General features: G+C 38.2%; 3 protein-coding genes across 8 annotated transcripts; 2 read left to right on the top strand and 1 right to left on the bottom strand.

Annotated features, from left to right (window-relative positions):
• The first annotated feature begins 10,714 nt into the window (after nt 1-10,714).
• On the top strand, nt 10,715-39,087 carry FGL1 (fibrinogen like 1). The gene is made up of 8 exons (XM_019738010.2): nt 10,715-10,812; nt 19,297-19,375; nt 21,495-21,675; nt 31,173-31,332; nt 31,596-31,693; nt 34,843-34,931; nt 35,100-35,287; nt 38,733-39,087. The coding sequence occupies exons 2-8, from the start codon at nt 19,304-19,306 to the stop codon at nt 38,890-38,892; spliced, it is 948 nt and encodes a 315-aa protein (XP_019593569.2). The 5' UTR covers nt 10,715-10,812; nt 19,297-19,303; the 3' UTR covers nt 38,893-39,087.
• A 40,967-nt stretch (nt 39,088-80,054) lies between these two features.
• Nucleotides 80,055-220,569, top strand: MTUS1 (microtubule associated scaffold protein 1). Of its 6 annotated transcripts, XM_019737995.2 has the most exons (16): nt 80,064-80,312; nt 84,687-84,799; nt 120,660-122,897; nt 126,970-127,165; nt 147,499-147,648; nt 156,703-156,837; nt 159,187-159,225; nt 186,408-186,622; nt 194,570-194,636; nt 209,780-209,994; nt 210,771-210,876; nt 211,938-212,011; nt 212,163-212,258; nt 215,042-215,158; nt 217,660-217,757; nt 218,308-220,569. In XM_019737995.2, exons 3-16 carry the CDS (start codon nt 120,798-120,800, stop codon nt 218,519-218,521), a joined length of 3,822 nt encoding a protein of 1,273 aa, XP_019593554.2. In that variant the 5' UTR covers nt 80,064-80,312; nt 84,687-84,799; nt 120,660-120,797; the 3' UTR covers nt 218,522-220,569. The 6 variants fall into 6 exon arrangements, with proteins under 6 accessions (XP_019593556.2, XP_019593554.2, XP_074185831.1 ...); XM_019737997.2 differs by lacking the exon at nt 147,499-147,648 and having other exon boundaries at nt 80,055-80,312; XM_074329730.1 differs by lacking the exon at nt 156,703-156,837 and having other exon boundaries at nt 80,128-80,312.
• Nucleotides 220,570-221,202: 633 nt separating this feature from the next.
• On the bottom strand, nt 221,203-276,771 carry PDGFRL (platelet derived growth factor receptor like). Its single transcript, XM_019738001.2, has 6 exons — nt 276,590-276,771; nt 266,312-266,609; nt 231,790-231,941; nt 227,367-227,660; nt 223,202-223,341; nt 221,203-221,708 (listed from the first exon to the last, which is right to left on the bottom strand). Exons 1-6 carry the CDS (start codon nt 276,642-276,644, stop codon nt 221,520-221,522), a joined length of 1,128 nt encoding a protein of 375 aa, XP_019593560.2. The 5' UTR covers nt 276,645-276,771; the 3' UTR covers nt 221,203-221,519.
• Nucleotides 276,772-288,358: the final 11,587 nt, after the last annotated feature.

Below are 288,358 nucleotides of genomic sequence, written 5' to 3'. Positions count from 1 at the left end.
ATATTTGCATGAGCTCTGGGGCTATCATTATCCTCTGTAGCAGTGATTCTATTATCTTCTGCTCTCAGAAGCGTCTCATGGAGTGTGTGTGTGTGCATGTGTGTGTTGGGTAGGGGAATTGCAGGGCACTGGGAAGATGTGAAGACAAGGATTCTCCTTATAATGTTATGCTCCAGGTTTAGGTTGCCCTCAGCCACCACTGGCTTGGGCTTCCACTTTTTGCCTCTGATTAGCATACATCCCTGCACAGGCTGTAATCATGTTCTAAGGTTGGGCGACCTCACTGCCTCCGTTTGCAGCTAGTGACGCACTAGAGCAAGTGGATAAGAGCATGCTTGTAGAGCCAGCATACTTCTAGTCAAATTCTGGCATATGTGACCTTGAGCAAGTTGCTTGCTTTGTCTCAGTTATCTCATTGGTAAAGTAGGGATTAAAAATAATATATATATATATATATATATATATATAATCAAAGGACTGCTACATGGATTAAATGAATTAATATAAGGAAAGTGTTCCGATAGTACCTGGTTCACAGTATATGACATATGTGTGTTTATACTTACTAAGCTTACAAAGAAAGCTCTGTGATAATACTGACTTGGGCTGCCAAGTTTTCAGGATCCATTCCCGCACTCACATTTTAGCATAGATTTCAAAGCATCCACACCATGCCAGGATGGCTGGGTTATGATGGCTTAACTGCAGGGACTACATGATTACCTCTGAATACTGACACAGGCCAAATCACCAGATGAAAGAAATTGGACTTTATCTTGTTGATTATGGAGGGTCACCAAGCCTTTTTAAGTAGAGGAGTAATGTCACATTTGTTTTTATAAAGACAAAGTTTTTGTTGTTTTTACTGCCTACGAGATGGTCTGCATGGGAAAGAAACCGGAAGTAGATTGATCTACTAAGAGGTACTAACACATTATGCTAAGGTGGTGAGGACATAAATAAAAGTGGCAGTGGCATTGAGGTTGTATCAATGGCACTGATAATGAGTGTCAGGTGGTCTGGACACGTGAACATTTTTTCCTAAGTCCTTCAGAGGGTTAGCTATATCTATATCTACATCTACATCTACATATCCAGGCATTTATGCTCAACAGAAAAGTTCAAAGGGTTAAGTCCTCAGGCCAGTTCAAGTAACCTAAAATCTATTCCTCATGCTTTAGCCTATTTGGCCTGAACCAGGTTCGTCAGCTTGACTACACAGACTCCATTTTAAGTCAGCTTAGCTATACTGACTTTATCCTGTTTTCCTCAGTCATTCCTCAGATGAGAAACCTCTGGAGAGCAGAATAGTGACTAAGTAATCCATTTTGTCTTAACTGTGTGCAAGGGAGGATGCAGGTTTTGTGGGATCTGAAGCAATACATTTTGGGGGATCTGTCTTGTGTCTCTCAATATTATATTTTACATGCTTCATGGAGCCTGCCGAGTTGGGAAATGGTCCAGACTGAGCAAAAAAATAGTGGACTCTGGCAGGGAGACCTCCAAAAAACAACAGTGCATTTGAAAAATTCCTTCTCAGGCATTTGGCTTTCCTGTTTGGCTCCTGTTTGTAAGAGAGTTCAATCAGAGATGCAGAGCCTCTAGGATATATAAAGGATGGTCTTACGTGTATGCAATTGTGGGAGCTGGTTAAGCAGTCTTTGAAAGGCTCTTTTCTTCACATATGACGCTGGAGCTCCAAGTATGCAAGGCAGGTAAGTGAGAAGGGTAGATGACTGTGAGGGAAGTAGGAGCTGGAGACCATGAAGACGGACTGAAACCCGAGGCAGTTCTTGTTGCCACTGACCTTGGTGATGTGGAGGTCCTGTAGGAGCAGAACTCCTTGTCATGTGCCGAGAAAGATCCAGGGAAGACTGGGCAGTTGCAGGCCTGATCAACCAATATAGGCGAACTAGATGAGTCAACAGATAAGCAACAGCATGTGAGAGCTACAAAGGTTGCCTCTTCATTTCTGCCCTCCAAATGTCCCATAAGAATCCCAACTGTGGTTAATCTGGAAACAAAGGAAGGGGGATTCTGGGAAATGTAGTTTAGCCTAGCCAAATTGCCACATGACAAAACACCCCACTTTTTCTTGATTCCTTTTCCTTATCTTCACCCTTATTTTTTTTTAGATCATATTGTCAGACTCTCAGAAAGGCTAGGTGAAGGTAAATTTCTTTGTTGTTCTTGCATGTCTGAAATGTTTTTATTCTATTTTCATACATAATTGCTAGCTTGGCTATGTAGAGTCCTGATTTGTAAAATGTAAATTCCCTCAGAATTTAAGGCATTCTTTCTGTGGAGAAACATGACACCATTCTGAGCCTTGGTACTTTTTATGTGATTTCACTCCTTCTGAAAGCTTTTTGCATATTTTCACTATCACTGTTCAAAATTTCATGATAATACGCCCGAGGGTGAGTGTTTTTTAGTTTTGTTTTGTTTTTGAAAGTAATTGTGCTGGGCCCTAAATAGGTTCTTTCAGCTTCATCTAGTTCAGTTCTAGGAATTATTTTCCTATTGTTTCTTTGATAATTTGCTCTCCATTGTTTCCTGAGTCTTTTTGGCAAGTTCTATTAGGTGCATGCTTCACTTACTAAAATTAAACCTCTAATTTTCTTATCTTTTCTCTCTTATTTTTCATAACTTGCTTTTAATTCTATTTTCTAGGTGGTTTTCTTGAATATACCTTCTAATCCATTTAGTGAAGTCTTATTTTTAAAATAATTTTGACTAATTTATTTGAGTTCTTTCTTCTTTGGGCTAATGTTCCTTTTTAAAAAGAAATAACATAATTCTATTATTGTTTCTTATTTCTCTGATAATACTGAAAATATTTTAGGGGGAGTTTTCTTTTGCAAATGTCTCCCATCTTAAAACAACAACAATAACAACAAAATCTTTTCTTTACTTCCCCTCATAGCAATACTATCCCTATTTCTCAGTCCTTCTTTTCAGCTGTTTCCAATTTCTCCCTTTCCATTCTCTCTTAAATTCACTTGGACTAGGCTTTCACCCTCACTATACCACTGAAACTGACCTCTTCACAGTTTCCAGTGAACTCCATATTGTTTAATTCAAGGATCAGTTCTAGTACCTTATCTCCTAGACACATAAACTAATTCCTTCTTGAAATATCTTCTCACCTGGTTTCTAGGACATCATTGACTCCTGGGTTTCTGCCTACCTTACTGACCACTCATTTCTACTTTCCTTGACTCTTTTTTCTCATCCCCCCAACTTCTTAACATTGAATTACCCCAGGGCTCAATTTTTGTACTCCTTCCCTTCTGAATCTGTACTACTGCCTTGGGGTCTTCATCTATCTTATGACTTTATTTTATTTTTTTATCAGTTTCATGTGTACAAAACAGCATAGTAATTAGACATTTGCATACCTCACTAAGTAATAACCCCAATAAGTCTATTACCCATCTGACACTTTACATATTCATCACAATATTATTGACTATATTCCCTATGCTGTTCTTTATATCCCCGTGACTTTTTAAAAATTATAGTTGACATGCAATATTATTTTATACTAGTTTCAGTTGTATAGCATAGTGGTTAGACATTTAAATAATTTATGAAGGATCCCCCCAATACGTCCAGTACCCATCTGATACTATACATAGTTTTTACAATATAATTGACTATATTCCCCATACTGTATTTTACATCCCCATGACTATTTTGTAACTACCAGTTTGTACTTATTAATCCCTTCATCTTTCTCACGCAGCCCTCAAATCCCCTGCCATCTAGGAACCATCAATTTGTTCTCCGTATCTATGAGTCTGTTTCTGTTTTGTTTGTTCATTTATTTTGTTCTTCAGATTCCACATATAAGTGAGATCATATGATTTTTGTCTTTCTCAGACTGACTTACTTCACTTAGCATAGTATCCTCTAGGTCCGTCCATGTGGTTTCAAATGGTAAGATTTCATCCTGTTTTATGACAGAGTACTATTCCATTGTATTTACATACCACCTCTTCTTATCTAACATCTGTTGATGGGCATTTCAGTTGTTTCCATATCTTGGCTACTGTAAATACCATTGCAGTGAACATAGGGGTGCATGTGTCTTTTTGAATTAGTGTTTTGGATTTCTTTGAATAAATTCCAGCAGTGGAATTGCTGGGTGATAGGGTAGTTCTATTTTTAATTTTTTCACGAATCTCCATACTGTTTTCCATAGTGGCTGCACCAAATTGCAATCCCACCAACAGTGCACATGGGTTTCCTTTTCTCCACATCCTCGCCAACACTTGATGTTTGTTGATTTATTAATGATAGCCATTTTGACAGTTGTGAGGTGATATCTTAGTATCGTGGTTTTTATTTTCATTTATCTATAATCAGTGATGTTGAGAGTCTTTTCATATGTCTATTGGCCACCTGTATGTCCTCTTTGGAGAAATGTCTATTCAGTCCCTCCACCCATTTACTAATTGAATTGTTTGGTTTTTCTGGTGTTGAGACATATGAGTTCTTTATAAATTTTGGATATTAACCCCTTATTGGATATATCGTTGGTGAATATCTTCTCCCATTCAGCAGGATGTCTTTTCATTTTGTTGATGGTTTTCTTTGCTGTACAAAAACTTTTTAGTTTGATGTAGTCCCATTTGTTTATGTTTTTATTTTGCTTCCATTGCCTGAGGAGATGTATCAATAAAAATATTAATAAGGGTAATATTTGAGAGTTTACTGCCTATGTTTCCTTCCAGTAGTTTTAGGGCTTCAAGTCTTACATGTAAGTCTTTAATTCGTTTTGAGTTTATTCTTGTATATGGAATAAGATGGTGTCCAGTTTCATTTTTTTGCATGTATCTGTCCAGTTTTCCCAGCACCATTTATTACATAGACTGTATTTACCCTAGTGTATATTCTTGTTTCTTTTGTCATAGTTTATATGACCATATAGGTATGGATTTATCTCTGAGCTCTCTATTCTTCTCCACTGATGTATGTGTCTGTTTTGATTATTTGTAGTATAGTTTGATATCTATCAGGTAGTGTGATATCTCCAGCTTTGTTCTCCTTTCTCAAGATAGAACAAATGTGTCTATTCAGAGTCTTATGGTTCCATATAAATTTTAGGATTATTTGTTCTAGTTCTGTGAAAAATGCCCTTGGTATTTTGATAGGGATTGCATTGAGTCTATAGATTCCTTTGGGTAGTACGGACATTTTAATTATATTAATTCTTTCTATCCATGAGGAGGGTATATGCTTACATTTATTTAATTATTCTTTAATTTCTCTTTTCAATGTCTGATAATTTTCTGAGTACAGGTCTTTTACTTTTAAATTTATTCTTAGGCATTTTTTAATGCAATTGTAAATAGGATTGTTTTCTTAATTTCTCTTTCTGACAGTTCACTATTTGTGTATAAAAATGCAACTGATTTCAGAATATTAATTTTGTATCCTGCTACTTTACTGAGTTCATTTATCAGTTCTGATAGTTTTTGTGGAATCTTTGGGATTCTCTATATATAGTATTATGTCATCTGCAAATAATGAGTTTTACTTCTTTGCAATTTGGATGCCTTTTATTTCTTTTTCTTGTCTAATTGGTGTAGCTAGGACTTGTAGTACTATGTTGAATAAAAGTGATGAAAGTGGGCATCCTTGTCTTGTTCCTGATCTTAAGGAGATTGCTTTTAGTTTTTTCCCTGTTGAGTGTGATGTTAGCTGTGGGTTTGTCATATATGACAAAGAGAGATATGTTCTCTTATTCCCACTTTGCTGAGATTTTTTATCATAAGTGGATGCTGGGTTTTGTCAAATAATGTTTTTTGCATCTATTGATATGAGCACATGATTTTTATTTAGGTCATTTTGGTTATGTTGTATATCACATTGATCGATTTGTGGATGTTGAACCAATCATACCAGGAATAAATTCTACTTGATAATGGTGTATGAAATTTTTAATGTGTTGCTGAATTCAATTTGGTAAATAAATATTTTGCTGAGAAATGTTGGCATCTGTGTTCATCAGAGATATCAGTCTATAGTTTTCTTTTTTTTTGTTATGTGTTTGTCTCGCTTTGGAATCAGCGTAATTGTGGCCTTAAAGAATGACCTTGGGAGCCTGCCCTCCTCTTCAATTTTTTTGAATAGTTTGAAAAGAATATGTGTTAATTCTTTTTTGAATGTTTGGTAAAATTCACCTGTGAAGCCATCTGACCCAGGACTTTTGTTTGTTGGAAGCTTGTTGATTATTGTTCCGATTGCATTAATGGTAATTATTCAGTTTAGATTTTCTGTTTCTTCTTAATTCAGTCTTGGAAGATTGTAAGCTTCTAGGAATTTATCCATTTCTTCCAGATTGTCCAATTAGTTATAGTTAGTGTGTAATTACTTGTAGTATTTTATTAACATTTTTTTGTATTTCTGTAGTGTTGGTTGTCACTTCTCTCTCTCTCTTTATATATATATATATATATATATATATATATATATATATATATATATATGTATATACATACATATATATTTTTTTAATATTATTGGGGAATATTGGGGAACAGTATGTTTTTCCAGGGCCCATCAGCCCCAAGTCATTGTCCTTCAATCTAGTTGTGGAGGGCGCAGCTCAGCTCCAAGTCCAGTCACCATTTTCCATCTTTAGTTGCAGGGGGTGCAGCCCACCATCCCATGTGGGAATTGAACCGGCAACCTTGTTGTTGAGAGCGCATGTTCTAACCAACTGAGCCACCCGGCCGCCCCATCACTTCTCTCTTATTTCTGATTTTGTTTGTTTGGGTTCTCTCTCTCTCTCTTTTTCTTGTGGATTGATGAGCTTCAATATGATTAAGTGGTGAGCTGGCATATCTGTGGAGGAACCACTATATTTCAGTATCATTACATTTTTTTCTATGGGGCCATTCCATTTCTTCCAAAGAGAATCCTTGTCTCCTGCTAGGAAATATAAGCCTGCCTGACAGCAATCTGGTTGGAAGAAGTGTCTGTTTTACTCTTTCTGTGCATATTTTCACTTAATTTCTCTGTTTGTGACTCCTACCTTCCAATATTCCTGATATCCTTAAATGAAAATACTTTCCAGATCAAATTCTCTTAGGAATAAAAGATGGGCAAGGGATAGGTGGTATATGAACAAGGAGAGTGGGAGTTACATAAGGTGGGGAAGGGGCTATACGGTACAACTGCACTTTATATATTATTTCACCATTCCCCCTATTTTCAGCCTTGACAGTCACCCTTGAATTTTGTGGTTTCTGCAGCAAGTTTTCCAATAAGTTGTTGTTATCTTTTATCTCTTTATGTGTCATTACTGTTTGTTTGACATTGTAGGCTTATGTCTTTTTATTTATTTGCTGTCATATGAAAGGGATTGGGGGAGGAAGTACAGATAAAAATGTGTGGTCAATCTACCATATTTAATAAGAAGATTTTAGTAACAATTTTCTGTTTAGGGGCAGAACCAAATTTATCTTTGGGAAAAACTTTCCTTTTTCTTGGTGGGTGACACTTTCATGAGCTTTTATGATGCAGAAGTTCAGCCTAGATTATATTCTAAAATGGAAACTTTGTGGTAATAAAAAGCAAAATTTCTCTGCATAATCCTATAAATGGTTCTCTGTATTGTGCCAATAGCTATATCACTAGTGCTTATTACTTTACCGACTGGGGAGCTACAAATGTCTTTTCCTTGTGAAGAAAGATAGGAAATAGGGGTAAGACATGACCAAGGATTTTTTTTTCAGGACTTTGCCGGAGATGATATCCAAACCAACACTTCAGGAAGGAGTTTTATTACCTCTACCGAAGAAGGCTCTGTTGCCTGAAATGAAGATTATTCTTAATTACCTCTTTCTTGAGAATTACAATATGCTTCATTCTAAATATTTTAATAAAAGGCACATTTTAAGTTTAAAATATCATTGTATTCACAGTATGGGATTTTATAAGTCTCGTAATTGGGAGTCAGGGTACGTAAATGTAACCATCAGAAATATATGCTGGTAGAATACACTATAGGATGTAAGATCAGTCGTCTGAGTCTAGTTCGCGATAGGGTTGAGAACAGACATGATCACTGATGCAGGCGTGAGTGTACTGGAGATGGAGAGACCTGGAATTAAACCTTCCCACTGGGACTGAGTCTGGTATCAGGTAATGGGCAGGTGTTCAATCCACCAGACACAATACAGAGTCCAGAGGGTTTGGATGACAATTGTGCTATAACTGATGTATTAATTGAGAGAGTCCTATGAATAAGGTCTCCCAAAAGAGGAAGAAAAGAACTTGTCAGTGCTCATCTAATCCTGTCCAGGAGCCAGAATGACCCGATCTTGGTACAACTGAACCTGTTGTCCAATGGAAATATTCCAGGCCCAGAGAATAGTATATTTAATTACTTTACTTTGAAAAAAAACCTCTAAGACTATCCAATACCCTTTATGCATGTTCTTTGTTCACCAAAACTCCTTTCACTTGATTTACTCTCCAGGCTGATTTTACCCCCTATGAGGAAGTCTTCTGGCAAATAACTAAATGGGTTATCTTACCAAGTACGTCTCTTTTTCTAAATTAATGTGTTAGCTTTTCTGTTTTATATATCCCTTGAGAAACTATTAAGTGTAAGTTAGTTCCCCAGAAACTAATCACTCATAGGGTAAATGCATAAAATCCAACTTCTAGACAAGCTAATCTAAGATGTAAGCCTTAATAAGTTCACTATTCTGGTCAAGGTGTGCCTTAAATTATGCATCCCAAGTCTTCTGTTTCTAGTCCATTTCCTCAAACACTGGATCCAACCTGCTCCTCTTATATCAGTCTTTTCTCATACGAGTACTTCTTTCAGCCCGTGATCTCAGATCTCATTCTCATTTCATAGCTTCAGTACAATCGTACAAGGTCACAAATTTGGATGACAGTTCTTCCTTCCACCATGTTCTGACAGTCCATGGACTAAAGGAAGAATATTCTTCCCAGCAAGTTCAGTTTCTGGCATGCCTTCCCAGAACATTGACCTTGATTCTGTCCTTTGTCTGATCAGCTTTCTCCAGGTTTCTTAGAAGGTAGTGATCCTGGCTAAGTCCTTGACAGACTGCATTGTCTATCTTTAATGGTGGAGAGCACAGATTCTGAGCTAGTCTGCCTTTGAATCCTGACCACCTCTTTCTTGCTAGCTGTGTGACCTTGGGAAAGCTACTTAAACCTCTGTGCCTCAGTTTCCTCATTTGGGAAATGGAGATAGTAGCGAGAACTTCTCGTAGGGCTGTTGTGGTTGAGTCACTTAATATATTTATCATTCGTGGCACATAATACGTGTGTGACATGTGCTAGCTACTGTTATTGTTATTATTGTCTCTCCTCTGAAGAAGTGAGCACAGCACTCATTAAATGCTTGAAAAGGGAGAAGATGAAAGGGATACAAGGAGGAAAAAATAGATTTCTATTTCAAAATATTTCATTTTACCACAGAAGTAGTTATCAAATCAACCAAATAATCTGTACCTTTGCTTTTGAAGTTTAATGTCAGCAGCTTTGAATTCACTACAATTATGAATGTATAATCTCCACCTCTCCTGTAGATGTAAATCACTTCAACCTAACTGACGTTTTCTTTCCAGTAAATCATCAGGATTACTTTTTCCTCAATAAACTTCAAAAATTCTGAGTGAATGACAGAAAAATGTTTAACGGGAAGGCCAAACACCGGCAATACTTGAGTCCAGAAAACAACAAAGAACAGAAAGAAAACAGCGTCAGTGTTTTACCGGAATATGAGTTAAGAAATAGGGATCACAGAACAAACAGCAAACAACAGCTTGAGTTACATCAGAATGAAAAACGAAATGATGAACCTGTATTTGCAGTCAGAAACCGTTATGCAATATGATGAACAGAGCTAACAAGATGTTTCTTACACATTAGGAAATCCTCTAAAGTTTAAAACAAAAGGAACAATTCATTCTGGGGATAATTGATGCTTACAGTTACATTTCACAATTTTGCACCTCAGGGAGTCCTTTTGCTTTTCTTAAAGATCAAATAAACTGTTTTATCTGGACAATTTATTAACTGGTCCTATGTTTTATAACTAGAAAAATTTGGCTTGTCTCTTTGTTGTAGTTGAAATAACATCTTAATTCATATCTTTATAGGTAAAGTTTTATTATCATTAGTTCTATAAAACAAAGCTTCAACTGAACTTTGGTTTTCTTTAATTTTTAAGTGATGATGACTGAAGTTAATCAAAGTACAAAAATTCTCTGAATGAGCACAATAATAAGAGGTTAAAAAATCAGAGATGTATTTTTGTAAAGATATACAGAGGGTGCCAAAAAATGTATACATATTTTAAGAAAGGAACAAACTGTATTAAAATTGTAATAATATATACTGATAACAAAAGATGAATACAAGTCATGTTTGACTTCTGCAATTACAAGAGGTGCTCAAAGTAATTACCATCAGTGTAATTTTAATAGTTTTTTTCCTTTCTAAAAAAGTGTATGCGTTTTTTGGGCACTCCCTGTATTATTGGATCTGTCATAAAAGTTCATACAAATAGGAGGAAAAAAGAAAATATCAGAGTATTGGGATTTGTCCTTGAATCTCTCTTTTAGTGTTCCTTCCAGTTAAACTGATTTCCTCACATATTTATTTCTGGGTTAAAGCCAGAATCAATATTGTCCCTACTTCTAATCAAATAATGGAGAAACAATTACTAACTCTGAGTGCAGTTAGTGGATCCTGGCAAGCCGAGTCGCTGGACGTGACCTGAGCTCTGTCTCCGACTCGTTTCTAGCTTTAGTCAAGGTATTTAACATCTCTGCACATTTGACATAATTGTAATAATGCTAATTTATCTCATAGGTATGATATTCAGCAGAACTCAAGAAACCATAATCAGCTATTGAGAGAGGTCATGTTGAGACCTCTGCTTCTGCTTCTGCCGCTTGGAAAAGAGAGTTAGAATTATATCTCCTTTCCATTACCAGTACATTTTAAGTGAATTGGGTGGAAATTTGATGTAAATAATAGGATTTGCAGTTTCATTACACAAAATGGAAAATAAGTGAATGCTTCAGAAATATTTTTATTTCTATCTTTGGGAATCAAACTCATTTAGCTTTTCCAGGCTTTCCTTGAGTATAAATTCTTAAGATAAATAAGAAAGATATTGTTATTTTCCATTTTCAGAAAAAGAAAAAAGGCTGGTAAAGAATAGCATAGAAAGAGTCTTTAACTCTGTGTTCCTGGGTAAATTTTTAACTAACTGTCCTCCATTAAGGATGTAGTCCATTTGTGAGTGCTATCTTATTAAACATGCTTTCTTCAATAACTTTTTCTTCCTTTTTTATGTCTTTTATATTCTTTCATAATTGCCCACTTAAAACACAGTTTTGAGATTTTGCATGCCACTAATGTACTTTTGTTTTGTAATTGTGTTTTTAAAACTTACCTATCAGCTGTGTAATTTTTTAAGTTCCAAACTTAATATTTTTGACTTTAAATTTACTTCACTATAATCATTTAACCTAAAAAAAAAAATTTAGGGGGGAAGCAATTAGACTTTGTAGACTTAGAATAATTTATATTAAATAATATGGGAAATCAAAGAATAGCCATTGGAATGCTATTTTAATTTATAATAACTAAAAGTTTTGAAACAGCCCAAAGCAAAAATATTATAAAAGAAATACAAATAGTTACATAGTGAGGAACTAAATCATCTGATATAACTTTACCACAAGCCAGATTTGCAGAATAATACTTGTTTACTCTGGTGAATGATGGAGACTAGATTTTCAAAGCAAATTTCTTAAAACCTAAACATTTCTTCAGTACTGCAGAAGATGATTAGAATTACAAAGGAGGGCACTGGGGAATTTTAGAGGACTTAAGATATTTTTAGGAATTATTTTAAATTTGATCAAATTAATATAATGATTTTTAAAATATATATAATGGCATTTTGAAATGCTTTATTGTTTAAATATCTGCCAAACTAGAGGCTGCTTTCTTTACCTGGGAATGATCAGATTTGATTATTTTAATGACAATGAGATGGAAATTTCAGGACACCTAGAGACAGACTTGTAAAAACATTTATTTGGCCCTTTATTTTATATCAAATCTAACATAGAGCAATATGTATATATATTATATAATTTCCCAGCATCTCCCAGAGCACTTTTTAAAAGTAGCTTTTCTAATTTTTCAATTATAGTTGACATACAATATTATATTAGATTCAGGTGTGAAACATAGTGATTAGACATTTATATAATGTGATTATATATATATATATTTTAGACATATATATAATTACAAAGTGATCACAACGATAAATCTAGTACCCATCTGACACTATACATAGTTATTTCAATATTAATGACTGTATTCCTTATGCTATACTTCCTCATGAATATTTTGTAACTATCAATTTGTACTTCTTAATCCCTTCCCCTTTTTCACTCATGCCCCCAACCCCCCTCCGATCTGACAACCATCAAAATGCTCTCTATATCTATGAGTTTGTTTCTGTTTTGTTTGTTCATTTATCTTGTTCTTTAGATTCCACATATAAATGAAATCATATGGCATTTGTCTTTCTCTGTCCGACTTATTCCATTCAGCACAGTACCCTCTAGGTTCATCCATGTTTTTGCAGATGGCAAGATTTCATTCTTTTTTATGGCTGAGTAATATTCCATTGTATATATGTACCACATCTTCTTTATCCATTCATCCATGATGGACACCCAGGTTGCCTCCATGCATATCTTGACTATTGTAAGTAACACTGCAATGAGCATGAGGATACACATTGTCCCTTTGAAGTAATGTTTTGGGTTTCTTTGAGTAAATACCCAGAAGTACTATTACTGGGTCCTTCTTTGTCTCTTGTTATAGCCTTTGTTTTAAAGTCAATTTTGAGTCTGGTATAAATATTGCTACTCCAGATTTTCTTGTTCGTTTGTTTTCATTTTCATGGACTATCTTTTTTCATGTCTTTACATTCCATATGTGTGTGTCTTTCGATCTGAAGTGAGTTTCTTGTAGGCAACTATGTACCGGTCTTGTTTTCTTATCCATTCAGCTACCCTGTGTCTTTTGATTGGAGTATTTAATCCATTTACATTTAAAATAATTATTGATAGGTACCTAATTATTGCCATTTTATTATTCACATTTTTTTAAATCTTCTCTTGTTTGTTTGTTTGTTTGTTTGTTCTTCTTAAAGAAGTCCTTCTAACATTTCTTGTAATACTGGCGTGGTGGTAATGAATTCCTTTAGCTTTTTCTTGTCTGGGAAGCTCTTTATCTCTCCTTCCATTCTAAATGATAGCCTTGCTGGGTAGAGTAGTCTTGGTTGTAGGTCCTTACTTTTCATTACTTCGAATATTTCCTGCCACTCCCTTCTTGGCTACAAAATTTCTGTTGGGAAATAAGCTGACAGTCTTATGAGAGCTCCCTTGTAGGTAACTAACTGCTTTTCTTTTGCTGCTTTTAATATTCTCTCTTTGTCTTTAATCTTTGGCAATTTAATTATAATATGTCTTGGTATAGGCCTCTTCAGTTTCATCTTGTTTGGTATTCTCTGTATTTCCTGAGCTTGTACATCTATTTTCTTTGCCAGGTTAGGGAAGTTTTCAGTTGTTATTTCTTCAAATAGGTTTTCAATTCCTTGCTCTCTCTCATCTTCTTCTGGTACGCTTGTGATATGAATGTTGGTATGACTGATGTCCCCTGATGCCATAGAGACCCCTTAAACTATCCTCTTTTTTAAAAAAATTATTTTTGCTGTTCTGATTGGGTGTTTTCTGCTACCTTAATATCCAAATCATTGATTAATCCTCTGCTTCATGTAATCTGTTGATTCCCTTTAACGTATGCTTTATTTCAGTTATTGCATTCTTTTCTGACTGGTTCTTTTTTATGTTTTCTAGCTTCACTTTTATGCTTTCTATCTCTTTGTTGAAGTTCTCTCTGAGATCATCAAGCATCTTTATAATCAGTGTTTTGAACTTTGCATCTGGTAGATTGTTGTCTCCATTTTGTTTAGTTATTTTTCTGCAGCTTTGTTCTGTTCTTTTATTTGGGACATGTTTCTTTGTCTTCCCATTTTGTTTGCTTCCCTGTGTTTGTGTCTATGTATTAGGTAGGGCTGCTATGTTTCCCAGTCTTAGTAGAGTTGCCTTATGTACTAGGAGTGCTGTGGGGCCCAGTGGCACAGTCTCTCTGATCACTCGAGTCAGGTGCTCCAGGTGTGTCCCTTCTGTGAGTTGTGTGTGCCCTCCTGTTGTAGTTGATCCTTGGTTGCTGTTTGCACATCAGTGGGAGGGATTGACTCTCAGGCTGATTTGTTGTGAGCACTGGCTGTGACTACAGTGGAGGAGTTGTTGTGCAGGGGCTGACCCCATGGAGCAGGATTCCCTTTAGCAGGGCTCTGGTGCCAGCCCAGTCTGCCCTTTGTGTGTGTCATTTGTGGAGGTTATTGGGTGGTGCTCTGGTATGGTCTGAGGCTGGCCACTGGGTGTGCTGGTTCTACGGCCTCTTGGGAGGGGTTGTGTTTCAGGCCAAGGTCAGCTGCTGCCTGTGCCCTACCCAGGGAAACTTGGTGTAAGCTGCAAAGTGATCTGCAAATGGTTGCCACATGTCCTGGGCTTGGAGGTGCCTCCCAGCGCACTTTCAACACACACTGTCACTTATGCAAGAACCAATATCAGACAGAGACATAAAGACATAATTTTTAAAAAGCTCTATAAGTTTAAAAAGCTCTATAAGCTAATTTATTCATTTCTATAAGAAAGTACTTGACCCCACAAATAAATAAGGGAACTTGATGAACCAAACAAAAATATATTAATTTCAACAGACAACATTAACGCAAAATCTGGAACACACAAAATTTCATGACTTTAAATTCTTGACTCCAGAATATTTTAGCTGATACCTGGAAGTGGATTAAAATTATAAAGATCTGGTTGTTATCACATTAGAAAAATGAGACATTATTTTTACTACTAGGAAGAAAAAGGAGAAATCCTGATCAATTACACATTAAAATATATTAGTTATTTTTAGTTAGAAGAACAATTTGAATCAGTCACAAATAAATAGTATTTTATCAAAATTTTATACTAATCTCCCAGATTAGTGTGTATGTACTTAGTGAAAATCTATTTTATTTCTTAGGCAAATTATTTTCCCTCTCTGAGCTTTGTTTACACAAATGTTGACTATATTTGGATAATCTCATTTCCTTTAGTTATATTTTGACCCAGGTTCTATCCTCATGGGATAACACTTTCTACTTCTAAAAATCTCTTCTTACATTTTTAAAAAGCATCTTGTATTTTCCATCCATTTTTATTTTCTTTTGCTTGCTTATAATAAAACAATTATTCTTATTTTCTGTAAGATTAAAACACTTTATCTTTATGACTATGTAATTGATTACATTTTAGGAAATCTCCATTATCTCGAGGAGTGTTTCTTTTTTACTTTTTACTACTTGAATTCTATGATGAATTTTAAAATTAAACAATAAATGACCATAACAGTACATTGGGGTGTGTGAGAGCTTATAATGGTTTTAAAGAGATATTTGGACTTATAAATTCCCAAAAGAAAATAAATAACTGAAGAGTTGGATCAGTAGCAGACAATAAACACATATATAATATTTCATTAAATTTTATATATTTTATTTATATATAACACATTCATAATTAATCCATTATAAAAGCGATATGGAATGTATGGGGGTGGGGGAGATGGTTGTTATTTTATATATGGTAGCCAGGGACAGTGTCTCTGGGAAGGTGCTATTTGAACAGACCTGAGTAATATAAGGGAGCAAACCATGGAGATTTTCAAAAGAAGAACATTCCAGGTAGGGGGAGCAGCAAGTACAATTGCCCTGAGAAGTAAGTGCATTTTGTTGTGTTCAAGGAATACTGAAGAGGCCAATGTGGCCAGAGCAAGGAAAACTGGGGATAATAAAGGGAAAGGAGATGTGAGGCAGTAGTATTTTGAAGATTATGTAAAGCCTTATAGGTAGGTGACCATATATCCCAATTTGCCCAGGTAAGGCTCAGTTTGGACTGTTGTCCTGGTGTCATTCTCAAAAAATGTTCTGGTTTGGATCACTGAAATCTTTCAGTGGTGACTTGGACCAGATGGTAGCAACAGAGGTAGTTCAGAGGTGGTTGGATAGTGCATAAATTTTGAATGTAGAGTATTTCCATGGAAAATTACTTTGCTTTTCTACTTTTTCCTTTAGTTAAAAGTGAATATTGTGATTTCTCTTTTAAAGACATCCTGAGGATTGGCTTGTGACAGAACCACGAGATTCCACATGTTGATCATGTGTTAGCAATTTTTGTTTACATATTTTAATTGTCATATTAAATTGGTGTATTAACATGGAGGCAGCATTCATATACAAATAGGTTGTTACTAAATTGTTTTCTTTCATTAAATAAGTTACAAATATTTTATTTTAAAACTATCTCTTGGCACTCATTTAAATATAAAACATGGGTGTGTCATTTGTGGAGGCGACACATGATTTCATGATGACAATGATTTCAAGTGTGTTCTTTCCATCTAACCAATATGTATTAATTTGAATCATATGAAATTGACAATTTTGTAGATCAAAAATATTCAAACATATGCCATTTGTTATATTTCAACTTAATATATTAAGAAAGGAACAACTAGACACTAAGGAAAGAAGCTCAGGAGACCTAAGGGGGCTCTGGAGTGGGGTTTTGTGAGAAAAAAAAATCATGTGTTTAATCCAATCAAAAATCTCTAATTCTTTCTTAACACTTTCAAAAATGCACTTAGTCCATTGTTTTCCCCTTGACCAGAATAAGCATTGAGGAGGAAATATGTCACTATAAACAGACTGTGGTTTTAAGGGAGGGAAATCACATTTTCCCCCTCTGAGAAAGATTTTCCCTCTTGGGGAATATTTTCTGCAGAGGCAACAAATAAACATTTATCAGAGTCACCATAGTAAGTTAGATGTTGGGGATACAACAATTAGCAATTAGCAAGGTGTGGCTTTTGCCTTTAAAAATTTTATTCAAAGCAAAACAACATCGATAAAGGGAAACAGTTGGAGAAAGACATGCAAAAGACTGACTAAACGATAATTCCATCACCTGGCACAGTGCCTAGAACATAGCAGGGAAGCACACAGTTTATTAAGTGAATAAATGCTGCATTGGTCTATAAATATAGCACGGGATCACAGTGCAGGAAGTAATTAATTTTGTCTTTAAGGGTGGTCTGGGAGAGTTTAGTTTTTATATTTAATTACACATGATGTCATATATACTGAATTTACATTGTCTTTCATTTCCATTTTAATACTTATTTTCATTTCTTCCTCAAAACATTGCCTTGCTGAGGCAGCCGTGTTTTATTCTCTCACGGCATTTAGCATAGTCCTGACTAAGTAGCTGATGATCGATAAACTTGTGCTGATGCTATCATTCCCTAGGATTGCTTCTGCTTTAATGCAGCTGTCTCCTCTCCTCAAGTTAACTTAATGTTCATTTGGAGAAGCATGTGTCTCAAGAATAAATCACAGCATGTTCAGGAGTGAGTGATGTTCAGTGGAGAAGGCCAAGTAGATGGCAGGGATACAGGTATGTAGAAAAGAAGACCATGTAGAGTACACCCTGGGGCATGAGCCTTCAAGGTGGAAAGCTCAAGTGTTTGGTCTTCCATACACCATTTGTGTGATCTTAGGAAGTTACTTAACCTCTCTGATCTAGTATTCATTTGTATGATGAGGATAATAATACTTGCCTTGTACAGTTATTTGAGGAAGAAATAAGATGCTTATAAAATGCATAACACAGTTCTAGGTATGTAGTTATATAAAAATGTCAGCCAGAGGTAAAAATGTGTGAAGTGAAAATTACACAGTTATATCTAGCAGACTATTATGATCTGTAATGCACAAATTTCACATATTCTAAAAATTCACATTATATTTTACAATGCTTCCCAATGTGGCCATGCATGCTATTTGTCACTGAATTTAAGTAATGCCTCTGCCATTCTGTAACTGGTTTGTTGGACTCAGAAAGACTGAGGACTACTTACTTTATTAACAAAGACTAAAAAACTTTTGTCTATTAAGTCCTTAAATCAATTATTGCTTCTCAGTTTTTGCTGAACATTAGAATCAGCTGGGAGTCTTTAAAAAAAATTCCAAAGCCCAATGGCCGCCTTTAGACATTTGATTCAATCCCTGGGCATGGAGATTTTTTTAAAAGCTTCCCAAGAGATCCTAATAGACAGCAAAGTTTAGGAATCATTTCGCTAATTATATAAAAATTGATAAAGAGACACATTAAAAGGACCTAGTGGTCATAGATTCTATAAGAATAAAAATAGACAAGCAAATAACAATTCAGTTGATTCCAGTTTTTTATGTTTTAGCAGAAACCATAGGTAAAATGTGTTTAAAGATTATGCAGATATTTCTGTCCTTCTAGGCTCCTTTACTTCAACAATTAATGAAAATTCACCACTGGCAGCACACAGAAGTTATTTTGAGGATGAGGGAAGTTTTTCATCAAGACTAATGACTTCAAGATTGTTTTTAAAATAATCTTGAGAAGTGGTAAAGTGAAATTTCCTCCATTACTTTAAATAGGACTTAAAGTTTTTATATCTTGATAGCTTGCCTATAGAGACATTAAGTAAAACAATTTATATCAGCTATTTGTTGTAACCTTTTTCTTCTTTTAAAAATAAAAGCTGTCTTCCATATACAAAATGAGTTACTATTTATTTAACACTTATTATATGCCAGCAATCTAAAAATATTACATCAAAATTGCCACAGTCCTATAAGGTAGGAATTAGTTCCATTTTACAGATCAGGAGCATTTTAGTAAGTTGCATGTGGCCAAACAACACTGAAAGCGGCCCAGCCAAAATAGGAACCCAGGTCTTCAAGTTTACAGAGCCTGTGCCTTTTCCACACTTTCATACAAGCAGCACATTAGGACCACCCAGAGATCCAGAATCTCTCCTCTATTTTTGCAATTGAACAGGCTCAATTCTATTGAAGGTAAAAGTGGGCATGATTCTGTGTGGGGGAAGCCTGGGAAAGTCCAGGAGAATATCCTGGGGGCATGACTCTCACGTTGATGGCCTGGAACTGCATCGGACCTCCTTGATTGCCTTGAGCCTTAACCTAACTGAACTCATGAAAAATTCACAGTAAATAACTGTATGAAATTCTTTTTGTTCTTGCAGTTCTTCAATGGGAAAAATGGCAAAGATATTTAGTTTTATCCTTGTCACCACTACTCTGGTAATAAACAGGGAAAGCTGGGTAAGTTCATTACAAAAACTGTTGAATTTATAATGCTTGCTTTGACCTGAATTTTCATTTATTTTGCAGAAAACCTATAGTAAGTTTTCACTGAAAAAAATCTAAGGGGTGGGGAGAAATAAAAGAGTTTGTGGAAGTACCTCACACATAATAGGCACTTATCAAATACTTTAAAAAAATTTTTAAGTAAAAATCAATATTCACAACAAATAAGTAAAATCTTTTTTAATTTATTGGGGTTATTTGGGCAGTTACATAATATAAGAAATTTAAAACTGTCCATTAAAATTGACCTTGGGCTTTCCAATATCGGACACTATTAGTGTAAACTAAACAGATTGTTTGAAAGTAATTACAATGAATGTGTGCCCTCTTTCATTCACGAGTAAAAAAGTGAAAATACTCATTTGCTCCAAGTTCTGGGAGAAAGAAAATTCTTAAGTTTTAAATAAGCTTATTAACACTGTATATCCAGTCACATAAAGATTGAACATATTTGCTCTGTAATCCCTTCAGTTATTTTTAAAATGCCTAGTCTACTATTTTTAACAATATCACTACCAGTTTCCCACTATCAGAAAGCAAGACAGGATTCCAGACATCATAAAATGTGTTTGCTGTTCATTCAATAGACATTTATGACTCGGGGGCCTGAGCAAATAACTCATTCAAAGAGGCTAAATCAAAGAGTGAGGAGGAGAGAACACTAAGAGCAATAAAAAATAGTCCTAGAGAAATACCTGGGAGAGATTCAGTGACTTGGACGAGGAGATGGGAGAGAGGAGGCCTCTTACCTCTCCATTCTCTTGTTATATGACTTCCAGTTTCGAGGCTAAGTTGCTATGTTTATATTCTAGTCCTTTGCAGGAAAGCAGTGTACCTCTTTCCTTTGTCCCAAATTGGATATCTAATTGTGCTGTTCTGACTGCCTAGCAGAGTACCTGGAATACAGTACATCCTCGTATTTATGGAATGAGTACAAGGTAGCACATAAAGATAGGAACAGGAAGGTACGCACATATAAATTGGGAAATATATCTGACTATAACCAAATGCCTATTTTAGGAAGTAATGTATATAAAAGCAGTATGATGCACTTACACATTAAAAGTCATAGTTTCTCAGAAGTGAACATTTATACTTATCACAGGAGATCATGAGATGGGCTGCAAATAGAGATGTCAAGGTAAAAACTGAAAAATGGCTAAAATTTGTCTTTTGTCCTTATTTTTTTAAACTACCCCTATTACCTCTCCCAACATTGAGCATTCGAGAGCCTTTATTAAAGTTTCTTGGCTTTAGCACCTCTTCCCAGGAGACTCACCTCTGCAACTGTCCTTCCCAGTTCACCTCCCCATTTGCTTTATCTTTGGAGGTCTCTGCCACATTATCTTTGGAGTGGCTCAGATGCCACTTTAGAAAGGAGCTGATAAACTCTCTCACCGTGCAATATTCTTGGGTTATTTGCCTTTTTAGAGAAAACAAATGACTTAACAGGAAGACTGAGTCTCCTCCCATCTCTTTTTAAAGTGATTGAGGAAAAAACAATAAATAATCAAAAAGTTAAAGTGGCTCCAGTAGAATTTTCAGCAACAAGGAAATGGGTAAGATATTCAGGCCTAAATAGCGTCCCTAATGAAGGTGGCCATATGTTATCAGATTATAAGCATTCAATTATATTTGAAAACATTAACACCAAAAGATCATTCAAAAGCCTCATTGATTTTACTCCTAAGAAAGCACTTACACAGCGTCATGCAGAAATTGAGAACAGAAATCTTGAACTTGATATAAATTCTGACTCCTCCTACCTACTGGTGATTCTTGAGTCCATTCCTACCTTATGGAATCATTATGAGACTCAAATGTGACCACAATTCCAATGCTTTTAGCATAGTCATTCAGATTATTTTATTATATAATTTTTTAGTTCTAGCACTTCAATATAAGCCATAATTTCTTATTCTTCAAATAACAAATAGTATTAGAATTTTCAAACTATTTTCTTGTTGGAAAAATAGTCTGAAATGGGCGTTGGGGACAAAATTGAATCATTAATTTATCCAACTTACTTGGAGCATTTATTTTCCATGGGAACAAGATGCATGTTACTTTGCAGGCTCTTGAGAACTGTCTCCAGGAGCAGGCACGTCTTAGAGCCCAGGTGCGCCTGCTTGAGACCCGGGTCAAACAGCAACAAGTCAAGATCACACAGCTTTTGCATGAGAAGGAAATCCAGTTCCTGGAAAACGGAGAGGAGAGTAGTGTCATTGACCTTGGCGGCAAGAGGCAATATGCAGGTCAGAATCTATTTTTCTTAAGTGTTTCAATAACTTATGTCATATACCCATGTGCAATGATGGTGCTAGTTATTCGATCACATCAGGTTTTGCTAAAGAGCTTTTCCTATTCCAGTTACAAGCAACATAAAGCATTACACCAAATTTGAATGTCTTCAACCATTTTTTATCCTTTTTTTGTCTATTATCTCAGCAGGGGACATTTAACATCAATGCTCAATATTTGAGGATTTCTATAGTTTAATAAGAGACCAAAACAATAGATTGTTTAAATATCAGTGTGCAAGTGACAGATTATATTTGTGAAATTTTACAGTTGAGCTTTGTTTTTATTTGTGTATCGTTTCTTGTTACATTTATACAGTTTTTCCTTCTGAAACTCTGGTGTGACTTAGGGTAATAAATAAGGTAATTGAATAAAAGATTAGAAAAGGAAAAAGAATGAGAATTATTTAGGAAATAAAAGAATTGTTTTTAAGTGTGTATTTTTATGGTTTGGCAATTTTCCTTTTGATGAGGCCAGTATTTTCCCCCAGAGACTAAATGATCTTCAACTGTCAACACATGTGCACATCACTGCACATGTCATTATTCCCTATAGAAAACTATTCACCTGACTTCCTGCAGGCATCTTTTAAAGTAGACAACCAGTAGTTGTCAGAAACAACAAGAAACAACTAGAGCACTTTGTTGATATGTCTATTCCAGCTACTGCTATGATGTCTTATAATTTCTCTGTTTATGAATTTATCTTTGTCAATTAGCTGGGCACTTTTAAGGTCTGGGATGATGTTTAATGCACTTCCCTCTCTATTGCCTATTCGAGTGCCTGGAACATAGTAGCTCTTCATACTTATGAATGAAAGCAAGGTAATACCTAGAGATAGGAATAGCAAGACAGTCAAATATAAATTGGAAAATACATTGGACTATAATTGAAAAGCTGTAGAGGCTAAAAAGATGCCAAGCTGATGAAAATGACACCATCTTTATTTTGTGTTTTCAAATATATTCACCAGTGATGGATATGAGTGGTGAGGATCTTAGAACGTATGCTTCAATAAAATGCTCCCTTTTTCTCTCTTTACCAAGATCCTAATCTCTTTTTGCTCAGACCCTCTGTTGTTTAGCAACTTGATCCTTTATCCTAAATCCTTGGAGTAAAATTGCTCTTCCCTGTTAAGGAAGAGAAGGAGGCCAGAGTCACTGGGAATGAGATATACAGTGAAGATGGCCTGTGCCTCTGGAGCATGGAACAAAGAGGAAACAAAAACAGTTTGGTAAAAACAGACTTGGAAAACAAAGGGACTGCCTTAGTGAGTCACAGGGCAAAGAATCAGGAACTGGAACCTAAGAAGAGAACTAGTACAATGATTAGGCAAGACTGTGAAAGAAAGCTCTGGAAAGCCGTTAAACCAGAAGCAGAATCTATAGCAATTCCTTGAAGACAATGATTCTCAGCCATTAGAATCACCTGGTGACATTTTAAAATGCTCCTAAAGTACTGTGAGGGGTCTGAGATTTTACTCTATTTGCAAACTAACAAGTTAACTTGCCATGGTTTCAGGGACTCTGGCAAAAGACAAGCGACTCCTAGGTCAGAAACACGTCCTTCATGTTTTCACCAGTGTTCCTTGCCTGCAAATCCTAAGGAAGCAGTGTGGAGTAATTCGGATGGAAAATGTGCAGGCAGTGGGCTATGTCACAGCTGAGGCACCCTGAGCTTAGGAAACATCAATCTTTTCTAATGGGTGACAAACAATCCTGCCCAACCTTTGCCCCAGAGGGAGATGTTATCTTTATGAGTGGACAGCAAACAAACCTGCCATCTCCTCTAGAGGAAGATACTACCCTTATCTTCCAAGGCTGTTCACTATACAAACATCCCTGAAAACACTATTTTAGAACATATGCTCTGCTTGCAAAATACGCAGAAATGCAAGTGACCCATAAGAAACTGTCCACAAATAGTGCCCAGGTTCCACTCCAGACCAATTAAATGAGACTCCTTACAGGGGTGAAAAGGATTTGTGCTTTCACTGTTGGCTGTGGTTGAGATTGTTCAAGGTCAGAACCAGGTCATGCTTCTCACCAAATTTCTTCCCACAGGCTAAGAGGGCCAAGGTTTCCTGGGGTCACCTAGTAGAAAGCTTCACTTCTTTTCAGGAAGGAGGTGGGGTCTTATGGCAGTTTGGTACCCTTTTCAGTGCGTGAAATTTGGGGCCTGGCTGTAATATAATCAGCTATCCACTCAGCAGGCTTCAGGTCCCTATCCAGAGACTGGGGGACATAGCAAAAGACACAGGCTGGAGGGTAAGCTCTCACTCAGTTGATTGGGTCAGTCATTGTGGGTGACAGAAATGAGTCACTGAGAAGGGGTGATCAGAACGGTCAGGAGGCCATTTGATTGATGGCCCCGCCTTATGGGCTGAATTCACCGCCCCCCATTTCATACACTAAAGCCCTAACAAACCTGCTGACGCCTTAATTTTTAGACTTTCATGCTCCAGAACTGAGAAAACGAATTTCTGTTGTTTAAGGCAGCCCATCTATGGTATTTTATCATGGCAGCCCTAGCAAACTAATACACCTTGCATTGCCTTAGATATCAGCTTCTGGCCCAGGAAGGTGGTACTTTTATAAAGAAATGTAACTAGAAGTACCCTTCATTCAGGGCTCTCCAGGGCTCAGGGAGTGTGAAACCAGACAGCCAGCCCATAAAATTGGCATAACCAACTCCAATGATGAAAGTCTAGAAGGCTCTTTGTTGCCAGTGAACTTTCCTAAGGGAACAGCACAGGCTCTGATAGTGACAGTGAGGAGAGTGCACATGAGCTCTGGGCTCCAACACAAGGGCCTGGATCCACCCTCTCTGTATGGCCCTGCTCTTTGATGCCCAAACACATATTAGCAGTCTATTTTTAAACCAAGGTTGTCTTACTTATTGTTTAGAGAATGGACTGCAGCACTACTAGCAATGTTTCCTCAAATGAGGTATCATCTCTATGCCTCAATTTTCTCAGCTGAAAAAAGCAGATAATAATGGTAGATAGTTTATAGGATTGTTGTAAGGATTAAATGAATGAATACATGTAAAGCATTTAGAACTGTGCCTGGCATATAGTATGTGCTCATAAGTATCGCTATCATTTTTTTAATGTTTCAAAGATAAATTGTGTTACGCAAGAAACTAGATATAAAACTAGGAAGGGATCCTAACAAAAATCAACAGATTTCTCTATCGTATCTATTTCTCTCCCACTCCAATTTCCTTGGGGAAAATGGATATAAAATTTTTGCCATTTAAGTTTGACACAACCTCCCACATGACCATGATTTGTTGCTGTCACCCTCAGCCCCATCTTGTTCTCTCTCTAGCCACCTAGGTCAGAAAGGGGGTCAGGCCTGAGGGAGGAGAGATCAGAGGAAGCAGAGATGGAAACCCCCAAGTGCATGATCAAAGCTAGAGAAAAGAGGAAAGTGCAGTGGTACAAGAAGAAGAGAGAGGAGAGTCTTTGATTCCAAGGGTGGCCCCTCTGCTAGACCACAAGGACTCAAAGTGGCACCGTGAGATATTGAAGGTGTGTTTGGTGATGGAGGCAATTGCTCTGGCAGAGCGATTGCTAGTATTATGAGTGTGTTGGTTTTGTGGAAGCAGCATAGATATGGTGTCAGAAGTGTGTGGTGGAACCAGAATTTGGACATTATCTGTTGGAATGTGTCTCTTTTGCATGTTACATTCCAGTTACACTAAACGTATTTCACTTTCTCAGCAGCACCCTGCTCTCCTGAGCCTTTGGAACTTTGCATTAGCCGTTTTCTCTATCTAGAACTCAATCCCTTCCCCCTGGGCTGATTCGTACTATTCATTCTTCCGATCCCAGTTTAGCTCTTCAAGAAACATTTCCTGACCCTGAAGTCTGGATCGAGTACCACTTCTATGCACTCCAAAAGCATCCTCTATTTTTCTGTCTTAGTACTAATCCTAGGGTATTGTCACTGCATACTTAATACTTTCAGCACCTACCATGGTGATTGGCATATAGTAAAAGTTCCACACATACAGAGGGTGCCAAAAAATGTATACATATTTTTAAAAAGGAAAACTATATTAACATTGTAATACTCGATATATACTGATAACAAAAGATGACTGCAAGTCATGTTTGACTTCTGCAATTGCAAGAGGTGCTCAAAGTGGTTACCATCAGCATTCAGACATTTCTGATTATGGTGAACTACTGCTTGAACAACGTTGACCGAAGTGTCCATACATTTTTTTTGGCACCCCCAGTATTTTTAAAATTTAATTGGTGGAACAGATCAGGTGAAAGAAAGTGAGGTCAAATACTTCAAACTGACCCCTAGAGTAGAACAAGCTAGGTATTTGAATAACTGCTTGAGAGGAAGGCAACACGTTGGATATTCAAGGGACGAGCATACAGCTATGTGAATGCAAAGCTAGGTACAAAACTGACCCCAAGGACAATGAACTGGTGGATGCAGGAGAGGTACCATTATTCCAAATTCTAAACCAAGGTCCTGATTCAGGGTATCTATTTAGACACAACCTGAGCATGTTATCAACAAATTCTAATGTCTGATAATGACCAGAGGCAGGCAAGTGCATGTTTGGTCCTAGGATTGTGACACCTGCCATGAGAAGACTGAAGTTTAAGAGCTAAGAATCTGATCCCTGGGTTGAGAGTGCTGGGAATAGACCTTAGGAAACAAGAGGTCACCAAGGAGTAAGACAAGAAATCAGTTACTAAGAAATTAAACTGTCAAGGTCAGAGCAGGACTGACTGCATAAGCAGGAATTGGATAGAAGAGTCATATGGACAGGACCCAGGCAAACCATTATTGTGTGTGTGTGAGCGTGTGTGTGTGTGTGTGTGTGTGTGTGTGTGTGTGTGTGTGTTTCTTATAACATAACACTTAGAATAGTGGAAGATAGACATTCTAGATGACTGTTTCTGGATGTAACAGCTAAAAAGAAATCCAGAAGTCAGTAGATCCATGTTTAATATTCATCATATGTGGTGAAAGCATGAAGGAGAAGAAGGAGGAATAAACTGTGAAATATAAATACAGTTCAATTGTGCTTTATTTTTCAGCATATAGGCAATAGTACTGGAGAGCCTACCAAAGGCAAACACTCGATAAATAAAATATATCACACATAAATTCTAATAAAACATATATTATATCATATATGTTATATATTTAATATGTATTATATAAAACATATAAGGACTTGCTCACACCAAAATTTATGGTTTTGGTGTCCTTAAATTTAAACACATTAAGTATCCATGTATGTGATCTACAGAAACACAAATGTTTTTGTTCTTATTTACAAACTACTATATTATTACTAAATTAGTTATTTTCCGAATTCTAGTTTATCTCATGGGAGACAACACCTAATTACATACAACCTAGCAATTTATGCAAACAATGCACAAATCACATGATTTCTATATAACATAATTAAATACATCTTTTTTTTAAGCTTTTGGGTGCTACTGAATTAGGTACCTAAATTAAAAGATTATAGTATCAAATTTGCATTCATCAGTGACAATCACAACAGCCTATGGCATCACATCTGTTTAGCCAACAAAAGCACTAGCTTAACCCTGTCCCATTCCGCAGGAGCTGCAAACTTTGTGAAACAGTCTCTCGAGGCCATCTGTGATGTGGTTAAAGTATAGACTCTGAAGCCTGATTTCAAAGTCCAGCTGCCCATCGTGCTAGCTGTGGCCTTTTGGAAAATTACTTTACCTCTATGTGCTTCATTCCTCATCTGTATAATAGGAATGATAATAATACCTGTTTCTTTGTTGAAAAGATTAAATGAGTTAATGTACATATACATGATTACAAAAGCATTTAGCTCAATAAATGTCAGCTAACTATCTATGTTATTAGAGGATTCCCCGCTTATCCACAGGAAATACGTTCCAAGATCTTCAGTATGCCTGAAACCCCAATGCCAGACCCCATATAGACTATGTTTTTCCTATACATACATACTTTTTCACCCTAAGGAACCAGTTTATGGCTTGTCTTTGGCAAGTCCGAATGGCCAGCATCACTTCTCTTGTGCTTTGGGGCCATTATGAAGTAAAACGAGGGTGACTTGAACACAAGCACTGCTATACTCAGACAGTCAAACTGGTCACTGAGAAAGCTGCTAAGTAACCAGCGGGCAGGGGGGCACCTGCAACGTGCAGATGCTGGACAAAGGGATGATTCACGACCAGGAAGGACAGACGGACTGGGATTTGTGAGATTTCATCACACTACGCAGAATGGAGCACGATTTCAGACTTAGGAATTATTTCTGAAATTTTTCATTTAATATTTTTGGACTGCAGTTAACCACAGCTAACTAAAACAGTATAAAGCAAAACCATGGGTAGCTGGGGGGATTACTGTATATGTCTCTCCCTGGTTTTCAGAGGAGGGAGCCCACTCAGCCCACCCTACAAGAATACTGTACCCTCCAAGGAACCAACTTCCTTTCTCCTCTTACGTTTCCTTCTTATGTCTCCTGGGAGTTGAGAATGATGGTGGCAGGGCCAGTTCTGGCGTTTCCCAACATGCCCTACAGAAAGAAGAAGCTGGCCTCCACTGAGTTTACAATGTGGAATGCTTAGTGCCTTTAGTTCTTAGCTTTGAGCTCAGCCACCATTCTGGGACAAGAGGAAAAAGCCCATTTGGCAGATTATCCCGTCACTTTATGAAGTTTAAGCATTTAGCCTTCCAACATAGCTTGTTTTCTGCATGATCAGAGAAAGTACTGACCGCACCCAGTTTAACACAATGATTGTCAAACCCGGCAGGAAGCCCTTGATTCACTCCAGTATTATGTAAGTATTCAAAAATCCTTTTCTTCTTTTTTTTAACTCCCACGAACACAGAGCTCTTTAGCCCATCCCCTCTCCTGCCTATTCTCCAGGGGGTTGAGTGGGTCAAAACATTTTGAAAATTATTGTCTTAGAAGGCAGCTATGCTCACCACTATACCACAAACACCACACTTAAGTCGAGAACCATATGATTTCACTCATATGTGGGATATAAAACTGAAAGGTAAAAACAAACAAGGGAAACAAACAAAAACCCATAGACACAGACAACAGTTTAGTGGTTCTGAGAGAGTAAGGGGGGAGGAGAGGGTGGTAGAAGAGGGTAAAGGGGGTCAAATATATGGTGATAAGGGGAACCGACTCTGGGTGGTGAACACACAATGCAATATATAGCAGATGTATTATAGAACTGTACGTTTGAAGCCTATATAATTTTACTAACCAATGTCACCCCAATAAATTTAATAAAAATTTTTTTGAAAGCAAGTGAACAATCAAAAACTCATAGACACAAAGCAGTATGGTGGTTACCAGAGGGAAAGGAGGGCAGCGTAAGGTAGAAAAGGGTAAACACGGTCAAATGCATGGTGATGGAAAGAGATGTGACTTTTGGTGGTGAACACACAATATAACATAGAGATGATGTATTGTGGAATTGTACATTTGAAACCTATATAATTTTATTAGCCAATGTCACCCCAATAAATTTAATAAAATTTTAAAAATTATTGTTTTAAATATCTAGCTAATGTTTAAAACTCTACATTGTTTCAACTTTATACTATCACAGTGTCAGTCACATTTCCCCAAGGTGGGCTTCTTAATCTATCTGCTATAAGCAATTTTGCTACAGGCACTTATTTGATTTCTATTTATTTGTTGGTTGGTTGGTTTTTCTTTTTTTTCAGTTGAAATCTTTCATCTGGATCTTAAGTTATATTTGACATTTTCCTCTGGGAAGAAGGAAAGTTTTTTAAAAACACAAACTCACATTTGGCATAAAATAAAAACAAATATAAAATGCTGGCTGAAAACTCCATATTCACAAAGTTTTCCAGAGGCAAACGTTATAGCTAGTTATTTCCATATTTTCCTGGAAAATAGTCTGAACCTTATGAGCCTTTACTATTCAGCACTTTGGTAGGAGGTTGAATATAAGTGAAGAGCTCCTTTCCTAACAAGGAAAGTTAAAATATGTCTACTGTAATGAAAAGTGGTGTGCAATATACTTGACTATAAGATGGAAACTTTTGAACAACATTGAACTTAGGTGATCGTTTTCCCATTGTTTTTCTTCATGTTTAATTGCCAGAATAGGATCTTTTTTAATACTTCAGCACGTATAAAGAACACATGGGTTTCTGAATCTCAAAAATAAATATGTGAATAAAGCTTAAATATGACAAAGATGACATCTCACTAAAACAGTAGTGTATGATTGGTCTCCACGTGGGGAGGACTTTAGAAAGTGACTAAAGCTCTTTATTTTCTTTTGTCTTCTGATTCCTATTGCCTATTTAGTCTATTTAATGTGGAATATATTTTGTTCATAACAAAATAGAATTGTAGACAATTTGGCATCAAAACGATGGAAATGATGAAAGAACTTAAAAATATGCTAGAAGAATGGAGTTATTCAACCAGGAAGAGACAACTTAACAAGAGGAAATTAACAAAATGATAAGCGTAAAATTAGAAAGTTAGTGATGCCATGTTATAGTATTCTTATTCAAAAGTCTGTGACTGGGTAGCCTTGAAAATATCTCTGTATAGTGGCCACTATTTCAACTACCCTAAAACACAGCTTCCTGGGCATCTAAAAATAGCAATGTCCATTCTTGCCATATTCTCTAAGTCTGTAAAGATCAACCTAGCTGAGACCCAATAATACTAATTTATGTCACTCTCAAGTGGTTTAAGGAACAGATATTGATTTTTGGTGACAAATTGGTAGCTATATTTGCTTCAATGGTGAAAGAAATCCAGTAGCAAAGAAGAATGCTGGGATAAAAGGAACAGCAGGCACTTGCAGTCTTTAGCAAAATATCTAAGAATACATGGACTGTTAGAAATTTCAGTGGGTTAGTAAAAACTCTGGTAAGACTGGGTGGTTGTAAGACTCTAACAAGAAGAGTACTATTTTGAGTTCATTTCCAAATGTTCTGAATGATTTATAATGCTCTAAGTCAAGGTAACCCATATTAAATTATTTGTTTGGTGTTATAGTTATACTTTCATTTTAGCTTCATAAGAGAGAGAATTTCCAGTATTGTCTGATAAAGCTATAAGTTCCACTTATATATGCTGTAATTAACTAAACACATATAATTTTTAAAATTGTTTTCCACAAAAATTATAAATGACAAACCAGATCCCTATTTTACTCCTGTTTGTCCATGACCATATTAAGGAGTCAGATGATAATTAAATACTAGGAAAAGAAATAAGACTTTCCTAATATCCTCTGGAAGATGCACAAGAGGCAATTTTAAAAAGCTGATTGTCTACATCATGTGTTTATCTGTCCCCATTAGTATTCAGTAAGCTCATTGAGAGGCTCCATTTATTAATTTAAAAAAAGACACATAACAAATGTTACATTACCTTGTTTTGTAAACAGATTGTTCAGAGATTTTCAATGATGGACATAAACACAGTGGATTTTACAAAATCAAACCTCTCCAGAGCCCAGCAGAATTCTCTGTTTATTGTGACATGTCTGATGGAGGAGGATGGACTATAATTCAGAGACGATCTGATGGCAGTGAGAACTTTAGCAGGTATGCTAATTATGAAATAAGGATTTTTTTGGAGATTTATAATGAGTGAGACTTATAATAAGTAAATCTTTTTGCACTATCCTGAAGTCTTTTAATTAGACAGACTTTCACTCTCTAAATAAGAATACTGAAAGTATATTAACTAATCAAGAAAACATTGGGGTTGGGAGCAGGGAATACCAGTGGGAGTTTGTGACCACCTTGGGTACTGCATAGGTCTATTTGGATTTCGCTAAAATCAGCTTTCACTTTAAATTTTGTAGAGGCTGGGAAGACTATGAAAATGGCTTTGGAAATTTTGTCAAAAAAAATGGTGAATATTGGCTGGGTAATAAAAATCTTCACTTATTAACCATGCAAGGTAAGATTTGCCTAATGTCAAATTCATTTGGAATACAATAAAACAACACTAAAATGTTTTTCACTAAATCATAGACAATAGAAATAATTCAGTAACTACCATGATTTGCAGATGACGATGATCCCTTTGGGGCAATAATCCCCTTTGCAAAATGTGACTGCTTAAAACTAAGAATCGAGGAAAAGAAACTAGACCTGGGCAGGGGGTGGGGAATTTCTCATATATGTGTTTTCTATTTCTGGGAAAGAAATGTAATGTCATAGTCATTCTTTTTTTAATGTCCTGAGTGCCTCAAAATAAGTATGGTATACAGTTATCTGTTGCCACAAGAATACTGTATAACAAGCCACTTCAAAAATTTAGCAGCTTAAAACCACAACCATTTATTATGTCTCACAGACCTACAAGTTGGCTAGGTGGCTCTACTGATCTTAGCTGGGCTTGCTCATGGGTCTGTGATCAACGTCTGGTCAGCTGGAGGCTGGCTCTTTTAGGTTGGCCTCAGATGAAATAATTCAGCTCTGCTCCACATGGTCATTCATCTTCCAGCGAGCTAGCCTGGACTTGGACTTGTAACACAGGCAGAATTCTGAGAGAGAGTGGAAGCACATAAGTCTCTTGAGTCCTCGAACTGGCACACAATCATTTTCACTGCTTTGTTTGGTGAAAGGACCATCTCAGATGTACAGTGAAAGAAAATCTACTTAATAAGAGACGTTACAAAGTGGAATTGCTAAGGGGAAGGTGAAAAATTGAGGGATTTGGGGCTGTTTTTGCCATCAAAACCATACTATATTAAATGTACTTGTTTCCATCCCCCTTCCAATTTTATTTTGAAAATTTCAAAGATACAGCAAAACTGAAAGACATTTCAACCTGCCACTTAAATTCTACAGTAACATTTTATGATGCTTGTTTTTATCCCGTATCTATCCATCTATCTGTCCATCGATTCATTTTATTTTTTTGACACATTTCAAAGTAAATTGAAGACATCCGTAAAATTCTCCCTATATATTTTTGCATGGATACCTTTAACTAGAGTTCAATATTTATCTAAAATATCATTAGTTTGATAACAATTTTCCACACTTCTGTTTTCCATGTTCTTTTGCTGCAATCCACTGTCTTCCATGCCTCATTTACAATCTGAGATTGTAGTCAGTTCCACTCAGGTCTGATTCTGAATGTTTTATAAAAGGCAATTGTATTGCTCAAGAAAGCATGCAAAATCACACTGGCAATGCATTAAATGTAAGAGCAAGGGTTGTTTCATCCAAGTAAAGGGAAGTGGTTGGTATTTTTATATTCATAACTGTCAGTAGGATTATAATTACAGGGATTTTTGAAACTCCAGAATAACACTTTAGGATGGCTAATCCTAGAAGCCTAATACTTTCTTTGTCCTTGTGTCCAATACTCTCTAATTTTTAACATACTTATTATCCTACTTTTAAGTATTTTATGATAGATACATAATATTTATCATAGCAGCTCCTGTTTCTTTCATTTGTTAATATGTATATGGTTTCTTACTGAAATTATGAAAACCTCAAAAAAGTCACCCTTTGCTCCTTCTAAATACCTAAAATTCTTACTGTTTTTCAAATTATTATTAAATGCTTATTCGCCCGGATGCACTTTGCCAACACATTTGCTTCCCCTTCATGTTTTGATTAGTGTTCAGTCTGGCTACTCTCATGGTAGAAAAAAAATGTATTTATCAGTTCAAGGCTTTGCAACCACATATCACATCATCCCAAGGAAAACCAGTGCCTTTGTCCCTGCATTCTTTAATTATGAGAATACTCAAGGCTAAGCAGTTGCCTCTGAAAATAGCTTTATCCTCATTGCAGAATTTCTACTGGAGGGGTTTGCAATAAGGTTCATTTAGAAATGGTCTGTAATTGTATTTTTATTTACTTTAATGACCAAAGAGATGGCTACCTGAAGAATTGAGACTGATTTTTTATTTCTTCTATGATGCAAAGTAGTTTTTAGGAGAATTAACAGCCCACATTACTGCTCCCATCCACTTCATAGTCTTGGTTCATATACCTTTTACTGCCTTTTGATCAGGTTAGAGGGGGCTCTTCCTTGGAACCCCATTCTAGAGAGCTCCATGGGACAAGGAATTTGTGAGGCCAAAGTGCCAAGGCCAACAGACGCCCACATCCCTCCTAGACTCACTCCAGTAATGGAGAATCCAGCGTCCCAAACACCCATGAGCTTGTCTCCAGGATCCATTCATGCCTCTCTGTCTGTCCTGTGGGAAGGTGGGCTGCTGGGGTGTGTGCCCCTAAGCCTGAGGGGAGGTGAAGGAACAGCTTGTATTGTAGGTATAAACAAAGCTTGGATGTTCAATCTGGAAAGTCTACAAGTGTGGACAAGGCCCCTTGCTGTGTGTGATGGAGACAGTGCTGGGAAGAGAAGGGAGGCAGCCCACAGACCAGGCCTGAGTGATGGGGCTCAGGGCCTCTCTCTCCTGGGCCTCCATGTTCTGGCCTGAAACCCTCAGTACTCTAAGACTCTAAATTCAAACTTGGTCTTACAGGTCATTGCGAAATGTTATTTATCTAAGTAGGAGGATAGAACATACATTATTTAACATTTAGTTTGATTTATAACTTCCTATGTTCCAGACGGTAGTTGTGTTTCTGAAAAATAGTCTGTTATTTGCAAATGATGGGAGAATGAAGAAAAGATGATTACTTGAAGACACCAACTATTTAGTCATTATTTATGTTTAAGATCAACATTCTTATGGAAATTAAGGAAAAAAGGATAAACATTTACACTTCTAAAAACTGCTTATTTTTCACTGTTAGATTTCTAATTTATTAACTAAATGATGACATTTTCTGTTGTTCTTTGCCAACTAAATTGCACTAGCTTTCACCTATGATAGATCTAGAAGAAATTTTCTACCTTTAATATTGTATGCTTAATTTTTTTTCAAGTAAAACACACAATAAAACGTTCGTGTTGTAAATACAAGTCACTGTTTAGTCTTTGAAAAACTGACTCATGGAAGAGGGAAATAGTCTAAGTAAAATAGAGCCATCAATTGTGGTTAAGTCTCAGTAAATCAGTGTCATCTCACACATTAAAAAAAATTACCATTTCTTGTTGTTTTTTTTCTTATCCAGGAGATTACACTTTAAAAATCGACCTTGAAGATTTTGAAAAAAATAGTTGTTACGCCCAATATAAAAATTTCAAAGTTGGAGATGAAAAGGTACAAAATTTTCAAATAAGTACCACAAATTATGCTTAAAACATGCAAGATAATCCCTGAAGTCAGTGGAAACAAAAATACAGAATAGAACCTATGCTTTTATTTACTAAATAAGCCTATTTTAAAAATAGTGATAACTGGTAGTAGAATTTGCCTCTGTTCCTTTAGAATTCCTATGAGTTGAATATCGGGGAATATTCAGGAACAGCTGGAGACGCGCTTGCCATCAATTTTCATCCTGAGATGCAATGGTGGGGTAGTCACCAAAGCATGAAATTCAGCACATGGGACAGAGATAATGACAACTATGAAGGGAACTGTGCAGAAGAAGACCAGTCTGGCTGGTGGTTTAACAGGTTTGACATTGTATAAGCATAGCTGTAATGGCGTTGATGGCATCTCTCTGGTGGGCATTAATTATAATACCTGTGTGAGGTAATGTTGATCTTCCTTGTCATGCCGGTATTATTAAGTAATCGTCTTTATTAGAATTCTTCAGTGATGAAGTATTTTGAGGATTTGTTCATCGTGTACATTAGTAAAGACTTGAAAGGTATGTGATGGAAATAAATGACTACTTTTACAAAGACTATTTGCAAGCTGAATTATGGGTAAGTTATCATCATGAGTAGGCCACAGATTGCATGAAGAAATAGAGCGCGTCTACATATAGAAAAGATATTTTCAGCATTCTAATACTCAAGTAGCTGTTCACCTTTTCCTATCATACAAAACGGTCATGTTATTGTCGTAAATTTTCCTATGTAATACTGCTTTTCAATTACTGTGACTTTCATTAAATCAATCCAAGTTCCTCCCAGGGCAGAAATTTCCTCTACAATATTCCTGAAGCCTAATTCCACCTTCTGATTGAATACTTCAGTGTTACTTTATCAACAAGCTCATTCCGTTGTTGACTGTACTTCTTTCTTTTATTAACCTGAAATTTGTCACCTGTACTTCACCAATTTTTCCCCCAGTAGCTACAGGGTAATTTTAATTTCTTTTCAAGATAAGTTTTCGGGCATTGGATGAGAAGATATTTATTGTATTTCTCAATATTTTCTCTTCTCAAGGCCAGATATTCCTGATTCCTTTAAGTCATCTCCACCCGAGATGGTTTCCAGACAGCTCCCTTTGTCGTAATCGCAAGTTTAAAGTAGGAATGGAAGCTTTGTACAGTCTTCCTTAAAAATAACCTAAGGGGCCTGCTGTATCTGCAAAGCAGATGTGCTCAAACTGTTAGGCAGTGCATGAGTTTTGAACATCTTTTCTCTTTAGAAGACAGGGGCCACCTCAAAATATCTGGACATGGAAACTTTCCATTACAGAATTTTCAGTAAGTGAGCCTGAAATGCCAGGTTTTCTATGTAATCGAGAACTATCCAGTTAAATTCCACAATCCAAATGTTGATATTTATGTTATATAAGCACTTTTAAAGCATTTAAGAGTCCTTTATCTTAGTAAGTGGAGGTATGCCAGACACATATTAATTTTCCCTAAAATCAAGTGAGTTCTCATTATGAACATCAGTTATTGTGAGGTGCTGATTTAGAGTTGTAGCTTCTATGGAGATACAGCCAGCTGTAGGTAGTATCAAGTTGAATATAAGTAGTTGTAAAAACAGTGCTTTCTCTGGATTTTGCTTTTCTAAAAGTTTGAGTCCATTTAAGTTTTGGTCTTTTGTAAGGGAACTGGAGCACATACAACAGTGAGAGAGGACAGAGAAACTAAGTTATCTTTCCTATTTAGCAAATCAAAGGTAAATGACAGTCTTTTCGCCAGTGTTTTTTGTTATTGTTGTTGTTCTTTTAGAAACCATCTTTGTCACCTTCTCTTTCTTCTCATTTTTCTTCCCCTGTCCTACTAAGTTAGTATTATGTAAAAATGATCAGCATTATGTAAAACTTCCTATAATTCACAACGTCTCAAGCATCCCTTAATGTTTGATTTCGAACAGAATTCCATATGCAGAAATAACAATCATATCAGTTAATATTACCATGAGATCAAAACTTTTCAGTTGATTAGCTTGTATCATGCCTGAATGACAACTGGCACACATATTAACCTGGGAAAATAAATGATTTACTTGACTTTAAAGATAGGGGTTCAGGGAAGACAAAGGCAGTTCAGTAGCTGGAGCCCCTCAGGGAGACGGCATTATCTTTGGAGTCGAAGGAGATGATGATAAGGCTGTGCAGGTGGAAAATCAGAAAAGCTGGAGAAAAAGTCACTTGTTCCAGAAGCTTGGTGTAGCTTCTACCATGCTTGCTATTATTGTAGGTTAACTTTATCATCCTCTTTCTTCTTATTATTTTTTTCTGCCCCATAGTTTTTCTAATTTACATGAAATGTTGGCACTTCATAATTATCACCCACCTACACGGTGTTCTTTCTCCACATAGCAACCCAGTCACTGGATGTTGGTGTCTTCTCTGCCTTGCTGGTGTAGCACAACGTCTCATGTGGGCGCTCACAGCTACTGCTTTGCCAAGGGAGCCCCAACCATCTCCCAATCTAGTTCCAAGTCCAGGCTGTTCTAGAACCTGAAAGACGCTGGAAAATTAGTCTCAAAATAGCTAAGGTTTCCTCTGTTGACCATAGTCATTTCCTAATGGAGACTCAAATCACAGACAAAATGAAAAAGCGTATGTAGTAGATGTCTCTAGGAAGACAGAGACACACCAAGATATATATCCTGGAGGCTCAATTTAGAGTATTTTCTTTTTTGATGTTACTTTCCATGCAGTTTTAAAAACACAGTAGCACACTCTTGACACTTGCGGATTTGGTATACATGGTTTCAATAGTTACATCTGTTTCAATTAGGAGGATGGTCAGGATGGTCAGCAGGAGTTAATCTCTAAGCTAGTAGGTGATCCAACCCAAGCGCTCCTCACTTATGGGTAAATTATATGGTGTCTTGATTCAATAATGTGGGTGCTTTCCATAGATTTTTTAGAACTATCCTTTGTGAGTGTTCCCCTTACATTCTATTGCCTGACATCTTTTCATTGGTTAGATCAATAAAGAAATATGTAGCAATTCATTTCATAATAGTACACAGAAATTATCACATCCTCTTAATTGATCCATATCAGGGAAAATTTCACATATTTGAAAGGAGGAAGGGAGACATTTTAAAATTTATGATAACCTAACCAACTTATCTATATTGGAGCAATATGTATATTAGAGTAAAAAATTAACTTAGCAACTCAGACAAGTGATTATTGGTTGATGTCTGGTAAAACTTTAAATGGTAGGTTTAAGCTTTGTTTTATTACCCTTGAGGTTAAAATAATTCATATGCTAGCGATTTTAAAAAGGGGAGGAAGAAAGTTTGAATTATGAAATCTAAGTTTTGGCAGCAGATGGATGAAAGTGTAAGTGCAAATTATCCTTGAAATCTGGCAGTAGAGCATTGTGCTTTGTTAACCCAAACCACTCTTGCTAAGGCTGAGGGTTACAAGGTTATATTTTTGTTTGCTTGGTTTTATTGTTTGTTTGTTTGTTTGTTTTAAGGCTATTAAGAATGGAGATGCTTCTTTATCAGTACACTACAAGGGTCTTGCCTTGTATTCTTGGATTTGTTATGGCACTAAAATCCACTAGTTTAAAAAATCCCATTTTTTGTAGAAATATCTTGGCTTCTGAAAACTGATCAATATTTTCTTGTCTGAAAATGGCAGAATTCATTGTTAAAATGTTTTTGATCATTTGCTAGTAAAATAAAAGGGTATGAGAAGGATATTTTTCTAGTCTGATCGTTCCGTGTTTATTTTTTCTCCCACTAGGTGTCACTCTGCAAACCTGAATGGTTTATACTACCCAGGCCCCTACCGTGCTGAAACCGACAACGGGGTTGTCTGGCACACTTGGCGTGGATGGTGGTATTCTTTGAAATCCGTGGTTATGAAAATTAGGCCAAATGATTTTATTCCAAATATTGTTTAATTGTCCCCTGTGGGCTTTCATTTCTGCAATTCATCTTGGTTTAAAGGGATGTGAAAAATAGCAATTCTGAACATACAGATATACAATGGTGATAATTGTGATGTGTGCTACTTTTCATTCTTAACTTGCTTGTATTACTGCAGTTTCAGTACAGCAAATATGTGATGTGCACCAAATAAATGTATATTATGTTAATATTGATTGCATTCCTGTGTACAGAGGGCTATGATAAGAGCTTATGTTGAATAAAAGATTAAAAGCATAGAACATATGCCACAACTTGGGATATGACTCAAGCATAAATGCACAACAAGTTAAGTATGAATGCAGTTGGAAAAAAAACCTGAAAAAAAAAAATCCAGCAAATAACGGATTGCCAAATCAACTGCATGGACAATAAAAATTGTGAGTAGGGATTTGAACTCAGGTCTCTGATTACAGAGCTGGAACTCTTATAAACACAACCCAGGATCTTAATCACTCACTATAAAGTACTATCTCGTATTTTTAGAATGTTTATCCAGGCTATACTTTCTTTCACTTATACCAGTTCTATGAAGTATTATTATCCCCATTTAACAGAGCTGAGAATTTATGGATCTGAGATTTTTGTGACTGCTCAAAATTACAAAGCTAATAAATATGGGGGCAAGGACTCAAATCCAAGTCTTCTGATGCTAAATGAAATGTTTTGCTACCCTGCTACAGGTTATTCTACATAGAACTTGGATAGGTGAAGTGGAGACAGAACCTTTCAAGAGAGAGTAAAAGCGTGACTAATGGCAAGATATTACCCCAAAACATTTGAGTATCAAAAAGTATCAGGCACAGAGGCCACAGTTGAAGCCCACAAACTCAGGGTCTTTTTAAATAAAGACATACACTAATCATGTAATCACAAAAATAGAAATAATTTTAAAAGTTGATAAGTATGAAGGAAAAATATGTACCTGGAGACTGTATAGCAGAGGACCTGACCTGGCTTGTGGGGAGAGGATCAGAAAAGCTTCCTGGAAGAAACTTTTTGAGCTGAGATCTTTTAATTAGGTGTATGTGGGAAATCATTGCAGGCACAAAGTACACAAAGCATAAAAGTGAATGGAAACAAAAAAAGTTTGAGAGGCAATATCACTTAGTGATCCTTATGTCCTAAACCACTTATGTCCTAAACCAGGATTCTGCCACTTAATAGCTGTGTGACCTTGAGTAGACTACTTAACTTCTCTGAACCTCAGCTAGCTCATCTGTAAGATGAAGATTATAATAGTACCTGCCTCATAGGGTTAAGTGAGAATTACACAAGTAAAGTACTTAGAATAACACCCTGCACAAAGTTAGCAGTCAGTAAGAACTAGTAGCTGTGATTATTAGCGAAGCAGGCATTAAGTGACAATAATAATAGATGTCTTGAAATAATGGGTCACATAAAGATGTTAGGATTAGTTGTACTTTATCCTCTAACCAGTGTTTTCTGAAGTGGTGCTTCTCCACCTTTAACATCATACAAATCACCTGGGGATCTTGTTAAACTGTAGATTATGATTCTGGGCAGGGTGGCCTTAAGATTCTGGTTTTTTAACAAATTTCCAGATGATGCAGATGTTGCTGCTGTAGGAATCACACTTTGAAAAGCTAAGGTGTGGGATAGTACTAGTTAACACAGGAAGAAAAGCGCTCCTCAAACAAATGAGTTTAGGAGATGATATAGTGAACAAAATTCCATGGATTTCTTTTCTTATTGCTCAGTTGCTTTAATATTCTAATGTGCATTCTGAAGTTCCAAGAGGGACATATAGTATGTTGAATTTTTATATCTACTTAGAAGTGTATTCAGCTGCAAGGTCACCTGATTTTGGAAATCCAAACAAATAGGGATTTGTTCATCTTACGTAACAAGGACTCGCGAGATAGAAGGTTGCTGGCCCAGGCTCAGTGCACTGCAGTGTGGAAGCTGATATGTCTGCAATTCACTTTGTCCTTCCTTCAAAATCACAAGCTGTCTACTGCAGTTCCTGCTTCCAGTCCATGTTTAAAAGCATGAAGAAGAGTGAAGGGTCAACAGACTTCAGTTTCTGCCTTATTGGCAAGAATTATGTCATCTGGTCACTCCATCTGGCAGTAAGATCACGAAAGAGAATATTTAGTCTTACCGTCTCCAGAATGTGCAAGGCAAGAGAAGTGTTTGCCATGGTTCCTGAACATTTGTTTCTTAGTGCAGTCTTGTGGGAACAGTGTTCCACAGATCACACTTTGGGAAGGTATAAATAACGGGGCACCAGTGACAATTTTAAATACAGGTACAAGTAGTATTTGCTCAAGTACTAGCCTGAAGAACTCATAAAATTAGGAAATCAAAAGAAGAAAAGCTTTTAAAGGTGAAAAATATGTGATTCCACCCAAAAGTAGGAGGAGAGTTAGATAAGTATAGTATTACATAAATCTCAGTGTAATAGTTTTTCAACGCAGAAGGAATTATTGAAAAAAAAAACCACAAAAATCTTTAATGCCATAAAAAGATGGAAGAGAAAGCGTTCTAATGAAAGACCATTGGATTTAATGATAATCTTATTTGTGTCCTTAAGTCCATTTCCTGGACTAGTGGTGAGAACAGTCAGAGGCCAGGAAATAAAAAGCAGACAGAATAGATAGTTCATTTGAGGAGTTTAGGTGTGAAAGAGGGAAATAATTGCTTTATGTGAAGCCAAAATATCAGGAAGATCCCAGTCTAAAATAAATTCCTCTGAAATTTCCTCATTAGAGAGTTACTTATACTTATGAGACTTTATTATTTTTTAAATTGCAAATACACTTTTAATTTATATAAGCTGATTACACATTAGGACCGACAAATTCATGAATTTTTTTTTGTTTGTTTGTTTTTTGTTTAATAGAGCAAGGCATAGAAAAAATGTAAGAATTCTGATTGTCTGACATGGACAGAAGGTGTTTCCACGGAGATATAAAAAGTATTTTTAGGAAAAGGGGAGGTGTTCCTGAAAATACAAACTTCACAAATTTGTCCAAGAGGTACAGCTTCAGAAAGGCTGTGAATCATGAAATCAATATATATCCATACAGTTCATCATCTATTGTTTGGCCAACACAAAATTAGGGAGAAAGGCAAGTCAACATACTATTACCCATGATTACAGTCACTCTGTTTGGGGTTTAAATTTTATCCTTGCCATTTTTTAGGTGACATATCTCTAGGCTGAACGTTCTCATCTCAAAAATAAGAATAATAACACAGCTAACCCACAGTAGTGTCATGAGGATTAAGTGAGAAAATATGGTGTTTGGCCCATACTAAATGTTCCGTAAATATTTACTGTGGTGATGATGAGGAGGAGAAGGAGGAGGAAGATAAAAAAGGAATGTGGTAACAATGAATTGTAGTGCTATGCGACTTTCATCAAGAGTTGAAGGTGAAGAGAGATATTCAGAGGTTTTCCAGACAAGGAAGCATATAAAATGAATTATGACTCTGGGTAAATTATATCTTCTTTAAGAGCTCAGTAGTTCAGGTTCTTAATATTAGTGAAATTTAAACTACTTAAAAATTAGTAGTTAAAATCTGGTTTAGAGATTACCAGTGGTCCAATGGTCTCTAAATTCGGCTCCGGGGAGCCTTCCATTCTGACAGCATGCCTTAGGGTCTGTGGGGACAGAGGCCCAGAGAGCAGTTTCCAGGCTCTCGGCCTCACGTGGAAAGGTTCTGGCTCGGGTAGTAGATGGTCATCAGCTGTAATCAGATGTCCATCTGCTGTGACTGGGTGGCCATCAGCTGTTACCGGTTAACCATTAGCCACTAACATAACTGCTGTGGCTACGCTAGGGGGTTGGTTGGTTGGTAGAGAAGAGGACAGCAAGTGCAGTTAGCAAGCGGATTACATTGTGGATCATGTGGATCCTACTTCCTGTGTCTCACCTGGCTGCCAGCGAGACTGGGGTGCAGGAAGACCCCTTGCTGGGGTGCTGACGGATGTTTGCTTTGTTTCTCGACCAGCCGCCATTGAGAATATAGTGGTATGACTCCCCTATCTATGTCTCCATTGGTGTTCCTTTTTGGCCTCACCGTATCTTACATTCTTATGTGGGAAGCGGGAGCTGAGACCCTGCATGACACAGACACTGCTGGGAACAGGAAGATCTTCCCCTTTCTCCTTTCATTCCACATAGCTCAGTTTTTATTTACTTTCTGTATTTAGATTCCACATAAAACTTTGATTTTTTTGTTTGTTTGTTTGTTTCTTTGGGGGAAAAAGGAAGCTTTTCTTCTCTTAGAGAAGGTTTAGACCCTTCCCTTCATTTTATAGATCAAGAAATTTTCTGTATTTTCCAAATCACAGGTATTTCTAGGGAAGGACTTACTCCCTTGACTCCGATGAATTAATAAGCCTCATAAACCCAAGACTGTACCCTGTGTCCTAATGAATGTCGCCACTTCATTTAGAATACTGCCTTAAAGTGTATACACCAGTAAAACTATGCTTCGTGGTGGGCAAATCCAAGACAAGCTACAACCTTTCAAAGAAGATAAAAGAGGGAATTAAGTATTCAGTTATAACCAGCCGACTTCTTCTCAGGGAGCAAACGACACAGGGTATTGTTTCTTAACTCGTGGGGTGTTGGCACTATTTGCAGTCTCTTGGCCTTCCTAATTATAGATGTGCTGTGTAACATTGCCTCCACCTGCACCTATAACAATAACAATATTCAGCACTTAACATTATCAAAGACTTTTCTAGCTTGAACTAATTAATTCATACAATTCCAACCATCTGGGACAGATAGTATTATTATCCAGGTTTTATAGACGGAGAAAACTTCAAAAGAGTTTTCTCCAAGGTCATATAGCAACTGGAATGAGGCCAAGAGTATATCTTAGACATGCTAGATTTTTAAGTTCATAAGAAGATGACAAGCTTACACAGTTTTGATTTAGAGGTCATTTGATTTTTTTTTCTTCAGGGTGCTAAACAGATACCCCTTTGTTGGATAGAGCTGACGTTTTGGTTTCTGCTGTGGCTTCTCTCCCAGAAGGAATGATTATACCCTCCGGAATTATCACGCATGCCATAATTCTTTGGAATACCAGGTAGTTTAGGAGCTCTTAAAAGTGGCTAACATATGCCAGCTGTTTCATCTCTTTTATTCTCCACCTTTAGTACACCTACAGTGTCTCTTTTCAGTTGAATGATATTGGAACACAGGGCTCTTGAAATGTAAAATGAAACCTCAGAAAAGTCAGTTAGTTATAAAGGCTTCTCTGTCCCTTTCTAGTGACCAACTAACTAAGATTCTTAGGAATCACATATGCCTCAAAGAAGGGCCTGTAGAGATAATACCAGCTTTTCACCATTAGTTTTTTTTTAAAGATTAAAAATAGCCCATGTTCCCCTAGTTAGGAGAAAGTTAAATTTGAAACAACACTAAGTAGCTCATTGGTGGAAAATCACCATCCCCCCTGCAACTTTTGTCCTGTTCTAATAGTTGTGATTTGAAAGAGCATTATATCCTTGTGTATTTACTCATGCTGATGAGGCAGAAAATCGTATACTATTTTTTTAAATGATATCTATCTAAAAGTCAAAAGCTGATAGACTTTTATATACACAATGATTATGCAAAACAAAGCAATGTCAAATTAAAATGCAATCTTAACAAGAATTCCATGTTGACCCAGACACCAGTGGGACCAGAGAAAGCATAATTCTGAAAATTTTCAGAATATGTAAGGAATTTGGGGACTATGATTAAGAAGAACTTTTTCTAAATAGGGATCTTTTGAAACCTAGGTTCAGAGAGCATCTGCATATAATTTGCATGTGAGTCAGCATGTAGTAGAATGTGTAACTCCGACAAGCTCGGAGTTTGGAAGGAGAGCATGTTTTCCTCTCAAGGCTGTTTTTAATATCATGTTGTAAACCTGGGCCACTTAAACTTTAACAAGTTCCATAAGTACATATGATTCACCCCAAAGTTTAAAGATCCTTGGTGTCATTCCTTAACACTTATCTCATTCAGGGAAGTTGAGCAGTTTGACATATTCGTTCAAGGACAATCTTCCAGGATGAACCTAACTGTGACCAAAGCCTACGTGGTAAGTTTCGATCTATATTCTCACACAGTTTTCTGAACCAGAGCAAGAAAAAAGCAATTCAGTGATGACTACAGCATGCAGATGGCTATCAGGTGTGCCCCCCCGCCCCAATTCTTCAGGGGATCAAATGCCCGAGCCAGGATGCTTAGACAGCTTGTGATCTCTCCACACTCATTCCTTCAGTCAGCAAGCCTGGATCAGAATACCTGCCAAGGGGGCATGAATGCCAGCTGTCCTTCTCCTTGTTTCATAATTTAGTAAAAGACTGGTTTCTGGAGCTCACTGATCACTTTAGATTTTCATAGGACAATATTAATCAGAGCTGAAGTTAGGGTGACTAACTCTCTTCATACCATCTTCACCATCATCCAAAACTTCCTGAAGGAGTCTATTTAGAGATTAAAACTTTTCCATGCTGGCAGCAGGCCCAGAGCAAAAAAAAAAACACACAACAAAAAAAACTGTGTAATAACGTGTAGGGCAGACTACTTGGCCATTTTCAGTTACTCCTTTTTTCCTATAAGCATAAATAAAAGCTGCCAAAAGAGTCTTTCACTCTAATCTTCAAAAAAGAATATTTTCTGTGCTAGAGAGTGCTTTAAAATATAAATATTTACATATTTTAAAATAAATATTTGTGTATTTTACCTGAAAAATATTTTGTTCAAGTTTCCTAAAGTGGGAAAGAAAAAAAAGCATGAGAAGCCTTCTTCTGCGTTAGGAAGGGATTTTGTGGTTGATGGAAAAATGTTCCAGCAGTGGCAGGATACGAAGACACTCTTGTTAGCTTTTCCTAGCACTGGTGTTGATGAGTTTAGCAGGAAAGTATGTACCAGACCTGAGGCCCTTCATGAGGGGCTGTGACCTGGCTTCTGCCACCTCGGTGAGACACTGTGACCACTGTTGGCAGAATCGGCTGCAGTTTGGGCCTTGTCTGTCTCCCTGCCTGCACAGTGTGGTTCTGACAGAGAAACTGCCTTGTCTTGTTGCTCACAGGCAGCTTTGTGTGCCTGCTCCTGCTGCTTCCCAGGTGGGAGTATGGTGTGAATTCGTAACAGAGCTCTGCTTACCCTACAAAGTCACAGAGGCAAAGGACGCCACCCACAGACAACTTCCTTCATGGATCAAATCCTAAGTGAATCCAGCTTTTTCCTCTTCCCTTTTTAGTCCTTCCTCCCTGAGGTGCCAGCCCAGAGGCATGCCTCACTACTGCTTGGCATTCTCTGCCTCAGTCTGCTCAGGGTCTTTTTGACTTTCAAAGACTCCATGTCTGGGCCTGGGGGCAAGTTCAGTCCCTGAGAACTGATTGTCAGGGACTTAGTCCCTCACATAGAATCTCTCTTGTACCATCTCAGGTGTTGATTCACCAACGCCTAGAATGTCTTCCTTTTCTTCTCAGGTAATGGAAATTCCCTTCAGTAATCAAGCAATAAGCTCTATTTATTTTGATTCTAACTTTACTGATGGGAATTTCTGGACTGAAATGAAGGGAGCTGTGACTGGATGCACCCTGTAAACCACATCAAAGACATGAACCCTATTTTTTCAGTGTTTCAAATCTCCTCAGTGCCACAGGAACTCATTGTCAGGAGAACTTGTTTCAACATTTTTAAAAATTCATTCTGACTTGAAAGTATTGCTAAGCTGGAAATTGAATATCAAGATTGCAAAATCCAGTAGAATTTGGAATTTGAGGTCTTAAAGTAGCTGTTCCTCTGTTCAATATAGCAGCCGTTACCAAAGAATGTTTGTTAACAAAAAGCAATTAAGAATGGATATACGGCACAAATAAAAACACAGACATGGAACCATAATTTTCTAGGTCCCTAGTGTTTAAGGTAAGATTTATTGCAATCTCCCGAAAGCCATGCTTATTCTCTAAGTTTTCTTGGTCCAGACTGTGGGAGGATGTAGCTGCCAAGGCAGCAGAATTCACTGAAAGATTCCAGCATCAGGTTTCTTTGGAACAGGTTTCTACATGTTCAGCCTTCTGAATCTGATTACTTTGCCATGCTGGGTGCTAAATCTGCACCGTAATCCATACTGTCACATATTATTTCCAATGGTTGTACAGTCGGAGGCACACATAGGGTATATGCTTGACTAAGCTATTAGATTGTATAATCCCTTTTCCTGATGTTCATAAGACTCAAGTTATACAACTCTTCAGCTAAATGGTTTGGCATAAGCAGACCTCTAGGAAAGGAGATGGGCTTATGAGTTTCTGTGGGCCTCTTCTATCAAAATTTTCATGTGACATTATGGTACAGTGATATTTTTTAACTAGTTACAAATATAGTGCTTTAAAAAGCACTATAAAGGAATTAATTCAACATTATTTGACAAACATTTCGAGTAACAGATAAGTTATTCCACTAAAATAAAATAATAGAAAACACCTATGCAGAGTTCATAGTCAAATGCAAGAGCAGAATAAAATAATTTGAATAAATTAAAATTAAAACAATAAAATAATTAGAATACCTTTACACGTTGTCATACAATAGGACTCTGTACAAAATGCTATGGAAGTTCCAAAGAGTGAGCTATTAATAGATCTGAATTGGGATAGTCATTTGGTCAGAATTAATACAATACTGTTCATTCACAAAGATGATGTAGCTACCAAAAACAAGCTAATATGATCTTGAAGTTTATTAATGCAAGCATAGTATCTAGAATCTAGAATAATATAGGTAGCAACAACTTTGGACTTATCTAACTACATATGGAATATTGGGTTCAATGTCAGACCAAAATGAAAAGGATATTAATAAAGCATAAGCTCATTCGGAAGAGACCATCCACAATCACAAAGATGAGCCATCTTTAGCTCAGATGGGATAGCCAGAGAGAACTCCGGGAGAAACAAGCTAGTAATCAGCAAATATCTGAAGGGTCTCTATGGGAGGATATATTTATTCCACAAGACCTTAAGAATAACTTAATAAATCAATTAAAGTACATGATGGATGGAAACTGCAGGTATGCTACTTTTGACTAAAATTAGAAAGAACTTCCCAAGAATCATAGCTACGTACCTAAAAGATAAAGGAAGCTGCCTCTTGAGTCCCTAAGATGATCGTCATGGGGTTTAGTTAATTGAAGCTGGACTTTTTGCAGAGAATATTGCAAAGATACACTGGGAAGCTAAGTGACCTTTTTGGTCTCTCTCAGACCTTACACTTTATGATTTGGAGTTGTGGCTTTAGTATTACACATTATTTCCAAAACACAACAAAGTAGATGAGTTAGTTTTTTAATCTGTGCCTTTTGACCAACCAAAGCATGACAATTGTGGTTAATAAATGAATCACTTAGCTAGTGACAGTCTTAACATATTTTACCAAAGTCTTGGTAGTCAATAAAGGTCATTCTCTGAAAAAAAAAAAAAAAAAAAAAAGGTCATTCTCTATCATGCAGAGACTCTTATGATTCAATATTGTTGGCAAAAATGTACACCAAGAAACAAACAATGATGTCAGCATGTTGATGTAGAGGGAAGGAAATGCAAGAGAATACAATGCTCAGTCCTTTCTCTGGATCTTAGGTATTTCTCTCCCCCTGATTTGGTACAGTTAGGACCGAGAGAAACAGTGACAGGAAGAGGCAAATTGTGGGGCAAAAGGTACAAGAGAATCCCTCAGCAAGAACAGGAATACAGCTGACACTTAATGTGGTATTTACCAAGTGCCAAATGCTATTCTTGGTCCTTGTCACTGCTTACTCATCAATCCTGCCAACAATCCTATGAGCTAGGTTTTATAATAATTGTCCCCTTTCGGTGAATGAAGAAACATAGGCACAGAGAAGTTATGTAACAATGCCCAAGATCACATTGCCAGGATGTAATGAGTTGGCCTTTGAATCTAAGTATCCTGGCTCTAGAATTCACACACTTAACACCTGTGTAAAGTGTCTCTAAACTCAGGAGAAAGAAGTAAGGGACAGTGTAAAGAAAACCAAGGTTACAACTCACTGAAGGCTCAGATGATGGTTAGCATTTTTTTTAGCAATAAAGTATTTCTTAATTAAAAAATTAAAAGAAAACCACTGAGGAAAAATGAGCTAGCAATTGCAATTTCTCTAAATTCCACTTTTAAAAAGAAAGGTAAATAACTATTAAACACATGTTTTATTTGAAGTCGGGGTAAATGGAAAGATGTTCTTAATACAATTCTAATTCTTCTCTGTTAGAATAACTTTAACAAATTCACTTTTGGATGTCATTTAGCCACTTGGTATTTGTGCCTCATGAATCTGACCACACAGCCCAAAGATAAAAGCCTTAAAAGATTCTTTTGCAACCATCTACAAGGACAAAGGTAAGGAAGCACCTCTTTCAATCATTGTCTCTGTATTGAAGTCCAAACTCAGTCAGTATGAATGAGGATTCAGGCACTCTCGGTCTCAGAGCAGTTAGAAAAGATTATGTTTTTCACGTGGCTGACGGCGTTGAGCTGGAGGAATAGTCACAATGTCTAAATGATGTGCCACCAAATAAGCATCCAAAATCATACGATGCTCAGTCCTTCGTCTGGATCCTAGGTATTTCTCTCCCCCTGAGTTGGTACAGTCCGTGTTGAGTGGGGTAAGAGCTCACAAGTATTCTTTACTGTTTTTAATGTGCTGGCCTTGCAGAACCTCTCAGCCATGCTGCCATGCAGAAATTCCAGCTTGTCCCTTTCACCTACCAGGCAGGATGTATCCTTGCACCTGAGGGTAGGAGCTAACTGTATTCTGCCTTTACCAGTTGTGTTTAGTATGTTCCAGGTCAGTTTTACAAAATGCAGCACATAATACACCAACATGTTGTTAACCTTCACAGAGACATCCAAAAAAATTTTATTCTGGTGGATGTGACCTTTCAAACAATTTCTTAAAGTTTGTTCATTGAAATCCTCTGGACTGTACCCTAATAAAACCTCACCTAAAGCCACTGCAACAATAGGCCCATGAAAGTCCAAAGTAAAAGTCTAATTGCTGCCTGCTAATTCAAGTCCTAATGCTCGATCTGTGTTACATTATGAATGAAGGGGGCTGAGAGTGGTTGGGCGGGGAGCAGTAGAGAACTGGCCCCCAGGGACCTCCAGGACACATCTAAAGGCATCTGCGGGCCTTAGCCATGTGTCATTTATTTATATAACTTGTGTTTTAGAACGTGGAAAACCATAAAATCTGACAGAAAACCCCTAATAAGCGTCAAAGCCAAGAATTTGTGGTCAGTAGGGGCGCCGTAGGGGAGGAGGGAATGGTTCCACTCCCTCCTCCTCCAGAGTCTGACTTACACATTTAAAGTACCAGAGGCAAGCATTACTCAACAGAAAGCGTATTCACTGTGTATTAGTTATTCAATATTCTCCCCCAAATGTTCCACTGATGCATTGCACATAATGCGATGGGTAAAGTGTAATTTTACCATGTCAATTCCGTATTTAGCAGTCACCTGTGGATCCGCCTGACTCAGTTAATATTCAATAATTTTTCAGTCTTTTCGGCTTTCCACAGAAATTATTTAGCATGGAAATATATAGTTCATAATATTAATGAGAGAGATTGGCTTTTTCTTTCTTATTGAGATGTAGCATGTATACTTTAAAAAGCACAAATCTTAACTGTACAGCTTGATGGATTTTCATACGTATTCACCTGTATAACAACCACCTAAATCAAAATATAGACCCTCCAACATTCAAGCACAATCACTATTCTCACTTCTATCACCATAGTTTTTCCTGTTCTTGAATTTCATATATATGAACTTTTTATAAATGCATGTGTGTGTGTTTGTGTGTGTATAAACATACACATACATATACATAGAGAAAACAGTAAAGTAGATACTTTTGTGCCTGGCTTCTTTTACTAAACATTTTGTCAGAGAGATTCACCCATTGTGTTTCAGGCCATGGTAGTTCATTCCTTTTTATTGCTTGTAGTATATTCCATTGTGTGAGAATATCACAACTTGCTTATTTATTCTACTGTTGAGCATTTTGTGGTGCTTTCAGTTTGGGTTTATCATGAATTTAGCTGCTATACATATTCCTGGGACATTGTTGAGTATGCCTTTTGGGGGCCAAACACATTAATTTTTCTGATGTATGTACCTGATTCACAGGGTAGGCTTGTTTCTCTTTAGTAAATTTTGCCAAGCAGTTTTTCAAAGTGGTATTCCAATTTAAATCTCCAATGTATGAGAGTTCTAGTTGCTCTACACCATCACCAACAGTTGGAGTTGTTAGATGTTTTGTTTTGTTTGTTTTTACATGTAACCATGCTGATGGGTATGTAGGGTATCTGTGTGGTTTTATAGCCATTTTCCTGATGACTAAGAGGCTGATCACCTTTTCATATACTTATGTCATTATGATCAGTTGGATATCTTGTTTTAGATAGTACCTATTCAAGTCGTTTTCCCATTTTTCAATTCAGATGTTTATCTTTTTCCTAAGGATTTGTTTATATATTCTAGATATAAGATTTTTGCTACATATAAGTTCTGAAAATCTTTTCTCCCAGTTTGTGACTTGCCTCTTAGTGGTATTTTTTGATGAATAGTTCTTAATTTTAATGAGACATAATTATCACTCTTGTTTCTGTCATTAGTGTTTTTTTGTGTGACCAGTTTAAGAAATCGTAGTCTATGCCCAGAAAAGGATGAATTTCTGATCAAGTACAAGATTATGAAGGCTCATCCTATCATTCTGAATTTATAGTGTTTGATAGATTGGTTAGTGGTTGTGTTCCAAAATAACAATTTCTATGGAGACATAAATGAGCTAATGAAGTACTTCCTTCAGTGTTTGTCTGACATTCTTGATAATTAGTTCCATATCTATATTTGGCGAATACTCCTATTTAGATGAAAACATTTCTTCCTCCTTATGTATTACTTGCGTAATAAAATATAAAAATTTACTAGGAACTAGAGAAGAGTATAATAATTAATGAATATTCACTAGATGTTGTCTGAATTTAACAGTCTTCTATGCCCTGGTCTTCAAATGCATACTAACTACGTTGTACACACACACACACACACACACACACACACACAAACACACAGTCACATATGTATATGTGTTTTCCATGCATTTATAAGAACTTATAAAGAATATATCGGGACAATATATTTGTCATGCGGGAGACCCTGCTCGCTGCGCCATTTGTCGTGCAGGGTGTTGTGCAGAGTCTCTGCTCCCGCTCCCCACAAGAGAAGGCAGGACATGGTGAGGCCAAAAAGGAACACCCACGGAGCCATAGATGGGGGAGTCATACCACTATATTCTCTCTGGCAGCACTATAGTCTCACTGGAGGCTGAATCCACACTGTCCGCAACCCACCATCCTAACTGCAATCCGTGCTTGCCAGCCCAGCCACCATCTTCTTGCCAGCCCCCATTTTCTTCTCTTTCTGCTAGCGTAGCCACAGCAGTTATATTAGTGGCCAATGGCTCACTGGTTACAGCTGACAGCCAACTAGCCACAGCTGATGGCCATCCACTCACATTGATGGCCATTTACTACCTGAGCCAGCACCTGTCTATGTGAGGCCGAGAGCCTGGAAACTACTTTCTGGAGCTCTGCCCCCACAATATTAAAATAATAAAAGAACAGGAGGTAATTATATGTCCTACTGTCGCGTCCCACGCGAGGAGAGTTGTGGGGAGCGAGGAGGGTGGTGCAGGATTAAGAAAAGACACTAGTCAATAATAGATTATAAGCAGGGCCAAGGGACCCCCAGTCTCAAGGACTGGACACCCTGAATCGGGCCTACGCTTTAGCTTTTATTAGTTAGGTAGGGAAATAGAGGAGATAAAGCTTGTCAATCTCAAGATCTGTGAATCCCAAACATCATAATAGGAAAGCGATTCAAGCCAATCACCCTTGCCTGCAGGCAGCTGGGCCGTAAGTCACAGGGTGTATGTACTTCCCCAAGGGACAAAACCTTTATGCATATGAATATATGGGGAGCACACCATTGAATCACTTCCCTTGCAGGTTGTGGGAAGGAATGCAGCCACAGAGGTAGAGGCTTTCCTTAGCCTGGGGAAGATGGGGGGCTGTGCCCACCTCTATGAATCCCATGGGTTCTCCTGTTGGTCCTCACTCGACTGTGCCTGGCTTGAGTTGTCTCCCCCCACCCCGTGGGGAATCTTACTCGTCATTGGCTGACCAGCCATCTTTTTGGGGCCAAACAGGGAGACATGAGGTGCAAACACAAAGGTGAAGCAAAGTCCCTGAAAGGATCTGTCTCACAGACTCTCCTTTCTTCAGGGGCAGGTACGAGGGACAGACGGGTAGGCTGCTGCGTGGCCACATCCTACTAAGGGTAGGTAAGAAAGATTTACCTTCACCTCCAACTGCCGGTATAACATGGCAATTACCAGAAAAGCACAGGTATTCAAATCCTGACTGTATTGCTTACTGACTGACTAACCTGGAAAAGCTTCTTAATCTCTCTAGGCTTCTGTTTACTCACCTGGAAATGGGAATGGTAATAGTACGCATCTCATAGGGTTGTTGTGGAAAATAAATGAATGAATGCATATTATATATTAGTAAGTGCTCAATGTCTAGTACATAGTAAGTGTTCAATACATATTAAATGTAATTATTACCATCGTGGACCAACAAACTTGGGGTATGTATGATTTTAGATGAAAAAACAGTATGAGAGAAGTTAAGCTTATATGACCTTAGCTGTAACCGTTTCCTTAAATGCACATCTGTGTTTCATGGGCTTTCGATTTACCATGAAAAAACTGTAAATTATTCACTGAGCATGACAGATCTAAATTTGGGTAGACATTCATGAGTAATAAATACAAGGGACGCTAAAACTTATAAAACTCCTTGAGTTATACTTCCTATGTAACTTAGTGTTAGGACAAACATTTAAATCAATCAACAAAAAGGGACTCTCATTTGTTTAAATTAGACCCAAAGCTTCTTGATAGCAGAGCAGGCTCTTAGATGTATGTACTACTCTTAACACATAGCTGAGTGCGTGGCACGGTGTTGATGTATGGATCACTGAGAAGACCTTAGAAAAGCTATTTGCCTGGAAAGGTTATCTGCAGGCCCTGTTACATTTTAAACCTATAAGATTTTGCTTATGTTTTCCATAGTCTAACTCATCATACATTTTTATTTCTGCTTTGGGGTGTGAAGAGAAGTTTTACAGTACCGGTGATTTATTACTGATGTGACGGCTAGGACCATGGTTCTCAAAATATGGTCCCCAAACCAGCAGCAGCATCGCCCAGGAAGTTGTTTGGCCCCATCCCAGGTCTTGTGCATCAGAAATTCTTCAGGGTAAGACCAACCTGTATTTCCAACAAGCCGCGGGTGATTCCGATACATGCGAAAGTTTGGGATGAATGTGCTGGAGAGGGATTACTATCTTACCCTCCTGACAGCATGACGTAAACTGCTTACTTATTAATACAATCAACATCAACTCTCCAGAAACCATGTCAAAGATTACTTTTTTTTTTTTTTTTTTGCCATCATTTGATTTATTTGTCTGTCTGATTATTGGACTACATAACTAACATGAATCAAATTAAAGAAAAATACGAAAGGGCGTACAAAGCAATTTCTCCCATTTACTCCTGTGTCCTAGAGGCAAACCAAAATTAACAGTTTGTTTTATATCCTTCCAGGTTTATTTTATACGTACACTGGCAAATAGGTGTCTTCTTCTTCACCTTTTCTACACAAGTGTAGCATGCTTTACACACTATTAACATGCAGCCATTTTAATAGTATTCAAATGTACATGGTTTCAACGTTAAGTTTTATGGTTTTTCTTATGTTTTGCAAAAAGAGGTATGCTTTATAGAAACTTCTTAAAATAGGGATTTCTTTTGCATTTACATGCTTCCATTAAATACATTCTAATGCTTTATAGTAACAATGTCTTTTAACTTGATTTTCAAATATACCATTTAAATCATCAAATATATAGAATTATCATTATCACCAGGTGCTGTTTCCCTTACATCATGCCCCAAAATCTCAGCCTTCTACAGATGTCAAGATCTCATCACATAGAACTGATTTTATTTTTAGATTAATATTTGAACCATGTGTTATGCATTCAATAATGCTGGAATTTATTCCAAATTATGGGGAGTCCACTTGCTTTTAGCCTCCTATCAAGAGTTAGATTGAAACTCCTTTTTAAATTTACTTCTATTCTGTTCTCACACATCTGGCATAGTGCCAATTCAGTTTTTAATAAAAAAATGCAGCCATATTGTCCTTTATTCTTTTAGCAATATTATGATTCTGACATTTGATCTCTGCAAGCAATTATCTGGTTTCTTCAATTCTCCTTTCAATATTCTTTAAAGGAGCTGAAATATTTAAAATAGCCCTTTGGTCTGTGCCAAAACGTTCCCAGCTGTCTCAAAATATGAACCAAATTATACAAAGGGGCTTATCTTAAAAAAAATAAAGTCCACAGGAGTGATTCTAAATCCCTTAACTTAGAATTCAAGGCCTGCAATATTTTGCTTTTTTCAGAAATCTCTCTCATAATTGAGCTTTCAGCTCAATAAAGATTATGTTATTTTTAGTTTCCTGTATCTTCGTGGTGTATTTCTCTTTCCATGACTTCATGAAGGCCATTCCCCATGCTAGCCTGTCAACTGGTTTGCGACCCATATGTCAGGTTTCCACCATGCAGCTGAGATGCTCCTGCTCTCTTAATAAAACTACTTCTTATTTGTAAGTGCACATATTTTATCTTACTGGATTTTAAAACCACCCTCTGAGATAAAAGGTGTGACTATTGTTACCCCATGTTACAAATGTGGAAATTGAGGCTTAGAGGCCTTAATTCTTCTTCTGAACTCTTCTGTATTGACAAGCTGCTTTACTCATTTGGTACTCACTCTATACTATCTCATAACATCTTTTTACGTTTGTGTGACTTGTCATCACAGTTCAATCTCCTTAAGGGCACAGAGTTTATCTGATTGTTCCTTGTATTCTCCCCCATGGCTTGAACAGGAAAGGAACTCAGTAAATATTAGTTGTTAGACTTGTTAGAATCAAAGAATCTAACTAAAACTTTGAGCAAAAAGGGAGCCATATAGATCACTTAATGAATATTTGTGTTTCTCAAAAGGGTTGAGGTTTGTATAGCCATGGGGATAATTTGTACAATGCTATTCGTTTTTACAAGACGATTTGAGGGAAAATTGCTTTCATTTTAAGTAAATGCTGATATATAATGGTATGGAATGTAAAATTTAAACAAGTTTTAAGATGAAACAAGTTTTTAAGATGAAACATGAAACTTCAAAGAAATTCCAGAGAAATGTCAGAATGGTAATTGGCTGCTTCAGGCTACCCCAGACTTCTAGGGGGTAAAAGTTTTTCTCTCCTCTGCAGTTGGTGTTATTTCTATTGAAAAGTTGAGAAGCATGAAGTGCAACACTAATCGAGGCCTGGAGAGGTTAAGTAATGTGCCCCAAATCACGTTATTTCAGCCAATATTGACTCAGCGTCTGCTACTAACTGTACAAACACCAGCGCTAAAATGACCTGGAAAATAGACAAGGACATGACCTTAAAAAGTCTGAATGCAAGTCAGGGTGAGGAGAGAGAGTCATTAAATTAATATTCAATGTGTGTAACCCATAGAAGCCAGCCACTCTCTTGGTTTGTACAGCAGAACGTATTAAATGAAAGCAACTCAAACTTTTATTATAGCCTCTCCAAAAACACCCCAGGGGAGTCTGTTCTTACTGCACAACAAAAGATCTTTAACATCGTTTCCTGTTCCTTACATTCTCCATATGGCTCTCAGCAGCTAGCCATTGAGAAAAATGGATTTTCCCCAAGATCTTCTTGCCCCTCATCCTGAAGAGCTCCTAGCAATTTGGCTTCCCATCCTCTCCTTTTTCATTCTGTCCATCTATTTTATCCTCAATATAAATAAAGTTAGCTTCTGGCAAGTGATTTCTTTAGTGGTTGTGGTGATGGAAAAAACATCATTTTTTCTTATTTTTTCTGTCATTTTTTTTCTTTTTTATTCACACAGTATGGTAAATGTAAAAGTGCAGAGTACCTGACCTAGCCTGGGAGATTATGGCAGATTTCTCTAAGAAGGGGATCTATTAAGCTGAGCTCAGACTCTTAAATAAGTAACAATCAAGGAAAGGGTTAAGAACATTCTAGGCTTAAGGATCATAATCAATGAGATCGCAGGTAGGAAGAAGCGTGGAAATGATAAAAGGCCATTGTAGCTAGAACACAAGGTAAGAGGGTAAGGGGAAAAAGCTTGATAGGGAGGCAGGGGTCCAATTATGCAGGGCCGTATGGACCATGTTTAAGATTTGATCTCCTTCTCAGAGAGCATGGAGAAGTTATCAAAAGGAAGCTGAGCAGTGGTGGGATCAGATTTGCATTCTGAATCAATGAACTTGTAGGGACTAAGAAATTTGGGGAATTTAAGGAGAACATCTGAGCAGACTTCTGTTGAATTGAGATAATGCCAGAGGAGATGGAAAGAAAAATAAAAATTCAGAAGCTCTTTGGGAAGAAATGTCAGGACTTAGTGCACGATTGCATATGGCTGCTGAAGGAGATTCATGTCAAGGACAACTCCCACGCTTCCATCTTGAGCAACTGGGTAGGTGGTAATAATGATAGACCTGGACACAGGGAATTGTAAAAGACCAGATTTTGTGGAGTAATTTTGGAGGTCAAATGGCTTAAAAATGAGACAGAAAAAAAAAATAGTGATTTTATTCTAGCAGGTCATGAAGCTTCAAAATTATTTATTTATTCTTGTTTGAATTATTTCCTTTTATCTTTTTATCTCATCAACAACCACTTAAGTACATACAAAGCACTTTGAGTTTACTTGGATTTTTTTTTCATTGATTTCACAGAATTACATGTATATAGTATCATTTAGCTTAGTAAAATTGGTAAGAAGCAGGTTTCCTTTTACATTTCATCATTGGTGATGATCATTTTGATCATATGGTTAGGATGATGTATAGAAGCTTTCTCTACTGTCAAGTTCCTATTTTTTTCCCTCTTAAATGAATGATATTGTGGGGAAAAATTGTAAATATCCTTTCCTCATGAAACTTCCAGTCATTGCATGATGTATTTCTAATTCCATTCCCTCAATATTTATTAGTTGGCACTGTAGAAAGCATTTCCCTTTTCTCTTTCTTTCATTTATATTATGATGGACTCATCAATTCTAACTTTATTTAATAGGTTATAATCCATTACTATCACTATATTAATGCTCCGTTTGTCCCAGTTTTGGTGAGTCAGAGCCACTTAATGCCAACTTCTATATCTTTTGATTTGTGCTCATCATATTTTGAGCATATCCTTCCAGCTCCAATAAGATGTTCCTGAGTCATCTTACACTTCTCTTGCCCCAGTTTTAGAATCAGCATTTCTCTAAGGAAGTCAGGTTCCATTTAATGGAGAAAAGGTATTTAGAAACAATGATCTGGATAACAATTGTGTTCTGTGCTAGGGGCACTTCTAAGGCCTTTGAGAGGACAAATCTAGGAAATCATACACAAACTTAAACATACTTAACACTTACATAAACCATACAAATATACACACATCTAGATTTATTTCCCTATCTATAACTATCACTGCCTGTATCTATGTCTTAGCCAGTTTGGGCTGCAATGTTAAATCACCACCTTGCACTGGGAGGCTCAAACAGCAAATCTTTATTTCTCACTGCTCTGGAGGCTGGGAATCTAAGATCATGGTGCCAGCATTGTCAGGTTCTTGGTGAGTATCCTCTTTTAGGTTTACAGACAGTCATCTTCTTGCGGTGACCTCACACGGTGGAAAGAGGGCTAGCTCTCTGGCCTCTGCTTATGAAGGCACTGATCCCACTCATGACAGCTCCACCCTCGTGACCTCATCACATCCCAAAAGCCCCACCTCCAAATACCATCACATTGGGATTAGGGTTTTCTTATATGAATTTGGAGAGGGGTGGACACAAACATTCAGTCTGTTACCATCTATAAATCTACATCTAGATATTAAAAGCCATGTGTTAATATTTATACCTTCAATTCCAAGCCATTCCCACAGGATACAGTTTATTCTTCCCCCTTTCAATATTTCTAACTCCCTTCACCAATAATGAAAAACCTGGCTTTCATTAGCCTCAATATATTTATACATTTGCTCAAGTCTAGAATGCACAGAGAGTTGTCTTGGAATTGCTAACCCACTGAGAAAAGAAAACCTACTAGAGTTAAGTATTTGTTTTGGGTTCTTTTGTCTTCAGGGTAAAATTTAAATACCATGAAATGCACAAATCTTAAATATATTGTCTTAGGGTTGCTATGACAAAGTACCATAGCCTGAGTGTCTTATAAACACCAAACTTATTTCTCATACTTTGGAGACTAGAAATCTAAGATCATTGAGTGTTTGCATGGTCACGTATGGTAAGAGCCCTCCTGTAGCTTGCAGATGGCTGACTTCTCATTGTATACCATGGCAGAAAGAGGGTGAGTGAGCTCTCTGGGGTCTCTTTTATAAGGGCATGAATTCCATTCATGAGACTTCCACTCACATGACCTAATCACTTCCCAAACGCTCCATCTAATAACATCACCTTGGGGGTTAGAATTTCAACATGTGAATTTGCGGGGAACACACACAATCCATCCATAACGTATACAGTTTGATAAGTTTTGACAAATGCATACTTCCATATAACCCACACCTCTATCAAAATTTAGAACATTTCCTTCACTCCATAAAGTTCCTTATGCCTCTTCCCATTTTCACCACCCCAGAGACAAATGGTCTTCTAGTTTTTCTTCATCTTTGATTTATTTTTTACACCACAGATTTTCAGCACAGATTGTTCCACCTATTCAAGAAATTCATGTAAGTGGAATCACATAGTGTGTACTCTTTGTGCCTAGCTTCTTTCTTTCACACAGCATAATTTCTGAAATTCATTTATGGTTTTGGGTGTATTAGTAGTTCTTTCCTTCTGGATAGTTTTCTACTATTTGAATATACAACAATTTGCTTATCCATTCACCTGTTAATGAGCATTTGGGTTGTTTTCAGTTTTTGGTGGCTATGAAAATTCTTGTTCATGCCTTTTCTGGATGTATGTTTTCATTCCTCTTTGGTAAGTATTTAGGAATATAATCTCTGAGTCATAGGATAATTTGTATGTTTAACTTTATAATAAGTCATCAAATCTTTTCTGAAAATGGCTGTACCATTTTGGATCTTATTAGCAATATGTGGGAATGCTACTTCCTGCACATCTTGGTCAATATTTGATACTTTCAGTATTTTTAATTTTAGCCATTGTAACTGGATATGAAGTAGTATCTCGCAGCTTTTATTTACATTTCCCTGATTACTAATAATTTTGAGCACTTCATTTTGTGCTTATTTGACATTTTTAAAGCTTTCTTTGTTTTGTTTCTCATAACAATTTTTTATCCACTTTTTTTCTTGGATTGCTGTCTTTTAATTATTGAGTTGTAGTAATTATCTTTTTATTCTGGATACAAGTCCTTGGTCAGATATGTATTTTACATACATCTTGCAGTCTGTCACTTCTTTTCATTTTCTTGTGCTTTTTAATGAGAAGTTTTTAATTTTGAGGAAGTTTAATTTAACAATTTTTTTTATTTTATGTTTTTTTTCTTTTCCTGTCTTATTTCAGAAGTCTTTGCCTTTCCCCAGGTTTTAACGATATATTTATGTTTTCCCTTTAGAATCTTTATAGTTTTGTCCTTTACATTTACCTCTATGATTTATCTTGAATTAATGAGGTACAGGTTACAGTTCTTTTGTTTCCATGCAGATATTCAATTTTCCAGCATAATTTATTGAAGATTTTCCTTTTCTTCACTGAATCGCTTTGATACCTTTGTCCAAAATGAAATAACCATATAGGTATTGGACTATTTCTGCTCTTTATTCTGTTCCATTGATCTATGAGTTTATTGCTAACATTAAAATTTTTGATTGCCATAACTGTATATTAAGTTTTGAAATTAAGCAGTATTTATCCTTTTATTTCATTATGCTCTAGCTATTCTAGATTCTTTGTATTTCCACATAATGTTTAGAACATTGTCACTTTTACAAAAATGTCTGCTGGGATAATGTTTAGAATTACATTAGATCTCTAGATCGGTTTGGGAAAAATTGGCATTTTCACAATGTTGAGTCTTCCAAAACATGAATATATTGTACCTCTATAGTTATTTAAGTGTTATGTAATTGCTCTTAACAGTATTTATCATTTTTAGCATTGGGATTTTGCATGTATTTTGTTAAATTTGTCCCTAATTATTTTATGCTTTTAATAGTATTGTTAATAGATATATTCTTATTTATTTATTTATTTATTTATTTATTTATTTATTTATTTATTTGGGACTTTTGGGGAACAGTGTGTTTCTCCAGGGCCCATCAGCTCCAAGTTGTTGTCCTTCAGTCTGGTGGTTGGGGGTGCAGCTCAGCTCCAAGCCCAGTCACCGTTTTTCAATCTTTAATTGCAGGGGTCATAGCCCACCATCCATGTTGGAATTGAACCAGCAACCTTGTTGTTGAGAGCTCGCGCTTCAACCAACTGAGCCATCCAGCTGCCCCAATAGATTTTTTCTTTAATTTGATTCTCAGACTTGTTTACTGTATGTCGAAAACAAATGGTTCTTGATATTGACTTTATATCCTGAAATCTTGCTAAAATACGTATTAGTTCCAGTAATTTTTTGAAGATTTCTTAAGATGTTTCATACAAACAACTATGTTACCGGCAAATAGGAATCATTTTCCTTCTTCTAATTGTTTTATCTTTTGTTCAAACTGGTCAGACTACCAATAGAATAGAGGCAAAGGGGGAGTGGACATTTTTGCCTTTTCTCCAACCTTAGGAGAAAAGCAATCTTTCACAGGTGAAGGGGTACAAAATGTGCCATTTTGGCATGAGGATTATTTTGAGCTGAAGATAACCGAGAATCAACAAATGCAGGAAAAGTCTTCATCCCTCCCCTTATCTACCTAAATGCAGGGCATTCCTTTCCCTTTGTGAAGGTGTCATTGACAGAAATGACACCTCTCGTCTCCCCCTGAGTCTTGTACCAGGAAGAGGAGAGAAACCTGTAACACCAGAGATGGAGGGCCAGTACCAAGATGAGGCTGCATAAACAAACCTTACTAAAATAACCCTTATCTCACATTAGTTTCTCCCATATATTTCCTGGTTACTTTCCTCCAATTTACCCCAGAAGCCCAAACTCCCTTTCCTAGAAGTCTAGTTACTTCTTCACAATGTATCGCCCTTTGTTAAGATGGTATATACACACCCAAGTCTAAACACTCCTTTGGATCATCACTTCTTTTCTGTGATGTTCCCATGCATACAAAAATATTAACATCAATAACACGGGTGTTCTTTTCACCTGTTAATCTGTCTTTTGTCAGTTTAATTTGCAGGCCCCAGACACTAGCCACTGAAACTAAGATGGTAAAGAGAAAGTTTATTTTCCTCCCCTACACCATCAAGTATGATGTTAGCTAAAGTGTTTTCATATATACCCTTTATCAGGTTGAGGAAGTTCCCTTTTATTTCTAGCGTGTTGAGGGTTTTCTCATGATTGCATCTACTTTATCACATACCCCAAATTCTGTCCATTTACTCTTCGAGCCATTAAGACTGTATTTTTCTGCCTGTGTTTTAGCTATTCTTCATCACAGGGCAGTATCTTCAATTAAAAAGTCATATATGGTTCTCTTCTTACAAGACTTGACTCTCCTCTAGTTTCTGCCTGCTTTTGGTCACTCTGCAATGCCTTCCAATAGACATTATTTATATTTTTTTCATAGAGTATAATTGTTTCCTGCAGAAGGTCTAGTCTGATACAAGCTGCTCTGCCATTACCAAAATCGAAAATACAGATGACCACTTTAAAAAATAATCTTTTATGTTCAGTGCATTTGATAAATTCCTGAACACCATGGCTTGTTTCATTGCTCATAGATAACTGGATTCCTAATCACTGGCACTGCCCGGAGCAGCGAAGGAGGAGGGCTTAGAACCTAGAACCTGAGGTAACTGCACTTGAAATGATTTAGCTTTCAAGTTCTTTGATGAATACTACTATGGTGACAGTTCCTGAATGACTGGTTTAGTAAAATGTACATTAAGGACAATGCTCGTCATAAAAATAATTATTGAAATTCTTAAGGGAATTTTGGTGATAGAGGAAAATGAAGGATATTTCACAGGTTACTTGCAATTTCGGATCACATCCAGAGTAAGAAAATGGGTATACGGAGCCTAAATAATAAAGTAATCCATTAAGAGGATAAAGAAATGGAAGAAAATGCTTTACATGAATTCCAAATTATTATTATATCTATTAGCTCATTTAGGACAAGAACTACATTTCATCCTTTGCTTTATACTTTGTACAGTGGATCTTTTAGAGTAGTAGCAGCAAATGATAAAGCACATAGAGAACATGGTATCTATTTAATAAACATTTTTGGATTAGCTATAATAAAAAGAAAGTGACACATACACCTTAAACTTATACAATGTTATATGTTCATTATCTCTCTGTAAAGCTGGAAAACAAAGAAAGTTACTATTACATGTATCTATGTATTTTTTTCCATGATAATAATTGGCCTCTCTTAAATATTTGCTACATCAAATATGTAATTAACATATTTGAGATTGTAGAGGGCACTATTTCATATAAATCTACTTTATGGAAGAAAAGACATATACATTCAAGCCAAATGGGTCTCACAAGAACTTGGATACATCTGTGAAAACTGTCCTGTAAAAAGGTACTGAGGCTGTTTGGGAAGATTCTATAAATCACAAGCTCAGGTTTAAACCAGTTGTAAGTAAATCTTGATAAAGGGTCTTCTCAGCTAAATAAAACTATTTAGTTCATTCCCAAAGAAGGCAAAAATATACCTGAAGCCCTAAGCTTCAGGGCTCCCTGAAGGCTCCATTCTTCATTGGTTGCATAACTTCTTTTTAAAACAATTAAAATCATGCCTGGTAAAAGCATGCAATATAGTCCTGTTTCCTATTTTAATATTCTTGTAAATAGATAGAGTTCAGTTACAGTTCAGTATAATTTCAGGTCTTCATTAATAATGAGAGTGTAGACTAGATGAGAAAAATAAGGATCTAACATTCTATGTTTGAACTAAGAAGAAAAATATAGTTGCCAGTCATGTGGTAAACCTAAGTATCATTCAAAACCAATTAACCTACTGAAAGCTTTTCCCAAGGACAACCCAGGAATCAATATAAAACAGTAAAGTGACTGCTTTGTTTGCCTTCCAAAAAGCACTGTAGAAAATGAATATTTAATGATAGACAAACCAATATGCTGAATGTAAGGAATAATAGCTTGGGAAAGCAGATAGAAGGATTTTGTTACATTGAAGGATCAAGTTAATTACAATTAGTCTAATGATGAAACCTTTTAAGTCTTTGCTTTATGGCTGTTGTCGTGAAATACTAGCCATGGGTTTATTATAAATCCTATTTTCATGGGCGACAGAGCTCCAGCACATGCATGCAGATAATATGTACTCATAATTATCCACAATGGGTCCATGAACCTGAGATTGAATTTAACTTTATTTCTTTTCCTTGGTTTATCATTTTTACCTGGGGTACAAAACAGAAGACATGTCAACAGTATATGATGTTTTTAAAAAGCGGTTTCAAAGATCTCCCAGTTTCCAGTTCACCTTGTTCTCTGAATGTAAGATAAGGAATAATTCAATCAAGCAGCAACAAAGAAGTCTGACAGGTCAGGCTTACCTGGGGACAGTCAACCTACACAAGGTTTGGAATCAATCGAATTGGGAAAATTTCCCCATTTAAAAGCAGTGGATTTCCCCCTTATCCCCACCCATCTAGCAACCCTCAGTTTTTCCTCTATGTCTCCAAAACTGTTTCTGATTAGTTCATTCACTTATTCTTTTCTTTAGATTCCACATATAAGTGAGATCATATGGTATCTGTCTTTCTCTGTCTGACTTATTTCACTTAACATAATGTTCTCTAGGTCTATCCATGTAGGTGAGGCGATTAGAAAACAGTCGGTAACCACAAGATGGCCACGGGGTTTTGAAAATTAATTTGGGGAATGTAATCAATAATGTTGTAAAGATTTTGTAGGGTATCCGACGGACACTTGTTCCATTTGGGAGACCACCTCAGGGATGATGTAGATGCCTGATCACTGCACTGTACACCTGAAACTGAAGCTGAAGCTGAACAATAATGAATGCCAACTATAATTTTATGTATATATATGTATGTATATACATATATACATATGTACAGCATTAGGAATAGAGACAGTGGAAATGTAATGGCTGTGTGCAATGTCAGAGGGATAGTGGATGGGGGTAGGGGGGTTCACACAGTGTGAGGGATATAAATGATAAGCGTCTAAGTATTACTTTGTCTTGTGTACCTGAAACGAATAAAAAAAAAAAAAAGCAGTGGATTTCTTAGTCCATTTTCTGAGCATTGAAATGGCCAGTCCTTTTATCCTTTAGTTCCATATTTCATGAGGACTTTTTTGAGGAGTTCTAACCTTTTTCTGAGGGCACTGCTTGATTTTCTCAAAACCTTGGGATTTGGGGGGCCAGTGGGTATATATGTGCGCAATTTGTTGAATCAGGGGATGAAGAGGGAGATGGTTCTGTGTGTGTGTGTGTGTGTGTGTGTGTGTGTGTGTGTGTGTCTGTGTGTCTCTGTGTGTCTGTAGTGGAGAGGTGGCTGTGGAAAAGACTCTCTTCTGAATACCAGAATATCTTTACTATCTCATTATTATATTGATCTTCCTAAATAAACTTTTTATGGATATAGTTCTTCTTTCTCCTTTCAAATTCTGTATTCAATAATTCATTGTTTTGACTTCTTGGAATGCTTTTGAGATTTTCAGTTCCTACTTTTCTTTTTTCACTCTAGAGGAATGAATAGGAATATTAACAAGAGATGTAAGTCCCAGAGTTTGGGGGGAAGTTAAAGCAACCAGCTAATAGAATCATCTAAGTTATTCTGAAGACACTGTCACTTTGGAACAGTTAAGCTAAACAGTGTAACCTGGAGTAATTTATTTGACTATTCTCAATTTCTTCATCCATAAAATGGAGCTTAAAAATAGTATCCAGTACATAGGATTGTTGCAAAGATAAAAAATTTAATATATGTACAAACACAAACAGAACAATGCCTGGCACATAGCAAATGTTCTATAAATGTTGTACATCATTATTGTAATTGTTTGCATTTTCTTTAAAAAAAAGGTAAAGGAATTTAATGAACAGTGTCACGTCCTTTCTATTAATCAAAATCCTTTCCTGATCTGGATCAGATATTTCTATATAATTTTGCAATATTATCATGGGTTCGAATTGTTTTATTTTACTTTAGCTCATAGAAACATATCCACGTATTACATCCTCCACTTGTCATTTTAATTTGTATATGGTAATATACCATGGTTTACTGAACATTTAAATATTTTGGGGCATTTGAACTGATGCAAATTTTCCCATTATAGGTAATACTGCACCGCAAATTACTACATAAGTTAGTTTCCTTCCTCAGACAGAAGAAATGGGTGATAGATCACAGAGCATGTTATAGATTACCCTCCAGAAAAATATAACCATTTATAGTTCTATCACTAATGTATAAAGTATATCTTCTCCCTCTCCCCAAAGACTTAAGATTCAGTTTTACAATTTTTAAAATTTCTTCCAGTTTAATATGTCTCTAAGGAAGATGTTAAGTTTGTTGGGTTTGCCTTTTTCTTTTTCTTTTTTAATACAACTGTGATTTTTTTTTTTAAGAAAAACATGATTTAGTCTATATTTTCTTGACCTTGCACTTTGGGACCATTCATGCAGTAGCACGTGGTTATTGACTTACATAATCATTTATTTCCTCACATATTTTGGAGGGACTCTATTATCAGGTTATATTTGTAACATATCTAGTCTACATTAGAAATTTTCCTTTTACATTTTGTTGCATGAAAATAAGAAGATTAAAAGTATATCCAATTAATCTACCTTATTCTTGGTAACAACCTTCATTTCTCCAGTGATTGTTCTCTCCACATATGGGATAAATAAGGTACTCTTCAGTTTATTTTTAAAGGCTTTTCCTCTTTGGTATAGTTGGAATTTATTGCAGTATTTGAGCCTCATGTGTTTATCTATCTAAGTTTATTCTTTCTAATTTGTTAGGTAACTATTTGGAACAGTGTATGAAGCAGTTATCCCTTGACCTCTGTCTGTTTTGTCTCTATTATGGATCAGGTTCATATTTCAAACTATGATGACTTAACATTGCATGATTTTGATTGTTGTTGCACTATATTCATGTTTCCAAATCTGTTAGGCTGAATCCACCCTTATTACCTTCGAAAATATTTGACATTATTAGCCATTTATTTTTCACTAATAGTTCTCTCAACAATTTTAGTTGTGCTTCAATAAATCTATATGTTAGAATGCAAAATACTGATGTCTATTTAATCTCTCTAAAAAAACATAGCACAGTTCTTTAGTTATGTTTTTTAATTTTATTTTTCCATTAGGATTTAATCATTAAGAAAAAGCTGTTTCAAATTAAATTTATGCATTGTATTTAAAGCATTTGTTCATATGGTGATTTCTGTTTTCTAGCTGTGTATAATAACTGTTTTTGTTTGATTCTGTTGAAATTTTAAATATACAAATTTAGATTTATTTTCATTCCCTATTTAGTGACAGTGGTGACAGGAGTACCTCCTTATGTTTCTGGTTTTTTTACGTAAATTGATTCAAGTGAGACCTGACTAGTGTTTCTTTGTTAAGAGGTCTTTAAAAAAAAAAACACCTGTAAAATTACTCTGATCCTTTTCATTTAAAAATGACCCTTACTTTTATAGCTGTGTATTATATTTTGAGCTATACATCTGGGGTAGGAGCACAAAAGTAAATCTAAAACAAACTATGAAGAATTATAAAGACACAGTTTGGTGCTTGGAAGTCAGACTGACCTGGGTTTCCATCCTAATCTTGTTATTCATTAGCTCTGTGACTCTGGGCATATTTATAACCAGACTGAATTTCAATTTTATCATTTATAAGATGAGTATAAAAATACTTACTCAATAAGGTTGTCATGAGTAATTAACAATTAACCTATGTCAAGTGTAAAATGCCTACAATAGTGCGTGGTATACAATCAAGGTTTGGTATTGTTGTTTTTATCATCATCATAATTAATCTGAACAACGCAGAATTTTAACCAAGGAATTCTTGAATCCATGCTACCTATGAAGCTACTGTTTACTGTTGTTTAAATTAATAACTTCTCAAGGGTTTGTTTCTATATCATCTGAATTCTCTGCTTTTATAGTAGTATCTTTATTATCAAATACACTCCTTTTACATTTTAGTAAATATATGTTTTCTATGCTTTTTCTTTTTACCTGTATCATTCTTTGCATTTTAATGATTTTTCATGATCTTACTTCAAGGATCTAACCGAACAACAAAGTTTTGACAAAAGCAAGAGGAGTTAACAGGGTTCTCTAATGCTGAAGGGACTATTTCCACTCAGTTGCACTGTAATCAATTCCTTTTCCTTCACAGGAATTAAATTTCTCACAATCCCAAGTGAAGTGAGCATAGAGTTTACAAACCCCTGGATCTAAATTCTACTTCAGAAGGTTGTGGTGATTATTAGATTAAATTGAATAAAATAATGTACGTGGAAACTACCACCAACATATCTGGCACACACACACACATACACACACACACACGGAAAAAGAAAAGAAAAAATATATATCTGGCACATATTACACTGCAAATAAAAGCTGGTTGCCTTCGGCTCTTTTCCCTTTTTTCTCTCTGGCATCCTTTTAGCGTCCACTGGGGGCCTCCGCCAACCTATCTGAACATTTCATTCTCTGTTCTGTCAAGAAGTGCCCACTAAATAGGGTCTGTGGCTACTAAGCGCTTCCATTTGATTGTCACATGTGTCTGGAAGATGGGAGGTCATCCATTTTTGAATTTTTCCAATCCCTGCATAAAATCAGCGGGTCACAGATAGCAAAATCAAAACCCATGGACAGCATCTATAACAAAACATGTATCTGCATGAACCCCAAAATACGAGTAATTAAGGAAGACTACAAGAGCTGGGTGCTATCAGCAGCACATCGTAGAAAGCAGAGGGAAGCAGTGAAGCATTGATAGGTCTGAGAATCTCACACTAGCCAACAAGTGCTCACTGGAAAGCTCGAGGTTCAACCTGAGAATGACAGCTGAAACTGGAAAAAGTTTGGACACTCCAATGGCTGGGGAGTACAAAGTACCTGGAGGGGTACAGGAATGTTTAAAACTAACCAGCCAAATTTCCACTCCAGGACCAGCACTGCACAGAGGACAAATTTCTGGGAACATAATGCTAATTGAGTAGAACAGGGACAATGGACACAAAGGAAAGAGAGGGTCCACATAAAAGTGAGGAAGAAAAGAGCCAAAAGATCTCAGAAAGTAAGCTGCTATATTTTTAAACACTACACAAAAACAACAAAAAGAGAGCAATAGAGCTGTGAAATTAGAAAAGCTTTTACAAATCCTGCCCCTTTCCAAAAATTCAGGAAAACTATTTCACATAAAAACGAACAAAAAGTTATCGAGGTTAAATCCCATTGAAAATTACTATATGGAAAAAAGAGAATAAGAAATTGAATAACAACCCTACAATGACAAAAATGTCAGAAAGGCACACCCACAAAACAGGTGAAGATCATTACCTACTATTTCAGTATGAGCTAAAAGACATTAAAGAAATCACACAAGAATAAAACCAAAGCAATGGACAAAATCATTACAAAAACAAAAAAACAACACATAATCAAGGACTTTTTTTTGAAATTAAAAAATCTATATATTTGAAGCTACATATGAAAAGTTATACTACATACCTGTAGTATAGTTGATCCAGAACTAGCAACATAAATATATGCTATGGTATAAGTACTAGATTTTAAATAAAATAATTATTTGGGGTCATCTAGGCAAAAAGTCCACTTATAGAAGAAAAAAATCAGACTTGTCATTAAACTTTTGACAGCAATGACTTAGAACAAAATGGAATAACATTTAATATATTCAAAGAGATAAAATGTGAATTGAGGGCTTTCAAAGATAAAGTCTGCATATAAAATGTTATTACTGCAAAAAGTCAAGGAGTACGAGTTTTTCCCATGAGCACTTTCTGAGGAATCCACTTCATAACAAGCTTAGACAGCCACAATGATGAGAGAGATTGACATGAGGATGGGGGGTAAGCATTAAACAGATATACACACATATTAAACAGATATACATGCACATTAAACAGATATACACGCACATATAGGTATACATGCACATATATACATATGTGTGTCTGATGCACAATAAGACTAATAAGGATATGTGAGCGTACAATCTGTAACGGCAATACACTTGACAGTATAGATAACATACAACTTAAAAACATGGAAAGATAATGGGGGAAGCAAATACAAAACATTTTCAGTTTTCAGTCATCTTGCTGGAGTTAGTATTAATGGTATGATATTCTGGGACCATCAAGGGTGTATACTGTGTGATTAACAAATAATCATGTGATATGTTAATTCTATCATCTCTTTTGTCCTTGTAAACTAAGCTTCTCAGTGTGGAAAACTTATGTATAGTCTAGGTATTGATGGAGACAATAGATAACGGATGTAGAATACTGCCTAGCTCTGCCTAGAAACATTGACAAACCAAGTATGAATAAACTTCCTTAGCACCTAGATCGTGGTCTAGGAACACACCTTACCACTAAAAGAAACTAGCCTCTAAGAGAAATGGCTGATTCCAAGTCTGGGCCAGGAAATATACAAGCTAATCCTGGAAAATATTGTGATATCAGATAGCAGGAAAGTTCTCAAAGGTTACTAATCTCATGTGACAAAACTTCAGGAGCCAACTTAAAAAGGCTCCCAAAGGCCAAAGATGAAAAATTTGATAATAACTGTAATGAATTGAAATACATGAGTTCATAATTAAAACAAAAACAGAGAACTATTGGTTACCTTTGCAGGATTCCAGGGAAACAACTCATCGACTTATTAAAATTGGGAAATATAGGGTATCAAGTATTTTTCCTATCTTTCCTATATGAACCATTTCATTGGGTAAGTAAATAGTAGAGGAGGGTATGCTTTCTACAGAAATATTCCATCTATTAAGTGAAGAAGAAATGGTTGAATTATAATACCATTCTTTTGCAACCCCTATTGAAGTAATGGATGCAGGCATTAAGCATCACTGGCTGCTAACATCATGAGAAGTGAGTCAACCAGACATTTTCCACCTCCTGGTGAAAGAACACAATATCATCAATGAAGTATTCTTCCCCCACCCAAATCAAACTTGAATTTGATAAAGCTTGTAGACCCAACAACCAACGAACTGAAGATAGAACAAACATGGGGGTACAATCATCAAAATCCAGAAAATGGGCTGAGCCATGGATGGGAATGGGTTCTTGTCATCTGCAGCAGCATGGATGGACCTGGAGGGTATTGTGCTGAGTGGAGTGTAAGACAGAAAGACAGATGCAGTGCAATTTCATTTATATGTGGAATCTAAAGAACAAAATAAACAAAACAGAAACAAACTCATAAATAGATATAGAGAACATTTTGATGGTTGCCAGTTGGGAGGGGGATTGGAGGTAAGTGAAAAAGGGGAAGGGATTAAGATGTACAAATTGATTGTTACAAAGTAGTTATGGGGATGTAAATTATAACATAAGGAATATGATCAATAATATTGTAATAAGTATGCATGGTGTCAGATGGGTACTGGAGTTATCGGGGTGATAGATGTTGGGGTGTTGGGGGCAGGGTGAAAAAGATGAAGGGATTAAAAAATACAAATTGGTAGTCACAAAATATTCACGGGGATGTAAAGTAGAGCATAGAGATTATAGTCAAAAATATGGCAATAACTATGCATAGTGCCAGATGGGTACTAGACTAGTTAGGGAGATCATTTCTTAAATTATATAAATTTCTAACCATTATGCTGTACACCTGAAATTAATATAAAATAATATTGAATGTCAAAATAAATGAAGTGTTTTAAAAAATCCCGACAGTGGAAAACTCCACAGGTCAAATGATCCCATTTCTTCAACAAATCCAATCCAGAGACTTGGTGGCTGGGCTGGGGGAGGCAGGGAGGGAGAGAGAGGGAGAAAGAGAGGGAAAGAGAACGGGTAGACTAAAATAAGTATTAAAAGTAGGCAAAACTAAACTACAGAGTTTAGGGATGGATACAAGAATAATAAAACTACAAAAAAAGCAAGAAGGTGATTATCATAAACGTCAGAATGTGTTTATTATCAGGGTTGAAGGAGGGGTCATGATAAGGAGGGGTGCTTGGCAACATTCTATTTCCTTTTTTTTAAATTTTTATTCTATTTCTTTCTTGACCGAAGTAGTTAGTGGTTTAAAGGATGTGTACTCTATATATTTACTAAGTTATACATTTATTTCATGCTGCTTTGTGTCTGTTATATTTTACAAGTAAAGATGTGGTTTTATAAGAAATATATTTGGTCTTTGATCCCAATTCCTGGCACAACGCTCCTAAAACTCTTGGAATTTCCTGAGTGATAGGAATATCTTTTTGTCATTCACAAGAAGCCCCTTTTGAGCACACTAGAGTTTATGCAAATGAGGTACCTTAAAATGGGGCCCCTAGATGGGGCTGGTCACTAGAAGGACCAAGTGATTAGAGGTTTTGAGCTTTCACTCTCTGGAGCAAACTGATCCAACCCAAGGAGGAAGTCATGGGAACCTCCACTTTACAGCTGGTCATCAGCAGCAGCACAGGTAAGAACCTGGACTTGCATTTGGCATCTGAAGTGGGAGCAGTCTTGTGAGACTCAGTCCTTAACCTATGGGATCTGATGCTATTTAAGAAGTGAGTTACATTTATAGGCTGCTCAGTCAGTGTTCGCTGAGAATTGACTTGCTTGTGTTGGAAAAAATACATCGAAGAAGGTTAAAAAAATTCATTTGTTAAAGAAGAAAAATTTAACCAAGTAAATTTAAAGATCTAATTGACTTTATTGAATGATTCATGAATCAGGCAGCATCCCATAGTAAATAGAAAGGTGCTCTGAAGAACTGTACAAAATGGAAAGCGTTTATAGGTAGAAATGGGGGCAGGACACAAAAATTTTAAAAGTGGATTATTTCAGGCAAGGTCACCTTCCCTTGGGGAAAGATAGGAGGTCTTATCAGGCAGATTACCTCGCTAATGCTGATCAAGAACTTCCAGACTGATTGGTATAAAATTCCACTCCTGGGAGAGGCTGAAACTGTTAGGCGGTTAGGTTAGGTATTAAATTGTGGCGGGCTTAGCACAAGTGACTCCATTTTGGACCTATTGTCTCTTTTTCACACAACTATATTTTTCTGGATGCAAAGTTTGATCTTGTTAAATTAATATTTAAAGGGTGGCTTCCAGGTACATGCATTTTAATGAAAGCCTGTTGAAGGATGCCAAACTTTTAAACTAGGTAGCTCTAGGTATTTACACCAAAAATGGTATTTATTTTTGCCCTTTAACTTCACCAATGAAAAATTCTTCTACAATAAATACCATTAAGAGAAATGGGACCAGAACGTATCTGGTGGGGTATGGGAAGAAAATATGAGAACTTTCTTCTAGCTATCTGTTTATCTATTTATTTTTAAATCTTACCCTTTTCTATTTTTATATACTCATATGGTTTATTGTGTACATAATATATCAGTACTCTAGTGCTTAATTTATAAGTAAAGAAATAGTGGACATGCGTACTCAATTTGTTTTATAGATAGGGAAGTAGAAGCAAAATGGATTAGAGGCTATTAGTCTACTCGCTTGAATAGTTCAGGCGTGAACTAAAAGGCTGAAATGGGGAGAGTCGGCAGGCATTGGTAGACTGGAGAGAATTATGTTTTCGGGAAGACAAGTTTTTCTGTAGCCTCAAGTTCATAGGCCAATGGGAAGAGAAATGAGTGATATCAGTAATTCCAAACATGAGCTCATACACAAATCATAAATACATAAATAATATATTTTATGCTCACAACCCCATGATATATAAAGAACTAATTTTATAAAAGAGAAACGGAGATCCAGAGAGGTCAAATCAATTAAAACAAATCTCAATGTCAAAACTAAATCTTCTAACTTCAATTTGTGCCCTCAGTTTTGGAGTGATAATGATATTTTTGGTGTTCATAGTAGATTTATTCCCCTGTTTACGGTATGCAGACAATAAATTTTTCCCCCTGGGGGAAACAACAAATAACAATTAGCTAGAGCAGATAATTGGATTGTAAATTAGTGGGGATTAATTGTAATTTTGTAGGTATTCAAGAAACTATCAGAAATATACTTATCCAAAATAGATAACTATTTGGTGGTGTTAAATTACTGTCCTGGATTAGCAACCTGACTTCTCAGTGTTCCAGATATGCAAAGGTAAGATTGTCTTACTGTCTGGTAACTAATCAGGCACTGACTTGCAATGTTGGCACACTGCAATGTGATTTAGGCAAATATAGTGTTAGTCCTACTCGCTACATGGAGAAAATAATGACAATAATATTTTCAATGGCTTTAAATTGCCAGCCTATGTTTAAGAGAGTGATTGAATTTTGAAGAATGCTTATTTAACAGCATGAAGGCTAATTGCTGTTGTTCATTTAGTTTACAGCTTTTCCTACATCATTATGATTTGTAAACATTTGTTACAGCTTAGAGCACCAGGCCCACTTTACTGCATACATTTTGCAGGGGGTGGAGGATCTCAGAGTCAAGTATGAATCAGGAACTATGAATCAAGACCAAAAGTTGCAAAAGGAATGAAACAAAAGTCAATCAGTAGACCAGGCCTGGATACTGGGTACCAGTCACAATGCAGCAACACTGAACCCATTAGGTTTCATGGGTTTCCACTCCTTGCACTCTTTTTAGGTGCTCTCTCATCACTTAGCAGGGCCCAAGGGGTATGGGAGCAAGTTGGAAAGCTACCCCGGCTCTCTGTGGGTTTAGACTTGGCCAAGAGAACAAGACCACAGGCATAAATTAAAAGCAAATTCAAAAAGTCTAAGTAGATTGTGACCGTCTCAAAGGTATGAGACTGGAAAGCCACAGACTTATTATTGTATTTTTTCATAAAGCAATAAATACTTTGAAATTGAAAATACATCCTTCCTTTAAGGAAGGACTCCTTCTGATTGGAGCAAAGACTAACCAATTCCCATTGTGACACAGTTATGATTCATTGTCAGGAGTGGATTACGCAGACCAGTAGTTACTTTATTCATGACATTTTCAGCACTCAAAGTAAACACTTTTAAAGTGGTTGCATAACAAACTGATGGTGCTATATTTTTCTTAATTTCTTCCTAATATGAAGAGGTCAAAAAAAGAACTACAGAACAACTTGTTTGTGTATGAGCTAAAATAATTTTGGCATCATGCTATAAGAATGGTTCGTTCTACAGAGTCTATAAATGGACTAGAAAGATTGTTGAAGATGCCTTCCCCCGTGTGGGAGGAATTTCTCAGATGCTCTCAGGTCATCTTGATAAGAGGAAGCTGCATTTACTTGTTATTGCTACTACCCTGAACTTGCAACAAGGAACTCTTTCTTTCTGGAGCTGCTTTATTTATAAATCTGTAGACTTCTACACAAGAACATCCCTACTCTGACAGTTCCCCTCCAGGAACATTGAGAGGAGAGTCTCCAAGTCCAGTTGAGTCTCCAAGTCCACTAGGAGGAAGAATAGATTAGGAACCCACGAGTTATGTATAAATAAATCTGGATTGGTGACTGCTTTCATGCTGTTTTCTGGCTAGTCAGTCATTGCTACAGATAATCAGTTCTATACTTGACCATGGATGTCTCAGCACCTTGGGATACAAAAATTAAAAGTCATGTGGATATTTGTAATATATGTTTTCTTTCAACAGAAATAGGAAAAAAGTCATCAGCAGTATCACAAAATTCCAGCATTCTGAGTCTTCGTCACTTCTAACAATTCTTCAGCACCTACAAATGGCTGGCTGACTAGAAAATTTCTGGAATGCTGTACAAAGCAACTGTGTCTCTGAGGCAAGGGATTTGTGAACATGTTAGAATTTTACCATAACCACATTTGACTTTCAAAAGCATATACCAAGGAACTGCTTATTCACACACACACACACACACACACACACACACACACACACCTCTATTTACAGGCAATCCTTGATTCCACTATGCTGTTACAAGGCTTGGCCTGGTTCAGGAACTACCCTCATCAAGCTGAGTTTTATTATAATACTTTCGGTTTACATTCTAAGCCACTATGAAAAATAACCATATGAAGTTTCTTAAAGTATTATCAATACTATATTGTTTTCCATTCCATAGTCTTGATCTGAAACATGAGTGAAAAAAATTTCTCTTTGAATCCAGTGCTAGGAAAGTTTTGCTTCCCTTGAAGATCTATTAGCCTCTTTTGAAAAAGGCAATTATGTAACTGGTTGGGGCACTTGGCCAACAGGAAACTCAGTGGTTTAATTTGTTACTCAATGGTATGTTTTCTCTTACCTGTATGTTTTTTCCTTGGATCCTATTTTAATACTTCTAAATGTTTATTTTTAAAATTCGCTGTGCCTGTAGTTAGAATTGTTCAGATACCTCATTCATTTAAATGGTGGTATAAGTAAATATAAATAACAAATAAAAAAGGGGATCAAGTTTAGTAATAAAATAAAACGACTCCATGGAATTACTTCCTTACTACTCAGGTCAACATACTGGAGTTTCCCCTTAGGAATTAAATAAGCCTGGAATTCTTTTTTCATTTCTGATTGAATGTGACTGGGAAAATTAACTGGAAGCTCTATCCTAGGAGATGTCAATGTTAATAAAATTCTAAGGAATTTGCTAAACTCATCATTTTAACCCAAATCACAGCATGTTAGAGTTTTATGTACTACGGTCTTCCTTTTTAGAGAAACTAGAAAAGAAATATTTTGAAAGATTTTTTTAGCATTTTGCTTTCCTCCCCATTAATGCATGAGAAATTTGATCATTTATTTTACCTATAGGTCAAATTAGTAGGGAGAGAATCTGAGTCATTCCTGATGGAAAAACTTCAAGTGTTGAAAAATTTTTAAATATTGGAATGTGTACTAGTATTTACATTGTTCAAAATTCAAAAAACACTAAATTACATTTAGTGAGAAGTTTCTCTTCAAACCCTGCCCTCGATCTGTCCAGGTCCCTTCCCAAGATACTACCAATCTTACCAATTTCTGATTTGTCTTCTCAGAGCTATTTTACCCATATACAAACCAATACATGTAATATACATACAGTTGTATGTATATTTTCCTCCTTTTCAGTAGAAAGTATAGCATACTTGTTTTGCATTTCAAAAAGTTGTGTACATGTCTCTTGAAGATCATTTCATAAAAGTGCAAAGAGCTTTCTCATTTTTTAACGCCTTCATAGGATGTAATGTTATGGCTATTTCACAATTTACCGGTCCTTTATTAAAGAACATTTATACATTTTTTTCAATCTTATTATAAATGATGCTGATATGGACTTGCCATTTCTCATGTGTGTTGTAAGATAAATTCTTATATGTAGACTTACTGGCTCACAGGATATATGCATTTATAATTTTGTTAGGTATTGTGAAGGGCCCTCAATGGAAGTCATTTTAATCTACATATACATCTGCTTTGTGACTACCCATTCCTCCACACGTTTGCGAGTGGTTATGAAACTTTCTAATCTTTGCCAATCTGATAAGTAAAAAACTAGTTTCTCAATGTAGCTTTAATTTGCAATTTTCTAATGGAGAAATAAAAATTATGAGAACCTTTTTTTAGGGCAAAGGGCCACAAAGTTTTGTGGAGTTATTATCGGACCCTTAATATTGTTTATGAAGTCTGTAACAGGTCACCATTAAAGTTCAGAGATCAAGAACATGGCAACATGCCCAGAACCAAGATGGAAAGAAAAGCCAGCAGGCTCCATTCAAGCATACTTGCCTGGACAGAGTCCCTAATGATGTCCCTAAAAGGTAACTTCTGTTTTTATTTGGATGCACTTAGAAGCTAATTTTCAGATTATCCAATGGCCACAAAAGTTGCTTCGGATTACTTAGAGAAGGGTGTGTTTGTTTGTTGTTTTGTTTTTCTTTAATCTATTTCATGGAAAAATGAAGTAAAACAGGTTCCATATTTATAGATATAACTAAACCACGCAGTAGAACTGTGTGTGTGGTGGGGGAGTTGGTCCAAATCATCTGGGTCACCTGAGGGTTACGCAGATTAAATGGTATGTTTAACACTTGGAGTATTCTCCTTAAGGAGGAGGGATGTTACTGATTAGCATAACTGCCTGATGACTTGCAGAAACAATGTCAGTGATTTGTTTTTGTTTTGTTTTTTGGTGCTTTTGCATAAGGGAGAATCATTCAATGGTGTTTAATGCTGTATCTCTAAAAATAATCACATGCCTTTTCCTAGAATCATACTTATGCTAGTTAGGAGTCTGTCTTTACAGCAGGAACTTCAAAAGCACGTGAGTGGTGTCATCATGTAATGGGATAAAAAGAGATTAGGAGTTAGGCCTGTTGGGTTTACTCTTGCCCTTCACTAGCTGTGTGACCTTGGGAAAGTCTTGGCCTTTCTGTGCTTCCATTTCCTCAGCTGAAAAATGGAGATAATAATCTGACCATATACCCCTGGGTCTTGTCGAGGAAATAATGGAACACCGGACACGTGAAAAGGCTTTACAACTGTAAATGGCAATACAGCTGTTAGTTGATCTAATGTTGATAGTATAGAAACTGTCAAATACAGTATCCTCAGATTAATTCTCAGAAAAAAGCTTACTTCTCTTAAAAAAGCTTTTAGCAAATCCAAAACAGGTAATTATTATTATTTTTTAAATTTTGGACTCAGGTTGTCTGACTTAATGATTCAGTAATGTTACAGCTCTTGTAAGTGGAAGAGCATCTGTGGAAAAGCTCTGAATTAAAAAATATGCCTAAAAACGGGCCTAATAAGAATGAAATTTGCTGGGTTTAGAAAAGAGGAAGGACTTGATTTGTTTATTGACAAATGGGTTGGGCCTAGCTTCTCCCTCTGTATTCTCCTTCACACTTTTTATTTGAAGTTCTAACAGCTGGAGCTCATTTCTTTAGTGAATAAAATAGACCCGGAGTGTGATACTCTGAAGCAACAATCCACGCTGGTTTCTTGCAAACCTTCGCCCCGAGAATTCTGCAACCTTCCCACGCCCTACTCCACAGCCCGACTTCCCTCGCTGCAATGCCCCTCGGCTAGCGCGAAGCCTGAGAGCTCGCACCGGGAACACAGGTGCCAGGAGGGCGGTAGGGGGCAGATCCTCTCCGCAGCCCGGCCTGGGGCCCCCAGCACTGGGAGCAGCATAGTTCCAGTAGCCCGCGGGGACCTGCGTGGTGTGGGATGTGAGGTTCAGCCAGGTGCGCAGGCGGCAGCCCCGGGGCGCAGCGTCGCACGTGGCAACAGGTGCAGCGAGTCCTGGGCGGACGCCGGGGGCACGGGGCGCGTCCGCATTTAGCCCGGGAGCGCGCGGGCGTCGGGACTGGGACCCAGGAGCGCGAGGAGAGAGGCAGCGGGCGAGCTGAGCGCTGCGGGAGCCCCCGGAGTTGGCGAGCCGAGGTACAGCCTCGCGCGTCTTTGAAGTTTTTCGGGGCGCAGCCCCCTCGGACGCCGCCTGGCCTTTGTCTCCAGCTGCGCAGGCTGGGGCCGCCTGGAAGGAGCCGCAGCGGGTGAAGCGGGCAGAGGCGGCGGAGCCTGTGTATTTACAAGTTTCCCGAACTCCCCGCCCTTGCTCCACCCCCAGGCAGCCCGAGAGGCGGGGGCCTGGGGCGCCCCGGACTCCCGGATCCCGCTGGGCAGAAACCGCCGCCGGCGTGCGGGTGGGGGTGGGGACAAGCCGCGTGTCCTCAGGTGCAGACGCTGCCCGGCGGGCACAGATTGCACCGCGGGCCTCCAGGGTGGGCCTGAAGAGCCTCCGCCGAGGGTCCAAAGGGCGCTTGGGCTCGGAGTGCTGGTCTCCCCGCACTGCTGGTTCCCTGGATACGAGGAGCTGCGGGTAAGTGTGGAGTTGAGTCGATTCCTGCTGCCCAGCCTGTCTGTGGTGGGGATCGCGGGTGAGGGTGCAGAGAGGACTTGGTGAACACGACCGTCACAGGGTGACGGGACTAGCTTTCGGGGAGGGGGCGGGTAATCTAGCAGCTTGGGTGCCAAAGTTGGGGAAGTGGGGAGTCAGCCACAGCGGAGCGGAGGTTGTAGAGAGCAGGTCTCACGTGGGCACAGCGAAGCTCGTGCGGAAGAGACGGATGCGGATCTCGTAGCTGTCACCTTGAAAGTGACCGAAGGGGTTTGCTGTCGACTCAGTTACGCAGACTGCAGACTGACAGGCTGCTACCTTCAGCCGGAAGCCGCCCACCAGATGCTTGACCCGCCAGGGCCCAGCAGCCCCAGCCCTCTTGCTGGGCGGTTCGCTTAGGTCCGTTCTCAGCATAAGTAATCAGGGCTGAATATGGCTTTAATGGGGTTGCTGCAATTCCCAATGGCCTCTTGTCCCTTCCCTTATTGCTTCCTGCGGTTCACTTGTGTTTCTCTAGCTCTCTAGAAAAATACACCCCTAAGGTCACCTGGTTGATCACTTTATAGTAACCAGTGGATTTATGTTTACTTAAATCTTTTTGTCCTCTTCTTTTTAAGACATATGCTTTTCTACCAAGTTATTTGTTGATTTTGACTCGGATTAATTGACTTTGGAGTAGGTATGGAGAGATTAATTATTCATTTAGCTTGCATAAAGTTTCGCATGCTCTGTTAATATTGTTTATTTTAAGTAGTCAGCATACTAAGAAAGGAAATTCAGTGTGTTTTGTTTGTTTGAATAAAATCAAAGTTTTAGGCAGAACACGGGGGCGGGGGCGGGGGGAAAGATGAAGGCGTTCTTGTTTCATCAAGTGATGGTGTTCAATTAATCATCACGCTAAGTCGTCAGGCCTGGGATGGAGGGTGGGTGTGGAGGTGTTAAGAGGAGGGGAAAGGAGGAGGGAGAGGGGAAAACCCGAAGTGAAAGTCGCTGCTTCTTGGGAACCTAGGACTTTCTTGAGGAGTCTAGATACACCCAGATAACAGTGTTTGGTAAAACTACAAGGGCAGGAAATGATGGCCAATTTAAATTGAAACAATGATGCTCTTTTTGTGTAGTGCTTTACAATGTATAAAGTGTTTATCGATTTTTTTCTCAAGTGCAATATTCCATAAGGGAAGTTATATGAAGAAATGATTAGAGCTGCTTATCCTAAAAACAAAACCAAACCAAAAACCTGAGGAGTGGAATTTAGTTTAAAACAATGTATTGTTACTTATGTCACTTGCACCAACTTCTCCACCTATTTTTTTTTTTTAATCAGCATTACGTGGAGCAAATAGTGCTTGTAGAAGACTTCACCTTTTAATTATGTTATCAGTAATTGGTTACAATTTTGGAGTATTTTATAGGTTTATAAAATTCTAGCTAGATTTCTTTTGGTATATCTTAGAAATGAAACTGCCTTAAGCATTTAAAAAGCATGTCACTTAATAGTCCTGTTCTGTTGGCCTTGTTTGTTACAATTTCAAAACTAAGGCATGCTTGCTGTATAAAAATTGGTAGATTGAGAAAAAGTGTAAGAGTTCAATCATCCCACATCCAAAGATAATCACAATTAATACTTTTTTATACTTGTTAATGTCTAACACAAAATATTTATTTTTTACAATTATGTAATTTATGCAAATATACTGTTGCATATGATTTTTTTGTTTAACATGTTATGAAAAAATTTCTGTGCTGTTATAGTTTTTCAAGAATCTTATTTTAGTGGCTACATAATATTACATTATCTAGATGTAACAATATATGTAACAATGTATTTAGCCATTTCCTTATAGCTAAACTTTTAACTTATTTCCAATTATTGTTATTAAATATATACTGGAGCAACAAATATCCTTTATAAAATTTTATCTACAGTACATAGTTCCTTAGATGGAGTCCTTGAAATACAGTTGATGGTTCAAAGATCTCTTGATACAGGTTGACTATTTGCTTTCAAAAATATGTTATACCCAAGTATGCTCCCACCAGCACTCTGAGAGTACCTGTGTTACTATATTCTTGTTAATATGGGAAAGTATCCTTAAAAGGAAAAATAATTATTGCCAACTTTACAGGTGAACAGTGTTATCTCAATATTTAAATTTCCATTTCTTTGATTACAAATGATGTTGAACACCAAAAATCTGGTTATTGTCCATTTTTCTTCCCTTTTAATTGAATGTAGTGCCAAATTTTTCTCCTGGGATATTAGTATTTTTCTATTCATAAGAGTTTTTTATGGATTGATAGTAAACTTTTGCCTTTCATACTACAGGTATTTTTTCCCATTTTGTTTTTGCCTTATAAAGACAAACACAAAGCCTGTGTTAATAGTGGTTTTGACTTATAGACATTGTATACTTTAATGTTGACTTTCTCAAAAACAAAATTTTACTGCTCCTGAATCATAGCTTAAGAACTATATAGGACAGTGGCAGAAGATGACTTGAAAGAATCTTTACCCCCCAAATTCTGAATCAGATTCTTTTCAAATGCATTGTAAGAACTCATTGCCCTGGAGTAGAAACTGTTGCAAAACAGATTGTGTTTGTGGATGAGAAATAGTTGTGTATGGTATAGACCATCAGGAACAATATTCTTGGAAATCAAAGCAGAAAGTTTTAAATTCCGGGGAATGAAAGTCTTTCAGAGCTGTTATTCTGTGGTTATATAAATTAGGCGCACAATCCATTTATTTTTCCATTGTTCATAGGTAGTATTATTTTGCTAGAATTTTTTTTATATTCATTATTGTAGTTTCATCCTAAATTTTCTTTCCTGATGTGTGGTTGGATGTATATATAGTTACAAATCTTCCCAAGTTGATTTTCTAACACTATTTAAAAATTAAACTGTTTATTTGAAGAGGGGAAAATAAGCCTGACTGATTCCCCAAACTTGAGTTATCTTTCCATGCTACGGACGCTTACGTATACCCTGAAGACTTGTAGAGGCCTCGCTGAGAGTGCTCTCCTTCAGCGCCTGAGTCCCTTTGCTTTCACTCTCCATCTTTCAGAGCCTAAGAATAAGCCAGGGGACCGACCATACCTGAATGGGGAGGATGAGGGTGTGCGGTGTGTGGGGGCACTAGGTAACAGGCCCAGACTTTCTATTGAAGCAATGGAGGAGACCCCACCTGACCTCAGCTGCCAGGTGCTTGGGCAGTTGTGTCTTTTGGCCCTCAGAGGAGTGACTGAGGATGAGTGACTCCACCCTATATATATTTTTTTCTGTTTGGAAAAAAAAAGAAAGAAAAGAAAAAGGCATTAGATGATATATTATGGCTTTAGCCAACCTGAAATTTGGTTTAATAAAGCCAGCTTTGACGAGGGTTCCCCATCCTTGGCTTGTGGCAGTCCAGTATAACTAGGAACTGAGTCTGATTCTCAGCTACTGCTTCTAAAACTGTATTTCTGAATCAAGTTTTATGAAAGGTTGCCCTGATGATAGTTATTTTTTTAAATGACCTCAATATTCTTTGAAATCAGTGGTTATTACTCCTTTCTGTGGGCGGTAATTCATGATGTTAATGCATGACATTTTCTTGTTCATTTGGCTGAAGATAAAAAAGATTTCTTTCCCCCACTTTGAGGATGAGAGATTTGGATGCTAATCTTCACTATGCAGATAGATACATAACCATAAAATTTCATTTTCATACACTCTCAGTTAATTTGCAACTTGTGATTGCTCGGATGGCTGTTACACAATCAAGTAAGAAAGGGTTTGTTCAGCAAATTTGGAGTGTAAACAAGCTTGAATCTAGAGGTGTTCTACTAAAGTAAATAGCTTTCAAGCACTTCAGAAGTACATATTTATTTGCGTATAAATCTTTGATTCTAAAACCTTATTTTTGTTCGTTAAAGCTAATAGATTTTCCTTAACCTTCAGTTTAGCCCCATGTTGAAGAGAAATGAAAATGTATTTATTTACTTAAAGATAAACTGTATTTAACTCTTGCTAAGAGGCCCAGATCTAAATCAATGAATGTTTTTATGCGCACATTACTTTGGTGAGTAAAAGTAAGAAAAGTCACACATCCTAATTTCATTCTAACCTAGGAGTTTTATTTCGTTTTGAAGCTATAAAACGAAGAGCGTTTCAGTCACTTAAAGTTTCCCTTGAGGAAATATGTTTACTTCTTGAGTAGGGGTGAATATCTATATTGTTTTGGGCCAGTGAAAGATGAAGTGCAAGTACAGGTTGTAAGTTTCTCAGACTAGCAGGAAAGGGCAAAGGAGTGGCAAGGAAATGACTTCCAGGTAGTGTAATTTTGTCTGAAATTGTACTGATTTCATGTTTCAGTAAGAATTGTGCTGAGCGGCAGGGCAGGCCTGGCCAGTCTCCATTGTGTGCACACAGCGAGAGGAAGAGCGAAGACGGGGAACAAAGCTGGGAACAACACGTCAGTCTTCCAGGTAAGGTGCCATGAGAAGATGGTTGTAAAGCCATTACATTACCTTATGATTATTCTTTTAAATACTTTTACATATTTGTACCTTGTCAGTTTATAGTTAAGCTCACTGCAAAGAAAAGAAAATGAGTGTTTAGGCTTGAAGGCCAATCAATCGTAATTACCCTGATCTACAATTAACTAAAACATTTTAAGACATTTTGTATCCTCTGTTGTCGTTGAGAAAGGATTTCCTCTGGGAGAGAGTCACACTTATCAGGAGAGCAGGAAGGAGAGGTGTAAATATATATTCTTGGGTAAATAAGCGTATAGCTTAAAATATAGTTTATGGCAGTGTTCATTGAGTCTTGACTTAATGTTAGCTTGCTTCTATACTTTTTCTGCATTGGAAACTTGGTAAAATTTAACTCTGGCATTATTTACATATATACCAGTTTGGAAAGAAAAGTCAATATTTCTTGACCTCATTTCAGATAAGGAGTTCTGAACATAGGTGTTTAACAGTGGTCAGTGACAAATAAGTTCTCGCTTATGTTTATCTCGTAGTTTTGATGATTGTTAACAATGAATGATATCAAGTTGAAACTGCCCTTTTAACACATAGCTCACTTGGCTAGCTTCATGGAATAGAAGCCAGTATAGGTAGAAGCAGTCTAAGATGCCATTCAAACGTGGGCTCAACCCCTTCCCCCAGCCTCTGTGTGTCACGTTCAGCTATAAAAAGTCTATATTTTATTATACAGTAAACTATTATTCCCCAGTCATCTCATTCTTAGGTAAATTACAGAACTGAACCATGTTTGCACATTTCTACTAACCTACCCCAATAGAAGGTCATTCAAGGGAGGATTGTGGAAGTCCTACTAGTTAATGAGAGAGAAAGATTGGAGAAATGGGAAATAGGTTACAAAGGGTAAGATAAAATTTTCCACTAAGAAAAATGTACTTGTTTTATTAGATCCTCAATCTAGACCCTGTAAGTAGAACCAAGTCATATATACAATAATGTATAGTTAGGATTATATTTTCATGTTGAGTGGTCAGTAAAAGACATGAGTAAAAATCCTTGCTGTTAGAATCTTAAGTTGGATTTTCATCAGCCTCAAACCATGTATTGAGCGTTTTCCATGGGCCAAACACCGTGCAAATAGACATGGTTCTCAGGGCAGTCAGTCAGAAGAGCCTCAGCCATTGTGAAAAGTACAGTTTTGGACATGTTTAAGTTGCTAGAAATAGTCTCCCACGTCGTTAACGTTGTGCCATACGTCAGGGAGTCTGTCACTGCCTCGACCAAATTTTGTAAACCTGAGGCTGTTTGGACATTTTTGGTTATGTACTCCTGATCCTTGATCACCTTTCTCTTTCCCTTCTCACCAAAAGAGTTGACAGGCAAGATACTTAGCACTACTGTCTGTGGTTTCACTTACTTTCTCTGGATAATCTTTTAAGTGACCTTTTCCAATAGCTTTTGGTTACATCTTGTTTCTTGAGAATAGGGTCTAAACCTTGTGATGCTGGGTGCATTTGCACTTTTAGAATTATTTGTACCAGATGTAGCCTGGAATAAATCAAGAGCTCTGATGGCATGGGAGTTTGAAATTCCTTTTTCAATTAGTCACAGCTACTAGAAGGTCTTTTAAGCCAGAGCTGTTAGTTTCCTTATTGCTTTTCTCGATTTTCCCTCCTTGTCCTCTCCTTGTGCCCAGCCCCCTCATCCACTGTGAAATCCGCAGCAAGCAGAAGAGAGGGAGGCTGCTCAGTGTGGCCTTGTGTCTCTGAAAGACTGCTGTTAGGAGTTCGGCGAACACAGAGCTGGAAGGTGTACAATTCTTATTCCTTCTCAGTTATAATTCTGTGTTTTAATAAAGTGCCATTCTCCAGACACCTGGCATATGCCCATGTGCCAATACTTGTACAGAATTAATTCCACTTGTGAGAATTGGTGACCTTCTCCATTTGTGCAGACAGTCACAAGTTGACAATTTCTTATCAGTAGGGAGACTTGGGCTGTTCCTTGTTTAGAGAAACACGTATTTACATTTTAAAGAGGAATTGAGATGAATTTTCAGTCTGGGATTGTTCTTTCTCTTATTATATTAATAAGATTTGTGTTTCAGAGTAGTTTTGCATTTCTGGGAAACTTTTTGGTGGTTCACTAGAATTGCTGATTATTGGATTTGATTTAATACTCTTAAGTATTACATTTTTTGTTTAATACTTAAAAATTTCTGATGGTGCTTTATGGAGATATTCATGACAACTATGCAGAGGGATTTACTAATTCATTTTAATTCCCAGATAAGAAGAGTGAGTCTAATCAATGAAAAAGGAATGGAGCTATGAAAAGCCTGCATTTCTCTTGTTATGAAAAACTTGAAATGATTTTATATCGCAGATATGACTATTTTGGTAGAAAAATCTTGGTTACATCATGTGCTAAATATGTAACATTTATAACCTTATAGGTACCTAATCAAATGAAAATTACTTTCTACTTATATGGTATAAGTAGAAGCCTACAGGGCAGGGTATTGCTTTTTTCCTCTCTTTCCTCCTGTTTTTATTAAAATTGGAGTAATAAAATGGAGACATGTCAACATTTTGCTAGATTTTTCTCACCCTGACGTCACTGATGAAACTTTGGAGACATACTTTGTTATAGAATTGCAAAAAATGTTACTGGAATCCAGAACGTTGGGTACAGGAATTCAGGAGAGTGCACAGACTTCAGTTAGACCAAAGTTAGACGTGGCCACCTACGTTAGGCCGCGTGATTTTGGGTAAGTTACATCCTTGCCTTCGTACCCATCATCTCATGAGAACCGTGCAGATAACACCTCTCTCCTGGGGTTATTCTACCACAATGTCAGGTATATAGTAGTGAATAAGTGCTAATAACCTTCCTTTGTTTCTTGTTTTAACCCTTTTCCGATTCATGGACAGGAAATTTCATTTCATTTCTTCCACTCACCTTTGTCAGAGTTGTTGCTTGGATCTGTTGGTGCTCTCTGTTGGGAATTAAATTCCAGGCGCAAGAGCCCAGTATCATACTGGGAGTGGGGAATGGTTATCCCAGTATGATAACTTTCCTTCTTCCTTAGATAGAATTGGTTGGTACCAGTAGCAGTTGATATTATATTATAGTGGGTCTTATGTTAATTTTTGCTCCAGAAGACGCATTAGAGCTGATGGTCTGGCTAGGTCTTATTTTCGGGGGAAACACAGTATATGAAGAAACTGAGGACTGGACCTGGTTGGGTAGGTGTTTTATATTACGGTGAGTTAAGTTATGGAACCAGGACAAGGACTCAAGTCTTCTTCCCTCTTGCTCCATTCCCCACTCCCAGTGTGATACTGTTACTTTACTTTTAATTCTATAAGAAGTAATAAATTGCTGTTGCTAGGATTTTCTTCACATTAGTGCTGAAATGAGATCAAAGACATGCAGTAGTTTGGATACGTAACATTTCAGATAACGTAGCTTAGAATTATGAGTTGTTATTCTATTTTCTAACCACAGAACGTAAAACAGAATGTTAAATCTTGTAAGCCATTAAATTAGTAGACGAATGGAAAATTGAGAGTTACATATCATTACAACGATATAGTACATTTCTATGAGATTTTATAGTTTTCAGACTTCTTTCAAGAAGAATCAAACAAAATCCATCAGAACAATCATTTGAATCATTGGATTGTACAATAATAAAACACTGTAAAATTCATCCATTTTACAGATAGCGATCCAAGGTTATGTATGTTGAATAGGGATGACTGTTTTTTCTGAACATTTTCTTTTCTATAGAAATTTTGAATCCCATTACATTACTTAAAGCTGCATGGGTAAATGGAGCTAATCCCAGTAGAAATTTAACTAGGAGATGAGGGCTGGTATCAATCAGAGCTGGGAAGAGAATGTCCCATAAAACCGGTTACATCCTGGGTATCAGTCGTGGTTTCTAGCCCTGAAGTCAACAGTTCTGTATTACCAAAGAGACTTCTAAGGAATGGACAGTGTTAGGACTTGAAAAGTGCCTTTACTTAGATTAGCTCTTCCTTTGGGCTGCTTCTGTGAGTTAGGTGTGAACATACATTGACCTTTGTTAAGGAACTTTTATTTGCCAGTGGAAAACCTAACGTAGGTAATCATTTTCAAGTAAAGGGCATAGGAAGTTGATGTTTAGTGAAGGTTGGGAGGTACAGTGTGAGGTGCCAACTTGCGTAACTACACACACACACACACACACACACACACACACACAACATGGCATTTTTCAATTGGTCTTGGCATCGCTCTAATGGAAAATTATTTCCTTTTAGCCAAGTGAACTTTGAAGAGATAAGGCAACTGGCTAAAAGATTATAAACGGAGTTGTTCATGGTCATTTAACGCTTTCAGGAAAAGATTTTATTTTAGTTTTAAACTCTGCCCTGCATATTCAGTCTACCCACATTTCTCCCAAACAGCCTGTGCTGCCCTTTGGGTAATTTCTTTAACTAGCTGTACATAATTTAGAAACAAACAGAATGCAGAATCTTTACATCAAATTATTTTATTAGCTTAGCTATACAGTCTTAGGTGGTGGTCCTTGATAAGCACTGCATGTAAATGGTGGTTTGGTTTTATTTCTTTACTTTTATAGGGACAGTCTGTCCTGTGTTGGCTCAGTGCTATCCTGGGATTTAGTCGTATTGCTCTGATCTTACACTTTTTACTGATTTTCATGAAAAAGCTTACCTTTTGATGGAATTCTGAAAATTATCTACAATACGAGGTAATAGCCACAGGAGTAAGAATTTAATTTTGTTTACCTATATCAGGAATCCATAGAATATTACATCCTTTATACTTAGTTGCTCAAAAAATGTTGAAGGAATGCTGACTTAGACTGAGAGATAATATTTTACATTTTCAGGTATCTATTGGTTTGGGATTATAGACATCTGGTGTGTGGTCCTGACCTACTTTACAAGGTGATTGTTTAGGTCTGTGGGTATAATACCCTACAAGGTCAAGGCCAGAGACCAACTCCTTTAGGGGGCTCTAGGTGACTATATCGGGGTTGCCAAAAAATGTACACATTTTAAGAGACGTTATCTATGTATTACTTTTCGAAGTTGAATTGAATTACAGTAGCAATGTGTAGTGTAATGTTTGTTCAAAAGATGGCGTTAATAAAATGAATGCTAGCGTCGTTCATTGTATTATAATTTTTATACATTTTTTTTCCTTTGTTAAAATGTATATACATTTTTTTGGCACCTTCTGTATTCTAGAGGTAACAGTAAAACATAAAATTCTGCATAAGTAGGGCATGTTTGATGTCTGTGAGATTAGACAAAAATTGTGGTTAGTAGGTATAGTCAACATTCTACGTTTTTATATTGGGTGGGAAGGAATTAGTTGGAAGGTGGATTACAGAACAAGAGCCAAGTAAAACATCTATAGATTCCAATGTGTATTAATGGATGATTCTGGAATATATACTGCTGTTTACTGACCACAGGATCTATAAAAAAAAAATTAGATACAATTAAGTACCATGAAATGCACCTAGCTTGAGTGTACAATTATGAGTTTTGACAAATACACATCCATATAACCAACATACCAGTCAAGATATAGTACATGTCCATCACCCCAGAAATTTCCCTTGACCCTATGAAGAAGTTGCTGAGCTTTGGTCATTAAGTAAAGTGAGGATAATAATAAAGCTTGTTTCACGAAGTTGTTGCTATTAGCAACTAATAATTGTGAGTTAAAGAGTTTCCAAAATTTCTTTCACCCCCCTCCTTCTTCAACTCCCCCCCCCCCCCACACTCCGGTTCAAGCCGTGGTTTCTCAGTCTAGTTGTGTAGGACACAGCTCCCTGGCCCATGCTGGTATTAGGAGCCTTGTGGTCTCCCTGCAACCCTGGCTGAGGCAGTCGGTTGCCAGTCGTTGGTCGGCTGCTCATAGCAGCGACCTTGGCCTTAGGAGCACAGCGCTCTAACCACCTGAGCCACCGGGCTGGCCCACTTTTAATTCTTAAAACAACCCTATGAGATGGATTGTTGTTATATCAGTTTTTGCAGATGAGGAAATGGCATCTAAGATTACTTTTGGCTTGCCCAACGTAGGTAACCCAGTAGCTGAGTAACTGGGAGCTCTCCACAAATAACACATGCCCTCATGTCTATGCAGCTGTGGGTCTATCGCTATATAGAGCTACCCCAAATTAGTTTCTTTTATTCCTGTGGGAAGGAGGATGAAAAGGAGGTCAAGATCACACATGAATTGGATTTAATGTCCATTGCTATTTGTTTACTCTATTTCTTGGACAAGGTGCTGAATTTCTGGACACATCAAGTCGGACATCTCTAAAAGGGGAGGCATGATAGGAGGAAGTGATTGTCATGGGACCTGTCTGTCCCATTGGCTGTCAGGTGGGAGGATGACTTCAGTGAGAACACTTTCATGGACTTTGAAGTGCTGTGTGCTGACTTTGTTATCTTTATCCATGGAAGACGTAGCTGCCTGCTGCCCCATCCTGGCCTCACACTCTAACTGTGGCTGGACAAGTAGGGGTTGACAATGTGTCAGAGAGGGACAGTCCCCACTTGTCAGTCCCTTGATGCACTGAACATTGTTGACACACCTTTTTTCTCTCACTAGTCCTTCTGACATTCAGAAGCCTCAGATAGTTGTACAGCATTAGGTCAGCCTCCCTCCACAATACTTGTCAACTTTATCAGGAAAGTAATATCGTAAAAAAAAAAAAAAAAAAAAAAATTCTATTTTAATTTGCTTTCTGAAATATATGTGAAACAGTATGAGTTGGTGTGAGGTGGGTGAGCTCTTAAGTAATCCAGAGAACTGTGATGATGTGTTCTGGCCTGGGCTGAATTATTTTGTGCGTGCCTCCTGTATTCCTGAAGATGAGCTAATTCCACAGTGTGTTTAAGTGCTGGTTATTAAACAGATGACCTAACTTCAGGATTTAAATTTGGTCAATTCAAACTTCCTAGCCAGGGCTGCTCTCTCCTCTTAAGGGTTGTTTTCCTCCCTTTGCTGCACGCCCACATCTGAGTTGGAACCAGGGTCCTGGAGGAGCTTTATAGCACCATAGTTTCAGGCAGTGGGTGAGGGTTGTCTGGTCCAGGTGATGCCTTCCAGATGTCTTGGCCTCTGCTGAGGCAGCTCCTCAAGATGGGTCTTTAGATGGCTCTGTCTACGTGTGTGCTGGTTTCTGTGGTCTCTCTTGTGGCTTCCAGTGGCCGGATCAGTATACACTGTCTCTTCTTTGATCTGTTCCAGGCCTTTTCTGGTCCACTGGCCCTCTCAGCACTTCCTTTTGTGTGTGTCTTTCTCTCTGGTCCTCGTCTTTGATCTTCCCGGAGAGCTGGGAAACTGCCCTCCATGTCCCATCTAGCACCTCCCTTCTCTGGCTTCGCTTTCTCTGTCCCTGGCTATCCTTTTCCCCTAGCTCAGAGATTCCAAATGGGGATCTATGAACCAGGGGGGCTTGGTGACAAAATGTTTACCATCACACAGGGAAATGGAAAAAACAAAATAAAAAAACAACCGTACTAACATGTCATCAGGCTAAATATATAATCTAAACTGAAAGAATGTTCTTTATTCTGCAGTTTTGTACTCCCTTTTTGTGTTAAAAAATGTCCTTTTATAACGCACTGGCAATAGTAAAAATGTATTTTGTGTGAAGTGTTCTTTGTGGAAAATTAAAAGCTGGCTTTCCCATGTTTTGTCTCCAGTTTTTTGCAGGGGACATGTTATTAGTCCCTAAAATCTAAACGGCTGAGAAGTACCCACTGCCTGTTCCCTATATGCTGCTCAAGCTTCATCCTTTTCAGGGAGCTACATTTAACCGTTCTCTTCATATCCTCAGGAGTGGAATGCATCCTCTTAGTCCCTTAGGCTCTGGTTGCTTCTACTTTTACAGTTTTTGTAATTATTTACTTTCTTGTTTTCTTCACTGCACTGTATGCTCTTTGAAGGTTCCTTGATGACAGGGGCTGTCTTCTGTCCCTAGCAGAATAGCTGGCACATGGTAGGCGGCTCATGAATGTTTGTTGAGTGAATGCAAGCTCTTGTAGTAAAAGGTCCCTTTATAGCAGGGATAAGTGACCTAGTGGGGTGGTGCATGAAGTAACCAGCTCCAGTTCTGCAGCCACTTAGCTTCTGTGGGACTAAAGCTATTGTGTGAGTTCCTCCTTTTGTATCTAATTGGAGGCTCTGAATATAATAAAAATCAATATAAGGATTCTTTTTTTTTTTTTTAAAGTTTCTAATATTAAGAGAATAGTTGTGAGAAAATTGGTAAGGTTTTTATTGCTAACTAAAATGTCTTCTGTTTGTGTAATGACAGGGAATAGCATTATTCTCAACTGTAAATATGGATTACATTAAAGCACACTAGCATCATGCATTTACTAGGAATGTCTAAACTAGGAAGTTAGTATTCAAGAAGAGAGATGCTATTTCCTTTAACTTATGATTAAAATACTTTTTACAGGGGTTGAAATCATTTGGAGAAAGGCATGAGGGGGATGCTGGAATTATTCATTTTAAATAGTGGCGCTATTGAATTCTACAAATATTAACTGAGTGAGCATGAGTAGAATATTTCTCTCTCATTTTTAAGGTCATGTCTTCATTGCGTCCATCTCTGCCTGAAAGCCCTGAGTCAGCCTGTCATGCCATCAGGGTCCACAGATCTGTGAGAATGGGAGCCATGGTCCTGGCCTCAGTCAGCGTGGAATTTGTTGGCCAGAACTAAGCTGCAGATTGCTGTTAAGGGTGGAGCCAACAAATTACTGAATTGTTTCTATTGAGAATTTATCGCTGAGGGTAATTATTTAGAGTTTTCTGTTGTGATTGATTTTCATATACCAATGAGTTTAAAGGCTCTCTCGGGCCTTCAAACAATTAGGAGCCAGACTTGGACCATTTTCATGGAGCTAAAGACTTTGCATTAAATATGTTTACCTTAGAAATATAAAGCTAAACAAAGCCGAACTTGTGAATTTCCAGATTCTTCTACATAGCACAACAATATGCATATTAAATGTCTTTTTTCTCTCGCTAAAAAAAAAATGCACCATCCATTTCTCTAAGTCTATTGAGGACAGATTCTAAGATCTCATAGGCTCCCTCTTCCTACACTCACATCTGAGAAGTACAAAAAGTAGCCAGTTTTGGAGCAATGAGATTTTGTTCTGCTTATGAGAGTAAGGGAGGGGACTTTGTTGGATTTCTTGCTTCCTGAGGTCCATGTTGTGTTCTTTTGTTCTCTTGGCACACTCCTGCATTTAGCCATCCTTGAACTCTGGAGTAGATGGAGGGGAGGATACCTGACAGGTAGAGGTGTACTCACCTTCAGGGCCGGAGACTCCCAATAAACAGATGCTCACTGCCACAGCCAGGACCAGTGAGTGAATGTTCAGTATTCCTTGACCTACAGTTCTGAGTCGAGCCAGACTGTCTTCTAAATACTAGGGCCAATGTGTTGTCCTTAACATTTTCATGAGGTCTTCATTTACTGTTATTAGTAATAAACTGGATAGCAAGTATTTTTGACTCTATAAACTTGTGGGCTCAGACAAGATATAATTTTGATATGTCATGATGTCCTTGAAGGAAAGGCATGGATGAAATAGTATAAATGTATTTTTCCCTCTATTTTTTGGATGTGCTCTCCCATAAAATTTCAGTTGTTAAAATATTCAAACCTCGTTTGAGGTTCTTACGCTTCGTTGTAGTGAGATGGAAAAATCAACCAAACGTTTAAGTTGAAACTCATGTTACTATAGTTGTCTTTTACTGAGGTGTAGTAGTAAATGGTGTAGAGTTTTAACATCTGATATATTTAGGGTTTCTGGTAGGTTTGTTCCAATTACAGATGTTGTAGTTTATGGTTATATTTATAAATAGCACAAGGGGATAGTTAACTTACTACATTTCTTGGGATGCTCTTCTTTTTTTTGAAAGGTGACTAAAATTTTCTTTGAATATTTTTATCAATATCTACCTCTTCCCAAGGCTGTCACACAAATCTTAAATCTCAGTGTTCCTCCTGAGCATAACATTTCAGGAAAGAAAATCTTGTCACTGAGTTGTTTCATATTTTCTGGTACATGGGTTAAAATTCTCATAAGATTGGGAAATCTCTTTCATCTTTGATATTGTTTTTTCCTTTTCTTTTTTAACCTGATTAAATTACAGGCAGTATGGGTTGACACATTGCAATGGGAGCCCAGCCTTGGGCTGCTCCAAACTGAGGGCAGTGGGTGGTTTGGGCTATGAAGGTCATGACCCCACTATCCTTGGAGGGCATTCTTCTCTACAGCCCTCAGGGGCTTCTCACTGGGTTAGCAGTGTTGCTAATCCTACTGGGTCTTGCCTGACTTCGGAAGGGTTTCTTTCTAAAAATTGACTCATGATAATCTAGGGCCAAGTTAGAAATCAGAGTGGCCGAAGGCCTAAAAATCGTCCCCGTTTAGGAGGAGGGCCTAAATAGCACAGAGCCCTGTTGCCTTCCTGCTGCCTGATGAGGATCCCTTAAGGAGGCAGTCCTGTGGAGAGGCAGGTGTGAAAAGAGTAGGGCATAGTGTTTTCTTCCTGCCTTGTGTAGGAGGAGGTAAAAAGTTTTAGTGATTGACTTAAAAAACAAAAACAAAAAAATGCTAGAAACTTTTAGTAAAGTAAACATTGGAGGTTATTCTTTTGTTTCTTTTGTTTTTTTAAAGATTTTATTGGGGGAGGGGAACAGGACTTTATTGGGGAACAGTGTGTGCTTCCAGGACTTTTTTTTTTTTTTTTTTCCCAAGTCAAGTTGTTGTCCTTTCAATCTCAGTCATGGAGGATGCTGTTCAGCCTCAAGTTGTTGTCCTTTCAATCTTAGTTGTGGAGGGTGCAGCCCAGCTCCAGGTCCAGTCACCATTGCTAGTTGCAGGGGGCACAGACCACCATCCCTTGCAGGAGTCGAACCAGCAACCTTGTGGTTGAGAGGACACCCTCCAACCAACTGAGCCATCTGGGAGGCAGCTCAGCTCAAGGTGCCGTGTTCAATCTTAGTTGCAGGGGGCAGAGCCCACCATCCCCCGTGGGACTCCAGGAATTGAACTGGCAACCTTGTGGTCGAAAGCCCACTGGACCATGTGGGAATTGAAGCGGCAGCCCTTGGAGTCAGGAGCACGGAGCTCCAACCGCCTGAGCCACCGGGCCGGCCCAGAGGTTATTCTTTTTATGAGGCTAGATTTAGTGGACTATATTTCTAGATGTTTCTAATTTGCAAGAAAATATTTTGTATTTAATGTTAGTCCCAGTGTGTTTGAGGAATGGAAACAGTAGCATACCTTGTTTCCTATACTGCCTGGGAAACACAAAGTGAAGCATTGTTTGAAAACTTGCAGACAACAGGTCATTTAAACAAAGACCTATACATTTAAAGTTGAAATTTCTGCGGGGAATTATGTAACACACTTACTAATGACTCTTTGGATACATATGGTGCATCTTTTATGTTGAAGACATATGAGCTAGAAGAAACTTCAGTCTGAAATTGAGATACAAAATAATCTCAGAATGGTAGTTGTTTTTTGATTGGGTATAACACAGTCAAACTTAATATTTGTTTAGAGACTTATTTTTTTCTATTTAAGGTGAAACCAGATTACTTTTGTTTGAACACTCATTTATTTAGGAATGGGTGGTTATCGATTTTCAGAGATTCTCCCTCTGCCTCTCAGAGTTGACTTTGAGGTTTAAGTAATATCATCTGATTTGGGGATGGCAGGGAGGACTCCCTTGCCTTTGAACATATTTCTTGTCACCGTAGCACAAAGGCTAATCTGTTGCCAATTGTTCCAGGCCACTGAGTATATTTTTTTATGTTACCGTGTGATGAGAGACCATAGGCGGCTTTGAGAGGAGATTTGCATGAGTTACAATTCAGAAGGATCATTCTGGTTGCAATGTGAAGAATGTACTGTAAGGAGGAAAGGGGCTAATGGTGGCTTTGAGTTGAAATGATAGTGAAGGTGGGAAATGGTTGCATTTGGAATGTATTTTGAAGCAGCAGCACCTATTGGAGTTACTATTGGGGTGACAGGAAAAGGGGAATCAAGGCTGATTTCTTTTTTTTTTTTTTTTTTGCATGATCAACTTGGATGCATAGTGGTATCTTTCACTGAGAGTAAGGCGCGCTGGAGCAAGGAGGAAGCTGGTGGGGGTCTGCAAGCCTGCAGTTCTCTTTTAGACAGGTGAAATTTAAGATGCCTGTTAGATAGGCAAGACAAATGAAGATGTTGAATTGACAGTTGGGTATTCAAATCTGGAGCTTTAGGGAAGCGTCAGGGCTAGAGTTATCCTTGTGGGAGTTGTTACCAAACAGAATGTATTTAAAATAAGATATGAGTGTAGGAAAAGAAGGGTTTAAAGGCTGAGCCCGAGCCCTGCCTTGCTTACCCTCAACATTTAGAGGCTGCTCAGAGAAGACTCAGCAAAAGCATTTGAGAAGGAGCAGCTTGTGAGTTAAGGAGGATAAGGAGAGAGTAGTGCTTGCATTCTCATGATAAAAGGTTAACTCACGAGGAGTTGCTTCTTGTGGATGAGCAAAGAAAGTGGTTTCTTGAGATGAAGTCTACTCCTAATTAAGATGCTGTGAAGATTGTTGAAATGACAGCAAAGGATTTCTAATATTACATAAACTTGGTTTGAGATGATTGGCTCCAGTTTTGAAAGAAGTTCTACTGTGGGTAAAAAGCTATCAAACAGCATCCTATGTCACACACAAATCGTTCCTGAAAGGAAGAGTCAATTGTAGAGGCAGATTTGATTGTTGTCTTATTTTAAGAAACTGCCACAGCCACTCCAGCTTTCAGCAGCCACCACCCCCATCAGTCAATAGCCGTCAACATTGAGGCAAGTCCCTCCACCAGCAAAAAGATTATGACTTGCTGAAGGCTCAGATGACGGTTTGCATGTTTTAGCTATAAAGTATTTTAAAATTGAGGTACGTACATTTTTTGGATATAATGCTATTGCACACTTAATAGGCGATAGTAAAATGTAAGCAGAACTTTTATATGCACTGGGAAACAAAAAAAATCATGTGACTCACTTTATTGCGGTGGTCTGGAACCAAACCTGTAGTATCTCTGAGCTGCGCCTGTGGAGTGAAGACTTTTGTTTACCAAACAGGAACACTTAAGTTCACTTTTTGATAAGTAAGTGTGTGTGTGTGTGTGTGTGTGTATGTACACACATGTGTGTGACCCTTTAGAATCTCTGAGAAGCTTGTGGAAACCTTGGTAAATTCAGCCAAAAGTAAAAAGAAGTATAATAAATTGCTTTGAAATACCAGAACATTTAGTGGCCCTCAGGCAACCTCATTTCAGGGAAATGCATACCTTCTGTTAATCATTTTTGAAGTATTGGGAATGGTTATAGGAACAGTAATACTCTTTGAGGTTCCCTAAAGTTCAAAATACTTCTTTACATCTTCTGGCCACTGTCCATACTGCTGTTTTAAGACCTTCATTTGCGTGGATGCCTACTTGGGAGGTCCCATTCCACAGTATATCAGAATACTAAAATATTACCACACTTCATCTATTTAAACAGTTGGGTTACTATTGACTGTTGATAAAATATTACACTTAAAACCTTTCCGTTCTTTGCTTCTTAATCTGCTACTTATTCAAGTTTTAGCTAAACACATGACTTGCTAGTAACCCCTCTACTCCCATGATGGCAATCAGAGTGCCACCCTGTTCTTCACTGACTACAATTGGTGTTTGCATAGTTGTGTTATTCTTTGTGTATTTTGTGCACTCCACGTTCACACCTCACACCGTGTTTGGCATCTGCTGGGTACCTGATACATGGGATGACTGAATGTCACCCAGTGTTTGAAAACACGTCTTAGCAGTGCCTCCTCCTAGCTTTGGATTGTTTTCCAAACTTGGTGTCTTCTTTGTTATTTTTATTTTATTTTTTATGTTTTGAAAGAAAAGCAGGTTTATTTAAAATGCTGGCATTCTGGGAGGATGGTGGACTCCTGTCCAACGGCCATCCTCTTCCTTGTCTTTAATTTTAAATCAGGTTTATTGTGGTGGAATTTGCACATAGTAACATTTTTCCTATTTTAGGTGGACAGTTCATTGAATTTTGGCAAACACAGTTGTATAACACCAGCTACAATTATAAATAAACAAAACTTTTCATCATCTCGAAAAGTTTCCTTGTGCCATCTTCAGTCCTCTGCCTCCACTCCAGGCAAACACTGTTCTGAGTCCTGTCCTCCTCGTTTTGCCTTTCCGGATAGTATGTAGGTGGAATTATGTGTCTTTTGTGTCTGGCGTCTTTCACTCAGCATATGTGTTCAAGATGCCTCGCTATTGTTGTGTCGGTGGCCTACCTTTTCATTGCTGAGTGGTATTTCTTTAAATGGATGAACTGCAATTTTTTTATTCATCTACCAGTGATGGACATTTGTGTTATTTCTCATTTTGGGCAATTGTTACATTTTTCTTCCTGGTTTTAATTAATAGCACCAACAGGATGAACACAGCATCAATCACCCACAGCCCTATACCCCCATGTAGGTCTACTGTTTTCCTTTTCTTATGTCCTTTTTCTTTGTATTTTATGTCGTTGTAATGATGAAACACACAGACATTTTTCCTAATTGAATTTTGGCAAACACAGTTGTATAACCACCACAGTTGTATAACCACAGTTGTGTAAACGGCACAGTTTTTAAATGGTTGTATTTCATTGAGTTACTCTATTGCAATTTTTAAACTCAGTCCCATATTAATATTTAGGTTGTTGCTCAGTCATCATAGGTGTAAAAAGTAAGCTAAAAAACCTCTAAAGTCTTTCCTATGATAAATCCTTGGCAAAAGTTTACTTACGACTTTTAATTGAAAGTAATAGATAACCCAGCTAACTGGGGCAAAAAAAAATGGGTAACTATTATAAGAGTGTGGAATATTTCTTAGAACTCAATGTCAAGGAAGTTACCAGAAACCAAGTCAGGTCAGTCAGTCCCCTCATTGTTTTCCATTTCTGCTTCTGTTGGAACATTGGTAGCATATGTCTCCCTGTAGACACTTACTTCCTGTGCTTCTGGATGCTTGGAGGCAGGAGGCTAGCTCCACAGGGGCTTGGATTTATGTTTTTCAGTTCCAGGGAGTTCCATGATCACAGTGTGCCTGACTAGCTGTTGTAAATCCAAACGCTGGGGAGAGAAAATCTGACCCCATCTGAGGTAGGTGTCTTCACCAGGGCTAGCTCATGTAGTGTGGGGCCCACTTCTGGGAGTAAAAGGGGCTGTTCTCAGAGAAAGGGCGTTGTTGTGAACTGAGCCCACACTCAGCGTTTTCCATTTAAAGTAAGAGTACATGAAATGTGTTTTTATGACTTGACACTGCTTTCCAAAAGACAGTTACTCTTAAAAGAGAAGGGTGTCAGGGGAGTATTACACATACCTATTTTTTATATTTATCTGTTTTGTTTTTTTCTTTTACTTTTTTATATTTGTGTTTAGATATTACAAATGGTTGTTTACCATTTATTAATTTTGATTCATCCTCTGTAAGCGATGTTTAATGGATAGCTAAAAAATTCTGATTGGCAGCCAATGTTTATTGAACGCTTACTTTATTGAATGCTTACATAACGTAAAAGTTTATGCCTGAGACTTCTGTAAATACTACGAGGAAGTTTATTAGACAGCTCTTATTCTTGGAACCACGCAATCAAGTCGAAATTTAACCCTGGAGAAGGGGTTTCTTATTACATGGGCCTTGAGAGGGAGTGTTCTATGTAGAGGTAGTTGATAATGTTTCTGGAAATAATATCAACACTGGCTCTGAGTGGTTTTGTGGGGCACCAATAGGAGCTTAAGCACTTGAAGTGAACTGTGAAACGCCTGCCTGGAAGCCTTTTCCTAAGATGTGTGATTCAGTTGGGTTGTGCATTTTGTGCTCACTTTGCATTTTGGGCCCCAGCTGGAGTAGGCTGGCCAGGCTGCTTCACCTGGAGTCTACACCTGGGCTCTCCTGGGACTTGTCCTGTGTCTGTTGGCCATGGATGAGGCTGTTCGTCTCAGTGCGGCCTTCTTAATCTTAAATTGCCTTGTCTAAAAATCTTTGTCAGCAAATGTGTCCTGGTTACTATCATAAGTTGACTCTTCTGTGATACCATTTATTTGTTTTATGACTCTTATATTGATAGAGTGAGATTTTAAATGAAGATTTTAGCAACAAAACTTCCACACTTAAGGTATGTGTTCATATGTACAAGTGGGTTTTTTCTGTGTGACTGTCTGGCTCAGAAGAGCTTCTGCCTGGCCGCTGTGGAGTTCCACAATGGTCAGCAATGAGTGCTATAGTGTAGACCCTTTCCATCTGTGGATTTAGCATCTGAGATCTCAGATATTCATGAGGCAGCTCGAAGTTCTAAGATACGTAGTACAGGATTTTGCTCCTGTAAATTGGGAAATTTGAGGTAGCAATGTAGTTAAACCATTAGCTCTAGCTCATTTAGTTTGTAGTCATACCTTTTTTTTTCTCCTGTGATAAAATATGCATAACACAAAATTGCCATTTTTAACCATTTTTGAGTATACAATTCAGCGGCATTAAGTACATTCACAGTGTTGTGTAGTCATTACCACTATCTAGTTCCAGAATTTTTCATCATCTCAAACAGAAACTTTAAATGCTTTAAAGAATAATTTCCCATTCAGCTTTCCCACTAGTTCCTGGTAAACTCCATTCTAGTTTATATCGCTATGAATTTACCTGTACTTGGTACCTCATATAGGAGGCATCATACCATATGTGTCCTTTTGTGTCTGGTTTATTTCATTTAGCATGTTTTCAAGGTTCATCTATTTGTAGCATTTATCAGACTATCATTTCTTTTTATGGCTGAATAATATTCCATTGTATCTGTTGGTAGCCAGAGTCAAGTAGAAAAAGTAACTTCTTCGATTCTCTTTTTTCTGACTTGGAGTGCATTTTTTCCCCATTGAAATAATACCCTAACTCATGTTCAGCTTCTTGGTCTTCATACATATGTTAATAGATTGGTAGGTCTTCCTGAACATAGTAGTGTTTGCCTTATGGACTAAATGGGTTTCTGTTTGGGGGCCAGCCTGGCAACCTAATCATCATTCATAGCATTGCTCTAAGAATATTAGTTTTGCCTTAAAATAAATTTCCAAATGAACTTTGGAAGATAACCTGCTTGTAAGTAGGGGCTTGCCTGTACCAGCAGTGTAACTGAAGGTTGTGTAATTAGGAGCATGGAGGTGGAGGAGGAGGAGGGTGTGTGCAGGGGCTGCAGAGTGGGTAACGACATAGGCTTTGAATGTGCAGCTTTGCATCTGAGACCCACGTATCTATTGTGTGCTTTGAGCTTGCATTTCCACCTTGGAAATGCTAGCTGTTGATACATGTGTGTGTAGGTGTGATGTCTGCATGCTGGTTGACAAAAGCAGAAGTGATGAGGGATATGTGAGAGAAGTCTTCCTGGGAAGTCCCTTCCGGGTTTTGGTGCTACATCAAAGTGCAGCATCTTACCCTAAGTTTGTCTTGGTGCCTGAGGACCACTGATGCAAACATGGGGCTTTCTCAGTTGCTTCCAGCAGCCCCAGAGCACCTCCAGGCAGCCTCTAGTGACTGTGGCTAATATTAGACTTTTTCAGACTCTTCTCTCACTGCTGCACTTGGATTTGGTGATCTGAGGCAGCACAAACTGTTTTAAAAGTTTGGTTCAGAGACATGAATTTCCAGAGGTATTTATTATTGTTTTTTTTGGAGGGGCTCTGATTCCTATTCTTTCTGTTTTACTGTATGCTTTTGTCTCTTGCATCCTCACTGGTGTCTCAGTGCATAAAGAGAAATAATTTCTCAGCCTCAGTTAACTTTTCAAACCACCAGGTGAAAGGAGAATAAAGTTGTGTGTGCATGCTTGTTGCACATGCGTGGAAAGCTGGAAGGATGATTCAGTTCATAGCAGGTGGTCTGTCTTTGTATGAACATGTCTGGGGAGATTTAATCTCTTCGATTCTCTTACATGGATTGATTAGTCTTGTTATATAATCTTCATGAAGTTTTTATGCCACTACTCTTTCAAAGACCTGTGTCCATTTTGTTTCTCCTTACCTCTCATTCCTCTGTTTTTGTTGTTGTTTGTTTGTTTGTTTCAGAACTTGGAAGAGCTTCTCTGCTTATTTACTAAGTAGTGACCAGAAATGTTTTTATGTAGTGCCTTCCATATCACTGAGTGATACTGGGTTACAAAAAACGTTGGACATAATGGCATTAACTTTTGGCCTAGTTTCTCTTTGTAGAAAAATTGAATATGTTTTGAGAGCCTGTAGACAACTGAATGTACTGGTTTCTTATCTTAACTGGCATCAGTGATTGTAGCTGGAAGTGATTCCGTGGTATGACATCAATACGAACGAAGCTGGTCCCTTCTACTAGGAAACAGGACCAGATAATTTTGTTTTAGCAAATGCACATGACCGTTGTGATTATGAATCCCTGCATTTGTCTCCTTTGTGGTGTAGTCAGTGGGAGGTAGAGAGCAATAGGGATTCAGATTTGGGTACTACAAGTGAAATATTTACTCTTGTTCTCACCTATAGCGTTGGGACACAGACTGTTGATTGAGTGTTACATTGGTGTAGGACATCTTTATATTTTCTTAAAGTTGTTTTGTTCTGTAGGCTTGTCTCTAGTTTCTGCAGGCTTTCCTTTCAGTGTAGTTGATGTTCTTAATGCAGGATTAGTCTGTGGTAGTCATATCGTTCATGAGGGGTCAAATGCATATCGTGAAAGAGGATAAACATTTGGATTTTTATCTTAAGTTCACCTTTACTGTTTGAATCCCTCCCCGACCGCCCTGCCATGTTTTTATGAAGCCACATGGTGCTAAGCCAAAGGGGCTGGGGATGAGTTTCTAATCCTGGTTCTGTTTCTAAATAGTTGCATGAACTTGGAGTCATCAGGGCTGCTACATTGCACAACTGTAGGGGCCCCATTACCATCTTGCATGTAAATGGTACCCCTGGGATTTCTTTTCCATAGAATATAGTGTGACGGTGACTCCTAGAGTTGTACAGTACAGGTGGTGATTGAAATCAATTTATACTCTCTAGACCACAGTTTTTTCACATATAGAATAAGAAGGTTGAATTCAATGAACTCTGGATACTTCAAGCACTGGAAGATGAATCAGTCACCAGTGTTGTCAGTCCCTCTTCTGTGAATGGGCCCTCTTAACAGAAAAATAGTAAAATTATCTTTGAGTCGTGCTTTATTTCAGGAGAAGTGTATGACTTCATGTGTAGACTGCCTGCAGGCAAAACTTTTTGGCATGGATTTCAGGTGTCTGACTTGGACAAACTGTTGTGGGAATTTGAAAGTCCCATGCATTTAGGGCCTACATTGACTATTTTGAGCAGATAGCAGGCACAAGATTCTGAATAAATGATTTCCAGATCTTTCAATTTCAGTTTCAAGGAAAGAAATGTTGATCAAAAAAGTACAGTCCATGAAGAATGTGTCTTATTTCATTGGAGCATAAAGTATTTTTAATATTTTGGTATTTAAATAAGATTCCAAAAGTAATTATAAATATTTAAATAACAGTAGAAATGTAGGAAGCAAATTTATAATGTGAGAGATCCTTTGTACCCCACTTCCACCTGAGGGGGTGGGGGTGAATCATTGTAATGGTTCTTACCTTTCTAGAACTTTCTCTTACACATATATTACTTATTAATTTGTGAATTTCTGAGTACTTATGACTTCCTAAATTTAAAGGATATAAAACTCCTAAGAATTTATTAGTATAGGAAATGAAGTAAAATTGTAGATAGATTAATAAAGATTATATCTTAAATCTGAGTTCCAATTATGATGTAGATGAATACTTAACATGTTTCCTTTGAAACCATTTAAAAAATTTTTTATTATTGAAATCACTGGAATATTCTGGTTTCTTTAATCCAGAAGCAGTTCCCTAGTAACAGTGAATGCTGATTTAATCAGAGGAACAGAAGTCCCTCCTGTTTTCAGAGATGGTCTGGATAGACCAGTAAGTTGCTTACTTTACAGAACTCTTCACTTTGTTTTGTTTTGAGTTTTACTGTAAGTGATGTACAGTATAACCAAGAAACATCTGCATATGAGTTTTCTGCCTCATAAGCCTCAGAAAACTCTGATGTTTTGTTGGCAGAGAGACCAAGGAAAATTCCTTAGTTTGGAGAAAAAAGTCATTACACTCAGCTGTATTACTGCTGCAAGGCGGAGCTGGTCTTTGAATAACTGTGGTCTCCTGAGAGGATTCATTTTATGGTCTAGTGTTCTGATTTCTTTCAGTCTGGTAGTTTCTGCATTGCTGTATGAAAAGACAGTCTCTCAGGCACAACCAAAAGCAATTTTTTTTTTGACTTGATAACTTGAATAACTTGAATACTACTTCTCTTGCTTATTTTTACAGCTGTTGATTTTGATATTCTGAGGAATGTAAGTTACCTTGACATAATTGATTTGAGATGTTTAAATTCAGCAAAAACACTTAACAGAGTCGATTGAAGTTTTAGAAGTGATACTTTTGAAATAAGCTGCTTTTAAAATCTTATCTACTTTTCACCACTTTACATTTTGTGATATTTATAATATTGAAGTACCCCTACTTCTAGATAAATTCTAGAATGCGTGAAATTGCAAAGATTATTAAGAACAAATGTAAATGCACTTTTACCTACTTTTTGGAGAGGAAGAGAGTTAAATGTGGTGCTTCGTTTTGAGCTTAACTTGTCAAATACAAAATCTCATTAGGCAATGGGTGAAAATTTAAGATATTGTTACAACTGAGCATGGTCACTTTATGGTTACATCTGCAATAGCGTGGAGTGTATAGGAAATTACTCGATATGAACTTTATGTGTCATCTGAAGTTTCTAGGTCCTTGTTATATTATTTTATTTTATTTTTTGGTTATAGCTCTGCCTGCACATATGTGTATGTATGCATGTGCTTGTATGTGAGAGAGAGAGAAGAAAGAGTAAGTGAATGAGGCAGATTGGGAAGGAGGGTTGGAAGAAAACGAACTATTTGCATATTCATGATTTAAAATGCTCTGGGCATCTTTAACCTGGCAATTTGGTAATTTAGTTAAGCAACAAAAAATGAGGATTGGGTAAACACAGCTTTATTTCTGCTGTTTTATTGTATATTTAAAGAATGTAGGATGTACTGAAACACAGTTGTAAAATGTTAACATTTTAGTAAAATTACTAAGCTTTCAGGAATGAAGTTTTAAGAGTTTGTGAATGTGTAGGGCCTTTCATATGCTGGTTTTGAGGTTTTAGGAAATTCTTAAGGCAGAAAATCTTTGGAGTAAAGTCCAGGAATCAGAATTCTTGAACCTCAGTAGGTCAAATTAATTGGCTTTGTGTTGAATCTTATAGCCGACTTTAGCTGGGAACTTTTCTTCAGTGGTGTTGCCCTTATAATTATCTAGGGCCCAACTCTATCTGCCTGAAAGATTTTAATTGCATACTGTGAATTACCTGAGACTGACTGACCATACTGTATTATTAACTGATTAAGTTAGTTTTCAGATGCCAATTCTCACTAAAATGAAACCTGAGGCTTATCAAACTTTACTTACTCATGAGGTTTAAACAGAATGTCGGCTAATTGTTTAATCTTTACTTATTAGTGCAAAAATATTTTCCCTTGGATTATTCTTTCATTTTTCTAGCGTGTTTTATATCAGTTTTGAGTACATTCTCTGTTATCTGCTGATGGTCTTGTAATAGTTTTTTTTTTTTTTTTTTTGAGATGGGGCATCTATATACTTTTAGGAAACTTGGGGATACTTGATTATTCCTATAACAATATTCTAATTAATGAAACGCAAGGTTTTAAAAATATTTCAAATACAAACCTTATGTGATTGTAGGCTTGAATGGGGGAAGGGGTGATAATACCAGGCGTGCCAAAAAAATGTATACTCGTGACTTGTATTTATCTTTTGTTATCGGTATATATTGAGTATTACAATTTTAATAACAGTTTTTTACTTTCTTAAAATGTGTGCATTTTTTTTTGGCACACTCTGTATATTTGTTGAGCTAGTTTCAATTGTTTTGCCTTGGTCTAAACAAAGTTTCTCTGATAGTGTTCATTGTTGAGTAGTATTTTCACATAAAAACTAAGTTTCTATGTTTTTAGAAAGAAGTGAATTACTTTTCCTTGGATGATAAAACTAAATAGTATCTGTCTCTATGCTTAATACATTATTCATTTTAACCTAGATCTCTTATTCGTTCTTCGAATATCTCCTTTATTTGTTGTTTGGAATAGGTAAAAATCTCTTAGCACCTAGTGCACTCAGAATTAGTATCCTAAACTCATGTATTAGTTTATTAAAAAAAAAGAAAATATAAAACTCTTACAATTGATACTAAAAGCTTAAGTTCTTTTTTAATAACCTAGTATGTGACTATTTATGCAGCGTTCTTATAACTATCTGCTGTAGCTTTCTTCTGAAAATCTTAATATAAGTGAAATAGTCTTTGAAAATAAAATTTAATTCAACAGTTTTGTATTGGGCATTCACTGTGTGCCAAAGTCAGTGCACATGACACAGAGGTGATCCTTCTAAGCTTCGTCTGGCTTTTCGTCTCCCATCTCACCACTGTTGTGCTAGTTCAGATCCATCCCTGCAATTTCCTGCCACTGGTCTTTCCTCATTGGGACATCTTCCATACTTCAGTCAAACCTAAGTGTTATAACAGTTTTGGCAGATTCACATTGTTCCCAGAATAGAATCCAAACTCTTGAGCTACCCAACTGCTGGCCTTTATCCCATTCCCACTCATGGCCACTTGGAGATTCTTACACTCTCCAACCATTCCTGTCCCTTCACACTTCAGAGCCATGGTGATTCCTTCTGATTGCATTTCCTGTCCTTCCATTTTATTTGATGTTTTCCCCTGGCTTCCTTAAGCAAGCTTAAATTTTCTCTCTGTTGTGGTCTGTTCATTACTTTTGTTGTACGAGTACATCGGTCTTTTCTCTAGTCAGGCACTTACCTCATTGTTATGTCTCACTTCCTACACAAGTGCTTCTAATCTAGAACCTAACTGTGCCCAGTACAGCACATACATGTAGACAGCACATACGTGTTTCAAATCTCATCTCTAATTGTATTTGTTTTGTGATTTTACCAGTCTACAATTTTGGATTGAATACAGATTTTAGTCTAAGATCTAAAATCTTGGTTATTGCAACTGCCAATAATCACACTTTAACAAGGGAACCATTCAAGGACTTGTATTCATTGAAAAGCAAAACCAGACTGACAGTATGACAGTAAGCTTGATGGACCATCTTTATGAAAGGAAACTAAATTTTTCTGTTACACCAGAATGCTTCAAAGTGATCCAGAGCTTTCCACAGGGTGTACAAGCCCACTGCCATAGTTGTCATAACTAGGACATCTATGTCAAAACTATAAAAGGACCATAGCTCTAAGTCGAGCAAGGTACCTTTAGACTCAACTTGAGTTTAAAGCATCGTGGTTTCTAGGAAACTTCTATTGAGATGTAATAGATAACCATGGAAGCCTAAGTCTAAACCTAGTCTCTTAGTATTAGTGAAGAGCACTTCTCTGTAGAGTAAGGGATTAGGTCTGTGGTATAACTGGCAGAGGTGGCTATTTGTCCCTCAGTCTCCATTTTTTTCCCCTTTTATGGTTGCAGAATTTTTAGCTGGGTACAGGTAGCCGGTATTGGTCTCCACTTTGCAGCCTGCTTGTAGGCAGGTGTGGCTATGGGCGTGAGTATGATGTTATGTTGAATGAAACACAGATAGTACTATTTGGGCCATAGGTTGAAGACATGCACATTAGAGGAATGAGAAAGGGGGTGCCTGGGTCCCTGACATTTGGGTCCCTTAATCTTGTACAACCTATGTGGACTTTTGCACGAGACAGAAATGAAGTTTTGTCCTTTTTTTTTGCTACCTGTTTTCTGTCTCCTGTAGGTAGACATTGAATCTCCAATACTATCATATGCTTTATGACTTTGGACAGGGAATGTCTAGACAGGAGTAGGAACTGCCTAGAACCAAGATACGTTCTCTGGAGATTGCAGAGATCTGGTTGATTATAGGCTAAGAGGATTTAAATGTCAGATTAGTGTTAAGATTCTACAGATCATTTTATTTATTTATTTATTTATTTATTTATATTTATTTATTTATTTTTCTACAGATCATTTTTAAGGTCTCCTAACCCTGAGAGTCAATGAGTTAGAAGTGTTGAGATTGGTTTTAATAAATTGCTGTATTTCATCATTTCTAAGACAAACATTTTCACATTTTAATGTTTCTGATATTAGGATATGTTTTATAAGACCACCTCTTTGCTGTGACATATAATTAGAGTAGAATTTGACATTTGACCTTGGTGGCCCAGAGGTATCCCCCGAAGTGGCTAGAGTTAACAGCAGAAAAATGCTGAGGCATGAATACTGGCTTAAAATGAGCAGGTTCCAGTAGCCAATCAGGATAAATAGTATAGAGCAGTAGCTGAATAAATCACTAGGTTTAGGTTCAGAAAAAGGCCACTTGCAGATCAAGTTTGCCAGTTTCTTCATGGAGCCCTGTGTGTAGTCTCACTGAGCTTTTTCTGAAGCTCAGAGATGAGCTAAGGTATTCAGGGTTTAAAAAGGAACTGAGAGAGCAGCCTCATTTGGTAAGATGATTCTTAGTGGAAGGAAAAAACAGGATGGATAGTAAACTTTCAAAATAATGCTTTTACATAATTGCTTAATTCTTACTGTATGATCAGAGTTTATGAAGACAAGTAAGTAATGCTAATAAAAGATTATAACAAAAGAACAGCCCACTCTGTCTGCTCTGTGGCAATCACGTTTCCTCTCTCTTCACTCTTTCTTTTGTTTACTTCCATATTTAAAACAAATGTGACTGAATATTGTCTCTGTGACCCAAGTGGTGTACTATGGTGATGTTTCCTTTCTTGTACAACTGTTTGTATTTTTCCATTTACTTTGTTTTCTTTGAATATCTGACAGAAAACAGCTCACATTCTCCACAAACACCCTTAGATTTCTCTCAGTTCAATTTTTCAGTTGGTTAAAACTTTCCAATGTTTATTAGTTCTGTGTTTTTCCTGGAGACATCCTTATTGGATCTCTGACTCTGCTGCCATATAGGCTGCTTGCCATCTAGGTGTAGGACACAGAGCTTACTTAGAATAGCTTTTTGTGCATAAGTCATATGAGGTCGGACAATTAAGTTTGCAAACTAATTGCAATGATGTTGCTAACTTTTTTTGGATATCACAGGGATTGTTCATTATGAATTTGTACCAACTGGACAGTTAACCAGGTTTATTATTTGGAAATGCTGAAAAGCCTGTGTGAAAAAGTTAGACGACTGGAACTTTTTGCCAACAATTCATGTACCAGACCATGTGGCTGTTTGTGAAGGAGTTTTTAGCCAGTAAACAAATAACTGTCTTGGAACACCCTACCCTCCCTACTCACCTGATCTGGCCCCAAATGACTTCTTTCTTTACCTGAAGATAAAGGAAATATTGAAAGGAAGACATTTTGATGACATTCAGGACATCAAGGGTAATACGACGACAGCTCTGATGGCTATTCCAGAAAGAGTTCCAAAATTACTTTGAAGGGTGGACTAGGCGCTGGCGTCGGTGCATAGCTTCCAAAGGGGAGTACTTCGAAGGTGACTGTAGTGATATTTAGCAATGAGGTATGTAGCACTTTTTCTAGAATGAGCTCGTGAACTTAATTGTCTGACCATATGTTGGCTGTTATTAGTTATATAATCTAGCTATTCTAAAATGTCACAGTGACATGCAGCAGTCATATCTTTTTCATTTATTGTGTAAGAGCAGCAGGAGGACATCTTACGGAGGAATAGGATTTGTACGTGGTCTTTGGGGTGGGTGGGATTGATACAGTTTCCCATTTTTTCAGTGGCTAATCAAGGATGGTGATAACTTATATACTGCATATGGCACTCTGTGGATATTTAATTATCCGTTAGTTTCCAAGGTTCTGATCTTGTCCTTAAAATTGCTCTGATATTGATTAGATTTGTTTTTACTAATAGAATGTACTTTCAGTTTTATGGGGGGAAAAGAAAAAAAAAATGGGTTTGGTGACCAGCCAGCCTGTGCCACAGTTCTGGTCGTTAAAACCACCTTCCGTTTTGAGACCAGTTAGATATTGGTGATAGACAGAAACCGTCACTTATTTCTCATCCTTTTTTTTTTTTTTTTTTAACCTTCCCTGAAATCTGAATCACTGATAGATGTTCTCGGCTGAAATGGTATCATTTGGGCAGAGGAACTATAGTGTCACTCACATGAGAGTTTAGTGAAGGTCCTAATTTGGTGTGATGTACCCTATACTGGATGTTGACACGATTAATTCATGATGGAAAGCAATTCTTCCCTTACTACCTTAATGCTTTGCACACTTATTTCCAGTTTTCTCCCTTCTGGGCAAGTGGTAAGATTGTACTTCCCAGCTTTCTTGAGGTTGAGTGTTGTGCTATCGCCTGCTTTGGTGAGATGTGAGCAGGAGGGATGTGCATCACTTGTAGGCAGGAGCTCTTCAGAGTGACGGGAAGCTTTGCTGTGGTCCTTTCCCAGTGTCTGTGACTGGGGAAGTTTTTGTGGAGATGACGCTTCAGTCAAGAGTCCCAGATTGACCAGAGATAGGAGCAGAGCTCCTGGGCAACACCCTTGGCCATTGTGTTAAGCCACTGAGGTTTGGAGTTGTTCACTGCAGCAACACTGAGCCTGTGATGAGCAAGTGCTTATGCTCCAAGGTCTTGATCTCTTCAGTGTTTAAGGTTCCAAACAAGCATCATGTTAATGATAAAAAGATAAACATCTCTTTCCATTGCTTCCAATATTCCTAAGCATTTGTTACTAACAGTTCAGCTTCTCCTGAGGTAAAGATACTTTTGGATTTATACTAAGCTCTTCACCTCAAATAATTTTCTTCCGTTGTGGCTCCTCCTTGAAATGAAGGACTATTTTAACTCTTGCTGCCTCTGCAAGTAGGGAGAGAGAAATCTGGAGGCAATTCAATCTTTTCTGTCACTGCCTGCACACCTGGGCTGCAGGTGTGGGTGAGAGGAGCAAGGATAGAGACGCCCTGCCATCTGGGCAACACAGAGCAAGAAACCACTTTTTTTGAGTAATTACTGTCTCCACGTTGCCCACTAGAGAGAGGAGAAAAGATTTATTTTTGTAGAGGCTGTAGTTCTATCAAAGGAAACGTGTTTCTGACATTCAGGGCCCCCTGTGCAATGCTGGTTATATTTCACATAATTCTGGGGGAAATAACAGTACTATTGGGCAACAGTTATACTCCATTGTTGGTTAAAATGTCATCTATAGGCTGTCTGGGAACCTAAAAATTGTTTATGTGTATTTTTTAAATAATGGAAACAGTGTTCTGAATGCTAAACAACCATTCCATAAAAGGAAATAGTGCACTAATTTTCTATAACATGAGTTATTTAATAGTCCCCCTTTATGTGCAGTTTTGGTTTCTGTGGTGTCAGTTACCCACAGTCAACCATGGTCTGAAGATATTAAATGGTAAATCCCAGAAATAAACAATTCATAACTTTTAAGTTGTATGCCATTCTGAGTATCGTGATGAAATTTCTCACCATCCTGCTCTGTCCCACTGCCCCACGTGGGACTGATTCATCACTTTGTGAAGTGTCGCAGTGCTGTAGGTGGTCTCGTCCTTTAGTCACTTAGTAGCCATCTCAGTTATTAGAGAGAAAGATCAGTCAGTCAACTTTTATTACAGTATATTGTTATAATTGTTCTATTTTATTAGTTCCTATTAATCTTTCTGTGCCTAATTTACAAATTAAACTTTATTAAAGGTAGGTACATAAAGGAAAAAAACATAGAGTACGTATATAGGGATTGGTACTATCTGTGGCTTCGGACATCCACTGGGTGGTCTTGGAATGTATCCCGCCATGGATGCGAGGGGACTACTGTAATTACTGCAAAGCCTCAGAAGTTGTGTTAGTTCAGCACTTGGTGTGAGAAGAAGACACAGATGATCACAGAACTGCCTCCTCCCCTCTCCCCATCCACTAACCACTGCATTTTGAAAATGAGCCAGTCCCCTAACCCTGAAATAGTAATGCAGGGAAAAATGATATTCTTAGAACCTAGTTTCTAGAAGTTTTCAGTGTTTCCAAAGACCATCATGCTGTCCAGGGAGGGGGTGGTGGAGAGAAAGCCCTGCCTAGGGACACACCTGCTCTCTGATGAGCAGGCATTTTCATGTTTGTACAGCAAGAGATGCTTCTACTGTCTCTTGCTCTGGAATTACTTAAGTTTAAAAAGCCTGTCTCCTGGGGAAGATTTATCCCTAATATTTAATTATACAAACAAATACTAATTGGAAACACTGTTTTGTGTGTGTGTGTGTGTGTGTGTGTGTGTGTAGGTGTTGTGACTCTGGAGAGTGGAATAACCACATGGATTCCAGCCTACCTCATCCACTATTTCCTCCTTGCTTCTAATGCAGGATGGAATTTGGGGTAACTCACTTAGCATTGCCTACCAGACCTATTATTAACAATTCAAAGCTAGAGACTCTCTAATTTTCTGTAGGGCACACAGAAGCCTTCTGCTTTGTCTTTTTAAAGCAATAAATACTATGTTGACCACCGATGTGTCGAAAGGACCTGAAAAGACTCTCTTCCCTATGGCTGTAGTTGCATCTCACTGGTGCCTACTACTAGCTTTGCTGTTTTGCTGGTGTCATCTGAGGCCTCTGCTGCCCGGGTGCAACTGCCAGGGGTAGTTCATGATCTGGCTGTATGGCCTGCACAGGGAGGCTGCCTGCTAAAAGCCAGTCCTGTGCCAAGCCCCACATGGCTTTGTTTCAGATGTGCAGTCCAGGCCTTGTTTTTAAAAAGTTATATGTGCAGTTCTCCTTCCATGGAAATGACCACTTACCTAGGGACAAAGCTGCCACGAACTGGAGTTTCCCACTCAAGTTAAAAGAATGTATGATTTTAGGCTTAAAGTCTCTTCTGCAGTCTGTGTTATTTAAAACCAACGTTTCACCTGAAAAAGTGAGGTGGATTGCAGGATAGAGGCTGCAAGTTACCAATGAGAACAATGTCTTTGGGCTGATTCCTTGAATCAAAGCTCCACTTACCTTGTCCATGACAGAAGCCCTAATCTCCTCACATATGTGTTTTGCTCCTGCAAACTTCTTGTTTTTTTTTCTCATGGTTTGTTTCTTAGGTAACAGATACACAGTTTTGAGCAGGCCCAATAAATAATACCCCCTTTTCAAGACTGCCATTCAGGGTGGCTGAGCTGGTTGTTGAAATACAGACATTCTCCTGCAGCGGTGTGTGAATAGCCACTGCCCAAAGGCCCATGTGCTTCCTTGGGTTGCTACAGCCACTGCAGCCCTTTCTGGGTAATTCCTTGGATGTCCTCCACGATCCAACAACTGAAGGGTAAATGCCTGGCTCAGCAGGGGCCTGATCTCTGGGACTCTGCTCCAGCTGCTGTGGCCAGCACACATTCAAGATTGGAGTTAACTCTTCTGAATATTATTCCTACCTTCTTCCTCTCTCTGGTTATGATCCATTTGAGAAATAAGAAAAAGAGTAAGGTGGATGGACGGTCATACAAGTAGATGAAATTGTAGATGAATTATAATTACAGATTCTGTAATTGTAGGACTTCATGTATAATTACAGATACCAGAGCTATGTTTGAGAGACTCAGTATTCCCCCCTCCCCCCTCCCCTCCCCCTCCCCCCCTTCCCCCCCAAGTCACTGCAGTACAGAAACAGGGCTGGCCTCACCCGCGCCACCACCCCTCCCACCTCAGGGACAGGGCTTGCTCCCCGGGGGACCAATGGAACTTGTGCTGTGTTTCCGCAGGCTATGGGGCTGGGACTAGGGGGAGGTGAGTGAGACACTCGCTTCAAGTTGGGAATTTAAGGGGTGCTCCCCAAAACCTGAGTGATCAGGATAAATAATACAGAGGGTGCCAAAAACATGTAGACACATTTTAAGAAAGGAAAAAATATTCAAATTGTGATACTCAATATATACCTATAACAAAAGATGAATGCAAATCATGTTTGATTTCTGCAACTACAGGAGGTGCTCAAAGAGGTTACCCTCAGTGTAATTTTAATACAGTTTCTTTTTCCTTAAAATGTGTACTTTTTTTGGCACCCTCTGTATTTAATGAATTATTTTTAAAAATCAAAATTCATGTAGAAAGTCCATGACGAACATGATATCCAAATTTTAAAATAAAGGCAGGGTCAGTATTTCTGACTTTTCCCTTTGCCTCAGGTTTCAGTGTGGCTCAATGGGGCACCGTTACTGACCCTGTCTTACATTTAGTGCCTGGGGCAAATGCCACCCTCGCCTCACCTGAGGCCTTGCCCAGCTTGTTCTTCCTCCCTTTACAGAATCCATTAAGTCACTTTATTTCTCCTGGGTGAAGTGAGGCCAAGGACAGGAAAATAGCAGAAATGTTAATACTAACTGAACTTCCTCCACATGGAAGGCATAACCTCAAGAGGGAATTAGAGGCACTATTCTCCATGACGAAAAATTTCCAGTGATTGTCTATCAAGGAAGTATTCTCAAAAGTATAAATTAAGGGTTTAAAGTTAAGAAAAGTCTACTCCTAGTTAGAGGGAGCAATTGTATAGTGGAATGGTATAGTGAACTGGCTCTGACAGTCCACTCGTTTGATTGATCTGGTTGGTGAGACAGGTTGCGTTCTCCAAGCTCTCTGCTGCATCCTGGCAACTCCCAGGGCAATCCGTCCATGGACCAAGAGCGTCAGCTTCACCAGGGAGATGGATAGAAATGCAGAATCTCGGGCCCAACCCCAGACCTCCTAAGTCAATCTGCATGATTTTTTCACAGGAGACCTAGTTGATTTGTACTTGTTTTCTAAATAAAGTCCCACTCTGCTGTGGCTTGTCCATAGTCTTCCTTTTGAAATCTGCTAAATAAACCCGCCCCAGCTTCGCTCCTGCTGAAAGAGCTTCCCTGGAATTCATTGTGCTTTTAGGAAACTGACTGCTTATTAGATACTCTTGTGCTTGGTCCCTCAGGGTAAGATGTGTTTTACTAAATGACATGATGGAGGAGGTTGAATTTGTCAACAGGTAGGTTGTAGGAGTTAGTTTAAGAATTTAAGCCTGAACTGTGAAAAATAGTAATATAATGAGGCTTAGGGGTAAAACTGTTAGCTACCTTGAATGGTTTTAACGGGAGATAGGGATTTATGAGTATAATAACAGCACATGCTGATGACTTTTTGTTCAAGTGCTTTATTTCCTTTAGAATAAAATGAACATTGTAGCTTAGATATTACACATATGTCGTATGTCTTCTTTTTCGTTTTGGTGTCGAAGATCAGGTAATAGGTCGGGTTTTAAAGCCTAGAGAGATGAACTACTGTTGTGATTTGTGAATTCTTAAAAACTTTTAAGAAGACTGACATGATTTTATGACTTGAAAGCTATAAATTATAATGGTATTTGTGTTCAAATCTTAAAAGACTGGTATGCTATATGCTGACATAAATAAGGAGTAAAATTGAAGTCCTCTATGGCTATAAAGTAATGAAACTAGGTTTCACCGGTGACTTGTAGGAACAAATTCTTTATTTCATAATTACTCTATGGGGGAGCAAGTTTATCTGGATTAAGGTCAAACTATTGAGCTAGGCATGTCGGTAACTGGAGGACGTAGATGGTACTGAAGTATTAGCCCCTACTGCGTTTATAGTTCAGCTGGCAAAGAAGGCACACCGGTATCATGTAATCTAATAGTGGTCTGCGCCTAGCCTCTCATTTAGCCAATACATGCAGTTCATTTCTTCGAGGTGGTTTCCTCATTTGTAAAATGAGGAAGTTTGAATTGGATCTCTAAAAGGTCTTCTAGTATTATTATAATGGTAATAAATCAATTACACAATAATAATTTAATATAATGATTCAACTTTTCAGGTGTATCTATTCTCTGTAAGAAACAGGAATTTTTATCTTTGGGTAATAAACAATCACTTTGCTTAAGCTAAGATTTAGACAGTAACCTTATTTTTTCCCAAGGTGTTGAAATAGTTCAAATCTTATACTAGTAGTTCTTTTCACCATTTCTTTTAGTACATATTTATCAATTTTTTTAACCTTACACATCATTAGAGAAATACGTATTTTGGTAAATCTTTTTATTCAAGAGAAGCTACCCTATCATATCCTCAAATCTTAATAAGTAGGGAATTTGTTCTTTCTTGTCTAAAATAGTCTCTGAAAGAAGCATTTTCCCTAATGGCTCTCTTAAAAAGGCACTTGCTCATTCCTTTCTTTTGATAGGCAATGCTACCAAAGACAATTTGAGAAATTAACCCTTTGGATGAGAATGATTTACTCCAACCTTTTCTCTTTATTTTTTCTTTCTTAAACTTTTTGATTCTGCTTTAATAAATTCCCAAGTTAGTAACTTTGAAGGCTTTCCAAATTGTATTGCAATTACAGAAATACAAAGATATTCCTTGATGAGTCCAGTGAGATTAAGTCAAAGAATGTGAGTCTAGCATGTGGTAGAAACTTGGCTGCTATTCTTAAAGTAGGAGAGGAATGAAATTGGCCATAAGACAAAATGGCTAACTTTTTAAACTTTTCGACACAATCCCTGAAGTCAGGCTGGTCAACCCTTTGCTGTTCATGTCTTTATCTTCGATAGTGATGATGACTTGAAGCTATGGTTTTCTTTAGTGAATGGTGAAGTTGACCTTTCATCTCATCCTGGAGCTGATAAGCTGAACTTCAGAATATTTTTGGTATTTAAATCTCTGTACCACTTACTCTTTGCTCTTATCTACAAAGGTAGAAATGATTTCAGTAAATTGATTTCATATCAAAACCTGTCTTAAGTAGTTCTTCTCAATACATTTTTGGTGGTCTTTTCTAGATAGTGTTGCTCACCAAATTTAGAATCGATTTGTTTTTGTGACCTAAAAAAATCATAAACCCAAGTGTACTAAACAGTTATATGAAAGTTGAATGGTTGATATTTATTTTTTATTACTCTGTAAACTACTGTCTTGTAAATCTAGAATATTTAGATTTTAGTGAAATTTCACAACCATTGGACATGTTTTATATTACGATGACATAGGAAAATGCTTGGGAGACAATGCTGAACAAAATGTATAAGCTTTAAAAGCAATACTTAGTACATATATCTATTATATACATATATTAATATATACATTACAAATAATCCTGCCTTTTTTTAAATTTAACAATTTGGCAAACTATATCAAGAGCCTTAAAAATCGTATCACTGATGCTTTTATTTGCAGAAAGTTTTCCAAAGGAAATAACCAGAAGTAGTCAATGATTACAAAGGTGTCTAATGTAGTATGTTATTTATAAAGGAGAAAAACTAAAAACCTAAACAGAATGACGTGGAACTGGTGGCATAATTTATCCTATTATACATTTATTTAAAAAATAACTTGAAATGCTTTGCCATATGAACCATTTACTTTATTCAGTTTTTATCAGGTGGTTTTTACAAAAATCATCTTTTATGTACTTTGGAGGAGGGAGCTCAGGTAGTAAAAGCTCCATCGATTGAATTTAATAAATCTGGTTAGGAAGACAGATAACTTCTATAATTTTTGTTAGACGTTTCTGTTTGCAATACTCACACTTGCTTATACCAGAATCTTTTAAATGAATATTGTCCTTCATAGAAACAAAAAGGTGCAGCATATTTAGTGCTTTTTGAACTTATACCCCACACACAGAATTCTAAAAAATGATTGAATGTACTTCTTGATCTAAACATTTAACTTGAACATATTTCATACCCAATGATTAAAAATCTTCATTGGTTTTACAAAAAGTTTCATTGAGGTCCTAGCCAAAAAACTACTACTTCAGTGATTTATTAACTAGAGAACTATGATGGGAAAAATGACTAATTTACATTTTTCATCAGTAAGTAAATCATACAGGCCTTATTTTAGGATTCAGAATCTCTCTTTGAGTGTGTGTGTGACTCTGCATACGTGCTTGTGTGCACATGCATGAGTACAGTTGAGATAAACATTGCAGCCTTTCTTCTTTCCCCCTGTTCAGACTGGTTTCAGGATACATGGCCAGAAACACACAGAGCACTGTCAGTGAAGATACTGATCCTTGCAGTTCTTCCATCGTTTCTATTCTCCTAGTGGTATTTAGGTCACTGAAGTTTGAATACAGAGGAAAGATTGCAAAATAGAAAAATGAGATCTACTCTTAATTCACAAGTTTATAGGTCCCAGAATGTCACTGTTTTTTTCTCATGGAAATTTTATTTCTTCAGAAAAGAGCTGTGACATCCATTTGATCGCTGGTAACTATCAGGATTAGATCAGCTTGCCTGCCTTATTATTTGCAGTCCTAGCTTAAACATTTGGGCCTTTCTTAAGCACTTCTGTTTGACTACGAGCATAAAAAAAATGTAGTTATTTGCAGAAATCCTTGGATTTGAAAGCTTTCCTGGGTTGTTTTAAATGATATTGTGTTAGTGTACAATTCGATAGTTTTCAGCATTGTGCAACCGTCCTCATAATCTTTAGAATGTTTTCATTACCCTCAGATGCAACACCATCCCGTTCAGCAATCATTCCTCATTCCCTTTCCTCCTTCCCCCTTTTCAGCTTTAGAGAACCACTAATCAGCTTTTTGTCTCTCTAGGTTGACCTATTCTGGACATTTCATGTTAAATAGTATCACATAATATATAGCCTTTTGTGACTGGCTTCTTTTACATTGTATAATATATATTTTTTAAGTTGTAGCATCCTATCCATGTTTTCGTATGTATCAATACTCCATGCCTTTCTGTTGCTGAAGAATATATTCCATTGTGTGCATGTATATTGTGTTACCTGTTTACCAGTTAATGGACATTTGGGTTGCTTCCACTTTTGGCTATTATGAATAATCTGTGAATAATCATGTACATTTGTGTACAAGTTTTTGTGTGGGCATTTGTTTTCATTTCTTTTTAGTAGATACTTAGGAGTAGAATTGCTGTGTCATACAGTAACTCTTAACATTTTTAGGAACTGCCAATAGAGTTCCACTTTATTAAGACTCAACAACTTTGAAAATGGAATGTGTTTGAGATGGGGAATGAAAGCAGGGAAAAGAGAAATGCAAATGCCCCAAATCCTCATTGATCTTTAGCTCATTTGTTGTGTCTGCCAGGTCTGTTTGGTAATCACTCTCCATGGAAACAATAGGGGACCCTTCTGAAAATGAAAAGGGCATTGTTACTAATTATCTCCGGACAATAGGCATAAATTGGAACCATCCTAGGCAAGTTAGGACCAGTGGTCACTCTGTCAACCACCAAGAAGGAAAGACTGTTGTCAGATTTAGCCTCCTCCTCTCTGACAAGTGAGACTTATTGGAAGTAGGGAGAAGGCATCTCAGATACGAAGTCAGACACAGGGAATTTTATCAGTGTCTTTGTTTTCCATTTTGCCTGATGCCCTGTAATGAAAAAGTATCTTTGAAAGGGGGTGATACTTTAGGTAATATCGTAATTACCCATATCCATAGTTGTAGGTTCTAAATGTAAAAAATAAGGTGATTGAAATTAGTCAAGGGGTCACATTAATTTTTCTAATATTTACTTGAGTCAATCATTTTATTTCTTCTAGGGAACAAGTCATTTCAACTTCAGATCGTCTTAGCTTTCAACTGTGCTGAAAAACTTTGGAGACAGTTTTTCCTTCCTTCTCATTTGAAAGAATTTAAAGAAGAAATAAAATGGCAGAGGTTTAAAGTTAATTTTCAGGATGAATGATGATAATTCAGATGACAAGACAGAAGATAAGCTGCAGTCCTTATTTATCAGTGATAAAAATGGAAACACACAGGCATACAACAAGAAATCACCACCTACACAAAACTCTGCAACTGACAGTGTGAATTGGAATTCTGCCAACCCAGAAGACGACATGGTAGTTGATTATGAAACCAACTCTGCTGTGGACTTTGGTGAAAATGTTTCTTTGAATCCTGAGTGTATTGAAGTACGTGATCACCAGAAGTCTTCAAGTGGTTTCATTAGTAAGGAGGTATTACATATGCAACATTCCACATGTCAGTCTTCTGCACAAGTTGTGAATACGGAACAGCCTGAGTATCTGCATTACAATTATCATTCCCTAGAATCATTTCAGGACCAGAGTGTTGAGACATCTCTGCCTTTTGTGTGGAAACCTAAGGATGATGATTTGAACTGTACCTACCTAGCTGCCTTGGAGCTAAACCAAACATTTGACATGAAAGTGGATAATGTTAACTGCACCTTTATGACACGTGATGCCATTGGAAAAAGTCAGTCTTTGAATACCACTGGAAATCTGCAGCCTACTGGCACGAAAAGTGGAAATAAACCTTTATCCTGTTCCATTCCTACATCTTCCCATTCTGATAAGATACAGGTGAGAGGAATGAGTTATGATACAGTTAGCTTTGAAGACTCTCAAGCTGCAGGATCAGAGGCCCAAGACACAACGTACACGGCATTTTCTGATGTGGTGATGCAGACTGATGTTTTTGTTCCAGATATTGGAAATCAGTGGCAGCATTCTTCAGGAAATGTCACCAGTGAGTACACAGATGGGCCACAGCAAACACTAGTTGGAGATAAAGAGATACAACCTCTAACACCAGTTTCTGATGGCATGGATGTTCCCAATGGGTCTGTGTTACAAGAGTTCTTTTGTTTGTCTAAAGATGAACCAAATAATGAGACACATTCAGAGAGCTCATACGGGCAAAAGGAAATGGGCCAAAATCTAGGAGAAACAGTCTCTGATTGTCTTATAGATGGTGAATGCCCTTTACTGGTGTCGGCTTTTGATAAATGTAAAGCCCAAGTGCTGAACCCAGAACATAAAGTCACTGTGGCTGACGACACACAAATTGTCTCCAGTGAAAAAGATTTGGGAACCCCAAATTGTACGGTAGAATTGATACCAAGTAGCCCACCAGGACAGAAGGTGGTGGCTGCTTCATTGGAACTGACTTGGGATGCTAATGATATGGTCATTAACACAGATAATACAATTTGCATGTCAACGCCAGTCCTAGAACCCATGAGAGCAACCTTTTCTATGTCACCTATTGAAGCCACAGAGAAATGTAGTCAAGTGGAGAAGAGTAATCGAGAGCTTAGAAATTTACCAAACTTGAAGGGGGCACCTATGAACATATCTAAACCTAATCTAGCAAAATCAACAACCAAGACGAATACCCCTATAGGCAACAAAGTTAGGAAAACCGAAATCATAAGTTACCCAAGACCAAACTTCAAGAATGTCAAGGCAAAAGTTATGTCGAGACCAGCATTGCAGTCCAAAGACCCAGCTTTATCAAAGGTCACACCCAGACCTCCTCCGGTAAGCAGTGCCTCATCACCCTCATCGCTGTCTTCCTCGAGACACTCGACAGTTTTGAGCAAAACACCACAGTCTGACCTGAATGCAGGCACAAAAGCAGAAATCCTAATTAACAAGACACATAAGCAGCAATTTAATAAACTCATCACTAGCCAGGCTGTGCATGTTGCAACTCATTCTAAAAATGCTTCCCACAAGGTTCCAAGAACAACATCTGCCGTGAAATCAAATCAGGAAGATGTTGACAGAGCAAGTTCTTCTAATTCAGCGTGTAAGACTGGGTCTGTGGCTACGTTTTTTCAGAAGATCAAAGGCATATTCCCTGTTAAAATGGAAAGCCCAAAATGTTTGGAAATGACATATGCTTCCAACATCGATAGGATTAGCCCTGAAAAGAAGGGCGAAAATGAAAATGGGATGCCTATGGAAAAACAAGAGCTAAAAAAGGAGCTTATGCATGAGACCTTTGAATATGGTTCTCTGTTTCTGGTAAGTGCAATTTTTGCCTGCTTCAGGGAACGGTGGAGGAACCTGAGAGATGTGTTAGCAATTGGTTATTCCCTAATAGTCAATAATGTTGCAGAATTAGGTGTGCAAATCTGTTTTTAGGTGTTAATATATTATTCAGTAATTCTTTCTCTTGGCAGTACATTGTAGAGTGTTAATTGGAAACCTGCATCCTGGGAAGAAAAAAACTTTGATGTTCATTATTTTGTATTGAGTATTAATGTTGCTTTTGCTGTAATAGTAAGCTAAAAGAACAAGTTATTTTAATATTTTAGTGTAGTCATTTGAAGTTAAACACCTGATTATAGTTTATGAGAAAAAACGGTTTGTTTATGAACTTTTAAAATGTATTGGGCTACATTTAAGAAATGGCTCTGGAGTGCTGGTAAACAGTATCAACATAAAAATAACTCCGGATCTCTTGTTGAGGAAGCAGCTCTGGGAAGTGGCGTCCTCTCCTGTGAACAGGAGTATTCTGGATTCTGCCTCTGATCAGCTAATGTGACTTTGGGCCAGTAATCTTTTGAGACCCAAAGGTGACATCTGATGTCTCTTGCAGTTTTCATGGGTTGATTCCTGCTCCATAAAATAAATAAAACCTGTTTTATTCTCATAGATAGTGAAAGAGCAATATGTTTTCTATAGCACCTGTCAGATATTTGGGGAAACTAGAGAGTTCCACTTAAAAAAGAATTCACGTGAAGTTCAAAGATTATTTTTCTTTAAACATACATATAGTTTTAACAAGAGCGTGAAGAAACTAGTTTTCTGAGTTTTAAAAACATTTGGCAGGCCACTCTGGGGTTGTGTGTACTCGTCCTCAGCCCTGTTTTTGGCAGTGGGAACTTAGTGTATTTTCAGTCCACACAGGCTTTTCTTGGGCTTGTGTCCTCTGCGCCAGGAATGGAGGTAGGTGTCAGGGCAGGAAGGCAGACGGGAGACATTTGTGTGGAGGACTCGTGTCGAGAAGAACGGAGCATGAAGTGTGGTCAAGTGTTCAAGAGCTGTTTAGAAGTGTTTTCAGGGTGCATAGGGGATTGTTAGGTCCTTTTGCAAGGAAGGTTAGGAAAGACTTGATGATACTCTTGAGCTAGATCAGTTTAGAGATGTTCTGGCTCTTACCATCTTTTTTAGGAGGAATGATACACCACAATTATGTCTGAAGTAATGGGATTGCCCATTATTTCAAAACTCAGATTTTAAGATCTTTTGAAGTCAAACATAGAACTAATTTTATATCAGTTGTAATTTGATACTTTGCTGAATTACATTATAACGTCTGGTAATTCAGTATTCTTAGTTTGGTGTTTACAGATAGACACAAAAACAATACATGTATTTCTCCTTGATTTATGGGAGAGCTTTATTGTGTATCTATTGCCAACTGCCAGAAGAACTAACATAAAGTTTCTTTAAGTAGTATTTACCTTGAATATAAATTGGCTATATAATTTTGAAATTAGAAGTTTTTGTGATGTGTGCATTGAGTAAAGCTGAGCTTTATATTCCCTATGCAGAAGGAGAGCCTGTTTTTCAGGCTCAAGACGTGATACTGAAAAGGTGATAGAATCACAAGATTAAAATGGATGGCAATACAACTTGGAGAAGAAGCACTTTTCGTCTTAGGAATCTTGCAGTAGGGGTTCCCATATTTTCAGCACTAACACCTTTTTACTTATCAATTGGTATTTTAAAAAAACAACGCAACACCAAACTCAGTCTTTTCCCATGATAATGTCTTAAGCACAATTTCCTCTAATGTCACTATTTTACTTCTTACACATTTCCGTGTATCAGGGGGATGAGGCAGGGCAAACCATTGCAGGCCACAGGCTTGGTGCTGAAGGAGTGAACATTTGTTTCATGTTTTATTCAGACGCCTATGTTTCTTGGTCACTTCAGCAGGACACAAAGGTTTGAAATCTGCCCTGGATCTGGGATGAGACAGTCCTAGAAGGATTTTCAGTGTGCTCGGTTGGTGTTGGGCTAAATTGAGCCTTGAATGGACTGAATCCTTAGGTGGCCTACAGTGTCACAGATGTTTGGTCAGTGTTTGTCTGAAACTAAAGACAAGTTCTTATTTGGAAGAAGGAGTTTGATTTTAATCTGGTGCAGGTTGAGCATAGCTACTGATGACAGGTTATGTTTTGGTGATCATGTACTGGATAAAGGGAGTGGTGAATGTTCTACAAGGAAAGAAATTGATATTTTTTTCAATGCCCGTTCTGGACCAAACTCTTTGCTCAGGTATCTTACATATTTTGTGTCCCTTACTTTTTCCAGTGATGTTTAGGTGCTTTATATATTATCATTTACTCTTTCCAGTAACAGCAGGGCAGTTGTTAGCCACATTTGGAAGCTTCAGAGAGGTTACTTTGAAACACAGCTACTGAGTCATAAAATTGACTTTCAATCTCAGGTCCCCTGACTTGAATCCTGGTCATTTCTGCGTTATGCACCACAGGGTTTCAAAATCTTATGGAATGTTGGCCCTGAAAGGCAGAGTAAGTCTGATTTGTTAAAGATTCACTTTTGTAAGTTGGTTAAAAGTTTGCTTTACTTTCTTTCAAAAAGTTTTCTCTGAGGGGTTGCCTTACCTGGTTTTACAGTAGAGGTGGAAGATCTTTGAGTTCGTGTACAAGTGCCTGCTTTTCTTGGCCAATTTTATGTTGCTTTCCAATGGTTTCTTTGGATATTAACCAAGTAAGTTAGTTTTTAACTCACTTAGTGTATGAATTCAACTGCCATCAGCTTGGGGGTTAACCTATCTCTATTGGAAATTATTTATGACTTATTAAACAAAGAAAGAAGGGTACTAGTGGGCGATATGCAGCTTAGATGTTAAGAGCATGGATTCTGGAGTTAAATGTGGTTTCAAATTGTAGCTCTAAGTGACCATTCATTCACTAGCTAAGTGACCTCAGGCAAGTAACTTACTTAAGTATGAAGTATGAAGTAACTCCACGAGGCTCAATTTTTCTTTATGTAAAGGGAGAATACAAATTATAGTTTGCGGCACTGGAATTTCTTCTTTGAGTAAGGCTCAGGCTCTCATTTCCGATATGTAGAACGGGAACATTGACTGGGTACCTACTGTGTGCGACATATAATGGTGACTATTGGGATATAGAGAAGAAAGCCCCTGACTAATCCTGGTGCCCAGAGCAGTGGGTCCTTTAAGAGAGTAAACCAAAACGGGATGTTAAGGATTAAGTTGGGGCTTTATATAGGCTGCTGTGCTGCAGGAGGTGGAATGGAGTGGTGGCAGTGGGGACGGTTAACAGGAAGGCTCCTAGGGGAGATACCATGTTAGTCACTAGCTGGAACTAAAAGGGCAAGTATGAATTGGAAGGGTATTGCGAGTGGAGGGAATAACGTGTCCAAAGATGAAAAAACAGGATATTCTCATGAAGGGGACTCCAGGTAGTAAGTAGGTCGGGGCCAGGAGTGCAGAGCCATGAAGAGTAAGGAATCTGCTGAAGAGGATGGCAGGGGCTGCCCCATCCAGAAGGGGTTGGCGTATCTTATGAAGAAGAGTTGACTTTATCTGGAAGACAGAGGGAAGATACCTAACTTAGTTTGGACTTTAGAGGGATTACCTTAGCCGTAGAGCAGAAGAGGAATTGGAGGCTGGTGAGACCAGAAAGATCCTGAGGACATAGGTCCATAATCTTGGCAAGAAATGATGCAGGCCTGTCCCGAGGTGGATGGAGAAAGGCGAGAATGCCATCAAGAGGGGGTTAAGAAGGAAGAAAGGAAGCACCTAGAAACAGCTTTCATTGTTTAAGTTGGGTGCCGGGGTATGTTGTGGTGAATTTGGAAAGAGGTCAATTTTGAGATGGGTGGCTAAAATCAAGTTTTAGACACTGCTTCATGTTGACAAGTTGAGCAAACTATGAAGAGTTTGACTTTCTCCACAGTAAAAATGAAAATTAAATATTCATCTGGCATACCTGGGCTGAAACAGAGATTGTTTTTCACATAGCTAATACCACAGGGAAATGTTATGGGGAAGGTGTGATTGGGACTAAAACCTTAACGACTTTCTTTACAGGGTTCTACTTCAAAAACTGCAAACCCGTCAGGCAGGAATGTACCCAAGCCTGGCTCCTCCAGTTTGAGGAAGACACCAGGTCCAAAAGCTAAAGTGGGGCCTTCTGTCTCCTGTTTGAGGCGGAATATCGACAGCAGAAATCTCAATTCCGATCGAGCTTTATCTTCTCAGAGGATCAGGCGTGTGTCCAGTTCTGGTAAGAATAAAATAATTCAGTTTTGCCTTATAGTAGCTTATGAATTATTCCGATGTAAAATTAGGCATGTCAGAAAGCAGAAAGATGGGTTTTGGTTTTAGAATTAAAACATTTTGTCATTAAAGCATTTAACCTTTTGTAGATTCACCTCTTACCCAGGGAAGGTAGAAAAAAGTAGAAGACACAGCCCTTATCTTTGAGCCATGTAAAGGCTAGTTGGGAGAGATATGTGTATGTAAACCAACTTAATAAGCTATTCAGAAGCATGCATGTATAAATATACAACTGGGTACCTGTTATGGACGAATAATTTCATTTTTAAATTTTTTACAAATAGGTAAGTGCTCCATAACATGTGTTATAAGCTAAATTTATAATGTGCCGTAACCACATGTGAAGAGGTTAGTTTTCTCTTGAATTTTGCTGGAAGATGTATTATAAATCTTTAGGGATATAAGGGTGACTAAAAAGTTAAACTTTTCTAATGTGAACTTGATGTTAGTTGTATTTTAGAAATAGTTTTAAAATCATACTAGGTTTATGAAATTTGAGAACTTCAAGAATAGCGGTTAAGTGTCTTACTAAATTTGGCAGGTGTACAGCTTTTTCTGTGTGACAAATCAGAACAGGAAATGGAAAAATCAGCCTATTTCGTAGGGACTAAGACAAAAAGCCTGCTAACCATTCCAGCTGACTGAGAATACTCTGCAGGGAACACCCCTTATTTTAACAGGTACAATCTTGAGCAAATTAAAGGCATGTCAGAAAGATTTAGAAGTAAGTTCTCTTGTAAAAATAGTGACTACTACTGAAGGTCTAAAAAAAAAAAAGTGCCTCTAACATTGTGTGCCCTCACATGTGAGAACGCTGTACAGAAACTAACAAAACCAACCAAAGCTCAGAGGATCTCTTTACCTCTCCACGCCTTGGTATTTTTAGGCTTTATTTTCCAATCCTATTATGAAGCCTACTGTTGTGAGAAGCCTGTAATGTGCAGAAATGTTTTAAAGGTGATTTATTTTGACTTAGGCCTGACATGAAGGTCCTGAGGTTCTGAGGCACAGACCCAGGAAGAAGTATGGGTGGAGGAAGAGGGATTAGCAATATGTTTCCATTACCGTTTCCATCAGTCAGCTTGAGGAATTCATCCTTGGGGAGAAACACGGAAGAGAAGCTAAAGACACTGGGCGAAGCAGTGATCCTTATTTCCAGTGTTGCTACCGTGGGGGAGTTGAGGCATTAGGGGGAGTTGGTTCTTACTGTTGTGTTGCCAGATGATAGGAAGTTCCTTTCCTGCTTGGATGCGAGGAGCACGTGTGGTTTGGTGGCACAGAGAGCCATGGCCTCTGGCAGCCTGGTCTGTAGTTAGGAGCCCTGTGTCCTAGCATCGCTCTGGAACCCAGGAGCTGCCTGAGCAAGCAAATCATTTACCCTCCCTGGCTAAAGCCTTTGCATCTGTGGAGTGTGAGGGTTTGAGAATGTCAGGCCCTGTCACCTTTTGCAGTCCTTACCATTCTAGGGGCAATTTAGAGCTCCTATAAATTTCTGGGTGGTGGCTCCTACTGGTGTGATTCTCTGGACCACATGATGCTCAGATCTCAGAAAACCTGAAGTGCACCAACTTTTCAGAAATTAAGCTGAGATCCAGGGTATATTTTAAAAGATGGGATTCTTTTATGTAGGGAACAGTTCCACCAAAGAATGAAGCATTAAGTCCCCTTACTGTATACTACCTTTAAGGCAATTTGATGGCTTAAAGAGAGAAAAGTAGTCATAATGAAAAGATTGGGAAATTTATTAAGCTTTTATTAACCTGTATAAATACGCTTTATAATTAAGTTATACATCCAGAGTTTTGAATCTGTGTTAAAAACTGTATTTTACCTGATGGTTTTCCATATATAAACAGAAAAAAAATAATAATGTAACCAGACGCTTTATGGATTTGCATTTGGGTTTTATATTTTAACTGTTGAAAGACTGACTTGATTTTGTTATTTATATTTTTTTCAAAAAATGAACAGCCACAAACTTGTTTGGATGTTCACAATAAATTGAGAGGTGTTTGTTGTGGGGGACAGGAAACTTAATCACCAGAGTTAAAAGTAGAACAGAAAATAGAGGAGCAAAAACAATGTGCCCTTAGATCATTGAGAGCATGTTGCCATTTACTGTACAATGAAGTGTTTGTGTATTAGAAAATTGAAACCAAATGGATATCCTCTGTACTCATACAAAGTTACTGCACTGAAAGGTAAGCAGCGGGAATGTTCCAGCCAACCTGGGGTTTTCAATAAATCCTTTCAGAGAACCTAAGCAGAAAACCAGAGCTGGAGTTCAAATGGACATTTTCGTGACGCTTTAAAATGAGTGTGAAAAAGAATTGTAATTAAACCCAGTGGGGCTGTTCCATTTGTCACAACCTGGACATATATATGAAACCAGATTATAAGTGGTGATAACCAACCAACTCCAAAGTATATCTTTGCTTTTTTGGAGTATCTCATCAAATAAGATGAGATAGTGAGGAAAACTCTTTCTAATAATTATAATGCCAATGATAGCAGGTCACACTTATTCAGTGTTTTCCAAGTTCTAGGCCCCTGTGTAAATCATTTCACCAATAAATTCATTTAATCCTCACCATAGTTTTATGAGGCTTAGCCCCATTTTTACAGATGAGGAAACCATCACAGAGAAGTTAAATAGTTCGTCAAGGTTATCAGCTAGAAAGTTGCAGAGGTGGGATTGGGTTCTAGAGTCCATGCTCTTTTTTTTTTTTTTTAATTTTGTTGAGGAATATTGGGGAACAGTGTGTTTCTCCAGGGCCCATCAGTTCCAAGTCGTCGTCCTGCAGTCTAGTTGTGGGGGGGCACAGCTCAGCTCCAAGTCTAGTGCTGTTTTCAATCTTCAGTTGCAGAGGGCACAGCCCACCATCCCAAGCGGGATTGAACTAGCAACCTTGTTGTTGAGAGCTCGCGCTCTAACCAGCTGAGCCACCAGGCCACCCTAAAGTCCATGCACTTAAGCTTCACATTATTAGTTTAAAGACACACTAGTAGTGTGTGACCGTGAGTTTTAAAAAATTAAAATTTTTATGCTCAGCGAATGGCTTAGGAATTGAGGCATTTCTTTTTTGAGGCCCTTGGCTTGAAATTCTGAATCAGTTTACCATGATATAGGTGATTTTACAGGGGTATTGAAAATTAATTTTGCTGAATGCATGACAGCTTAGTAAATTACTTCATGATCCATTCAAGCATCTTCAGAGACCTGCCTGCCACCTCTTTCAGAGGCAATACCAGTTCTTACCAGGTTTTAGATTATAAATGTGTGTGTGCCTTCACATAGACATGTAATTGCCCTTCCAGTGACCAGCCTGAGCCAGGCAGGATTACGGAAATAGTGCAAAATACACTCCCTGTCCTGTGGCTCCTTTAGCCTACCCTGGGAGGGCACATGCATGTTTATGCAGCAGTCACAGAGCAGCACAAAGGGCTGTATGTGTAAAGGGTGTGGAAAAGATATGGAAAAAGCTCCCATGTGCTTTAAGACTTCGGAGAAAAAAATGTTCTGGGGCTTGTCTGATTTTACCAGAGCCTAATCTAAAGAAAGGCTTCATGAAAGAGATAGTCTTTAGTTTTCTTTTCGAAAAAGAGAAATAACATTTCAAAAGGGTACACCTTTCTTTTAATCCAGTTTATTGTGGGTTAATAAAATAAATTCCTCTCCAACCAGGAGTACATCCCCAACTTGTAAAGACTTGCCTATCCTGTAGATCTCTTCTTTTTTGCTAAGTTGTTTCCTTCTTAGTTGCTTTCGTAAACTGATTTTTTGTTTAGTGTTAAAGGGAATTTAAAATCTTTTCAATTTTTTATATTATTTTAGCCTTTTCTAGGCTTGAGTTTGAGGGAGAGAAGAAGGAAAATTATGAGAAATTTATTCACGTGCTCACATAAATTCATTATTAAAACCCAGAAATTATCATGTTATACTTATGCTAAAAGCTAACTTTAATGTGTTGCTTGTAGATATTTTTTTATATTTGTATATAATTAAAACACTTTTTTTTTTTTTAAAGATTTTATTGGGGAAGGGGAACAGGACTTTATTGGGGAACAGTGTGCACTTCCAGGACTTTTCTCCAAGTCAAGTTGTTGTCCTTTCAATCTTAGTTGTGGAGCGTTCTGTTCAGCTTCAAGTTGTTGTTCTTTCAGTCTTAGTTGTGGAGGGCGCAGCTCAGCTCCAGGTCCAGTTGCCGTTGCTAGTTGCAGAGGGCACAGCCCACCATCCCTTGCGGGAGTCGAACCGGCAACCTTGTGGTTGAGAGGACGTGCTCCAACCAACTGAGCCATCCGGGAGCTCAGCGGCAGCTCAGCTCAAGGTGCCATGTTCAATTTTAGTTGCAGGGGGCACTGCCCACCATCCCTTGCGGGAGTCGAGGAATTGAACTGGCAACCTTGTGGTTGAGAGCCTACTGACCCATGTGGGAATCGAGCCGGCAGCCTTTGGAGTTAGGAGCATGGAGTTCTAACCGCCTGAGCCACCGGGCCGGCCCCAAAACACTTTTTAAAGAATGTATCTTAGGTTTCTTTACTTATGATAAAAATCATAATAGTACTGTAGTAATGTGTTTTGAGTGCGAAGGATAGGGCCAGGCATTGTTCTCAGCTTTCTAAGTGCATCATTTCATTTAATTCTCACAGCTCCTGAGGTATAGATACGATACTTATCCCCATTCTACAGTTGATCAATTGGAAGTTTTGAAAGCTTAAGTAACTTGCCCAGAGTTACCCCAGGGAGTCTGGTCCTGGGGTATCTGCTTTTAACCTCTATTATATACATGCAGTAGTCCCAACACGCTGTTATTCCTTTAACAAACAGCTATTGAGTGCCCGGTGTGCTGAGAATGAAGAGTCACAAGAGATAAATTCTTGCCTTCGTGGAGTTTGAATTCTAGTAAGGCAAGTCAGAAAATAAACTAAATACACTGTTTAGCATATAAGATGATGATCTGTGTTGAGGAGTAAAACAGACGTGAAGAGAGTTAGATTTTTAAATAGGGTGGCCACGAATGGCCTCACAGAGCAGGTAACATTGGAGCCAACACCTGGAGGGAGTAGGAGGAGGGAAACGTTTGGACATCAGATGGAAGGACTTTCCAGGCAGAGGGAACAGCAAATGCAAAGTCAAGGTGAGGCAGTGTGGGGGGTGCCTGTGGAACAGCGAGCTGCCCAGTGTGTGTGGTGGGGCCTGGGGCCTGGGGAGTGAGGTGAAGGCCAACCAAGCAGCACCTTGTAAGCACCTGGGAGACAAGTGTCTCACTTCTCTCCCTTACTAACGACATCACTGTAAATTCTTAATCATTTTGCAGGTATTCCGCACAATTTTTCTCACTTGGCAAAGTAATTTTAGAGACGATTGCTATATGGAATGATTCACAAACCATGTTTAATATGTAACTGTGCAATTTCTTATTTTTCCGTTCAAGAAATGTTTTGAGTGCCTGCTACGTGCTGCACGGTCTGCTAGGTTCTGAGAATACAGGCATGATTAATACCCTTTTAGTGAGCTCACTAGTTGGAGGGTGAGGTGAAAAGGGGTGTTTCCACAGATCATTTGAATGCAAACCCTTCATTTTTCAAACCCCTGCTGAACCATCCTGGCTTCTGTGACATTTTGCGTTTATTGGGCTGTCCTGTGATTATTTTCTTGCATATCTGTCCCCTATAAAACTGAGATTCATAAGAATAGAGTCTAGGTCTTAGTTATTTTTATATTTTCCAGTGCTCAACACAGTGTCCCTATTATGCAACAGGTGTTGAAAAATGTTGCCTGGCTTGATCTGAGTGGAGACTTGTATGAAGTACTGTGTGTTCACAGTAAATGGACACCACTAAGCCTGAGGGAAGACAGGAGAAGAACAGTGACATTTGAACTGGCTTTGGAATGTTCCTGGAGGAGTTGGCCAGGCATGGAAGGTTTCTGGCATCCCCAGGGTGCAAATGTAGAGTTTTGAAAGGATGTGGTGTGTATGGGGAGAGTGAGCATGCCATGAGCAGACTGTGTGTCGGGGTAAGTGATAGATGAGCCTCAGGAAGGTGAAGGCACGTCAATTCTAATAGTCTAGACGCAGACTCATAAGAATCATACCAGAATTTGGGAATTGAAAGCAGAGTGAAAATATTAAAAATGTTTTGGAGGAAGAGGATCTGGTAGGCTCTATGGGTGGTCAATAATCCTAAGTGTCTGGTCAGCTTTCTTGTTTCGGTGTCCATGAAGCAAAATAGGGACTAGAGTAGCAAGAAGAAGTGGTCAGAAGAACAGTGGGTCTAGTTTGGGTCATGCTGCATTGAAGAGACTAAAGACTGAGACGTACTTCAAAGGGGTGTGTGCATGTTTGCTGAGGTTTAAGACAGTACAGATGTATAGAGGCTAAGGAAGCCTCTGGGAAAAGAGTGGATAAACATAGAGCGCCAGGGATGGCTGTGACAACCAGGTGATGGAGGCATCGGGATGGATCCAGTGCACAGGCAAGTAACTCTTTGAAATAAAGAAGGCAATGGTGAGTAAAGTTACATTGGTTTCACGTGTACAGTTCTGTAATGCATCGTCTATATATCATGTGGTGTGTTCTCAGTTCTTCCATCACCATGTATTTGACCCCCCTTTACCCTCTTCTACCACCCCCTCTCTCCCCTTACCCTCTGGCAACCATCAACTATTGTCTGTGTCTATGAGTTTTTGTTTGTTTGTTTGTCTTGCTTCTTTGTCACCCAATAAACTTTAATTAAGAAAAAAAAGAGAAAAAGGCAATGCAGTAGTGTGTAAATATAGATCCACTTGGAGATTAAACAGAGGTTTTAAAAGTTAAAATTCAGAGTAGCAGCTGTGGAGAATGGGCTGGGCAGCTTCTTCTTTCTTTTATTTTCCAACTCACTTTTATGAAGTTACGTGATTTTGTTCAAGTGAGTTTGTGCACATGTTATTGATTTGCTTATTTTTGTAATATTAGAAAAGAAAATAGACTTAAGAATATGTTTGGTTTTGAATCTCAATGATCTCATTCTTCAGAGTAGCTCTGCTAATGAACTTGGCTTCTAATGAGCCAGGAAGCTCACCATGTGCCTTCCTTGTTCTTATTAGGAATTCTTAGGGTGAGTGCCAGGCGAGCTCATTCACGATCAGGTAAATAAATTTGCTGATGAACATATGAAGACCCTTGTTCATCTTTGTATGGTAGCCATGGAAAGGATGCAACCCCTCTAAGTCTTTGGTTTATTACACCCTTAGTTGCAGGACGCATGTTCCCAGGCCCGTGATTTATGGAGTTATGTTTGTTTAATTTCTGCCTGAAGCAGCAGACATCTTGTGAACACACTTGCAGAGGCAGGTACTAACAGCATCACCATGAACACTATGTTTCTATGTAATTCAGGTCATCAGGAGAACCTTGCTTTGTGGGATGTTCTTGTTTCTCTGTCAAATTATCACCCTCTTAAAAGTTATGTTTTTGTTGTGACTCGCTTGTACTGCCATGACTTTTTCTTTCACGCTTACTCTTGAATTTAAGCAAACGGTAATGGTTATGCAAAGTACAGTTTCTTGTACCCTATTCGTAAAATATTGCCTTGGCTAACTCAAGAATGTGAATGCTAAAGTCACATTTTGCCATATACCAGGGGTGCCACAAAAAATGTGTACACATGATTTGTATTCATCTTTTGTTATCAGTATATATTGAGTATTCCAATTTTAATGCAGTTTTTTCCTTTCTTAAAATGTGTATACTTTTTGGGACACCCTCTGTATAAATGTAGAGTGTTACTGAATTGTTACGTTCTGGAAGATAATTCATTCACTTCACAGGCAGTATGAGAGAGTATACTATGCACGTCACACTCTAGATTCTGAGGAATCGTGGGATGAGTAAGACACGGTTCTTGCCCTCCAGGTATTATCAGCTTAAATAGGGGAGACAATGAGTTCATCCCTCATCACGTCTGCCCTTATAATACTAAAACAAACGAACTATAGGATTTCAGAAGGGGGTGGATAACCAATACCTAAGTTTGGTGAAATTCTTTCTTGCTATGATAATAGGTAATTCTATAATAGTATAATAGAGGTACAACCTTATGTAAGTAAGGACTAGTCTTGGTCTAGTGTTGATGCTTTGTGCTATTTAATTTTTGCCACTGAGATCCCAGAAATAAAAAGGATATATATGGATGGAAGCATTTTTCTGGACTTGGCTGGTACACTAGGAAATAGGAATGAAGGAGCAGTTAGGGTTGAGAGTATAGAATGTAAAGATTGAGGGCATTCAGTACAGATGTGTAGACAGATGGAGAAGAGCATGTGGGTAACTAGGACACAGTGCATTGGTGTTCAGGCAGTTGGCAAAGCACATAGGGCCAGACAGAGCTCTGGTCTGTCAGGGTCAGGAAGGGAACCATTGCCCCAAGCAAGGCAAGCCTTGTTCTACCCCTCTCCTATCTGGAGTAACTGGTTAATTTGGATAGCTCATCAGGTTGCCACTGTCCCCTTCCCAGTAGACTATTTAAAGATATAGTACTTTAAGTGAAAAGTGGGGAGGAAAAAAAAATAAGCCTCACCTTTAATCTCATCAATCCAAATAGTTTTGAACATCATAATTTATAACTATTCAATGCCTTTCTTTTTGCACATTCTCATGCACAGATACTTACATATATTTAACAGGGACAAACAGTTCCTAGTATTTTAGAGACTCTGTATCTAACAGTCAGTAGGCACTTTAGTTAATTGAATTTTCTTTTTCATTTTAAGGTATTGTGCCTATTTTCCTAGATTCTTAAATGTTCTTTAATAGCATGATTTTAAATGGCTGTACAACATTTCATCATCTGAATGTGCTATGATGTATTTCTTCAGATTCCTTTTGACATTAGGTTGTTTCTAGTATTTTTTTAGTATGTAAACAACTCGACACTGAAGAACTTTGTTCATAAGTACATGAGCTGCTATGATAAATTCCCTGGCTACATTCCTTTTGGTGGAATCAGAGGGCGTGGCCTTTTTTAAGGCTTTTAATTCATGTCACCAAGTTGCCCTTCAGAAACAGCATACGTGTCTGTGCCCCTACTCTGAGTATATGAGTGTTTTCCCAACATCCTGGCCAGTATTTTGACATTTCTAGCACTCTTGCCAAATATGTACTATTTAGGAAAGTGCAAAATGTTATTTTAATTGGAATGTGCTTGGCACTCAAATATTTATTGAATAAATGTAGATTCTATGATCAAAGTGCTGAGGTACAGAAGTGAATAAAGATCAAAATGTTTCCTCCTTGAAATTACATTCTGTGGGAGAGAGACAGGCTGTCTATACACAGGTAAATAAAGTGTATAAGATGTTTGATAGTGTAAAGTTCTAAGGAGAGATGAAAAATACTAACACACAGAAAGGGGATATGAAGTGTGTGTGTGTGTGTGTATGTATGTATGTGTGTGCATGCACACACACATGTGTGAGAGGGGACAGAAATTTTGGTTAATGTGGCCAGGGAAAGGTGGCTTTTAAGTAAGGACCAGCTATATGAATATCTGGATGAAAACCAATCAGAATGAACAGCGGGTAGAGTCTCATGAGGTGGAGTTTGACTAATGTATCCTAGAAATAGCAAGGAATAAAGAGAGGAAAAATGCAATTGGAGGTGAGGTTTGACAGGTAGTGGAGTGGCAGGTCATGTACAGTCTTGAAAATTATAAGGACTTTGGCTTTTAACCAAAGTGACTTAAATTTTAACAGGATCACCCTGATAGTTATGTGGAGAATACGTTGAATGGGGGTGAGGACCAGGGAGCTCAGTGAGGCGGCAGTGCTATAATCACGGCAGGAGGTTGTGGCAGTGGGGGCTGGTCAGATTCTAGGTATACACGCTGAAGGTAAAATCAACAGGATTTTCTTAGATGAGATGAGAGGGGTGAGAGCAAAAGAAAGGAGTCAGAGAGGACTATGCACATTTTGGTGTGAGCAGTGGAAGGGTGATATCGCCATTAATTAAGATGGGGGTGGAGTTGGAGTTGGATATCTGGAGTTCAGTTATAGTGATATTAAGTTGAGATGAAGGATATGTAAGTGAAAGTGCAGAGTAGAAAGCTGGATATAAAAGTCTAGAGTACATAGGAGAAGCCTGGTCTATGGATATACATTTTGGATTCCTCAACACTGGATGGCATCTAAAGCCACTAAACTGGATGAGATCACCAAGAGAGTAAATGTAGAAAGAGGACAGATCGATGGCACCTGCAGTACTACAAAGCACCTCTGGGATACTCCTAAGCTTTCAAGGGCTAGGGAGATGAGGAGGAATCACAAAGGAGACCAAGAAGCAACAGCCAGGAAGGTAGGAGGGAAGTCAGTCAAGCGTGGTGTTCTGCAGTGAACATCAGAGCACATATATCTTTACAGATAAGCTTTATTTATGGTGGCTGAGATATGGAAACAACCAAAGTGTCCTTCCATAGATTATTGGATAAAAAAGATGTAGTATATATGCACCATGGAATACTATTCTGCCATAAGAAAAGATGAAATAATGCCATTTGTGACAACATGGATGGATCTTGAGATTATTATGCTAAGTGAAATAAGTCAGACAGAAAAAGTCAAGAACCATATGATTTCACTGATATGGGGGACGTAAAACAGAAAACAAAGGAACAAGACAAACAAACAAAAACTCATAGACACATAATAGTTTAGTGGTTACCAGAGGGTAAGGGGGTAGGGGCGATGGTAGAAGAGGGTAAACGGGATCAAATATATGGTGATGGAAGGAGAACTGACTGGGTGGTGAACACTCGACGTGATATATAGATGATGTATTACAAATTGCACCGCTGAAACCTATAACTTACCATTATCACCCAAAAAAACTTTAATTGAAAAAAAAAAAAAGTAGTGTTCTGAAAGCCAAGTGAAGAAAGTGTTTCGAGGAAAAAGAAGGAATCAACTGCATCAACTACCGTAATGGGACTATGGTAGTTAAACCAATTTGATTTAAACCAGAAGGTTCTGTGTTTATTTAACAGGAAGTCAAGAGATAAGTAGGCAGTTCCAGGTTTGGTGATTCAATAATGTCATCTTTCTGTCCTGCTCTTCCCGACTCAGCATGTTGCTTTTGTCAGTGACTTTTCGGTTTAAATAGGGTCCAAATGTGAAGTCCTTCTGCTACTGTGTACAAAGGCTAGAAGCCAGGGACAGCGGCTCAGAGCAGGTGCTTCCTCCTGACATGCCTATCCACATTTATCAGGGAGGAAAAATTTTATTCAGCGTCTTAACCCCTAGCACTCTTGAAGTCTTACTGCACAGCTTGGATCACAGAGTCGCTCCTAACTTGAAGAAAGGTTGGGAACACAAGTATTTGGCGTTTTAATCTTTTCTATAGGATGTGAGCAATGCAAATAGAGATTAAGAATAATTGGGGAGCCAGGAAAAGTAATAGACACAATCAGGTTAAATGGTTAAATTAATAAAAAAAAAGTTTGTATTCACTATTTTCAGTTACTCTCTTGTTGGGAGCTTTGGCTCACTTATATTTTAGGCCATATGATTCTTTTTTGTTGGTTTGATATTGTCTCGTCTTTTGTCCTGTATTTTATTTACTCTACGACTTTTTATTTTGCATATGGTGATTTTAAAAATTTCCATTTTTATATTGTCAAATACATCTTTCCCTTTAATTGTTCCTATTTTTTATGCTTAACAAGACTTCTACTGACAGAGAAGATTGATCTATATTTAATATCATTAATTTATATGGTTTTGTTTTAACCCCTTTACTTTTTAACCCAATTTTATTTTTTTTGATGGTGAGAACTAGTAGTTTATATTTGTGTCACTTACTGTTTGCCAGGTACTCTTGTAAGCATTTTAAAAATATAAACTCATTTAACTCGCACAAGAACCTATGCAGTAAGTACCACTATAATCACCCCCATTCTTACATTTGAGGAAATAGAGCCTCAGAGAGGTTAAGTAACTTGCTCACAGCCACGTGTAGTGGAGCTGGGTTGTAACCTAGGCAGTCTGGCTCTAGATTGTTGACTTTTAATCACTACACCATACTGCTTCTCAAACTTTTAACTCTTTTAACTTCAAATATTTTAATATCACAAATGAATGTCCCCCTTATCCTATTCTGAATTTTTATATTTCTGAGGTTTATACACCAGTTTGTTAGTCTGTCAATATAGTTTTATGCCAGTAATAAACTTTTGCTATTTTATAATATAATAACTAGTAGCACAAGTTTATTCTCCTAATTTTTGAAAGTTTTTTTTATTGTGGTAAGATAGATAGTACATAAAATTTACCATTTGAACCAATTTTAAATGTACAGTTCAGTGGTATTAAGTACATTCAAACTGTTGTTCAAACATTGCCACTGTCCTATCTCTAGAACTTTTCATCTTCCCCAACTAAACTCTTTACCCGTTAAACACTAACTCCTCATTCTCCCCTCCTCCCAGCCCCTGGCAACCACCATTCTACTTTCTGTCTCTGAATTTGACTACTCTAGGTATGTCATATAAGAGGAATCATATAATATTTGTCCTTTTGTGACTGGCTTATTTCACTTAGCATAAAGTCTTCAAGATGCATGCATGTTGTAGCATGTGTCAGAATTTCCTTTCGTTAAGGATGAGTAATATTTCACTGTATGTATGTGCCACCTTTTGTTTATCCATTCATCTATCAATGGGCTCTTGGGTTGCTTCCACCTTTTGGCTATTGTGAATAATGCTGAGACGTGTGTACAGATGCCATTTTAAGATCTTGCTTCCAATTATTTGGGTATATATTCAGCATTGGAATTGCTGGATCATATGGTTCTATTTTTAGTTTTTTGAGGAATCACCCTACCATTTTCCATAGTAACTGCACCATTTTATTTTTCTACCAGCAATGCACAGGGTTCCAATTTCTCTGCATCCTTACTGACATTTGTTATTTTCTGTTTTTATGATAGCCATTTTAATAGGTATAAACTGATACCTTACTGTGGTTTTGATTTGCATTTCCCAAATGACTAATGATGTTGAGCATTTTTTCATGTGCTCTGTTGGCCATTTGTATATCTTTGGAGAAAGGTCTACTCAAGTCCTTTCCCCATTTTTTAATCAGATTATTTGTTTTGTTGTTGACTTGTAGTCTTTTTCATTTTTTTATGCTCTAGAATTTTTTGGCTATTCTTACTTACTCTAGGCTAATTTAAATTGTTTTAAAAAATTCTAATTCTTCCTTTAAAAACAAACACATGTGGATTTAGATGGGAATAGCATTCAATTCATATATTCAGAGAAGAATTAACATGAATGTCTACTTATTCAAATATTTTATGCTCCTTATTTTTGTATTTTTCCACAATATGAGCACATTTTGATAAATTTATTCATAAAAACAGTGTGTGTTGAATGTACATGTTTATGTGTATGTTTGACTACTTGTTGCTGAAATAAAGGATCTTTTGTCTGTTTTTTTCCTGGTACGTCAGAAAGCTGTTGATTACTGTACAATGTTTATTTTGTAAGCATTGTATCAGGTTTATTTAAGGAGTTTTTAGACAATAATACTCTAGCATTGAAGGTAAAGTTTTTAACATCCACCTTAGTATTAATGAGAGAATTTGGTCTTTTTGGGTTAATTGAGAATGAACCTGCAGCCACAGTTTCGAGTATGTATAATTTATTTCTTCCGTAAATTATTGTTATTTTTTTATCCCTTTGGACCTACTTACTTTAATTTTATAATAATTCCTAGTTACTGTAGGTAATTACTCCAAAGGTCACTTTCTCTATATAGTTATGTTTAAAGTACCCAAGTTATAATTATAGCTATAAACATATTCTCACTTTTTGTATTTTAACTATGTCTGTTTATTTGGAATTTTCTCCTCCTGATTCTAATATTTAATGAGCCTGCCACTTGCATGCTTTATTATTAATTATTATGTTTTATGTGATATAATAATCTATATTTTAAACTATATGTATTAATAGGTAGTTGATATATTACAGACCGACCTCAGTAATCTCCTTTTCATTGTCTAGTTAAAATTCCCAGTGCCCCTAGCCCTGACAGGTGCATTAGCCTCCTAAGGTGTTTTCCTGATTTCAGACTCGTCCCTTCAGTCAGTTCTGCATGCTACTTACTGCCACATGATCAAGTCCTGATGCAGGTGCTAAGGAATTGCAGTGCCCCTCCCTCTCCACCTGCCCACCACACCCCACTGCCAACAATTCAGGTCTAAAATTCTTAGGCTGGCATTTAATGCCATCTTTAACTATTTAATGCCAATTGTAAACTATCCTCCTTTCCAGTCTCATTTTCTTTTTCTTTCCCATGACACCCGTGCTCCTACCGAGCAATGCAAATCACAGAACAAAATATTTTAATATGATGAGCTACAACGTATTGTCTAGTAGTTTGTGATTGTTACTAAAAACACTTGGTAGTGAATTCTACAGGAAGCTGTCAGGTGTTTCTAGCACCCTATACATTTAAGCTTTGTGATTACTTGCAGTTACCTTACTATGTAAACAAGTGAGTACTCGTATAACACAACCCCTTATGTGAATGCATTGTCTAGATTTTTATTAAGATGATCTGTGTTCTCTCTTATAGGCAATACAGTAGTCACGTTTTAAAAAACTAAATGAAACATCTTCAAAACCCATAAATTTCATCAAATGTAAAAGTGGCAAGTCATTTTTCCAATGGTGAATAACCTCATGAAAAATATATTAAAGCTGAATTCATTCTTGTTTCATTGAGAGTTCAGATATGAGAACTTTCTTTGACTGGTAGGTGTTTCTGTGGCTTTGGAAACTTCTCACATTACTTTGAACGTGTTTTGTAAGCACTGTGGGACCCAACTTCTTTCCCAGGCTTTACGTTCAAGAATGGAGGAGGCCAAATTGGAGCTGAGGGATTATACTGCATACCTGTGAAGGCCCTGGGATCTTTCTCCTAGAGAATGAATCATTTCATATAAGTGTCAGAACAAAGGAGTGCCATTTAGAAGTTCATTCTTTGGCTTTAATTTCCAGTCCTAGGAAACATACTATTATGGTATGATAAAGAATTTTCCAGTAGTAATGTGACTGTTTTCATCATAGCCACATAAAAGCATCAATTAAGGCACTGGTTTCTTTAGTTTTTTGTTTTGTTTTGTTTCTTAGTAGATTTAAAGAATACCTAATGCTTACAGATGTATAGGAATAAAAACGATTATTGGAATCTACTTACTTTAATTATTGATGCAATTTATACTTTCTTGGTTTCTTTATCTGTTTTGTCTTAAATGTCTTTTATCTGATGAAATATTTTTTAATTTTTATTAAATATTTATAATATTAATTTTTACAAAAATGTGCTTATTATAACAAAACAAATTCACATTGAGTAATATATAAGTATATAAAATATGGAGGGAACATTCCCCATTCCTTCTTCTCTTTTTCTCCATGTGCCACTATACTATATCCCATAACAGTCCCATAAAATTCTGGTATGTCCTTCTGGAATTTTTCAATATATAGATAAGTGTACTTAAAATGGGATAATATTAACATTGTCCTTTTTTCACTTAAATCTTTTTATTGGATTTTTAGTTTTGCCAAGTATTTGTTAATGAGTTTTTTTGATGAATACAGTACATTTAATCAGGTTTTCCAAGGTGGTTGCCTGAGTAAATTGCTTGTTAGATGAAGGCATGTTTCAAACCCAGTAGACTCTCTGTGTTACCATCTAAGGCCAAGTGCAAATGTGATTCTTTCCATATTTTCCCTAGGCAAAAGATGGTTGTAAGTGTAGAATCAGAACAAAAGTGTTGTCTATATGTAAGTTTATGCCAAAGACATGTGCTTACAATAAACCACTAAGGTCAGTAATATCTCGAGGTAAATCTTAAACCTTTATGGTTGACATCTGGGGTAAGTTACATGCTGTGAAGGGAACTGTTAAACGTCACCTTTTCCGAACTGTACCTCAGAGCAGTCCTGTATTGATTTCATCAGTGAAGAATTTGGTGTTCAGGTTACTCACAGTCTCAGCCCAATATTGCCATATCTTACTTCAATATCACTTATGATGTCTATGTTCTACTGCTTCTTTACATGAAGACTACTTCCAGGTCCTGTAGACCAACTTTGCTGTTAGGTTGAACGTTGGAACTCGTGATGAAATAAGCACATACCTTTTTGTGTCCGCAGTGTTTTTTACCATGGCACTCTAGGAGCGCACCCTTCTAGTGAGAGGAGGAGCTCAGGTTGGCCCTCACGCCTGACACTTCCCTTGTAACTGGGATGCTCTGTACCGTGGCACAGTAGAGGGCATATTGGGCTGGTGGTAAGTTGCTTGTATTGTAGGCCTCAGTGCCATTGGTTAGGTATGTGATCGGAGTAAGCTATTTAACTACCCAAGTAGTTTTCTCATCTATAAACTGGAGATGGTCATAGTAATGCACCGTTAGGATTATTCTGAGTTTCAAATGAGCCAATCCTTTGGTCAGGTAGACATTATTCAGCACCCTTAGTACATAACAATTAAGAGTATGTAACGGCAGAATAGGGAAGACTTTGGATAGGACTTAAAGTTGCCATTAGGTGGAGGGGATGGCGTGGCTGGAGGTGACAATGCAACTTGTGAAATGAGATACGGCAGGTCAGAGAAAGATCACTGGGCTTGGGGGTAAGCTTGCTTCTGGGGCCAGGCTGTGTGTTGGAAGCAGAGGCCACGGGTCATAGTAATTCTGAGATATGCTGAAAAATGTCGGTAAACCCATGATGCTTTCAGAAACAATGCTATGAAACATCCCTTTCTGAAACATAAGTCAGTTTTCCAAACTTGTGGAGCCTTGACTGCATTGTGGCTGTGGCCCAGAAATTTTCATGTTACTTGCCCACACTTGCTCACTGTTTTTGATGATGATGACTCATCAGAATGATTATGCTGAAGAGGCAGCAAGTTGGTAAATTTGCATTCCAAAAAATTTGTTTTTCTGTACCTCGAAAGGCATGTAAAATTGGTGGCTAAATGTAATTACAAAATTCAAATGGATATTTAATATCTACTACTTGTTTTTTTATGGGAATTATAGGAATGTAAAGAAGAGGGTTTCCTTTTATTTAATTAATACTATTTGAAGAGTCTACTAATAGTAACAAAGGACAAATAAGCTTATAAAAATTGCTTAAGTGTTTATTGCTTCAATGTAGATGAGACATTATAGAGAGAAGACATTATAAAAATTTATTTACTCTTTAAAACATTTTTAATAGCTTTATTACTATCATTATTATAATTATACATTTATTATTTTTCCAGCTTGGTTGAGGTATAAGGAACAAATAAAATTGTAAGCTATGTAAAGTGTACATTGTGGTGATTTGATATATGTATACCTGGGGTGCCAAAAGAATGTATACAAGTGGACACTTTGTATACATTGCTTAAGCAGTGGTTTGCTGTAATCAGAAGTGTCTGGACACTGATGGTTACCACTTTGAGCACTGCTTGTAATTGCAGACGTCAAATATGCCTTGTATTCATTTGTTATCAGTATATATTGAGTATTATGATTTTAATACAGTTTTCCTTTCTTAAAATGTGTATACATTTTTTTGGTACCCTCTGTATATTAGGAAAGGGTCCCCACCATCAAGTTAATTAGCAGAGCCATCACCTCATATGTTTTTTTTTGTAAGAATAAGTTCTGCTCTCTTAGAAAATTTCAGTTATATAATAGTGTTATCAACTATAGTCTCCATATTTTATATCAGATCTTCAGACCTTTTTCATCTGATAGAAGTTTGTACCCTTTTACCAACCTCTCCTTATTTCCCCCAACTTACTCTTGACCTGAAAAGAAAAATTAATTCAGCAAAGTTTAAGTCTCACTCTATGCTATATACTTTGTTGGACCCTAAGGGACAGAATGGAATGAGGTACTCTTCTTGTTCTCAGGTACCGTAGAGACTAGTCCAGAGCTATATTGATACAGATACTGTGATAGAAGCAAGTATCGGCATGAGCATAAAGGAAGGTGTGGTCCATTGCACACAGAAGGAGATGTCCTGGAAGGAAAGGCTTTACAAAGAGGTCGTGATTCTTAACAGCGCTTCTCATACTGAATGTGTATTTGAATCACCTGGAGATCTTGTTAAAATGGAAACTGTGATTCATAGATCTGGGGTGGGGCTGCAAATGAGTGGCAAGGATTTAAAAGAAACATCTATTGACAAGACAGAAGACTAGACGGAAAGGAAGCCATTTTATTCCCAAAGATAATTATAAGCAGAAGAATAGAGTAAAATAATCTAGAGAAATAAACATAAGGTGCGTGTGTATGTGTGTGTGTGTGTGTGTATAGAGGGGTGGGGATGTGGCAAAGCATAAGGGAGAAGTTGGTAGGAATCGCCCTAGGACTGCCTTTTGTGCCTTTGGATATTAAGAGAATTAAAATAACATCATCCTGTAGATAATTGGGAATTAGAGATTTTAGATTGGATAATGACCTTGGTTTTCATATCCAGGAGATAAACATGATGAAGGTGGAAAGGATGGAAAGACAGGACTTCACAGTGTCCAATACAGTAGTTCAGGCAATATATCAGGGGCTTAAGGATTTGTAGGATTTGGATTGAGAGGAATAAGACCTCTTTGAAAAGAAATGTCCCTAATGCATTAGAATAGTAACATCCTGCTGTCAGAGAGAAAAGGAGGTTGATTGGAGCAGAACGTGTGCCTACGTAAAAGAATAGTACAGGGTAAGGCTGGAAACAGGTGGAGCTGCCATGTGGCTGCCCTTAAATGCCAGACCTAAGGCTTCAATTCCTTTTGCTCTATTAAGATGAGAGTTTTGTAGGTGAAATCATTCGGACAAAGCAGGAACATTACTCTCTGGACAAATTACTCAGTAATGGTGCCATAAGTAATATGTGACACCATCATTTTCACCTAAGTTCTTTTCAACTCTTGATAACTTTAGTTATGTGATAGAGTAACTGTCTTGACAGACTTGGTACTAGACTGTGATAATCTGGCAGGGGGAAAAGATGATTTCAGTGTTACGAGGCTGGAAAAAAAGGAAAAATGGAGTTAAGTTAGCAGAAGTAGGTAGGAGTTGTCTAATTGTCCAAGTTGAAACACTAAGGAATTTAAAATGTGGCATTGGGGTTCAGGAGGAGGATAGGGTTGCAGGTGAGAATTTGGGATTCATCTACCGTGTTTCCCTGAAAATAAGACTTAGCCTGACAATCAGCTCTAAAGCTAGGTCTTATATTATGTTATGTTAATAAAAGACTGGGTCTTATATTATGTTAGATAAGACCCGGTCTTATAGTAAAATAAGACCGGGTATAATATAATATAATATAATATAATATAATATAATATAATGCCAGGTCTTATATTAATTTTTACTCCAAAAGACGCATATGAGCTGATTGTCTGGCTAGGTCTTATTTTTGGGGAAACAGTATATAGGGCAGTGGTTAGAGTAAAGTAAACAAAACAGACTCCAAGAGAGATGGGTGTGAAGAAAGTTGAGAATAAAGGCTTAAACTTGGGAAATGCCCACACTCAGGTAGCTGCTGTGAGCATCAGGATAGTGTGATTTCAAAGATGCCAAAGAATGAAGCAGACATATTTTGTTAACAAATGGAACTACTGTTTGCTGCACGAAAGAGACGTTTGGGTGACGACCATTTAAGTTTGGCAAATGAGCAAAGATGAAAAGGTGGGAGGAAAAGAATACTACTAAGAGCATAGCACCACCTGGTGTTAGACATTAGATATTTTTAAAATGAAGGTTTTTTTCCCTCATCAAATTTAATTTTTCTTCCTTCGTGTTTGGTTGTTTTAAAATTTTCTCCTATTTTTTTATATGAAAGTCTCGTGTGAATGGGCTCATTGGTTTACTTTTTAATCAACAGTATGGGGGGAAGTCATATCAGTTTATTTATTGTTTGATTTCACCTTTGCCAAAAGCTTCCATCTCACATGGCTCTTCTGATGTATCCCTGTGTCACATAAGAGGTGAGTTAATTCCTTGAGGTGACAGGGTTACAGCCACCCTCCTCATCTCCCACTTGCCTCACCACCATCTCTGCTCTTCTGCTTCTAAATGATAAAAAATAAGTTGATGTGTAGATTTCCTCTGAAGTTACGTGGTTCTGAATATTCATGTTATATTTTGACTCAGTTGTTAGAGCAGGCGTTTGAGTTTACACTGAAGAGCAGTGGAAACATTTTGGTGTTTTTTTTTTTTTTTAAACCCCAAGGAAAACCTACATCTTTGAAAACTTCACAGCCCTCTTGGGTGACTTTGCCTAGATCCAAAGCGTCCTTGAAAACATCTTCGCTGCGAAGGACAGGAAGCACCTCCTCTGTTGCGAGCACCCACAGTGACCTGAGCACTTACAGCAACAATTGTAAGTCGGTCTAACGTCAGCCTTTGGCAGTTGTTGAAACTCTAGCTATAAGAAAAACTAGTGTGCTGCAGATAATTATCAGAATTTTTGATTTCTGTGATTTAGGGGAAAATATGCATACGTCTTTTCCCTTGGAATTGCTTTACAAGTTGGGCAGGAAAAACATTCTTTCAGTGGCATTCTCCTTGATGAATGTGCTATGAAACACTGAAATATTTATGTGTTACAGGCAACTGGTATTTTTTTGCATGAAGATTCTGAATGGTGATATCATTTGAAGTGGTGATGTGTTTTGGTTTGTTTAAGGAAAGAAAATGATCTAGTGGCTTGGGAAGCCAACTGGAAATCAGAAAAAAAGATAAAACTTCAGTTCCATTTACTTTGTAAAAGACTGTATTTTGTAGATGTACGTTTTATAATCTTTTATTATGGGGGCTCAATTCAGGGTAGTATGACTAGTACATATATTGTAACTTCAGGCTAAATTTTAAGTAATTTCAACTCTGGAGAATATTTTTAAAGTTGTCAGTTAATGTAAATTCTGTGTATAAAATGGGTGAATTAATAGAGCTATCCCTTTCATTCAAAAGATGTATTTGGTCTTAGTACTTATTTGCTTATTTCCTTTTGAATTTTCTCACAAAATAATCCACAGATTAGTTCATTTGAACAATTTTGGAGTGCTTGCTGTGTACCGTCATGATAAATGCAGTGAGAGATACTGGATATAAAAGAGATGGTTCTTATCTAAAAGGTAGTTGAGGAGAAGATGATGTTTATGTTTACATAGATAACTAGAATACCGGATAAAATAAGATATAAAGATGTAGTGGGGATGAGGGGAGTTCTCTCTGCCTTAAGGAGGGATTCATTTCCTCTTTCTGGTGAGAGGATAGGGACTAAGTGGAGTCACAGTTATTGAACCTTCTGGGTGTGGAGCATTATCACAGAGTTACCACACATTATTTCTTTTTGTTTTTCTCTCAAGTATCTTTTGCTGTTACTCCAATTTTATATATAAGGTAATTGAGGCTCAGAGAGGTTGTCGCTGGTCCAGGGGCTCTCAGCCAGTATGTGACAGAATTGAGAATGTGATTATGGACGGTAAGGCATTGATTGAATCAATGACTGAATTAATAAGGACGTTTCGGAGAGTTCATTTAGCGGCAGCAGCTGGTTTCCTATGATAGTAAGTAGCAGTATACCAGAACTTGAGGAAGACTGGAATATGTCACTAAAAAGGAAACAAGATTATTACCTGCTTATTGTTTGAATTTTGAAGTGTGGCATCGGATCAGAAGAGTTTGCATGTAACAGAGAATTCTCTATGAATTTGAAAAGGTATTTCATATATGTATTATTTTAAGGTCATTTCACTTGCAGTTTTCTCTGTTTGCAATGTGAATTTTAAAAGCAAACTGCCAAAACAGAATCAGTGTGCCCTGGGAGCACTGTCGTGATGGGATTTGTGACACTGGAAACAGACACATTCTGTAGCTGCTGCCCAGCGTTTCCCATTGACAGCCATGTTGACTTGGCCACTGTTTCAGTACCGTGTCTGACACGCTGAAGGAGGTTGTAAAATGCTTTTGTCCTTTCCTTTTTGTCTTTTAACAAAGGGGTTTACCGTGTACCCACAGAGCCTGTCTAGTGGCGATGTGTCCCTGTTGCAGATTAAGCATCCACATCAATGAGTCTCTTTCTTAGTTCAATTTGCTAGCTGGTTTAATCTGTTCTGTGTAGTGCCTGGGAGCCTACAGATTTTTTTTCCCCCCTCCATTCTAATTCACTAAGAGGCAGCATGAGGGATATGGGAGTGAACATGGCTGCAGTTTTTCCTGCTTAAGCTTGCTTTGATCCTTTTAAATGACTGTACCAGGAGGATTTCGCAGTTGTACAGAAACGGATATTTCTTCAAAAATATTTATTAATTCTACACTCACCCCACCGGCTGGTTCAGAGAGGCATTATGATGCTACCTTATTGACACTGCTGGTCCTGGGATCCTACAGCCTTTGTATAGTTCCTTTGTTAGCCACGTTTACTGGGAAAAGAAGTAGGTCGACGATTTCTGGTTTGATTCTTTTCTTTGTAAGCATGCTTGCATTTTATTCAATAAATTCATTTAGCAGCTCTTGATTGCTATTTTTGCAACTTGTAATTTATGTTGATTGTAGCATTTCTCAGACATATTTATTTTAAGCTGTGAATGAGTCTGTACAGAACCCAATTTATTGTATATTTTATGTGTTTTGGAACTCTTCATATAATTCAGCAGCATTGTCAATGTTCTTGGCATGTGAGATTACTTTATTAAAGATTATTTGGTGGTCTCATTTCCGATTAAATAGCTAATAGTTGTTGTGTATGTAGCTTATAGTTGTACGAGTATAGAAAAATACTTTCCTAGAATTAAAATGAAAAAATCACATCCTTGATTATTTTATTCATTGTATTATATCCCAAAATATTCACGATGTGTACTTTTTGAAGATTACCTTAAAACATGAAGAAATCTTTTTGAGTTGAAATTTTCCTATTTCTGATAGTGATGAGTCATGTTACGAAATAATCTTTTGATCATTGTTTTGATTTATATTCGGTTGAGCATTTGAACTGTTGAAGAACATTTTCTTGCTTTGTCGGCTCATTTCTTTATGATGTGGTACTATTAGTGGCATCATTTAAGAACTTCTGAGATCACACAGTGCTGTTGTAAAATTAGCATCTGGTTCTTGGTACTTCGAGATCCTATGGAAATAACATTACCAAGTTTTAAAGTGACTGAATCAAGATATATAAGGCAATAAATCTTTCTTATTTGGGGACTTTAGCAGGCTCTTTGTGTGTGTTCTTTTAAGCCTAGAAAAGTTGAAAGTTATGACATTCATTTTCTTTTGTATATTATTAGCATGAAGCATTGCATAGTAGCTTGTATATCAAATGTGCTCATTTATGGAGCTTAAACATTATAAGCTCTTCTATAATCATCTAAAGTCCAGTTTTTAAGATCACTGAATGAAAATCAATGATATATTGTAAGTCTTGAACAGAATTGAAGGTTCGAGGACCATTGTGCCAATGCAAAAGGCAGTCTTTGGACAGTGTATAATTTTGCCACATTAGCAAATACGAAGTCCAAGGGTTTTCTTTTCCTTCCATTTTGGCCACAAAGACTGTTTATTTTTGAGAGACAGATGGTGAGAGGAAATGTAAGAGATGCACACCAAAGCTATTTGCACTGTCTTGGAAATAGTGCAAGAATGGGAGGAGGCTAACCAATAAATGGAACATTCCTTTGCTTTACCTTCATGGCCAGCCCCAGCGCAGTGTGTGTAATATATAGAAAAAGGTCATTCAGCTCAGACCATCCTAGTTTTCCTCCTAACTTCTGCGAAGTCGGACAATCTTTCACTCTGTTACCCTCAGTCTTCTCACCTGATGAATGGGCAGCGGGAGGACTAGATCATATTCAAAATTCGTGCAACAACAAATGTTTCTGACCACTTTTATTTTCTTCACTACAGTAAGATGGTGCCTAATAGTTTGGGAAAAGGTGCTTTGAGTTGCTGCAGCTATTAAGCTGACAGAGAGAAGGAAGGATTAGTCTTGTTTCCCCTCAGTCAAGTCGTTATTGTCTCACTTGCCATCACTGGTCAGCTGGTAAATAAGAATCACCTGGAGTACAGTGCTGAATGTTTTTCAGGCTGCTTCCAGGTTCAGAGCAAAAGCTTGTGCTTGACTAGTGTTGTCTGCCATAGCTGAGGCAGGGCTGAAAGATTAGCAGTATATACTCTGGCCCTACATTACAAAACATGCTTAATATGTGTGCGTGTCTAAATGGACTATTTAATAAGAAAATACTGTTATCCAGATTGGTATTAATTTTGTTTTCATTCTTTTTTTAAAATTTAATTTAATTTTTTAATTTATTGGGGTGACAATTGTTAATAAAATTACATAGATGTCAGGTGTACAATTCTGTATTACATCATCTGTAAATCCCATTGTGTGTTCACCACCCAGAGTCAGTTCTCCTTCCATCACCATATAGTTGATCCCCCTTACCCTCATCTCCCACCCCCCACCCCCCTTACTCTCTGGTAACCACTAAACTATTGTCTGTGTCTATGAGTTTTTGTTTCTCATTTGTTTGTCTTGTTCTTTTGTTGTTTTTGGTTTATATTTTCATTCTTTTAATATTTCTGTAGGGTATATGTGAAATGTTCTTGTTATTATGAAGTTGATTGATTTTGCTTTTGGAATTTGAAAGCTTCGACTTCAGTAGTGATTTGATTTCAAGCCAGGTGAACAGATGATCTGGCACAGTGGGGTGGGGAGTGTTAAACTGATTCACAAAAAAGGAAAAAAATCAAGCAATGAGCAGAATGTTGGCTCTGTGTGTATATGCATACTAGAATAAACAAAATAAAAACTAATGTTAACTAGATGCTAGAAGGTAGTATAAAATGTAAGTTTGCAGATACAAGTCTGGAACAATGAGAAGTCCTTCTCTAATAGGAAAACCATTGCTTCTCTTTCGGCTTCTCTGAGAATCTCTCTCCATTTTCTCTTTAGTCTCTCTCTCTCTCTCTCTCTCTGTCTCTGTCTCTGTCTCTGTCTCTGTCTCTCATTTCATTTGCACCACATTTTGACATGAGGAAATGAAAACGAAGGATTCTAGAGAATGTATTATTTTGGCATAAGTGAGAAAACCTAGGATGGATGATAAAAACAGAACAGGGGCAATTTTAAAGTGTATATCAGAGCTGACTTAGACCTAGGCAAGCACATGTGGAATTTCACATATTGACTCTGTAGACCAACTGTTATTGAGTGATTAGGGGCGCCTGGAGCACTGTGTTTAGGAGAATTCTGAGGATGTGTTTGGTCTCAGTGGGACAGAGGACCATTATTAGTTATTTGAGACCCTGTGGGTATTCTCTCCATACCTGATAGTCAGACCATTCTTTTTACACAGAGAGATGAACTGATTCAGCACAGGTAGGCAGTGGCTAAATCACGACCAGAACACACAGATTTTTAGATTCCATTCCATTATTTGAAATTATTATGTTTCTCCTATTATACTGGAACTTTTGCCACTGAAGAGTGTATCATTTGGATATAATAACTCTGGATAAGAGAAAATTTAGAGCTCATCAGGATACCCAACCAGCTGCCCTGTTAGGAACTGAAATTGAGGGCAGGAGAAATACTTGAATGGGCATCATGCCTTCTAGTGAAGTATAATACATCCTTCAAGTTGGGGTTTACTAGAAAGCAATGGGCCAGCTTAGAGGAGAGTGTTTAAAGAGAGTAAGATATGTCAGTGTTCGTCATAAACGTATGTGCATCTCAGCACAGTTTGTCCCACCAGTAGAAAGGGGGGAAGAGTGAAGGTAGGAAGTGTGTACAGTAGATGATCACAGAGAGCGAGTATATGTTTGTGTGTATGTATGTGTGTATATAAGTACATATATGTTTGTGTATATATCACATATAAATGTGACGTGTGTGTATGTGTTTATACTTGAGTCAAACTCAGAAATTTTGTTTTTGAAATACGGATTTTGACCCTAATGTGTTACGAGGTTGACGATGGATCTGGTGCAGAATCTAGTGTTCAGTATAACAATATTGAGCCTGAAGAGTGGCACTGAGACAATTTCTCTCCAGTACACTCCCTCCTGTTCATTGTGGAATAGAGAACCAAAGGACAGAAGTATTGTGCCTCATGAGAAATGTGTCTTTTGCTTTAGTGAGAAATCCTTTTATTGAGGTCTTTGGAAACTGAAGGTCTTTGTGTTTAAAGCTTAGTAATGAAAGCATGAATTTATATACTTATGAGTTTATATTAAGTCTGTAAATTAAACTCAATTCAGTATCTCAGAATCTGAATAGGTGACTTATTTGCTGCTCAATATTTTTGTTTTTAAATGTTTCAAGAAAAGTAAGACTAAAATCCAGACTGTTGTGTTACACAGTTAAGACTCTAATAACATCATTTACTTCCTTTCTTGGATTTTGATGTAGCAAAGGGTGTAATACTAATTTAAACCCAATACTCATTTTGTATGAAAATCTGAAAAATATGCTGTTGTATGAAATTTTGGTTCTGTTTAAGGCTATGAAATTATTCCCCATTCATCCTTTAAGAAGTTACGTTGAATTTTATAGCTATAGTATCTTCAGTATTATTTACATTAGCTCTCTGTCAACTTTGGAAAAACCAAGTCTCTAGGTTTTGGGGAACTAGAGAATTGGAAGGAAGGAAGGACAGGAAATTGGCAGAAACTTGTCAGTAGGAGGCATGGTTCTGTGTTGATTTGACCTAATGTTGGAAATGTTATCTGGGCACAGGAAGAATGAACAGATGGCTCATTGTAGAGAGAGTTGACGTAGCTCAGGACAGAATAACCGCATGTCTTTATAGGGTTTAAATGTGATATCTATGAGCACTGTTGCAGGAGTTGGGATAGTTTAGCCTAGTGAAAAATTTCTAGCTGTCTTCCAATTTGTAACATATTTGTAAATAGGCAGACATCTAACCGTGTTCTAGAAATGTGAGGTAAAGAAAGGGATCAGGGTTGGTAATAAAGAAATTTATGATTATAAGTGTTGAATATTAGAATAGAACTGGATGCTTAGGATTGGGTGTTGAGATTATTTGTAAACAATAAAAAATCCAGTGTGGGTTGGTGGACTGGAAATTAACATTGGAGACCAGGTAGTGAATGAATGAACTTTCAGATTTCCCTTCTAGCCTAGTGAGTAGATGACCTAAACATGCCAGTGGTTTGTGTGGTTGTCAAGGGGAGATGGATAAAAAGGGTCACTTTTTTTTTTTAGATTTTATTGGGGAAGGGGAACAGGACTTTATTGGGGAACAGTGTGTACTTCCAGGCCTGTTTTCCAAGTAAAGTTGTTGTCCTTTCAATCTTAGTTGTGGAGGGCGCAGCTCAGCTCCAGGTCCAGTTGCCGTTGCTAGTTGCAGGGGGCACAGCCCACCATCAAAAGGTTCACTTATGGGAAGAGAGAATCATAAAACTTTGCAAGTATTTTTGTTTGAATTTTTTATTTTCTTGGATATGGAGAGAAAAAGACAAAGTGCTGTGCTTACACTCCTTGAGTGTTGCATACTGTGATAGTCTCTTAGGAAGAGCAAAGCAGTACTGTTAAAATTCCTTATAGGAGCTAAGCTCTAGATAGTGTACTTTCGCAGAGATTATTCAATTATGGAAAACTGAAAGGAAAAGTGAATTTAGAATGGTTTTTTTTAAAAAAAACAACTGATTTTTAAAAATTTAATTAGGTCATTGCTGCTGCTTCCTTTTCTAATTACTACTCAATAAAATGTGAAACAGTTTTTTTTACATTTTTATCTTTACCTGCTGGTAATGTTTTTTCAAACCTTTCTCTAATATTTTTGATACTTGCGAGATTTTAAAATGTAGATTCTCCCTGCCTAAAACAGTGCAATAAATGATGGTAATGGTGGTTACAGTCGTAAAGTAGCCATAAAGTCCACTTAACCATACCACAGAGAGGGGCACTATTTCATAAGACCTCCTTATGGATCAAATACACATTCAGCAAAAATATAACGTGAAAATGCATTTTTATATGGGATTCAAATTTCAGGAAACAAGTCCTGCTCTTTCTTTCCCTTCTGCTCTTCTCCCTGTCCCAAGTACAAATACAAATTTTAAGGATGCTACAGAGATTTGGGCTCCCATTTCAATCTAGTGGGAAGCCGTAAATGCAAAGAAGCAATTCACAATTTAGTAAGAACCTATATAAACATGGTCTACACAGTTGTCTTATGTACTGAAAGATATTTAGTTTTTTGATGCCAAGAGCTTCAGTTATTATGGGGCAAAAGAAGAAATAAGAGTAAGTAAGACATCTACTTAAGGCTTTGACATAATATCGCCATGGTTTCAAATTTTAGTTCTGCTAGAAAATCAACAAGTTATAGGTTATCATTATTATTTTTAAAGCTCTGTTCTTTATTCTGCAGTATCACTGCCACTTGATATGCTAAGATTGTCTTTAGCATTCCAATGAAGGAAAAGAAGCAAAATCAGAGACTGTACTGAAATAAAGATGATGCTCTTCCAGAACACATTGACATAGTCTACCTAAAGTGTAGTATTTGCTCAGTTAATTCTTCCCTCTCACTTTTACCCTGATATTTTCTTTGGGAAGTAGTGTAGTTCTATTTCTGGGCAAGCCCCCTTTACCTAGTTAATTATAGTGGACTCAGAATTATACTACAGCCCAAGCAAAGTTAGTTAGCATCAAAATTTCTCCAAAAGTCCTTTCTTTAACAATTCTTTTAGTGCCTGGAAACAGTCTTCCTTTCTTCCTTCCTTCCTTCCTCCCTCCCTCCCTCCCTTCCCTCTCTCGCTCTCTCTTTCTGTGTGTGTGTGTGTGTGTGTTCCAGAGAGGGTTCCTGTGTTAGTGAGAGAGGAAAGATTTACATATAACATAAAAGATGGTATGTATTATTTAGGTGGGATCCCCCTCTTATGTTTTAGCTTTGGAGCTCAGGCACCTTTATTCCAGAGCAGATGTTGGCGTGCCAACTCCTTGCTGGAGCAAGAGAGAATCAGAATCAGATCTCATCCTTGTAGCTGCCAAGGGGTTTGTACATTATGGTTCTCAAATTATTCACACAGCTGGCTGGCTGCCTGTGTGCTGCCTGTCCTCGTGGAGATGGATGCTCTTCATAGCTGCACCGTGGGCGTCCTTGTTACAGAACATCAGTTATTTCCCAGCTTTTACTTGGGATGAAAGCTGAACTGAGCAATAATCATAAAGTTGCACTGTGCCAGGATGTCTGGTCACTCTGGTTATAGCTTTTATCCTGCCTCCCCCCCCCCAGGACAGGAACTACCTGTTATGAATCTCTGTCATCCCAGTACGCAATAATGACTGGCATGTTGTAGGTGCTTAGTTACCACTTGTTGATTGTAGGAGAAAGGAATACGTTGTGATAGATTGATACTACATTTGTAAAATAAAATGTACTTTTTTGTATTATTACAGCTGGTAATACTGCTGTCATCAAATATGAGGAAAGCCCTCCCAAACCAGCATTTCAAAACGGTTCGTCAGGATCGTTATATTTGAAGTCTTTGGCACCCAGAGCTCACGCACACCTATTGAAAACTGCTCCAAAAGGTATGGTCCTTACTGTGGAGAGAAGAGGGAGGACAAGATGTTTTAAGTCCTTGGCTTGTAGGAAGTTAAATTTTGACAATTAGGTCTATGGTATATTGACCAATTACTTGTAAACAGTCTGTTCAATAAGAGATAATGATGCCTTTTTACACTGAGGGAGCTGTTCTTGTTCTGCTAGCTGGTAGGTTCCACAGCAAAACTTGATAAATAGAAACCAGCAGGTAGATCAAAGGTATAAGGTGAAAAGAAGATTTCAAGAGATAAATTATGTTAAGGTAGTGATCTAGAGTAATGAGATACCAGTGCATAGTTTACTTCTCACTCTTGGTCCAAATCATATTCCTTTTTTCTAGTTTATTTTCTGTTCTTTATCTCTTTTCCTTCTCTGTATTACCACTTTATGATTGCTGTGGCTATGAAGAATAACTTTCAGGTTTACAAGCGATGTCGTATATATTTAACATGGATTGTTTTCATGTAGTTTTATCACAGTGAGTCTGAAACACACTAGAAGTTTCATTCTGTGCTTAGTGAATCAAAAAGTTGCCTAACTAAAGGAATAGTTGTGAATGAGAAACCTGACCTATAATATGTGATGCATATTGATTAGAGAATTTGAAAAATAGAAACATACCGAGTTCTTCATCCCATCAACCACAAATAACGGTTGCATTTCCTCCATTCTTTTTCCCCCTTTGCATATAGAATGGTTTTTTGTTTGTTTGTTTGTTTGTTTCAACAAAACTCAGGGCCTCGTTTGTACATGCTCCTGTGTCTTGCTTTAATTGATTTAGTAGGATATCATGAGATCGTCTTCATTTTAAATGGATATGAAACAGTCCAGTTTTCCAATTCTGTTTTCTGGACAATGTCTGCCTTTTGCTGTAGTGTGTAAAACTGAGACGAACATCTCTGAATGTACATAGTGTTCGTTGCTTCAGACTCTTAATTACTTCCATGGGCTCTCCCTGAAAGAGGAATTACTAGGTTAAACTGTAGGAATCTTTTTTAAATTGTCAGTATATGTTGCTAAATAATTTCCCAAAAGGCATTCGTCTCTCACAGCAGCGTGAGAGTGTCTGTTACTCTTCATCGTCCTCATCGTGTGTGTGTAGGATTATGTGGTAACTAGGCGAATTACCTAGTGAATGTTTTTCAACTTTTGCCTTTCTACTGATTTGAAGAGAAAGTAGGCATAAATATTGGAACATAATTCTTTAGCATGCCAGCAGGTTTTCGTCTGTCCAGGATCTTAAATAAATTTCTGAGGCATCTAATGACCCCTCTGGGATGACATTAGTATGTGAATCTGTGGTTTTTTATTGATGATAAAGCCCTATAATCTATACGTACACAAATAACTAAAAAGAAATGTCCAATTTCGATACTAAGATCACTTTCAGAGAATTAGAACTTCATGATTCTACTGATAACTTTATAGAACAGGGAAGTCTAGTATGTCTTGCTAGTGAATTTGTAAGCTTTTGTATCACAAAGGTTTTACTTGAGTGGGAATCAATGCTTTCCATTTATAACAGCCGCATATTTTAAGAGATTATCTTCTTTGTAAAATGCACAGACAGAATGTGGCAGCTGTTCCAACCAGTAATCTGCAGGTGATTATGCCCTAGAAATGACTATATCATGTCAAGTGGAAACACGTAGTTTTCTTCTAGTGACTTATGTTTGTAGCTCTGTCCCTTTTAACTACTCTTGGTCGTATTTATTTTTCAGTTATATTGACATATAATTGACAAATAAAAATGTAATATATTTGATGATGCTGTACATATACATTGTGAAAGGATTCCCCTGGTCGTATTTTATATTGTATCAGTTTGGAGAAAAAGCTTAAGTGTAATTTCCTTCATTGCTCAGTAGCAAGTGAATTGGATGTAATACTTGGCAGTTTTAGAAATCATGTACTAGTGACTGTCTTTCTTAAAATCTGGCCGTTTTTTCTCTGTCAGCAGTAGAATAGTGTAAAGTGTATAATAAATGTGTAAATTCAGTTTTGTTAAAATTTGAATTTCAAGTGTTCTTGACTGAAAAAGTACTGTAGTTTTTCCTATCATATTTAATTTGTGACGAAGAATTCATATCACCCTTCAACTCCCATTTTGATGTTATTTGGGATGTCATTTTATACTTAGACTATATTTGATAAAGTTGATTGTATCTCAGTGGTATTGCCCATCTGAAACCTCAAATTTAGATGTTAGTGGACTGTTTTTGAAAATAAAACAACCCTTATTTTTTAAATGGTTTGTTTTTGTGTGACATTTTATATAAAATGTGTATTTTATAAAATGTGTATTATATAAAATGTGTATTTCTTTTATATTTTAGGTCCTTCAAGAAAAAATCTATTTACAGCTTCTAATACAGGTAAGTGACCCCTTTAAATATGGATGGAGAAAAAGAATCTTTTTGTAGAGTTGTGTTATCTTTACAAGTATGTAAATTTTTTTTACAGTGACTTTTCACTAGTATGCTTATAAATAGAATTTCAAGTTTGTGGCATAAACATAACTGCTTATGACCTGGGCCAGCATAGGGTTAAAACTTGGTAAGCACGATTGACAAGCCATCTGACACAAAAGGACATTTTATTAATAACAGGTAGTTTTAGTTTGCTAAAAAGGATTTTTTAATGTGGTCTAATGAGGTGGAGAAGTCCTTTTATCAAGGTAAATGTTATTTTTCAATTGGATTGTCTTTAATTGCTAAATTATCTCAAGATCAGGTTTTAACACCTTTTAATAGCTCAGCAGCTTAACTGTTTGTTTTCGTTCCTTTTTTTCTTTTTTTTTTTTTTCCCAATATTTCTCAGTAGAACAAACTCCCATCTGTCTCTAAGACAGCCTCACCCATTTGAACAACTGGGAATCAAAAAACTTTGTCTCTTGAGAAGCCATAGAAGATTTCACAGAATGTATTCACTACAGTTCCTATATTTTATCTATAGCTGATTAGGTCCCGTACACTATGTTCTCTTACTTAATATGCAGTTCTAAGACCATTAGTTATGTGGCTTCTAAGTCCACTGAAGAGAGAAAGTGTAGCACATTAACTACATTTCATCATGCATTGTGCCAGTGTTGGGTGCTAAGGATAACAATGGTGAACCAAAAATGAACAAGAGCCTTGACTTCAGGAAGCTTACAGGAAGATCAAAGAATTGCACAAATAAATGTAAAATCACAATTGCAGTAAGTTTTCGGGAAAGGTTACGTGTTCCTACCTATGCGAGGCCTGGTTAAAGGGTGTGATCTAGTGAGGGAAACCTAGGCAGCAGGTATAAATTTGTGACCCTCCCTCACCTCTATATATTTAGATAGTAATTAAAGAAAATAGGGTGGATAATGTTACACAGGGAATAATTAATACTCTTGATGCCCTCAAGATGTGTTCAGTTTCCTTGGCTTAATAAGGCGCAAAGTGTGAGAGAATTATATCACAATTATTAATCTTTCGTAGGTACTTAGAGAAGAACCAGCCATTCAGTGATTTTAAAAAAAGGTCTCAATAGCCTGAGTTTGAAGATATATATATGTATATGTGTATGTATATGTGTATGCTTTCTAATTTAAAAAACCAAAAGAAACTATTCTGTATACATTGAGATTTTTATTTTCTTTCATTTTAAATTTCTAGCACATCCTTATATGTAGGAGAAAAAGATAGCTAATATGCTATAGAATTACTTTGTTTATTTTGGAAAATCAGATAACCTTTATCAGAAAGTTAGATGGTATGATAATAGTATATTTAGCTAAAAAAAATTTCCAGAATGTTTTCCAAAGTGGCTACACCATTTTACATTCCCACCAGCAGTGTAGGAGAGATCTAGTTTCTCTACATCCTTGCCAACACTTTTTTTTCCTCTATCTTTCTTAGTATAGCCGTTCTAGTGGGTATGAAGTGGTATCTCATGCAGTTTCAATTTGTGTTTTCCTAATGACCAATGATGTTGACTATGTTTTTGTAAACTTATTGGCCATTTGTATATATTCTCTGGGGAAACATTAATTCAAATCCTTTGCTCATTTTAAAATTATTTATATTATTGTTGAATTGTAGGAATTCTTTTGTATATTCTGAGTACTAGACCCTGTTTACTTTTTTTTAATTGAAGTTTATTGGGGTCACAATTGTTAGTAAAGTTACATAGATTTCAGGTGTACAATTCTGTATTACATCATCTATAAATCCCATTGTGCGTTCACCACCCAGAGTCAGTTATCCATCCTTCACCATATATTTGTTCCCCTTTACCCTCATCTACCATCCCCCTCCCCCCTTACCCTCTGGTAACCACTAAACTATTGTCTGTGTCTATGAGTTTTTGTTTCTCATTTGTTTGTCTTGTTGTTTTGTTTTTTTAGGTTTATATACCACATATCAGTGAAATAATATGGTTCTCTGCTTTTTCTGTATGACTTATTTCACTTAGCATTATAATCTCAAGATCCATCCATGTTGTCACAAATGGTTCTATTTCATCTTTTCACACCGCTGAATAGTATTCCATTGTGTACATATACCACAACTTCTTTATCCATTCATCTATCGAAGGACATTTTGGTTGTTTCCATGTCTTGGCCACTGTAAATAAAGCTGCAGTGAACATTGGAGCACATATGTCTTTATCTATAAATGTTTTCAGGTTTTTTGGGTAGATACCCAGGAGAGGGATTGCTGGGTCATATGGTAATTGTATTTGTAATTTTTTGAGGAACCTCCATACTGCCTTCCATAATGGCTGCACTAGTCTGCATTCCCACCAACAGTGTATGAGGGTTCCTTTTTCTCCACAGCTTCTCCAACACTTGTTACTATTTGTCTTGTTGATGATAGCCATTCTGACTGGGGTGAGGTGATATCTCATTATGGTTTTTATTTGCATTTCTCTGATGATTAGTGATGCTCAGCATTGTTTCATATGTCTTATTTGCCATTTGTATTTCCTCTTTGGAGAAATGTCTCTTCAGGTCCTCTGCCCATTTTTCAATTGGGTTGTTTGTTTTTTGTTGTTGTTGAGTTGCATGAGTTCCTTGTATATTTTGGATATTAGCCCCTTATTGGAGGCACTGTTTTCAAAAATCTTCTCCCATTCAATAACCTAGAAGAAATGGACAAGTTCTTAGAAACATATAGCCTTCCTAGGCTGAACCATGAAGAATTGGAAAATCTAAACAGACTGATCACCAGTAATGAAATTGAATCAGTCATCCAAAACCTTCCCAAAAGCAAAAGTCTGGGACCAGATGGCTTCACTAGTGAATTCTACCAAACTTTCAAAGAGGATCCAATACCAATCCTGCTCAAACTCTTCCAAAAAATTGAAGAAGAGACAGTACTCCCTAATTCATTTTATGCGGCCAACATTACCCTGATACCAAAACCTGGTAAGGACAACACAAAAAGAAAACTACAGACCAATATCTCTGATGAATACAGATGCAAAAATCCCAAACCAATCTTAAGAATAAAGAACAATACTGGAGGTATTACACTCCCTGACTTTAGCTTGTACTACAGAACTACAATAATCAAAACAGCATGGTATTGGCAGAAAAACAGACACATAGACCAATGGAATAGAATTGAGAACCCAGAAATAAAACCACATAAATATGAACAGATAATTTTTGACAACAAAGCTAAAAACCTGCAATGGAGGAAAGACAGCCTCTTCAATAAATAGTGCTGGGAGAATTGGATAGACACGTGCAAAAGAATGAAACTGGACTGCTGTCTGTCACCATGTACCAAAATTAATTCAAAATGGATCAAAGACTTAAGCATAAGACCTGACACAATAAACTGCATAGAAGTAAACATAGGTACTAAACTTATGGACCTTGGGTTCAAAGAGCATTTTATGAATTTGACTCCAAAGGCAAGGGAAGTAAAAGCTAAAATAAATGGATGGGACTATATCAAACTTAAAAGCTTCTGCACAGCAAAAGAAACCATCGACAAAATAAAAAAGCAACCACCTGTTCACTTTTTTGATAGTGCCCTTTGAAACACAAACATTTTTAATTTTGATGAGGTTTAGTTTAGTTTTTCTTTTGTTGCTTATGCTTTTGGTGTTATATCTAAGAAGCCATTCCTTGATACAGGGTCATGAAGACTTATGCCTATGTTTTCTTCTAAGAGTTTTATACTTTTAGCTCTTACACTTAGGTCTTTTAAGTTAATTTTTGTATATGATGTGAAAAGGGGTTTCAAGTTTATTCTTTTACATGTAGGTATCCAGTTGTCCTAGCACCATTTACTAAAAATACTACTCTTTCCTCATTGAAACATCTTGGCACCTTTGTTAAAAATAGTTGGCTATAAATGTGAGGATTTATTTCTGAACTCTTCAGATCTATTCCATGGATCCATATGTCTGTGCTTGCCGATAGCACACTGCTTTGATTACTGTGGTGTAATATGTTTTGAAGTCAGGAAGCATGAGTTTTCTAGCTTGTTCTTTTTCAAGATTGTTTTGGCTATTCTGGGTCCCTTGAATAGTCATGTGAATTTTAGGGTCAGCTTGTCAATTTCTGTAAGGAAGTCAGCTGGGATTTTGGTAGAGATTGTATTGAATCTGTAGGTGAATTCCTAGAGTTTTGCCATCTTTACAACATTAAGTATTCTGATCCATGAATATGGGATGTCTTCCCTTTTAGTTAGGTCTTTTTAAATTTCTTTCAACAATTTTTGTACTTTTCAAGCTATAAGTTTTGTAGTTATTTTGGTAAGTATTTATGTGTGACTTCTGTGCTTTGCAAACTGCCATTTATATTGGTCGCATTCAAGGAGCTGGTTAAATAAATCTTGTATGTGTGTTTTAATCTGAATTAAATACGAAACTTGGAAAGGCAGTCTTTATGTCTCAAGTCTATGATCATGAAAACTATTAAAAAGGGTATTTTTTCTGATAGGTATAGTAAATAATAATCACCAATCTATATCTCCTTTCTGCTATAGAGCAAAACTATTAGCATTAGGCATTTACTCTTGTCACATTGTTGGACTGACATTATGCCTTATTTCCAAAGCAGATAATTGACCCTTGACAGGTAAGATTATCAGAATGGAAAATTAACTCCTGATTGAGAAAACAAATGGAAAATATGAATTATGTTGTGGTTTTGTTTGGCAAAGCATTTAACCATGGAGTAGAAATGGGGTGTATGACAGAGTTCAAGAAGGTCTCCAAGTAACCCTTCATAATCAATTCTCTAATAATTACAGTGAAAAAAATATATTTTAAGAGGTCAGCATTGTAATTTAATCTAGGTTATGTGGTATGAACGTGTACTTTTTAAAAATCATAAACATGACCTTTCCAGGTTTTTCTTTTTTTTTTTTTTTAAGTTTGTTGGGGTGACAGTTGTTAGTAAGTTACATAGGTTTCAGGTGTACAATTCTGTAATACATCATCTATATATCACATGGTGTGTTCACCACCCAGAGTCAGTTCTCCTTCCATCACCATGTATTTGATCCTGTTTACCCTCATCTATTACCTCTCTCCCCCCTTACACTCTGGTAACCACTAAACTCTTGTCTGTGTCTATGAGTTTTTGTTTGTTTGTTTGTCTTGTTCCTTTGTTGTTTTCAGTTTTATAAACCATATAGCAGTGAAATCAGATGAAATCAGATCTCGATTTTTTGTCTGATTTATTTAGTTTAACATTATAATCTCAAGATCCATCCATGTTGTTGTTAATGGTACTATTTCATCTTTTCTTATGGCAGAATAGTATTCCATTGTGTATATATACCACATTTACTTTATCCAATCATCTATCGAGGGATACTTTGGTGTTTCCATGTCTTGGCCATCGTAAATAAAGCTGTAATGAACATTGGAGCACATGTGTCTTTACGGATAAATGTTTTCAGAGCTTTTGGGTAGATACCCAGGAGAGGGATTGCTGGATCATATGGTTATTCTATTCTTAATTTTTTGAGGAACCTCCACACTGCCTTCCATAACGGCTGCACCAATCTGCATTCCCACCAACAGTGTATGAGGGTTCCTTTTTCTCCACAGCCTCTCCAACACTTGTTATTATTTGTCTTGTTGATGATAGCCATTCTAATGGACAAATAATTTCCAGGTTTTTCTAGTTGATGGTTAGTTGTTATTATTACTTCAGACTAACCTTGTCTTATGATGAACCTGCTGAGGAGAAGTCACAGTGTGTTGGTTTTTGGAGGGACAGCTTTGATGCTAAGAAGTGATGTCCAAACAGCCAGTGACTTTGGGTGGAACATGTTACCTCTCTGATATTAGTTTTCTATTCTGTATAATTGAAATGATTGATCACTGAGGTTTTTTCCCTCCTATAATATTCTATGTCTACAAAACACCTTGACTTTCTTCATATTCTGCTTTCAAATGGTCATCTTTTAAACAGAAGACATTGCCACCACATACAAACATGTTCCTCTGAGCATTAAATTTTAAATAATTGTACTGAGCTTTGAGATTGTTTTTTTGTTTGTTTGTTTGTTTGTTTTTTAGCAACAAAGAGTGGTGAAGATTAAGTTGACCAGCTTCACACCCTTTCGTTTTAGTAAAACAGTTACTTAATTTTAAGTATAGTAGTTTGCTAAATTATGGAAGGGTTAGTATGTAGAAGTTTAGAAATCACCCTTTAGTTTTCTAATATTTGTGATTTTAAATAAAATTCACTTTATATCCCGTTTTGTCACTTAACCTAAGTTGTCACTTTTAATGACTCTTACATTTAGCATATACAGCAGTATTTAACTACTCCTAAATATTTGAGGCATTTCCGTATCATATCCATAAATGATTCTATAATGAACATCTTTATAGTTATCACTTTTAAAGTTTGGGGAAGTTTCTTATAATAGATGCTTAAAAGTAGTATAAATAAATCAAAACATATGCCTATTTGTAGTCACTTCATTCAAACAACCAAATCACTTTCCAGAAGCTTCACATCCGTTTATACTATGATTGACAACCTAAAAGTGTGCTGGCTTCACCATACTCTGGTCAACACTGGGTGTTATTTTTTAAACTGTTGGCTAATGTAATCGTTGAATATTGTATAACATTGTTTTAGTTTAACCTTTAATCAGTTATTTCAAATACAATTCCATGAGCTCATAAGACAATGAAAGGCAGAAAGAGAATGAACTTTTGAGGCATGGAATACTGGTTTGAATCTTGCTCTTGCCACATTTACTTTTGTCCTGACCATGGGCTAGTTACTAAGCCTCTCCAACTCTCAAAATTTCTCATTTGGGAATATGGGAATATTTGGGACAAATTTCCAGTATGGGAATAATTTTGACCTACAGAATGGTATAAAAAACTTTCAGATGATAGCCTCTTCTATTGCTAGGGATAGGGATGATGGTAATCCTTTCCACTGTTCTTATGAGTCTAGTCGTTTACTTTCAGAGTTCTCTTCCAGGAAATTGAATTATTTCTAAATCCTTAAAGCAAACAGGAAAAGACCACTGAAAGTCAAGAACCATCCTCACTCAGGGGGTTTAGCTGTTGTAATTTATTTAAAGATTATGATGTTATAAGACTCTAGCCAACATTGACTCTAAATAAACCTTAGTTTACTGTTTATAAGGAAGATGTCACACATACTGGTACCACATACTATGATTTATTGTTACCTTGGTTCTACTACACATAAAAGCTGTTTGGGATATCAAAGCACCATAGTTGTATTTATCCAGCCCTGATTATTTTACACACGATCACCATTCTCAGGTGCCATGGAGTCTGCCCGGGAAAGTAGAGAATGTGCTGCTCCTCCCATGCCCGTTTTCTAAATACAGCACAGGAGGATAGAGTTTCTTTCTGTACCCCGTTTTCCCAAGTGTCGGGAAATGGTTGCAAGTTGCAAACCTGCTCTGGTGAGGTAATACTGGTTTGGCCCAGTTTTCCTCTGATGAGAGTAGGGATGAGGCTGTCTGTCAGTGGAGGTTTATGATTATAACTCTCTTCTCATACTTCAAAAGCAGATGCTATTTTGATATGTGATAAATCAGGGAACACTAGGGATTATTTAGTAAATCTTGTTGAGACAAAGACTATCTTTTTCATCGGAATTAGATTCCTACTTCACACACTACCCACAAATATATTCCAGGTTAATTGAAGTTTTACAGAAAAATTAGAATAAGAGCACTAAGCATATAGAGTTGGATAGAAAAGGCCTTTCCCGGAGCATTAGTGTAAAAGATTAATAATTACGACAACAAAGTTTTAGAATTCCCTTTGTCAAAAACATAAACATGGTGATGGATGTTAACTATAACTCAGACGTATTGTGGTGATCATTTCACAGTATATGCAAATATAGAATCATGTTGTACACCTGAAACTAATATAATGTTATATGTCAATTATATCTCAATTATATCAATTAAAAAACATAAATATTAACAAGCAAACAAACTGGGACAACATATGCACTATGTTTATTCCATATAGGGCTTTTTCAAATCAACAAGGCCACTCTGCAATAGAAAAGTAAATGTATAGACATAAAAGAAGAAATATAGAGGGCTAAGAAACATGAAGAAGTTTACAAAATGCTGACTAAAGTAATGTGCTACAGATTCGTGTCTATTTTTAGGAGTAAAACCTGATATTGGTGAATAAGTGAGGAATAGGTGCCTCATATATCCTACTGAGAGAGTATAAATTACAGCAGCCATTCTGGAAGCACTTCGGTGATGTGTAACAAAAGCCTTCTACCCAGGATTCCCACTTATCAGAATTGATTCTAGGAAAACAATTGACTTATTTGTTGCTTTTCAGAATTGTTTAGAAGGGGGAAAATTGCAAACAACCTTAATGGTATAAACAGCAGATGTTTAAATTACATTCCTTGATATTTTAATGACATTTTGAAATCATCAAAGTAACAATATAGAGGATTATTTAATGCCATGAAAGATAAGTGTGAAAATTTTAAGTTTAATACATTTATTAAGGTTATATTAAGCTTAAAAACCTGTTACAGAGCACTATGATGTACAGGTAATTTAACTTTTATTTTTAAAATATTCTACAATGATCATGTGTTTTGTTTGTTTTTAAAACAAACATTGTACATAGATAAAACGTTACTGCTCTTTTTTGTTTTTTATTTTTAAAATTTTACTTTTTTCAATTACAGTTGACATTATTAGTTTGAGGTGTACAGCATAGTGGTTAGACATTTATATAACTTACTAAGTGATTCTCCCTTAAGCTTAGTACCCACTTGGCACCATACATAGTTACTACCATGTTATTGACTATATTCCTTATGCTGTACTTTACATCCCCATGACTATTTTGTACTTTTTTAAAAATTATTTTTTTTTAAATTACAGTTGACATTCAGTATTATTTTATACTAGTTTCAGGTGTACAGCATAGTGATTAGACATTTATATAATTTATGCAGTGATCCCCCAATTAGTCTAGTACCCACCTGGCACTATCTATAGTTGTTGCAACATTATTGACTATATTCCCTATGCTGTACTTCACATCCCTGTGACTGTTTTGTAACTACCAATTTGTAATTCTTGATCCCTTCACCTTTTTTACCCTGCCCGCCCCCCCAAGCCCTCTCCCATCTGCCAACCATCAGATCAGCTGTTCTCTGTTTCTATGAGTCTGTTTCTGTTTTGTTCGTTCATTTATTTTGTTCTTTAGATTCCACATGTAAAGTGAGATCATATAGTGTTTGTCTTTCTCTGTTTGACTTGTTTCACTTAGCATAATACCCTATAGATCCATCCATGTTGTCATAAATGGTAATAATATTTTGTTTTTTTTTATGGCCAAGTAATATTCCATTGTACATATGTACCACATCTACTGCTCTTATTTTGGGAGACCAAAGAAATAAAAGGCAATGTGACTGATCTTGGAGAATTTATAATCTTATGGATGGGTGATGGTTGAAATATTTTCTAATTGTTTTATGTGAATTTTTTTGATCATTATTCACAATATATCTTAAAGGCATTCTTCTTACTAAGGAAGAGGACATTATGGGGAAAAAATTGGACCCTGAATTGAACTTTCTACAGTTGGTATAGAGATTAGAACATAAGACCATAATGATTATAAGGCATAAAAATGAAGAAAATGTAGCTATTAGTGTTGTGTTAAGGAAAGTAAGGCGATGAACATTAAGATTGATATTCCGTGTTAGCGTTCTAGGTAAAATGTATTGGATAGAGAGGCTTGAATCCCTGGTTTAAATATCAATCTCCAGATTCTTCATCATTGTTAGAAACAACGAGTAAATAAGTCCATGTTTGGATGCATTTCCTAGCATCTAAGCAACACTGCACAACAGATGCTAGAATCCTGAGTAGAATCATTAACATCAGTGTGTTCTATAATTAACTCACTGATTTAACACACACACACACACACACACACACACACGTCTTTTTACACTACAATGGAATCTGTTATTCTTGTTCTTTGAATATACTGTGGTATCACAACACGTTGATCTGCAAAACACTTATATCATCCATATTATTTTTTGCTTTTTCAGTCTTACTACAGACTTTATACAATTGGTTTTCATTGCTTTTCCTTTTTTGTGTCACTAATAGAAACAGCTTATTTCATAGGCTTTTTATAAAGCTATTCTGTAACTTAAATTTTTAAAAGCTTATTTTTCTGCCTTAATGATATTTGTTAAAAATAATGGGAACATACAGAAACATCAGCGAAATTAAAAATCAGGCCTACCCCAACTCCTAGATCATTGCTGACATTTTGGTATATTTGCTTCAATATTTATTCTTTTTGTTCAAAATTGAGATCCTACTCTACGTATAATTTTACATCATTTTGTTTTTCCACTTGACATCCTAACACAAGCTTTGCTGTATTTCATAAAAACTCATTCCTAATTTTTAGAGCTGTAATTACATTGTCCTGTCTTAGGTACCAAAAGTTCCTCAGATTTTTTCTTACTGTCCTTGGTGATCCTTATCATGTTCTCCTAAATAAAGACTTTGTATAATAACAAATATGGACACTTTCCATCTTTAGGCACTTCTAAGTCAGTATAATTTTGGAAAGTACAGATAGCGCACAAGTGAAAACAGCTGATCAATAAGGAATCAAAAAATCTTTTTGAACCAATTTGAAAATCTGTGCTTTCCTAACCCCCTGCCCCCCAAGTATGTGCGTTTAAAAATTGTTGTTAGTCTACTCTAGCTGCTTATTCAGTGATTTAAATGAGTGAATACATATAAAGTGTTTAGGAAAGTGCCTGACACATAGCAGATTGTAAGCGTGGACCATTACTGTTAATGGATTGTCAAGAGTGTCCCTTTGTTTTGGCTCATTTGTGCTAAATAGCCACCAGAGGGCAGAATACGGTTGGGAAAGAATTGAAACCCAGCTTGAGCTGTTCTTAGTCTTTATGGTTGTGTTTCCCCGAAAATAAGACCGGGTCTTATATTAATTTTTGCTTCAAAAGACGCATTAGGGCTTATGTTCAGGGGATGTCATCCTGAAAAATCATGCTAGGTCTTATTTTCCAGTTAGGTCTTATTTTCGGGGAAACACAGTAGTATACTTTCTCACTTTTGTGTGTGTGTACTTTGCTGTACAAATAACTGTTACTTCTGACATTTTATTTTGAATGGCACTGCTTCTCTTTATTCTTGCAGTCCCTTGCTCTGCTGTTAAAAAAGATCGTTAGCACCATTTACTTTTAATATATGTGGTGTAGCTTAGTGTGGTTCAAGTAAAAATTTTAATGAATGTGATGAATTGGTGGCATGTTGCTAATTTCTTCTCTTGAGTTCGTCTAGGCTAAAAGATTTCCTTTTTAATCAGGATAATTTAGCATTTATTATAACACAAACAATCCCTCCAATCCTATATATGGGGTAATGCATGTGTATTTTTAATAATATTAATATTTAACTTTCTTCTACTTACAGATTTTTTTTTTTACTTACAGTTTTAATACTGATTGGCAGCCTGGTTTTTACAAGTTTTTTGAGGGGTGGGAGGAGAAGTGATTATAGCATATTAATATGCAGAATCTGGCAAAAAAAATTTTAATAATAATAAACTGATAAAGTATAAAGGCAGCACCTAACTATAAAGGCAACACCTAAATGTAGCTTTAAAAAAAATTTTAATCCCATAGTTATTTGTGTTTCAGTTGCCATGGGTGCATTGTGTTTGCAAGATCCATTGTCTGACTGTGAACAACGTGTATCTTTCCAATAGTTAACCCTTGACAGGTTATTGGGTTTTTCTCCCTTGTTGACAACATCTAAAATGTTAGGATAGGGGTTGAGTGAAGAAGGAAAAGGAATTATTCAAAATTCCCTCTTCTGCCTGTCTCCTTCCCTCTTCACATCCTAAATACTCTATAGAATTTCTAAAAGAGTAACTGCTTCCTGCAAATTTTAATAGCAATTAATAAGATGATTTATAGTTAAATACTACATTTATTTCTGTTACTGATTTTTATTTTTGAAGGAAATCTAGGAAACAAGCGTAGATCGTTTTTTACATATTGTTTTCCTGTACTTTCTTAAATTAAAAAATGTTAGGAGTTAGGGCTATTCCTGGTGTAATAATAGCTTTATTTAAGTAAGCATATTGCCGGTGTAATTTTTTTATGTCCACATCTTTATCTTTCAATTTTTTTGATTATTGCCCTCATATTTTAATGTACTTTCATAAACCACTCTACTAAAATAAACATTGAATAGATCCCAGTAAAAGATACACATAACCGCACCCATTCTCCCATGTTCCTGGTCTCAGAATATTACTGTGAGAGGCCACCTGACCTTCTATAAATGCAATTAGTCAAGCAATAGGTGGAGTCCTTAGAATACTGCCTATCTGATTGACTAATTTTTATTCCTCTGAAACTATTATATCTGGTAGAGAAATTGCATTAACCTTTTATTGTTGGTTATTAAGTCCTCAGAACATGAGTGTTAAAGTTGAACTTGAACCATGTATCAATCTGACATTAATATAATAGAAATTTTATTAAAAAATTATAATTGGGAACATTAATTGCTAGAAGTCATTTTTAAAATTTTTATCCAAGGTATCAGGTTTATATATAGGTTTACATACAAATCTGGAAAAAAGGCCCACAGTTATTAGTGTGACAATAAGTAAAGAATTTAAAATTAGAGCACAGATTACTTCAATGAAATCTTAATTTTTTTTCTAATTACTAAATAAACCTTAGGTGTTCGAAGTAGTTAATTTCCCTTAGTAATCTTCCAAGTAGTTACAGGATCTGTAACATTATTGGTTGTTATATAAAACTCCTAAGACCACCCACTTTCTCCTCCCCTTTACCATCTCTGATGAAAACCATAACAACCTCATAAGCATGTACAGTGTGATGTAATTCACAGGCTGCTTACTGCTGGATCTGCTAAGAGGAGATTTTATTCAGAGGAAGAGCATTGTTTTGGCAACATCTGGGAGAGAAAACGGAAGCCAGAAACACTTGGATAGCTCTTGGTTTTTTTTCTTTGTTTATGTGTGGTGGAATGACATTTGCTATGTAGGCATGTTTTCTCTTGCTGTGTTTCTTGGCCTCGACGAGTGCTGAGTTTAAAAAGACAGTATGTGATAGTCCATAGAAGCTGTTTCTTCTGTGAAATCTTTCCACCTGCTCTGAAGACATGTTGTTGTCTCCTAAATTCTCCTTAGCCACCATTCACGTACGTCTGACTGCCAAAGGATTGCTTCGAAACCTTCGACTTCCTTCAGGGTTTAGGAAAAGCACTGTTATTTTCCATACAGGTTTGTGTCGTCTAGATCTGTCTAGTGTTGCATGGGAGACATTTTGATTAACTTGCAGATGTTTATCAGAAATTTTCAAAGGAGATAAGTGGGGGAAAGAAAGCAGTCTCTGTGAGAGAATGGGGCTTAATTTGTAAAAATTAGCAGTTTCTCTTACGTTTCAGCACCAAGTCTATGGTACTTGTACTGTTTGCAAGCAGATGTGTGCTCCGTTTGTTTATAGCAGAATTGTTACCTTGGTGCTCCGTAGTTCTTTCCTCTGACACCAACCAAATCTGTGAAAATCAATACCTGTTAAGTTACATTTTACTGCCAATGATTTTGGAAAGAGGCCATAGGTAAATTAAGAAGAATATTTTTCTCTTAGGTGATGAGAATGTTTCTGTAGTTTTTCATTGTGTAATGTCTCCCTGAGATTCTGTTAGTTTACTAAAAGATTTCCATATTCTAAACATTTCTGAAATAAAACATCTTAAAGGTCGTGGAGAGGTGTAATAAATGAACCATAAATTAGTTTTTCAAACTTAATAGTGAAAGCGTTTGCAGTCACAAAAGACTGCCTCTGCCGTTTGCTTGTATCTGCTTTTTATTTTCGGTGCCTAAGATAGAAATAAATGGAGTGTGTATTTTAGGCATATGTAAACCTGCATGGACTTTGAGGGGATTCAGTAACCACACATAGCTACCTCTTGTTGTAGATGATAATTGCAACTATAGTGCATTATAAGTTGACTTTATGCTATAAAAACTGGAGTGCTGTTATACTTGATTTTGGCTCCTGAGTGTTAACTGTAATAGGATTGTTTGGATATGTAAATAGAAGGTATTTTCCTTGTTTCATATGCATGTCAACCCTTCTGTGTCTTGTTTTTCATCTCTGTCCCTAGTGATGTTTTTCAGCTGACTCTTTGTAGTTTTCCCAGAGGCATCTCTCTTCTCTGTGGGATAATTCTCATTTTTTCTAACACGCTTTCTCATGTTTCATAACTCCCCTTGACCTGTCACTTGAGTCTGCCAGCCTTTCCCTCTCAGTCTGAGCTGACAGCTAAAGGTAAATGAGGTAAGTCAGGAGGTAAACAGTGGCTCTGTTTCACTCAGTCTAAATGACACTGTAATTTTTTTCAGCCTTAAAAAAAAAAAAGGTGAAAGAAAAAAAGGGTGCTCTGTATTTTTAATAATTTGTATGATCTAAAATAGCTCCAAATAGCTTTTGATTTTAACATTTAAAAAAATATTCCATGCTCCAAGTTAAAAAGAAAAACAGTACGGAAGGTTGTACAATTCCAAATGAGCCTCTTTCCTACCCAAGTCCCTGCCTCCCCAGGAGGCAGCCACTGTCACGGGTATATGTATATCCTTCTGGTAATTTTTTGATCATACGTAAGCCTATATAGATCTTTTATATCTTTTGTTATACAGAAATGGAAGCATACTATATATGCTCCCCTATAGCTTGCTTTTTAAGGTTAATATACCTTAGATTTTCATGTGATCACATGCTTACCTACGTCATTCTTTCTGATAGTCATGTAACATCCCTCTGTTGGGTGAGCCATGATTTATTTAACCAATCTTCTGTTAGTGAACATTTTAGGTTGTGTGTAGTATTTTTGTGAAGCAGATATCTTTCCAAAGCAGCTTAAGCAAAACATAAGGTTTTTATTCCCAGTGTTTGATTAATAGGGATATTTTAGCTAAGTGATAGAAAAATATTTTGAAACATTCATTTGCTTGCAGTCATGATTTTTAGGGCTGCCGTGTACTTAGAGGTGATCTAGTTTACCTTATTTTATACTAAGATGTCGAAAGCCTGGAGAAGTAAACTAACTTGTCAAGGGTACACAGTCTTGCAGACAGACAGAGATGGGACTAAAACTTGGGACCTCTGTTTAGAATTTTTGCCTTATAGATTCTCCCAGCTGTGAATTTTGCTGTAACTGTTAGATCTAGTGAACTGTAGTAATGAAAAGTGAGTTTCATGCTGGGAAGTATTTTAAAATTACGTGAAGTATATAATTCTTCTCACCCCCCAGTAAGAATCTTTTGTGGGCTTATCCATATTGCATAATGTTAAGGTCTGAGAAATCTTCCAGTAGAATGGATATTGAAGCCATCGCACTTACTCTTATCCATATGGGCTGTAAGCAGTAGCTCATGTTTATATTCTTACTAAAGGAAGTGGTGTTGGTATTGGTTGCCGTAGTGGCTGTGGCGTTGACCTGGATTCCAAGAGTCCGGGATGGTAGCCCTGGTTCTGCTAGTAATCGCTTGAGTGACTTTGATCACTTAACCCCACAGGGCTAGAAAATAAAGGAATCAGATGAGATGATTTCTGAAGTCACTTTAACCTAAGATTCTGTGTATTTTCTGGCTGTAGATGTAAAAACCATGGATGTATTACTGACACCTGAAAAGTCATCATTTCTAAACGAATTCTCTCCTTATCTCCCAAACTCAGTTAATACTCCTGATTTATTTCTCTTCATGACACTGTGTTTTTCCCTTATTATGTCATCAGACCTTAGTCACCTTTGAATCTTCCTCATTTATCCATAACTAACTGGTTGCAAGAATCTAAGACTCAGTCCTTTGAAATCTCTCTTGGTTTTACCCTCTGCCACGACTCTAGTTTAGGCTTTATTATTAGGCAGAAGCATTTGAAGTTGCTCTTACAAGTAAAACATGGTCAAATATTGACAGTTTCATTTCACCCAACCTAATACTTTGGGCTATTTGAAGAATTTTATATTTTCGGTCTTTGCCATCAGCCTTTCCCTTGCTTCTAAACTATCTTTAACGTTGCAGGATTCATTCATTTACTTCCTAAATAAATATTTGCTAGATATGTCCTATATGCCAGGTATAATGCTAGAAGCTGAAAAAAGAGCCAGGACTAAGTTGCACATGGCCCCTGCCTTCACACAGCCCCCAGTTTAGAGGGAGATAGTCCTAGAACAGCAAATAATCATAGTAGGGCATGGACTAGTCACCCAGGCAGCTTCTATCAGGTGAGGCTAATTTTATCCAGGTCTTCCAGAAGAAATGCCATTATAGCTGGAACCTCAGACATGGAATTAGCCAAGAAACAAAAAGTGTTCCAGGCAAAGAGCACAGCACGTGAAAGCCTGGAGATGAGGTGAGGGAGAAGATGGCTCCTTCAAGGAAATAAAGGAATTTTAATATGTCTGAACATTGATTGTGTAGAGAGGTGCTAGCAATAAGGAGGTGATTATAGGGACCCACACAGAACAGGCCCTTTTGCTGAACTCTTACACAGTGCACTGTGCACGTTAGTCTGCTATTATTGTGTGTTGCCCATTGACAAAGTGTATTGGATGCAGGATGTAATTTTCTCTGTAAATAAGAGCAAGAAAAGACAGAGAGTGAATTTGTCAGAGTTCTGAGTGATGATTCAGGATGTCAGGCATGGATGACGATCTCAGCATCAGGGAAGTCCTAACATCTTAGAGTCCAGAAATGATTTCATTGACTTGCCAAAATGCTGGCAGTCGTCTCTCTTGCCAAAATGTTCAGCTCAGTCTATTTCAATATTTTATCTCCACATATTAGTTACAATTTTATAATGAGTCAATGGAGAGAAAAGAATCTTCTAAGTAGAAATATTCTTTGCTACCAGTTTTATTAGAATTAAGGTTTTCTATGAAGCTGGAGGTATCTATATTTATTGTTCTGAAAAGTGCCATTTTGAACCTAAAAGAGTCAGTGCTCTCTTTGATTCAAGTGAAGGCAATTCATTGCACTAAAAAAATATTTTTGCTGAACTAATGAAATTAAAAGCAATTACTATAGCAAAACGGAGGGATGTATGTACATACCATGTTTCCCCCAAAATAAGACCTAGCCGGACAATCAGCTCTAATGCGTCTTTTGGAGCAAAAATTAATATAAGACCTGGTCTAAATTTACTATAAGAGTGCGTATAATATAATATAATATAATATAATATAATATAATATAATAATACCGGATCTTATATTAATTTTTGCTCCAAAAGACGCATTAGAGCTGATTGTCCGGCTGGGTCTTATTTTCGGGGAAACACAGTATATATATTGAGGAAGGGCAGGATAACTATTATTAACAGAACAAAATATTTTCATTTACTTAAAGCTTCACTAAAGAGTATTATTTTGATTAGATATTTGGTAAGAGTGAGGCAGATGTGAATAAATTTGTTTAATTAGAATGAAAGTCATCACATTATGTTCTTATGTTTGACATTCATTTATGAGACTATCAAGTAGAACTGCTTTTAGCTGCAGTTTGTTAAGACAGCTTAACTAAGAAGTAGCGTATTTGTCTCACCTAAAATGATGCACCTCTGATATTGTTCAGTGGCTCAGCAATGCCAGGATAAACATCTGTGCTATTTTCTTAGCACCCTCATGACTGTTGTGTCATGATCTCACAATGGCTGCTCCAGGCAGGAAAAAAAAATAGGGATGGGATAGTGCCATGTCACTAAAGCTTACATGTCATTGGCTAAAACTGTCACATGGCTATCCCTACCCTCAAAGGAGTCTGGGAAATTGAGTGACTTCTCCAGTCTCTGTAGTTAATGCAGGTACTACAGGAGGGGTTAGAGCCTTTTTATAGTTTCTGTGGCAGAGAAGGTGAAACAGTTATTTCTCAAAAGCTGACATCAGCTGCTTATACATAAGGGAAGGTACATCATTGAACAAGTCAAATTGCACAATAGACCTTGTTTTTTTCTCTTTTAGGATATGAATATTTTTTGGTAATTACCTACTTTGTCATTAGTTCAATTAAATGCTTTTAAGTCATTTTGTTTGGACATGTAGATTAGTATTTGATCTCTAAATGAATTAATTTTCAGTTATAAAATAATACATTGAGAAAGAATGTGGTCAACTTTAAATGTGGCTTTTATATACTGAACATGTATTAACAAGAGATTAATATTTTCTTAGTGCATTTATGGTGGATGTCCTATTCATGCATCGTTAAGGTGATGCTAACTAAAACTGCAATTTCTCTTGTTTTCACACCACAAAATACATCAGTGAAGCCATTTTAGAAAGCATTCCCAAAAAACCATATATTAGAATTTGTGTATAAAAATTAAAAGATTCAATCATTTTTAGAATAGGATAGACATCAAAAGGACCAAATTCAAGAATAACAAATTAGAGATGTAACTTTCCACCACCCCTTTGTTATCTTACTGTGAATTCAGACTCTTTTTTTTGGCTTTCTTGAAAGCAGTCTTGAAGATTTTGCAAGCCTCTTGCCACATTGATAAGCATTTACTAAGAACCGGTGTTGTGTTGTGAATGGCATTATGCTAAAAATCGTTTTGTCATAGATTAGTACTAAGCTCCTGTAGCTATGGTGGTCTTATAGTTACAGTTTTGCTATGACATGAAATGTGCCCTTTCATAATTATAGCAGTCCATTTAAGAAGGCAGTAAATTATTAAGTGAAGCTTGATTCGTAATAGATAGTATTTTGATAAGTTTTTAATAGTTTGATATTGGAAAAAAGTACATCTTAATCTCACAGGCTTCAGACAGTTAAAAGTTTTACTGCACTAAATTGTTTTCATGTATCTATTTTCATGCAAAAATGGAAAGTAAACCATACATTATAATTGGGATTTAGATTCAGTGTGGGAAGTACAGCAGTATTTTTCATTGGGAGAAATTGAAGGAATATGGCAAAATGCATACCTCTGACCCTTGGACAATGTAGAGGTTAGGGGTGCTGGCTCTCCACACCGTCGAAAATCTACATAGAACTTGTGACTCCCCCAAAATTTAACTACTAATAGCCTACTGTTGACTGGAAACCTTACCAATAACATAAACAGTCAGTTTACACATATTTTGTATGTTATATGTGTTATATGCTGTATTCTTAAGATAAAGTAAGCTAGAGAAAAGAATGTTAAAATCATAAGAGAAAATACATTTATATGTTGTACTGAATGTGTTTTTTGAAAAAAATCCACATGTAAGTGGACCTAGTTCAAATCAGTTCAAACCAGTGTGATCCAAGGATCAGTTGTATAGTGAATACTTCTTTCATTAGGACAGTGGAAATATTCTGGTTAATTGAGTTTTTGTTTAGAAGAGAGTCAGCCTATACATGAAATAATACAGATTATGGTTAGCTCTAATGCATGTCTTGAAGCTAAAAGTAATGTCTTATTAATAGTATATGCACATTACTGTTTTCTTGGGTAAAAAGACAACAGGTGTAGTTTTAAACGTAACTTATATTGAATATCATTTTTCTGTATTTGTCTTAGGTGATACTTTGGGTTATTTTAGCACACAAATGTCTTTTTTATAAACAGCAGTGATATAGCTCTGGGGACAATTAAGACCACTAGAATTTTCTTTTGGGTGTGATGCTTGCCTTTTTCCTATTGTTGCCTGGTAACCTGAGTTTTAGGCACCTCTCTTAAGCTTAAATTGCTTTTCCTTAACTGGTTAGAATTTTGTGAATGACATTTTACTGAACGTTTGTGTTATGGATATCCCTACCGTGTTTCCCCGAAAATAAGACCTAGCTGGACCATCAGCTCTAATGCATCTTTTGGAGCAAAAATTAATATAACACCCGGTCTTATTTTAATATAAGATCAGGTCTTATATAATATAATATATCATATAATATAAGACCTGGTCTTGTTTTACTATAAGACCAGGTCTTATATAATACAATGCAATACAATACAATACAATACAATGTAATACAATACAATGCAATACAATGCAATACAATGCAATACAATGCAATGCAATGCAATACAATACAATACAATACAATACAATATAATACAATACAATACAATACAATATAATACCGGGTCTTATATTAATTTTTGCTTTAAAAGACACATTAGAGCTGATGGTTTGGCTAGGTCTTATTTTCAGGGAAACACAATAGTGTTGAATGTTTTAATTGGCTACTTAAATTTTTGTTTTTACTGTAAGATAGTCTGTTGTCTTTAATATACAATAAGGAAATATTTTGACTCGCTTGGTTCATTCTGGGGATTTATCTCCCCCCTCCCCCATTCAGTTCCTCTGTCTGCATGTGCCTTGATTCAGCCATGCTGCTTTGCTGGGGACCATTTTTGACAAAGAACACATAATCGCAACATGGCTGCAATGGTTGGGGACACCATCTGTGGCTATAAAGTACCTACCCACAGGCATGGTTTCACTGGCACCATGATGATGTCACCTGAGTCTGACTAACTCAAGATGTAGAAGTCACAGAAGAGATGGCATTTAAGATTCTAAAACAGTAAATGCACTGGAGGTAGGCATGGCAAGGAGAAGGACTTTGTCGATTTTTTTGTTCTTGTTTTGGAATCAGTTCCCAGTGGTGACAGAATGTTAATCTTGGTACTCTGTCCTTCCATGTGTTAAATTAAAAAGAATACCTTGTTGGTGCATGCCATCAATACTGAAATAAAGAACACTGCTTCGTATAAGCAGGCTTTGTGATGCTGAACAAGTTTTTAGGCACCTATTTACTTTTTGGTTAAGTCAAAATGATCATTAAGACAACACCCCCCAAAAAAAAAAAACAAAAAAAAAACACCAAAAAAAACAAGTCCACACGAAGGCTAGTATTTACTATTTTAGGGAATTTGTTTAATAATAAAGGTGAAAAGGCCAGTACTGCAGGCTGCTGCTTATGAAACAGCACCTCGCTCACATCAGCAAGATACTTGGTGGGTATATATTTTATCCCTCTCCTTGTGCTTCTGAGAAAAGACCGATCCAATTTATTCATGTACAGTGCGAACAAGTATAACAGAAGACACTTGTTTCATAATTTAAGTTGCAATGAAAATTCAGATTATTCCTCTATGAAAATTTGTTTTTAATGAAATTTTTGTTTGTTGGATGATTAGAATAAAAATGTTTTCATTCAGTATCTTTGGAATTTTTGATGCAGCAGGCCTAAAATTGCATCACTTGCAAATTTTTTGTTAAGTTCCATTTATATTGTATGCTCTTTTAGTCTTGAAACAAATTCATAAACAACATATTACCATAGAGTTTTAGATTATTTAGAATGCCAACTAATTGAGGGAGGTAATAACTTCTTAAAAATATTTCTGAATGTAATGAATTTCTATTTCCTTTGTAGTTAGTAGTCCATTTTAAGAACATGCAAAATCTGTTTTTTGTTTTTTTTTCCTGCCAGCTATATGGAGAATGTTTAAAGTCAAGTTTGGATTGTTTTTTGATTTTTTTTTAGGAAAAATTATGTAAGCGTAGTTATTCTGAAATAGAAGTTTTTAATATGAATATGCTTTTTAAATGCTTGGATGTCTTAAAGTTTGTCATCCCCCACCCCCGAAAATTGGCTTGGGTAATTTTTAAGCCTGAACATTGTGATTTGCTGAGCTTGAAATGTTCCATATTAAAGTAAATCCCATACCTACCTAAAAATAGAAAAATATTATATGTGGCTCCTAAATTATGATTATTAACTTCTAGAATAAACAAATAATGAAAGGAAAACAAAAATGGTTTATACAAATTTAAACTAATGATTATATGAACATATTGATGACATGAGTAGAAAGAACAAAAATAGCAAACTGTTATCCAACTGTTTTCAAGTGAGCAAGTAGATGTCTTTGATTCAGGACTTTTGTTTTCCTGATGCAGGTTTTAGTTTCATTAGAATGAATCCTGGGAAGGTCAGAACAGACAGGACAGTGGTAATTATCATGTTGGGAGACATCTGAATCTATGTAGACGTTAACATTTAATTTTTAGGTTTCCGATTAAATTGATTCTTTCAAATCAGAACATGTCCTGGTAATAGGTATAATAAACAAAACGTTTCATGCTTTTAAATATAGCTGCATTATCGTGATGATAATGTTGATAAATGGAATGTAAGGGCAAAGTTTGGTTCATGTTATGTTAATTTCCTATAAATAATGAACCCTGTAGGATTTAAGGGAAACTGTTGTGTTTTAGTATTATGAGATACCCTATTTATGAGCACAGGGGCTTTGAGCATCAATGGAGATTTTTGCACCATTCTGACCTTCAGTTGAGCCAGGAGTGATGAAGGAGGGAAGGATGCTTGAACTGGGTCATCTAACACGAGGTACAATTTTGTCTTTAGGGAGCACAGCATATGGAGTGGAAGACTGATTACCACTTGCTTTTCCAGCTCTAGGTAGTGGACAGTCTGTTAGCTTATTTGCTTTTCTATCAAATTTTGAAGATGTATATACTTATAATAATAATATGTCAATGTTTTCTTTTCTCCTTAAGTGTAAATCTATTCTGAGTATTCACATACAACAAAACCTGTATTATTTAGATCCCTGTCTAGATTCCCCAAGGAAGAAACATGGACTGACTATGTTTTGTTGATGACTGAGTATTAAATAAGGATTTTTAAATGCTTAGAATTCATTTTAACTACCTTTAAAAATAATATTAGATTTTAATTTTGAATAGGTACTATATTTACCCCATGGCTTTAAAAAGTATACAAATACATCAGAATACCTTGTATCTGTCTTGTTCTTATTCCTCTTTCTGGAAAAGTAAACATTTTAAATACTTTTTGTATGTATTATGTGATAATTTTGTCCTGCATTTATAAGCAAAATGGAAACTTGCTCTTATAGTCCCATCCTTATTCATTGGGTCACATTATCTACATTGCTCTTTACTATGCTTTTTCTCATTTATCACAGAGAGCTTCCTGGTTCTATGTTACAGCTGTGGTATTTCACTACATACATGTACTATAATTTATTTAACCAGTCGTCTACTTATGGACATTCGGGATTTTTTTTTCATCTTTGCAAAACAAATTTGCAATGAAAACTCCTATCGATGTCATTTTACTCCCATGTAGGATTCATAAGAGGATAAATTCTTGCTTACCAGCTATGAATTCAACAGTTTGTGTTAGGGCATGTTAGAAGAGGCGTCTCAAAAAGTTTTGCTGTTCTCAAGCATCATTGTGAGTATATGAAATTATGCAGACAGACATGACCAGAATCATTTTAAATGTTTGACTGAAGTTCTCAGGGAGCATTGAAAACTGCATCATGATGTACAGATCTGCCGATTATGTCATTACCTGAAGCAGAGCAGTGTTTGTGCTCTCAGTGTGATGTTTGGGTTTTCATGGCTGGGCACTTAGGAGCTGATGCTGATAAATGGGGTTCCCCCACTCTGGGAATTCCTGTTCTCTGGCCATTAGGAAAGCCTGAGAGGAAAAGAGGATAATATATGGACAGCCTGGGTTTTACAGAAGCAGTCTCTCTCCTACTTGTTTAGTTAGGTGGAGTTAACACCCTCACTTAACGGCCACTGGAGGTGAAAAGGCAACCAGGCAAAGCGCCAGTGAAAAAGCAGCTAAGAACCAGGATGCTTGCATGACTGGAATGCAATCACAATTGGACAGTTGCTGTTTCCCAGGGTGTACCTTAGCAAAAATGACTTCAGTTCATTCTAGAGTGATCTTAGCAGCATTCTTAATGTATAGTCTTGGGTCCTAGAGAATTTTCTAAACTTTCAAAGAGCATATACACCCTTAAATATTTAACAGTTCCAAAATATGGAAATAGGACTTTTATAAGTACAAATGCCATTTTGTTACCAAAAGTTAAAACAATCAAAATATAAAGGAAATGTATAGTACACTACTCTCACTTGTGGACTTATGCCTTCAGCTGAGGACCTGACTCCTCAGCAATAAGCTTGTGAACAGCTTGTGCTGCTGTGCTGACATATCTGAAAAAAATTAAGAGTTTGTCTCAGGAATTTGAGCCACTGCAGTCTAAGAAAAGCCTTTAACATTTGTCAAATGAAAATGAAAAACATTAAAAAAAAAAAGTAATGATTTCAGAGGCCTAATAAGGAGTCAGCAAATCCAATTCATTTTCTAAAGACTTAAAAATTTATATCCACAGATTCTTAACATGATGTAAGGATATTATTTTATTATCTACTTTATGTCCATTGAAAAACACTAGACTTAATTTCCTCAAAACAAGACATAGATAAGGCATTCTCCCTATCTTTAAAATAATGTTAGAAATGGAATTAGTGATTCAATGAGAAAAATAGATCAATCTAAAGGAAGGTATATTATGTACATAAAGTCAGGGAATTTATCCAAATAATATTAGTAGCAAAAAGTTTCAGTAGAATTGTAAGTTAAATTTCAAACATCTTGATAATACAGTGAAAAAAAAACTTAGTTCACAAAGGAGCCAAATACTTAACTATTGCTTGACTTTGGTATAAGAGATAATTTGAATAAAAATACAAAGTTTGGTGCTGTAAAGGGAGTATCTGTGTTCTGAACCTGTGTGGAAAATGTTTAATATATGAATTCATATTTAATTCAATATATTTTATTTTCTTACACGTTACCCTGCTAGAACCTGATCATATAATACTAAAATTCATCTGAAGACTAGGCAAGAATCTTAATGTTTTCTCCAAAAATGTTAATATGAAAGATTCATCTCTTAGATATTGTGAATAATTATAACCTAACAGCTTTAAAACTCTGATAATGTGTTAAATTATAAAATTGATTAGCATGTGAATTCTAGAAACAGAATCAAATGTTAAGGATTCAAGACATGATGAACTCAAAGCAATTTATCAATAAATAAATGAATATTTCAAAAAGTATTGACAGGACATATAGCAGTGCCGTCAATCAGGAGAATGAGAATAAACTTATAGCTACATATGTTGCAGTGAATTCTAGATGGTCGAAAAGTTAAAAAAATTTTATTACTCATCTGTTTGTATAAAATAGATAAAACACTGAAAATAGATGTTTATATGTAGGCTGATTGAAATGAAGTGTACTCAGATAATGGACTTGAGCACTAAAGTAACACTTTGTCAAGATGGTTGCATAAATGTTTATTTTTAGTTATGAAATACGTTACATCTTCATACATCTCCACCACATCTCCACTTTCCAAAATGCACGGGAGTAGAGACTTGGCATTCAAGTTCTGACTTTGAATCTGTCCCATAGAAGCTGTCTCCACCTGGGCAAAGCCTTTCATATCCTTGAATCTCACCTTTCCTACTGAGGGTTACTGGGAGGATCAAAAGAGAGGAAAGTGAGATACTCTATGAACACTAAAACATTATGTAATTAGTATATGTTATATGACAAATATAATTTCTAAGAACATTTTAGGAAATGACATAAAATAAAGGAATACTAATCTCAGCTATTTTGACAAATTGTAAAAAACTTAGATTATTTTTTATTAATAATAGTGACTGTGAAGTTATTATTCCCCCTTCAATATTATGACTGTTAGTTACTTTCTCCATCTGCTATGGAATTGCCAATTATTGATAAGCAACTATTAATGATTACTAATAAAGAATAATGGATAAGCACTTCCCCCTGTTTTCCAGTATTTTTAAAACAATAGATATTTTAGTCAGTTTAGAATTTAGAATTATCATGTATTGATACAAATACGAGTTGTTTAACCAGGGAAAGCAACCATCGAAAATAAAAGCCTTTTTCTGTTTCTAACTTAAAGAGTATATTGTGTGTATTTTGCCATTGGTTCTTGGAACATGAATACTGAAGGTTCTTTGTTTATTTTCCTTCAAGAAATCACTGTAATTTTCCTTTTCTTGAAATAGTAAAGAAAATAATTACTGTTTATAAGATTGTCTTAGGTTTGTTTGTTACCACAGAATGTGGATGTCATAGGGAATGCTTCTGAGAATAAGGAAACATTTGGGTATTTTATTAGTTTCTTATGTCTTTTTTTTTTTTTTTTTCAGATTTAGATTTGTTTTGATTATTTGGCCTACTTATTTCAGGAAGCTAAGCAGCTTGTTTCCTGTTTTTCCAATTGTGTTTGATATTTAAAGTGACTTAGACATTTGGAATGGTTCCAAAACTGAACAGTTTTTCATTTAATATAAAGTAGAGTAATTCCCAGGGCATCTTGGCAAAGAAAGAGAATAATTACTTGGCCCGGCATCTCAGATGGATTTGAGTATTGGCATGTGCTTTTAAAAAAATATTTAAGCCATTATTACTACTTGGAGAGGGGAAAAACCAGCAAAGCTTGTGTTGGATAGAAAATGGAGTAGTATAGTCAAGAGTATAGTACTCTTGAACTTAAAAATGGGCAAAATGTGAGTAGATTTTCAGTGTACATGATGATTTATTAGAAATTAGGAAATAACTTGTCTGCAGTATAAATCTTTGTAATGACCAGGATGTCAGCAGGCAAAGGATGGAAGGTTCATAAAAAATGTGGAGGAGGAGGGAAAAGCATTTTAAGTCTGATAATTTGTGTTTTTCTTTCAGCGTAAATGACCAGAGTATAGAGTCAGGATACTTGTGACAGTCAGATTTCTGTACCAATTTACCTGGAAAATTAGAAACTATGAAATCCATGAGTTTGCACACAATTTTCCTCTTTATGGATTGATAAATCTATTTGTTTCACGTACATAATTCTCTGCCCTATAGAAATCTTTTAAAAACAGAATTTAAAGCCATTGTCTGTGTTTATGAATTCCAGATATTTAGATATTTGATTAATTCCAGCTCTCATCCATATGCTTTCCTTATGTAAACATAAATGCATTTCTGTGGCTTATCTAGTTGTATCTGAATTCATATGGTGGTTATAATCAAAATCAAAATCATATATTTTACTACCAATTATTAATCCCTTTTGCAGTTGAAAAGGGCAGGCAAAAGAATCCCAGAAGTTTATGTATCCAGACACAGACGTCTCCAGATGTGCTGTCCTCTGAAAAAACACTTGAGTTGGCTCAATATAAAGCAAAATGTGAAAACCAAAGTGGATTTATCCTACAGCTCAAGCAGCTTCTTTCCTGTGGTAACATCAAGTTTGAAGCATTAACAGTTGTGATTCAGCATCTACTGTCTGAGGTAAGGATGTGTCCCCTCTAACCAGTGTTTCTCACTGAGATGCAGGGCAGGGACTGAGGTGGGGCAATGCTCATGCTCTTGTCTTGTGAAAATCTTTAAATCAATAATTGGTAAGATCAGATACAATTCATCTAGTTATGCTTTGTCAACTCACTTGATACCCAAGTCATTCTGTAGAAATTTGGGATGGAAACATTTCTAGTAGGTACTTACTTTACTTCTCTAGAGTCTCTTAGACCAACATTAACAAAAAGATAATTGCCTGTTATACTTCTATGCACCTCCCGACTATATTAGCATTAATATTTTCTAACTTTATTATTTTTGTCTAACTCTAGCTTTCCATATCACCGTTTAACACTTTGTTAAATGAGGTTGATTATATTTATGGGTCAAAGAACATTTTTGAGGTAACTCCCAGTATGGTCCGGGGACTCTTGAGAATTTCCATCCATTTCTAAAATAGTTTGTGGTACAACAACAGCAAAACAGATTTTCTTACTTACTTTTCCCCTGGTATGTTACAAGGATGTCCGTTCAGGACTAGTTAAAATTATTTGAGAAAACTGCGTTTCTATGAACATATGCTTTTGGCATAGCAACAAAAACTCTTATCTAGAGGGAAACACTGGGGTGAGAATGTAACTTGAGCTCTTTAGATATATTTTTAATCACAATTTTATTTATTTATTTTTAATTTTTTAATTTTTTATTGGAGAGTAGTGTGTTCTTCCAGGACTTTTTTCTAAGTCAAGTTGTTGTCCTTTCAGTCTTAGTTGTGGAGGGTGCTGTTCAGCTTCAAGTTGTCCTTTCAGTCTTAGCTGTGGAGGGCGCAGCTCAGCTCCAGGTCCAGTTGCCCATTGCTAGTTGCAGGGGGCGCAGCCCACCATCCCTTGAGGGAGTCAAACCGGCAACCTTCTGGTTGAGAGGACGTGCTCCAACCAACTGAGCCATCCGGGAGGCAGCTCAGCTCAAGGTGCCGTGGTCAATCTTAGTTGCAGAGGATGCCGCCCACCATCCCTTGTGGGACTGGAGGAATTGAACTGGCAACCTGTGGTTGAGAGCCCACTGGCCCATGTGGGAATCGAACCGGCAGCCTTCAGAGTTAGGAGCATGGAGCTCTAACTGCCTGAAACACCGAGCTGGCCCCTTTTAACCACAATTTTAAAGATGGGTATACATGAAATCTCAAGAACAAAACTGATCAGTTTGCTTGTGCTGTAGTTCAGTTTGATCCAGCAAACCTCCATTTATCTCCTCCAGAGGTGACTGTGATGTGATTGCCTGTATGAGGCAGGGGAGACAGGGGTGAAAAAGACTTGGTCTGTCCCTTGACAAGCTAGCCAGCTAGTGGACAGTTTGGATCTGTATTGATGAACATTTTACAGGTTTATCCAAATATATTTTTTTTGAGGAGGTGGAGACATTTACCTAGTTTTTAAATTACATCACACGTGTAGTATTTTTATTTTTTCTTTACTATGTAAGGAAGGAATTCTAGAGGTGGCTTATAAAGCCAAGTCAGCTAAATTGGAAACCACATAGTAGCAAATTTAGGGAACAAATAGTTTGTCTATTTAGTTACAAACCGATTATTCCTTTTGTTATGTGTAGTCTAAAGACCTGTGTTCAACTTTTTTTCTCTCCTTTATCTCCCACATGAAATCGCTCATTACGTTCTGTGAATTCTCATCCCACAGTGTTTCTCCCCTTCATGCCCTCTTTTCCATTCCTACTTGCCAGCCTTATTCAGACCCTGGATAACTGTCCGCTAGATTATGATAATAACTTCCTAACCAATCTTCAGGTTTGCACTCTCTCCCCTAATAATCCACCCCAAGCACTGCTGACAGATGCATCTTTCCAAAGTGTTGCACTGTACTGCTTAAAACCTTCAGTGGTTTTTGATGGTGTACAGCCGATTTGTCCCATGGGGTAGTCTCTAGCCGTACAAGGCTATTGAGCACTTAGAGTGGAGCCAGGCTGAATTGAGACATGCAGTACATGTAAAATACACATGGATTTGGATAACAGTATGGAAAAAAAAGATGTAAAATATCTTGTTAATAATTTTCTATTGACTATATGTTGATAATACTTTGGATATACTGGGTTAAATAAAATGCATTATTAAACTATTTAAATGTGGCTTCTAGGAAATTAAAATCACATATATGGCTCACATTATGTTTCTTTTGGATGACTCTGGTATGGAACTTGGAATATGAGGCTCTCTCTAACTTGGCACCAACTGCCCCTTTTCACCTTACTCTCACTGCCTGATGCTCTAGCTGTATATCTAGGGAGGTAGAGGATAAGCGAGAATGATTTATCATTTGTTGAATATTTCTAAGTACCAGACAGTCTTACTTATTAAATCCTCTCCAAAACACAAGTTGGGATTTACAAATAAGAAAATTGGGGCACAGAGCTGTCAAGAAACTTGACTGTCATCAGCCAGTTAGTAAGAGGAGGATCAGGACTTACACCCAGGTCTAGGGACTATGAACTCCTATACACGTCCTGTGCTTTTCCATCCTTTGTTCAAATACATTACTGGGCTACCACCCTTCCCCCTGATACATACATGTTCAGATCTTTCTTACAGGAGCATCAATCACTACCTGCATTTAATTTCCATGGATTCATTATACAAACAGCCAATTAAATAGATCAGGCAGCTCTGCCTTGTATGCCCCTCACTGAGCAAAGGCGTAGAAGTGAAAGACTGGAGTCAGCCCTTCCTTTAGCTGTATTCTCAGTTCCGAAATACCTCGTGAGCATGTAACTTCTACACTCTGTGTGATCTTAGTGTTTAAAGATACTTTCTTTCCATGTGACCTGACTTCTAAACACAAGCCAAAGATACTTTATCAGGTGCTCAGTTGGAGAAAGAGTAGTTCTGCCACTAGAGAGAAAACCTCACTGAACCCGACATACTGAGAGATGGCTTCGTCAGTCCACAGCAGGGCAAACTCTTAAGAGTTTCAGGGATACTTTTACTGTATGTAAATTTCATCTTACACCTAATTACCTCCTAATGCCCATATTACTGTGATGCCACTGAATTTCTGAAAAAATTCAACTCAAAAACTCTCTTTTATGAAGACTTTCCTGGTCCTTCTAGCTCTATGTTCTATTTAACCTGTGGATTCTAGGAGCATTTACATTTCTCTGTCAGTTTCTACATTATGTTATAGGTAACAATTTAGCACTAATTTTTGCTTTCTAAGATGGGAAACTCACTGAGAGCAGGAACTGTGTCTAGTTCTTTATTAGGAAGCCACCTCAACAGCTATGACACTGCCTTATACATAATAGGACACACAGTGTATATCTATCTGAATGAACAAATGAATGAATAGAGAGGATGGAATTCCAGATGAGAGTTGAACACATAAAGTCTTTATGTAAATTTTCTTTGTTCTTTGCTAGCTCTTTATAATCAATCAGCAAATATTGATGGATTGCCTAATGTATACAGGGCACTGTTATAAAATAGTTGGAAAGGAAAGACATAATCAGGGGAATAGTTAAGCAATTTCTTCAAAATGATTTTCTCTTAAGCCTCCATCACATAAAGTGATTAATTGATTGATAGAAATGTAGCTATGTAGATGTAGACTTTAGATGTAGATTGATCTATATATACGTATATATTTTGTTAACTTTTACGAAATGGTTTTGGAGCTTTAGATTATGAGTAAAAATGGTTGATTAATAAGGAATACTGAAACTACCACTTATCCTTTTATTACAAGTCTATTTAATAACTACAACTTTTCCACTTGCGTAGCAGACAAAATTCATTTATTATATAGCAGAAGTTCTAATAAATGTCTCATGAATCTGGAAAATAATACCATCCTTTGTTTCTCAAAGGACACACTGTTGTTTTAATTTGTTGTAATTCTTGGTTTATCCTTGCATAGTTGTGCAGTATTCTGTATAGACTGCCAAAGTGAAGGCCAGTGTTGATGGTGGTAATTCATATTTCTTCATAAAAGGGTCAATGGGTTAGTTTCTAGGTAAGCCTAAACAGGACCTAGGTAACCCCCCCGCAAAACCTCTGACTTATTATCCAGTATGCCTCCAATTCTATTTTTGCAAGAGGAAGCTAACCTAAAGCAGCACCTAAACAAAGGAATTTTGAATGACACTAGCAGTTTAATATAAGTAAAACTGTCTGAGAACAAAAACAGTGGACACAATTTACTGTGTGGGCTTTGGGGAGGAGGTCAACATGGCACCCATCTGAGCCATGTGATGTGGCTCTTTTCTGCAAACGCCTGTGATGTCGATACTTCTTAGTAGTCTGGAAAATCAGGCCCACTGATGGGACGGCGGCCAGAGACTAAGTGCCTGTGTCTCAGGGACTCCTAATTAAATTATGGTGAATCCAGTTTTTTTCTTGGAGCACTTCATAAACTTAATGTATGAGTATAAAGCATTTTTCTTTCCAGAGTCCCACTTCCCTCTTTTTTCACATTGTGTGGAATTCTGCGTGTTACAATACAAAGAGAATTAAATAACCTTCTTTTCTGGACTATAGTTTAATATCTAAGACAGAAACATTGGCATAGGAGCAGCTGTATAAAGAGAAATAGGCAAGCAGTATCTAAGTGACAAAACACATTTTATCATCTATAAGTAAAGGGTAAATATCTTAAAGGGCAAGCAACCAGGAGGAGAGTGGGCAGAAACTAACAGTATATGTTTATTATGGATTGGGTACTGTGGTCTGCATTTTATATACAATCATGTTTAAAGCCCTTGGTTTTTCCATTATCCTGTGCTGCTTCCCCTCAGATGAGGTCATCGGCTTTGAGACATAACCAAAGAATTGGACCTGGGTGTTTTAGTTCTGCCTGGGTTCCAAAGCTTCCCAAAGACAAGGACCATGTCTTAAATTTCTCTCATATTTTCCCCAGCATCTGGAATGGTGCTTGGTTAATTGGTGTTGAGTAATAATTTGCCAACCAATTCAGAAGGATTAATGCCCTGTCTGGATATTTGGGGAGGAGGGTGGTGTCTATGATAGACATTTAGCATTCCCTGAAGGCTTACATAATGGGTCAGGTATAGCAGACCGGGCATTTCAGAGTGGAGGGGGGACATGTGTGGCGAGTGCGACTTGGACAGAAAAGGAGTCAGGGATCTAAACAGAAGCTAGATGATTGAGGTTCATAGAACTAAGGTGATGTTTATTTTTTTATGCATTCAATGGAAGACTCTTTTTGAGCAATGACATTTATATACCCAGAGAATATGAGATAATAATCTAGCAGCCTTCTGGACTTTCAGCAGTCCAGGAATGGGTTGGTGAGGATCAGGACTGGATGGAGGTAGTACTAATCGAAAAACAGTAAGGGAGTCAAGACACATCAGGAAGGAAAAACTGACAAGCTTTGGCACAACCCGTTTGGACAAAGAAGAGTCAGTGATGATCTCACGGTTTTCCTGTTACTGTTACTTGGATTGACAGAGGTTGAAAGATACTAATGGCTTCTGGGCATTGAGGATAGGAGGGTTGAGTGCAGTAGAATTGGGAGAAATGTCCACGTGGGTACTGAAATGCCTTGTCCCAAAAATCCTGTAATAAGCAAAAGGGTCATCTGGTATATATTTGTAGTAAGACATAAAAGTTTTCACAAAATGACTCCTGGAAATTATACACCAACTTAATTTTTTATGGAAATTTGGAAAGTGATTTAACTTCTTGTCAGCTTTTCCTTCTGTTTGCAGTTTAGTTACCACTGGAAACAGTGAAGTATAATAAGCCAGTTCACTGAATGTGTTGCAGGATTGCTTGTGGGTATCTAGTAAAGCTATCTTCTGGTTTTCTTGTCACTTGAGTGACAAAACTTGCTGATACTTACTTGAACTAGAATATTAAGCAAACAAAATTAAGGCATACATTTATGAGATTAAGATAAGTATATATTATATGTATTTTTAAAATTTTCTTCCAATTTTATCCAAGTTGATTTTCCTCAGACTTTAATTTCTAGATTAGAAAACCCATTTACTTGCTCATTTTAAAAACCTGGACTAACTGATCTGTGATTTCAGAACAACTTAAACTGCGTTTTAAAAAATCAAGCATTCAAAATACCATCAAGGCCAAAATGTCTCAATGAGAAAGTGTTTCTTAAATTCCAGTCACTAAAACAGTGCCAGTGTGTCATTAACTTCCTTAGCTCCTTAGTGAGAGACTACTACAAAGGAAAAAATAAAAGTTATGTATATAATCTCCAACTCTCAAATCAGCATTTCACACTTTTTCTTAAAACACCAGTGGACCATGTTGCAAGCATTCAAATTAAATTTTGCAGAAAACATCATTTTTAATGTCATTTTTAATTCGAAGTTACAATACACCCATTTTCATTTATTCACCTAGTTCGTAAGCTCATTGGTGTACTGGTTTTGGAGACCAAGTTTTCTTTTTCTATTAGTAAGTGTGGTACTCCAATGACCTCAATTAGAGAAGGGAATAAAAAGGCTCACAAATCTTAAAATAACTCCATTATCTACGCAGAGAAGGCCAGTTTTTCTTTCCCCTGTACCAGCTGATATTTAAGTAAGTGGCAATCGATCAGTCTAATGTCTGGCTCTCGTTTTTCATAAATGAAGGGCTGTGGCTTTAAGTAGTCGCAGCCTGCCTGTGCCAAAGGCAGAAGCTGCAGCATCAGCTTCTGTGAGGAGAGGCGGCTGAGGCATACAGTAACCTGCAGGATGTGAAGTAAGGCTAACCCAGGACCAATGGCGCGCCTCCTGGTAGAGCTTTGAATGTAGACAGACCGACTGGTGGGTGGCGTGGCCACCTGTGCACTTCTTGGACAGTGCAGGGGGTGGGGGGGAGTTGGAGACAGAAGCTGGAAAATGGGCTGCTCCAGCAGCAAAATGTGCCTCTATTCTCCATGTGCAGCAACAAGGGTAATTAGTATTTGTTTGTAGTGCTTTTCTGGAAGAAGGTCAGGCACTAAGGCAGAGGTTGTTTGGAATGGGGGAAATGCTCTGGATGACAAGCAACTTTTGCCTGCAAAGGCTGGGTCTCGTGATCTCTGCAACACTGTGACAAGATGCGGTGAGAGAGCTCCGTGTTGGGTGATCCTAGTGAGGGCATTTTCAGAGGGCTTTGAATTCTGCCTTTTCCTTCCTTCCACCCTGTGGTAGGGACTCTGCCTTGTAGAAGCGGTCTCTAATTGCCCTGTTTGTGTGATTATGTGTATATGTGTATGCTCTGCGTTAGTTGCTGGTCACTTGGAAATTGTTCTTTTTTTTCTGTGTGTATTTTTTTTTACAAGATTGATAATGGCTTTTTAAATACTGAAACAGCTGCCTGGTTTTCTTTGATTCATTTCTCTAACACCTACTTAGAATTATAGCTAATCCAAAACATTATAATCCTGAGAAAATAATGTGTACAATTAATTTTGTCTTTCAAGCATTATTTTTTCGCCCTAGTTTTATAACAAACTTTGTGTCTTTCTTTTAGAAGTAAAGGATTGTAACAAAACTTTTTTTTGCCAATATAGAACAAAGTGCATATGTTTAGAACATTAAATATTTACCTTAAACTGATTAGGTCTTTATTGCCCTTGGAGGAGGAGAAAGAATGGCATCTTAATACTGTATGTGTTAGCAAAAAGGTTCTATGGCTGGGCAATGAAGCATGGCTCAAAGTAAATATTTTTAAACGGGCCATTCAGTGCCTCGGATGAAAGTTTTGTAAGGAGCTGAGAAAATACAGATGTTTGAAACAGAAATTTCCTTAACAACTAAGGGATATCTGTGTTTTTGAACAACACAAACTGTTAGCCTAAATGATTCGTATCTTGGTTTCTCGATTCTCAGTCTCGTTTTCCTAGTGATAACAAATGTGTGACTTACTGAAAGGGACCCTCTTTAAAACATTAGTAATTTGATGTGTGTTTTCCGCAGCAGGAGGAAGCACTGAAACAACACAAAACCCTATCTCAAGAACTTGTTAACCTCCGGGGAGAGCTAGGTAAGTGCTTTTTTTTTTGTTAAGTTTTATGGGGTGAGGGGCAAATTGGACAGTTTGGTTTGCCTCTGCAGTGTGGCTGGGGTTGCATGCTGGCATTTCTTAGCTGTCACACGCTGGTATCTGTGCAAACACTATCGACATTTCTTTTAAATCTTGGCAGCTTGACCTCAAGTTCACAGAATTCCTGGCACTGATCTGACTAAAGCCTAGCAGAGCTTCTGATGACCAAAACATTTCTCTTCCTGAAGAGAGGGACGGAATGATTTTTGTAATTGTGTGGATTCCTGTTAAATAATTCAGTCATATGTTTTTTCTAAACCACTTTTCATATTCAAGAGTGTTTTGAAAATTCCCTTGCCGTTAACAATAATTACATTGCACTGCCTCAGGGGTGGTTTGTGAGTAGTGAGTATAAAGTTAGAAGGATGCTGCATACACGGGTGGCCTGTCTGAAGAAGGCTCATTCTGTGCTCATTTTATATTTAAATGGGGCTGATGGTGAATCAGGACCGAGTTCCACAGGAAGCCATGTGTCTCTCCTGTCTGTAGCTGTCCACCCAGTGCTGCTGTTTCAGGCTGAACTCTGTTTTAGTTCTTGTCTCTCCTGGAAGAGGCCTCAGGATTTGTGCAGCAGAGACAATGCAGCCTTCCCTAGATCAGCTACTGTGTTGGGGTGCACTGACTACCTTGGGGTCCCCTGTCTGCTGTAGGCACCTCAGCCCTAGAGAACCAGCTTTTGCTTTAGCTTCCGCCAGGCCTGGAGTGGTTCACTGAAAGGCTTAATTCCTTACCTGGTTTTCTTCGTATGCTGACAGTCTCTCCATAAAGTGCATGGAGGTATGTGTATAAATAATACAAAGACAACAACAGAGACAAAGATTGTGCTCATCTAGTTCTATCTTTGGATAAGACCAGAGTTTAAACATTGTCAGTATAAGGTGCTGAACTTGAACAGCCTTTTTTCCCCAGGGCAAAGATCAAACAGCACTAAGTGTGGGGCCAAGACTTCTCTCTGTGTTCCTCTTTTCTTTTCACCTCTCACTGGAGAGCAGCCCCAAACTCCTGGCGAAGCCTCCAGATTCCCAATACCTAGCCAGGGCATCTTTTTCTCCTGAGCTTATTTTAGGCTCTACAAATGAAGGACTCTGTAAGGAACAGTAATTTTAAGACAGATGGAACTTCGGGACCTCAAAGACTTGAGAGTTCTAGGGAAATAGTTCAAGGAAACCACAGCTAAGAAACAGCTCTCAGAGACTTTTAAGGCTTTCTGCCATGTTACTTAACTAGACTACTGTCCTTTTGATTACACAAATGACCAACTTAATTTGCTTTTGTCTGTGCCTTAAGTAATATGTAATGGATATAGAGGAAGGAGATCAGGCAAGAGGCCTTTTTTGTGTGTTTCAGAGTTCATTATAATCCAGTGGAGGTGGAGATGAGCCTACCCGGTGGTTCAGGTTTCAGCTTCTCCCCAAGACAAGGCTGAAACGCCAACGGAACACTGTTCTCATTCACTCTGCTTGAATTGGGGATCCTCTTTTTACCTTTTAGTGGCTAGCACAATTAAGTGATTTAAATTGGGACCCAGGTACTCAGCACCTCCAGTTGGTCACATAGCCTGACAGGAAATAGCCTTAAGAGTTTGTACCCACTCTCACCTTTCCATCTGTGATAAGAAGAGTGTGTTCTGGTGTGCTTTTTCTGCTGTTATCACAGTGTCAGGATGCAGTCAATGGTTGGCCTGTCCATATCATTTGGTCATCCAAGGCTAGACTCTTAGGGAATGTGTCATTACTGCTCTTGAATCAGGTCCAGTTGCTCAAGTAACAGCGTAAAGCATATTGGGAAGGGTTTTGGTTCTGTGAGGGGACAGAATAGAGGCCTTTAAATAGTTCTTCTGAAGAGACAGTCCAGGAAGAACGCTCTCAAAGCTGCCAGTTTGATTGTTTGCAGCACGAGCTGAGGTGGAAAAAAAAGAAACAACAAAAAAAACCAAAATAAAAAACAGGTTTCCATAGCAAAGTTGAAAACTCCGTTTTAAAATCTGAGGCAGGTATGCAAAGTGATTAGATAATTGTCACATACTGTCCAGGTTCAAATCTTTGATAGCTGGGTGACTTCTGTCTATTTCATTTCCTGTAAAATGGCAGTCATAATTGTCTGCCTCAAAGGGTGGTTGTAAGGATTACATGAGGTAACACACTGTAAAACGTCTAGCACCAAGTTTTAAATGCTATTAAATTGTAGGTATTATGGTAAATGGGGGTCAAATATATGGTAATGGAAGGAGAACCGACTCTGGGTGGTGAACACACAATGTAACATGTAGATAATGTATTATAGAATTGCACACTTGAAACCTATATAATTTTACTAACCAATGTCACCCCAATAAATTTAATAAAAATTTTAAAAGAACTTAATTATTTAAAAAAAAGATGCATGCAATTTGCAGCTGTGTAGTAATTAACCACATTTGGTGCTTTGTGAGGGCATAGACTATGCTGCAGAAAGGAATACTAATTAGACGAAATATTAATAGAAATCTCTCAGGACTGGCTGGTTTTACTCTTCTCACTCAAATGGAAGTGAGATGTGATCGAGCTCCACTGGATACAGTGGAAGTGCTTGGGGTGTGGAGTCCAGAATCTAGGTTTTTGTCCATCCACTCCTAGTTACAAGTTACCTAATTTCTTTGAATAGTTTCCTCCCTGATGATGTGAAATTAATAACGTATTTTGCTGGGCTCTTGGGTAGCTTGAATTAAATGGTAACATATATGAAGCAACTGGCATAGCACCTGGCAAGTCAAGAGAGCTGCCCCCATCACCATCATTTAAGTACCCACCTTTTCCCTGTAAAATAATGGGGGACCATTGGTGTCACTGTCACTCTCCCCTTGGGTCATTTTTCTTGACTTTCTCTATAAAAATTGAGGCAGTGTTCCCAAACTATGAAGAACTACAAAGAATGAAGGACAGGTCATAACGCAGGAGCGCTGAATCCCAAACAGTCTGCACTCCTGAGCTTCAGAACCTAACTGCCTCCAGTTGTGCCTTCCATTGACCGACTTTTCCGTTGTTACCGCTCTGGTTACACTGACAAGAGTTTTGTCCTGGCAAGGTAACCCAACTTACCTCCTGTGCAACCTGCATCTTTCTTGAGCCACACCCTCTTCATGAAGGACTTCATTTTCTTTAAAAACCCCTTCTCTGTTCTCTTAGAACAAGCCATGAGGCTCCCTTTGCTCCAGTGAGCCCTTGATTCTTCACATATTTATTATATCTTGTGGTTTCCTATTGTCTGCAGACAGTCAACTCCTTAATTACAGACATTCTTTCCTGCTTCCTGTGAAAAATATATATAAGATGCTTTCCATTTTTATGGGTAATTGGTAAATATTTATGGGCATTCGAGGTTTTAAAGTCCCTTTTTATTTAAGAACCATGTGAAAATTAGAGAAAATTGTGAAGTGAGAGGAACATAGCCCATAGCTCCGCTATCCTGATACAACTTTTATTTTTGTATATTCTGTTGTCTTTGTTTATGTGAATATATACAACTTTGAACTCCGATTTTTTTATTAAGATATAATTTACATACAGTGGGATGCTTAGTATTCCATCTGTTTTGACAAACACATACACTCATGTAACCTACACCTTTATCAAGGTATAGTTCTGTCATCCCAGAAAATTCCCTCATACCCTATTCCAGTAGACCCTTCTTCCCCTAGAAGTAAACACTGATCTTTCTTTTATCACCATAGGTTAGTTTTGTCATTCTGGAATTTCATAGAAATGGGAATACACAGTATGGTTTGTTTTGTGTCTAGCTTCTTTCACACAGCATAATGTTTTTGAGCTCCATCCATGTTATTTTTTATATACTCTGGTCTTTTTAACTTATGTCAGACACTTTACGATCTCATATTCTTCATTGTGGTCATGTTTAATGACTATGGGAAAGTGTATCCAGTGGATAAAGCATAATTTCACCTACTCCTTAAATAGCGTTGTAGTGTAGCAAGGGTTTCATTGTCAGCTGTGTTCCCATCCATTCCTATGGCTTCAACTACCACCTATAAGCGGTGATGACTTACTGATGGATTTTTCTGGTTCTCTCTTTCCCAAGCTGCAGATGTGTATTTCCTAGTGGAGAGCTGCCTGCAGAAGAGCCAACACAGTGTAATCAGACCTTCTTTGACTCCCCAGCCTTCTGGTTCCTGAACACTCTGTAGTGTCTTCTCATTCAAACTATTCCTCAGCGTCTATTAATCATTTTATGCTGTGGCATTATTATTCTCTTACCACCCAAGCTGACAACTGAGTCAGACTCCTTTTCCTCCATCTGTCACATGATACCAGTCTGTACTCTAAATATTGCTCAGATAAATCCCTCCTCAGCATTCTGGCTGCTGCTGCTCTAACTTAAGCCCTATAATTTCTCACCTGGACTATGGTACAGTGGTTGCCTAATAGCTCATCTTGTCTCCAGACCTGCTTCTCTCCTCTCCACATGCTGCTGGGATCGTATTTAAAATAAATTGCACATGTGTCCTCTACTGGACATTTTTAACAAACATAAATGACTCCATTTTGGCTTTGGGAAAAAGTCCAAACACTCTAAAGCAACCGTGTATGATTTGACTGTAACTTTCCAGTCCAACTTCATGATGTCTGGATGCTCATTTTCCTTTTCTTCATATTTTCTTTCTCCTCCCCAGGTTTCAGCCATGGGTTTATTCATACTCTTTTGCATGTCTTTGGCACATGTTATCCTCTCTGCCTCAAATGCTCTCTCCTCTTTCCACTACCTTTCTATTTTTTGCCTCTCAAGTGCCTTCTCATTACTCATTTTTTAAGTCCTATCTAAAATATCTTGTCTTCAGTTGAGTTTTGCCCAAATCTTTCAAGCAAGTTAATTGATTGCACCTCCTGTGCCCTTCAAGGCTTTTTGCTCTTATATTTGTTTATAGACCTCTTCTCGCAGTCCAGAACTGTGAACTATTCAAGGACTAGGGTAGCATCTCCTTCATCTTTGTAGCTCTATAGCCAACACTTTTGCCTGGCACTTCGTACTTCATTGAATGAATGATTTTACTAGTGAGGACAGTAGCTAGGGACAATTGGTTTTATCTTCATAATATGCTAATCCTCAGTGGCTTTTGTGCATAAATGTTTTCCTACCAACTGTTTAAAAATAACATGTCTGTTTTTAGGAATGAATAATAAAGCAAGATGAGCTATAATTCTCTTGGAAACATCTCTTGTCAAACATTTATGTCTGACAATCCTAGTTAATCATATCATTTTGAAAGTGTCAGCCTTTGAAATAGATTACAGTTCAATTTAAGAGTCTACATCCACAGCAAATGTTTGGCCTCTGAGATAGGGGATAAATGTGTCATTCTGATTGTAGTCATGTTGGTGTAATAGAGAGCCATAATTATCTGTTGGGGTTCCTATTTTTCTTAATTAATGTTAGTTATTGAAGTCACATTTTTTGTCTAAATTAATGAAAAGTTCTTTTGTATTTTAAAATTTTTTATCCATCAGATTTAACAGCTAACATGTCTTTTTATACATTTGTTCTGAGTGTTTCTATTTCTTGCTTCAAATGAGATTTTAACCCTTAATTCACTAAAAAGCCTTTCATTTCCCAAAATAATGACATAAAAAACTAGTCGATTTTGCCCTTTCTATTTAAAAATTATGAGATGGGTATAACATTAACATTTATAGAGTTTCAACTGTTTCCTAACATCAGTTGTTCAGCTATAAGTCTACTGGTTTGCATTTTATTGAGAGAGAGAGAGAGAGAGAGAGAGAGAGAGAGAGAGAGAGAAATTGAGCTATAAAATTTAAGCTCAATAAGTTAGAAAAGCAAAGCACCTAGATAAGAACTTAGAATGGCTAGACTACACAAGAGAAAAAGCATGGTGAAACTATTGGAAAGGTTGGAAAATCATTTGATATAAGCAATAGTTTGCACTAATAACTACTTTTGGAATCTTTTTGTTTGAGTCAAGAGTTCAAGAAGTCTTGTTAGATTAAAATGTGTCTTATTATCTATTAGGGAAGAGTGTCTTGGCTCTGCCAAATGCAGCGTATATATTGTCTAATCAACACTTAACTGGTGTCTATGAACTTGAGGCTACCCCACACTTTATGGAATGTGTTCATTCTTTCACTGTTCTAGTTTTGTCTACAGTTGGGGTTTAACAAGGCTGTGCACTTAAAGTAATTTTAAAACTCTTTACAGTTAAGTCACTTTTGAGTTGCAGAATTCCAGAAGTGATTTTTGAAGTGGGATTTAATGAAACATCTGTTAATATAATAAAAACCAACTGTACATCAAAAAAGAATTCTTTAATCTCACTGAGTTGATTGAAGAGGGAGTTGATACCACCTCAAACTTAGCTCGTTCTTTTCCTATGCATGTCTATCTGTCCTAAATGTAGACTTGAGCTGGCTGTATTTATAAGTAAAAAGCAGTGATCTTTCACCTGAACAGATGTACAATATTACCAAGGGTATCTTTTTTGAGAGCCTGTTGAGCCTTCTTCCTTGTCTTGTCCAGTTTTGATATGTTCAGTTTTTCCTAATTTAATGTCATTTGTCTAGAACAGTGTTGCTCAGCCTTCATTGTGAATAAAGTAGACCTGACTGAAATGCAGATTCCCATTTCTGACTCAGGTGGCTTGGGATAGAGTCCAGGAATCTGCTTTTAATGATCACAGGTGATACTGATGGAGGTGATTCCTAGACTACACTTTGACACCACACTAGCTGTCCAGAATGTTGTTTCTTTTATGTAAAAAAATATAGAAGAATCAAGCCCTGTAGGAAATTATAGCAAATTGCTTTCATTGAATTGAGTCCATTCTTGTACTCAAATTTTGTGCATATTAACGTTTACCTGTGCTTTTGAACCTCACACCCTAAAAAAATGAACCATCAGGGAGGAGAGGCAGAATAGTAGCTGACTCACAATCTCCTTTTTATTAAGAGTACATTTATTCTTTTGATTGAAATGTGATTTTCTTAAAGTCTTAACTCATTTTTCTCAGGTCTGAAGCTTATAGCAGTATATCAGTTATTCAGCGAGGCTTTCATCTCCAGTCCACTTTCATACCTAAATGTTTTCATTGGTCCATGGATTGTTTGCTGTTGTGATTACGAGAACATCTGTTTTGCAGCATGTTGTTGGCCAGTGAGTAAGTTGAAAAACAGCAAAGCTTTTTATTGGCAGAGAGAACCTGAGGCTCTGTGGATACCCAGCTGGCACCTATGTAATAAGACTGACGGGACCAGTTCAGCATCCCACACACGAGAAAGGGTGTGTCAGGACTAATTAGTATGGGGGAAAGAGATCATTTTTTTACCTGCCTTATCTCGCAGTCTTTCTAGCTTTTACAAGAGAATTAAGTCCTAGTACCTGGAGGTGTCTATTGTATATAGGAATTAACTTCTCTCTTCCTCATCTCAAGTTGAGAAAAGAGCCACTCAGATCAGATTCTGTGTTCTGTGCTATAGAACCTGCATTGAAAGACACTGAGTAGATTGAGTTCTAGACCCAATTCTACCACTTCAGCTTCCTCTCTAGTAAAATGAGACTTAATATCTATTTTATTAACTCAAAACATTATATACCCTTTCTTATGCTAACTTTGGGCTCTGTTTTTCTAGTTCCTTCAGGTGTAGAATTCGGTTGTTTATTTGGGATCTTCCTTGCTTCTTAGTTTAGGCATTTATTGCTATGAAATTATCTCTTAAAACTGCTTTTGCTGCATCCCACATGTTCTGGCATGTTACATTTCCATTTGTCTCAAGAAACTTTAAAATTTTCCCTTTTATTTCTTTTTTGTTCCATTGGTTGTTCAGGAGAGTGCTGTTTAATTTCCATGTGTTCATGAATTTTCCAGTTTTCCTCTTGTTATTGATTCCTAGTTTCATAATACCATTTTGGTCAAAGGAGATAACTTGGTATGATTTCAATCTTCTTGAATTTTCTAAGGCTTGTTTTTTGGCCTAACATGTGGTCTATCCTGGAGAATGTTCCTTGTGTGCTTAAGAATGTGTATTCTTCTGTTGTTGTATAGAATGTTCTGTTAGGACCATTTGATTTATAGTGCTGTCCAAATCCACTGTTTCCTTATTGATTCTCTATCTAGATGACCTAACCATTGTTGACAGTGGAGTATTAAAGTTCCAATGATTCTATTACTGTTTATTTTTCCCTTTATCTCTGTTAGTTATTATATTACATGTAATGATAAATGTGAGAGTAGATTATAAAGTATGAATGGATTTTTAAAAGTTAAATGGTATTATTTATGGGAAAATTGATAGGGCAAGTATTTTGTAAAAGTAAATTTCTAATAAAATGATTAGTGGCAGGCTTTGAAATGAGTTCATGTCAATTCATGTAATTCCTAAAAGCAATCAGAATGCCATTTGTAGCTAATTTTGAAATTTAAGGTAAAAGTAAGGAAAAAGATAAAAGACCTTAGTCTACCACAGTTCTGCCAAATTTCTTGGTCATGTGAAAAAGTAGTACCTTTATGGAAGCAAATCCCAGAGTAGATAGATGATCCTTCCACAGACGTTCTGTGAAGGCTCACTCTACAAAATATAATACTATGTATTTCACTTTATCCTCCCCAAACTATAAGGTTAGCAGAGCAGGTGGTATTTATTCCTTCCATGCATATCAAGAAACTGATATTCAGAAAGTTAGAAGTGCCTGGTGTGAGATAATCTAGGTCCCTACCCTTTTGTTGTTTCTGTAGGCTACTGCCTCTCCACAAAGTAGCAATTTACTTTTAGTATATGTGCTGCCTAAGTGAGCACATCAATTGACTTTTTAAAGATGGCTCCTTGGTTGCTTTGTTCAGTTATATTACTAATTTGCAGATTAGACTCCAGGTTTAAGAGAGGAACCGGCAGTCACTTGACCTGGAAGTGTATCATGACTGGATTTCCCTTAATAGAATATTATGAAGTAATCACGCTGCTACAGTAGAGGGTCGTATGCTCACTCATGGTTCTGGGGTCGGGGTACCTAAGATAAGATATATGTTTGTCTCCCCCTTCCTTTCACACATTGTTGGCAGCATATTATACATGCTGTTCTGTACTTTGTTTTTCCTCTTAACAGTTCTTAAAGATCAATACAAAAAGAATTTCCTCAGTCTTTTTTAACAGCTGTAAATTAGAAAAGTGTAAATTAGTAAATTACTGGAATTGCTGGGTCAGAAGGAATATGCAGAGAAAACATCAGACAAGCCCAGATTGAGGGATAGCCTATAAAATACCTGACTCTTCAAAACTGTCAAGGTTATGAAAACATGAAAGATACACAGATCAGAGAAGACCAAGGCGACATGACAACTAAATGCAGGATAGTATCTGAGATTGGATCCTGGAACAGGAAAAAAAGGACAAAGTTTGGAGTTGGGTTAATAACAGTGTACCGTATTGATTCCTCAGGTTTGACAAAATGTCTGTGGTAATATATGTTAACTTTAGGAGAAACTGAATGAGAGGTTATCTGGGTACTCTCTGTTCTATCCTTGAATTTTTCTGAAAACCTAAAAAGATTCTAAAGTTAAAAGTTTATCCTTTAAAAAAGAGCATTAGTGGGAAACTTGGTAAAATCCAAATTAAGTCTGTTGTAGAGTCAATAGTATTGTTCCAGTGTTCGAACCTTGATTTTGACAGATGTCCCATGATTATGTAACATGTTAATATTTGGGGAAGCTAGGTGAAGAGTATACAGGAACTCTCTGTACTCTGTACCTTTTCTATACCTCTACATTATTCTACAATTTTTAAAAAAGAAACTGTTTACCCAAAGAAGTGTGTGCTATTGAAGAAAGAAATGAAGGTGCCCCTAAACTAAAAGCAGGTGCCTGAATTCCCCAGTGGTGAGAGACTGTGAGAAGACCCAAAGCAGGCAAGTAAAGTTGGATGCAAGGCATCTCATTTCCCTCATAAATGGTGCAGAGAAGGGGTAGTCTGCTCAACGAAGGGTTGGCACTCACCACTGACCTTCTCGGAGTATCTGGAGAGTGTGCGTGTGTGTCCAGTTGGGAATGAAGTTGCTTATTTTCTTGTTTGTCTTTTCTTTCTGTCACTTTCTCTTTTTTGCCATCACAGAAATTTGCATGATCTTCCATGTGACCTTACCTCCCCAGTGTTATTTTTCCTTTTCTTTATGTTCTATGTCCAATTTGGATGAAATCACCTAAAAGTTGGGGAAATTCTGTTGCATATAACGTCAAGAACAATAGTAGCAGAATGGGAAGATTTGAAGTGGATGTGTACAGTATGTGTGTGTGCACATACTGTCATGTATGTGTGTGCAGTGTATCTTCTTCGAATACTAGATAAGCAATGCTTCTTTTTAACTGTCACGTTCTGTCATGGAACTCCAAACCTGTCTTTGAAGACTCGTCAAACATATTTGAATTAGTGGGCTTTTGCAAGGCTAGCAATACTAGTGACATTTATTGCATACTTACTGCAGTCAGGCTCTGGGCCAGCTGCTTCACATGTATTATTTTATTTAATCCAGTAGGATTAAATATTATCTCCATTTAAAAAATGAGGAAATGCAGGCTGAGAAACTTTAAGGAATTTGCTCAAATCACATAGCAGATATATGGTGTGGCTGAGATATGAGCCTAAATATTCTAGCTCTATTCTATTAAGACATGTATTTATGTTCCTGAGAATTAACATTTTTTTGATTGTCTCATGACAGAGCATGATACTCAAATAAAAATTAAGAAATCTGTAGTATTTCAAAAGAATAGTAACAATTTAGGACCATGGCTATATAATGTTTTTCTCTGCAAACAGTATGTTTATCAATCACCAAAGGGAAATTAGTATGGACGAGATGGAAATAATAAAAATCTGACCTCTCCCTCTTAGGGAAGCCCGCCATGACTAATTAGGTAATGGCTCCATTTCTGTTCCTCAGGGATAACTGCTAAAGGACCTGGGATGAATAGTTCTGCTTTTTCAAAGGTTATATTTGACTGTGACATTGGGCCTTTTCTAGATGGCATTCAAAGAATTATTTGGAAAGGAAAAATATCAAGCATTTCACCATTTCTGTCTTTTCCTTGCTCAGTTATCCACGTTTTAAACTGTCAGGGAGTATCTCTTGGTTTTTTTCCTGTTCTGTCATTGGCTTAGGATTCTCAGGCTTTGTTAACCTCAGAGTGAAAAATGTCAACTTCTAATCTGTAACATGGCCTTATGTTTTAGGGCTGATCTTATAAATGAGTTGGTTTCTGTCCGTCTTAATTCTGAAAACTGTGTTTCTCGCTTTAAGTTTGATTGCCGGACATAGCTTTTGCAGTTTTCCAATATGTGGAGGAAAGTTATAATCCATCAATTGTTCCACAGGCAGTGGCTTTTCGGTGCCCTTACTCACAGACATGCTTTTTACAATGATTAAAATACCAGGGACAAAAGAACTACTTTGTACTATGTGGATTTTGCATTCATGCAGTAACTTCTTGAAAACAGTATCACCTAACACCACGTGAACACTCCTTGCCTTATTGCTTAAGTCTAAATTCTGAACAATTTTGTTTGGTTTTGGCTTTGTTGGCTGTCTGATTAATTTGTTCAAAGTGAGTGGAACTCTGGGGAATATGCAAGGAAGAGACGAGATTGAGAACAGGAGTAACAGTCAGCAGAGGTTGCATTGGAAGTCTCTCCTGAACTGTAATAAGTACAAGGAGAACTCCACTCCGTGACTAAAACCTGGGGTGACGTCCCCCCTCGCCCTCCACAGAGTGTGTCCTGTCCACAGGAGCAATCTGAGGACCCCTGATACAATATTTACGTGTGTGTCCTTTAAAAAGTATTTTCACGAGTCTTTGTGCCAAATAAATGTTTCCTCGGAGCCCAGGCCAATTAATTCAAAGTAAAGCCCTTTGTGCGAGTGATCATTTCAGCCCAGCTGTTCTCCGTTGCACACCAGGGTGGTAAACAGAACAAAGGTCCTTGCACAGCTGCAGGCTGATGTCACCCTCTGGGGCTGGGCGTGCACTCTGGGCTGTTGACTGACAGCAGTAAAGCGCTTGCTCCCCACCCTGACCCATCTCCCTGCCCCTCCTTCCCTCTGTCCTCCCTTCACCTCGCTCACAGTGGCGCTTCCGCACAGAAGCTCTTCTAGTTTTGGTTCACTTAGACGTGTTTATCGGTGATATGAGCATTTGCACGGGCTGGGATCATGTTTTTCCTTTTTTTTTTAAACTTTGCTGATATCTGGAAATCCAAGGGAATTAAGTGAAAAGGCTGTGGCCCCATATTTTATTTGTGTACTTTGTAAAGGTAGCAGAAGTTAAGGTTGTGTTTACTCATTCGACTAACATTTACTTCCTTGAATCATTTTTTTCTCCTTTGATAAATAGTGCAGTAAGAGGAAAAGTGAATGTGAAAGGTGTGTACTCTAGCAATCAACATAGCCATTATCTTTCACTAAATTCTTTTAAAGGAAAAAAAAATAACTTCCAAAGTTTAGTCTGAAAGGACTGAGTTTTCAGTGATATTCCATGTTGATGGCCTCTATAATCTCGCTTCCCCTACCTTTCGGGTCTTACCTCCAACTTGTCTGCCTTGTGAATACTCTGGTTCCCAAGTCACACTATGTAGTCTCCTACCATTTCTCATGGTGGAACACAGTTTTTACTCTCAATACAGAATCATATCTATATCACAAGGCTATTATTTAAAAAGGAAAAGAAAATGAGTTTTGGTGAGGATGTGGAGACACTGGAACCCTGTGCACTGCTGGTGGAAATGTAAAATGGTACAGTAATTATGAAAACAGTGTGACAGTCCTCAAATAATAATACAAATACCATATGATCCAGCAGTTCCACTTCTGGGAAGAACTGGAAGCGGGGACTTGGACAGACATCTGTTACCCTCATGTTCATAGCAGCATTATTCACAATAGCCAGAAAAGGGAAGCAACCCCAGTGTCCATGGAAGGATGAATGGAAAAGCAAGATGCAGTAATACCTAGAATAGAATATTATCCAGCTTTAAAAGGGCAAGGAATTCTTTTAAAATTATATTATATTTAATTATATTTAAATTAAATTAAATTTAATACATGCTATGACATGGATGAACCTTGAAGACATGGTAAATGAAATAAGCCAGTCACAAAAGGACAAATACTGTATGATTCCTCTTATGACTCCATAGAGTAGTCAAATTCATAGAGACAGAAAGTAGGATGGTGGTTGTCAGGGGCTGAGGAGAAGGGGAAAGGAGAGAGATTGTTTAATTGGTTGGGAGTTTTGGTTTCGGCAAAAAGTTCTGGAGATGGATGGTGGTGATGGTTGCACAACAGTGAGACAATGTGAATGTATTCAATAGCACAGAATTGTGCACTTAGAAATGATTAAAATAGTAAATTTTGTTATGTATATTTTACAAAATTTTAAAAAATGTGTTTTTTTTTAATCTGCTGATCACCCTAGCTGAATGTAAGCCAGCTTGAGTGCGATTCCTTGAGCGCTTAGGTACTGCCTAGTATTATTGCTTCTCATATGTGTATGTCTTATCTTCTCAATTAGACAATGAGCTTGCCAAGGAAAGGCTCCATCTTGTTTCTCAATAGTTCCTGGCACAAGAGGCAGCTGGATAGGGTAGAAGGAACACAGACTTTGGGTGCTGACAGAATCAGAATCCAAACTGCTTACTGCCACCCAGTCTTCTACCACTTACTAGCTATGTGCCCATGGTCAAATTAATTACCGTCTCTGTTGGTCTCCTTGTGTATATTCATATTTAGAAATAAGGCTCTCATAGGATTTCTGTGAGGGTGAGATGAGATAACATGTGTGAGCTCCATTCTCGTGCCAGTAATTGAGTAGTAGTTTTTGTGTTTACTGTTAACTCCTTTCCCTTTCAATAAACATTTGTGGGTTTATTTGAATTTTAAGGATTCTCTTTAGCAGACACTATTTTTGCCATTATTTCAATGTAGCTCATTTTACCTCTGAAAGAATACTGATATGGGACAAGTGACTGGTATTTCTACTACCACGTGGCATGTTCCCAAGAAAACAAGTGACATCACTGCTAGAAATTCATCCCAGGAACCAGCGAATTCTATATTACTTAGGTAGACTAATCATTGATCTCAATCATCCTTTTTTCTGTCCTAAAGCCGTCTCTTCCTTCTATAATGCCTAAAATATATATTCCTTACCAAAATAGAGGTAAGGATGAATTTGGCAGACTCACTATTACCCATTTTATATTAGTCCATGGGCACTCTGGGATATTGAGAAATCAGGTGTCCTCCCGACAGGTACAGTACTACTCTACTTACATGTATTTAACACCAGGGAGAAGTCCAAAGTCAAGTTCCTGAGAAATGATAGATATCTTCTGGGACTTATTATAATGTGTGTGGGTATGTATTTGTGTGTGAGTTCTATAATGTGTTGTTGGGAATTCTGGTTTTGGTTCTGGTGGTGAAGAGTAGAATGCTCTGATTTTAAATTATATTTAATACATTCATATTATGTTGTAGATTTTAAAATGTGTTTTTCCTAAAGTTTTTATGCCTTCGTGATTTGTATTCAGTATATTCTAATATTTTTTTATTAGTGTAGTTTTGAAATAACAAGCTGAAATCAACTCAAATTAAGTACAAGCTTAAAACCCATTTGTTTCTTGTCTCTGATCATCCCTGCTCCTTCTGTGTATTAGTTTCTCACCTCTGGTTGGCTGTCCTTAGAGACATCCGGCCAATCAGGGCCTCTTCTCCTTATGGCCCCTGTACTGATTGGTCACCACGTAAAACAGTGATATTCATTTGGGAACCTGGCTCTTCTCAAGGACTTCTCTTACTGCTTGCTAGACAGAGGTGTTTGTGTGTGTGTGTGTGTGTGTGTGTGTGTGTGTGTGTGTACGCATGCACACTGCCAGAGACCATGTCCCCTTGTTCCTTTTTACTGTTCACTTCTAAACTATTGGTTTTGAAAATCTGGTCACCTAAGAACTGAGACGTACAGTGTTTATGCCTTCAGAGTCACCACATCTGTGTATGAATGTTATGAATTTAGGACACTTATCTTTTTCATCTCTTTTCAGTCACTGCTTCAACCACCTGTGAGAAATTAGAAAAAGCCAGGAATGAGTTGCAAATCGCTTATGAAGGGTTTGTCCAGAAGCTAAATCAGCAGCACCAGACTGATCTAACAGAACTAGAGAATCGGCTTAAAGAATTTTACACCGGGGAGTGTGAAAAGCTTCAGAACATTTACGTTGAAGAAGCCGAGAAGTATAAAACTCAGTTGCAAGAGCAGGTCAGTGCCTTTGGAACCTGAGCACGTTCCTGGTCATGGCTGTTTATTTGAATTCTAATTGTTTGATGATCAACTTCCTGTCATGACCTTCTTTTTGTTGACCATCCCTTGATGAGCTTTGTTTTATTTAAATAAGTGTGAAGAATTTTTTAAATTACATTTTTTCCTTATGCTCAAAGCAATGTACATATGTTAAGCAAAAGGGAAGAAAATATTAAAAACAACCCTTTTTCTTTCTACCTAGAATGAATCCCTTTTTGAGCATTCTGGTGTTGGGCTGCTAAACCATTGCTTTGCTTTTCTTCTTTTTAAAAATGGCACTAGTTTAATAACCCATATTTTTCACTTATAGTATATCATAAGCCACTATTTAATTTCCTTGTTCCCTTTTTAAATGTTTTTTTTCATTTCACACATATTTACCGAGTGCCTACTGTATGCCATGTGCTAGGGACTGAAGATAGAGAGGCCAACATGACGTGGAGCCTCTGTGGCCCTGTTACCGGAAAACAAATCCTCATTCCTTGTGACGGACTCAGCCATTTCCATCAGTGAGCCCCAAGAGGGCTGTGTGTGTGTGTTCCTGAGCTGGACGCAGTGGAGACCTGGGAACAACCAAGTTGGGTTGTTCTTTACATGCGCTAGGTAGCCCTTCAACTTGAATGCAGTCTTATGTGTCAAGTTTCCTAATGTTGCTGCTTACTTATTATTCCACTTAGGACATGTGATTTTACTGGGAAACTGTTGTCCTTTTTTTAAATTTTTTTTTCTTACAGTTTGACAACTTAAATGCTGCCCATGAAACTTCTAAGTTGGAAATTGAAGCTAGCCACTCAGAGAAAGTAGAATTGCTAAAGAAGGCCTACGAAACCTCCCTTTCAGGCAAGAGCGCTTTTCTTCTATTGAAATAGAATAAGATCTAATGGAACAGTGTGATATGTTTTAAAAGGGAAATGATTCATAACTTCCCTTTCCGGAGAATTCCCTGTGGCATTCAGTTTGGAGTGTTTTGGTTTCTTTTTGCATTGTTCAGTGTTACCAGATGCCCTTTCCCTTAAGGATGCAAATAATAGTTTGTGATAAATGACAGCATTTTAGGAAATAGGCGAACTTTTAAAGAACTTAAAGGGCTTTTAGGTAATAGTTGTACTTTCCCACTTTAGGTCCTGGGAGTTGAGGTTAGTTTAGATCCTGGCCGTGGTATAAGAGCCACACTAGGCACAGTTGCTCACCAACTCTCTTGCACACGGCACTGCTATGAAATGTAGATTTCACATTGTTGAATAAAGAATCTTTTAAATTATTTCATCATGGTTGGAACTGTTGAAGTAGAAGAAAGAGAATAAGAAGCCATTTCATTCAGGACATAATTGGCTGCGTAGCTGAAGTTGTGACACTGAACGCCTTGTATCCTACAGAGAAGCGTGTGATGTGTGGTAAAAACCGGCTGTGTGACTTTTGGCAAAGGCCTTTCTCATCAGAAAAATAGAGTTGTTGTGTGAAGTCCAAGATCACAACACATGAAAGTTACTGGCCCAGGGTAGACATTTAGAACACATTATTTCTCTCCCTTCCTGCTAGAAATGGGTTTAATTTTAGATTTCTGTTTGGTTCATGAAGTGCAAATGGAAAAGAACACGGGAGAGTCTGCAGGCCAGGGTTGAGGCACTCCCCTGAGAAGTCTGCTCTGTGTTCCCACGTGCTGGGGACTGCCTGGTCTCTTGTCCTCTGTGGGCCTCAGTGTTCCCAGCAATAAGATGGGAGTATCTGCCTTACTCACCTTATAGAGCTAATCTGAGAGTGGATTAATTTATATAAAAACATTATACAAATATAAAGTAACAGTCATACTGCTTCATAATCACCTCTTACATCTATGTGCTTTAACAACTACAGAACACAGTGATTTCATAGGATGTTCAAAAAATATTATTTCTTTACAGAAATCAAGAAAAGCCATGAATTAGAAAAGAAATCACTTGAGGATTTGCTTTATGAAAAGCAGGAATCCCTAGAGGTGGGTAAATCTCAATACCAAACAAAACAAAACAAAACAAAATCATCATTCTTGAGGTTTGTGTGGTTTTGGTATGTTTCTGTGCACATTTGCTATGTTCCTGGTGTTTGCTTGTTAACTTACGTTCCACATTTCATTGTTTGTGTTTTAGAAACAAATCAGTGATCTGAAGAGTGAAAATGAGGCTTTAAATGAAAAGTTGAAATCAGAAGAACAAAAAAGAATATCAAGAGAGAAAGCAAATTTAGTAAGTTATCTGTGGTCCTGTATAACTCCTGAGCTTTTCTTCTGCTTAGCTGCCTTTTAGAATCAATGAATGTTCAGCAACTAGAGAAATAACATGGGTTTGGATTCTTTTTCATATCTTGCAGTATGCTCTTTAAACAATATAGAAAAGCTTCTTTGTTTATTGATGTCTTTTTTTAAATGCTAAATACTTACATGCAGATGAAGTCCAATATACCGGGGGTGCCAACAAAATGTATACAAGTGGACACTTTGGTCAGTGTTGCTCCATAGTTCACCGTAATCAGAAGTGTCTGGACGCTGATGGGAACCACTGTGAGCACCTCTTATAATTGCAGAAGTCAAACGTGACTTGTATTCATCTTTTGTTGTTGGTATATATTGAGTATTACAATTTTAATAGGTTTTTTCCTTTCTTAAAATGTGTAAACATGGTGTTGGCACCCTGTGTGTATTGCAAGTGGTCTAAGCTAATACCTACAGGAAGACAAGAAAGTTATCAATCAGGGTCAGGGTTTTATTTGAAGACTTCACTTTTTTAATTTAACTGGTGTATTGAGATATAATCTGTATACCTTTTAAAATGTACAATTTAGTGGCTTTAGTATATATTCACAAAGTTGTGCATTGGTCTCCAGTATTTAATTCCAGAACATTTTTATCCCAAACAAAACCTCGTACTCATTAGCAGTCACTCCGCATTTCCCCCCAAAAGCCCCAACCCTAGGGAGCCACCAGACTATTTTTCTGTCCCTATGGATTTGCCTCTTCTGGACAATTCATAAATGGAATCATGCTGTATGCGGTCTTTTGTGTCTGGCTCCTTTCACATAGCTTATGTTTTCAAGGGTCACATGTACTGTAGCATGTATAGGTACTTCATTCCTTTTTATGGCTGAACAATGTTTCATTGTATAGATGACTCTCACTTTTGAGAGGTACAAATTTATCTTGTAAGTTCAACTTTCTCTTGTAACTTGTATCCTTACTCCCCAACCCCACCCCTTTGAGAAAAAAAAACACACAACTGTTTTTACTGCTTCTGTTTTCAGTACCACCATTCCATATATTGGTGCCTTGAGATTGCAGACGCAAAGCTTTTTTTGCAACTTAAAATCTGTTGCCAGCTCATGAAGTACATGTGTGATCTCTCAGTGAGCCCTTTTGCTGATACCCTCATTGGGAGAGTCTCTAGACATTTGAATACAATTAGATGAGGTCATTCAGTGAAACTTCAAAGCTATTTATTCTGGAAGATTCTTAGAAAGAATAGTGATTTCAAAAAAATTTAGACTTAATCTGCAAAAGGTAAACCTTACTAGTGGTTTGGGTTACAGATTTTAAAGCACTTCCTGAGAGTCAGTGGCTTTTGAAAAACTAAGAAGGAAACAGATTGAGGGAAGCAGGACTATCTAATGCCTCCCCTCTGTCTAGGCATGTGAGGTTGTAGGGAAACAAAGCACATATGAGAGTAAGGGAGAAAGGGTCAGGCTGGCAGGGGAGGAGGAAAAAGTGCGGTGGGAACAAGTCTGTAAATGTTCTAATTTTAAAAATTTATAGTAAAGTATGCTATTTTAACAAAAAATGAGATAGGATAAAAAATAATACATGTAAAAGGATAACAGCATAACAAACGTATGAAATATCTGGAAGAAGCCTGCAGTAAGAGTCCCTGCCCCAGTATTTCCAGCTCTAGTCCGTTCCCTGAGCAGCTCACTTGAGCTGTGGAACCTGTAGTCTCCTTCTGTGAAGTGAGAGGTTTGCTTAAGTAGTCCCCAAGGGCCCACTTCCTGATTCTCCCTGAGGACTGGTCCAGAGCATTAACCACTGCCCAGGAGGATGGTATTGATCTTCTACACCACTGCTGCTTTTCTAAGAAATTACCTCATTAAACATCTGAGCAGTAGATCTTGTGCTGTTCCTTTGTATCATACATTTCGGATGGTTCACTTGAACTTCTGTAAATTGAGGAGTCGGGAAATTAGTGTTGGGCTCTAAGATGATATTTCCCCTTATACAATTGTTTATTTTGGATAGACTCTTAGTTGTGCATGTGCTATATGCCATATAGGTATCAGGATGTCACAAAATAAAATGTGAGGGTGTTATGGCTGCCCTAGAAGATTGGCCAGGCCAACATAGTCACATCATAATAAAAATCCAAAAGACGCACAACATTGTCATTTTGTTGTTTTCCAGAGAGCCCTATATACTGGGGGTGACAAAAAAAATGTACACACGTGACTTTTGTTATCGGTATATATTGAGTATTACAATTTTAAGTTTTTTCCTTTTTTAAGATGTGTATACATTTGTTTTTGGCACCCTCTGTATGTACTTGCCTTTTCATTCCTGATCAGTTACTGACTTTGGTAAGAGCACTGTTATTCCTTTTTCTCCCTCCAAACACCAGTAAAAGAACTTGGAATTGCCTGATCTCTAGCCAGAGTTCTGTTTTGTATCATAAGCAACGGTTTTTCTCCAACTTCCTATAAAATATTTGATGCTACAATATTTTTTCCATTAAGGTACTGATAAATAAGTGAAATGTTTGCTTTCAAATATGAAAGGTTTTATTTCATTCTTATAACCAACAACTTTGAGGTTAAAGTTATCCTAACTCTTTTTTCACCTTTCTTTGAAACTCCTCTAAGAAGGTGGAAGTCTCTTGCTGCTTCTTGCTTGTCTAATTTCTAAATCTAATCAAAGATTATTTATATTGAGGATTTGAATTATGCGATTGTTTAATGATCAGTCAGAGCTATTGCCTGGTGTCTTTTCCAGAAAAACCCTCAGATCATGTATCTGGAGCAAGAGTTAGAAAGCCTGAAAGCTGTGCTGGAGATCAAGAACGAGAAGTTGCACCAACAAGATGCCAAGTTAATGAAAATGGAGAAACTGGTAGGTTTCTTTCAGAGCCTCCCCAAGTAGGATAGTTTCAGTGAAATAGGACCTGTGTTTTAACTGCTACTGAAAGCTATTTGGAAAGACACAAAAGGTAGAAGAGATTATATTTTCTTTTCTACATTTGCTTAAGGCTTGTTCATTGATGCCTTCTGGAATATGTTTTATTTTTCCAAGGAACATGTAAAAAGCATTATTTGCTTCTTGGAAAAACCACTCCAAAGAAAGCAGGCTCCCATTTCAGGGGTCTGTGAATCTTCCCCTGCATAAGAAGAATTTCAAAATAATGTGAAAACAGGGCTTTAAAATATCACCAACTCTGGGCAGACTTTGTAGGCCCAAAACAGTTGGATACGTAAATTAATCACATGGGAGCAATTTAATCTTGCCATCTAAATTCTTCATCTTGTTTCTTGCGAATTAGAATGTGATAAAAGAATTGTGCTTTAATAAAAATCCAGTTGGACAAATAGCAAGCATTATGGAAAATATGAAGTTGAGTCTGCAGCCTCTAGGACAGAGAACTGATGTTAACTTGTGACAAGTCTGTCCAGAACAACGTGTTTGAGCAGCATGCCCAATGTTCTGTTGAGTCTTGGCCCAGCCCTGGAACACGGCTGCTACTCGCCAGGAGTCGCATTAAGTGGGCAGCGTTTGGCAAGGACCTAAGTGATCCCAGCCACTGTGGTACTTTGCTCGACTCTGCCTGCCTCCTTGCACTGCTTGGCCCTTCTCCCCCCAGTTATGAATGACTGATTGTTGAGTAAGTGCCTCATTCGAACCCAAACCAGCCCTGGACCATAGAGAGCATGGAGGTTACTCTTTGTTTGCTTTTTTTGTTTCGGTACTTGGTTTGGTTTCCTTCTAGGGTCTCTGGCCTCTTTATTGAGGGAGGTAAGGGCTACGCTGCAATATGAATGTATAGGCCCTTTGCATTACCAGGATTTTTTTTTTTTTAAGGCAGGAAAGGAATTCATGGTTTGTGAATGGGCCCAATCTAAGGAGTCTGATAACTGCTAATCTGGCCATCAGTGATGACTCAGATAACCCTGCTACTAATTGGTTGCCCCATGTACCACTCCTGCATCAACTTTTCAAAATAGCATGTGCAGAAAGAACAGACTCCGCTGTAAAATTACTAGCACATTTTAATTTTTGTTGATCCATAAATATTTCTGTCTCTTGCCATGCCCAAGAGGTTATCATGATATAAATCAGCATTGTATTACATATATAGAAAAGAATGGGTTGGTACAATGACAGGTAAACCCACTGTTACCTACTTATTTGTAAATTCCAAGTCTGTAGAAAACAAGACCCTTTGTAGAAAGCAAGGAGGCTTTCTCAGTATGAAAACTAACTCTGCCACTAATTAGCTCTGTGACATCTCCAGGGCTGGGCTAGTTTTCTCTTCTATACAATGAGGAATTGAACAAGATAATATTTTAAGGCCAGTTACTGCTATAATTACAGAAAATTCCAAGGCCCCCTTTTTCTTACACCCTAGTTCTTTTTTTGGTAGTTATTTCACCTGATTGGCTTGTCCTGAGCATTTTCTAGATAATAGGATATACTAAGAACAATAGGACTCTAAAAGCCATAATCAGATTAGTTACATGCTACAATGACAAGGACTTAGAATTAATTCTGACAGAGCTGTGATGTCACCTCCTAAGCAAGTAATAAAACCTTACCTTTAGAAAGTGAGCTGGGATGTAATCAGCTCTTCATCATGTTAAGTGATTAAATGTCTTCAGGGATTTTATCGTTTAATCTCTCTGCTGATCAATTTGTTTTCCTTGAAAGTTTAGCCTGGGCATGCCAGCAGGAGAACAAATATATCATTAAATGAACCAAGGGAGGCTTTCTGTAAGTGTCACTTCTCTCATTTGAAGCTCCACAGCTTTGTGAATTGCTGCTTTGTGTGGCCCCTCAGAGGTAAATGCTAAAGAGGAACTAGGAAACCATGTTTAAGGCCCTATTAAACATCGCCCAGAACTGTGAACTGTTGGCCTTAGGAGTTTTCATCAAATGTAGAATTATTATTATTTTTTTTTTGGCTTGCAAAATTGAAAGCTATGATGCCCTTGACAAACACAGGCTCTCTAGCTGCTGTTTTTATTTTACCACCTTGAAACTGAAAGACGCACAACCCAGTTACCCAGTGCAGGACACCAGTTCTCAAGGAGAGTCTAAAAAGGGTGTGACCTGGAACAAATTAGTTACCCCCTGGTATATCAGTTTTCAAGTGGCTCTTGAAAACTAACAAATTTTAAAAAATACATTGAAAAAATCGTACCTGTAGGTGTGCTCTGTTTTGCTGCTTTACATACTATTTTTCAGTGTGACAACGTATAGATATTTCAATATGCAATTAAACTTTCATTAATTAAATCTCTCCAAAGGGTACTCATATCAGGAATGTGCCTTAGGAAATAAGGGGCTTTATTTACCTATTTTTTTCATGTGTAATTGTTGGCATTCTTGTTTCTGCCAAGGTGGACAACAACACAGCGTTGGTTGACAAATTGAAGCGATTCCAGCAGGAGAATGAGGAATTAAAAGCTCGGATGGACAAGCACATGGCCATTTCAAGGTAAAAATAAAAGTCCTGTTTTTCCGATCTCCTCCCTTCCTCGGACATCGAGTGTTACTTTACCATACTCCACCCATGCACCTCCTGGAAATGTAATTAAAGAGGGTGGTTAAAGAGGTACTGATTTATATCTGGAAAATCTGATGGTAGCACTTCATGCTTTTACCTGGACTAAATGCTCAGACCTAAGCAGGCCAGCCTTACCCCTGTGGCCCCTGGCTTACTGACACTGAAAATACTTTCAGAGAACGAGCATCAGGAGACCAAGTAGGAAACAGCCCCCAACATAAGACAGTCACAAGAAATGCACAATACCTGTGGCAGTGTCACTCAGCCTACTGTGAAATTGCCCCCAAAACGTAGCTTTGTTTTGGCCCCTGCTCCTACTTCCAGGGTTTCTCAGCTGGCCAAGCAGCTCAATCCAGGGCTCCCTTTTAGTCCAAAGGGGTCATTTTACTGGACTTGCAAATTTAAAATGGTAAGGACATTTTTTCAGTTTTTCTTTATAACTCAGATCCACGTGGCTTCTGGTTCTTTTTTTGTCTTTAAGGCAACTTTCCAACGAGCAGGCTGTTCTGCAGGAGTCACTGGAGAAAGAGTCGAAAGTCAACAAGCGACTCTCCATGGAAAACGAGGAGCTGCTGTGGAAGCTGCACAATGGGGACTTGTGCAGCCCCAAGAGGTCTCCCACATCTTCCGCTATCCCCTTCCAGTCGCCAAGGAATTCTGGCTCCTTCCCCAGCCCCAACGTTTCACCCAGATGACGCTTTCTGAAAGTGGGGAAGACTGTGAAAGCGTTTTTACAGGTCTGCAGGACTGACCCTAACTGGTCATGGGAGCAAGAGCTACGTTAGCTAATGTGTAATTACCGGACTCGAACTGGAAAGTCTCCACCCGCAGCATCGGCTCCGTATGAGACTGGAACTCTGGAGGAAGAGCTGAGTCAGCCCAAGAGACTCCTCCCAAACGATCTGCATGGACACTGTTGCACAAAGCACTTAAAGAAAAAGAAGGTGAAGGTCTTGTTCATTGCCTTTTTCACGTAAGCATATGGGGAAAAACTCTCAGGGTTTTCTTAAGATAAAGATTTATAACCTTTATAATGTTCTTCACCACAGACACCTTCTTGTGATGTTTATTTTGGGGACGTGTGAATGAAATGGATGTAAGGGAGTGTCCTGTGTCTGATGCTGCCTCCTTTGCTGTGTATTGAAACTCAAAAGCTGATTATGTGCTAATCAAATAAGTCAGTGTATGCATTTCTGCAAAAAGCCATAAAAGAAAGAGCAGTAGTTGCTTGAATTATGATTCTCTCCCACCCACTCCGCTTAGCCCTTTGACACAGGGGAAAGAAAATGACAGGAAAAGCTTTGACTTCTCCATGTCTGTGCAGTCTCAGTGTTCAGCCACATCAGTAGATACCAGCGAGATTTTTTTTCTGTAGAATTTTAACTTTCCCACGTGAACCTAACATTTTACTACAATCCATTTTCTCAGGCTATGAGCAAATGTAGAACCCTAAGTTTTCTAAAAATCTCTATAAAGAAAAGGGGCAGAAGCAATGGATTGCTTCGGCCTTACTTTTACCTCGACCTAAGCTATCCTCACACACTTAAACTGTCTTCTCTCATTATTCTCATTTCCTCCCTTTCCTTCCTCACCCAGCCAGAGCCGCAAAAGCAAACCTCCTACCTCCTACCTAGTTTTCTCTGGGACAAGGATAATGGAATATGCTTTTCCAGAGCCAGCTCATCTTCAAGGTGCTGAAACCACTTTCCAAAAAAAACTATGGCCTGGATTGACAGTACAGATTTTCAGAAACCCTAGAGGGAATAAAGAATAAGACTCATTGGCTGGTAGAGCTAAAAAAGGTAGGCTTCAGTGCTTATTGTTGAATAGAAGTACTTTGCTTAAACCAGGGATGCAGTATTTAATCGAAGAAAACAGTCTGGGAAGATAATGCTAAGTTTCCATGTACCCTTGGAGGAATCCTTCTGTCCTTGGGAAGGTAGACAGGCCAGCTGACGAGAGCAAATGTGGCTTCCACAACCCGCCTCCATGTTGCATTTCAATTTCTTTTCAAAACTTCACTTACCTCCTCTCTCAATTCTAATACTTTGGGGAAGTGGAAGAACTATGGCTTTTTCTCCATCTCCCTGCATGTGTTAACATTGTGATGTCAGTATTTACTACTCTGTGTTGCTGATGGCTGTACAGATAACCCCTGTAGTAAGAACAGATTCAGGAAACTAGAGGTGGATATTTGATTCTTCATTTACATGTACACTACATAGCAAATTGATAGTCATGATGCATGGTTTTTTTATTATTAGCAATTGTGTCTGAAGTCTAAACTTCAGTAGTTTATTATATATGTAACCTTCCTTGTTTGCTTCTGATAAATGGAAACGTAGGTTCACTGCCACCTCCTGGAATATCTCTCTGCTTACCCTTTCAAGTTATTCTCAATGCCATTAGCCAAAGTTGGGTTTGCCATCCATCCCCTCGAATGGTAAATCTTGTGCTGTTCCCTGCTCTCCTCCGTACCATTTAGGTGTCTGGGGAAATCAATCTTACACAATTAGTATAAAATGTCTTCAGAGAATGCCAGACAACTGGAGAGAAGATAGGAAACAAAACAGAGAACTTTAAGATTTTTTTTCAAACCAAATGTTTCATGTAGGATGCAAAATGTTGGCACGTCATAAAAATATGGTTGTGTAAACAGCTGTAGTTGTGCTCAGTTTGTAGTGATGGAAAGTGTATTTTTACTTTGATCAAATAAATAATGCTGGAATATTCAATATAAGAATTGGAACTTGTGACCTACTTCATTCTCCAAAGTGTTCTTCAGTTTATATCCTTTCTATATCACAGGAGTTGACATCAAGTCTCCTCCTAAGCTATTTCCCAGGAATTTCCAATGCAACCACAAAATTGGTCATGGGCTAAAATTTGGCTCACAGAGCTAGACTTAGAGCTAAGCTTCTCTTTCCTAAATTCAAAGTTATGTGTTTTGGAGAAATAACTTTTTACTGGTTTTAACAATTTCTGCTCTGTAAGGTAACAAAATTGGAACTATGGCCTAAATGTTTTTGAAGATGATAAAAAAAAAAGTCTAAATGAAGTTGAATCTTTCTAGACCAGTGCATTTTATATTGAAAGTTAAACTTTTAAAAATATATGCTGTAGATCTTATTGACTGTACTAATCTAGAACTAGTACTTCTGAGTGCAGCAATTTTGTTTTTTTAAAGCAAGGTGCTATGACTTTCTGATAGCTTCATATCATAGTTCATATATAGCTGAACTTGTTACATTTTAGATTCTTGTGTAGTATTATTAAATCAAATAGAATGTTAGGTATTAACCCAAACATTACCGCCACTAAGTCCTTCTGGATGTACTTCAAGCCAATCTAAAACGAGCACTTAGTCCAGTTTTCATTTTTTACAAAATGTTGCTTGTTTAATAGAAATGATTATATAAAGTTGTTTCCATATATGCTTTCTTAGTATAAAAACCAGAAATGCATATATGTAGGTAAGCAATCAAAATACATGCTTTCTGTCAGAGGAGTTAACACTTCTGTTAGACCAGATGACTTCCGTTTAGTTTGGATGTCTGGGTCTTACTCACAAGGCAGGGTTTGGGGGTTGGAGCTTGACATCAGCCTCTGGCAAAGCACTAGTCGAAAGAACGCCGAAGCTGGTTGTGCACACAAATGGGCTTTCCATCAGTCCATTATACTTCATTTTCCAAGTCAGGAAAACTCAACAGTGGTAGCTACTGTAGTCTGTCCTCGGAGATTCTGGGCAGTGCAAATGTAATATCCTGCATCAATGGTCTCAAAGTCTTCAACTGTCATGACGCTCTGGGAGATTCTTGTGGTGTGTCCAAGTCCTCTGTGGATCAACCTCCAAGTGTCTTGAATCGTCACGGGTCTTTCATCCTGTTTAATGACATCCACATGGACTAAAGCACAACTGACAAGCTGCTACTAACAGCTCCCTTTCCCCCAACACTGCGGAGTGTTCCTTTCGGAGTGTAAAACACATGCTCATAAAAGACTATTTGGTATGCGTAGCTCATGGATGCTTTCACACTGTATAATCATTTTAGACTGCATTTTTTTTCAAAGCAGAGTCTTGGATTTCATTATGCTGTTTGACTCTCTTACCGCCCTTTTCCTTGGTAAGTTTCTATTTGGCATAAGATTTATTCTTTTGAACGTCCAAGAATACAGAAATGGTATTGGGCATAAGAACATGGATAAAATTTTCCACTGTTCTCTTCACATCGCCCACTTACATCCTCTCGTTCAGTGGTTCCTAGTCACAGAACTTATAGTCAAAAAGAGCCCAAAGCACTCAACTCTAGCTATGTAAACGAATAAAAGCTCCCAGTTATTCAGATTTGGAAGAGAGAAAAGTATGATTAGTAAAATGTGCCGTCGGACTCCAGTGGGAGAAAAGTTGTACCAAGGGTGGATAATGTGATGTCCTAGATGACATAACTCCCTATTTCCAGAAAGTCAGATGGTCACTTTTAGATGCTTCATCCAAATTTGGTGATAAGAGCATAGTGCCTTCTGGATTCGTTAAAAATAACTAATATAGTATGACTATATTAATCCCCTTTCCGCTCATGAAATAATTGGCAATGTAAAAAATACAAAAATCCCTATTGAAAATCATTAATGCCCTCTAATGGTGACAAGTGTTTAAAAACAAGTACCAGAATTCTGGAAAATACTATTCTCCAGGCAGGTATTTTCCACCAATCACAGCTCTCAAGTCAGAAGTGTATTGGCTACTGAGAACATCTCAAGAGGCCAAATCTCTTCTGGCAACAAAGGGATTATTCCATGTTTGTAGCAAAGCTGTTTATTTTAGTGAGCAGAACATGCACAGAGGCTAAATGAGCTGTAGTCGCTTTTATGGGAAGTCTATTTTAAAATGATCTCTGGCCTCACAGCACCTTTTTGACAGTGCCTGCGTTTCTATGCCCACTTTGTGAATGTCTGCTCAGAGCTCCTCGCCACAGGGCACAATGTGTATGGAGAACACGCCAAAGGAAGCCAGAAGGAGGTTAGATTAGCCTCCAATCAATCCAGAATTAAAACTGAAGATTGAGGTTGGGAGTGGAGAAAGGGGGTGGCCCCCTGCTTTCCCTTTCAAGCCCCTGTCCCCTCTTAAGGGTTATGAAGAAAAATCACATATGAAGAGGGTACACTGAGTGAATTGCCTAATGGAACCAAGTCACCTTTTTTCCTATTTAAAAAAAAAAAAAAAAGCCTTTTGTAAAAGTACATCGTAGAAGCCAGCCAGCCAGCCCCAGCCCCTACCATAGCGCACACATTTCTTGCACTTAAGTTACTGTCTTTATCACTGGGAGATAACCCTGAATAAAAACAAGTGGCTGAGTCTAGGGTCTGGTGCTTACCTTCTGCCCTGGATAGATCCACCTGAATTCCACCTCCACGTCAGGCTCCCCTAGGACACTGCAGAGGACACTGATGTCATCCCCACTTTTCACTTTGTTTGAAGATGCCAAGATGCTTGTCGATGGGGGGCCACTGGGAACTGGAAGTAAGCAGGAGCCAGGGAAAGTGAGATGGGATTCTTGAGTATGACATTAAAGACAAACCTACAGACACATTCTTCGCTTTGGATAGATATGTAACATTTCTACCTTTCTTATAGCTTCCCAATTAACACCAGACCTCCTCTATCCTACCACCTCCTTTGAAGCCTTCCTTCTCTCTCTCTACTTGCCAGTCCAGAATGGGGTCATCATCCAGAACTCCCCAGGTCCAGCCATGACACTTGTAATTAGGAGAGGAAGCTAAAAGGTCTCCAGGGGTTCCCACGAAGGGAGTCAAGTTGAAGGAAAAGCAGGTACGTGGGGGAGAGAACAAGCAGAATGTAGAGAGGGCAACCACATGGGTGGAGAGGAACAGGTGGGTGTGTGGCTGTTCATTCTCAGAAGGAGGCGAACGTCTACATCTAATGAGAAAGAGGTTTGCAGGAAGGGCACGAGGGCTACATATGTTTGCAGTCACAGCACTGCAGAAACACATTTCTTCACTGTGGTCAGTTCACTCAACAAATACTAGTGACAGCAGCCTTGAGCAAGGCGACATGCTAAGAGGTAGGACCACAGTACGGGATGAGACACGGGATCTCTGAGCCCATGCGGCCTGGAATCCAGAGTGGGAGACAGACATTGAGCAAGTAATTGTGTGGTTAATTTAAAAGGAGTTGTGTTAAGAGCTATGAGAAGCCCAGAGTGCTCCGGAAGTTCAGAATAGTCTGAGAAGCAGGAAACTTCCTTGAGGAAGCAATGTTTGATCTAGAATCTGAAGGGTGAGCTTAACAGGCATGGAAGGAGAAGCGGGAGGAACCAGCTGATGGGGAATGACAGTGGCAAAGACCCCACCGTGAGGTGGAAGAAAGCAGAGCAGGCAGCTGAGCAAGGAGGGCAGAGGTTGGCCAGGCAAGGCCTTTTAGACCACAGGGGAGATTTTGACCTTGGTTCTAGGAAAAGTGGGAACCTACTGAACGGTTTTGATTGGCATTATAATCAGCTACATTGTAGAAGAGAGAAAAGGTGGATGTAGGGGAGACCAGCTGGAAGGCATTCAGATTAGCCCAAGGAAGAGAGGATGATAGCATGGACTCTTTTTGCAGTGAGGATGGAGAGAAATAGCAGGAGTTGAAAGTGATTTAATAGAAAAGGTAAAAAGGACTAGGAGGAGATGGGAGTTTCAGCTGGACTCCCAGTCTTGGCGCTGTGTACTGGGTGACCGCATCACCATTGGAGACAAGGAAAGCTGAAGAACCAGGCCAGGGGAGAAGATCGGGAGTGCAGGGAAGGGCCCATGAAGCATCTAAACACAGATATTAGAGGTAGGCAGTTGGTTACATGAAGCTGGCACTCCCAGATCTGGGCCACGTAGATTCAATTAGAAGTTATAGTGAACAGATACACAGCAGGGCATGGATGTGGCTGAAACCACGCAGGAGAACAAGGAATGAGATAGAAGGGGTCTTGGGGAACTCCCAACATTCACAAGCTGGGAGAGGCAAAGACCTGACAAGGCAGAATGAGAAAGTTGGGGGGAAAGGAGGACAAAATGAGGCCAGGAAGAGGGGTTTCATGCAGGCGAGGTGGAATCTAGTAGGATGAGGACAGAAATGTGCCTGCTGGATGGAATGGCCTGGGGCCCTGACACCCTTGCTTTTGGGGCGGAGCACAGGGGAAGACAGATGAGCGTGTGGGAGGGAAGGAAATGAAAACAAGGAACAGGGAGAGCTCTTTCAGGGCGGTTGGCATTGATGGGAAAGAGAGATGGCCTTAGCCGAGGGCTGAGGTTGGTCAAAGAGGGTTGTGAGGCCTATTTGGTAACAGTGTGTTGGCACCGTGGCCTAGTGAATGAGTCCAGGGCTGAGAACAAGAGATATTAAAGAGTCTGAGTTCTCATCTCAGAATGGCTGGCTCCTGGGGCCACTCATCCTGCCACAGGGCTGCCCAAGCAGCACTACTGCTGGAGGACGGACTCTACCCCACACACGGGCCTCTTACCCCTGGTCACATAAGAATTCTGAGAGCGAGAAAGGTCATCGTTGAGGCACTATAGTGCATGAAGAAGAACCATTTCCTCTACCCACGCACAGGGGCTGGTGAGGGGGGCTTTCTCGCCTGGAAGTCGGGAGGGAAGCTCAAGGGGATCACTTGTCAAGGAAGGGGAGGTGACATGTCCTTCGGCAGCAGAGATCTGCTTGCTGCCTGAGCTGGAGAGCACTGGGAGGAAGGGATGGCATGGGAGGAAGAGCTGCCAGGAGAACAAGGGCATTGGACTGTGTCCCCACTATACGTTTCTGGTTCCCACATGCTCCAGAATTGGGATTGGAGCGACATAGAAATGTCAATGCCATAGCCTTTCTGAGACTACACTCCGGCTGGGAGCGAAGAGATGAACACAGACTGTGGAGGCCCTTAGCTGAGGGTCCAGAGGATGAGGTTGAATCTCAGAGGTGTATGGTACCAAGAGGGCTGCTTAGGGGTGAGTTCCTTATCATCCATGACAAGGTGTTAGAGCCATCATCTGTGCCCATGGAATTCATGAAGAGGCCAGGTCAGCATTTACCATCAGGAGCAACTGCCTCTGGGCTGCAGCCTCTCCCTTTCTGCCCCCAGCCTAGCACCAGAGCAAGGAGGGGAGCCAGCCGTCTCCCACCCCACTCCCTCCCTCCAGCTGCTGGAGTCACCAGTGTAGCCTGCAGGCTGGTGGGGAGAGCAAGAGCGGGCTTTGTCTCAAATGTGGGGTTAAAGATTTTATATGAACAGTGTTAGAAAGGGGATAAGACTATCTTCCTAATCCAAAGTGCCTGTTGGATGTGGAATTGGACTGAGATATCATTAATGGACCTCACTATTTTTAGAAAAGGGGGCAGGATTGATGGAAGTTCCTGAACAAAAGAAAGTGTTTCATGTATGAAACCACTGAATTTAAACTCCTCACTAAAATGGTCATATTAAAAAAAATATTTCCATGTTTAATGGAGAGATATGAGCATACTTCAATTCTGTCAAGAAGAAGGCAGTGAGGCCAACTGGAAGAGAATGAATTTACCCGCCCATGGCATTTTCCAAGCAGCCCTCAGCATGGAGAAAAGGTACAGTTATGTTCATTTAGGATGGTGTTTTCCTGGATAGGCGGAAGGAGAATACAGAAGAGCAAGGAGTTCAGGGCATTGACAGAGAGCATTGAAACCATGAGCCCTGGACTCTAAGCTGGGTGGGCTGGGGCAGGCAGAGAATGTAGGGAATGTGGAGAGTAGAGGGTGGATGTGAGGGTTGGTGCAGAAGGAACCACAGAAGAATCAGGGAAGGTACGAGGCTGTGGTTCAAGACGGAGGTCTGACTCAGTGACTGCTAAGTCAGAGCAATGGCTATTGTTGGCTTGTTAAAGTTATGACTGAGGGAGGGCTGTCTGAGGTGGAGTGGACAAGGCTGTCAGTGAACCAGGCTAGTCGGTTCCAAGTGAATGTTGATGTCACCCAGAAAATGGAGGAATGAAGAGGACAATGAGCCCATTAGGGGCGTGACAAGAAAAAAGATGAGAAAGCTGATATAGCCATGAGCTATATGTCTCTGAAGAGCAGAGGTTCCTAACAGAGGGTGAAAGAGTGAGAATCAGGAAGTGGGAATGAGTGCAAGAAGGACACCAAACCCACCTCCTGACCTTGAGATGGGAAAGGGATGGTGCCCTGAGAAGACAGTCTATTTGGGTTCAGAGAGGATGTTCTCATCTGAGAGAATGTTCTAAGAAGAGTCTGGGGATTTTGGAGAATTGCTGATTAGTCATACAGAGGCAGTACCAGACTGAATGCTGGATGGATTTGGAGAGAAGGGAGTCAAGGAATGTTGGGTCAGGGTCACAGACAAGGAAGTAGAGCATTTTAGAAATGGCAGTCCCTTAAAGGAGCCTTTAAGAACAGCATTCTGTGCCTCCTAATTTCCATCCATACTTGGGAACAGCAATACCTGATACAGACCAGCTGGAAGCAACACAAATCTAGGCACTGGTAGGAAGCCGGCTTACCTTCAGCATAGAGGAGTTGATACTTGACAGAGATCTGAGACTTGCCCCCAGCCTCTGCCTTGCAGTAGACTACCCCCTGGTGGTCAGAATGAGGTTGCAGATACACAAAGCCTCTCTTCACGTCATAAACAATGTCTGTTCCATTGGCGGGGATTTCCTTGGCCGGGAACTCCCTATGGAGAGTGACTTTGGCTGACAGGACGGTCACTCGACAAGGAACCACAGCCTGTCTGTCCGGGTTCAAGTAGACAACATCAAAGTAACTGGGAGAAGGTACAAAAAGTTCTCCTTTCTCTGCAAAGGAAAAGACACAGGCTTATTTATTCTGTAGAAGCAAGATATGAGCACTTTACGGATTCTTGCATTCAGGGCACAAAGATGAGAGGGGACCGGACTATACTCAGAATACTGAGTCCTTATGAATAGAAAGCGTCATTTTTTAAAATGGTTTTCTATAGGGGAAGAAGGATGTTACTTCCCAATCTCCTTAAAGGAAACAAAATAGGTTTTCGTTCTAGCCCAGATCAGGACCATGGATTATCCCACTGAGGAAGCAGGGAAGGAGACTGATTTCCTTATGGTAAGAGCAGTTTTAAAACCTATAAACAATCTGTTGTGTGTGGAGAAATTAGCCTCATAGCTTATGCTCAGTCACTGCCTGTCCCAGCACAGCAGAGATCCACTGAGAAGCCCCGTCCAGTAAGGGGCTGGCATCCTCACAGCCCAGAGGACCTCCTTCCTGCAAAGGTCAATGGAAAGCGAGTTGAGTAGAAACAGATGAGGAACTCACTATCTCAGATTCTGAGCTCGGCTGGGCTGGGCTGCCACTGGGCTAGGGACCTTCAGCCAGTTTCCTATACTCCTGTTTCCTCTAAAATCACTCTGTGTTCTTTAAGCTCCAGATGATGGTATTTTTATCTTACAGAAACGAGGACTGGTTTACCCATACTTTAGTACATTCAAAGGAATCTGGGTTGGGTTTTTTTTGGGAGGAGGATTTGTTTTTGGCAAGGCACATTAAATCCTTTGTTTTCTATTCTGTGAGCGAATTATTATAGTAACTGCTAAGAGAAATCTTTTAATCAAACCCCAACATCTGTTACATTGTTTCCTATGTTTTTCCTTCAATGTTCCTGAAACAACCAACTATTCTTGACTTTCTCCTTCACTACCCTTCTTTGTGTCCCAGTTGTATGATGTTAAGGTAGGAACAGAATTTCTGGACACACCATCAAATGTCTTCATGGGGCAAGAGTTCTTTGGCAATGAGTACAAGTTCACTAACATGGAGGTTATTCCTCCTGGCTCTGACTGAGATCAGGAAAGAGTTATCTCTATATTTTGCAGCAGTATATATCAGGCTGGGTGATGCATGCCACTTCATGATAAGCTGACTTTCAGACTTAGGCAAGGGGTACCTCTGTCAATGTTGTACCAAGGGCCCTGTGTTCACAAAGAGGAAGTCTGTATGGCCTTGGATATGTCACTTTCTCTGTGCTTCCACATCCCCGTTTGTAAAGCGAAGAATCCTTTTTGTAGAGTAGATAGTATTAAAGATTTAAAGCAAAAACATTGAAGGAATTTATGACTGTAAGATTTAGCACAACTTTTAAGGTTTTGTAGAGGAAACAGAACCAATGAGCAAAGCCAGCAGAATAACAATCTGAATTTCAGAACACAAAAATATGGTCTTACTTCTTGTACTATAATAGGTGCTTTGAAAGAAATGACCACACCAGTTGCTTTAACAAACAGAAAAATATACATGTATAAGCAGTAGATTCTATCTACCAAAAAAGGAGTTATGTTGAAGTTCATTTAAACAATGATAGATTACGTATGTCCCCTGCAAACATGTTTGTATCTACTTGAGTAGATGACAAACATTAAGAAAACTAAGCATTTGGAAATTTAGACTTCCAAAAAAAAAAAAAATCAAAGTTAATAGGCTATAAAATAAAATCCAAATAACAAACTCCATAAAAGTGCGCATTAATGTGGTTTTACTACATATGAAAATTGGAGCCCAGGCCTCTTGCCATGAGAAAGCCCCACTGCCAGTAATGTTCTCCTCCTTGATCTGCGTGGTGGTTAAACACGTGTATATTCAATTGAGGATAATATATTGAGTATGATTTATGTAGTTTTCTTTATATATGTTATACTTCAATAAAAAGTTAGAGAGGAAAACAGAAACACTCTTGAGCGTGTCCTGGATAAAAATCAAATATGTGATAGCTGCTTAATCAAAAACTGCACAAATGAACAACAGCCAAAAGGAAGCTTCACAGTGTTTGCAATCAAACTCTAGGAAACATACAAACAGAATGAATGCCAGACGTTTCTCTGTGTGGGTAGCTGGGAAGCATATGTTCTGCAGGGAATCCAGAGCCAGCAGCAGAAAGCTCAGCTCCCACAACAGCCCATCTTGGTTTTGCAAACCCACGCAGGCCTGGAAAAACAAATTGCTACACCCTATTCCAAAAATCCAACTGAGCTCTTAACAGTGTTGAGGAATAAGAAAATGATACAACACATTACATCACATCCCTTTTTGATCCAGGTTTTTTGAAAGTGGAAATAAATATTAATTGGGAGGCATTCCTTGTATTTACGAGGGAGTTTCCCTACATTAAGGAAGAAGACCTGCCTCTAAAACTCAAAGAGAGCCCATAACCCTAACAGGACATTCTGCTCAAGGGAGGTCTTCAGTTCAAAATCTCAGTTCAAAAACCAATAGTTTGGAAAGACAGAACAGTACTGACTGTAACAAAGAATCTTCATTCTGATATTTGAAGTACGGCATCACTCGTCATCCAAAATAACAGGCTCTTAGGAGGCTTATTTAGTTGCCTTTTCCATTATTGTTTCCCAGTGTGATATAACACCAAGAGCACGTGGGCATTCTGTGTAGCACATTCCAGAATGAGGATCAGAAGGGATTACCTATGAACAACTGCTAGCAATTCTCCTGACAACCGTAGTTATGCTAGCTAGTGTCTGTCTGCCCATCTAGCAATCACTTGTCTTAGACATGGGTTAGGGCACTAAGAACATTGGATCCTGGGTCGAAAAACAGGGTTTAACTCTTTATTCTGCCACTGGAAGTCATGAAACATTGAATGGATCACCTTGCCCTTTAAGCCTCAGCATGAGCATTATTTCTACTATAGAGATAATAAAACAGTTTCTACTTAGTTCCTAGAGGTATTGCGGAAATGAAATGAGATACATGGGACTCCAGGATGGTAGAGTGCTCGGCTAATGTATCTGCTTGCCAGAGAGGAGCTATTTGGGCAGAAAGAGATTATAAATGAGACTTTACTAAAGCATTCCTTAATGTCCAGGGCATAAGGTCGTTTGAGTCATAGGCCTAAATCACTCAGGTATGAAAGGTAGATGGGTTCAGGATGTAGACAAGTTGCCTGAAAGTCCCTGCCCAGACACTGAGAAAGCATTCTGGCTTCACCTGAAATGCCTTGGATAACAGCAACACCAGAGGATGGCATTTGTAGGGTTACTGAAAGTTGTTCCTGACCTCTGAACCTTGTTGGAGAACGTCATCCCCCAAACTTCAGTTCAGAGAGCTCTGCAGAGGAAGGAGGCTGGCAAGCAACTCTGCAATGCCTGATTCTCCATGTTCAATTCCACCTGGCAAAAACATCCCTAGTGCTGCAAGGCAGGACAAGGGTTTACTCTGACCCGTGCACCTTTTCAGGCACCTCACTGAGGCCCAGGGATTGGGACTAGAGCCACAAAGGCCATAACGTTTGGAAATCCTGCCACCAAAATATCAGCTCACAGTACCCATGAGAACAAAGACAAGGAGGTCTATAGCCAGGCATCCTTGACTGTGGAGGTTCAGAAAGGAGAGCATCACAGGTTCTGAGAGCATATAACTAAAAGCGTACAGCAGTGCCATCCCAGAGAGCTTTCTGCAATGATGGAGGGGTTCCATCAGCAGTGTCCAGTAGGGTAGCCGCTAGCCTCAGATGTCAATGGCAAGTACCACTGAGAAACTTGAGTTTTTAATTTTGTTTAAGGAATTCCCATTTAAGTTTAAGTAGTCACCTGTGACTAGTGGCTCCCATGTTATAAAATGTAGGTACCAACTCTGGAGTCAGACCATTCTGGGTTTAAATCCTGATACATCCACTTACTTGTGTCATGACCTTAAAGACTTATTTAATCTCTCTAAACCTCAACGTTGTCATTGGAGGAGAAAAGGAAATGATTAGTCCTTACCCTGAAGGGTGGTTGTGAGATTTACATGAAATAATTGATGTAAAGCATCGAGCCCAGATCCTGGCAAAGAGTGGGTGCTCTCATTGTCATTATTTGATATTCAGCACACAGTGGGAACCTTTAATATGGGCCCAGTCCAGAAGTTTGAAGAGTTCCACTAATGCAACAAACCTTTTACCTGTAAAAATGATGTAGGTGGAGCCTGTTTTGGCCTCGTCCTTCCTGCAGATGTAGCCATGGCACAGCTGCCCCCAGCAGCTGAACTCACCAGTGTCAGCTGCAGTGGAGTTGACTAGGGTCAGCTGGCCGTAGCGCTCATTCTGCTTCACGCTGTCAACAGAAGCAAAGCCAGGTCACACACCCGAGCCAGGGGACTTGCAACCATAATTCTCTGCTCCATTGTTCTCAAATATAAACACCCTAGTAGGCTGGGGCAGAGTACCCTCTCTCAGGTGGCACAAACTAATAAAAGTGTGTGCTGGCGGGGGGTGGGGGGGAGTGGGAAGGGGGTGGCAGAGAGAAGTTTTTCCTAAAAGAAAAATTTTAAAATGACAATTATGTTTCTAAAGACAGGAAATTCTCTTCGACCACAGAACTGGGGTTTCCTCAAGTAAAGTCACTGGTACATTGCAATGTAGCCACAGAAACTCAGCCAAAAAGCCATGGGCAGGTGCTTTGCTTTCAGCTTTTGTTTCTAGTGAGTTCATTGCAACAATAGTTAACATTGAATGAAATAACCCAGCATTATCCAGCATGCAAAATCTTTCATCAATAAGGATAAGTCTCCAAATACAAGCTTGGAATCTTTGAGATGCTACATTATTATATTAAAAATAAACAGCATAATACTCTCAAGATTATACAAAGTGAAATAAGGTAGAAAAGTACAAAAATCTATGATTTCACTCATGTGGAATATAAAACAAAAAGTAACAAACAAAACCAAACTCATAGAGTCAGACAACAGAATGATGATTATCAGAGGGAAAAGGCAGGTGGGGGGAGAGCAAGGTAGGTAAAGGGGGTCAAATATATGGTAACAGAAGAAACAAGACTTCAGGTGGTAAAACACACACAGAGTACACAGATATCAAATTATAACCTTGCATACCTGAAAATTATATAATATTACTAACCAATGTTACCCCAATACATTTAATAATAAAAAATAAAACTATAAGTAAAAAAACACACATAAAAAAATTAAAATAAAAGCTTTGCTTTAGATTTCCCATCAAGATGGCAAAATAGGCAAAACACTGTCTCACTTTTTCCCACAACCACATTAAAATTACAACTAAATTATAGCACAACAATCATTGAGAACCACCTGAAGTCTAGCTAACGGAAGTCTTATAAGTAAGGATATAAAGCAGAAGCCATGGACATGTAGGAGGGGTGGAGACATGGAACAAGCAAGTCTCACACCCACAGTGTGGTGACTAAGAATCAGAAAGGATATCTCGGCTATGGACGTGCCCCCTGAGGAGCAAGGGGTCCCAGCCCCACACCAGCCTCCCCAGCTCAGGGCACCAGTGCCGGAAAGAGGAGTCCCTATACCATCTGGCTATGAAAGCCAGCAGCACTGCATCCCAGTGAGACAGAGTGCTGCTGGCATCCCAGGCATTCCTCTGGAGGGGTCAAAACAGACTCGCTCACTCACAGACTCACTTGCTCTGGGCTCCAGTGCAGGGATAACATCTCCAAAATCACCAGGGACATCTGAGGAGGAAGTGAATTGACTAGCTTCAGGGTGAGGGCGGAAGGGGCAGGGCAGGTCTCTGCTGGGATGGAAGCTCTGGCAGTCCTCTGCCACTTCTTTGTTAAGCCCTCCCCCCAACACAGCTAGTATATGGGCACCAAATCTAAGTTCTTCATTAACCTGGCTAATACCATTACTTCTGCCCTGGAGATTCCCTGAAACCATGTCCACCCAGCTAGTGCTTTCAGCCCGAGCTGCTTCCAGAGGGCTTTTTCATACAAGCAGCCTTCCTCAGTTCATGCTGTGGACTTTCCTAAAACCTCTCAGTGGTACACAAGCCCAAACAAACAGTGACTAGCCTCAGTGTGCCCTATACCTCTTGCTAAGTATCCCCAAGCACAGCATAAGCAGTGGCCCATCTCAACTTGCATTACAAGTCCCATCAGGTGGCCCAAAGTTTGTCATAAACTGCAGCCAGTGTTATCTTGTAAATTCAACTAAGTGGCCACAAGCTTGGCATAAGTGGCAGCTGGCCTCAGCTCACACTGTGGTGCCCACCAAAGGGTCCCAAGCCTGGCAGCTGTCTCAGTTCACAGCATGGCCTCTCCCAGGTACCTCCAAGCCCAGCACAAGCTGCAACCAACTGCAGATCACTTTGTAGCTCCCACCAGGTGGCCTCCATCCAGGCATAAAAGGAGACTGACTTTGGCCTGCATCAGATCCCCTCCCAAGAGGCTCCAGAACCACACACCTGGTGACTGGCTTCACACCCCACCAGAACACTACGCAACCAGCTCCACAAATGACACAAATGAAGGATGGACTCGGCTGGCACCAAAGCCCCGCTAAAGTGACTACTGCTCCTGCTCCATGGATTCAGCCCCCACATAACAGCTTGTCATCTGTAGTCACGGCCAGCCCTCACAGTGAGCCTGAGGGTCAACCCCACCTACGGATGTGCCAACACCAATCAAGACTCAACTACAACATGTGAACTTATACGAGGAGCACCCCTGGAGCACCCAGCTCAGGTAAACGGAGACTGCATCACCAGGTCCCATAAGACACCTGCTACATAAGGTCACTTGCCAGGACTGGGAGCTGTAGCAGATCAACCTAACACATAGAAACAAACAAAAAGAGGCAGCCAAAATAAGGCGACAAAGAAACAGGCCCCAAATGAAAGAAGAGGACAAAACTCCAGAAAAAGAACTAAACAAAATGGAGAAAAGCAATCTACTAGAGATAGAGTTCAAAACACTGGTTATAAGGAAGCTCAATGAACTTAGGACTCCATGAGAAATTCAACAAAGAGATACAAATCATAAAAATGAACCAGTGAGAAATGAAAGATTCAATAGCTAATGAAGAATAACACATTAGAGCGTAGCAAGAGAAGATTAGAAGAAGCAGAGGATCAAATCTGTGATCTGAAAAACAAGGTAGCAGAAAACATCCAATCATAAGAGCAGAAAGAAAAAAGAATTTAAAAAAATTAGGATAGTTTAAGGGGTCTTGGACAACATCAAGCATACAAACATTCACATCATAGGGGTACCAGAAGGAGAAAAGAAACAGCAAGGGATTGAAAACCTATTTGAGGAAATAATGACTGAAAACTTTTCTAAACTGGTGAGGAAAATATACATACAAGTCCAGACAGCACAGAGAGTCACAAACAAGATGAACCTAAAGAGGCCCACCTAATACTAAAATGATATAAAATATCATAATAAAAAATGATAAAGTTAAATACAAAGAGAGAATCTTAAAAGTAGCAAGAGAAAAGCAGTTAGTTAGCTGACTTTTCAACAGAAAAATCAAGCCAGAAGGGATTTGCATGAAATATTCAGTGATGAAAAGCAAAGACATACAACCAAGATTGCTCTAGCCAGCAACACTATCATTTAGAATCGAAGGAGAGATAAAGAGCTTCCCAGACAAAAAATGTTAAAGGAGTTCATCACCACTAAACAAGAGGTATAACTAGTTTACTAAACAAGAAGTGTAAAGAGACCTCTTTAAGTAGAAAAGATAAAGAACATGGATAAGTAAATATAGGAAAGAAAAATATTCTCACTAACAAAGACAGTAAAAGCAGTGGATCAACCAACTATAAAGCTAGTACAAAGGTTAAAAGTCAAAAGTAGGGAGATTGTGTGTAATTACAACCATAAATTAAGGGATACACACACACACGCAACACACACACACACATGTAAAAAATGATAAAAACATAAATGTGGAGAGAGAGAGTATAAACTGTAGTGATTGTAGAATGTGTTCAAACTTAAGCGACCATCAACTTAGACTGCTTTAAACATAGGTTGGTATATATTAAGCACATGGTAACCACAAACCAAAAACCTACAAGAGACGTACAAGAAAAAGAGAGAAAGGAATAAAAACACAACATTACAGAAAGTCATCAGCATACAAGAGAAGAGAACAAGAGAATAAGAAATAGAGAAGAATTCCACAATCAGAAAACAATAAAATGTCAATTACTACATACCTATCAAAAATTACTTTAAATATAAATATACTAAATGCTCCAATCAAAAGACATAGGGTGGCTGAGTGGATAAAAAACAAGACTTGTATATATGCTGCCTACAAGAGACACACTTCAAGTCAAAAGACAGACTGGAAGCAAAGGGATTGTAAAGATATTTCATTCAAATGGAAACAAACAAAAAGCTAGCATAGCAATACTTATGTCAGACAAAATAAACTTTAAAACAAAGGCTATAATAAGAAACAGAAAAGGGCATTTCATAATGATAAAGGGATCAATCCAACAAGAGGACATAACTCTTGTAAACATCCATGCACCTAAATATATAAAGCAAATATTGATAGCATAAAGGTAGAGATCAACAGTAATACAGTATTAGTGAGGGAATGAATAGATCATCCAGACAGAAAATCAACAAGGAAACAGTGGATTTAAATGACACATGAAAGGAGCAGATGGGTTTGATTGATATTTTTAGGATATTTCACCCAAAAGAAGGAGAATATACATTCTTTCCAAGTGCAGATGGAATATTTTCCAGTATAGATCATATACATGTTAGGCCACAAAACAAATCTCAATAAATTTAAGAAGACTGAAATCATATCAAGTATCATCTTCAATCACAATGGTATGAAACCAGCAATCAATTATAAGAAGAAAACTGAGAAACACAAAAATGAGGAGACTAAATAAGCTACTAAACAATGAATGAGTTAACAATTAGATCAGGAAGAAATCAAAAGATACTTTGAGACAAATCAAAATAAAAACAGAATGACCCAAAATCTATAGACAAAGCAGTTCTAAAATGGAAATTTCTACCAATACAGGCCTACCTCAGGAAACAAGAAAATTCTCAAATAAACAATTTAACCTTACACCTAAAGGAACTAGAAAAAGAAGAACAAAGAGCAAAGTGAGTAGAAGGAAGGAAATAATAAAGATTAGAGTGGAAATAAACAAAATAGAGTGTATAAAAACAAGGTAAGAAATCAATTAAACCAAGAGGTGGTTCTTTGAAAACACAAACAAAATTGATAAACCGTTAACCAGACTCATCAAAAAAACAGAGAGGGCCCAAATAAATAAAATCAGAAATTAAAGAGGAGATGTGACAACTGACACAACAGAAATACAAAGGATTATAAAGACATTCTATGAACAAGTATATGCCAACTAGTTGGTCAACCTGCAAGAAATGGATAAATTCCTAGAAACATACAATTTTCCAAGTCTGAATCAGAAAAACACAGGAAATCAGAACAGACTGATAACTACTAAGAAAAGCGAATCAGTAATCAAAAACTCCCAACAAGCAAAAGCCCTAGACCAGATGTCATCACAAAAGTTGTACCAAACATTCTAAGAAAAATTAACATCTATTCTCAAACTATTCCAAAAAACTGAAGAGGAGGGAAGGCTCCTAAAATTATTTTACAAAGCCAACATTGCCCGGATACCAAAACCAGACAGAGATACTACCAATTACATAATATATACATCTATATCTATATCTATATCTATCTATATATCTATATCTATAAACCTATAGATAATCTATACAAACCTATCGATATACATATATATATATATATATATATATATATATATATATGTGTGTGTGTGTGTGTATATATATATATATATATGTCTGATGAACATAGATGCAAAAATCCTTAAGAATATTAGCAAACCGAATTCAGCAATATATTAAAAAGATCATACACCATGGTCAAGTGGGATTTATTCCTGGGATGCAAGACTGGTTCAATATCTGCAAATCAATTAATGTGATGCACCACATAAACAAAATAAAGGATAAAAATATCATATCAATAGATGTAGAAAAAACATTTGACAAAAGGCAACATAATTTATGATAAAAAAATCTCAGCATAGTAGGGCTAGCGGGAACATACTTCAACATAATCAATGCGATATGTAACAAATCCAGAGCTAACATCCTAGTCAATGGTGTAAAACTGAAAACGTTTACTGTAAGATCAGGAACAAGACAAAGATGTCCACTTTCACAATTTTTATTCAGCATAGTACTGGAAATCCTAGCCACAAACATCAGACAAGACAAAGAAATAAAAGAAATTCAAACTGGAAGGGAAGAAGTAAAGCTGTCTTTATTTGCAGATTACGTGATACTATAGAGAACCCTAAAGATTACACACACATACACACACACACACACACACACACACCTATGAGAATAAATGAATTCAGGAAAGTAGCAGGATACAACATTAATATTCAGAAATTGGTAGCATTTTTATACAGGAATAATGAACTAACAGAAAGAAAAAAATTTTCAAATCCTATTTACAATTGCATAAAAAAAATAAAATACTTAGGAATAAATATCACCAAGGAGGTAAAAAACCTGTTCTCAGAAAACTATCAGACATTGAGGAAAATACAAATAAATGAAAGGTTAAAAACAATGCTCATGAACAGGAAGAATTAACATCATTAAAATTTCCATATTGCCCAAAGCAATCTATAGATTCAATGCAATCCCTGTCAAAATACCAATGGGATTTTTTCAGAGAACTAGAACAAATAATCCTAAAATACATAAAAGACCCCAAATAGCCAAAGAAATCTTGAGAAAAGAACAAAGCTGGTGTTATCATGCTACCTGGTATCAAACTATCACAAGGCGATAGTAATAGAAACAGTATGGTGCTGGCATAAAAACAGATATGTAGATCAATGGAACAGAATAGAGAGCCCAGAAATAAACCCACACCCATATGGCCACTTAATCTATGACAAAGGAGGTGAGAATATACAATGGGGTAAAGACAGTCCCTGCAATAAATGGTGCTGGGAAAACCAGACAGCTACATGCAAAACAATGAAACTGGATCACTTTTTTACATCATATACAAGAGTAAACTCAAAATGATTAAATACTTGAATGTAAGACCCAAAACTATAAAACTCTTAGAAGAAAATATAAGCAGCAAACTCTTTGATGTCACTCTTAGTAACATTTTCTTTTTTGGATATGTCTCCTTGGGAAAGGGAAATAAAAGAAAAAATGAACAAATAGGGCTACATCAAACTAAAAAGATTTTGCACAGCAAAGGAACCCTGAAGGGGAGACTGAATGGGAGAAGATATTTGCCAATGATATATCTTATAAAATGTTAATATCCAAAATATACAAGGAACTCGTACAAGTTAAAACCAAAGAAACATACAATTTGATTAAAAAACAGTCAGAGGACCTGAATAGACATTTCTCCAAAGAGGACATACAGATGGCCAATAGACATATGAAAAGATGTTCAACATCACTAATCATCAGATAAATTAAAATTAAAACAACAATGAGATATTACCTCACACTGTCAGAATGGCCATCATCTATAAATCAACAAACAATAAGTGCTGGCCAGGATGTGGAGTAAAGGGAAGCCTCGTGCACAGTTGGTGGGATTGCCAATTGGTACAGTCACTATAGAAAACAGTGTGGAGGTTCCTCAAAAACTTAAAAATAGAACTACCATGTGACTCAGCAATCCCACTTCTGGGTAGTTATCCAAAGAAATCGAAAACACTAATTTGAAAAGATATAAGCACCCCTATGTTCATTGCAGCATTATTTACAACAGCCAAGACATAGAAGCAACCTAACTAAACAGATGGATAAAGAAGATGTGGTACAATGTGAAGCTGATGTAGAATACCATGTGTTAAATATAAATATATATGGGATGTGGAGCATAGGCATAGGGAATATAGTCAATGATATTGTAACCGCTATATATGATGTCAGAGGGGAGTCAACTTGGGATGGAGGTTATCACTTTGTGAGGGTGTAAATATCTAATCATGTTGTTTTGTACACCTGAAGCTAATATAAAAAATAAAATTTAATTAAAAAAATAACAAAAATAAAAGTATATTTACAAATGTTAAAAAATTAAAGATGTGGTACATATATACAATAGAATATTGCTCAACTATAAAAAAGAATGAAATTGTGCCTTTTGCGACAATATGGATGGACCTGAGATTATTATGCTAAGTAAAATAAGTCAGATAGAGAAAGACAAATCCATATGGTTTCATTTATACATGGAATCTGATAAACAAAATAAATGAACAAACAAAACAGAAACAGACTCATCGATACAGAAAACATTTTGATGGTTGTCAGACAGGACGGGGTTTGGGGGAATGTGGTGAAAAGGGGAAGGGATTAAGATGTACAAATTGCCAGTTATAAAACAATCATGTGGATGTAAGTATACCCTAGGTAATATAGTCAATAATCATCTAACTACATGTGGTGTCAGATGGGTACTAGACTTATCAGGGTGATTACTTCGTAAGTTATATAAATGTCTAATCACTGTTTGTATACCTGAAACTAATATAATATTGTATGTCAACTATAATTGAAAAACAAAATTTTAAAGGGACTTTAGGTAAAAAAAATACTCTGAATAAACTATGGACTTTATTTAATAATATTGTATCAATATTAATTCATTTATAGTGTCATATGTACCATACTATCATAAGACCCCAGTAATAGGGGAACTGGGCATAGGGTATTAGGAATTCTCTGTATTGTCTCTGTGCAATAATTCTGTAATCAAAAACTGTTCTAAAATAAAAATTTTATTATAAAATAAATGAGAAAAAAAACCACTTTTCTTTCGGGAAAAATGCATTGGTTGCTAAGATGTCAAGCCCCAAGTATGCAGCCCACCTCTGGTAAAGTATTTAGAGCCTTGCGCCATTTGCACATCCCCCCTGGCTCACCCTATTATTTTCACTTTTATTTTCTCATTTTTTACCTCTTGTATTTTTATCTTGTTGCCTGTGAATATATTTGGGAATCCCATCAGTTCCATTTTGAAATGAGGAGACATAAATATTTATTATTAAACACTAGTGTTAGCCAATTGTCATTGTAATTAATTGTATTATATGTGTCAGGAATCCAGATGTATCATTCCTGGGACAGATGCCAAAATAAACAGTTTTAATCTGAAGACGCATCTTAAATATCCAAAAGTCTCTCCCCTTGGAGATCCATTTACTTTTTGGATAGTGTGGAGATTCCCCAGTCGCATATTGCAGCAACTCCAACATGGTCACCACTTTAAATTTAGTACACAACAAAACGTCTGGTTGGTTGGTCTGAAACAACCTGTTCTGGTTTCACTGCTGAGTAGCTGCTTTGCCCACCAGTTCTGCCAAGAGGTGCCTCTGTACTCCCACTCAGTCAACTGCCTCCATTCCACTGAACGGAAATCTCTCCTCCTTCGGGAAGCTTCTAATTAGAAACAACTTTCAGGAATCTTCCCACTTTCTCCTAGTGATGTAATTGGCTTCCTTGTTCTCTACCCCTCAGGCACGCTTGGCTTCCTGTTACAATGGATGGTAAAACTCTGAGGGCTAAGACTGTACCATATTTGTTTTATGTTCCCTAAGCAATAAATCTGTGCAGAGTACACAGTAAGGATTCCCCAGAAATAAATAGACTTAAATAGAACTGAACCCAGGATTGGAAAGAACCTTGAAAAGCAGACCTCCAGCTCCAATATTGCTAATGAGGAAACTGAGTCCCAGCAAAAATGATTTCCTTGAGACCCATAGCTGGTGAATACTGGGTCAATTACTTAAATCAATTAAGTATGTACTGAATGCTCACTCATCAGGTAAGAAACTGCATATAAAGCACTTCATGCCATGCCTGGCTCATTGTATTATCCTAATTATGTCTTAATTACATATCATTGCAGATTAGTAGTAGTTGTTGTGAACACTATTACAACAATGACAAATAATACACACCTAACACTGGGAATAGTTAACGCCACAAATAAAAACCACTGGACCTCAAGGATATTACAATCCCGTTAGGAATTAAAACTGATAAATGTAAAAAGTCAGAGACTAACTAAAGGGGTGCTCACAACAAGAACAACAGGAATTCTGAAAAGGGACTCATCACTGTGGGTTGAAGATGTTGAGGGTCGCTTTGAGGAGGAGGTCAGACAAGCTGGACTTTTAACAGTGGAGGTGCAAGGGGACAGACAGCAAGGCAGCGGAAAGGCAGTGAGCTCACTTGCTCAGAAGACTCAAACCCTGTGAGTAGAGGGAGGAACCTGGTCTGCTCTGTTCACTGCCATGGCCTCAGTGTGTGGTGGGCAGAAGGCACCCTATAATAATTTGGGGATTTAATCCATTTTACAGAAGGAGATGGAGGGAAGGCGTTGGGAGTCACAGGGCATATGGTTGAGAACAGTGAGAAGGGTGCACAGTTCACTCACCAGGCAGCAGGAACCACCTTCAGTTTGGGAGGTGGGAAGTGATAAGCCCACCTTAGATACACACAGCTAGCACCCTTGGCTTCTTGTCAATGGATGGTAAAAGCTCTGAGGACTAGGACGGTACCATATTTGTTTTGTACTCCTTAAGCAATAAATCTGTGCAGAGTACAGAAAGAGAACAGGAGTGGAGGAGGCTGGAGGAAGTGGGAGAGGCTGTTCCTGCAATGCACCGCAAGTGCACAGAATGGAAGCAAATTTAAGGAATGTTTTCTTGAGGAAAATTTATGACAGACTGGGTATAAGAGGTGGAAGAAAGAGAGACATCAAGAATGACCACTCAGTTCGTATTTCTGTTGAAAAGAATGGAGTTTTAACTGACTGAAATGGAATAGTGGAGATGAGAAAGGAGATTGGAGTGGGCAAAATAATAGATTCACTATTAGAGATTTTGAATTTGTGATCAAATGTGGGTCACTTAAGTGTGGATGTCCCATGGGCAGTTGGAAATACAGGCTTAGCACCGAGGAGATAAAAACAACACTGGATTTGTATTTGGGAGTCATTTATATAGAGGTAAGAGTGGAAGGTAAAGGAATGAGTGAAGTCAACAAGAAAAACCAATGAGAGAAGAGAAGGTTGAGGACAAAATCTAGAGCCCAACTAGGGGGCCAGAAGGAAAAGAAGAGGTAGAAAGGGGGGACAGGAAGAATCAAGAAAGAAAGAAGAACAGGAAAGGGAATCATCAAGGAGAAAGATTCAAGAAATTGATGCTCCAAAGCATCAATTGCCTTTAAGAGGGGTTTGTGAACACAAACACACACACTACATTTGGCAGAATGAAAGTCTTTGGCAGTCACCAAAAGAGCAATTTCAGTTGTGATGTTGGAGCTGGATTTCAGCAGGTAAAAATGGAAAGGTGAAGAGAAAATGGAGGTGGAGGTCTTCCCAGGTGGACCACATGTCATGGCCACATTCCCTGCAGAGCTCAAAACCAGGGTACAGCATCAGCATGTAATCAATAAAGTCATTGAGAACTTTCTCTGGACCCAGCATTTGCTAGCACCATAGTGATAAAAAGTATAAAATGCCATTCCTACCAGGAAAGGAACTGGGCACATAAAAATTTAGCACTTGGGAATAACACTACCACCACCATGAAATCTGCATGCTGTATCTTTAGCAGGATTGGGGGTGGAAGGAAGGAAATGCACTGGAAAACATTTCTGAATTTTTCCACCCCCTCTCATATGCAAACAATATAAAACAAGACACAAATTATTTAGCAGGATTACAGTTTAAATGCCTGGATTTAAATGCTCATTTTTACTAATGGCCTCACCTAGTCTAGGCGATAGCCTACCAAAGGGATTAGGACCTAAGGCCTCTGAGGGGAGAGTCTGCTCCATGAAATGAAGACAAGGGTTCACTGAACCCTGCAGAATGCTGGACAGAGATCTTTCAACCAAAGACCCACCCCTTCTCCTGTAATCACTTAACAAATCCCCAGGGATGGAAGAAGTGGAGGATGTGAAGTTTGAGTGGAGCAAAAAGAGGTGCTGCAACAAGTGCCCCTAAAAAAGTATAATTAAGATAAGCAGAATTTACATTAATTGGAAGTAGCTTTGAACACCCCATTACATGAGCTCACCTACGGCCTTTTTCTTCCAAACTAGCACTTTCAGACCTGACCCCCAGTGAGTTCAGTGCTGGACAAATCCAGGTTTCAAAGAGTGTTTGTTCAAAATTTAGGTGTCTGTCTGTCTGTCTGTCTCTCTCTCTCTCTCTCTCTCTCTCTCTCTCTCTGCGTGTGTGTGTGTGTGTGTGTGTGTGTCTTACAATGGGCTCCCATGGCCTTTACAAACACAGAGTCCATTCCTGCATGTAGCCCAGCATACTGTCTTCTGAAAGGGACCTATCTCATGGGATGGCACATAGGAGGGGTGACAGCTCCCAAAGTTAGAGACCACTGTGCATCTTACTTGGAGCAGTGACGAGGTAATGATGGTGGTGTCCATGCTCTTGTTCTTCCCCCAGAATCTATAAGCCAAGGACAGGAGGTGAGCCCTGGGTTGTAAGATAATTAGTCATTGTTCCCATAAAAACTTACTGCAAATTAAGTGAGAGGTTCTGGAACAGAGAGGGAGGTACAAAGTGATTCTAAAGAGTTCCCGCTCTCAAGTTCCCCTGTACAAAATGCCATGGGAATTCCAAGGAGGGCAACCAGGAAAAGGTTCAGGACTGAGAGTCTTGAGAGAAACGAAGGATTTCAACATGCACAAAATTGTGGGCATGCATTCTAAGGGGTAATGCCCTGAAAGGAGACAAAAGGCAGGTCTGGTGCATAACAAAGGGCATTTGGAAAACAGGTGGGCAAAGGACTGTGAGGAGAGGCAGTGGGCATGTGAGGCATACGATCTTGGCCTTTGGAGCCGCTTTGATGGATTTCAAATCCCAGCTCCACCATGACCACCAGACTCCTTAAGTAGAGCTGACACCTTCCACCATCTGGCTACACCTCCCTCTTCAACTTGTAGTAACAACAGCAATAATGGCTAACACCGAGTGCTGGGCTTTGCACTCAGCGCTTCAAGTAAGTTCAAGACTTAGAACTGTGCCTGGCACAAAGTAAGTGCTTAGTACATTTTAGATATTGTGATTACGCTGGTGCTCTTTAGTTCTCAGAACATTAGGATGAAGGTACTTTTCCCACCTTTTCCCACTGAGGACACTGTAACATAGAGAAGCACCTTAATATGTGTTAAGCACTGTTTTAAGCCCCTTCCATATTTTAACTGATTGGATCCTCATTGAAGCCCTGTGGGGTGGGTACTACTATTAGATCCATGTTACTTTACAGGTGTGCAAACTGAGGTTAGGTAACTTTCCCAAGTAAGTGTTGGCGCCACAGAAGTTGAAGTTCAGTTTAAATAACTTCCTGGGGCCACTCAACTACAGCATTCCAGATATTCTGACGTGGAGACCTTGTGATGCCTCCAGTAGCATAAAACAGGAACATAAGGAGTAAGGTAAAAAGATGAAATCAAATATCCTCCGTATTCAACATTCATTTCACGTTTATAAATTATTTTGTTTCTACCACATGCAAGGAACTGTGCCAAGCATCCAGGGAGATAAAGATTCATGCATATTTGCTTGTCCCTGTCTCAAGTGTTTGTACAGGGTCTGTGTTTACACTAAGCTTCCTTTCAAGAATGTGTCATAAAATAATTGCTCCATGATGTGCTGGGAACGAAGCCATATCAACAAAGAGTACCAGTTCTGGGAAATAGACAGCTGGGTAAAACATATCAAAGCTCCACAGTTCATGATTTTAAGAAAAGAAGATGAAAAGAAATATGTATGAGAAACTAGTAGAGAAATAAATATGCTAACTGAGAAACTTCTAAGTGAATATAGACTCAATATCAGACATTAAGCTGAAATACACCTCTCTCTCTCTCTCTCTCTCTCTCTCTCTCTGTCTCTGTCTCTGTCTCTGTCTCTCTCTCCCCTGTTCCCTTCCCCCCTCTCCCTCTGCCTCTCCCTCCCTCCATGCCCAAGGACCTACTCAAAACCCATGCAATATAACTATAATATTTCTATTCCAACAACAGTTTATGCTAATGTACGTGAAATGTGACTCGGGTCTTTTTTACTACAGTGACTTATAACAGATTCTTCTGTATAATTTAAAAAGAAGTTGTGATAGGCATTGTAACTTTCACATATGTGATGTCCCTCCAGCCCTGCCAACGTCTCTCTCAGTTTTCCAGATTCTTTCCTTGACACTAACCATAGACTCTGATCACTGTACTGCAATGTTTTCCTTCTCTTCTCATTCCACCTCCTCCAGCCTAATGTCATCCCTTCTTGTCGCCTCTCTTGCCAACCCATCTGGCTTCTTTACAAAGGAAAAGTGATTCTTCCTCCTTCAGAGATTTCCCAGATTCTAAGAAATTGAGATGTAGGTATCCTTTTGACACCACAAGCCAAATGAGGCCTGATAAATCAGAGATTAACCAAACAGAGAATCCTGTTAGGCTTCTTAGAATAATGGCCTTAAGATGTGCATGTCTGTGGCCCAACAATTCCACTTGCAGGAATAAATCATTGCTACCTAGATGTTTGCTGCAGCAATGACTGGGATAGTGAAAAACAAAAAGGAACATGATCTAAGATTCCAACAATGGAAATATAGTTAAACATACTATGTATGGAATTAGTTACAACACAGAAAAATATGCATGATACATTAGAGAAAAATTATCATAAAAGTTTGTACATTTTGATACAATATTTTTACATATAAAAATAAAACCGGGAGATTCCATACTATAGTGTTGACAGTAGATCTTGGGATATTCAGTGACCTCTTCCTTATTTTTACTTATCTATAGTTTCTAACTTTATAAATTAAGAGTATGTATTCTTTTGTAAGAAGAATATAAAAACGATAATAAAAGAAAAACAAGTTAAAAACTACAGAACAGATGCTCTGTAAAACATGCCATTGTACTTTAAAAATCTAGAGGTGAGTTTTATATCATGTTGACTTTTTAGAATATGGATTTCCAAAGGCAGGACCTGCAGGGATTCCTTTGGAGACCTGAAAAAGCTAGTATATTATTTTTCACTGATTAATAAAAATATTGTGAGTTAGAGTATAAAAATTAATCTAGAGTGCCACATGACTTTGTTCTCACACCTGCTGTACTCCCCTGGCGCATGTGGCCTTCCCAGACTATGCTAGCTCCCTGCCTCCCAGGCTCCTGGATCTCATTCAGCCTCTCCTCTCACCTGGTTTCCATTCTCGATTCCCAATTTCTTTTAATGGAGCTATAGCTCCACCCATCATCCAGGCTGAATTTTGAGATCCATCCCTGTTCCATTCCTTACTTTCTATCAGCCAACAAATAGACTTTTTCAACTCCCTATTATATTTCTCTAGTGAAATGATCCTTTCCCAAACAGGAACCATGTCTCATGCTTGCCTGTATCACCCCACGCCTTCTGCCTTGCATAAAGCCATGCAGAAAGCAATCACAGGTGACTATGAGCAGCCCAGAACAGAATTCAATGAGTGCATCTGAGTTGAATAACTTTCCAAAGGCCCTTACTCCTTGGAGACCATGTCATCTAACACGAATTAAGCACAAGTGCTAAGAATCATTTTGGAACAAGAAGGGAACTTAGAGGTCATCTGGTTGGATCCCTCATTTCACAGAGATCAAGTGACTCACCCAAGGTCACACAGCCAGTTCATGGGTGAGGCAAGATACAACTTAGTGGGTGTGCTGACCACATAGAGAAACTCACAGAAATAACAAGTAAATCATTGTTGGCACGTGAATTTTACAAGACCATCTTTCAAACTTGGCAACCATATGATTCTGATGTATAGGGGTTATTTATGTGAACAACTCACTTTATTACATCTCTGGCAATTCTAATATTCCTGTGCAGAATAAGCCCATCAGCATTTCTCTGTTAGTCACAAGAAATAAAGACCCCCGCTCCACTTAACTGAATGCTCATGGCCACACTGGGGAAGAATAGGCCCTGGGAAGAGGAGTCACAGAAGACAATGGAACAAGTCACCACCACCCTTTAGGGAAACAAGCTGTGGGTTACTAATGGGCTGGCACACAGCCAGTGAGTGTATTATGGGCAAGTTATAATACTGAATGCAGACGCCCTGGGACGGGCCCCATTCACACCTGGCACAATGAATTCACAGCAGAGAGGGATCCACCAAATCTGCCGTCTTGCCAACATTCTCAAGTGCCCACTCACACTCATGCTATTTGGATGGTAAATCTTCTGAACAAACATCAGAAACCTAAAGAAATAGACTGTTTTCTTGAGACGAGAGAAGTGTTGAGAATTAGATTCAAGTCTAGGTTACTTTTACTAAAAGCTGTGCAAACTTGAGGAAAGCTCCTCAGCGTTTGTGGGTCTAACCTAGTCTCTTTGTAAAATGGAGGGTCCAGGCCAGATCAGTGGATCCCCAAGTTGCTGGTGTCTGGCAATCCCTTGGGGAGGTTTTATGCTCTTCTCTTTGGCTCTTCCTTCCACATCTCTCTCTTATCTTTAAGGCCTGATCTCCTACAATTAGGTAACCAGTCACTCAATGAACCAGGCTGCCTCTCCAGCCCATGCTGACAGCTGCCTTCTTTCCTCCCCCTCCTCACGCTCACCCTTGACCGCAAGCTGTCCATTGTTGCTCTGTAACTGTATCTGGCATGTATGTCATTTATTCCACTAGTTCATAAGCTGCTTGTGGTCAGGACTACTTCTGTTTATTCACATATACCTTTCTGACTTAGTAAACTGTCTTTCTATATGAATTAGGCTATAATAATTCTATCTGGCAATACACTCTCCTGAGCACCTGTTAATCTATTAATTTCTGAATACCTATTAATCTCAAGCTGTGACACACTTGCCGTGGTCACCCCTCCTGCATTTATGTGGATAATTGCTGTCCCCTGCCTCTTCCCCCAGGATGCCCACCAGCTGATGCCATAACTCATGCCATACCACAAGCCACCTGTGTAAATAAACGCATAAGGGCACATTCTCTCATATCGATTTGGGTTGGTTACACAGGGTCCAACTAGCCTTGTCCCACCTACTAAGTCAAGTTCATAAAGAAGAGCAGAGCTTCTATGGAAGGGTGAGCTGGCACAGTCTGACTTCCTCTCCTTGGCAAGTGGGGGCACCAGATTGAACCTGGGTGCTAAGAGTTACTGTGGGGTTGGGAATAGGGCTTTAGAGAGTAGGACGTCATCTGAAGTCCAGGGCAAAGTCAAGATCAAGCCCAAAAGGCAATCTGCACAAAGCATCTACAAAGTAAAGCACCAAGCAAAGGGAGGTGACAGGATCCTGAAGCCCCAGGGCAGAATGAACATGTTGGTTAGGAGGTGACACCTGAGGTTCTGGGCAGATTCCCAAGGGCAGTGATCTCTGGCCTGCCCACATGCAGCCAGGTGTGTGGGCAGATGTTGCTGTTAAGGCAGCTGAGCCAAGACTGGAGGCAAAGGTCTGACATCTTAGTTTTACTGCTTTTTATAATGTGCCATTCTACTCGTATGCAATTATACACTAGTTGACAAGATTTCCCATTTTATAGCTTATCCTTATTCCTGTTTTGTTTCTTTTTTGCTTCCTCGTCTGACATACCCTTCAAAACCCTTTTGTTTACATTTTGCATATTTAAATATTTGGCAAAAAATTATGCTACAATAGCACCTATTTTCATTTTTGCACATTAAATACCAGATTCTCTCTCTCTCTCTCTCTCTCTCTCTCTCTCTCTCTCTATATATATATATATATATATATATATATGTATACACACACACACACATATATATGTATATTTATGTGTGTGTGATATATATTTATTTATGTGTGTGTATCTATATCTATCTATACATATAGGTACTTTTTTTTGTATGTGTGTGTGTGTGGTATGCAACATAATTCTCTCTGGGTCATAAGAAAGAATGAAATCTTGCCATTTGTGACAACATGGATGGACCTCAACGGCATTAAGCTAAGTGTAATATGTCAGAGAAAGAAAGACAAATATCATATGATTTCACTTACATGTGGAATCTAAAAAAAACAAAAACAAAAATACCAGGCTTATCGATAAAGAAAACAGATTGTGGTTGCCAGAGGTGCTGGGGTGATGGGTGTGTGAAATGGGTGAAGGGGGTAAAAAGGTACAAACTTCTAGTTATAAAATAAATAAGTTCTGGGGATGCAATGTACAGCATGGTTGACTATAGCTAATAATACCGTACTGCATACTTGAAAGTTGCTAAGAGATTAGATCTTACATGTTCTCATCACATGAAAAATTTTTTTGCAAGCATGTAAGGTAACAGATGTTAATTTATTGTGATGATCATTTTGTAATGTATACAAATACCAAATCACGTTTTATGCCTGAAACTAACATAGTGTTATATGTCAACTTTACCTCAAAAAGAAATTTTAAAAAATTCCTGAAAAAACTGGCTGTTTTCTTGTGCTTTACCTCCTTTGAGTACAGTATTATGAATAAAAACAGCTCATCTTTATTGAGCTGGCTTACTAAGTGTGCCAAGTGCTTTTCTTCCATGACCTCATCATATCCTGACAATACCACAGCGAGGCAGATTCTATTATTGCCCTCCCCCACCCATTCCTGAATGGAATAGAGCCACGTTTTTCCTGCAGCCTGAACACGGTCAGAACATCTAGTACACCCGGAGAAGTCCTGCATCCTGCCACCCCCACCAATCCATCTCTGGGGAAACGCTGGAGGACCTGGCCCTGAGGCCATGGAGTCTGGGAAGAGAGAGCTCTGTCTTCAGGGTGGGATAAGTTATTTATTGTTCATTTGACTGTTTTCTGGGGTAGAAATCCATTTGAAGGTAAGTACCAAAGTTTGACCACTGCATATGCTTTTGATTTCCCACTGCAAACGTCCTATGAAAGCAAAGGGAGAACATCAGGATTTCATGGAACTTCATCATCTGTTTAGCTCAGAAAATAAAATGAGTTTTGAAGGAAAGTGAGCTTGAGTGAAAAAGACACCTGTACAACAGTGTGAAGGTACTTGCTGAATGTACTTGCTGTGAATGTACGGAACTGAAGCCTTATAAACGGTTAAAAGGGCCAATTTTATGTTTTGAATATTTGACCAGAATAAAATAAATTGGGGGGGTGGGGGGAAGACATCTTCCTCAGTACAATACCAGAGTATTATCCACAATATTTACCAAAGCCTGGACAGATTCTTTCTTAGCAGTGGGTGTCTTCTGTTTATAAACACTTCTTAACATCATTCTCTCTTCCTTTTAAAATGTCCTCGGTGACGCTGGAACATAGGATTAGACTGGCCTGGGACCCGATGTCTGCTTCCTCAGCCCACCCTCCCTTTGTGTTGTCTGTGGGCGGAGTAAGCTATTGCCAACGGTGGCTGAGCGAAAACCCAGATGCCCTCCCTTCTCTCTAGAAGCTATTTATTGTTTTCAGAGGAACCAGCCATCAAAGAGACCTCCTGTGTCCCACCCACTCCTCCAAACTTACAGTTCTTTACTGAAAAATGCTCACATCCGATCAGACACTGTAGAAACATCCTGAAAGACAATGCCTGCTCCCGGATTTCCTAGGAGCAAAGCCCGGATTTCTTTATCACCACATTAGCCCAGACTGTTTTTACATCTGGTACATTGCTAACAACCTCACTGAAATCTCCAACAGTGATTTATTTTAAACCATCATCCAGGCCACTTATTCTAAGTTTCTTCTTATTTTCTGCCCTGGCTTAACATTGTGCCAAGAATTCCCCTGCTCTAAATTCTGGAAGTGTGTTATGATGAGATTGAAGACACAAAATGTTTCCAGAGAAGATGGAAATGGATTATTTTGATCCCCCAGCAGAGGTTGATCAGGTGGTCCAGAATAGTCTTATTATAGATTAATGTTTTTTATTAAATTATCAACAAAATAAAAGTAAAATTAAAAAAGATTTTTTTGCAAAGAAACTTAGGTCCAAGAATATGTCTATAGACCCCAGTTTGTGGGAAAAGGGGATGGGACACATGACGAGAGGTTAGGTGCACCTGAGACTGAGAAGTGACACTGTCTTTCTCCTAAAGGCAGCGAGGAGGAATAACGCTTGCAACGTGGTGTATATATATATCCCTCTGTACTGTCTAAGTATGTCTTTTTATAAAGGCTTTAAGTCAATGACTCATAATCATCCTTAGATTTCATTCTAAATCCCTCAACACGGCTGACAAGGCCCTCCTTGATTTAACTCCTGCTTATCTGCCAGCATCATCTCCTTGGTCGCCTCCTTCCTCCCCCGACCCTTGAGCCACACGGTCTCCATCGCAAACTCTCAATGCTCTAGGTGCTACACTTTTTCTCAGCTCTTGGCAGTTCCTCATGCTGTTCCCTACTACTAGAACTTTCTTACATTCTTCTCCTATCCCATTCTTTACCTAGTTAACTCTCAGCCTTTAGATATTAGCTTGAATGTTCTCCTCCCTGACCCTGTACTTCTGCTAGCAAGGCACTCACACCGCTATGTATTAGAATTGCTTATTTAATAGTCTGTCTTCCCACAAGACTAAAAGCTCTGTAGGTACTGAGGTCGTGTCTTTCTTGCTCACTATCGTACCCCCAGCATCTACCTAGCACAAGTCTGTGAACATCATAGATGCTAAAAATTACTTGTTGGAAGAGAGGAACAAAATGAATTATGGGAGGGGGAAGGTGAAAGAAAGTGGGAGAGCAAGAAAGGGATGAGGCAAAGGAGTCAGAAAACAGTAAGTAAATGGTAACATATATGCAATAAATGGTAACACCTATTGCCAGAAAAATATCTTTGCTCTTTCCTGTTCTCAAAAGAGAATGGAGATCTGTGTGATTGGGATGGACCGAGTCTAGAATTAAAAACTGAATCAATTTCAGCATCTGAAAATACAGACTCTTCAGCATTTTACTGTTCGCCTCTGAGGGACCAACTAAGTTATTCAAAGTGCCCAGTGCTCTGCAAAGACTCAGCAGGACTCAGAACTATCAATGAATTTATCTTTGTGTGGGCACAGAAACGTACAGATGCCCCCACGCCTTTTTTTTGTTTGTTGGGAACTTGAATTCTGTATTCTTTAAAATATAACTTGAAACTGTGACCACTGACTAGCCTAAAAGGATGAAAGAACCGTAAGCACAGATGTGTAATTATTTTACCCAAATTCAGCCTCATTTTAAATGTTTCTTTTACTGGTGAAAGCAAGACAATTCTACCACGGCTGAAACCTGCCATCTAGTGGACTTCTGACTCCATGGGTTTGCCAAGGCGAAGGGAGACGCTGAAGAACCGCAACAGCACGCACCACCTTGGCTCCATGCTCTGGGGTGCTGAGTCCCCCTTTTACGATGGGGGAGCATTTGAGATCTTCTGCCATAGCTCTCATTTCTCAATAACCTCAGGTAATGTTTTAACATTCTGATGGCCAAAAATGTACCCCAAATCAATTTCAACCACTTTCAATTCAAAGCCATCCCAGCAAGAAATTAATGCACGACTCTGGGAAAATATTTCCTTTTAATCTTAACTTTAGAGACCAGATTTATTAGTCTACTACACAAGGAGGAAAAAAAAAACAATAGGAAACACATCTGTCTTCCCTGAAGCTACTACCTCCATTAAGCCAAGAGTGTTCTTCAGGCTGCATGTATGTCGCTAGTCATATCTCAGAGCACTTGAGCAGGGCAGCAGCTCTGCTATGAGAACCAAGAAGCTGGGGTTTAAGACTCATGCTGCCACCCACCAGTTTGTCACTCTGGACCAGCCATCTATACTCGACTATTCTCAGTTTCCTCATTTGTTAAAAAAAAGTGGCTTAAGCATGATAACTATCTCTCAAGTTCAATGAGCTTGTTCCCAGAGGTCTCATGATGACGGGGGTCTGACTTTAGACCCATACTAGGCTCAGTGCCCTCAGCACCATTCTCTCATTGAAATATCTATGGAGAACCTGCAGTATGCAAGGCGCTGTGCTGGTTGCTGGGGAAGCACTGGTGAGTAAACAGACATAATTTCTGCCAAGCTTACAGCATAGTGAGGGACACAAACATCAATGGTCGAGGAAATGGTAATCATACCATCGATGACAAATGCTTTAGTGAGAGTGTATAACTGAGGCCAGTGGAGGGGTTACTGACAGCAAGGAAGGCTCCCTGAAGACGTGGCAGGCCTGGATCTGAAGGATGGAGAACAGCTGTTCCAGTATGTGCATTATAGGCAGAAGGACCCAAATGGGCAAAAACCCCAGACAGGAAGGAGTTTGACACATCTGGGGACCAGAAAAAGTTCATAGAGCCTTCAGTGTGGACAAGAGAGAGTGAAATGAAATGGGGCAGCAGGCAAACGCAGGGGCCAAACTATGCATGGCCCTGTGGGCCATGTTAGGAGGTTCAACTGTTTTCTAACAGTAAGGAATTGCTCTAGTGAAGGGCTTGAAGCAGGAAAATGACAGAACCAGGTGTGCTTTTGTGAAAAAACTGACTGCTGTGTGGAGAACTGAGGTCTGGTTTAACTTAGGTGCAGAAAATCCATTTATGTGATTATTGCTGTAAGTAAGAGCCTCAAGGCATTGCTAGTCATCACTAGATGGAAAGAAGTGGGGCGATCCAAGAAATAATTAAATAGGATCATTAGGGCACAGTGGTTGATTGGATGTGGAAGTAAACGGGAAGTGTCCAAAGTGGTTCCCAGGTCTCTGGTGAAGGGCAACTGGATGGAATTAGTGCCATTCATGAACTAAAGGACACAGGAGGATGACCAGGTGTGCAGAAAGACCATGAGCTGGGTTTTAGGTGGTTATGTTGAAAGAAAGGCTCAGGAAAAGATCTGGGCAGTTCAGCAGACAGTTGGAGAGTTCTATCTAGAGCATAGAAGATTTAACCTAATATATGATAAGTGAAGGGCATTTGGCAGCATGTTGTGTGAAGAGAAGAGGGCACAGAACCAACATTTCATGTCTGGGAAAGTAGAGGATGCAGGGTTGGTAAAGGAAACTGCAAGGAGGGGCCAGTGAGGCAGAAAGGAAACCGGAAGAACTCGGCATTGTGGAAACCAAGAGGAATGCTCCTTTCTGCTGAATGGACCTACAGAAGCAGTGATGTGGGGATGGAAAAGTGAACTCCGGAGTTAGTGACCCTGACCTTGGTGACAAAATGCATGTGGAGTAGTGGGGCAGGAGTCAGGTAGAGTAGTTGAAGAGTAACTAGGAGAGGAAGGTGGAGGCAATGAGTGTAGAGATAGACTCCTACATGGGTCCAGCTGTGAAGGTAAAAAGATAGAGGAAGGTGGTTGGAGGGTACATGGGGGCTAAGGTGGGACTTAATATAGAGAAGATTTATGGAAAAGACCTCATTGAGAAAAGGAGTGTGAAAATGGGGGGCAATCATTGATGTCTTAAGGTTCCTGAGAAAGCACATAAGGATGACATCCAGGGCACAGATGGAGCTTTGGCCTTTGTCAAGAGGAGAAACCCTCCTTCCACTATGATTGGGACAGCAGGAAAGGAAGAGATGTGATAAGAGGAAGTTAAGGCTATTAAAAGATTCCAATTTCTCAATAAATTAGGTGCTAATTTCATTAGCTGAAAGTGAGAGAGATGGAGAAGACCAGAGATTTAAGAAGAGAAAAAAGTGAGCTCTCTAGAGAAAAGTATTCAGCTTTGCCATAAACAAGACAGGTGACCGCACACTAATGGCACCCATCCAGCCAGCTGCATGGCTTCCCTCAGCAGTGCTCAGTTCCATGTGCAACAAGAGAAAAGAGGTTCACTGGGGGCTAGAAATTTCCAAATGAAGGAAAACAAAGGGCAAAATAACTTACTTAAGATGTGTTCAAGAGTTTAGTAGAAATAAGAGACCTTGGAATATAAGAGAAAGAGAGAGAAGTGAAGACAGAAGGGGATACGATGGATAAAGAGGGAGAAGTTGAGGGAATCAACTGACTAATGGCTCCAGGAGGTCAAACAACAATCGGCTCTGAGATAATAGGGATGGATCCAGGTGGCACAGCACCCTCAATATAAAATACACTCAGGTCATAGGAATGGCGGCAGCGAGGTGGTCTTCTTGAGTTCTCTTCCGGAACTTACCACAAATTGAACATCTATAACCCATCAAAGGACTCTCTGCTCATCACACAGAACAGCTAAGAGACTCTTATGAAGATTACTTGAAGGTGGGCAGACTGGGAGAGCAGGGGAAGAGGGAAGGGAGCCAAGTAGAGACGCTGCCTACAACTGTGGCTGCGGAGATGCAGGGGGTCCCAGGACAGAACAGAGACCAAAAGAGCCAGGAGGTGGGCTTTTTCCCTACATCCCACAGCTGATCTCTCCTGCCATGAGAGCAGCACATATCCAGCCTTTGAGCAGTAACTTCAGCTGAGACCTCCAGCTGGGCCCTAGGCTGGACAAAGCAAATAAACACCATACCTTGGCCCCTCCCCCACTCTCCCAATCCTAACCCCCACCTAGAGACTCAAGCTGGTCCCTGAACTGAGGAGTAGTGTCACATTACAGAAGAGCAGTAGCACTCAGGATCTGGAAGGAACCAGTTTGCAGCTGCTGTGACCCAGAGAAGAGGCTGCGAAGAGTGTGACACTGCTGGGCTGGGAGAGAGAAGACTCCTCCATCCCCAGCCCCCACCCTTTCTGGCCTGCCTAGGGCAGGGCAATTACAACTGCAGAGACACTCCCGGGGGTCAGCAGCAGGTGGCAGAGGCAGCTCCGGGCTTTGAGCAGCTCAGAAATCTCGCGCCCTCCACACACACACACACACACACACACACACACGGAACAAGTGCCCTAAGACTCAGGAGACCTGGGCACAGGGTTGGCTGTGTTACTCTCAGTGCACATATGTGCAGGCAAGAGCAGAAACTGCACTGACTTTGTAAAAACTACTATCCAGACCCCACAGCCCCACTCATCTAGAACTGTAGTACCAGAGTCACTCTGGGCACCAGGTGACCGACCGGCTCTTCCTGCACAAGACGCAGAGGACTCTTTGGTACAGCAGAGGACAACCTGGAGATTACTTGGTGGGCTTAAGCCAAGACTGGTGCTGCTTTTGTTTTGTTTTGTTTTTGTATTTTTGATATTTTTGCCTGTGTTGAGTGTGAGTTATCGGTTGTTTTTACATGTGAGTGTATTTGGTTTTTTCTTCGTTGTTATTGTACTTGGTGATTTGCTTTGTTCTGAAATTGCCCTACACCAGGGCCCAGCCCAAGAGGCACAAGATTTAACACAACCAGAGGCCAACTCCACACCAAACCAGAGTATTACCGGGTTTGACCTACAAGTGACACACCCAGAGGGGATTCTCTACAGGCACAAGAGCCCATGGAGTCCAAGTCTCATTTGAGCAGTCAATTCTCATGCAGTTCACCCACTGTGGGCAGAGCCAAGTCTCACAACTAGTCAGCCTAGGAGTCAATCCTACCTCCTGACAAGCCAAAAGCAATTTAAGTTCAACTTTAACAGGACAATATACACAACACAAGGATCACCTTTGGAGCACATGCAGAGGAGGAGAAGAAGGAAGTGGTGCAAGTCAAATATAAAGGACACATACTACATAAGATAACCCAGTAAAAACCAAGAACCCTAGGGGATCTACCTAATACATCGAAGCAAACACCGAGAGTCAGCCAGAATGGGGAAACAAAGAAACATGTCCCAAATAAAAGAACAGAAGAAATCTTCAGAATTGGAACAAAATGAAATAGAGGTAACCAACTTATCAGAGACAAAGTTCAGAACACTGATGATAAGAATGTTTAAGGAGCTTAGTGATGACATAAAGAAGGATAGAGAAATCATAATGAACAACCAGTAAGAAATAAAGAATACAATAACTGAAATAAAGAACACACTTGAAGGAATTATGAGCAGGTTAGAGGAGGCAGAGGATTGAATCAGCGACTTAGAAGACAAGTTAGCAGAGATCATCCAAATGGAACAACAAAAAGAAAAAAGAATAAAAAAACAATGAAAATGGTTTAAGAGACCTATGGGATAACATCAAGTGCAACAAGATGCACATCACAGGAATACCAGAAGATGAAGAGAGGGAGCAAGGGATTGAGAACATATGTGAAGTAATAATGACTGAAAACTTCCCTAACTTGGTGAAGGAAACCGACATACAAGCCCAGGAAGTACAGAGAGTTCCAACCAGGATAAACCCAAACAGGTTCACACCAACACACATTATAGTTAAAATGGCAAAGGTGAAAGACAAAGAGAGAATCCTAAAAGCAGCAAGAAAAAGACAGTGGGTTACATACAAGGGAACTCCTATAGGACTATCAAATGACTTTTCTACAGAAACTTTGCAGGCCAAGAGGGAGTGGCAGGAGGTACTCAAAGTGATGAAAAACAAAGGCCTACAACCTAGATTGCTTTATCCAGCAGAGCTATCATTTAAAATTGAAGGAGAGATAAAGAGCTTCCCAGAAAAGAATAAGCTAAAGGAATTTATTACCACCAAGCCAGCATTGCAGGAAATATTAAAAGGGCTTCTGTAAACAGAAGAAAGATGAAAACAATCTAACTACAAATAAAAAAATGGTAATAACTATGTACCTATCAATAATCACTTTAAATGTAAATGGATTAACTGCTCCAATCAAAAGACATAGGGTGGCTCAGTGGTTAACAAAGCAAGACCCCTTGCATATACCATATACAAGAGATTCACCTCAGATCAAAAAGACAGGCTGAAAGTGAAGGGTTGGAGTAAGATATTTCATGCAAATGGAAATGAGAAAAAAGTTGGAGTTGCAATATTTATGTCTGACAAAACAGACTTTAAAGTGAAGAACATATTAAAAGACAAAGATGGGCACTATATAATAATAAAGGGATCGATCCAACAAGAGGACATAACCCGAGTAAACATCTATGTACCCAACATAGGAGCACCTAAATATATAAACAGATATTGACTGACATAAAGACAGAGATCAATAGTAACACTATCATAGTACGGGACTTCAACACACCCTGACAACAAGGGACAGGTCTTCCAGACAGAATATCAACATGGAAACAATGGCCTTAAATGACACATTGGGCCAGTTGGATTTAATCAACATTTTAAGAGCATTTCACTCCAAAGGTGCAGAATACATGTTCTTCTCAAGCGCACATGGAACATCTTCCAAGAGAGACCACATGTTAGGCCACAAAACAAGTCTTGATAAATTTAAGAAAATTGAAATCATACCAGTTGTCTTCTCTGACCACAGTGCTATGAAATTAGAAATCAACTACAGGAAAAAAAACTGGAAGACACACAAATATATGGAGACTGAATATCATGTTACTAAATAATGAATGGGTCAACAATGAGATCAAGGAAGAAATCAAAAGCTATCTCGAGACAAATGAAAATGAAAACACGATGACCCAAAATCTATGGGATGCAGTGAAAGCAGTTCTAAAAGGGAAATTCATAGCAATGTAGGCCTACCTAAAGAAACAAGAAAAATTACTAATCAACAATTTGTCTTCACACTTGAGGGATCTGGAAAAAGAACAGCAAAATATGCCCAAAGGGAATACAAGGAAGGAGATAGTAAAGATCAGAGCGGAAATAAATGAAATGGAGACCAAAAAAACAATACAAAAGATTAATGAATCCAAGAGCTGGTTTTTAGAGAAGATAAACAAAATCGACAAACCTTTAGCCAGACTCATCAAAAAAGAGAGAGAGGACCCAAATTAATAAAATCAGAAATGAAAGAGGAGACGTGACAACAGACACCGCAGAAATACAAAAAAAATTAAGAAATTACTATGAGCAACTATATGCCAAGAAATTAGACAATCTGGAAGAAATGGGCAATTTTCTAGAAGCATACAACCTTCCAAGGCTAATTCAAGAAGAAACAGAAAACTGACTAGACTGGTTACCACCAGGGAAATTGAATCAGTAATCAACAAGCTCCCAACAAACAAAAGCCCTGGACCAGACGGCTTTACAGGTGAATTTCATGAAACATTCAAAAAAGAACTATCACCTATTCTCCTCAAACTATTCCAAAAAATCCAGAAGGAGGGAAGGCTCCCAAACACTTTTTATGAAGTCACTATCACCCGGATCCCAAAATCAGACAAAGACATTACAGAAAAAGAAAACTACAGGCCGATATCACTAATGAACATAGATGCAAAAATCCTCAAAATATATTAGCGAACAGAATTCAGCAGTACATTAAAAAGATCATACACCATGATCAAGTGGGATTCATCCCTGGTATGCAACGGTGGTTCGACATCTGCAAATCAATTAATGTGATACACCACATTAACAAAATCAAAAATAAAAATCACATGATCATATCAATAGATGCATAAAAAGCATTTGATAAAATCCAGCAGCCATTTATGATAAAAACCCTTAAGAAAGTGGGAATAGAGGGATCATATCTCAACATAATAAAGGCCATATATGATAAACCCACAGCTAACATCATACTCAATGAGGAAAAGCTAAAACCATTCCCCTTAAGATCAGGAACAAGGCAAGGTTGCCCACTTTCTCCACTTCTATTCAACATAGTGCTGGAAGTTCTGGCCACAGCAATCAGACAAGAAAAAGCAATAAAAGGCATCCAAATTGGTAAGGAGGAAGTAAAACTGTCATTATATGCAGAGGACATGATACTATATATAGAGAACCCTAAACACTCCACCAAAAAACTATTAGAACTGATAAATGAATTTAGTAAAGTAGCAGATACAAAATTAACATTCAGAAATCAGTTGCATTTGTGCATACCAGTAATAAAATATCAGAAGGATAAATTAAGAAAACAATTCCATTTACAATTGCTTCAAAGACTATAAAATACCTGGGACTAATTTTAACAAAAGAAGTAAAAAATCTGTGTTCAGAAAATTATAAGACATTGAAGAGAGAAATTAAAGAAGATACAAATAGATGGAAACACATAACATGCTCATGGATAGGAAGAATTAATATCGTTAAAATGTCCATACTGCCTAAGGCAATATATAGATTCAACGCAATTCCTATCAATCTACCAAGGATATTTTTCACAGAAATAGAACATGTAATTCTAAATCTCATACAGAACCATAAAAAACTCTGGATAGCCTCTGCAATCTTGAGAAATAAGAACAAAGTGGGAGGTATAACGATACCTGACATCAAATTATACTACAAGGCTACAGTAATCAAAACAGCATGGCACTGGCATAAAAACAGACACATAGATCAATGGAACAGAATAGAGAGCCCAGAAATAAATCCATGCCTATATGGTCATTTAATCTACGACAATGGAAGCAAGAATTTACGGTGGGGTAAAGACAGACTATTCAATAATTGGTGCTGGGAAACTGGGACAGACACATGCAAAAAAATGAAGCTGGAACACCTCTTTACATCATAAACAAGAATAAATTCAAAATGGATTAAAGACTTAAATGTAAGATCTGAAACCATAAAACTCCTAGAAGAAAATATAGGAAGAAAGTTTACAGATATTACCTGGAGTAAGATTTTTACTGATATATCCCCTTGCGCAAAGGTAAGAGAAAAAATAAACTTGTGGGATTACATCAAACTAAAAAGTTTTTTCCCAGCAAAGGAAACCATCAATAAAACAAAAAGGGATCCTACTGAATGGGAGAAGATATTTGCCAATGATATAAACGATAAGAGGTTAATATCCAAAATTTATAAAAACACTCACTCAACTCAACTCCAAAAAAACAAACAACCCAATTAAAAAATGGGCAGAGGACATGAAGAGACATTTTTCTAAAGAGGACATACAGATGGCAAACAGACATGAAAAAATGCTCAACCTCACTAACCATCAGAGAAATGCAAATAAAAACCACAATGAGATACCACCTCACCCCAGTTAAAATGGCTATCATCAATAAATTAACAAACAAGTGCTGGCGAGGATGTGGAGAAAAGGGAACCCTCATGCATTGTTGGTGGGACTGCAGATTGGTGCAGCCACTGTGGAAAACAGTATGGAGGTATCTCAAAAATCTGAAAATGGAACTACGTTACGACCCAGCAATTCCACTCCTAGGTATCCATCCGGAGAAATCCAAAACTCTAATTCAAAAATCTTTATGCACTCCTATGTTTATTGCAGCACTATACACAATAGCCAAGACATGGAAACAACCGAAATGCCCATCGGTAGACGACTGGATTAAGAAACTGTGGTAGATTTATACAATGGAGTATTACGCAACCATAAAGAAGAATGAAATCTTACCATTTGCAACAATACGACGGACCTAGAGAACATTATGCTAAGTGAAATAAGTCAGACAGAGAAAGACAAATACAGTATGATCTCACTTATATGTGGAATCTAAAGAAAAGAATAAATGAATGAACTAATCAGAAACAGTCTCAGAGACATAGAGGAAAAGCTGAGGTTTGGTAGACGGGCGGGGGGTGGGGGGCGGGAGGGGATAAAGGGGGAAGGCAAGGGGATTAGAAAGCACAATCAGTAACCACAAGATTGCCACAGGGTTATGAAAGTCAATGTGGGGAATGTAATCAATAATGTTGTAAAGATTTTGTTGGGTATCCGATGGACACTTGTCTCATTAGGGAGACCACCTCAGGGATGGTGTAGGTGCCCAATCACCGCGCTGTACAGCTGGAGCTGAAGCTGAACAATAATGAATGTCAACTACTATATATATATATATACATATACATATACATATATATATATATATATATATTTATTTATTTATTTATTTATTTATTTATAAGAAGTGGAGGACAGCATTAGGAATAGAGACGGTGGAAATGGCTGTATGTGATGTCAGAGGGGTAGATGGGGGGAGGTTATCATTGTGTGAGGGATATAAATGATAAATGTCTAACTATTACATTGTTTTGTACACCTGAAACTAATGTAAAAAAAAAATGTTAAAAAAGAATTGTTAGCCAATCTGGAAAAGAAAGGAACTTCCTTAATGTGATAAAGACTATTTACAAACATACAAATAAAAAAGTAAAATAAATAAAATACGTTCATACTTTGTTGTTACCCTCCTTCCAATGTATACAGTGCACACATCAGCACTCAGTATAATTATCTTTAAATGTTGAATGAAGAATGCCTGACTAGGAATTGACTTCTGATATGATCCCTAAACCCCTAAGGAAACCAAAAAATATTTCCTGAGTTCTGGCATGAGTCAGGCATTATTCTTGGTATTAGGAATCTGAGGATGAGCCAAACAGACGTGGTATTTGCCCTCAAGGTATTTATGCTTTCATGGGGGAAGATGGACACAGGCCCCAGATTACAAAGAATTTATCAATTAAATAAAAGTGGGAAAAAGGTGTACAAACTTTCCTGGATCCTCTATATTAGAAGCCAGGTTAGCTATGCACAATTCCCTGATTTATGTGAGTGTTAGTCAGAATTAAATGTCCAAAAAGATCAATTAGATCACTTGGATTAGGGTTTCCAGGTGGGAATTCCCGCCCATTCTCAGGAATTTGTTTCGCTTCCCCATTCCCTAATCCCGAGAAAAGTTGGTCGGGAAATTGGGAAAATTGGCTCCTTGAACCCAGTATCGGCCGTCACTTTGTGGAAATGATTCATTGTGGAGAACAGAAAACAGTTTCTGTCTCGGGATTCAGGAATGGGAAAGCGAAAAAAATTCCTGAGAATGGGCAGGAATTCCTGCCTGGAAACCCTAACTTGGATTACTGCATTGCCTAGTAATAATTAGTTACAATTTATTGAACATTTACCACGGACCAGGCAGCGCTTATCATAGATAATACTATCTCCATATTCCAGATGAGGAAATTGGGTTCTAGGGAAATTACTGATCAAAGATCACTTTGCTGGTTAGTGGTAAAGGCAGGGTTCAAATCTAGCTGTGCCTCAGCCTGACCACTCTGTTCCATAACATTCTCTCACTTCTGGTCAGAAGATTAAATTTGGATAAATGTGGTAGTATGTGAACACAGTTTCAGAAAGCCACCAAAATTGCTTACAATAACCAGGTTTTGCTAGAAGCGCACTTGGGGAGCTTCCAACCCCAAAGCTGTCAGAACACTGGAAAGAACTCATTCCATGGAAAAAGAAAACACAGAATGAATACTTCTCTTCTATCCAAAAGTACCATGTTCCGGGAAAGATGTCAAGAGTCGATTTGTTGAATCTCTGGTGTCAAATAAATCGTGATTTTTGTTGTTGTTGTTTGATATAGAGTTATGACTAGATGTTTTTTTACATTTTTCACATTTTTTCAAAAAGTCCTTGGGGGCCCACATCTGTCTTTACTTTCTTATAAAGCCCCAACTGTGCTTTGAATGAATACGACTTAATGTTAAGTCAAAATTGGGTTTTTCAGCTCCTGGATATTTCTTTTCCATTCATGTTCACTTCACTTTGAGTCCTTAAGATATTTTCAAACATACTTTGGCTAATATAACTTCAAAAGTACTCCTAAAAAATACTAAATCTTTCAGGGCCAAATCATCCAGGTTTAGGATACTTTGTGTAAGTTAAAGACTAACTGTTCAGAATAATTTAAAATAGCTCAATTCTGGTTTTAAAGAAAAGTGTGTATACCTGACTTTGGTAAATTAAGACATTTAAAACGTAAATGGTAATATGTCTTTCCAGGTTTGTTCCAAGCAGGGGATACACACACACACACACACACACACACACACACACACACACACACACGTGCATATTTCAAGTGTGGAGATCAAAATGGGAAAAACTGTCGTATTCTATCACCCTTCACTCCTCATCTAACATAATATCCCATAAGAAAATGACTGTACAATTACATACCAGGAAGCCAGAAGAGTATCTTCAGAATAAAACTCTGAAGAGGTCTAAATGCCAGAAGTAAGATAGACAGAGAGGTATTACTTACAAATATATTTTGATTAATTTATACTCCAAGATGTATGTGTGCAAGAAAGAAGGAGATTGCCCTTCAGTCATTCAATACATAAAGCTAAATGCCAAGTACTCAGTTAAATTCCAGTGAAAAACAGATTTTTTTTCTTTTTTAAAAAGGAATTACAAATATAAAGAATTCTCAAAAAAGAATGTACCAGGGGCCATGGGAATGGAAACTTAGGGAGGCCTGACACGGGCTTCCCAGAGAAAGTGCCACTAGGCTGAAGTTAGCCAGGTGAAGATGGTGCCAAGAATGGTTCGGGCAAGTTTTAAGGCCCCAAAGGCCTAGAGTATTTGATGATCTCACAAGAGTCTAGCCAGAGAAAGCAGAGACACTAATCTAGAGATACACGACTCCACAGAGACTGTGGAGATCAGAGAGGGTCTCAGTAGTTATGTAAGGATGTTGGACTTTACCCCCAGTGGAAACCCACCAAGTGTTAAGTAGGAGAGTGACATGAGCAGATGATATTTGTAAACATCACGTTAGCTGCAGTGAGGAGGTTGGGAGGATACACCTTGGTGTGGTTACTGTGTATTGGGGAGGAGGGATGACACTGAGACTGGGGGCAGCAACACCAGAAATCGAAAGAGGACAGCCTTCTGGCTGTTAGAAGGCTGAATTGACTGAATTTGGTGATTGATTGGATGTGGGTGGGGAGTGACAGAAGAGGGAGCAGGCAAGGATACTCCTGTTTTCTGACTGAACAGCGGAGTGGATGGTGGTGTCCTGGAAGGAGATAAAGATTGGAGGTACATTTACATGGAAATATGAATCTGCTTTGAACATGCAGAGTTGAGATGCCTGAGACCCACATTCTTTCTTTCTCCCATTCTAGTCACCCCAAAGAGACAATATCCTGGTTTTCTCTACCTTACATCAAATGAAGAAAGGATTGGAGAGAATCTTATAAATCATGTAGTATGATCCCCTTCACTCTATGCATGAGGAAACTGAGACCCAGGGAGGTTAAGAGACGTAGCCAAGGACACACAGGACTCACATCCCCTAACCCCACAACCTCCTCCCAGAATCCACTGAAGCACACTGTTTTCTTGCTTTTCAGTTTTCATAATCATCACCTTAACCACTTTTCCTGAACAAGAAACCAGCCTCCTGGAGGTATTCATTCAAACATGAGAAGTTTTGGGCCTTCTTACCAACCAATGCCACTGAATATAAAAGTCACATACTCAGAAAAGTAATCAGAAGTCGTTGAAAAGTTCAAAACCGCTTAAGTTGGTCTCTGGTCAAGTTATTCCTAGGTATCTCCTGTTAGGTCATTTCAATTTTCATCATTATTACTTAAAAAATAACAAAGCATGGGTCCATTCTTTTTTACAATATGAATTCTTAAATATCTATCTCTATGCATCCAAGTTTCAATTGCTTGTCACATGGCTACCTATAAAATTTCACTCTTTTAGGCAACGTTGATAAGATTTGCAATAATTTTTTTTAACCGGTCAAAGAAGTAATAAAATCTATTGCATTTGCTCATCCAGTTTTCATTTTTATAAGCTGTTGGAGTGAAATGGTAGATGTTTAAAACAATACAGCATTTAACAAGGTAATGAAACCAAACACTTGACCCAAAGCAAGTAAAACAAATAAATAAATGTTTACCTGAGGCGGGAGTCCTTAAAGGTGTCAAGATATGTGGGGTAGCTCCATCCAATTTTATTCCCTTTACATCGAAGCTCTAGAGTTTGCCCTGCTGTCAGACTCAGGGTAGCAGCAGGTTTCTGAAAGCGACCTTTATCCATCATCTGCATCATTATAGATTGTGTCTTGGGCTGGGAATCAGCTGAGTCCCTGTCCTTTGTTTTAGGAATTTTGGGCTTCACCTTTTTGTTGGTGGGCTTGATTCTGTTCTCTCCTGGCTCCTTTGGACGCTTGTTCTTGGGAGGGTGTTGGCCAGTAACTAGTACAAATGTGAGGAGAGAACAATAAGCTGTTGTAGTAACACACCTGGATGGACTACTTAACACCTCAAATAGATGACTTTTTAATACCCCTCTTTTCATATACCAAAATTATTCCCAATAACAATCATTTTCTTGGTTCATTCTTTAGTTCTAAAAGAATTAACAACTGAAAGAGAATACATTTCAGCTTCAAAGATTTTATTCATATTCAGCAATACATTTCATGTATGAACTAAAATTTGCACTTAGGAAACAAAATATTTTTCCTTGTAATTCATACTAGTGATCTCTAAGGGGTCACACAGAATGGCAGAACTGAAGCCACTCAAGGCGGTCCGTTTCCTGTCTTTGCAATCTCAGTGCTATCATTGTGCAGTTTGAATCTACTGTTTAAATGCAAGAAAATGTTGTCTCCACTGAGTGGAGACACAAATGGCACTGCAAGCACACTCGGAAGATTTCGAACCATTACAAACTTTCTCCCAAATGCAGGGACAGTGGAGTCATTGTGTGTCAGAGGCTGACAGCATCCACATAGAATACAAGGTTTAACAAGGAACAAGTACTAAACCTGTGCTCATTTAAAGCTTACATATAAGCCATTCGAACTCAACAGTAACTGTAGCAGTGGTTGAGAACTTAGCCAACAAAATATTTTACAGGGAGGAGTATTTTATTACCAACATGGTTGAGAATTGCTGACGAAGGGTGAGAATAAAAACTGACCTACTTTAAGTCTGTTGTATTACGGTTTTCCCCTTCTTCACAAACAATGCTCCCCTTATGGCCTGCACACAGAAAAGACTGCTCCCACTGCCCTGCCCTTGATTTGCTTCTGGGCTCCAGGAATCTCAACTGTCCACCCAGCCCAGCAGCCAGGCGCTTGTCTCCAATGGATGAGAAGGAGACTGTGCAGTGATAGTCTGCCCATCTGTCTGCATTCGCTCAAAGACAACCTCGATATTTGGCCCCAGAATTACAAAATGTCCAAACTTATAGGCTCCTGGGAGGTCTTTTAGATAAAGTTCTCATGTTGTAAATTAAAAAACTAAAGGAGACCCTGAAAAGTTACATAAATTGCACAAAGCTGGTCACTGACAGAATGTGTGAGTAGAAGTCAGGTCTCTGGACTCCCATTCCAAGTGCTCACTTGCTATGTGTAGATAAACATCCTGTAGATATTTTGAAGAGATAACCACACAAACCTTGGCCCACTGAGGGAATGACAGGGCATTTGTATAAAATGGAGACATGGGATAAATAAAAAAAAATTGCTTTTTCCTTTATGATATATGTATTTATTTATCTCATACTACCTTCGTATAAGGCTTGGAGTGGTGCAAAGACATTGGAATTAGGATCAAGAGATGGAAAAAGGCACAAGGTATAAGCTCTTATGCCACTGGGCCAGGCAGGTGTGCCCGAGGGACAGCTGCTCCTGCTTCAATAGGCCGCTGCCATGAAAGGACACAGATCTGATTCCTCAAAGGATGGCAGAAATGCAGATTTCCTAAATGACAAATATCCAAAACTCACCTTTTTTATAAACGTCAGCTTTGAATCTCTGAGGTTAGAAGTCAGGTGGTCTTTTTTCCCCTGGGAGGGGTGGGGATGACCAGGAGGAGACACTGGGGGGGTTGCCAGGAACATCCGTCTTGATCTGGGCCGGTTACAGGGGTGTGTGCAGTTTCTGAGCATTTCATGAAGCCCTACTCTTATGATTTGTACCAAGAACTCAACTGATCTGGACTCAACTGTGTAATGATGAACTTGTATTCCTTTGCGTGTAGCCCTTGGCCTTTCCAAACAGGAGCCATTTCGCCTGACTCTTGGTTCAGCCTGGCCCAGGCTCTGGACCCAATCCCACTCCCAGCTCAGTATCAATGTCTACTCCTCAGCACACTGTCTCCTTTGGACTTGAACGCCTTGCTTCCTGAGCCATGCTCTCTTTTCCATGACCGCAGGTCCAACTGACCTCTTTCCTTCCCTAGGCCTGAGTCTCTTCCTCTTTTTCCTCAGGGTCATGGGCCCTACTGAGCTTTCTCTGTCTTTCCAGGCATCAGAGCTGTGTTCTTGAGCCCCAGTCTCCAAGGCGAGTGTCCCCAGTACCTGCCGTTGAACCTGCCCTTTGCCAAGACTTCCCCTTGCCCTGCACATTTGGTTTATTTATCCCCAGGATTCCAATGACAGAAGGAGGTGGGCAGTGGCACACAGGCATGCCCCAGCCTCCCAGAAAGAGAAGCACTGTAACCATGGAAACAGGTCAGACTAACAGAAGTACCCTAATCCAGCAACACCAATTGTCAAGCATAAGCCTCTGTTTTGCAACTGAATAAAAGTCACAGTATTTTTCTTAAGGTAGAAAATAAAAGCCTACTATTATGTCAAGCCATCTGTGACTGCAAGTGTTTTAGTCACACCATGCCTATGAGATTCATGAACCTCTGGATGGATGTCTGATATGGTGTGTTTTCTTTATCCCATGACAGGACTTCAAGCTATCAAAAATGACAAGTCAAAGAGGACATACAAATGGCAAATAGACACATGAAAAAATGCTCAACATCACTAATCATCAGAGAAATGCAAATCAAAACCACAATGAGATATCACCTCACCCCAGTCAGAATGGCTATCATCAACAAGACAAATAGTAACAAGTGTTGGAGAGGCTGTGGAGAAAAAGGAACCCTCATCCACTGTTGGTGGGAATGCAGACTGGTGCAGCCGCTATGGAAGGCAGTGTGGAGGTTCCTCAAAAAATTATGAATAGAATTACCATATGACCCAGCAATCCCTCTCCTGGGTATCTACCCAAAAAATCTGAAAACATTTATACATAAAGACACGTGTGCTCCAATGTTCATTGCAGCTTTGTTTACGGTGGCCAAGACATGGAAACAACCAAAATGTCCTTCGATAGATGAATGGATAAAGAAGTTGTGGTATATATACACAATGGAATACTATTCGGCGGTAAGAAAAGATGATATAGGAACATTTGTGACAACACAGATGGATCTTGAGAGTATAATGGTGAGCGAAATAAGTCAGACAGAAAAAGCAGAGAACCATGTGATTTCACTGATATGTGGTATATAAACCAAAAACAACAAAAGAACAAGACAAACAAATGAGAAACAGAAACTCATAGACACAGATAATAGTTTAGTGGTTACCAGAGGGTAAGGGGGGTGGGGGGTGGGAGATGAGGGTAAGGGGGATCAAATATATGGTGATGGAAGGAGAACTGACTCTGGGTGGTGAACACACAATGGGATTTACAGATGATGTAATACAGAATTGTATACCTGAAATCTATGTAATTTTACTAACACTCGTCACCCCAATAAATTAAAAAAAAAAAAAAATGACAAGAGCTCTCTGTAAACACTCTGGAATTTAGGCAGCCAGTACAACTTGTCTGACTTCTAAGCTATGAGATCCTTGTGGTTCTCCTCCTCAGGAATGCTTGGTTACATAGTTATGTATATTATGCATCCAAACACGTGCTATTACCCCTGCAAAGTAGTTGGACCTTTTGACAAAACAGGCCCACCAGTCCATCTAACCGGATAGTCGGTCCAGCTACCTGGCCATGGAATTGGGCAGCGGTTTATGATAATGACGCTAAGTTAAAAGAGACAGATACATGGCCCCAGAGACATCCAGACAGTGCTAAGATTGAGTGACTCCCCAGGTGTAACTTTTTAAAGAACATGGCTCTTCAGCCTAACTATGTAACCTATTTTCCAGAGGACTAAAAATTATAAGAATTTATATTATAGATAAATAAAAGTGATACTTTCAGAAATGGTAGGGGGGGTATTTTGGAGTGGGGTTCTCGAAAGGAGTAGGGAGAGAAAGGCTCTCATCTTTCTCCATTTTCATCTCCCGAGTATCATCACTTTCCCACCTTCTCAGTTTTGTACTGGAAAAGTGTATGTGTTCCTAGGGGTGTTTCATGAAGAATGGAAAAATGAGAGTGGGGCATGGCTCTCAGTTTATATAACTCGTTGGGGAACTCCTGAGTTGCTCAGCAAATTTATAGTGTGGTGGTTTTGATACTACCCTCAGGGCCGACCTTTCCCCTTAACTGCCCATGGGGAGAAAAACCAAACAGCTACAGGTCTTTGATGTTAAAGCCTGTTCACGTGTAATCCTCATCTAAGTAGCAGGCAGTGATTCTCCTACTGAATTTATTTTCTCCTCCCACACGGCCCTATAGAATTAGAGATTAATAGTCAGGTCACTTTTATTGAAAGAGGGTTGATAACAACCCTCAGTTGATGTTGAAGACTATAGCCCTTTGTCCAGCTTTGTAACATTTATTCATTCATTCTGGAGATGGGTGTTTGCCCAGCATCTCCTCGCTTGGGGATTCTAATGTATGCCTTGGAAAAGCATCTTCAGCCCCTTCAGGAAGGTTATGCTCTCATCCCTGGCATCAAGTTTTGTTTGACTTGGAACTCACTGACAAAACCCAGGGCATATCAAACAAAGAAACCACTTAGACAATGGTGCTGTGCGTGAGATTTGTGCAAATAATGTGAAACTTCTACAGTATCTTAACCTCTATGTATATCAAAAGGCAATGGCACGATAAGACTCTAGATCTGGAGTCAAAGGGTCTGGTTTTTCACTACCTTCTTAGTGACCTGGGATGAGCTACTTGGCCTTTGTGATCTCATTTTTTTTTCCACCTGTAAATTAGGAAGAATAATAGTTGCTTTGCCTCCAACACAAGTTTATCATGGAGCTCACCATGAGACATTATTGTGAGACAACCACAAAACAAGAGGTAGCACTTAGCATGCACTTTCTGTGGGTGAGATCCTGTTTTCAGCATTTTAAAATATTAACTCAATCCCCACCACAATCCAGGAGATAATCATTATTATCATACTCGTAGAATCCTCAATTTGCAGATGAGCAAACTGAGGCAGAGAGAGGCGAAGTGACTTCCCAAGGCCACACGGCTAGCAATGTGGCAGCCAGGACCTGAAGTCAATAAAGATATTTAATGGTTTGTGAATTTTACCACTTATTTCTCCGTAAAATATACTATATAGTAGTTTCAAACAATGAAATGGTAATGGACTTTCACGTTTATTTATCTACAACACAAATTCTTATATTTTTGAGGCCTCTGGAAATGTTCTTTAAAAAGTTAGACGTGAGATTTGGGAGTCACTCAATCCTAGGACTGTCTGGGTGTCTGTGGGACCCGTTATCTGTCTCCTTTAATTTAGCGTCATTATCATAAACCGCTGACCAATTCCATGGTCAGCCAGCTTGACCAACTATCTAGTTAGGTCTGATGGGTCATTTGGTTAAAAGGTCCAATTACTTCGCACTTGTACAGATGCATAAAAATATCATTTTCTTAAAACAGTAATTTCTAAGAATTAGACACTTATATTCCAGGATGAAGGCCTTACTTTAAAACATTTTTCAGGACGTCCATTAGAACAGAGTTGATCACACTCTCTTTTAAAATATGAAAGTATAATTGACGTATAACATTAGTTTCAGGTGTACAATATGATTTGATATTTGTAGACACATATTGTGAAATGATCACTCTCCTGTTGAAACACTTGACTTGCTTGGCTCCCAGGACACAGCACTGACTTGGTTTTTCTCCTGCATCACTGACAACTCCTCAGGCTGTTTGGCAGCCCTTCCTCATCTCCCTTTCCTGCCTGATCTGAGTCCCAAGGGCTTCATCCTGGCAATGCAATTGCTAATGACACTCAATCTCTAAGTGGTCTCATAGGGACCCCTGGGTGTTAGCACCATTTATATGCTGAGAGCTGCCTTGTTCTTGTCCTGACTTTGCCTCTAAACTCGGAGTCTGAATATCCTATCGCTTACTCAGCACTGCCACTTGGAAAGCTAGCCGGCATCTCAAATTGAACATGTCCACACTGAACTCTGGATGCCCTTCAGACTGGCTCCTTCCCCAGTGTCCCTTTATCAGTAAATGGCAATTCTATTCACCCAGTTGCTCAGGACAAAAACCCTCAGAGTCACACGATTCTTTTCTTTCTCTCCTAAGCCATGTCCAATCCAGCAGCAAATTTGCTTGGCTTTGCCTTCAAAATAGACCCTGAGCTCAATCTCTTCTCCCTCCAGCCACTGCAACCACCCTGGACCAAGATACTCTTCACCTAGATGATTAAAAATTGAGCTCATGTAGGCTCCCGGCTTCCACCCTAGCACTGACCTTTGAAAACATAAATCAGATCGTGGGCACGCCTCTGCTCAGGACTCTCCATGGCGTTCATCTAATTTCGAATAAAGCCCTGTGTCTTCCCATGCTCTACAAAGCTTTGCCACATCTCTGTCACATCTCCAGCCATGCTGGCCATGAGGACACCTGGAAGCTGTCATGCTTCCCATGCATTTGGATTGTCTTCTTTCAGACACCTGCAGCATTTGCTTCCTCCCTCCAGGCAGGCCTCTGACTCCCATCAACCATACTCTCACCCCCTCTGCAGCCTTCTCCGTCCTCTTACTGTGGTATGAGGTGAATTGCATTCCTAGAAAGATACACTGAAGTCCTAACCCCTGGTACTGGTGAATATGACCTTATTTGGAAATAAGGTCTTTGCAGATGTTATCAAAGTAAGAGGTGATCATTAGGGTAAACTCTAATACAATATGCTGCTATCCTTAGAAAAAGACACCCCCCCACACACACACACACAGGAAAATGTCACGTCAAGACAGTGACACAGAGGGAGAAGATGGCCAAGTGCCAACAGAGGCAGATATTGGGGTTATCTAGTTGCAAGCCAAGGAATGCCAAGGATTGCCAGCCACGAGCAGAAAGCTAGAAAGGCAAGGAAGGATCCTACCCCAAAAGTCACAGAGGGAACACAGTCCTGCTGACAGCTTGATCTTGAACTTCTATCCTCCAGAACTGTGCAAGAATAAAACTTCCTAACCCATCCTGCTTGTGGTACAGTATGTCAGCAGCCCTAAGAAATTCATACGCCCTGACTATTGATGCTTTGTGCTGCTTATCATTTCCTGAAATTTTATCATTACTCATTTATTTATTATCTGTCCTCTCCATTAGACTGTGAGTGCCACAAAGTAAGGGCTTTGCAACCTGGTGCAGGGAAAGCCATCGATTTACAGAGCCTCTCTCACGCCTCTGACCGGCACAGTCTCTTTCTTGCCCTTAAACTTTTTTGGCCCCAAGGATCACAGATTATTCTGTATGTCAAACATACAGGCCAAAATCCTAAGTGCTTTGAAGCATTCATTTGCACTTGTTAACAGTCAGAACTTGCATCATTCTTTTTTCATTATAAGAATGTCTTTACTCTCTTTTCCAAGGAATAAATTGAGACACAAAAATGATACAGAGCCTTGGTGAGAGGATCATCAGTATTGCTCTCCTTCCAGAGATCTGGCTGTATTGTCCTCACATCATAATGAATCTCTTTAGTCCTCCCAGAGAGATAACTTTTCACAGGATCCAAAATAAACTAATGATAGACTGAAGATCAAATTGGCATTGATCAAGGGTCTGGCAGAAGATCAACAAAACGGCAGTAAAAAATCATTCCTTATGCTTCATCATTGGATAAAATACATGGTTAATCAAAAGTTGTTAAGTGCCTGTGATTTTATAATTTTTAATGGAAAAAATAGCAGCATCCTGTCAACAAACACAGTGGTACATATTCCATGCATATGCTGAAAAATCAGGTGCTATGAGCTAAGGCTGACTCAAAGTGGGGTCTTGGGCTGTTTATTAACTATTCTCATGACTCACTTTCATGCCACAAGACCAATATGTGCCCTTCTAGCTCCCACTTGATACGAGGAGAAATAACATTACTTTTAAAAATGTAAAGCATTTTAGAATCAGGCCAGGCAAATATCACTGGGTTAGAGCACTATACACCCAACACGCATTTGCAGGAAGTATTTTACTGTTAGAAAGCTTCTCCTAGAAATGATCAGAGAGTGGAAAGGCCGTGGGATCAGTTTTGAGTCATGGGCCTTGTGTCCAGGTATTAAACCTCAGTTGGCTGAGAATGCAGCATATCTCAACCTGCCAATCAGAAACTGGCATAGCTTCCCATAATAAGCCACTCTCACTGGCCTGTTCCTGGGCCCCAGCCAGCCACTCGATAACTCAAAACAGCAAAAAAAAGAAAAATTCTTAATAGATTTAGGAAAACTGTTATATAATTTAACAAAGCAGATTTACTTTTATAATTACGTATTCAATATTTTATTCATAAATAGTCTATTCTATATATTTTAAAGTATATACTTTAAAAACAAAGCCATGGTGCTATTACCACACCTAAAATTTATCAATTATCTCTTATAAAATATTTAGTCTGTGTTCAACTTTCTCTGATTGTCTCATAAATGTTTATTGTGTGAATGACATTGGACTAAAACAGATGCTAACTGATTCAGGCAGTTCGTAATCATTCTTATGGTCTGGGCATACACAGGCCAGAAAAATTCAGGAGGCAGAAGCTGACACTGTTTCCTGAGCCTCTGAGGCAGGAATCCTGGGTGGATTGTCTAACCAAGTGAGTAGACTACTTGAAATTATTTTGTCTGGCTATCTCCTGGCCAGACAAAAAAATGATACCAAATACCACGTTTCCATCACTTTAGCAAGTGACATACAAGGACCTGCCAGGAGCATTTTAATATTACTTTTTACAACATGAACTTATGCCAACTCCCCTCTGGGCAAAGAGCACCTGTTGCTGCCCCCCCATAGAAATGCTCCCTACACTTTCTCCGGCGAGGCTCCAGGCTTAAGGATCCCTCGTGTTCAGCTTCAAGTCCCACAACCATCGGTGACTTTGCAAAATAAAATGTGCTATATTTTGGCAAATGCTTCTAGTTTCATGGAAAGAAAGGAACTGGTCAGGACTGAGTAGTGGATAAAATGTGAGCCAGGTTAAGCTGGCTCCAGCATGAGGTTGCATAACAGCAAAAGCTGCTTTTCAACCAAAACTAAGCAAAATTGTGGATGTAGCTGAGGAATTCCAAGGGAGAGCTGAAGATGCCAGGATGCACCTAGATGCCAAATATACTGTACAAATAACACCAATCAAATAAATAGTGGAGCCAGCAAAACAATTAAATGCTAACAGTAATATGGATATAGACATAGATACAAACAACACATTCACACACATAAAAAACGCCCGACCATGTGATTGTGAGTCTGCAAAACAGGGTGGGCCCAGCGGCACACATTGGAAATAGTGCAGAGGCACGAGGGCTCCCAGGTGCTGTACAAACATGCATTTTCTTCATCTTTTCCGATTCACTCAGATAGGACGGTCACGAACAGCTGTGGGGGTGGGGTTCGTTTTGAGGTTTAATGCATTGAAATATCTGGAGTAAGACTCAGGCAGATCTTGCGAGATTCAAGCCCAAGGTGTTAAGGGGAAACAAATCCAGGATTGTGGGTGGCAGGAGGAGGAGGACACTTAGAATTTTGCAAAAGAATCAGCAACTGCCTTGCTCAGGTAGCACCCGCCCTGAGAAGCAGAGATCCCGAGGCAAACGCGGCGGCTTGAATGGAGGTGGAAGGGATCCACCGTTCTGCACCACCTCCCAGAACGACACGTTGACACTGGGGGCTGGACCAGGCGCTGGCTGGGGGATGCTCGGCTTGCCAGCCGAGGGCTTTCTGGGAGCAGTGGAGCGATCCTGCTGGGGATCCTAAGGGTTGAGGTAGCTACCACCATCCCAGGAGCTCCCAGGGGAGGTGGAAAGAGGGAGGCAAGGAGACCCTACTAGGAAGGGGCAGGTGCAAGTGGCAAGGAGTGGCGCCAGGGTCAAGCCTCGGAAGGTCAGAAGATAGAGGAAAAACTGGCTGGAGGACAGGGAGGGCTGGGGGACGAACGGCGTGGGTTGGGTGGATCCCGGCTCAAGTTATGGCACAAACCCGATAGCCCCAGTCTGAATCACTCACCATCCTCTAGCGCTTCCTGCACGAGCAGAAGACCAAGCAGCAGCCAAAGCTTCATCTTCAGGGCAAAGGTTAGGGACAGAGGTGCTGGGGACAGCGTGTCCAAGGCACACGGACAGCACAGGGCGAGGGCAGGGGCGTGTGGAGAGGCGGCGGGCGGCGGGCGCCGCCTCCGGGCGGGAGCCACGGCGGGTCGGGGCGGGCGCCTGGAACGCCACAGCTGGAGGATTCGGTTTCATGAGGAGGAACACAGTTTTGGGGAAAAGTTTGGGGATTTTTTTTTTTTTTTTAATTCTCTGTATGTGTAATGTGATCTCTCCTGCCCCCTGGCGGAGCTGTGAAGCACAGCACTTTTTCCTGAGCGGAGATGAAGGGCTAAGGGTGAAATGTGAACTACAACAGTCACTCCTCCAATTTCTCCAACTCGGCGTTTCCCCAAATTTACCAACTTCAAGAAGGCCCAGCGTAATTCTGTGGGTACTGATGGGGTCACAATTAACAATAGTTGTCCAAATGTCAGCAGCACTCCCTGCCCCCCTAAGTATTTCTGTTCATTCCCTGGTCTATCACTTGCACTCACTCACAAAACCATTACCCTGGGGTGTTCCTGTGGACCGTGCCTGAGAACAGATCCAAGTAAACAGTACCTGCTCCGTTCTGCCCCCCAAAACACACACACACACACACACACACACACACACACACACTTCAAAGTCAAAATCAATGTTCTTGGCTTCTTCTAAATGTAGCATCTATTTTCTCCCAGGATGCTCCCCATTTCTAGCAAATTCTTCCCATAGACGGTTCATGAAGCATGCTGAGGTGATTAAAATGAAAAAGCATTGCAACCCAAGATATAAAAATACTGCTAAATTGTGCAGTATATGCTATTAATACTAGAGAAGTGCAGAGGTGAGTGCAGGTTTGGAGAGATGGGAAATCACAGAAGGGTGGGGCTTGAATTTGGAAAGCAGAGGAGGGAGAAGGGAAAATGGAGGAATGCATCCTCTAGGTTGGTTGGCAGGCCACTGGTCAGGAGAGAATGGGCTAAGGCACAAAGTAAGAACTGGCCTAGTAACTCTGGCTGGCCAGATTGGAAGGGCAGATTCACCGGGGGAGGAAAGTCGGAAATAAGACTGAACCAATAGTCTGGGGCTGTGGAAGGTAGGGCTGTGGTAGAGCAAGAATTTGGGTATCCATGTGCCTCTCTGCAGAGGGCCATCACAGGTTTCTGAGATTGCAAACTCATAAGATCAAAGCAACCTACAGGTGTGCACATGCCAATGAATTCCCCTAAGTGGCAAACAGGGCCTCCCTCACAGCCCATTTCATTCAAACATTACTAGTACTAAAGCTAGGGTAATTTGAAATAATAGGAAGAGGACTTCTCCCTCAACACCCAAGGGAAGAAGATCTGAAATTCATGAGAAACTGGTGCTTACCAGTCACTTCATGCCAGAGGAACCAAGGATTCTACCTTCCACCTCCAGCTCTGGCTTTAGTTTTGCCTTCCCTTGCATTGCAGTGGAGAGAACAACTGCCTGGGAGTACCAGAGACCAAAGTTCAGGTCCCATCACTGCCACTAGGTCTCAATCTTTTCCACAACTCACTTAAGTTCCCTAGATTTGGGGTTTCCCCTTGGTAAAGGGAGAGAACTAGATGATTTTCAACAGATGTTTACTGTGTTTGCTATCATAAATATGAAAGCTAAGACATCATTCCTACTTTTAAAGAGTAGACACTGGCCTGGAGATAAGAATTTAAACTACTGCAATGTGAAATATCACCTTCTGGGGAGCATTCTGTGCAAAAACTCTGGGAGCACACAGGAGTGACTAAATGGCCTGGGTTGGTCCCTACTGAGATCCCTTTTCATTCAGACCCCATGAAGTTTATAGCTTCACACTCACGCTGTGTTGGAGCCTGGAGTCCAGTCTACACGGCCTCTCCCTCACTCCATATAGTCACCAGGTCCCGCCTGGTCTACCTGCTGACTATGCATCATCCCTCTCTCATTATCCCTCACCTCACTGCCTGGGCTCAAGCTGTTATCTTCTCTCACGGGGATATGGCTACAGCCACCTAATTGGTCTCTCTGCCCCTCCATCTTGTACCTCAATCCACTCTTTCCTCAGCAATTAGCTGTCTTGAAATAAAACTCTACAAAAATTTAACACAATTTAAACCCTTCAAAGTCTCTGCAGCAAGGCTCAGACTCCAGAGTTCATGGCCCCTGCTGGCTTCTTCAGCTTTCTCTGTTGGTAGCCACTCCCTCTTCTACCCTCCACGCAAACAGTACATTCCCATCACCCACCCACCCAACCACCCTGTGGGCCACTGTTCCTGCTGCTCCCTCTGTCCCCAAAAGTCCCCTCCTCCATTTTACCACGTGCATGCCCTCTCGCCATACCCCAATCCCTGACCTAACTCATCCTACAAAACTTAGCTTAGACCTCACCTCCTCCCAGCTGAGCTAAGTACTTCTCTGGTGTGAATATTTCTATCATAGCACTTACAACATGCAGAATTTAGCTGTGAATCTGGTTATGCTTCTATCTCCTGCACTACCCTGTGAATTCACAGGCAGGAAGTGTGTCTTATTAAATTTTGTAGTTTACCACCTGTCATGCGGGAGACCCTGCTCACTGCGCCATTTGTCATGCAGGGAGGCCTGTGGGGTCTCTGCTCCCGCTCCCCACATAAGAACGCAGGATATGGTGAGGCCAAAAAGGAACACCCACGGAGCCATAGGTAGGGGAGTCATACCACTATATTCTCTCTGGCGGCACTATACTCTCACTGGAGGCTGGATCCACACTGTCCGCAAACCGCCATCCACGCTTGCCAGCTCAGCCGCCATCTTCTTGCTAGCCCCCATTCTCTCTCTCCTCTCTTCTCTCTCTTCTAGTGCAGCCACAGCAGTTATATTAGTGGCCAATGGCTCACTGGTTACAGCTGACGGCCAACTAGCCACAGTTGATGGCCATTTACTACCTGAGCCAGCACCTGTCTATGTGAGGCCGAGAGCCTGGAAACTACTTTTTGGGGCTCTGCCCCCACACTACCATTTTCTGGAAAATAATAATTATTAGGAACTTGCTGTGTTCCAGGCAGTTTGAGACCCTTCACGAGTGTTTCTTGTTGATCCTACCCAGAAACCTAGGTGGTAGGCTGTATTATTAGTATCGCCCGCATTTTATGGATGAGGATGCCCAAAGGCAAACTCAAAGTAAATCATAATCCAGATTTTGTCTGACTCCCAAGTGTGTGAGTCTAACCTCTCATTCTATTGGTTAACATGAGCTGTTGAAATCACTGCAAACAAAAGCTCTGAAACAGGACCCCCCTGACCCATACGCTGGTGAGGCCACCAAGTTGCCCTTAAACCCCGAAGACTGGCGAGGAGTACTTTGTGACTTACCTGGGGGCTTGTGTTAAGATCCCGAGGCAAGCAAAGCAGACAAACGGAATTCCATGCCACACCATTCCATGGAGAGTGGGAACACACAATCTCTTCTACCTTTTGCAGGAGTCCGGAGAAGAATCCGGCTGTTATAAAAGCAGCCCTTAGAAGAAAACAGCTACCGTTTCCATGAATTCTTAAAAGTTTCAGACTGCCACAAAGTTTAGAATCTCTGAGAGCCTCCGACACAAGGACAGCCCAGGATCATTTAGCAACTCGCTTCCCCCGCAAGCCCCTGCTGGTTGTTTACAAGAAATAGAGAAGCTAAATGACACCACTTGTGAAGAGATTTGACTTTAATGAAGAGCTGCTGCACTCAGTTGCTCCACCTGTGTTTTCTTATTTTAAAAAGAACCACCTTAAAAAAAATTACTCGATTAATCCATTTTAAAATATTTTAAACCCCTACAGAATTATACAGGACAGGAAATGATAAAAATAATAAAAATATATTTTTATGCTTCTTGCTACTTCCTACTATTTATAAAGTATTTCATAGTAAAGATACACCATTGTTTATTTTTTCTCCTGTTTATAGATATTTTGGTTGTTTAAAAAACTCTTTTACAAATAATACTGCAATAACTATCCTTATCAAAATATCTTTATGCCCATGAGTATTTCTATAAAATGAATACCCAGAAGTGAAATTACTCAGCCAAAGGCCATGCTATTTAATGTTTTTGGTAAATGAAGCCAATTCAACAAAGCTGTTCCTATTTATAGCCAATTCTATTCTTTGGGAGCAGCTGGGCCTACCCATTTCTTCACAGCCCCACCAGTACTGGATGTGATTATTCTATTTAATCTTTACAACATTAGGGGGAATCTCATTATGTTCTTTCAATTCCCATTCCTTTTGTTACTACTGAGGATGAGCTTCTCATCATGTTTTTATTAGCTATTTCTATTTGCCTATTTTTAAAAATTGAGTTTTTCTTTTATTACTGTCTTATGATAGTAGAATCTTAATATATTCTGGCTAGTAAATACTTGGGTGTTATACACATTGCTGACATTTTCTCTGATCCTTTTCTCCTGTTTTAGTTTTGCTAATGGTGATTTTCTTCAAGCAATTACAACAAATGTTTAAGCAATTATATTTTTCAATAATTTCTTTCATGGCTTCTGGGTTTTATATCTCCTTAGGTAGGCCTTCTCTGCCTCAAATTATCAAGCAATTTTATATTTTCACCTAAAACTTCTATAATTTTGTTGTTCATGTTTAGTCTTTAAAACTCTCTCTCTCTCTCTCTATATATATATATACATATATACATATATATATATATATATATATATATATATATATATATATATATATATATATATATGGAGAGAGAGAGACAGATACAGATATATATGTATATATAAATCTAATTTTTTGTGTGTCCAGATAGATGGTTAGTGTTATACTATCACTTGTTAAATGATTCATCCTTTTTCTATCTTTTTAAATTGACTTTTAGTGTGTATTCAGTTGCATATGTACATGGATCTGTTTCTGATCTATTTCATTCTGTTGAGCTCTTTATCTCTACCTATAGAAATACCACACTGCACTAACGGGTACTGATTTGTACTATGTTTGCTATTTGTTTGGGCAAGGATGCCCCCATCATTCTTCTTCTGTTAATCATCATTGTACATTTTCTCTTCCAGATGAATTTTGGAATCAGCTTGTTAATTTCCCTGAAAACTTATTGTGTTTTGGTTATTATTGCATTGGATTTATGTTTGGGTGAAAAATTGATGTATTTACAATATTCAGTCTTCCCAATCAAGCATGTTATAATATTATATATTTTCCACTTACTCAAGTCTACTTTTATGTCCCGATTATATTTTATAATTGGCTAATTCTGGTATTAGGACAACAGTTTTGGACTTCTGCATTCCCAAGCCTCTTTTCTGTCATATACACTTTAGCTAAATTTGGGCTCCCTAAATAAGTGTGTGTGTGTGTGTGTGTGTGTGTATGTATGTATACATATGTGTGTATAGTTATATATAGTTATTTTTACAGTTACATATTTTTTCCACGAAAGTCTTGCAAGTTACTTATTAGGCTTATTTCTTATTTTTGTTTGCTTAAATTTGTTTTGCTATTATGAATGAAATTTCCCCCATTACATTTTCAAATTGGTTAAGTGATGCATAGAAAATAATTTTGGAATTTTACTTCCTAATCCTCTTCCATATCGCATACACTGTAGCTAAGTTTATGAACCTAAACTTATCCTATGGTAAGTCTGTGTTAGGCACTGAATTGTATCTACCCCCCACCCACCCACCCACAACATTTTTATGATGGAGTCCTAACCTCAATTACTTCAGAATGTGACCATATTTGAAGGTAGGGACTTTACAGAGAAAATCAAGTTAACATGAAGGCATTGGAGTGGGCCCTAATCCAGTCTGACTGGTATCCTTGTGAGAAGAAGAAAGTTGGACGCAGACACAGGCACAGAGGGAAGATCATGTGAAGATTCAAGGAGAAGTCAACCATTTACAAGCCAAGGAGAGAGGCCTTAGAAGACACCAACCCTGCTGACACCTTATTCTTGGACTCGCAGTTTCCAGAGCTGTGAGAAAACATTTCTGTTGTTTAGGGCATGCAGTCAGAGATATTTCATTATGGCAGCCGTAAGGAACAAATATAGTCTGTTAGGATGACAGCAAGAGTTACAAAAAATACAGGGGCTTTCCAAAACCTGTAGCTGCTTAATCACAAGGCTTATTACCCTTGAATGAGAAAACTTAAAAACGACTCTGAATTTGAAAAACAAAACTGCCAAAATTGTATTTTTTATGGGTTCTATTTCACTAAAAAACCCATTTGCTTCGTCTCTAGGGTGAGAAAGAATGTTATTATTAGAATCTCTGTTTGCATTGATCTTTTCCATTGTTTATCCAACAATTGCTATAATATTGGCCAATTAAAATAAGGACTATCTTACAGCTCGAAGACAAATACAACTGGAATCCTGGTTTCCTAAGGTATGATTAAATTTGCTATGTTTGTATCTGGTCACCTTAATGGACCCTCTCATTAGTCCACATAGTTTTTAGTTGATGTCTTGGGTTTTAAATAGATGATCATATTACCTGTAACACCCACTTTTTCTTTACTAGCTGTTTTCTGTCTGCTCACTTCACTTTACTCTCACATTAGGTTTAGTGTTTGTAATCCATGAAGCACAGCGTGGCCCAGAAATGGAACAAATCAGGGTCCAAGCCTCCCCTGAATCATCAGCTATTTCCTGATGATAGAAGAAAGGAGGCTGAAAGCACAGAAACAGCAGCCTTTTAAAAACAGTGTCCAAAACACTGTTACACTTGGGAGGGCACAGCATTATCTGAGCAATTGTGCATTATCTGGCCATTTCTCTGAATAGCAAGGCCAGCAGCCCCTAGCTTTGGCTTAGCAAATGAAGAGGTCAAGAGGAGAGTAGCAGAAGGGAGAAGCAAAAATCAGGAAATGAAAGAGTGAGAGAAGTGCGTGTGATCCAGGGGTGGGAGCAGGCTGCATGCATAGACTTAGGTCTATAAAAAGCATATCTCTTTCAATTTTCTTTAGAAGCACAAGTTGGTATATAATGTGTATCTGATAGACGATAAGAAGCAGCATCAGCAAGCCTTTCAGGTTACCAAAGGCTAGAGTGAAATCTCAGTGCTTCCATTATGATTTCCTGGTTTCTGAGTTATGTTATATATTATTTTCATTATAAATCGTAATTAATGATAGTTTTCTGTGACCACTCTGTCCTGAGAAATCTTTCTGCTCTTCTGTTCCTTCTGCCTTCTCCCCACTCCTTCAAAGTGTTGAATAGCATCAGGAATTTGTTAGGTGAGCCAATAAATAAACAAACAAATAAATAAATAAATAGGATTTTGGGCATCCCCTCCCCATCCCCCGAATTAGGACATTTCACCTCTCTAACTAGTCTTTATTAACTATAGAAATACAACCAAGATATTTTTTAAGTTAATGTTTCAAGGTTTTAGAAGGAGATAACTATAGTGGTTTTAAATATATCACTGAAAATTTCATTCTAATAGAAATGCCAGACATGTTTGATGCTGCCAGAGCCACTCACTAAGGGACACCACAGGGTAAGGCAAGGATCCCCGGAACTTCATCTACTTAAAATAGATGGGGCAAACGAAACTACTTCCCTAGCTCCAGGATATAGCATACTATAAAGATGTATTATCTGTCTGTTGGTTACAAGAGCCTCTAAATGACTTGGGGAAAAGGCACAACTCTAAGCTAAATGTAAATGACTTAAAACATCCATCCTCTCGAGACTTCCTTTGCTTTTGCTTTACTTAATGGTGTCCCTCTTTCCTACTTCAGCTGACCCGTGCCTATTTGTTTCTCCTGCTTATTTGTTCTAAATGCTCACTTTTTGAAAAACATCTTCTATCTATAACTTGGTGCCAATTTAAGTCAATGTTTCAATTCCAAGATCATTGGCCTTTTAAGTCTGATTTCTAGCAGGGCAGTGAAACCCCTTTGTCTTTGCTTGAAGAAATATCAGGCCTCAGTAAGCAAGTGGGGGAACATTCTGGAGACCTGGGTACTCAGCCATTAAGAAACCGCAGAAACCTGAATCACGATACTGTAGTACTTGAGTGTTAAGGGCTCCAGAGCCCAGAAATGAGCTTGCTTCCCATTGTGCAGAGATGTGTCCACCCTAAGCTGCTAATACTCCTGGGTAGTGCAGTCTGTCTTGTGTTTTCCTCTGCATGATGACTGCTCTAGTCTTAGTAGAGAGTAACAGAGATTCTTTACCCAGGGTTTATGACATCTGAACTCTTTGGTACCTAAAAGTATTTAAGAGTTGGCTACAAATCTGTGACTTAAAATGTTCAAGTAAGTAAATCAGTATTGAGCTGACTTTCTAGTTTCACCTGTACTTTGACCTACTTGACAAGTTGAGATAGTGTGATAATGAGTTAGTTTTGTACGTCTTTGAAATTTTTTTTGATTTAATGGGATGAGTGAAATGAACCACTCTGTCTACACAGACAGATGGGGACTTGTGAACACAATCATCATCACTCCATGGACCTTGAGCCCTTAGCCTGAAAAGGAAACCGATCTGTGGTCTTCTTTAAAGAACACCAAGGAGAGGGTATCCTTTATCCAGGGGTTCCTGCCTGGACCCACAGCCTAGACACAGCTCCTGGGGATCACTTCCTTCATATGCTCCCCTGGTACCCGAGCAAAGGTGGGGTATCTAAGCCTAGTAACAATCCTAATCAAGCCAACGATTAGATAAAGGAGGTCTTAGGCTTCTATTTAGCAAATATTTTGCTGTTTTAGCTGGGTTTTCAATGCTGGCTAAATTGATGCGAAAGTTTTTTTAATTCAACGTGGTGATCCTTCCAATTTACTAAAATCGATAGGAATTAAGTAAATACACAAAGACGTTTCAAAATTAAACAAATTCAAGAGATTTGCAATTTTAAATAATTTGAGCCATGTCAGAAAGCTCTTTGATTCCTCCCTCCAACTTCAAAGAGGGTTGAAGTTGGTAAATATTTACTCACTATACTATAACAAATTTCTGTTAGTTACATACAGCTGGTCACCAATTATGAAAAGCCATGATTTGGTTGGGAGGACATTGAGGAGCTTCTTACAGATAAAAGCAATATCAAAGTGATTGGTTCATTAAGTGGCAGACAATAGTTTAGTGGCTACCAGAGGGTAAAGGGGGAGGGGGGTGGTAGACGAGGGTAAATGGGATCCAACATATGGTGATGGAAGGAGAAGGGACTCTGGGTGGTGAACACACAATGTGATATATAGATGAGGTATTACAGAATTGTACATTGAAACCTATGTAACTTATCACCCCAATAAACTAATTTAAAAAAATAGTGGCAGCTGAAGTGGTAGGATTTAATACGTGTGGTCCTGGGGTGGCATGCTTCAGGAGCAACTGATGTTTGTTGGAGTGCCATGAGGACTGAGGATATGTGAAGACATCTCTTTTATCTTGTAGGACTTGGTTATTTACACAGCAGGCTTGAGCTTCCAGGTGAGTATTCTTAACAATATAATTGTTTCCATTTAGGTTGTACTATATTTCTGAACTTTAAAGTTTCTCAAATAAAATAGTTTAAATCAGATAAGTGTGATATGTATACTATTGGTATATGTGATATATATTCATACACATTATTATAAGTTGTATTAAAATTTATTTAAAAATACAGGGTCACATTAGAAAGCATATTTTACAGTAGTAAAGCAGTATTTGTTTTTATTTATTATAAATTCTAAAAAATAATCCAACTTGATAAGGAAAAAGGAACACTGACTATCATTAAAAGCACTTAAATTTAAAATTACTGTTGTGCGGGGAGGCCTGCGGGGTCTCTGGTCCCGCTCCTCACATAACGCAGGATATGGTGAGGCCAAAAAGGAACACCCATGGAGCCATAGGTAGGGGAGTCATACCACTATATTCTCTCTGGCGGCGGCACTATACTCTCACTGGAGGCTGGATCCACACTGTCCGCAAACTGCCATCCACGCTTGCCAGCCCAGCCGCCATCTTCTTGCTAGCCCCCATCCTTCCTCCTCTTCTCCTTCCTTCTCCCTCCTAGTGTAGCCACAGCAGTTATATTAGTGGCCAGTGGCTCACTGGTTACAGCTGACGGCCAACTAGCCACAGCTGATGGCCATGCAATCACAGTTGGCCATTTACTACCTGAGCCAACACCTTTCTATGTGAGGCCGAGAGCCTGGAAACTACTTTCTGGGGCTCTGCCCCCACAATTACCTACTCAACAAAAAATCTTTACATTTCACAGAAGGCCAATGTTATCTGTTGGTTTTCACAGACATAGAATTTCTCTAGGGTTTGGGGGCCTATCAACAGTTTCCATTAAGTACGCTGATAACAAAATAAAGCAATAAAACAACTGGGAACTCCTTCTGGACACCAAAGATGAGGGGCCTCTCAATCAGACATGGGCCAGAGAAAGTCGCCCTGTTGGAAATTCAAGGTTCTTTACCAACTGAAGGTGACCCATGAACTTTCCACCCCAGGGCTGCAGTGAGTCAGGTCCTATGGTGCCAGTTCCGGGAAGCAGCCATCCTGTCCATGAGTCCTAGAGATTCCTTGGTCTTTATCATTTACCTTGATGTACGGGTACTTATGGGATATTTGGAACTGCTATTAAGGGCCCCAAACTACCTTATTTTTGTGTGAAGTCTTTTAGTTTACCCTGTCATCCCAAGACCTCACCCAGCAAGGGTAGCTACAGATGCTCACACTTTGTAGGCTGCCTGGCCCTGGAATCAGCCCAAGGTCCTGTTTTATGATCCTCATGGAGTCCCATCGGTCAGCTCAAGGCCAGCGATTGTGGCACTGGCTTCAGGCAAATATCAAGGGAAAAGCTAAGTATAGTGTTCCCAGCAAAGAGGGTTGACAACTGTGTTGTAGCTATACCAAAATGCATTTGAAATCAGTAAGACCAAACTGTGTACATATAAACAATAATGAATGTTACAAAAACCCAAAACCAAACTAACCACCACAATAATAACAGAGAAGGCTTCTCAAAGTCCAGAAATCAGAAAGCCGTTTAAAAATGTTTAAACATAATTATACAAGAAGGAAAAAAAAAATCTCAGCTAAACAACAAAGTCAAGCAACCTTATTTTCAAATGTATGTTAAAAAATGACTGTGCTGGCATTATTTGCTACATGAACTTTGGTACTTTTTGCCTTGATATTTTAGGACATGTTAGAGAATGTAAGTAGTAAATGCATGGAGAAGTCACTATTTTGGCACTAGCCAAATAAAAGTTACCATGACCACCCCCCCCCAAAAAAAAAATCACTCTAATCATGTGAATTTTAATACTCCATGATGTACAGCCCAATCCTTTACAATTCTGTGAAAACTGTATTTTTGGTGTTAACTAACAGTCACTTGACGCACATCAGGGGAAATCAGGCAGAGAACATTGTGAGCAGCATCACAGGGAGGGGAGTTGGAATCTTGGCACAACCTTATTATGTGGTTTGTAATCTTGGAATATGCCCTGATTTAAGAGGAAATAATATAAGACTGATCTGTTCCCTCTGGCATGCTCAGTACAAGAGGGGGATTGCTTTTCCTTATTCTCCCTGCTACGCATTCAAATAAGTTTAGAAAATAATTTGGTAAATGCAGATTCTAATTCAAAATATTTTAACAACTGCCTGACAATTCCTAGGACTTAGAAACTATTTTGGCTAATATTTAAAATTAAAGTTTTTTAAAAAAATTTTATTCAGAA

Source organism: Rhinolophus sinicus, linkage group LG04 (genome assembly GCF_036562045.2).
Source record: "Rhinolophus sinicus isolate RSC01 linkage group LG04, ASM3656204v1, whole genome shotgun sequence".
NCBI classification, from domain to species: Eukaryota; Metazoa; Chordata; class Mammalia; order Chiroptera; family Rhinolophidae; genus Rhinolophus; species Rhinolophus sinicus.
Note: the sequence above shows the minus strand (reverse complement) of the source record. Positions and strands in the feature narration are given on the sequence as shown.

Excerpts from the sequence above, each read along its gene's own strand:
- PDGFRL (XM_019738001.2), bottom strand. The coding sequence starts at position 276,644 with ATGAAGCTTTGGCTGCTGCTTGGTCTTCTGCTCGTGCAGGAAGCGCTA. Across the intron at positions 266,610-276,589 it reads GCAGGAAGCGCTAGAGGATG|TTACTGGCCAACACCCTCCC; the intron begins GTGAGTGATTCA and ends CATTTGTACTAG. Across the intron at positions 231,942-266,311 it reads TTTAAGGACTCCCGCCTCAG|CGTGAAGCAGAATGAGCGCT; the intron begins GTAAACATTTAT and ends TTCTGTTGACAG.
- FGL1 (XM_019738010.2), top strand. The coding sequence starts at position 19,304 with ATGGGAAAAATGGCAAAGATATTTAGTTTTATCCTTGTCACCACTACT. Across the intron at positions 19,376-21,494 it reads TAATAAACAGGGAAAGCTGG|GCTCTTGAGAACTGTCTCCA; the intron begins GTAAGTTCATTA and ends GTTACTTTGCAG. Across the intron at positions 34,932-35,099 it reads TCAAAGTTGGAGATGAAAAG|AATTCCTATGAGTTGAATAT; the intron begins GTACAAAATTTT and ends CTGTTCCTTTAG.
- MTUS1 (XM_019737995.2), top strand. The coding sequence starts at position 120,798 with ATGAATGATGATAATTCAGATGACAAGACAGAAGATAAGCTGCAGTCC. Across the intron at positions 159,226-186,407 it reads ATTTACAGCTTCTAATACAG|TTGAAAAGGGCAGGCAAAAG; the intron begins GTAAGTGACCCC and ends TCCCTTTTGCAG. Across the intron at positions 215,159-217,659 it reads TAATGAAAATGGAGAAACTG|GTGGACAACAACACAGCGTT; the intron begins GTAGGTTTCTTT and ends GTTTCTGCCAAG.